General features: G+C 40.0%; 4 protein-coding genes across 12 annotated transcripts in view; 3 read left to right on the plus strand and 1 right to left on the minus strand.

The window, feature by feature from the left end:
* Positions 1–74,646: 74,646 nt before the first annotated feature.
* Positions 74,647–213,053, plus strand: LOC128733589 (probable phospholipid-transporting ATPase IA). Of its 9 annotated transcripts, none has more exons than XM_053827289.1 (17): positions 74,648–75,247; positions 169,808–169,928; positions 171,485–172,027; positions 172,098–172,233; positions 172,310–172,451; positions 172,553–172,662; positions 178,444–178,665; positions 179,817–180,578; positions 180,642–180,998; positions 181,070–181,206; positions 181,334–181,453; positions 181,514–181,706; positions 181,771–181,889; positions 181,954–182,088; positions 182,478–182,537; positions 203,510–203,604; positions 211,792–212,002. In XM_053827289.1, exons 1-17 carry the CDS (start codon positions 75,115–75,117, stop codon positions 211,887–211,889), a joined length of 3,483 nt encoding a protein of 1,160 aa, XP_053683264.1. In that variant the 5' UTR covers positions 74,648–75,114; the 3' UTR covers positions 211,890–212,002. The 9 variants fall into 9 exon arrangements, 8 of the variants coding, with proteins under 8 accessions (XP_053683258.1, XP_053683264.1, XP_053683265.1 ...); XR_008411939.1 differs by lacking the exons at positions 203,510–203,604; positions 211,792–212,002 and adding exons at positions 193,337–193,922; positions 194,198–194,385 and having other exon boundaries at positions 74,650–75,247; XM_053827288.1 differs by lacking the exons at positions 74,648–75,247; positions 203,510–203,604 and adding exons at positions 134,068–134,114; positions 151,350–151,744 and having other exon boundaries at positions 211,792–213,053.
* An 11,171-nt stretch (positions 213,054–224,224) lies between these two features.
* Positions 224,225–224,635, plus strand: LOC128738530 (histone H3.3A-like). Its single transcript, XM_053833738.1, has one exon. It carries the CDS (start codon positions 224,225–224,227, stop codon positions 224,633–224,635), a length of 411 nt encoding a protein of 136 aa, XP_053689713.1.
* A 10,280-nt stretch (positions 224,636–234,915) lies between these two features.
* Positions 234,916–236,393, minus strand: LOC128738230 (median body protein). The gene is made up of 5 exons (XM_053833216.1): positions 236,034–236,393; positions 235,881–235,979; positions 235,525–235,817; positions 235,158–235,466; positions 234,916–235,096 (listed from the first exon to the last, which is right to left on the minus strand). The coding sequence occupies exons 1-5, from the start codon at positions 236,391–236,393 to the stop codon at positions 234,916–234,918; spliced, it is 1,242 nt and encodes a 413-aa protein (XP_053689191.1).
* Positions 236,394–236,718: 325 nt separating this feature from the next.
* The window catches only part of LOC128738948 (dynein regulatory complex subunit 2), an 8,813-nt gene continuing 2,244 nt past the window's right edge, over positions 236,719–243,287 (plus strand). The window contains exons 1-2 of the mRNA XM_053834447.1: positions 236,719–236,859; positions 242,719–243,195. Of these exons, the coding sequence (XP_053690422.1) occupies positions 236,719–236,859; positions 242,719–243,195 (618 nt within the window). The remainder of the gene's footprint in view (positions 236,860–242,718; positions 243,196–243,287) is intronic.

Consider the following 243,287-nt stretch of genomic DNA (forward strand, 5'->3'; position numbering starts at 1 on the left):
TCCGCATAGAACTACCGCTCTGATTACCGTTCGAAGCGTCTTGCGGAGGGGAAAGTAGGCTCGACTTCCAACGTGAATGCGTCCTTGAATCTCGTTGAAAACGTTGTTTTCTTTGGAGCGTCTTCTTACCAATTATTTGATTTTTCGATGCATGGATTTGTAATCCAATGCTTCTAGCCTGTGTTTCAATCTGGCGTAGATTGCCTCCGCCATCCCAAGGTTTCTAGTAATGATGTTGAGGTCATCTGCGAAGGCTCGGAGTTGGCAACTCTTGGTGGAGATCGTTCCGTAATCGCTCGGCGGATTATACCTTCAATATCGATTTTAAATAATATACAGGACAGTCAATCTCTTTGCCGCAACCTTCTGTGCAACTCGGAAGGACTCGAGAGTACCCCTGAAACACTCACGTAGTACATCACTCGCTCCAGGGTATCCTTGACCAACCACGTCAGTCTGGCTGAAAACCCGTTCTCGTGCATTATCTGCAATAGCTGTTTGCGCTCGACTGTATCGTATGCTGCCCTGAAATCCACGAAAATATGATGCGTGAGCAACCAAATCTGGGAGAGCACCCTGATGGGCGGCGTTGATCAGTGTAATGCCGCGATAATTTCTGCAATCCTCCACACATTCTCACCTTTCCGGCAGATCTCCTGCCGAATTTTTGAGGTTCTAGGTGTTCCAGCAGCACCCTTTCGCCAGCCAAAATATTCAGCGATCTGTAGTTCCGGGTATCAAGCATCCCAAACAACAATGTGAGTTTTATTGTACTCTTATTACGGCATTCAAGACCTATTTTGATCTTAAATGCCATCACAAGAGTTTAATATAATCCAAATTGTTACTTGGGATGTTCTTATTTCGTCGGCTTTGTCCGAGTGTTCCGAGTCGAATTTGCCTGATTGTTCATAGGTAGGTTGCCTAACTAGGGCTATGCTATCTAGTCGTTACCTTTCTAGCTGTAATGCCGAGACAACACATTTCTTATTTTGCCGACCGCTCCAGATTAAATTCTATCAAGAGCCACTCTTAACGTGGAGTACAACCACGTACTTGATTGAATCAACTGCCGTTCTCTGACATGGGACCAAACGGTCAAGGCTGACAAGGCTATTATCCCTCGTTGCTACACTCAGCATTCGCACGAGTGCTTCCTTCCATGATAGATATTCAATCTTAGTTTCCATCTGGGTTGGTTACTTGATCTCCGCTAAAGTTGCTCGTATTTCGTCTTGTACCATGATGAGGAGGTAGGGATAGGAGTTGCTGGATAAAAAACTAATTGCCGTTATTGGGTCTATTTTATACCTACAAGTACGTGAGGCACCGATGCCACCAACCAGAACGCTTTGAGCTTCATTTCGTTCCAAGTCGAAGTTGATAAAAAGTGTCGTAATATTGCGCTAGATACGGGTACACTCACCGACGATTTACTCTTCATAGAAATTAAAAGCACCAGTGAAAAAAAAACACTGGGAACCATCCATATCTTGAGTAACACCGACAACTTTGTGTATAGGAGTAACCCCAGCAAGGAATCCCCTGTCTTCCAGAGATTCAGAATCGTCGCAAGCAGGGTCTTAGATCTTCCAGCGCCAAACATAATGCTGGGTCGTAAAGGCGTTAACAGAGCTTCCAGAACCCAGCATGCCATTTATAAATCTTGATGCATACCGCGCTTTATGATAACGACCACTACACAATTAAAAAATAAATTGCCTCCTGTTTCTATTTCTTACAAGGGACTTACTTACTTATCGTGGTGCGATGTCCTTTAGGATTTCAACCGTATAACAATGTTTAGTCCTGGACGGCTGTTCGTCTCCAATTTCTCGATTGTCCCACACTTTCCTGGTCTTGCTCTACTTGGTCTAACCATCAAGCACGCTACGCACCTCTGCGTCTGGTACCAACCAAATTTGAAGTGAACACCATTTTTGGGGAATTGTTGTCCGGCATTCTCACTACATATCTCACCATTGTACCCTTCCAGCTTTAGCAACTTTCCGGATACTGAGTTCACCGAAGAGCAGCGCCAGCTCGTGGTCCACCCATGCACCACCAAAGAAGGGCCTAAGCACTCGACGTTCAAAAACAGCCTGTGTTTTCAAGTCCCCATCGAGCATTGTCCACGTTTTGTGCCCAAAGAGGACTACCGGTTTCATTAGCGTACATTTGTACATGGTACATTTGGTATGGGGGTGAAGTTTGCCACACCTTAGGGTCTTGTGGAGTCCGTGGTAAGCACGACTTCCGGCAAGAATAAAGCATACGTCTGCGCATTTCTCTGCTGCAGTTGCTATCCGAGGCCATCAACGACCCAAGGTATACGAAATTGTCCACCACTTCGAACTCATTGATACTTGGTTTTAAACGTAGTTTCATTTTATACTGCTCAGCAACCGCCTTAAACGTCCTTCCGAAAATGTCCACGTCGTCAGCGAAACAGATGAATTGGCTAGATTTAATGAAAATCGTTACCCGCATGTTAAAACCCGCACGTGTCAAAACACCTTCAAGCGCGATGTTGAACAAGAAACAGGAAATACCATCGTCTTGTCGAAGTACCCTTCTGCTTCTTCTTCTTCAGCATAGAGCCGGGGTGGTTCGTGCTGTTTCAAGCACTCGTCTCCATTCAACTCGGTCTTGGGCCACTCGTCGCCAATTTCCTAGTCGTCTCAGAAGTCGCAAATCGCTTTCGACCTGGTCGAACCATCGTACACGTTGGGCCCCCTGTTTCTGGTGCCGGTGGGGTTGTTGAAGGGGACTATTTTCGTCACACTGTCGTCCGGCATCCTTACGACGTGTCCGGCCCACCGTAGCCTGCTAACTCGCTAGATGTACGATGGAGTCTCCCCAAACAGTGCCTGTAGCTCGTGATTCGTACGCCTCCGCCACTCTCCGCTTTCAGTTTGTACTCCGCCAAATATCGTCCACAGCACTTTCCGCTCGAACACGGCAAGGGCGCGTATGTCCTCCGTGAACAGCGTCACAGCGTCAGACCATAAAGAATTACCGGTCTAATAAGAGTTTTGTACATTGTTAGCTTCGTGCGGCGGCGTATGCTTCCTGATCGTAGCGTTTTACGAAGTGCAAAGTAGGCCCAATTTCCCGCTTGGCTGCGCCACTGGATCTCCTTACTAGTGTTGTTGTCACGAACTCCTCTACCACTTCTAGTTCGTCGCCGTCAACGGTTACCGTCCGTGGCAGATGCGCGTTTGCTTCCATTGAGCCTCTTCCTTTCATGTATTTGGTCTTCGACGCATTTATTTTTAGCCTAGACTGTTGAAGTACCCTGCGTGTTTCAAATAAAACGACTTGATAACGCGCCCGAAATCCTCAAACAGCACTGTACACCATCCACAGTGGCCTTAATCAGTCTTGTTAGCTTCCCGGGAAAGGCATTTTCGTCCACGATTCTCTATAGCTCTTCACGGTCGATAGTATCGTACGCGGCCTTGAAATCTATGAATAGCTGGTCCGTAGGAACTTCGTATTCGCGACACTTTTGGACGAACTGTCGCAGCACAAAGATTTGGGCCGTTGTCGATTACCCGTCCACAAAACCGGCTTGATAACTTCCCACAAATCTACTTGCTAACGGCGATAGACGGCGAAAGATTATCGGAGCACTTTATATTGAGGGGAATGTACATCAAAAAGTGTAATCCGTCCACCATAGTCGAGCGGCGCTGTCCCGTCAATCAGATAATCTGTTTCTGCCATCAGAGCTGTACTTTTCCTGTACTTGGTACCATTGGCAAGGGTACCCAACTTGCTTTCTCAAGAATACTCCTACTTGAGAGCTCATCTTCGCTTTCTAAAGTTCTTTCCGTCCGTAGCAACAGTTTCTGTAGTGACATCTCTCATCGTCGAACCTCCGATCCTAGCGCCATGTACCTTAGCTTCAGAGTTGAACTTTCGGGCTGACAATCATCCCCTGCGTTTGTACTACCAAAATGTGCAAGGATTACGGATAAAGCCAGTCGAAATCTACCATAATGATGTAATCGTTTCTAATTTGCTCCAACTGGCTACTGAACAGTATACGCGACATCCACGTATATTGCCATAAAGTAGGTGGAATGAAAACTAGCGTTCACCACTTGCAGCCAGCATTTGTTGATGGTCCTAACGTTAATTATTATTTTGCCCGAACCCTAGCATGACGAACGAATATCCTCCATACAAATCTTCGAACTACGAAACTTCTCGTTGCGACCAAAGTTTGCATAACTGTCAGACGGCAGCGTTTTAATAGCAAGCAGTTCAACGTCAACTCGAGCCTCTGTTTTAAAATACAACGATAGGCTACCTATCGAGCAAGTTTAGGTGACTTTAAAATTATCCTATAGCTCTTTATACAAGTGCGCTGTCTATTTCCCACCGGATGGGGTAAGCAACGCTATTCTTCTCACGGCTCATAGAGTATCGGTTTCTTAGATTTCTTCGATAGCTGCCACTTCTGACGATACGGTTACCGGCTACTGGTTCATGGACCCCAGTTCTTCAACATCTCGCCCCCATCACCAGTGAGTTGTTCAATTGATATAGTACAGCTACTACTCAGCAAATTAACAAATTACCCAACGAAAATTGGCGCTGTTTGGTTGCTGGCTTCGTTGATGCCCACAGTCATGCTCCAGAATGTGCGTTGGCGCCTGCTTCACTCATGAAAGATGTTCTCCATCATCATCGTCGTCATCGTCATCAACACCATAGAGCAAGTTTTAAGCAGTCGGCTTTATTCAACTCGATCTTAGGCCAAACGCCGCCAGTTTCCCAGGCATTCGTCAGCAAATCACTTTCGACCTGGTCAAACTATCTGACTCGACGAGCCCTTCTGTTCCTGATGCCGATGCGGTTGTTGAAGAGAACCATTTTCGTCACACTTTTGTCCGGCATCCTTACGGTGTGTCCGAACCGTAGCCCACCGACTGTCACCGACTGTTACTCGTGATTCATACGTTACGCCACTCTCCGCTTTCAGTTTGTACTCCGCCAAATATTGTCCACATATGTCCGCTCGAACACGGAAAGGACGCTTACGTCTTTCGTAAGCAGCTTCACAGCTTCAAGTCCATAAAAAGATATCGGTCTGTTCGTGATCGTCGTTAGAGTATGCCGGTTACCAACGGGACTGGATTCTTCACAGTAAAATAAAACGCTAGATTGTCTGACGGCAACCATCCCAACGGCCAGCGACGGTGGCTGCTAGTGCACTGAATACTGATTGCTATTTATTGAACATCTTTTATACACTTGTAGTTTGTCGTTTGTCTCCTTTGACTCTCTTCCTTTCATGTATTTGGTCTTCGAACGCATTTATTTTTAGTCCAATCTCCTAGACTGCGCTTTCAGTTTAGCGTAGTATGCCTCTGTTGTCGCAAAGTTCCTGGCTATAATATCAAAGTCATCTGCAAAGCTTAGGAGTTGGCTTCCCTTGGTGAAAATTGTGTCTCTCGTTTCGAAGCCCGCTCATCGGATCACGCCCTTAAGAGTGATGTTGAACAGCATGCAGGATAAGCCCTTAGTTTGTTTCAACGCTCGTCGTGTCTCGAAAGGATTTGAGAGTGTCCCTGAGAAACGCATCACTCGATCCAATGTTACTCTGATCAGTCGTGTCAGATTTTCCGGAAATCCATGTTCGTTCAACTGTATCGTCTGCAGCTTTGAAGTCAATAAAGATACGATGCATAGGCACGTTGTATTCTCGACGTTTCTGCAAGATCTATCGTATGGTATAAATTTGGTCTGCTGTTGCCTGCGAAATTCTCTATGAAACGTTGTCCTATCGGTAACAGCCGGTATAATACGACCTGTAGGCTGTAGGTGACGTTTATCAGCGTTATCCTGCGATAGTTGCAGCCGTCGAGCTGATCACCCTTGCTAACCCTCCATCCATTCTTCCGGTAGCTTCTTCTCTTCTCCAATCTTGGAAATAACCTACTATAAATCAGTTGTTAGCATTTCTCGGCCTTGTTTATAAAGCTCTGCTATTAAGCGGTCCTCACCGGCTACTTTGATGGTCTTTAGCAGGTGGGGTTTATTTCTAATTCCCATCGTAGTAAGTAAAGCCATTCTAATTTTCATCATTTGTTGAATGGATTTAATGAATACTCCAAAAGTTCTTGTGCTGATTTGACTAAAACACACTTACCTTCCGATCCGTGAACTTTGAACTTTGAAAAGCGGTTATTAAAGCATATTATTAAAATTACGCAATTGACTTTTTTCTTAAATTCGTCGTACCATTTTAAAACCCGTCCATCAAAATTTTTCATCGTCCGAACTAAAAATCACAACAATGTTTACGAAGCTAACGCGCATGTATTTGTGTAAAACGGCATGACAAATGTTATTCTGCAAAATTTCTGCAGGTCAGGCAAGTTTTCCTCGCTGTAGAATAACGACAATGCCTTGCGTGAGTTATTTTCATTTATGAATGACGGAAATTAAAACGATTAGTCGACATTGTCTTCTTCGTCGCACGAAAAAACGTAGGAAATTTGGCTGGTTTAAGTGACTTCTTTAATGATGAAAAGCATTTAAATAGATCTCAGCTCACTTTGATTGATCGCGTATGATAGACAACATACTAAAATATTAGGGAATAACTGATTTTGCATTGTGTGAAGCGTCGAAAACTGAGAAAGACACATACTGTCAGCAGTTCAGTATTGATATCCATGGGCTGACAGATAAAGGAATACTATCAGGGGTAAAACTGTATGCGGATGGTTAAATACTATGCTACGTTACATTAAATTCAAAGAAACCCGCTTTGGGGCTATACTCAAGGTATAAGACACACTCACTGCGAAACCACTATCTGGTGCTCAAAAGCTCAACAAGTGCTACGAATACAGTCACCCCAGTATTATGGGCCACCCAGTATTATGGGCCAGTGTACACTTTACGTTAGTTTTATACGTAACAAATTAATATTTAACAATCGAATATGAGTGCAATAGATAGTAGCAACATTCTACTGCATGCTTGACAGCAATACACTTAGTTCCAATGCGTTAATTTTCTGAATTTTTCGATAGTTGTTACTTGGCTCCAATCGACTGTCGATTTGATGTTATTTTTGTGGTAATAATAAAAAGTCGGTCGTGAATTATAAGCTGAATAGCGGCGTAAATTTGTATGTCTGAGCGTAAAATGGATGGAAAGCGAGGGAATAGGTATGTATTTATTGAACTACGGTGAAACCACCTAGAAAAATGCATTTTCCGCTTTAATAGACGAAATTAAACAATGGCCCATAATACTGGGAGCAAAATTAACTTTTCCCAGTATTATGGATCAAGCATATAGATCAACAGTATTCGCTGTTTTTGACAGTTGGGTGATTAAAGAAACACCCGAGCATGTGGTCTTTTTATGCCCCAGATTTGAAGCGGTGCGCGAGGATATGTCGCTCTAAACGTAGACAACATTGTTGAGAAAATGTGTCTAGATGAGGGCACTTGGAACGTCGTCAATTGATCGATTTCAAGAATTCTGGTTGAGCTACAGCGAAAATGGAGGGCAGATCAGCAAGTCGGTAATGCCTAGCTTCAAAAGAGGGGTGATGAGCGTATAGAGGACAAGGTGGCCCATTGAATGGACGTATCTAGGCCGCATATGACACACAGATCAAAAGCAACGCGATTCTGGGCGCGGTGAAACCCTAGACTGACGCATCGATGTGTAGGGGATAGGATCTTTCCCAAAATAGTCCTTGTACCTAGATGAACAATATTCAATGTGGAAATGGAAGAAATCCTGCGATGGTGACTGTGCGGGGTGCGCGTTATGTTGGAGGGCACTTCCTTATCAGGTCACGTCTCGACAGGTGGAGAAATCCCGCTACGGAGGCCATGTGGGTGCTGTTGGAAGGCAGTCCTGATTTGGCTCACGTCTCGACGGGTAAAGTTCCTGTGAATGCGGTCGCAATGCTAGCTACACTTTCGCAAAGAAATCCTGCGAGGGTGGCCGTGAAGAGATGGACGTTAAGTTGGTCGCCATCTCAGCATCGGTGCACGTCTCGACAGGTAGCGGAGTAGTGCATAGGCACGCCCTCATCCCGAAGTAATACCTAGCGGTGGTCCCAGGGGGATTTGGGGCCAGAAGCAGTGAGGTTTTTAGTGGGTTAGAGTCCCACTCCGTGCCACGTGATGCAGTGCATCATCAGTGTGCCAGGCATTGAGCTTTTCCTCACGGTAAAAAAACACACACGCACACACGCACACACACACACACACACACACACACACACACACACACACATACACACACGCACACACACACACGCGCGGCTTTCTCGAAATAAAACCAATTTTGTTTTACTGACCCATAATACTGGGAACATTGACCCATAATTCTGACCAGGTTTAAAAGCGGCTCATAATACTGGGAATGGAATATGCTTACATTTTGTTGTTCTGCAAAAAAGTGCGTGAATTTGGAACAAGATTGCCTACTGAACATCAAGTTATGATATATTTATAACCAATTAGATTATAAATAAACTGTAAATTATTTAAATCTGCGTTTCTACCAATAATTTTGTAGCATCATCATGCTTAACTGGCCCATAATACTGGGATGACTGTACTTACATTTCTAACCAATCTTATAACTTCTTATCCCTTAATATGCTTGTCTATCTGCAAATCCTCCAGCATAGACCTTGCCTTGCCGACCAGAGTATGGCATGGTTCGCATTCTACTCCGGAGTGTACGGAACTTAAAATTTGCCACCATGTAAAGTCTCGTATTGCTTAAAACTCTTGAAGACTTCATTCTTGATCGCAATCATTCTTGATTGAATACCCTTCTCGAATGCTTCGCCAAACTTTCCTGTCCGTCTCGCGCTACGACGATTTCTACCGGGAACACCATCCGCATGAGTTTTTTTACTAAACTAAATGATTCGGGCGGCCGAAATCAATAAACCAGCGCAATCGACTGCACGGGGTTCATCTGACAAAACTTCCCTTGACATTCGTACAAAACAAATACCAACTTTCTCAACGAAAGGCGCCTTCGATTTTTGTTTTGCATTCTTTGTGTCACTTGGCCTCTTCTTCGGGCAATCTGCCAGCTTGTAACCTTGTATCTTACATCCGAATAGCGTTCTTTTGCTTCTTCTTTTTCACACTAAGGGGAGTAGGGGTAGGCCAATATTGGATGTAAACAACAAATTTGTAAAAAGTTTATCCAGGAACAGCTGCCCATGTTATTCAGAAGAAAGAGAAAACGTCAATGCAATACTAATTAATTTCACTTCTGACGAAAATACTCCGTTGGTCCGGCTATTACTTGACTCCGGAAGCCCTAAGAAGGATTATGTTATTTACCTTCCTCTTTTGAAAGTATTACGCATGGTGAAGATGCTTTGAAGTATTTAAATGCTCCATGCTTTAACGAATCTCAACAAGAACACAAGTTTAATTTATAAAGTTGGTAAGTTACAAATTTTTTCTGAACAGTGCGTTTTTATTCTTCCTTATTATATTGATAGTTGAACGAATATACAGTTTTAGTTAATCTTAATCTCTGCCACAGTCCAAAACTACGGCTACTCAAACTCCTCCTCGTAATTCAAAAGTAGGCTGAGCCTTCGAAGTACTTTAAGTGTAGCAACTCAAACCCACTCATCGTTCACTGTTTTTATATGAAGCATTAGAGCTTGCGAAAGCAAAAAAAAAGTATGCAAATCGGGCAAACAAATTGCCTCAAACAAAGGTAAAAATGCGCCATTTATCACCTACTACAAACAAACAGCAGTTAAATGATCAACACGGACAATGCGGGTTACATTGCAAATTTTAGTTTGCCCTACCGGAATGTCGATACAACTTAGGTTAACAGTACTTAAATCAGAATAGTTTTGTTCAAACCATTTGTCTCCTTTATGTTGAACTTTTGTACCAGAATGAAAGGACTCGTAGTCTGGTTTGAAAAAAAAAACACCGAGTACGATGATTTGCCGTCAAAGACGAAAATCAAATTGTAAGCAAAAAAACAATTCAGATGGAATGTAAAATCAAAATTGTACAATCATTAACGTTTAAATTTGTCTAACTTGTAAACAAAACACACCTAAACTAGGTTAAGTGAGTTAATAGAAGAAGAAAAAACAACAAACAAACAAACACACATACTCGTTAGGCTGATAAAGTGAGTGAGCGAACCAAACAAAAAAAAAGAAACTTCAATTAGAAAACAAAAACTGCAGCGCTACAAATCTAGCGCGCGGAAAATTAAGCACCGATTGAAAGGATAATTCGGAAAAACCAAAGCGAGAAAGTTTCACACAACTACACACATACACACACAACCACGTACACACCAAAACCAATGAAGAGCAATCCAAATGTAAACTAAAAACGCTACTAGGAATAGCCGAGTGTATCAGTTACGATCAAAATGAATGTACGTTCGTGTATTTTATGTAGGATATTTTCCCCCAATCAGTGGAAGCAAAACAGAGAAGAAAAAAAACTAGGAAACACTTTCCGAAATGTTTCAATCCTTTTCGCCACCACCACACCGACCCCGCGTGGGCGTCAATTGAAGCGTGAAAAGTTCCGCCGCGAAAGCGTACACCAATCGAGCAGCGGTTTTGTTTTTTGTTGCTTTGTTGCCGTTTTCGAAAACCCTTTTGTTTCTTACGTGCTCTTCAAATTGGCGCTATGCTATCGAAAACGAAAACGAGCGGATCGAAAAGTCATTAAAGTGTAGCCACCGGTTTATCGCGGTGAAACACTGGCACCGGAAAAACCCTTTCGATTCCGGCTGCTGCTGCTGATGCTGCGGATTGCCTTCTTCCTTTGGGCGCGCGACGCCCGGATGCGGGGGCGATCGCACCCGGTTGCCACATAGTTTTATCGTATTGAGCCCTTCGAAAGCTCCGGAATCACCGACCAAAGTCCGAAGCGGTAGCTGTTGTAAGTGGTAATAGTACCTAGTAGTAGCTGATGCCGGAGAATTTGAAAATGCGAAACGTTGTGGTTACCTGAGCTGGCAGGTAGGTTGGCGACGATGATGAAGCCCCCCGGTGATGTGGGGAATGGCTGGAATTTTCGTGGAAATTTTGCGGTTCATTTAAATTTATTGTATAACATTATTTGAGTAGCCTTATAATTGTGTTTGACCTAACTAATTGATTTGTCTTTCGATATTAATTGAATAGACCTTCAGTTTAATTTCATTGCATTTGATTAATTTCAGCAAACAAGTGAAGGAGTCTTTTCTAAATTAATTTTATGTTCTAACAAGACATTTCCTTGGTCGGTACAAATTATCGCTTTGAACCAATTTGAATTAAAACGAGTCAACAAATTAAATGTTTGGCATAATTTAAACCGAAATTTTTGTACACATCATCATTAAAGTAAATTAAACAAGATTTGATCACCGAAAATCAGCCAGAAAGTTGTTTATTAATTGTTATTAATTTGGATGTAAATCTCTGAATTCGTTAGATGGAAATTTATTAATGGACGCTGTCCAATCATAGAGAGGATCCAATGATAGGCAAAATAACCCCGTTTTCTTTATTTAAACCTACTCCTTGTCAATGGACTCGTATTTCTTAGACCCTCGTCTTGTTTTCCAGCTCCTTGTGTACATCCGTTATCGATCCGGAACTTCGCATAATGCAAAACGAACAAAGGCTCCTTTCGTTTGGTCCATAACTTATTAGAAAACTAACAACTCGATTCCCCTCAGTTGGAACTCACGCGCGATTAAAGAGTGAGCAAGAATAAAAGCATTCGTGTTATCTGTCGCCATCGAAACAAATTAATCCAAATTAGCGCAGATTTTTCCCGCATGTGATTTCACCCACCTTACACTGGCCTCCCGAATTCCGACAAAATGCGGATTGCAATTTACCGCGCTTTCAACACAACACACAGCTGAGCTTCAGTTGATGTTGTTCAACTTCTACAAGCAAAGCTTCAAGAGGGTCATCTCATTGTTGGCGCTTTCAGAACTAGTTGCGTTGATGGAATACTTCTTAAGTTCATGGTGACACGTTCAGAAGTGTGCGCGTCCAAAGAACGGTACCCCGCCGCGTCGAAAACGGAAATCGCGCGATACTTTGTGGACGCCGGATACGATATTTAATACGCCTCCGATGCTCATTAGAGATGGGCGAACGGCTCACGAGCCGTTCAAATGAACCGGTTCACAAAAAAGAGCGTTCAAACGAACGGCTCTTGAAAAAGAACCACGGTTCCTCAAACGCACTCGACGGCGACACGAAGTTTGGTTCGGAAATCGTAATTTACCGAACTATCAACCTGCCGAACAACGAACTGTGAGCCATAAGCCGCTCTTTTGAATCGGTTCGCAGCAGCAAATGAACGGTTCGGAGCCGCTCACACAAAAGAGCCCACCTCTAATGCTCATGGCTGTTAAACAGCAGACCTGGGAGATCATGATGAATCCACGTTGTGATTTGAATGAACTCGACACCCGAAATCCGAACACAGCACTGTGTACCATCCACCGTAGATTTAATCAGTATGATGAGTTTCCTGGGGGAGCTGTTCTCGTCCATAATTTGTCATAGCTCTTTCCGGTCGCTGGTATCATATGCGGCTTTGAAGTCGACGAACAAATGGTGCGCGGGAACTCTGTATTCGCGGCCCTTTTGGAGGAGCTGCCGCAGTGTAAATATTTGATCCGTTGTAGACTGACATTCGACGAAGCCAGCTTGATAAGTTCCCACAAATCTTCGTACACCGGGTGAAATTCGGGAGATTCCTTCCTTCCCTAATTGGTTTTCCGTCCTAAGACATAGCCTGATGAACAAAATTTCTTCAATTTACTCCGTTGTGGGCTACTGCTCTCCTATTCCTTGGACAACGTGTACTCTCCGCCAGATCTCACTACACCTAGTCTAACCAACTTGTTTGCTGCGATCCTGGTCGTCTTTTCCTACCGGATTTAAAACAAAACAACATCGTTGATAAGGTGGTAGTTGTCCGGCACTCTTCAACATGTCCTGTCCACCGTATCCATCAAGCTTTAGCCACCTTTTGAATACTGTGTTGACCATGACCGCTGTGCGAGTTCATGGTTCATTATCCGCCTCCATAATCCGTTCTCCTTTGCACTCTCGAAGATTGTTCTTTCGAAAACTCCGAATAAGGAAGGTCCTCTTCTAGCATTGTCCACGTTTCATGCACGTAGAATCAGTGTCTTATAGAGGACACTCTTGGGGTAATTGCTTGTGAAGCCCGTAGTAAGCCTGACTTCCGCTGATGATACGCCGCCGACTGTTGAACAGCAGGCGTGAGAGACCACTTGATCACACTTTGTGATTCGAATGATTCGAACACTGTGATGTGTACTATCCATCATAGACTGAATCAGTTGGATCAGCTTTCTGGGGCAGCCGCTCTCGTCCGTGATTTTCCATACCTCTTTTCGGTCGATTATATCATGTGCAGCTTTGAAATCAACGTGGAAGCTCAGTATTCACGGCCCATTTGGCAGATCTACCTTATTGTAAATATTTGATCCGTACGGGACCGTCCTTTAACGGAACCGCGATTGGTAATTATCGGTGGAAAATAATTTATGACCATTGGCGGAACTAGAAAGGGGTGTGGCATTCAGGTCTTCATCGAAGTGCTATTTCCACCCTTCGGTTACCTCATTATCGTCCATCAAAATACTGCCTTTTTTAGCCCGACGCATTTCGGCTCCCGGTACGCAACTTTTATGGGATCCATTCAGTTTCTAGTAAAATTTTGCGCTTTCTGCGAACGATGCAGCAGCTTCAACTCCGCATACTCCTGCTCTACCGGGCAGCGCTTTTCTCCCAGAAGATTTGGGTTCGCTGCATCTTCTTCTGTTTGTGTCATTCCACGTTCTGACGAGTGATACTGCGCACCTTTGCCACCCACGCATCATCATCACCCTCCTACATTCGTCGTTACATGAATCATTCCACTAATACAGTGGCGCGTGCACGATGATGCTCTCTTTGACAGTAATGACCATGAAATGTTGTCAGAGTCTCCTTCTTAGATAGCAATCTAGAGCCACTGTTGTTTTGTTCTGTTCGTTTGGTTCAAGTGCACCTAACAGAATTCTATGAGCAGTCTTGACGATGATAGCCGTCCGTCGCTGTTCAAGGGGAGCAATCCCAGCTGGCAGACAAAGTTCTTCATAAGGCGATAGAGCATCAGGATTTCTCCTGGGTATATCGCATATGTCGCAAATTTTACGTAGGAAGTATTTTTGTATCCGTGTAACACGAAGCTTCCAATATAGATAATGAGGATCCCAAACAACACAGCTACACTCAAGGATGGACCGCACTAAAGAGAAATGTGAAGTACGTAGAATATCTGTATCACAGAATTCTCTGTCGAATTCGAAGAATGTAGTTTGTAGTACCCAGCTAGTCAACTGTCACTTTTTTGTCCGCAAGAGGGTGTTACTTTTACGTCTTTTCGGTTATGTATGGGATTTTGCGAAGTGAACTATATTGGTAATACAGGTCGGACTCGATTATCCAGGTGAACCTGTATAAAATATTTGATAAAGGTATAACAACATTTGGCTATCCAGTACAACGCCAAGATCTGTTACATTATTACTCTGCTGTAGTGACGAACCGTTATTACAGTCATCAAACGCTAGAAGCTGTTTTTACGGGTAAAGCAACAGTGCATTTCTGAGTACTGATTAGCATACGATTAAAGTTACACCATTCTGCAAAGAAATCGATCAATTTCTGTAGCCGCAAACAATCTGTTATGGGTTCAGATGTCAGATAAATTTTTACATCAGGGGCGTAGCACAGCCTTATTCCTAGAGGCAGCAGTTGAATGACGTCGTTCACGAATAGCGAGAATAGCAAAGGTCCCAAAATGCTGCCTTGTGAAACTCCAGAAACATTCCGGAACCATCTTGATTGGACTGGGTCCAATTTAACGGCTATTTATGATGGCGTAGATATGAGCTAGGCCAGGAAAGTAGACTAGCTGACACTCGTCGACAACTTGTCCAGTTTGGCTAGTAAAATATCATGATCGAACCGATCGAATGCTGCTTTCAGATCATTCTAAATGGTGTCGCCCAAGTAGCACACTTATGGCGCTTCTAGTTGAGGGAACTTATTTACGACTAAAATTGGTTTTAAATCAGTTGCCACAACAGTTTTATAACAACTTTGTTAGTAGGGCGATCTGGTTACTCTGTTCCATGGTACGCAGATCAAGTGAGACAAACTCCCATAAGTTAGTTGAAGCCGATCGACTAGAATAAAATCCGTTATAAGAGAAAGCACACTATGAAGTGTTTCCTTGGTATTGCTCCACATTGTGCTTGTTACCTTACTTGAACAAAGGGAACATAAATGATGATTTCCCACTTACACGATTTTTTTGTCTTTGTTGAGAGGTTAAAAATACTATCAATTCGAGATTTCAGAAACTGTAATATTGCGTTTTGCAGCACTGCAACAAGAATTCCGTCAAACCCCCGGCTGCTAGTGGAAGAGGCTGCTTCGCCCCAAGCAACCAAAGTTCGAATTTCCCTTAAGAAACGGACTTGGAAGTTCTTATTTGGTTCAAATTTAGTTCCGCAGAACTTTCTTGCTGCACAACCAGACACTACATTTGTAAACTGAACTTCATTCTTAATAAAGTACCGCTAGCATCTGTAGCAACTTGAAAGTTCAACATGCAGCTTGAAAATTCTACATGCAATCTGAAGGTAACTAAGAGTTCGGATGATGGTGCCTGAGGAAGGTTAACAAGCTTTATGTCTATGGATCTATAGCTTGCTGAGCAGCTTTGCCTGTAATTAGCCGAACCTCAAAGCTGCCTTGAGTTCGCTGCATAGAGCGCTAAGCAAGTTTGTCAAAAATTTTAAAATAGCACTTTAAGTTCTATTTTTATACTTTTCTATTTTCTACCTCCATCTCCTCCTTCTAATTTCTGTAAAGTCGGTTCATGCGATTAAGATAGACCACATAAAAAAACTACCGAACACCTACCGCTGTTGGATTTGAACCCGAACGTTCCGCGTTGCAAGCCTATCCTGATGCCGCTCTGACGCAAGTGACATGGATTTTTCCGATGAGTTGTTCTTGAGTGTAAGTTCGTTTCGGGGCTGTGGTAAATGAGAAATTAGGACATCGAGTAAAATCAATGCAAATCGCATATTCTAGCAACGGAGCAGTGGTATGCATCTAAGTCACCGAAAGGGAGAACTCGGTGGTTGGTGGTGTGTGGTAAGTTACAATAAATTAATATTTATAAAAAAAGTCGATTATTCTTCTGATAAATTTTAATTAAATAAACCAATTTATATTGGTTATGACTATTATTAACCGAAATTAAATGCCTTAGTTTAAATGGGAAATGTCATGAATCTACAAAACAGGAGGAAGTGGGAAAATTCCTACAATCTATTTTATTTTTAGGATTATTGGAGTTTCTTTTTGAGCTGAACAGTGTTCTATATAGCGACTTAAGTGAACTTTTTTCAAACTTTCTAGTTCTGTTAGAAGTGGCTTTGTATTCCCTTCGAAATTTAATCATCAAATACGAACTTGAAAGTTCAGTTAATTACTTAAAAATTAAGGTGAATAGAGTTCTATTCATGATTATTTCGTTGGCTGATTAAGCCAAAAAATTCTCTTTTATCGGTACTTGGGGCATTCAAAAACATAATAGATGGAATTGGAATTTACGTTGTTTTTTAACGTGACTTTCGAAATTTATGCGGCTTTGATTTACATGGTACGTATCCTGGACATCGCTTTCGCCAGTTTTTGCCAATTATCATGAAGATATCACACCGCCGGAACAGATGCTAATCATTTGGAGCGATATCTGGTGAATATGGTGGGTGGTATAGAACTCTCCAATTTAAAATTTCGAAAAAACTAAAAAAACTCAGGCAAAATAGCAAAGCCATGGCTATAAGCGTCCTGTTGAGATCTTGACCCTTCATTATCGATAGACTTCGCAGCCATTAGAGTACAGGACAATTACGGGGCTAGTGCAACAAACCTACTGACTCTATAGCAGCACGTCCCAGCCGAGATTCGAACCTACGACGACTGGTTTGTTAGGCCAGCATCGTACTCCGAAGCTAACTGGGCGGGCGCTTGACTCAGGCGTAATTATTGATATCTTTAGCGTTCCGTATTCTGTGGAAGCGCTCCACAATTGGACCGTCCTGGAAATCGAAATCTGATACAATCTGATCTGATGAAATCTGATACAAATAGAGTAGACACAGTTTCTGTTCTAGATATTTTTTCTTTTCTTGTGGTAGAATAACATTCAGAACGAGAGATTTCTGATACGGAAGAACAAAGTGGTGAAAAAGGAAGTTAAAATACATATACAAAATACAATAGACTTCCAGATTTGGCAGACTTTATTGATAAGCTTTTTAAGTCCACGTGGAACATTTCTGCTTGGTAAAACATTCCGTTTAATGTAAAGTGGAATGTGATCAAGATATCACTTATATCACTTATTTGTCTCGAAACCAACGGGGAACTTTTAAACTGCGAAAAATCATATTTTTGCCCATCACGCAATGTTTGCTTCGATCTGTTTAAAATCAAACTTCCGATTTTGTTTGCTTGGTGGCGTACCTGATTAGCAAGAATAACTTCGATTCTTTTTGTTTTAGATTTTACAAGTTCATATCTTTCATTTTTTAAATGTTAGCAACACTACGAATCAAATCCATGTTATCACTTTTTAATATTGTTTTTCGTGATTTAGAAAGAAAATATCAATTCTCAGTGATTTGGAGATCATTTATTGTAATTAACGTCGCATTATAGATCAGTTTAAAATCAGATACGAAAAGTTTAATTCAATTTCTAGGTAAAATTCCAGCTATAAATCTTCGCTTCCCTGCACTGCTTGCACAACCGCTATCGAAAGGGGTTTTCTAGAATATTTGTTTTTCTTTTCCACTATTAAAAAATTGTTTTCAATTTGCGCGCGCACCAGTTCGTTGCAACTTTGCAACTTCATACAAAGCAAAGGATGCGGAGAGAGACAAAGTCAAACTTCCACGAAACCAAAAATTAAAAAGAGAAAACTTGTTGAAATTTATATATACCTAGGTATCTCTAGCTATTTATCAATTGTTCTTTTTTTTCCCAACTGAAACCAGCGAGCTACCTACTTCTGACACTGTTGATGTTGTTATCGAGAGGTTCCCCCTAGGGATGGAAGAAACCAACTCCGAAACCGCAATGAAAGTGCACTGACAATGAGCAAACTTTGCCAACATTCATATATATCTAGAGAGAAAGAAAGAAAGAGAGAGATATCTATGTAAACTATAACCCTATTGGAAAGCAATCAAAAGCAGTTTATATTCTTGTGCATGAATAGTGGTGATATTGTTTTTCCGTTTGTTATATGAATTATGGAAAAGATGAAAACTGGGTTTATAACTCAATGTAGAGTCGAGTCGATAACGATGATAGTCGTGTATGAGAAAAACCAAAAGAAGAAAAAAAACCTAGTGCTATTTAAGCAGACACATCCGTATATTTATAGTTGTACCCATCTCGCAGCATAATTGTACAAACTAACTTTAGCAAGCGCATTTTACGAGAGAATAAACGAAGGACACAACTGGTCAATATTCACACTGATTATTACATGGATGCTTTCGCTTTGGATTAGCAGATTTTATGATCACAGCCTTGCTTCCTTGTTCCACTTTACCTCTAGAGCCAAAAACCCGTACCAGAATTATGGAATGATGGACCATTTCCTGTCTTCCGTTATAGTGTAGCGTACTATAACAATAAAATGGAATGACCCGCCATAAAGTATTCCGATTGGAATAATTTTATTGCCCCGGAATGGCGAGAATTCTACGAGCACTGTGCCAGTGACTCTGAATCGTTCCCAGCCAGCGGAATTGAGAAGCAATAAAATCAGGGCCTCAAAAGTGAATGTTGTTGCAATCTTCTTAATGGCTGTGGAAAATAATTACTGGCTGACTGTGTGTGTATGTGAAGCGGTAAGATGAAGTTGGAATTTGAATACACCAGCCGCAACCAACCGAACTGTCGAATGCCAACCTTACTTAGTTCTAATTGGTCGAAATGAACTTTTCCGTCCCTGGAAAGGGTGCTAAATAGCTTCCGACTTTGTTGCTCGACAACAAGCTCAACAAATTAATGAAGCTCTTTTTAGTTATTTTACCATTCGACTGTTGTTGGTAGGTAAGCAGCTAGTGAACTGAAAGTTTGTGTCCGCTTGTGGGGTTCCTGTGGTTTGTGGTGTCTGCTTTGGTTTGTCGAACTTTGGTTGCTACATTTTGGCCTTTCACTCTTTCAGGATGGAAATCTTTTACAGGTCTAAAGCTGCCGAAGCTGCCATGTGCCGGTAAGTAATAGGTTGTACAGAAAATCTGAATGGTTTCATTTATATAAACACAAAAGAACAGAAAAATAATAATAGTACATATTTGTTGTGGACTTACCTGTTCGGGGTGGGGGGAAAATCGGGGCGTAGCAGTGTTGCTAGATCCACGGATTTATCCGTTGTCTGCCACACGGTACACAACTCCTTAAGTGTTACTTCAATGACTCTGCCTTACCCAATTTTCCACACTTTCCACTTTACGCCTTGTCCCATTCTGTTTAGATACTATCCACACATTTGTTTCATTACTGTCTTTTAGCGCCCCTGACCTTATTAAAGCCTCAAGACAAAAACACGGATTTGGTCTAAAAATTGCTGAATATGGTTGTCTTCAGCAAACACAACAAAAAGGCGATCAAAAGATGACTAAAGTACGAAGAAAAGACAACGAAGAGCCGACCTAATAACATCAAAAGCATGGCAAAAAGACCACGAAGAGATAACAAACATACGACGGTTAGGTGACAAAAAGACGACGAGTACGAAGAAAAGACAATTGAAAAATGACAACGATAAGAGAACAACATTAAGACCAAAGAACAAGAGTCGGCGAAAGACGACACAATAACGACGGAAAAGCGATGACATGTTGATGAAATAGTTATAAAACGATGGAGAATTTACGATACGATACAGCAAACATGAAAAACAAGCCGTTTAGAAAGCGTCAAAAAATGCTGAAAAGACGACGAAATATACAAATATGCGCAAATATACGATGGAAGATTAACAGAAGCAATAAAAAGACAACTAACAACAAACAAGACGACGAGAAAATTACAAAAAAGTAACGAGAGGACAATTAAACGACAGAAGGTGAGGAAAAGATGACAAAAAACGAAGAAAAGACGGCAAAATTATGTCGAAAACATTTCAAAACAGCAGCAAAAAATGGTAAAAACGACAAAAGCCATCAAAAAACCACACACAAAAAAAACTGACACAAGGAAAGATAAACAAATGACGAAAACACAACAAAAATACATCAAAGAACAATAAGACGACGAATACGAAGACAAGACAACAAAGAGATGACAAAAAGCTGACGAAAGAACGACAAAAGAACAGCAAATAGGCGAAAGGCAAAAAGACAACGGAAACATGACGAAAAATTAAGGACAAATAGGCGAAAAGCTCATTGAATAAAGATAAAGACGACAAAAATACGATGTAAAACTGCCGAAAAAACGCCATTCCAGACGATAAAATATAACACCAAATCGTAGAAAAGAGATAAAGAATATATCGACGGCGAAAATACCATGAAAAGATGCCAAAACAACATCAAACAGAACACGAAAAAAACACGGCATGAAATCACACATACGATAGAGGGGCGACAAAAATACAACGAATACGAAGACAACAAAAAGATGGCAAAAAGCCGTCGAACAGACAACAATAAAATGACGAAAAGATGTCAAAACAGCGATAAATAAAACAAGAAACACGACAAAAAGACGTTTAAAAGAGTCAAAAACGACGAACAGACGACGAAAAAGTTATGAAAAGATGGCAAAAATACGATGAAAAGTTGACGAAAAGAGTATGAAAAAATACAGCACCAAGAACAAAAAAAAGGAAAAATAGTCGTTTAAAAAGCGTCAAAATATGCTAAAAAAGACAACGAAGAGGGGACGAATATATAACGTAAGAACAACACAGAGGCAGCAAACAAACAACTGACGACAATCAAAACGACGAAAAAATTGCAAAAAGATGATGGAAAGACAATGAAATGACAGAAGATGACACAAAGATGACGAAAATACGACGAAAACACAACAAAAATACGACAAAAAAGTTTTGTCACGATGAAAAAGACAAGACATGACAAAAAGCCGACGAAGGAACGACAAAAAGACACCAAACAGGCTACAAAAGACGATGAAAGAACGACAAAAATGCAGCAAAAAATAACGGAAACATAAGGAAAAGGTAATAATAAGCGGAAAGCCAATCAGGAAAAAATGGAAAAAAGCTAACAATCAAAAACACCATAAAAGACGATAAAATTTGACATCAAATCACTGAAAAGGGACAAAAAACGATTAAAAAGTGGCGAAAATGCTACGGAAGGATGCCTAAATAGGAACAAAAAACACGACGAAAATGGCAAATACGACAGAGACACGACGAATACGAAGAAAAGAAAACTGAAAAGCAATAAGTAACACTATGATGATCGAAGAACAACGAAAAAAAAAGTGAATAGACGACGAAGAAGCGGCGAAGGACGGCATTATAACGACGGGAAAGCGCTCAAATGATGACGGAAAAGTTATGAAAAGATACGATGAAAAGTTGACGAAAATACGGTGAAAAAATACAGCAACAAAGTGGTTATTCTTGTCAAAAAAGTCATTGAAAAAGAGTCAAAAAGGCAACCAAATATTCCAAAAAGACGACGAAGGCGACAAACGAAGATGATGAAAAGATGACAACAAACGGAGAAAAGACCTAAAATTAAAAAAGAAGAAAACTTATCCAATTCCAATATACATAGTAGAATTAAACTGAATAAGTTTTCTTCTTTTTTAATAATAGGTTTCGTATTCTACTAAGACGCTCCAAAAGCGACAAAATGATAACGAAAAGACGTCAAAACAGCAACATATTTTGTTTGACGGCAAAAGCTGTCGAAAAAAATCACAAAAACAGACGCAAAAAGAGACGAACAGATGACAAAAATACGACAAAGAAGCAAGTATACGATGAATACGAAGAAAAGACAACAAAAGGCCGACCATAAAACAGCAAAATACAGCAAATAGGTGACAAAAAGACGACAAAAAATAGCAAAAAGACAATGGAAACATAACGAAAATGTAATGACAAATAGGCGAAAAGTCCATTGAAAAGGAGGTCATAATACACGTTAAAACAGCAGCAATACAGGTCGGACTCGATTATCCGGGTGAAAAAAATTTTTTTTTCAATGGTAAACACGTTTTCAACGTGAATACATTCCAAAAAACCTATTTAAAATTTTTTTTTCAGTCGGATAATCGAGTCCGACCTATAGATGACAAAAACGGCAAAAATCCGCTGAGAAAGCGACAAAAACAGACGTCAAAAAGTGACGATGAAAGGATGGCAAAAATCATGGATCACGAAAAGACAACAAAAAATATGATAGAGAAAGATGATGAAAAGACAACTATAAGGACAAAGGAAAGATAGCGGTTAAATGATAAAAAAGGATGCGAAAAGATGACGGAAAGTTGACGAAAAAGTAATCACAAATAGACGAAAAGACGATAAAAATCAATTAAGAACCGGCGAGAAAACGTAAAAGAAGCAACCAAAATGCAAAAAAGAGACAACAAAAAACAAGAAAAGGATTATACAGAAAAGGTGGTAAAGAGACGATAAAACAGTAATTTGAAGTGCCGAAAAAGACTACAGATGACGATAAAAAGACGCCAATAAGAGCGGCTGAAAAGGCCCCAAAATGGCAGCTGACTACAAACAAGACGACGAAAAAATTGAAAAAACTTGACGGACAATACAAAAATGGCGATATGGCGACAGAAGATGATGAAAAGATAACAAAATGAAAAACTAAAAGACGCCTAAACAGCAACAAAAAAAACCAAAACGGGAAATTCCGTCGAAAAAAAAATCAGAAAATCAAAAACACAGGGGAAAAAAGACGAACAGATGATGAAAATATGACAAAAACACATCTGAAATACGACAAAGAAGATGCAATAATACAATGAATACGAAGAAAAGACAATAAAGAAATGGCAAAAAGCCGACGCTATCTCTACATCACACTTTCGTCGTTCATCGTTGCGTCATTTCTTGACTTCCGTTTTAGCATTTTTCGTCGCTCATTTCAACGACGTTTTACAACGATTTTAGTCCTCTTTTTTGCTGGTATTTCGACCGACCTTTTTTCTTGTTGTCCTGTTTAGTTGTCAAATCAACCAAAACTGCCACAATAGACGATCTTCAAGGCTGTCGCAGTGGCCTTATAACCCTTTCTGGCGTACAACCAAAATTTTGTTTTATTACTGTCATTTCATGGTTGACGTTCGTTGTCATTCGTTTGACGTCTATCCTATATTCGTCATTTTTACATATCTTGTTGCTTTTTAAATTATTTTTTGTCGTGTTTGTTTTTGCTGGTTTTTCGACGGCTTTTTGTCACCTTTTTTGACGCTGGCGTCTAGCAAAAACAGACGAAAAAATACGATGAAAAACCGCTAAAAAACGCAAAAATAGTGATCATCAAAAAACGCCATAAAAACGATGCAATATGAAGTCGCTGAAAAGAGACAATGAAATGATGTAAAGATGACGAAAATATGACGAAAAGACGCCAAAACAATAACAGAAAATATGACAAAAAATGACAAATACGATAAAATGACGCCAAATACAAAGAAAAGGTAAAAAACAACAAAAAGGCGTCGAAAACGCAACAATATGATGACGAAAAGAAGTCAACACAGCGATACCAAACGAAAAAGAAGACAAAAACCAAGACAAAAAGACGTTTAAAAGTATCAAAAACGACGGATGTTCGACGACAGAAATGATATGAAAATACGATAAAAACGTCGAAAAGAGCCCACAACAGCGTCAAAAAAGGTGACAAAAAGCCGTCGAAAAACCAACAAAAACAAACACAACAAAAAATAATTTAAAAAGGAACAAGATATGTAAAAAAGACACGAATATAAGATAGACGTCAAACAAACCATGAAATGACAGTAATAAAACAAAATTTTTATAACCAGAAAGGGTTATAAGGCCACTGCGACAGCCTTGAAGATCGTCTATTGTGGCAGTTTTGGTTGACTTGACAACTAAACAGGACAACGAGAAAAGGTGCCAAAATGGGGATGGAAAGAGCACAAAAACGGCAATACGACCACAAAACACGATGAAAAGATGATCAAATAAATGGAAAAAGGTCGGTCGAAATACCAACAAAAAAGAGGACAAAAATCGTTGTAAAACGTCGTTGAAATGAGCGACGAAAAATGCTAAAACGGAAGTCAACAAATAACGCAACGATGAACGATGAAAATGTGATGTAGACATAGCGAGCAGACTATGAAAAGACGGCGAAAATACGACAGATAGATGACAAAAAGACGACGAAACGAGTCGAAAAAACAATAAACAGATAGCAGGAAAACGACATAAGAATGACGAAAAAAAAACAACAACGAAAAAGATGACCAAACAAAAGAAAACAACAACGAAACAAAGACGAACAAATACAAAACTAAAAATGACAAAACGACGATGAAAACGATGAAAAGACAATAAAGAGAGAACAAAAAACCGACGAAAGAATGGCAAAAAGACAGTAAATAGACTAAAAAACGGCAAAAAGACAGCAAAAAGACAACGAAAACGTAATGACAAATAGACGAAAAGCACATTGGAAAAAGACAGAAGATGACAAAAACTTGATAAACTAACCGCCGAAAAAATGCGAATGAATCGATCATCCAAAATCGTCATAAAGGACGATAAAATATGACATAAAATCGCCGAAAAAAAGACAAATAAATGGTCGGGGTTAAATCAGACCGGCCCAAGTAGCAAAATTTAAAAAAATGAGTTAATGACAGCCAACGATCAAGAATTTTGTAAGCTACATTTTGTTCTAATCAAATTACAAAAATGTTACAAATAGCCAGATTTATGAGATGATTTCGAACGATTGATAGCTATAAAGCATTCAGAGCAGCAAACTTTGAACGCGTTTTTCTCGAAATCAGAGTTTTGTCACTTGGTTAGATCTGACTTACCACCGATTAAATGATGTAAAGATGCCAAAACAACATCCAAAAGAACAACAAATGACAAGCTACAAACAGATGACAAACAAATGACGAATGGGAAGAAAAGACAACAAAAATTTGACGAACAGGTGTCAAAACAACGACGAAAAATAAAATGAAGAACGCAACAAATAGTCTAATCAACTTGAGTGTCGAAAACGACGAAAAGTAGTTACATAAAAAGCCACTGAAATGGCAAAAAGCCTATTGGCCTTCAAAATAACGTTACTAAATGATGCGCACAGCGAATTGTTTTTATTTTATAGTGCGATATGGCATCATTGAGTTGATTCGGGTTACAGCTCGTCGTTGTGGCAGTTCTTGACAACGAGAAAAGGTGCCAGAAAGGTGATGGAAAGAGACGCAAACAACGGCAAAACAACCATAAAACATGATGATAAGATGACCTTAAAAATCGAGAATAATCGGCCAAAACATAACAAAAGAGATGACAAAACCGTTATAAAAAGTCATTGAAAAAAGCGACGAAAAGTGCAAAAACGGAAGTCAACGAATGACGACAACGACGAACGGCGAAAATGTGATGTAAAGATGGCGAACAGACACTGAAAACAAAAATATGACGAAAACGCGACAAAAAACAACAAAAACAAAGAAAAACGACATAAAAACGGTACGAGTGGTAAATGACCCGTCGGTTAAACAACTCTATAATAAATCAAACAAAACAACAACATAAGAAAGGTGAAAAGATTGCAAATGTACGACAAAAGGACGATGAAGCAATGGTAGAAAAACACCGAAAAAATGATAGCAAGATGATGAAAAGGTGGTCGCAAGTAGGTGAAAATGAAAGACAAAAAACGATGGAAATACGACATCAAGACGCTGACGAAGTGACAAAAAATTTGTGAGTATGGATAGTAAAAAACAACAAAAAAAATAAAAATTGTTGCAGAAAAGGCGACGAAGAGACAATGAAATGACAGTAAAACAGCGACAAGAAATGCCAAATCAAATGAGGACAAAAAGACATGGGGTCAGCAACCAAAACCACAATAAAAGACAATAAAAAGCAACAACATATCGCTATAAAAAGACAAAAAGACGATCTAAAGAAGTCAGAAAGGCAAGTGTTAAAAAGAACGAACCACTGAATCACGTACCGAACCGAAAAACCACACGAAGAAAATGTGAGATGAACGGGGAATGATAAAATATCAATAGCGAATGTCGAGAGTAAGCGTCATTAATTAATTTCAGTCAAATTTCAAATCTAAATGATTAAATCATATTCAAAAAAGTACTAAATTCGTTCAAACAACCGTACCTATAAAATAAATGTGATTAAAAGTGATCACACATTGAAGAAGAATGAAGCGAAGTCCATCCGGGTTAACATATCGAAATTAATTTACAGTTTTCAGCAAAATGGACAAACAATACTAGCAAACCTGCAAATGAGGCACACATTTTTGTTAAATTTTTATTTAAACTAAAATTTGTTTAAACTTCGCAATTAAATTGATTTTGAAACGAAACTATAACCCTTTCTTCGGTGATAAAATTACAGTTTCTTCCTCAGCAAAGTCTGGCAACGCTGGACTTCGTACTTCCCCGCAAATTACCTTCAAACAACCTGCCACTGTAACACCGTAAGTAAGAAAACCCCCTCCGAACGTTTGCAAACAGTTTGCCTTGGGAAGTTCTAATTGAGTGTGAAATAATTAGCCCCAAGGAAGCAGCTGAAGTCTAACAACTGGTCTAGTTTAGGTTTAGTTCTAGGCTGCCGGCACTTGTCGCCACCATCAAATATTAATCTGTTCCTGGCATAAGATGTCGTGTACCTACCTCGAACTGCTACGCTTGGCTTCATTTGCTAGCGAAGACATTTTCTCACACTCACTGACTGGCTAAAATTTGTAAATATTTAACGATGCTCGACACAACCCAATTATAGATGATTTTACTGGAACACCAAATGGATGGAAGAAGGTGTGAATCGGGAGCAGGAGTTTCTTCTTTAGAAACTTTGTCTGCCTGCAAGCGTACAGCTATAATTGCCGTAAACGACGCCACCGAGCAAAGCATTTTGGTGATAAAATTTCGGAATTAAGTTTGATTCTAATTACTGCCAGTAATCGATGCTGTCTTCCTTTTGACAACCCACTTCTTTGAAGCGAAGAAAACGCATTAACTCGCTTCAACATGATAATCCGATTACCCAAATATAGTAGAGAGCAAACTTTCAAGTTGCGCTCTACAATCCCGTCCGCAGTTGATTATTTCAACCAACTTAAAAGTGCCCCGAAGAAGAATCAAAGTTTTTTCAGCACAGTTTGCAATTTGCTACATCAGTGAACTGCTCGCCGAAAGAAGAATATTTTTTCCGGCATTTTTCCACCACTTTTGCTAGGAATGACTTTCACACCTCGAACCGGATTGCGTCATGAGCTAGGCGACGACGTTGAGTATAATTTAGAAAACTTTTGTCTCGATATAAACAATTTAACACAACGTTGCAAGTGAAACCATTCCAGCGGCAGCGGTGACGGTGGCGGCCACGACTGTGCCGCCGGCTAAGGCAACGAAAGAAGGAGCAACTTTCAAGTACCAACTTATGACAGTATGTAACACATGAGAAAAACTACACTTCAGGAAGTTATACCTACAGCAGCTTGATAGTTTTACGAGGCTGTTAATTTTGTTTTTAGCTTGCTCAAAGCTCTACTTGGCAGTTAGTTTCCTTGCGATATGCATTTTCGTACGAAAAGAACTTTATATAGTTGGTATGAAGGTTTGTTCTTAAAATAGAGCTCATTAAATGGTAATAAGTTAGTCAGAAAGAAATCATTACTTAAACAGGATCACAGTAAAAACTCTGAAGCTGTCCCATAGACAGGAACAATACGGCCAATGGATCTTTGAACGAAACAACATAACCTTTCTTTAGTTACAAGCTTGACCCCTTAGAATTAACAATAAACAAAGAGTCGTCCATTTAGATAATTATCAAGGTATCTTTGCTTTCATTGAGGCAAAGGATAATGAAGAATGAGTTGAACATGATTCCGAGAAGGAAAAAGTATTAGAAAGAACACAAAGCTCATGAAACAAAGCTAGAATAACTATTCCGGCTTAATGCCAGGCGTACAATAGATTTATTTTACCACAATGGGTCTCCCAAAATGATCACAAAATAATGCCTGACTTGCGTCTATAAAAAGATAAATCAAACTCGTAACAAGTAAGCACCGAGGCCCACTTATTTTAGATCTACGATTTATCCATAGTTCTGCGGATTTATGAATTTCCTACGAACCTTCGGATGAAGTGCTCGCTTCGACGGATTTTCATAATCTTTACGTAAAGGGTCAAGCAAATCAGGCTGTTTTTTTAACCAAGTAACTGGAGTCCTTGTTATAATTGTATTATTTAGCTTTACTCTTATTACGCGTTTCTCTCAAACAAAACAGAATCAAAATCCGATGAAGGGATGACGAAGAAAAAACAACGTAGGGAAGGCGAAAAGACGGTGTAATGACGATAACGATGCGACGAAAAGTTGACGCAAAGCTTATGATAAGATGATGGAAATACGATGAAAAGTTGGCGATTAAACATCAAAAGATGACAAAAATACGACGGAAATAACGGTAACAAAAAGAATAAAAAACGCATCAAAAAATAAAAAAAGGATGTTTGAAAAACTTCGAAAAGGCGACCAAAAATACTGAAATAATAACGAAAATATGTCGAATATACGACACAAAGACGACGAAATAACGACGAAAAGACAGTAAAAGGACAACATTTTTGTTGACCTGAAAAGCAAACAGGACGTCGAAAAAATGGTAAAAAAGTGACGAAAAGACAACAAAAAATGGCGAAACGACAAAAAAAGACTATAAAAGGACGACATAAAACAAAGGAAAGACGCTAAAATAGCAACAAAATAGATGACAAAACTTGCAGAAATCTACCGAAAAAAGCGACAAAAATGCCAAAAACAAACGAAAAAAAAAACGATGCAAATATGATGAAAAGGTGGCAAAAAGATTAAGAAAAGCCAACAAAAATACGACAAAGAGAGATGACAAAAAGATATCGAAAAAGCGTCGAAAAAACAACTGTCAGACAACGAAACGACCAAGAAAAGACGGCAATTAAACGACAAAAAGACGACAGAAAAATGACGAAAAACGAATAACAAACGGGTTAAAAGACAAAGAAAAAAGATGGAAGACGACAAAAACGCGATGAAAAACCGCCGACAAAATGCCAAATAAACGAAAAAATTCCAAAAAAGACAATAAAAGGCGATAAAAAGACTATGAGACTAAGAGACGGAAAAGACGGGCAAACCAGTAACTAGAAATTCCAAAAAGTACGGAATAAACCTGTCCACAGCTGAAAAGCTCGAAAATAAGGGAAAAAAATTTCAAAAACGTCATTAAGAGTAACCAAAAAGGCCACAAAAAACGATAAAAAAAAAGATAAAAAATCACAGAAGATGTGAACATTCTAAAAATGCCAGGAAGCCAGGCGTTAAAAAGGACGAAACGAACGAAAAACAACAGAAATAAAAACCTGGAAATTAAATAAAGAGAAAACTTATCCAATTTAATTCTACTATGTATATTTTATTCTTGACAGATACGTATTTCGTCTACGACTTGCAGGCTTCCTCAGTGTCTGTTTTCGAACAGACACAGTTCGAAAACAGACACTGAGGAAGCCTGCAAGTCGGGGGCTCCGTAGCCGCAAGGTTATTGAGTCTGCTTTGACAAACGAGTGGTCATGGGTTCGAATCTTAGTAGAATCAAGCCATTCCTTGTCAAGTGACTTTAGCATGGGTTCATTCTCAGGCCCCTCATTTACCCTTCCTTCATGCTGAATTCTATATTTACCCTATGAAGCCTCTTGACAGTGCAAATGTCCCTCCTATAGTTAAGTGTACTGGTCAGAGGTACGAATGAGTCCTCGCCAGGGACGGCTATAATATGGGATAGTACTGGCAGCGAGGAATAAGTGGCTAAAGTAGATCAAGTTTTGAAGGAAGGGTAAAGCCCAATACAAACAAGCGCGCATAAAACCATATCGCTCATTCAATAGCGATTATAGCAAAAAGAAATGCAGGGCGGGTCATACAGCAAACACCCGGGCGATATCACAATAGATCAACTATACTGATCGCAGTGATGAGTCCACACATGGAAAAAAAAGCCTGCAAGTCGTAGGCGAAATACGTATCTGTCAAGAATAAAATATACATAGTGGAATTTTCTAAGACGCTCCAAAAAACTTCAGAAAAAAAACAACTAAAAACTACAATAAGACGAGAGACGACTGTGAAGAAATCGAAAAAAAAAATGCAAAACAAAAAAGACGATAAAAAATTTATAGAGAAATGGCGAAAATACCATGAAAAGTTGACAAAAATACAACGGAAATAACATGAGCGTACACTAAATATACGACGAAAAGACACCAAAACAGCAACAAAAAAAATGCAACAAAGCTGGCAGAATGATGTTTAAAAACATCAAAAAGGCGTCAATTCGTTTGTTTTGACAACAAATAGGACGATGACAAAATGGTAAAAAATTACGCAAAAACGCGTCAAAAACGACAAAAACGCCAAAAATAGACGTCCAGAAACGATAAACGACGAAAATAGGATGAAAAGATGGCAAAAAGACCATCAAAACAACAAAAATACAACAGAGAGAAAATAAAACAACGAAGGTTAGACAACAAGGAGATGACAAAAGGGCGGTGAAAGCGCGTAAGAAAGACTCCAATAAGATAACGGAAAGACAGCAAATCAACGACAAAAAGACGACGAAGAAGCGGCGAAAGGACGACGGATAGAAGACGAAAACGTGAGAACAAGTGGGCAAAAAGAGAATGAAAATGATGGAAGACGATAAAATTACGATGAAAAACCACCGTATAAAGGTTAAAGAAGCAACAACAATGCCAATAAAGATAACGAAAAATAAAAAAAAATACGATAACGAATACGATAATACGAGACGATAAATATGATAAAAAGACGACAAAACCTCGACAAGAAAGATGAAAAAGAATACAAATGACGATAGAAAGACGCCATCCAGATCAAACGCCATAAAAGATTATGAAAAATTGACAACAAATCATTGAAAAGACAATGTAAAGGTGTTAGAAAGCCTGATGTTAAAAATAACGCAAAACGACTGACGAAAAAGACTAAAGACAAAAGACAAGAAACGACTGAAAATGAAAGATGAAAAACGGAAAAACAAAGAAGAAAGACGAATGATAAGAGATCAACATCATAATTACAAAACTAGCAAATACCTAATGATAACAAGCCTTCAAATGACGCGAAAATGTCGATCAAACTTCCAACGGTCGGTTAAACTACAATTTGAATAAACTTGGCTACGTTCTTGAGTTCGAAATGAAATTGTAACCCGTTCTTCGTTGATAAAAAAAAGTTACAGATGGTAGTGGTTGCGAATGATTCTTCGTCGAATTTTTGTATTACCAGAACACATCCAAGTGTTGATTTTACAGCTCAAATCATTCTCTCCCAGCAGCCCCCATATGAGGAGCAGCTGGATGGTTGAACCGTCATTGGGTTTGGGCATTCGTGAGGGCGTACCCAATTCAGAGTGAATCCGTTGACTTCATCCTTCACTTCCCGTCTTGCCCTTACAATATTTATCCCACTGTCGGAGTGAATTTCCTATGGCGATCCCCGTCATGCTAGAAACCACAGGACAGCCGTTTAGCCACGTTTGTCTGACTTTTACCGAATATGGTCCGAAAAGGTCAAAGCCAACGGTTAGTCCTATTTTAAGAACAACTGACACTCTGGTGAATCTCGTTGACTACGGGTTCTCGTTGTTGGCATGACCGTACTTCCGATGATAGAAGTCCAGTAACAGTTCCAGATGTCCAGAACTTAGAGTCGTGGGCTGTCCTAGTTCAGGACGCCCCTATTTGCTTTTGACTCCGTTTCACATGTTGCTTCAATACCGCTACATCATCCGGGAATGCTTCAGACTGCGTGATCACGCGGGATTCTCTGCTTGGGGATCGTCTAATACTTGTTAATTTGTACATAACATATTATTCTTCTTCTGTGTCTCTCTGTTCAATATAAGGGTCTTAACATCCCAAGTAACATTTACGGTTTTATTACACCCTTATTATGGTTTTCGTGGCCAAAATTGGCCATAAATGCCGATATAAGAGTGCAATAAAACTCCAATTGTTACTTGGGATCTGTGCTGATACCAGAAAAAGAAAAAATAGCTCCATGCTATTCATTATAAATGGCACTCAAATACATAGCAGTTTCTCAGAAACCAATGCAGCTATAAAAATCTATTCAAAATGGATCACATTTTATCTGCCAAAAATCCAAATAAATCGATAGCTCAAACTTATAGCTGCTTCTGCACATTATCTGGTGCATGATTCACACTAAACAAAGCTATCCTACAGAACCGTTTTATTTATCAATGATCGAATCAAACTATTTCATTCGTTTATGGTCCTACCGATCCACCTTTTTTTTTCATTTAACTATGGTCGTACCGAACAATACATTTAATTCAATAATGATCACAACGAATCAATTCACCCACTTTTAAGAACTTCTTTTCATACCGTTTTAATGATCTATGGTCGTGCCGAACGATATACTTTATTCAACAATAATCGTACCGAATCATTCAATGCATCTATTTTTGTACCGAAGCGTTTATTTTCATATATGGTCGTACCGAACCATATATTTAATTGCCCAATGAATGTTCCGAAATATTTCGAAGTTCCGGTCGAATCGAATCATTCAAGTTCTTATATTTTCTGATATAATAAATCATGGCGCATTTAGAAAAAGCACCCAAATTATAATCGAAATATTACTTCCAATATTATTTCTTAAAGGTATCTACAATATTTAAAAAAATACCTTGCACAACGTCTCATATTTTTAAGTCTGCAGTCTATCTGCGGTCGGAATCTAGACGATACCGATGACGCATCGAACCGTTGTTCATACCGTTTGTCGCAACGATAACACAACGTAACTCTGCCGATGTGATGTACTCGTATTACGCGAGACACATGTTCTGAAAAGCGGGCTGGGATAAGCGATATTCTGTATCAGGGATATTCAACCCCCATATTAACCACAATGTGCTTTTCTTTGTCTGGATTTCCACCCTAGTCAGCCCAACAGTTTCTGTGAATCCATCGCTCATCGACGCACACAGATTATTCGCGTAATGATGGACATGCGCTAGCGAACAAAACACCCTTTTAAACCGTGAAATCCTTTTGGTTTTCACTGCCGATTGCCCGTACACGAGGACTGCACACGAATGCCTCTCGTAACTCCCTGTCACTGTCATCTGTACCGTCTTTCGGTACCCACATATTTGTTTCACTGCTGCTATAAAGGAATTCGGGTCCCTGGACCAAAAGGCTTTTATCGAAGTCAACCGCCATTCCTCGATGCTTGAAAGACTCAATATTTCGTCCACTCTGAAAGCAATTAAGTGGCAAACCGTAGACGAGACACTCCAAAAGCAAGCCTCCTTTATCTCTAGGGAATGGTTTTCCACAATAGATCTTTGCTAGCGTTGTCCCAGCAACGTGCCATCTACTCCAATAGTGGTATCGAGAGTCCTCGAAGCGCTGCAACCTTCGCTTTCGACGAAACTAGTGCAATTCCGATTTATCCTCGATCTATTATGAGCAAATATGCTACCGCAGTGAATGCCTGAGCTTTCGTGTAAATAACACCGAGAAATACGTAATCCGGTTATATTCCTCAGTACTGCCAACCATTCAATCCAGCGTGAAACGGTCTCCAAAGGAATGTTGCTGTCTCAGTTCGTCGCACTTTGCCAAACAGCCTGGAAAAGAATTTTTCTTGGACTAGATACTCAGATCAGTCGAAGCATTTATTGTTTTATCGGGATCGTGGTTCCGTGTAGCAGGGAACGTATTTTCTCGCAAAACTGCAATAACAATCAGAAGAAATCCTCCTTTGGAATCTACACACCATTCCCAGCACTCGTTCAAATCCAGTCTTTAGAAGCTTATCCACCAGTTCTGGAAATGGATCAGATTCAGATCAGAGAAGGGAGCTGTCATTCGAACTCAACTGCTTACAAGTGTCCCAGCTAGCATTTTCATATGGATTAAAAAGATAAAAATCAGCATTACGTACAGATATACATTCTAATAAATCGTATTTGATGCACAAAATTGGCATACTATCTTGGAGGCGATATACGTGATTGCGAATAATTTTAAGCGTTACGACTAAATAAGTATTTATATACGATAATATCCGATTAAGCGCGAGTCGCACCGTACTACTATACGATTTTGTGCTTAAAATCGTATGTATGTCAGTTATTATCATTATATACGATAGAAAATCAACTTGCTTCCACTTTATCCAGCTTTAGTTACGATTTCGAATTTGATAGGAGATATTTACGATAATTTTTGTACATTGATATACGAGTTGGTGCTAGCTGGGGTCTCCAACCGATCTGGATTTGGAGGAGAGGTTGCTCGTGTCTTGGCAATCATATCAATTTGTTCTGGGCACCTGTACAACTACTGCAGATTACATTCGACGAATTCAATAAAAAGCTGTCAACGAATTCTTTTCAGGCTTTGCAGCAAAGATTTTCTGCGTTACTGTACTCGCATGAGTCCGTTAAATGTTGGTAGCTATTTAAACTGCAGCATCATTATCATCATGCAAGTCCCAATATTCCCAATGGCTTCGTATTTCTGCTGATGGCCCGCTTCAACATGGAGTTGCAACTGCTGTTCCTAGATGGGATATCTAGATGTTCCGCAGAAGCAGACGAAGAGCATTCTGCTCCCTAAGATCATCGGTTTCGACGCTTCAACGCTTGAGAAGCAGGGACCAAACGAGTAATTTTCAGGACCGTTTTGGTTGACGAAGTCGTCCGGTGTTGCTGGGTATCAAAACTGCTGACTGTTTTCCTGTACAGGTGATTGATCGCTGAGTTAGAGTTGGTTGGTTGTCGTTCGGTGCGTGTACTTTGGATCCGTCGTTAACTATATATATATATATATATATATATATATATATATATATATATATATATATATATATATATATATATATCTCAGATGTTCCGCAGAAGCAGTCATAGGGCATTCTGCTCCCTGAGATCATCGGTTTCGACGCTTCAACGCTTGAGGAGCAGGGACCAAAACGAGTAATTTTCAGGACCGTTTCGGTTGACGAAGTAGCGTTAATACCTACTCAAATACCAACGTTCTGAATATGGATGTAGATCAATCTATATATATATATATATATATATATATATATAGATTGATCTACATCCATATTCAGATCGTTGGTATTTGAGTAGGTATTAACGCTACTTCGTCAATACCAACGTTCTGAATATGGATGTAGATCAATCTATATATATATATATATATATATATATATATATATATATATATATATATATATATATATATATATATATATATATATATATATATATATATATATATATATCATATATATCATATATATATATATATATATATATATATATATATATATATATATATATATATATATATATATATATATATATATATATATATATATATATATATATATATATATATATAGATTGATCTACATCCATATTCAGATCGTTGGTATTTGAGTAGGTATTAACGCTACTTCGTCAACCGAAACGGTCCTGAAAATTACTCGTTTTGGTCCCTGCTCCTCAAGCGTTGAAGCGTCGAAACCGATGATCTCAGGGAGCAGAATGCCCTATGACTGCTTCTGCGGAACATTTGAGATATATATATATATATATATATATATATATATATATATATATATATATATATATATATATATATATATATATATATATATATATATATATATATATAAGTTAACGACGGATCCAAAGTACACGCACCGAACGACAACCAACCAACTCTAACTCAGCGATCAATCACCTGTACAGGAAAACAGTCAGCAGTTTTGATACCCAGCAACACCGGACGATCGAAGGCAGCGAACATCAGTGCATGCAACGTGACATCGCCAGGTTTTGCAGGCTTAGCATATTTTAGGCAACAGACTAGGGCAGTGAGTACCATAAACGATTCCAATAAAACCATTCCATTGACGACCACTGTGGCGGGCAATACTTAGTTTCCCTTTTTTAAAAACTCCTCGTATGTAACCCAACTCTTAACTGGCGCAGTCGGTAGGATCTCGAATAGTTTTATCTTCCGCTAAGGTGCGTTCGCGAACGAATATCGCGAATTTGTGAAGAAAAGTATTTGAAATCCGTAGGAACCTAGTAAATTGTAACACGAACGAATATCGTGGATTTGTGAAGAAAATATTTGAAACGAACGAATATCGTGGATTTGTAAAGAAAATTTTAGTGATTTGGTAAGGTAAGTGCTAGAATAAGAGATAAATTTAAGTTGTGTAGTGTGACTGTGAATAACAGTGATAATCAATATGACCAACCAAATATCTTATGCGGATATGCAACTATTATTGCAAGAACGTGAGGATCAATTAGCTAGGATGGCCCTAGAGGCTCAGGGGGCAGCGCATGCCGTAGAGGCTGCACAAGCCGAAGCGGGAGCAGCCGCGCAAATCGCCCAGCAGAATGAAGCGAGAATTTCTGCTCTCGAAAGAGAACTGCAAAGGGCTTCTCGAAGAGGGAATAGTGAAGCTGACAGTGTTTTGAAAAGCTTACAAACGCCCAATATCATCAGGGATTTGCCATGTTTCGACGGCAATCCTATCAAACTTCACCAATTTTTAAGAGCCATAGATAACATTATGCCAATTATCGAAACGGCTCGGGGAACTCCTATGTACAACGTGTGGATTCAATCAATTAGATCCAAAATCATTGGAGACGCAGATACTGTACTGGAGTTATACGGTACAGATCTCGTCTGGCGAGATATAAAAGTAAATCTTATTACGCACTATAACGATAAGAGAGACGAAGTCTCTCTGACTAGGGATCTCTTTAAACTACAACAAATGGGAACGGTAGAAGAATATTACGGTAAAGTTTCCTACATAATCTCACTGATGTTAAATCAGTTAAATTTAAATGAAACCAACGCTGCGGTAAAATCAGCAAAACAAAAATTCTATCAATTAATTGGGCTGAAAGTGTTCGTAGCTGGGTTAAAGGATCCACTAGGACCTATTATTCGTGCGCAAGCTCCAGAAACACTTAGGGAAGCCCTAAGATTGTGTTTGGAAGAGAGCAACTACAGCTACGTAAAAAACCCGTTTAAAGTCCAAGCACCCATTATTCCGCCAAAATTTCCACAACCACCACCCATGCTGAGATTTCCAATACAACCACCAATATTCAAATTCCCACAACAGCAACCCCCATTCAAACCAGTCAACCCTAAACCGCCGCAAAACCAATTTTACCAACAGAATAGACCAAATCCTTTCAAAATGTTACCACATTCCCATCCTTACAACCCACCTAGACAACAAAATTTTCCGCCACCACAAAACGCTTTCATGCCTAGATTCCCTACTCAACCGAAACCAACACCCATGGAAGTGGATCCTTCCATAAGATCCAGACAGATCAATTATATGAACAGACCGCATTTCCATTTAGAACATGATTATCACGATTACAATAATTATTATGAACAATACACACCAGATTACAATTATTACCATTATCCAGATTATTATGAACAAAATTATGGTGAACAAGAAACAATGCAAGCACCGGACCACTTTTCAAATTCGCACTCTATAGAAACGGAGCATGAACAACCAGACAACAATAAAACAGATAACACAGATCAACAACAGGTTGATGATTTAAATTTTCACATGGTAATTCATCATCACGCAACGACGTGAATAATTTTATTCCCTATATCGTAGTGCATACTAGTAAAGGGGACTTAAAATTTTTGATCGATTCTGGAAGTAACCGAAACTATCTATCCCCGAAACACGTGAATTTACAAAACTGCAGGTATACAAACCCAACTACCGTTCGAAATGTTAAAGGATTACATACGGTGAACCAATTCGTAGAACTAAACCCATTTCTAGAAATTCCTGATACACAAAAACAAATTTTTCTTATTTTCGATTTCCACTCGTTTTTTGATGGTCTGATAGGGTACGAAACTTTAAAGAACCTGAATGCAGACATCATCACCTCAACGAATGAACTAAAATTTCCAAAGGGTAGAATCACAATGAAACGAAAATACCCTGATGTAATGTCAATCTACTTGAATTCTCATGAGTCAAAGATTGCGAATATTCCTGCGAACGTAAATGGCGACTTTTTGGTAGAAAACGATTTAGAAATTAATCCTAATATAATTCTGCACTCCGGATTATATAAAGCAGAAAACGGGATTACGAAAATATTAATCACAAATTATTCTCTAGAATCCCGCAAGGTTGAGTTGAACACTAGCTTTTTGAAACTCGAAATAAACAATTTTGAAACAGGAATCCCGGAGGATGAGCCATGCATGAAAGAATCTCTGCGAAAACAAATTAGAACCGACCATCTCAATGATGATGAAAGAAAAAAATTATTAAATCTTATTTCTCGGTACGAAGATATCTTTTTCATCGAGGGCACACAACTTTCGTTCACAAGTGCTATTAAACACAGCATCAGAACAGGATGAGATGCCTATACATGTTAAATCATATAGATATCCATTTTGCCATAGAGATGAAATTAAACAGCAAATCTCTAGGCTTTTGGATCAAAAAATTATTCGGCCTTCAAGCAGTCCATGGACTTCCCCTGTTTGGATAGTTCCAAAAAAATGGATGCTTCCGGCAAAAAGAAATGGCGGTTAGTCATCGACTACCGCAAATTAAATGAAAAAACGATCGATGATCGTTATCCTATACCAAATATCACAGATATTTTGGATAAATTAGGACGATGCATGTATTTCACGACTTTAGATCTCGCATCTGGATTTCACCAGGTCGAGGTAGACGAAAGGGACATTCAAAAAACAGCTTTTAGTGTCGAAAATGGACACTATGAGTTCCTTAGAATGCCTTTCGGGTTGAAGAACGCACCGTCAACGTTTCAACGTGTGATGGACAACGTTCTTCGTGAACACATTGGTGTCATCTGCTTGGTATACATGGATGACATCATTGTTTTTTCAACTAGCCTTACAGAGCATGTTGATAATCTTGCAAAAATTTTCCGGACTTTGCAAGTGCACAATTTGAAAGTACAATTGGACAAGAGCGAATTCTTGCAAAGGGAAGTCGCTTTCTTAGGCCATATTGTCACTCCAGAGGGCGTTAAGCCTAATCCGGACAAAATTGCAATCATCGAAAACTGGCCTATCCCTGTAAATGAAAAAGAATTACGCGGATTCCTTGGAATCCTCGGATACTACAGGAAATTTATAAAAGATTTTGCTAAGATAGCAAAACCTTTGACAAATGCATTAAGAAAAGGAGAGGAAATTTCCCATTGTAAAGAATTTGTAGATGCTTTTGAAAAGTGCCGAAACATTCTAACTGGGAGTAACATTCTACAGTATCCCGACTTCAGCAAACAATTTATTCTAACTACAGACGCCTCAAATTTTGCAATTGGCGCTGTATTATCACAACGTTGTATAGGAAGCGATAAGCCAATAGCCTTCGCTTCTAGAACATTGAACAAAAGTGAAGAGAAATACTCCGCAATCGAAAAGGAGTTATTAGCAGTAGTATGGGCCTGCAAATATTTCCGCCCATATCTCTACGGAAGGAAATTTGTTCTATACACAGACCATAAACCTTTGACGTATGGTCTCAATTTAAAAGACACCAATAACAGATTGGTCCACTGGCGTCTTTCCCTTAGTGAATTCGATTATGAAATTCGCTATCGGCCAGGCAAACAAAATATTGTTGCCGATGGCCTCTCTCGAGTTCGAAACGAACTTAATATTAACGAAAATGAGGACGTGTCGTCTGATGATGCTACCGTGCACTCGGCAGACACTGACGACTCAGAATTCATAAGTTGCACTGAGAAACCGCTGAACAGTTTCAGTAACCAAATAATATTGAAAATAGGTCCAGATGAACCAGATAACTATGAACAAATTTTTCCGAGAGTATATCGAAGAACGATTACAAGACTCGTCTTCGGTGTACCCGCAATTTTCAAAATGTTTAAAGACTTTATGGATTTGAGAAGAGCGAATTGTATTTATTGTCCAGAAAGTCTCATGAATTTAATCCAAACAGTTTATAAAAACCATTTCAGTAGAACGAAACCGTTTAAAATTTACTTAACACAAAAACTAATGATCGATCTAAGAACCTTGGAGGAACAAAACATCATCATTGAACAGACACACGATCGCTCGCATAGAGGTATATGGGAGAATCTCCAACAAATCTCTAAAAGATTTTACTTTCCTAAGATGAAAGCAAAAATTAGAGATCATATTAAGTTCTGTGAAACCTGTCACAAGAACAAATATGAACGTCATCCCTTTAAACTTAAGCTAGGTTCTACCCCTAATCCTAATAGACCTCTAGATATTGTACATATTGATATTTTTACCGCGCAACAAATATACTTCCTTTCAGCAGTCGATAAGTTTTCCCGCTTTGGATCATTGACACATATTAAATCAAGAAGCATAGTAGACGTCAGAAAAGGACTGACAAAATTCATAAAAACGTATGGAACACCGAAGAAAATAATATGTGACAATGAACCGTCTTTGCGATCAGTAGAAGTACGAGGACTCCTACATGATCTAGATATAGAAATCTATTATACACCTCCTAACCATAGTGAAAGTAATGGTACCGTCGAAAGGTTTCACTCTACCGTAACCGAGATCTTTCGATGCACCAAACCAAACTATGAAGATCTAAGTACGAAGGAAATCTTTTATATTGCTTGCACACAATACAATAACACCATCCATTCCGCAATCAAGATTAAACCAAGAGAAGCCTTCTTTGGATTGAAAGACAATCAAGAAAGGTCTCTCGATATGGAATTAATGATCCAAAACAGAAACAAAGTATATGATGAAATTATTTTAGCACATGAAAAGTCAAAAAAACAGAACCTTGACTATCACAACAAACACAGAGAAATCGAACCAGACTTCGAGCCGAACAAAATCGCATATAACAAAGTGCAAGGAATAAAAAAGAAGACCAAGCCACAGTATTCACCGATCAGAGTGGTCGAGGACAAAGGCAGAACCTTTGAAGACGACTCTGGCCGGGAGATACACAAAGAGAATGTGAAACGGACCTAAAAGACCGTGTTGCACATTCTTTTCAAGTACAATAACTAATGCTTTGTATATTTTTAGGCCAACAAGATGGAAAATACGGCAAGGATAATCCTAACAATATTCCTCATAAACACCAACATCCCACCATCCTACCAACAATCCATTCAAATCCACGACATTACCAACAACGCAGGAGCGTTGCTTTTACAAAGGGGGGAAGGGAGAGTAATTGCTGGACATGATAGACTATTGCATATTATCGATTTCCCACAATTCGAAATTTCCGTATCAATTATTGAAAACGTAATCAATCAGCTAAACAATTCATCCAGTGATTTCTCAGGTATCATCAGAATGAAACTAAAAGAAATTAAATCATTCTTCAGTTTGTTACATATCAAATCAAATAGAAACAGACGCTCAATTAACATGTTAGGAAGTGCAATCAAATTTACTACAGGCAACCTAGACGCAGAAGATATGATTCTAATTGACAATAATTTGAATGAGCTTAGAAAAACAGGAAATTCTCTGATAAAGCAAAATAATAGACAGATAAAAATCAACACAAAATTCGAAAACAGACTTCAACTACGTCAACAAGACATTAACAACGAAATTAGAAACTATCAAAGCAGTTTGCACAACATAATCGAAAAAGATGATTACATTATATCAGAATTTCAAAAACTATCAATCATTCTACAGATGGATACTTTCCTAGAAACTCTTAAATCAATCGAGTACGCAATAATGTTAGCCAAATTAAACATTGTAAGCAAATTTTTACTGACACCTAAAGAATTAGAGATAATAGCACAAGAGATCAAGAATCAGGGCTTAGAAATCAATAGACCTGACGATGCCAGCGGCTACCTCACGACCACCATAATTTACAAGGGATCAACATTAATCATCAGCGTAAACATTCCGCAACTAGTTACCACATCCTACAGAAAAATCATCATCGAACCATTACCTCTTCTCAATCATACAGCCAAGATACCCCACAAAACAGTATTTATGAATGAAATGGAGATTTTGGCAATCAACTCACAATGCCAAGAAAATCATAAAGTTACAATCTGTGAACGGACACAATTAACCGATATCAGCGATAGCCTATGCGAAGCACCACTTTTGCGAGGCCATCATGGTAATTGCAACCTTTCAGAAAAACCTCCAACTTCAGATATAAAAATGCTAGCCCCAGACACACTGTTGGTTCAAACCGTTCACCAAGACGTAAAAATCAACAGCACCTGCGGCGTCAGCAACGAAAAATTAACCGGAATCCACCTAGTAACATTCCGCAATTGTTCAATATACGTTGGAAACCAGCTCTATGAAAATTACGAACTTCAGTTCTACCAACCAATAATTCTTCCACTGCAACCAGGGAAAATAAAACCCCTGCAAATCGAAAGGCATGTAAATTTTACAGAGCTGCACGAACTCAATCTACAAAACAGACAACACCTAGAAACAATCGACGAAAAACACTTAGTCGGTTTCACATCGCTCAGCATTACCATAATTTTCATGATCGGACTTATAATTTTTGGCATCATCAAAATTCACCAGCTAACGGAAACAGGCGATTGCTCGGGACGAGCAATACTTGAGGAGGGACGAGTTAACGACGGATCCAAAGTACACGCACCGAACGACAACCAACCAACTCTAACTCAGCGATCAATCACCTGTACAGGAAAACAGTCAGCAGTTTTGATACCCAGCAACACCGGACGATCGAAGGCAGCGAACATCAGTGCATGCAACGTGACATCGCCAGGTTTTGCAGGCTTAGCATATTTTAGGCAACAGACTAGGGCAGTGAGTACCATAAACGATTCCAATAAAACCATTCCATTGACGACCACTGTGGCGGGCAGTACTTAGTTTCCCTTTTTTAAAAACTCCTCGTATGTAACCCAACTCTTAACTTATATATATATATATATATATATATATATATATATATATATATATATATATATATATAAACTTAACCCACATGTTCTTTGATCTAAGAGAATCAGCACTGCGGGGTTGATATGAGGGGGGACGCAACAGGGGGGGGGAGGTCCACAACTCCGAAATGCCTGGACGGTTCTTCATCAAACTTGGCACACATGTTCCTTGGCATAAGGGAATCAGAACTCAGGGGGGGAGACTGAAGAGGGAAGCTAATAACAGGAAGGGGTCATAACAGGGGGGGTGGCTCATAACAGGAAGAAGGCCATAACTCCGAAATGCCTGGATAATTCTTTATCAAACTTGGCTCAAATGTTCCTTGGCATTAGGGAACCAGCACTGGGAAGTTGACAAAAGGGGGAATGCCTAACAACGGGGGGAGAGATCTAAATAAGTAAAAGGGGTTGCGTTTCTCTTGCATTTAAATCGATTGCAGTTGTGCAACTGACTTTGAGAAAAGAGAAGGATTCCACCGAGGAGCAATATATGGTAAATAAACCTTTGATTCGTTTCCATTATAGTGATTTTCATTGAGCATACCGATGCATAATTAGCTACGTGACAGACGGGGGACCTGACTGGGAAGGAACCGACATGTAGGGGTACGAGGAACGTGAGTATGAATGTATTTTCTGCCATAGCTCCGGAGCTTCTGTTCTTCATCAAACGTCGTTTGTCAAACACATGTTTTTTGACATAAAAAAATCAGCACCGGGGGGTTGATAAAAGAGAGAGACGGTCTCTTTCAAGGGGAGAGAAAGGTTCAAACGGGTAAAGGGGTGCGTTTCTCTTGCATTTGGAACGATAGCAGTTGTAAAAGTTGTTTTATTTCTGAAAGGGAGAATAGGGTGGCCATTAAAATGGGGGAGGTTCAATAACGTAAAAAAGGCTTTGTATCGATTTATAGGGATTACCGAGAACAAGATAGATTTACAAGTAGCTGAGGGACAACATGAGAGGAACTGGCAAAGGGAGTAGTGACTGAGTGACAAAGGGGCCCCGAGTGAGATCGGGCAATCAGCTAGTGATAGATAAAACGAAGCTACCTTGGCGGTGCTTTCAAGAGTCTCTGTGGATTAGATTTGACCTCTGCTTCTGTACCGTTATCGTTTATGGGCTTAGAAGCCTCGGAGCCAAATGCTTTTAGTGATGTTGCAAAGTCTGGCCACTCTTTTTGTCGTCGCTGCGGCTTCCGGGGTTTGATGTTCAGATCCAGGCTTCCTGGCAGTCCACTAAACTTTTGATTCCGAAAAATCGTATTACGTTAGTGAGGGTTGATCTGGCCACTTTCAACGATTTCGCTTACTCAACGTGTTAGTTCCGGATTTTCACAAAATTCAAGTAAAATTTTGATGCGTTACTAATCTTGCTTGGAAGCCATTTTGGGAAAAGTCAAAATCAAAATGAAGATATCATTGTGCGTGCGTACACACACCTGCACGTGAGAGCTGTTCAGGTTTCTTAAATGCACAATTAAAAAAAGAAGCAGTTTAAGGGGGTTAGTACCGAATGGCCGAAACACAAATGGACGAATAACAAATAGCCAAAATCCAAATGGCCGAATTTCAGCAACTATCACAGAATGCCGTAAATATATTTGACCGAATCACGAAAGGCCGAAATAACAAATGATCGTATTACAAATGGCCGAAACACGAATGGCCGAAACACGTGTTCGGCCGACAATATTCCCGGCCTTGCGTATTTCGACCATTCGTACTCTAGCTTAAGGCGACTAAATTTCGACCATAACATCATTCGCGTTGCTGTGGCTACACATGGATTAGAATCGTAACAAATTATCTTCAATGTTCAATATTACAAATACAAATTATTTCCCATCAACCACACGGTCGTATCTGGAACACAACCCTGCTGATTTTTTGAAATTTTTGAAACCTAAATAATTCCATACCAGAGCACATATCGTGAACAATTACTGTGATTTTTTTTTTGTTTGCTTAATCAACTTTTCTCAATGTCATTTTCTAGCCAAATTCCCAAAAAGTCACAGATTAACTACAACTGTCAACATCGACTATTCCCTAAGCACTAAAGAAAACATTAACTTTCCGGCACACATTTAGATTGCAGACAATTCTGTCCATCCGCTGTCCAGATTGAAGCTTTTAAATTCACATTCATTCGGTTTGATTGCCTCGTTGGCACATTCTGTTCTAGGATTCCTTTACCTAGTTTAGTTCCTTCGGCAAACATCCCCGGAGCTCAATAGGAGAGAGATAAGAGAAAGGCATTGGAGAATGTGCCGATTTTCTAAACCGTCAACACTGTGCAAAGTCACAATACGGCATCGGTGGAGGACCTCGTTTCTTCGACCTTGTTTTGCAATCTTTTGTTCGTTCGTTGATAAATGTTATCTGCTTTTTGCACGCTCGCTCGCTATCTACTATTCATCATCCTGCAGACCGACGAGCGACGACGTTTTGCTTTGCTTGCGAATGAAAAGACGCATCCCTCGGGTGGTGGTCAGTCAGTGGAAAACTAGGTAGGGTGATGCACGCTACTTTGGGACGGCAAGTCCGGTGAAGGATGAGGTATAGAATGGGTAAAATTTGAAGTTGAAAATGGCTCCAAGTTGTCACGTCAGTCGTGCATCATAAAGTCAAACAGAGCAAAAAATATAGAGAGCACACTATTAGTGTAGAATACCAACGGATTGCCATTAAGTCTTGCCAGAGATAGCACTTTAAATGTATGGTCATTTAATTTAAACAAATCATTAATTTTAGTTGAAGCAAGGAATGTCCGTCACAGTGATGATGGGTGCTACAATGAAATTGAAGGCTATGGGCTAGCTTAGAATTAAAGCCTTTGATGTGATAGGTTTATTGACGGAATGATCAGCAAAATATGCGTAATATATGTCCAATTTGCGTAATTATTTCAATTTCCGGGGAAGGACGGCCAACGCATTAGAAGTTATTAAAATAATATCAAGATTAAGTTTTAAGTTTAAATCACACAGACCTTATTTTAAAGCAGTTTGAAAACGCAAAAATAATAAAATTCATTTCTCCAACAAGAAAGTAACCTTCAAAAGTTTTTCAAATGCAAAATATTTCTTAATCTGTTCCCCTTCAAGACAGCGTGTAATTAGCTAATTATAATGCGCCTCCATTTCGGGCACCACTCAATGGAGGCGGTAAACTCCGACACTGTTAAGCTCTGTATCTAACTTTTTAAAAAAAGCTCTTTTGAAAATCAAGCAAGAAACCAAGAAATTGCTTCATTCTCACCATAATCGCATTACACTAGAAAACCTCCTTTTGACTGCAGCAGCAAAAATGGTTTAAAAACTTTCCTCGTCCAAGCTCGATTCAGCCGATGATGCTTCGCTGAACTTGACTAAAAACAATTGCAAAACAAAAAATAAACGTCCTACTAAATCAGCCGTCAGCCGGCAACTTAATTTGCCTTGCTCTGCCGCCCACGGAAGAAGGAGTTTATAGACTTTTTTTTTCCTGCGTGAAACCACAACAATAAAGCCTGATGCAAAAATGATGCGATGGAAACCGAAATGGTAGAACGGATCTTTATCCCAATTTATGGCCCGGCTGTTTGCTTTTATGAAATACAACGTGAGCTCACGCGCCATACCGACTCATAACGTGAAATAAATCTTGATTTATCTCGATTTTATTGAAAAAAAAACCTCTGCAAATAGAAGGGGTGTAAAAGCAGAACAAATTTCCTGCTAAGGCACAGGAGGAAATGTGAAATCTACAGAACGTTCCTCCGCGCGTTCCCATCGATCGACACATGCACACGTACTAAATTAAACATAAAAACCAAAAAAGCACAATAGATGACGTTGGCGGCGGAGGCAAGCAAACTTTTCGTCGGCTGTGCTTCGTCCTTATAACGGGTATTTGGGATGAAACGATAAAAACCCGTCAACGAAGGGAAAAAACAGATAATAGCTATGAATAAAACGTTTCAGGCAGCTGTCGTCGGAGAAGATGAAGTCCTTCCCCACATATGCGCTACGAACCACAACCAGCTCACGTTGGAACACTATTTTCGTTCTACCTGATAAATGATTCAATACACTTCTGCAACCATCTGCGAGTACATCCCGGCGCGACGCGACGCACGGGATGAGGGACCGCACCACACTGTCAGTCGTCTGGTTCCACTCTCGGGAAATTATGTTCCACCAAAAGCTATTATCGATTCCGGGTCACCACCGTGGCATATAGAAAAGCTTAGCATCCCGAACCGGGCCGGTCCAGCAACTGTCTCGAAAGGAGTTCACCCCACCTCAAATGGAGGACAGAAATCGCTCATCACGTAATCGGCTTATATTTAGATTGCATTGTAAACAGGTTCGGTCTTGTTCGAGGCACGGTTGTTCTTTCGGGCTTTCGGTCTGAGCTTTTACATCCGGAGCGGCTCCATCAAGCTTACACAGGAAAAGGAAACTGAAATGAACGGATCGCAACAATCCAATAACAGGAGGATTTTATATTACCTTTCATTTTTGGAGAAAATGCACCTTGCAGAATCAGTTGGGTTAACAAATTTCGGCTTTTATAGGAAATAAACCAAAAGAAACGATGGTGTGTTGTTTCTTAAAATTTTTAATTTAAAATTGGATTGCCGAACTTGATGGTCAGCAAGACGGATATTGATTAACTAGAAAAAAATTAAATCTGCATGAAATTTAAATAAGAAGAATGTTCGATCGACTTTCTACCATTATGAAATATAAAACTATCACGTCCGCAATATAAAAGTCTCTACATTGCCACTGCTCTGAAGCATCTATGTTTAAGTGGAACAGGCAGCGATAATTAATAAAGCCGGAACCTTGATTAAAAACGAGGGGTAGAGAGGTTTTTTAACGAGGCTACGAAATTGTGATGAAATGTTATCGCCCATAATCCCAAGAAAGAAGATATATGATGACGAGAATGTTTTTTTATTTGCACCAAATTGCATAATTCTCATTCTTGAAAAGTAAATTTGTACCTATGGCAGCACAGTTTACTGAACTATGTACAAGTAAAGTAAAATAAGATAAAATATACTCTGCCTGTTTGTTTTTTTTTTCGTGTGGTAATGCTTTTTTGCTGGCACAATAACGATAATGATGACTCTAACCCACTAAAAGTCTCACGCGCTACAGGGCCTTGCAATTATTGATCTGCAGGACCCCCGTTTTATGGTGGCAAATTTATAGCTTTGCCTCCTACAACCAATTCTCGATCCTTTCATTTGCCTCTGTCACCAGCATTTCCACCTCTTCCAGTGTCCCGCTGGTCACCGATAACATGATATCATCCGCAAAGCCGATGGTCACCGCACCTCTGGGCAGCTACAAAGTCAGTATACCGTTGTATACCCCGTTCCTAGGCGTCGGTTTGAGGATAGAACCTCGCGGAACTCCCGACGAAACGTTCATTGTACTATGCCCCTTGGCGGTTTCATAAACAGCAATCCGATTCAGGACGTAACTCCTCAGAGTTCTGCTTAGATACCCCGAGACTCGGCAACCCAACAAACATTTTTGTTGTATAACAGCTTATCAAGCGTTTGCTACTCGGTAATTAGCTATACAATGGTTGAATAACCTACTATTAAACAAAAATGTTTTTGGGAATGGCCTCCCAGCTCGCACTATTGAAGGCATTTTTTACGACGAAAAAACGATCATTTAGTTTGTGTTTGGATGACTTCTAGGCTCGCTCGACTACTGTCCAACTGGCATCCACCGTGGACTTCCCTCTCCAAAACCTGAATTGCATGTTCGACAGATTGTGTTCAACTTCCGTGTAACTCGTTAATCTGTTCAGGAGTTTTCCGCACCAGCTTCTGCACCTTCCGTTGGTCTGACAAGGGCCTATCTTCTAGGCAATTTTACAGCACTGTACTGAACATGTCCGGAAATGCTTGATTTGTAGCCTTCAGGGCCACTGTAGATAGTTGATAGTCCAATCGCAGGCTCGTACGTCGGGTAAAATCCTATCACGATATTGACGATAGCCCTCAGCTTATCCGGTCACATCTCCCTAGCCGTCTCAGAACCTTTCACTTTCGACATCACGACGCGGTGGCGGTACACGTTTCGCTAGGGGTTAGCGTTAGCTTCTCGACATCAGCGTTGGACCGCCGAAGGTGACTGTACTAACGGTACTTTCGGTGAACAACGCGACTTACAGCTTAGATAAGGCTTTCAACAAACCGTACTCTCTGGCGTTGGTATGTCTGCTATCTGGTGGAACTCCTCTATGATCCTATGGTCCTCTAGGAAGGTGCGTAACAGCTGCATACGGAGATCCCGTTGATTTTGACAATCACGAAATCTTCGTATGAATTCCAAACCATCACTTCGATGAGGAATTTGCCCTTTAACGGGGCATTAACTTCTTGTTTTGACGCCATTTTGAGTAAAACTTGGCAAGCATAAACAAAACAAAAAATACTGGCAGAAAGAGGAGAGAGTGAGAACTAACGCATGCACACTCTCATTTCTCTCTAAGCTTGTTTGTTGTTTTGCCATAGGGGCCTCGAAAAAATTCCAAAATTTTAGTTGCCACTGTAATTTTTTATTGCAAGGGTTATTAAATTTTGGGTAACACTAGTTTAGAGTGTAATGTTTGCATGTGCAAATTTCTTCACAATCTGTCAGGTGGTTATCGAGATGGCTTCCAAGCAAGAAGTGCTTCGACGAAAAATTATGGGCGCACTCGTGGAAAATCCAGGCTCCCATGGATCGCGAAACAGTTGGGAATCGACCATTCGATGGTAAAATCGTTCAAGAAGCCCAGACGACTCAGCGGCGAACTGGCAGCGATGAAGATAGGCGAAGACGACGGACCCCGTGAAGGCAAGAAAAGTGAGGGATTACTTCAAGCACAATTTCGGTTCGGGACGTGGTCAAGAAGGTCAACGCTTCCGTATGGCTCGTCCACTAGACTATGAAGCGGGCCGTGCTTCATATCTTCAAGATAAGGAAGGCGTCTAACAGTAGTGATAAACACAATTAGGTGGCCAAATCCCGTGCCAGGAAGCTGCTCCGGAAAACAGGGAAGGTCTTCCAAAGTGACCAGGATTTGAAAAAAGAGTGGCTGAAAGTTTAAAAGAAATATGGCACAAGGATTCGAGGGATAGCGTTTAGTCCAAGGTGCGGGCATTTAGCCCGCATTTAGAAAAACCAACCAACTTCGCAAAAACCTAATAGCTGTTCTTAATTATTTTTCGAAAGTTGAAAAGTATCCGACTTAAATTAAATTTTTGGTTTCATTTTTGTCTGTTGCATTTTTTCGAGGACAGTCTTTCAGCTCCTGCTCTGACCTGACTTCATCCAGATTTCTGCACTTGATCACAATTTCTTCGGGGAGTGTGTACACGCTCGCATCATTCCCCAGTACCTTGGTAGCAAGCTATTCTCAAGAAATTCTCTGTTTTGGGTCCATCAGTCCTCTCGGACTTTTTGCAGGATTGCTGCGTACGAAGTGTTAACGTTTGCTTCGACAACTAGAGCATCGCCTTTTCTCTTCTCCCGCCGAGGCCTAGGTTTCTTCTACTCTTCTTTCTTCACTGCATTTTCTTTTTGCTTCTGCTAAAGGGTGTCCCTGATCAAATTGCATCACGGAAGAAACGCTGTAAAAAAATACCGAATTGACCGATCCTTTTCAAACTTTTAGACAATAAAATATAACCCATTAGTAAGCTTTTGGCATATTTAATTCATTCAACTTCAATACCATAACCGAATGCTCGCACCTTACGCTTAACTCCACTCAAAATATTTTGTGCAACATCTCGCTGCAGCTTCTTCTGTACGGAAACCCACTTTTTCTTCATGTATTCCTCAGATTATAGACCTTCTTGGGATGCTTCCGTAGTGCCTGCTCCATAATAGGCCAGTATTTTTCATCGGGCCTTAGTTCTGGTGCGTTAGGGGGGGAGGTTCATGTCCTTGGGTCCCGGTTGGCTTCGTACCACTCCAGGACATCCATCGAAATGTGGCACGAAGCTAGATTCGGCCAGAAGATCGTAGGACTCTCGTGTTTCTTCAACAGAGGAAGCAGACTCTTCTGTAGACACTCCTTGAAGTAGATCTGCCCATTTATAGACCCGGTAGTCACGAACGGCGCACTCCATTTGCCACATGAGCAAATCGCTTGTCAAAGATGTATTTCTTGGCAAACTTTGAAAGTTTCTGCATCCTTACTTCCTCCAGAACATCAAACTTGTGCTGGGCGGTGAAGTACAGTAGCCACGGAAGCTACCGGAAGTCCGCCTTGACGTTACTCTCATCACCCATGATGAGGGAGTTGAGAATTTTCTAGGTGCTTGCGCAAAATAAAGTCGCGGCGTTGCTCTTCGGGTGACACCATTTTTTCCAATTTTCGAAAAACTGACCGCGATAAAAATACAGTGTAAACAATACACTCTAAACTACTTCTACCCAAATTTTCAAGAGAAAATACCCAATGAGTAATTTTCTACAGCGTTTCTTTCGTAATGGAATTTGATGTGGGACACCCTTTAGTCTTTCTGGCCTATAAGAGGACGCTATCCACTACATTCACCCTAGTCTGTCTGTCTGTCTGTCAATGGAATGTACTGTGGAAAACCATGGATTAAAAGTGAATACAGACAAGTGCTCAGTAATGACATTTAGCAGAAAAATTAGCCCCGTGATCTTCGACTACGCTTACCGGAATAGAGTAGTACCGCGTACAGAACATGTTCGCGACTTGGGTGTAACATTTGACTGCACACTCTCCTTCAAAAGACACATTGATAACGTGATCAAAGAGAGCTTGAAGCTGTTCTCACTCGTTAGGAGCTTTGGCCGTGACCTCAATGATCCACACGCTATATTGACAATTGAAAAGGCCTGTTAGGAGCAAACTGGATTTCGCAAGTGTAATATGGCGCCCGCAGTACGTTACCCACATTCAGCGAGTAGAAAGAATCCAAACGAGATTTATTAGATTTGCTCTTAGAAATCTCGGATGGAACGTAGAACAGCTTATCATGATCTGTGTTGTTTGGTCGACCTCGACTCGGTCCACTCGAGGCATAAGATAGCCGATATCGTATTCTTCACGAACATCCTTGCAGGGCGAACGCTTCAAGAACAGTTTCAATGCACTTCAGGAAATAATAGCCATCGACATGAGCCCAGATACAATAAGAAGTAGGCTTAGATTATATTTTAAAGGACAATTATATGAATGTTTCTATTGTTTAGTTTTAATGTGTATTTTAAGAAAAGTGAGTCATGTACGTATTTTTCACGTTTTGTAAGTAGGTTAAGATTGGGTAACGGGCACAATAGCCTATATTCAAATATAAATACAACAACTTGGACCTGCTAGGCAGCCATGTTTTTGCAGTCGACATCTAACCATTTGCGGGAATGAAACAGCTTGATACCGCTATACGTTCTGTTCGTTTCACTCTGTAAAGCCGGTATGCTGCAGATGGGTATTATTTTCAAATCTTAGCCAGATTTTTGCAAATAATACCCACGCCGGCAGTAGATGTTGGTTACTGTCAAACACATAGAGTAGGGATAGAGTTGCCAGTCCCTTGGTCAGAAAGTTTGAAAATGATCTGTCAACTAGGTAGTTTTCTACAGCGTTTTTTCCGTGATGCAATTTGATGTGGGACACCCTTCACTATATATGTATAAAAGCATATTTTGCGTGTTTCAGAGTCCTTTTGTAATTTCTCTCCGCTGTAAGTCCCTTACAGCCGGCAGGAAGGCTTAAACTGTCACCGGTAGAATGCCGGTTCTGGTCGACAACAACATAACCCCGAAATGGTAATTAATTTTATATTTCATCCTTCAGGACCGATTATGCTGATCTCCTGATGCGCATGTTGTATCTGTCCGGGGCAATAATAACCGACCTGCACCACAACCAATAATGGTGTGCCGACCGATGCCGATAGCGTCAATGACATATTGCTGTTTTGGTGTGTTTTACACTGTTCATTTCAGGGCGCTGCTACTGCCATGATGGGCTACGCTGATTTCGACTTCGACGGTAATCACTTAATTCATTCGAACACAGTCGGCACGTGTTACGGTGGAAAGCTTTTAAAAATTTCAATTTAATATCCGGCCAAATGCAAATGATAACGATGAAAATAATTTCGGAAATCTGGATGGACTGCAAAATTTGCATAGAAACAATTATGTTACGGAAGCAATCATGAATGTGTATAAAGTATAAAGTATGAACATGTTATATTTCTGTTAAGCATTAACGGATGAGGGGAATCATGCAGTTTGAATTTGATATCATGAATTTTAGTTTGTTCTGTTTGGGCTTCCCATCGACTCATCTTTTTTAATGCACTAGGATACCATTTCCAACAAACAAAGCAATTTGTATTCAATACAATAATTGCATCATAAATTGTATCGTATTTTAACAAAACTGCAAATTGTTTGTCGGTACTAAAAACCAATAACCACTTGAGTTTCACTCCGATAATTACACATATAACGATGTTCCAATCGGTATGACAATTAGGCATTGAATGTCATTACAGTCCATGCGTATCGGATCGGGGCAGCGCAGCGGTCAGAGGGGTGTCGGTCAATGGATGCAGTTCGGAAACAGAATACGGAAACCCGCAGCCTGCACCGAAAGCACGACAGTTCCAGGAAGGGGATCAAATTGGAATTAAATCTGCTGCACACATACACTAGCCGATAGCCGAGTTAATAAAACTTGCTCTGATAATTTAAACCTTTCGATGGTATAATTTTTACCCGGACAAGCGTGTGGACAAACATGGGTCCTGCATCCGGCGATGTTATGAAAAGTTAATTGATTTTATATAGAAAATTAAATTTTAAACATAAGCCCGGTTGACAAGGCCCGTTGATGCTAGGAAAGTTGATAGCGGAATTGATTTGGGTGACCACTTTTGGTATGCAGATAAGTTTTACTCAGTGTACAGATACCTTGTTTACAAAAAGTTGATCTGTAAAAGCCCTAAAAGGTGCGGTATGTCCTAGTCATCAGTAAAACGTGAAACACGGGGAAATATGTAAGATAAATGACGGTCAAGTATTGTCGGTGGTGTCGGTTTAAACTCCTCAAACTGCAAGACACCATATCATATGCTTCTCACTCTCAAACTTAAAGCTATTATGATGTTATGAAAATAAATAAATTATAACTTTAAGAATATACTATAACGAAAGGGTATCACCTGCCGAAACCGCTTTCCAACCTTGCTGGAATAAGTAATATCATATGTCTGACAGAGGCTCGGTATGCTGCTTCTGGTATGGTGGCTCATCAAGATTTTGAGATTCCATCCTGCTATGAATGTGACAACCGCAGCCATAGTTGTGTGATGCCATCATTCTTGTCAGTAGTATAGAGTTCATCGTATCCAATGGAAGTGCTGAGAAAATTCATGAACGATCGGGCAAATGTTTTACCCCAATTCGTCGGGATACTTGGAAACAAGATTGCTGCTAGTAGTTTTCATCACGAACCGGCGTTAATTGACAAAACCATAAGTTGACGTTCGTTCGGATGTGTGTGGTAAAATCCATTAATAATTAATTCTAGAAAATGAAAGGGCTTTGTAGCCTGAAGCATTATTATGAAATTAGCACTGTTACTAGGAGTGATGTACGAAAAACTAAGGTAAAAGCTCGGACGAATCAATTAACCAAATGACCACAGCTACAACACCTGGACTTTGTAATTTCATGTACTTGTCTTTACATTGATTTAAGCTTGAAAGGTAAACTTCGTTACCACAAGCAAGTTACAGGGATAATAGTGTACAGAAAATGACATCGTTATAATTCTGCTCGAAAATCCACGGAATTTGCAAGCATATTTTCTGCTTTTCGTGTACAACACCCAACATCAACGTTAGGTTCCTTCCTTCGTCAGCATCACGCAAGGGCGGATAAAATGATTTGCGCGCTTGCACAGAGCTGTGTCACACAGCCAGCCACAAGGACACACCGATTCTCGTCATTTTTTGTTGCCTTCACAAATGAGATAATTTTGCCCTGGTGAGCGGATGCGGAACGGGCACGGATTAACCTGGATCCAGACGACAATCCTCTTCGGTAAGCTTGGAACGAGGAGGAAAACTGCTTTTCACGGTTATTCTATCTCCTACACAGGGTTTGAATAGTTCTATTTCTGTATCCTTAAAGAAACGTAGGATCATGTTCTGTTTTCTATTCAGAATAATAATTCACCTTTTTTAAACTAAAAAAGTTTTGATATAAAACGAGAGATAATGCAGCAAACCAATCAAAAATAATAACTGCAAGGAAACGAATATTCCTGGCAAAGAATAACAAAAAATATCAGGTTGAGCAGACGTCTAAAGCTCTTAGACCAAAGAAACTTAATCAACTAAAGCCCAACATCTACATTCAAATGAATATATTATGCGGGAGTACATCTAATAAAAGTTCCATGGTTTCAAACTTATTTAGCAACACTTTGAAATAGTAGTGTGTCCAATCGGGGCACACTGGGACACGTGCCCCACCTTCTGTAACAATTTAATGTATAACATAATAATTTCATAATTGTTTAATTTCGAGTCCAACTTATTGAATTCCATTTTCAAGTACGATTTGAAGTTTAAATTCAAATCCCTTTACATTTCCAATCGCAAGTTCAATTTCAATTTAATGTCTCATTTGAAGTCCAACTTCAAATTTATTTTAATTCCAATTTCACCTCCAATTGCAGGCCCAATTTCAAGTGCATTATTGTTTAATTTTAAAGTGACTTGCAACATGAAGTGCAATTTAGATCCAATTTCAATATCCCTTTTTTCCCTATCCCTGTTCTAGGCAATTATCGAAACATGCAAATTTTCACGCTGATCGGTTCAGTAGTTTTCGATTCTAAAAGGATCATAGGGACAGACAGACAGACAGAAATCTCTTTTTATAGGTACAGACAACTGTGGCTTGATTGTGCAAGTTGCAATTGCAAGTTGAATTTCAAGTTCAATTTAAAGGCCAATTAGAATAATAATTCTAAGAACCATTTGAAATTCAATTGAAGTCCAATTTTAATGTCCCGTTTTAAAACCAATTTCTAATCTAATTAAATTTTAATTAGTTAATAAAATAAAGTCAAATTTCAAGTCCAGTTTTATCCCATGTTAAGTCCAACTTGGAGTCTAATTTAATTCCATTTTCACCTCGAATTTCAACCTTGATTTATGTCAAATTTTAAGCCCACTCATTATGCTCCATATAAAGGCCCATTTCATGTCTAATTCAATTACTATTTTGAAGTTCAAGATCCAGATTAATTTGAAATGGAATATTAAACACAGTTTTAAGCACAATTTAAAGTCCAATTGTAGTCCAGCTTTAAGTCCAATGTAATGTCCCATTTTAAAACCAATTCCTAGCCAAATTTCGATTTATTTTGAATTCCGAATTAAAGCCTAATTTCAAATCTAAAACTTGAGTTCAAATCCAATTTTAAAACCTAAATTCTATCCAATTTAAAGTCAAATTTATTTCCAATTTCAAGTCTGATTTCAAATCCAACTTCAAGTCTAACTTGAAATTGGTCTATTTCTAATTTAACATAATCGTTTCCGGTTTTTAAGAATATTTTATAGAATCAAAAACTACTGAACCAATCGGCGTGAAAATTTGCATGTAGAGGTTTTTGGGACCAGGAAAGGTTTTAGTGATGGTTAGAGACCCCTTCCCCTACTAAGAGGAGGGGCTCCCATACAAATGAAATACAAACTTCTGCATAACTCGAGAACTAATCAAGCAAATAGAACAAAATTTGGCATGTGGGTGTTTTTGATGACAAAAATTTATTCTATGATAAATTGGAACCCCTCCCCTCTTCAGAAGGGGAATTATGACTCCTCTCCCCTTTAAGAGGAGGGGCTTCCATACAAATGAAATACAAATTTCCTCATAACTCGAGAACTAATCAAGCAAATGGAACAAAATTTGGCATGCGAAAGTTTTCGAGGGCAAGAATATTTTTTATGATGAATTAGGCCCCTCCCCACGTTAAGAAGAGGGGCTCCTATACAAACGAAATACAAATTTCCTCCTAAATCGAGAACTAATCAAGCAAATGGAACCAAATTCGGCAGGTAGGTGTTTTTGGAGGCAAGAATTTTTTCTATGATGAATTAGGACTCCTCCCCACTTTAGTAGGGGGGCTCCTATACAAATGAAATACAAATTTCTTCATAACTCGAGAACTAATCAAGCAAATAGAACCAAATTTGGCATGTGGAGGTTTTTGGAGGCAAAAATATTTTCTATGGTGAATTAGGACCCGTCCTCACTTTAAGAGGGGGGCTTCTAAACAAATGAAATACAAATTTCCTCATAATTCGAGAACTAATCAAGCAAATGGAACTATATTTGGCATGTGCGTGTTTTTGGAGGCAACCATTTTTTCTATGATGAAGTAGGACTCCTCCCCACTTTAGGAGGCGGGGCTCCTATACAAATGAAATACAAATTTCCTCATAACTCGAGAACTAATCAAGCAAATGGAACAAAATTTGGCATGCGAAAGTTTTCGAGGGCAAGAATATTTTCTATGATGAATTAGGGCCCCTCCCCACGTTAAGAAGAGGGGCTCCTATACAAACGAAATACAAATTTCCTCCTAAATCGAGAACTAATCAAGCAAATGGAACCAAATTCGGCAGGTAGGTGTTTTTGGAGGCAAGAATTTTTTCTATGATGAATTAGGACTCCTCCCCACTTTAGTAGGGGGGCTCCTATACAAATGAAATACAAATTTCTTCATAACTCGAGAACTAATCAAGCAAATAGAACCAAATTTGGCATGTGGAGGTTTTTGTAGGCAAGAATATTTTCTATGGTAAATTAGGACCCTTCCCCACTTTAGGAGGGGGGCTCCTATACAAATGAAAACCAAATTTCCTCATAACTCGAGAACTAATCAAGGAAATGGAACCAAATTTGACATGTAAGTGGTTTTGGAGGCAAGATTTTTTTCTGTAGTGAATTGAGACCCCTCTCCTTTTTTAGAAAGCGAGTTATGACCCATCTCCCCTTTAAGAAGGTGGGCTTCCATACAAATGAAATGAAATTTCCTCTTATCTCGAGAACTAATCAAGCAAATGGAACCAAATTTGGCATGTGGGAGATTTTGGAATCTTCAATTTATTTTATGATAGTTAGAGACCTCTCACCCCTGTGGTAGGGGGATATGGACTCTTATACAAATAAAACAGAAATTTTTGCGAAACTCAAAAACTAATCGAACTTGAGAAATTCGAGACTCTTACATAAAACATTAGTCAATAACAAGACCACAAAAACTATCTATAGTAACACTAGATCATTCAGGACGAGACGGCCGCAAGTGTTGCCGGCGACCCGCCGTCGGAAGCGCCTAAGGGGAGGCAACTCCCCGCAGAAATCACTACTGTCTAGGTTTATTTGTTTTCCTAGGTCTACCTGGGTTTCCTGGAACGAGCGACAGCGAGTAAGGAGAGGATCGCGAAATGGTACTTTCCACAACAAAGTTTTCCGTGAAACGGTACATGGCGAATATGGAAAATGGAAATCATGGCGAATATTACTATCCGCACTTCTGGCTATGCAATGAGGAGACAGGGGAGTTGTTTTTTACTGTACTGTGAGGAAAAATTGCAAATTTGTAAATTAAACTACCCATTCCTGGTAACTAATAAGCATTAACATAAGCAGTAAATCAGCGAATCTGGCATTTTATACTGCACGTTGTTGTATATTAGCTTTTTTGCATAGGTGTTGTAAATTGGTATCCAAAATTGTATTCAAATTCTTCGTGTCGGTAATTAGCTGTAAATTAGCATTGCAAGCACTATAAGAAGGTTATCAGTAAAGTAGCTGTATATTTTGCCAAAATAGCATTTAAGTAGCATTTAAGGCGACTTAAATGCTTATTGGCCTACATTTGAATAGCATTGGTGATGCTTATTGGTTACCTTGGATGCTTTCATAGTTACGTAACTGCCAAAATGAATCATCTAAGGTTGAATTCCACAGAAACTTGCAAAACTCGAGATCATCCGAAATTCATGATTTATGTACAACACAAGTTAATTTGTCGGGTCAGCTAGTTACCTCATAAAATACGACTCTTTTTTACGTGTAGGGAAATCTGCTGAGCACCTTAGAAGATACGGTACTATTAGACACCTGAGAAGACAACTCAGGGAGTGGCGTTTGGTATCCCGATCCCCCTAATGGGGCGTGAGGATCCGGACCCACTAAAACCCTACTCGAGTCTCCAGCCTCCATCCCCCCTAAACCACCTTATCGGTATTACTTCAGGGAGGTGAGACGACTCTTAGTAGAGCCAAAATACGTCGAAAGCTTACAGTTTGGATTGAGAAATCGCTCATCAAATTTAAGCTTTTAAATCTCAACAAAAAGCAAATTTTTTCCATATTACTTTCTATGCCTTTCAAAATACCCGCATTCATAATGTTTGATTAAATAAATAACCTGTCCATAAAGCAGGTAGTGCCCATGATGTCGCGAACTACCGTGGCATTTCGATCCTGAGCTACCTGCCCAAAGTATTGGAAAGCCTTATCCACGACTTACTCTACCCGAAGGTTCATCACATCATTTCTGAATGTCAACATGGCTTCGTGAAAAAACACTCGACGATTACCAATATGATTGCACATGTCTCTTCGCTGAAAAGCACACTTGTGAAGCGTCAACAAGTGGACACCGTGTATGTTGATTTTACTAAAGCCTTCGAAGGGGTACCGCACAATTTGATGATAGCGAAGCTTGATAAAATCGGATTTCCTGAATTTCTGACACGATCATACTGCTGATACTATCATACCTTACCGGTCGTAGTGCATTTGTTCGCGTAAATGGAACTAGCTCTATTCCATTTGAAATACTCTCTGGACTACCCCAAGGAAGTCACCTGGGGCCGCTGTTATTTGTTCTTTTTGTAAACGATTTATGCTCAACTATAAGGTCTCCTAAGTATATGTTTGCCCTGAAAAACCTGAAGTTTTTTCGAGTAGTTACATCGGCAATTGATTGCAGTGCCATACAATCCGACATCGACTTGCTGTTAAATTGGTGCTCACTTAACGGGATGGACGTGAATGTTCAAAAATGCAACGTCATCTTATTTTGCAGAAATAGACGTATAATCTTGTTTGATTATAAAATGGAAACTGCCACGGGAACCAGTTTAAGGTAAAGTGGCGTTCAACGGCGAACAAAGTCACGAAGAACATCACAGAGTCGCGTCCAGCATTTGCATGAAACCATCTTGCAAAGGTACATGGCAGTCATGTGTTTTGATTTAAAATGAAAAACGAACCTCCTAAAAAATCACCCTTTATTAGGTCGTTAAAAGTTTTAAACTCAACAGTCTGCTGTTGAGTTATTTTGCAACATTAATTCATTAAAAAGGTCCACTGCTGTCGTCCGGATGTAGACCGTTTCATTTCAAGGCACAAGCAAAGCAAGGCTACCCGCGGAGAAGGGGATGAAATCTCCGGCTCGGAGAGCTCGGACTTCCAAATGATGGAACTCGCCGGCACCGCGCGCCTGCTGAAACAAAGACCGAAAACTGACTGACGACGACCGCTTTTGCCTTTTGTCATCGCAAGGCCACGCCAGGCCGAATTTCCGCTCGTTTCGCGTATCCACCGGATGCCTCTGAAAAAGTTTGGTCATCTAGCGTGCGCATCCTCAGCGTCCGCGCCCGCGCCCCAGACTAGTTTTATGTGTTTGTCTGTTTTGTGTCTGTCACAAGTTTAAATAATGTCTATTTTCTTGGCCATGAATCAATTTCCATGCAGAATAGTTTAACAAATTTGGTATAAAATGTGACTCACTCGCGTTAGCGAGTGAGAAAATAACAAAGATTGAAAAAGAAACAAAATCGATTAGCTTATCTTAGTTACCATGATCTTTATTAGATTAGAAAAGAGAAGAGAGTGGAGTTTCCAATCCAAAGAAGCATCAAACGAAATCAAATTATTAGAATTTCAATACATTATCTATTGAAACATGATGATATTGATAAGTAGCATCGCCGATGGGAGTTCGTTAAGTATTAACGCTCGTCACGTGAAACGTACCTAGCAAGCCGAACGGGGAAACAATGCTTGCGGGAATGACAATGACGATGAAGATGATGATGATGATGATGATGATGATGGGGAGGACGAAACCCACGCGTTCCACAGTGAAACGCGAATAATGAAAATGCTACCTGAAGCTTAATTTCGATTACCTACGCTCGAAATTCAATAGATTTCGATTGTCTATCGTGATGGGAATCTAGATTTAAGCTTTGATCTAAACACGCTTTGTTGGATCCCCTCAGAAGGGATTATCATACGTGAACAAATTCATGCGTTCACGTATTCCATTGTTGAATTTACACAAAAATGCATTCCACGTTTCCCACTGTTTTGTTGTATTTCTAACGATGGTCACAGCAGGATAGAAATCAAACAGAAACGTAATACACATTGACGAGTTATGAGGGCCCCATAAATAGAATTTAATCAAGCTTATCAGAATTCTGAAGCTAAAATAAATTCAAGTTCCTAATACCTTTACATAAACGTTTAGTTTAAATCTATGAAATGAGTAAGGTACCCCGGGGCAAGTGGGAATACGGGGTAAGTACGAACGATGCTCATAACTCTCTTCAACCTCATTTTCTCCAAACAAACCTTTCTAGAAATGAAAGATACAACTCAAACGCGTGTATTGAAATTATAAATTATTTATAGCAGGCATTCCAAACATCAAAACTGGATTTTAAATTTGAGCGTGATTTTCAATTTGCGTTGTAAGTTTGACGCACCTTTCTAGAAATGATATTTTGGCCACAAGCTTTACGTAAAAGTACATATTTTTTTGGCAGTAGGTAAACATAACGAGTGTATTAACAAATTACACCCGAAAACTAGTTGTTTAATTTGACAAATGGCATTAAAAAAAATGGGTCGAAATGAGGTCGGCACTTCGAACCATCTGGGGCAAGTGGGACCTATTAAAAATAAAATGTTTCAGCACAAAACTTCCTGGCTTAATACATTTTTTAGATGAATTACCGAACATTTTCAGTTCAATTACATAATATTTATATCAGTAAAGCTTTAAAATAAAACCGAAAAGGACTAAACTAAGTGGCCCCAAAAAAGAAGCCCACATGCACAGCTTATGAGGGAACTAACAGTTTGGTCACACCTAAACGATGTTAATTGAATTTGGAAAGGTAAATTTGACATAATTAAGCAAATCTGCAACTGGAATTGAAACAATAAAGTGTTGTGGTTCTTACAGCGTAACTATCTCTTATGAGTAGCTCTACCGAATTGGGCATGGTAGAACAAACAGATCATAATCGTAGTTTTGAGCTATTAAACAATGGTTAATCCTAAATTACGTCTCACAAGAATTGGAACAAGAATACAACGACATATTCAACTACATTTCATAACAATAATGCTTTACAACGTAATTGCCCACGATCTGTGTTTTATATAAATTATAAAGTCGCCCGTTGTGATCTGAATTTGTTACGCTGTTTTCGAATGAACCCTTCGTACAAATATTGTTTTCGATTGCTTCTTGCAAATTGCAATGCTTTTACATTTCTGTATATTAACTGACACAATTTACTATTATTTTATGCTTTTTAATCAAATTTGTATATAGGTCCCACTTGCCCCGGTAAATGGGGCAAGTGGGACCTACCGCCATAATTTTGAAAATTCTCCTCCAGATTCATTTCATGTAATTTGATAGGCCTTTTTCGTAATTAATCCTGCGAAGTGATACCACTGAAGAGTTTCTGTGCTGAAAGAATTTTGAAATAATCATAGGTATAGAAAACACAGTGAAATAAACCCAAACTATGCATTTTTTTTGGTTCCACTTGCCCCGGTGTACCTTATAATGAATGTTCGCATGATGACTTTGAATATGTTGTATGTTGTATTGTACGATTAAAATGAGAGTCTTAGTCAATGGTGGAATATGGGTATCTGTCAGTATTCACTTATATTATTAATTTCATGTTCAGTACTAACAATTTAGGACAATCAATTAAACTCATTTCCAACTTACATTGGAGAGGACTCCATCTTTGCGAAAGACGGATAACAAATTCGCGGGGTTGATCACAGCAAGATTAATCTCTCACATTAACCAAACATGGCATAATCTTATAGCGTCGTTAAAATGGAAAATAAATTTCTGCAACATTCCTAGCGTAAGAATCTTAGGTATAGTGCATTGCAAAAGTTTTCCACCGGAACGCCAGCGGGTGATTTTGTTTACCGTTATATGTCCTCACTACTCGCACTGGAACGCGGCGGCGGGCTGAAAATGGGGAAAATGGAGAAAAATGCTGATCTGCCGCGTTGCGATGGTTGTCGTTGTCGTCACCCTGCTGATGCTGGTTGGTTGCTGGCACCGCCGCGCCGCTGAGCTGCGGTCAGCGCCACGCTGATGGATTAATATCACGATAAAAGTTGAGAAATAATTTAATTCCAGTAAACAAGTTAGGTAAATCTACGTCAATCTCGGTACATTTCCGTTACAAAACCCGGCCCAGTGACAGCAACGCAAATTCAATCTTCGTTTCCTAGTAAATTGACGAATCATGTGACGTTTCTTTCTTATTAGATAAGTTTTGCGAAATGTTTACTTACAAGGAAACATCACTATCGGTCACAGGCTCAGAGCTTAACCATGGTGTATATGGTTCTATATGGTATTCTATATGGTGTATATGGTCCTGTCGATCCAGAACTTCACTACACTGCTCATATAGGTGTAGCCTATGGAACTTTTTTGAGAAAACTTAACTTGAAATGTATATGGGCATTTGACTTAATGGAGGCGCATGGTACATTGTGAATATCGTAAACGTTTAAGTAACAGATCAAAAGAAAAATGATATTGTTTGAAAAGGATAATTAGATTATGCAACATGCTTTTCTAAAATCCCTTTTTCGTTCATCTGAAAGTGTTATTAAACTTTTCTCCTCGTTAATTCCGGCATGCTTGTTTTGGTGTTCTGAATTGAAACTACAAATGTAATTGAAAAAGCAAAAATTCGTGCAAGATTGCTTTTTGCATGTTGCGTATCTTGAAAAATCAATCCAAAATTGCGCTGGTGTATTAAATTCATATGGATGTTCATCAATGAAGACGTTTCGATACCATGAATACCATGATACCATAAAAACTTTCAAACCTTGGTACCAAAGCATGTCTAGAATTGCCAATACATTGTTCCGCTTTGTCAAGATTGTGATGCCATTGAATTTTATTACATACGTTTCGTATGAGATCCTTAAAAGGCCGATTAAAATATATATATATCTGCCGTTTACAGAACCGAGGTTGAGTCAGACGGAAATAAAATGATTTTCAATTTTTTCTGAGCGATTTGCAGATACTCCATCATTTGTTTATAACCGGACCACGAATTAATTTTTAAAACTCTGTCATCTTCAGCTATGTCCAATAACACCTCCTTCATCCTTTACTTACCTGACTTTTTTGGCGACAATTCACTTATCGAATGCATACCGAATTCAGGAGCCGTCTCCACATTTCTCGGTCTTGGACTGCCGCTCCTCAGTAACCCCTAACACCTGCTGCTCTAGCAGCTACGTCAACAGCGCTCATCCAACGGGTACGCGGTCTGTTTTCGCTGGTTTCTCATCCAACATCCTTGCTACGTGACCAACCCATTTAAGCCTGCCGTGGTTTAGTCGCTTCACAATATCCGCATCTTGGTTTACTTAGCAGATTTCATGATTCATGCGATTCATGATTTAAGACGCGTGTTCGCTGTTTCCACAGTTCTACGGTTAACAATGATGATACCGATGTCGCCCGCAAACGCTAGGAGCATATGAGATTTCGTGAAGATGGTACCGATTCTCTACACGCCTGCCCTTCGAATAGCACCTTCCAATACAATGTTGAAAAGCAAATTCGATAGCCCGTCATCTTACTTCAAATCACAAACGCGTCCGATGTTTCACCCGTTATCCTAATGCTTGATTGGAACCATTAACAATAGAACGTTTCAGCCGTTATCAGTTTTCTTGTTCGAGCATAATTTTCCACAGCTCATTGCGTTTAACTGAACCGTACGCCGCCTTACAAACAAATGGTAAGTCTGCTAGTTGAATTCCTGGAATTTATCGAGGATTTGTCGCAAGGTGAACATTCAGTTGATTGGTCCGTCTTGGAGCGTTCCTCTCGAATACCACACAGGTATTCGCCAACAAAGGTTTCCTGCAACGGCATCAGTCTGTTCTGAGAAACAGGATACGGGAGAGAAGTTTGTATGCATAATTGAGGAAATTAATGCCTCGGTGATTGCTGCATTCGTGTCAAAGGCCTTTTTTGTAAATAGGGAACATGAGACCTTCTAACCAGTCCGTAGGAATTTCCTTTTCATTCTATACCTTTTAGGATAACCTGATGGATTGCACCCGTTCTTTCAAACGTTCGCTCCCGACTTTCAAAAGTTTAGCAGGGATGTCATCCTTTCCAACTGCTTTGCCATTTTTCAGCTATCTCGCTGCTTTTATAACCTCGTCTAAAGTTAGTGGATCCATAGCTTGCCCATCATATTCAGTCGTTCTCCTATTTCTGTTGAGCACTCCATCTTGTTAACCATTCAACAATGTATCGGAATGTTGATCCCAACGCCTAGCCACCTCTTTCATCCATTGCTTGGCAATTTCGCTGCCCATCAAACCAGATTTGCTAGAGTATATTTACAAATTTCCAATTGCTGTTCTATTCAACATAATAGGTAACAAAGAAAAGGTAAAGAAGAATGCTTTTTTCGGTTACCCAGCAGCAAAACTATTGTAAACATCTCTGAACGTTTGTCTCAATTAAGTCACCGTATTTAGTTAAATAGAGAGAAAATACCGTCCGGTATCGTTAACGAATAACTTGAACCGCAATTAACGTATTATCTATCAGTATAAAAGAGTAATAACACTTCCAGGTGAACAAAAAAAGGATTTTAGTAATGCTTGTTGCGTAATCAAATCATCCTTTTCCAAACCATATCATTTTCTTTTTGAACTGTTACTTAAACCACAGAGAACAGACATCCGAGCTAGAACAAATTTTTCGTAAATTTTTGTATAAAAATTCAAACGAAAAACCGTTAAAATTACAACAGTTATCAAACGCCGCCTAGCCTACGAATCGCCAAACTAAATTGACTGTCAATCACCGTCAAGTATTTCCGTCAATTAACGATGAGAGATAACACTTGAAATAACTATCGATATTACGGGGCTATTTATCGATGATTTGACGGATACTATTTCGAACAAAACTAGTCAAACATCAACAGTAATAATAATGATAATTAGCATAACAACACGATAACATCAAAAGAAGACCGAATTTTGTAACGTGTGTGTCACAAATCGCAAATCATTTGTAATGGTGAAGTTTGACGAAACTATCGGTACGACACTAGTTTCGATAGTATCAACAGACCTTTCCCATCGTTGGGTTTGTTTACTGATGAGCTTTTGATGTTTTTTTGGTTTTTGCATAAGTAAAAAAGGGAAAGAAATATATTGGATTTCACTTTTGACAGATGCTTGCGGGTGGAGCCGCCATCAAACGAATCGCCGAACTAACAAATGCGAGGAGTAACTTCGGGTAACTTTAACGTGAACGAGGGGTTATTTCGAAATGACCGTTACAAAAATTTACACAGGTTGGGTATGCCAGCCTGGATGTCTGTTCTCTGTGCTTAAACGTTCCTGATATCCACAAAATACTATGCGCCTCCATTAAGTCAAATGCCCATACAAATTTCAAGTTAGGGTATACGCACCAGTAGTGGTGGAAACTTGAATTATTTCATTATTTTTGCAGATTTTGGTACAAGTTTGATAAGTATCGAACTACCAGTAACAGTATTATTTGATACGTATCAAACTTGTACCAAAATCTACAAAAATAATGGAATAATTCGAGTTTCCACCACTACTGGTACTACCACCACTAATGGTGCGTCTACCCTAAGTTTGCTCAAAAAAGTTCCATAGGCTACACCTATACGTGCAGTGCAGTGAATTTCTGGATCGACAGGACTACACTATGGTGTATATGGTTAAGCTCTAAGCCTGTGACCGATAGTGATGTTTCCTTGTTAGTGGACTGTGGGTTCTTGACAGATTTATACTAACTTGCCTATTCAAAATTTCTTCGGAATTAAAACCCTATGTTGGTACGCCTATAACCAATCACTTAATGTTCGCTGGGTAAACCAAGTATAAAACCATCGCAAAATTTATATCATAATAATTCTGCAGTTTATTCTCGCACGTCCAGCTTGCATTATTATGTGTTATTGTTTCCCGCACGAAGCCGAAACCATTCCATACAAAACTCCAACAGACTGACTAGCTGTCGGTTGGTTTGCGGCAACTGGCGACTCTTTGTGGCTAGTGGCGAGTCGACGAACTGCGGTCCGATGAAAATTTCCGGGAAGATAAATCTTCTATTTTACGACTGCCATCATCGCACCGGCCGAACCACCGCTCGGTCGCGGCGAATGTCGATCCCAAGTGCCGTGAGCCGGCCCGTACAAGGACGAATGATGTTTCAAGTCAATCGGTTCGCAATACTTCACCGAAATGGCTGAAAACAAATGCTTGCACTGATGGAAAATGTGTGAGCTCTGGGATTGACACTTGCGGCATTTAGTTGTTGGATATCGAAATGAAATTGGTAAAGAAAAGTTAGAGAAACTGTTTCCTCGTTGGTGGTTGTTGCCTCGAATGCAGACAACTGAGCGTAATCTTTGGTTCTATCCGAAAAGTTTTTGGAGTTTTGTAAATTCAAAACGTAAAAAGGAAGATATATATGTATATTTATAAGATAACGAAGCAACATATCTGGGTCGTAAAAGTGTTTTGTTTGCTGATAATTTGACTGGAGTTTTCAATGCCGACCGGGCCACTTGACCATTAATGTTGTATTCGATCGAAAGTAACCGGGTTTGCAATGCGATCGAATGCCATAATCTGACACTTTGAAATACTAACGTTTAGCCAGTTCTGGCGACAGCAATTGACTAAAATATCCAGCAGCTTTTGCAGATCACGACCATCCTAAATTGACCGTACAACTGGATACGATTATGGGTCACTAACTTACAATCGTCAGCCAAGCAAAGCAATGCCATTGAAGTACAGCGTTAAAAGCTGTGGGCCCATATTACTGCCTTGTGGTACGCCCAATTTGTTCAAAAATGGAGTGGATAAGCAGGAATTAAGCTGTACACATAGTGTTCGACCGCATAGTCGAGAAAGTTTTCGTATTGGATGGTCAATACGGTCAATCGCTGCCTTCAAATCGGTGTACATTACATCGATTTGGGCCTGCTACTTCATGTGCGAGATTAAAGTCGACATAAGACCCATATGGTTAGTGCAAACGGATCGCCCTGGCTTCATACTGATCGACAGAGATATAACTTTTCGTATGCGAGAAAATAACAGAGCTTACTATTATTTCGAACAGCTTGCATGTCGTTGGGCTACTCCCCCATGCCATGATAGGGTAATTTCCCAATTGTTGCTCACCTAATGCAGGAACTTTCAGTTTTAATTATCTCTCGTGGAAACTATTACGTTACTTAAATTGAAATTTGTCCTGTAAACACAATGACCTTTCACAGTAAAACATTTGGTATGTTTTCATAGCCATAGAATTATAAATATCTATACCTATAAAGAAGGATTTCTGTCTGTCTGTCTGTCTGTCTGTATGTTCCTTATAGAATCGAAAACTACTGAACCAATCGGCATGAAAATATGCATGTAGAGGGGCCAGGAAAGGTTTTAGTGATAGTTAGAAACCCCTCCCCCCACTAAGAGGGGGGGCTCCCATACAAATGAAACACAAATTTCTGCATAACTCGACAACTAATGAAGCAAATAGAACAAAATTTGGCATGTGGGTGTTTTCGGTGACAAGAATTTATTCTATGGTAAATTGAGACCCCTCCCCTCTTTATAAGGGGAATTACAACTCCTCTCCTCTTTAAAAGGGGGGGCTTCCATACAAATTTCCTCATAACTCGAGAACTAATCAAGCAAATGGAACCAAATTTGGCAAGTGAAGGTTTTCGAGGGCAAGAATATTTTCTATAATAAATTAGGACCCCTCCCCACTTTAAGAGGGGGGCTCCTGTACCAAAGAAACACAATTTTCCTCATAACTCGAGAAGTAATTAAGCAAATGGAACCAAATTTGGCATGTGGTTGTTTTTGGAGACAAAAACTTTTTCTATGATGAATTGGGACCCCTCCCCGTTTTAGGAGGGGGGGATCCTATACACATGAAATACAAATTTCCTCATAACTGAAGAACTAATCAAGCAAATGGAACAAAATTTGGCATGTGAAAGTATTCGAGGGCAAGAATATTTTCTATGGTGAATAAGGACCCCTTCCCACTTTAAAAGGGGAGGCTCCTATACAAACGAAATACAAATTTCCTCATAACTCATAATAGAACCAAACTTGGCATGTGGAGGTTTCTGGAGGCAAAAATATTATCTATGGTGAATTAGGACCACTCCCAACTTTAAGAAGGGGTGCTTCTACACAAATGAAATACAAATTTCCTCATAAGTCGAGAACTAATCAAGCAAATGGAACCATATTTGGCATGTGGGTGTTTTTGGAGGCAACCATTTTTTCTATGATGAGTTAGGACCCCTTACCTTTTTAAGAGGGAGGCTCTCATACAAACGAAATACAAATTTCCTCATAACTCTAGAACTAATCAAGCAAATGGAACCAACCTTGGCAAGTGAAGGTTTTCGAGGGCAAGAATATTTTCTATAGTAAATTAGGACCCCTCCCCACTTTAAGAGGGGGGGCTCCTGTACCAAAGAAACACAATTTTCCTCATAACTCGAGAAGTAATTAAGCAAATGGAACCAAATTTGGCATGTGGTTGTTTTTGGAGACAAAAACTTTTTCTATGATGAATTGGGACCCCTCCCCGTTTTAGGAGGGGGGGATCCTATACACATGAAATACAAATTTCCTCATAACTGAAGAACTAATCAAGCAAATGGAACAAAATTTGACACGTGGGTGTTTTTGGAGACAAAAATTTTTTCTATGATGAACTGGGACCCCTCCTCACTTTAGGAGGGGGGGCTCCTATACAAATGAAATACAAATTTCCTCATAACTCGAGAGCTAATCAAGCCAATAGAACCAAACTTGGCATGTGGAGGTTTCTGGAGGCAAAAATATTATCTATGGTGAATTAGGACCACTCCCAACTTTAAGAGGGGTTGCTTCTACACAAATGAAATACAAATTTCCTCATAATTCGAGAACTAATCAAGCAAATGGAACCATATTTGGCATGTGGGTGTTTTTGGAGGCAACCATTTTTTCTATGATGAATTAGGACCCCTTACCTTTTTAAGAGGGGGGCTCTCATACAAACGAAATACAAATTTCCTCATAACTCTAGAACTAATCAAGCAAATGAAACCAACCTTGGCAAGTGAAGGTTTTCGAGGGCAAGAATATTTTCTATAGTAAATTAGGACCCCTCCCCACTTTAAGAGGGGGGGCTCCTGTACCAAAGAAACACAATTTTCCTCATAACTCGAGAAGTAATTAAGCAAATGGAACCAAATTTGGCATGTGGGTGTTTTTGGAGACAAAAACTTTTTCTATGATGAATTGGGACCCCTCCCCGTTTTAGGAGGGGGGGATCCTATACACATGAAATACAAATTTCCTCATAACTGAAGAACTAATCAAGCAAATGGAACAAAATTTGGCATGTGAAAGTATTCAAGGGCAAGAATATTTTCTATGGTGAATAAGGACCCCTTCCCACTTTAAGAGGGGGGCTCCTATACAAACGAAATACAAATTTCCTCATAACTCGAGAACTAATCAATCAAATGGAACAAAATTTGGCACGTGGGTGTTTTTGGAGACAAAATTATTTTCTATGATGAATTGGGACCCCTCCCCACTTTAGGAAGGGGGGCTCCTATACAAATGAAATGCAAATTTCCTCATAACTCGAGAATTAATCAAGCAAATGGAACCAAATTTGGCATGTGAAAGTTTTCTAGGGCATGAATATTTTCTATGGTGAATTAGAACCCCTCCCCACTTTAAGAGGGGGGGGCTCCTATACAAACGAAATACAAATTTCCTCATAACTCGAGAACTAATCAAGCAAATGGAACCAAATTTGACACGTGGGTGTTTTTGGAGACAAAAATTTTTTCTATGATGAACTGGGATCCCTCCTCACTTTAGGAGGGGGGGCTCCTATACAAATGAAATACAAATTTCCTCATAACTCGAGAGCTAATCAAGCCAATAGAACCAAACTTGGCATGTGGAGGTTTCTGGAGGCAAAAATATTTTCTATGGTGAATTAGGACCACTCCCAACTTTAAGAGGGGGTGCTTCTACACAAATGAAATACAAATTTCCTCATAATTCGAGAACTAATCAAGCAAATGGAACCATATTTGGCATGTGGGTGTTTTTGGAGGCAACCATTTTTTCTATGATGAATTAGGACCCCTTACCTTTGTAAGAGGGGGGCTCTCATACAAACGAAATACAAATTTCCTCATAACTCTAGAACTAATCAAGCAAATGGAACCAAATTTGGCATGTGGGAGATTTTGGAGTCTTGAATTTATTTTACGATAGTTAGAGACCTCTCACCCCTGTGGTAGGGGGATATGGATTCTCATACAAATAAAACAGAAATTTTTGCGAAACTCAAAAACTAATCGAACTCGAGAAATTCGAGACTCTTCCATAAAACATTAGTCAATACAAGATCACAAAAACTATCTATAGTAACACTAGATCATTCAGGACGAGACGGTTGCGAGTGTTGCCGGTGACCCGCCGTCGGAAGCGCCGCCCACTGGGGGGCTTGTAAAACTCGAGATTGTGACAAAGATCATCCGAGATTCATGATTTATGTACAACACAGGTTAATTTGTGGCAATACGAAGTTTGTCGGGTCAGCTAGTTGCATATATTTAGCAATTTGAGTTTTTGTCCAACAGCATACAGACCCAATTAAGCGTGTAGGGCGCTATAGAGAGTACGAGTATGCTAGAGAGCGAGAGAGAGAGAGAGAGAGAGAGAGAGAGAGAGAGAGAGAGAGAGAGAGAGAGAGAGAGAGAGAGAGAGAGAGAGAGAGAGGGGGGGGGGGGTACGAGTCGGGTATGCCTAGGTGGTACGTTGAACCGAACTTGGCCTAGCATATCCGAGCTATCAATATTATTTTCCAGAAGACCGTAGATAAACAAGCATTTCAACATAGTTCTCCTGTTGGTCAGAGTAGATAGGCGTATAAAAGCACATCGGTGTTCATACGGAGGCAGACGAATTGGATCATTCCAGGGTAGCATTCGCAAAGCATATCGAATGAAGTGACGCTGGATTCGTATTCGAGAATGCTGCGCACGATCGCACAGTAGAGTGACTTCAGGGAATAGATATCGTCGAACTGTTGCGTATTCCTTTCAATGAAGCCCAGCATAGCGTAAGCTTTAGCGGTAGTAACTACAACATGCTGAGCAAAACATAATTTGCTGTCCAAGAGAACGCCCAAATCTTTAACAGCATTGACTCGGATTATATTGGCAGTCATGCATGCTCTAAACAAGTCCGTTTTTGGACCAACGTAGACTGGAACGGACGTTGTTTGTTTGATCCGTGTTGCAGGGATCCCGGCGTTACATTACTAGCGGACACGACACTAATAATAGACGAAATCCCAAAATCAACACAACTGACTGATACAGAAATGATTAAAACGTAATTCAATTTCAAAGTGCGCTTATTATGGTCAAATTCAATCATGTTTTCGTGACGCTCCGCTGAATTGGCACACTTCCCTCGGGAAATAATCCAACCAAAGCTTCGGCATCAAAGTATGTATGTCATTTCCTAGATTAGTTTGGAAGTAATATCAACATGGTAAATAAGCAATTTATTTTAACATACAACACGCTTCTACTACTGTATGATATACAATATCCGTTACTGTTTAAACAAGTATGAGTTTCTCCAAGCCAAATAATGAAATTTGCAACATTGATGTTCCCTGAATAATTTGCGCCAGAATAAGCACTGTTCAATAAAAATTTGATTAACTACCATGCGTTTACATTTCTAGTGATTAAAGCTTGGAGCTTTCGAACAGACGAAGCTTTTTACCGTGCTGTCTCCTGTATCCTGAAACAGTAAACGAAGCGTCGGTAATTCAAACGCAGAGCTTTTATAGCAAACTGGGTAGCAAACGTGTAACTGTTTCGAATTTTGGCACTGTCAATTTTCGAGTCCGTTGTAAAATTTTCTCTATGGTACAAATTTGTTGATCTATTTGATTCAAAATTATATTCCATAGTTTAATCTACATTCCGATGAGCATCGGAAAACCGATTCATCTGCAAATTTTGTTACATTAGAAGAAAATTTTATAGCTCAATAATATGGCACCAAACGTCACTGCTACCAGAAACTCAAGGGTCCATCCACATGTAACGACATTTTTCTAATCTGATTCAATGATTCGAAAGATCTGAAAAACTAAATTGTTAAAACTAGTTTATAAATCTATTTTTGAAATATATGATAAGACCACATTGTATCATCATTTCCGATAGCAACCATAAACTGGCTGCGTCCTCCCCATTTGATGATTCAGAAAAAGCCCACGCGAGCGCGCATGTCGCCTACCTCTTCAACCGAAACTGCGAGGCAAACAGCCATCACACACACAAACACATCCAATTGATTCTCTCGTGTGTTGCACTAATCACTCTCTCTCGCTTTGCGATCGCACACTTATCGCACTTGTTGTTTTGACGGTTTTTCATCTTCGCCGCCTCCCGTCTGACGGTCTGATGGTCTGACATGACGTTAGGCCTGGTTATGGCCAGCAAAGGAATTGCATTTTTGCAGTTAACTGTTCGTACTGTTTGTTGGTACGAGCACAGTACAGTGCCTCTTGTGTCAGTCACGGCAGGCACGATAGAGAAACCTTTTCAGTGCGTTTTGACAGGAGGAGATTAGTAGATTCCATCGCGCGCGGATCGGAAAAGTGTAGGTCGATTTTCTTACCTTCCTGGCCGCGGTCACTTGTTAGATTCTTGTTTCGTACATGTGAAGTCGTACTAGCAGCCCGTTCCGGTCAATTATTCGTTCAATTCAATCTAGCTAGTGTAGAATTCCGCATTCGGTCGATGCGTGATTGGCAGTAATTTGCTCTACTACTCATCTTCGTTGTGTTTTCCTAACCTTTTCGTGCCAATTGCATGCAGTGCTTTCACTTTCAAGTCATTTTTCGCGGCGCAGTAGTTTGTGTAAGATATAACAGTGATGATAAAAAGAAAAAGTGACTGTGCTGTTTGATGCGATAAGAAATTGTCTTTTTGTACTTCGAGTCTGAGCGTAATCAGTCGGCAATGAGTTTAACTGTGAAAATTAGGAGAATTCTACTTCCGATGGGAAGTATCTTCGACGGAGGCTCTGGCCGACGACGGCGTCGACGCGGAACCTACAACGAGGATGGCTTGCTACTGGACGAAAGCGAAGAACGTAAGTGTAATCTTATCTGTTGGCAGTTCTCTAATCATTAATCATGACCTATACTTAGAGAGCTGCAAAAAGCTGAATTTGCTCTACATGCCGTAGGTATAGCAAAATCCTAAGCGATAAAGCAGCATTTCTTTTGATCAACGAATTACATTCGATTGTATTTGCTTACTCCTACAACACAGATACGTAAAAGGGCATTAGGTTGGTGCATGATAAGGCCCACGCAAAACATAAATAAGCCATTTAATTTGTACATGAATATGAAAAATGTTTTAGATTTGTTTTTTTTTTTCTTTTATTTTGCACAATTCAGGGTGCATGTCTACCACCGGCAGTATATGGAAACTAATAATGCATATAACGATAGTATATGCTTATCACCATCGTGTTGAAATTCGACACTATTTATTAACACTGTGTGTGTGTGTGTGCGTAAATCAGCTGTTTCATGTCAAAAGTGCACTCTGCTTGCCTATCTGCCGGGGTAAACTGTGCTATAATATTAGTGGAGCTTTTATACCGCTTTCACACGCCACTTCACACTGTCACTTAACTAGTTAACCGGAACTTAATCCGTTCGTGTTGATTAAATTCGAAAGAACAACTTAATTTTTGGTTTTAAATCACGTCATTTCTGCTCGCCGAAGGTGTACATGTACATGCAACAGGTTTTTAACAATTCTTTTCCTCATCCACGTACAATGAGTGGAAACTCTGGAATCACTGGTGAGTCGTGACATGCTCTTAAACACTGTGTCTGTGAATCAAAAAGTGCTAGGAAGCCACTCATTTGTTGCCTTGTAATAGACGTAATGGCTATAAGACAGCAAGTGCACTGCAACGAATATGATTAAAGGCTAGAATGGGTTCAAAGGGACACCAACTTAAAAATCAAATGGCCGCCAAATCGGGTCTTTGCCAAAGCTACCACAATGTCACGCTACGACGCTCTACAACTAGATTTAGAAATGATCCAAAACCTGATAAAAATGTGGTCCAAAACATGGTCCACAATCTAGTCCAAGTCTGTTCCGAAATTTGATAAAAAAAATTTCCATGAGCTAGTCCAGTCCAAAATCTAGTTCAAAGTCTGGTTGCTGGTTTAGAATCTGATCAAAACTGTGGTCCAATATATAAAAAACCTGGTCCAAATTTGATGCAAATGTAGTCCAAAATCTGGCCCAGAATCTGATGGAGGTCCAAAATTTGGTTCAGGTCTGGAATCTGGTCCAAAATATAGCCAAAATCTAATGAAAAATGTAGTCCATAATCTATTTCAAACCTGGTCCAAATTTTTTTACAAAATCTGCAACAAAATTTGATAAAAGAATGTGGTCCAAAATCTAGTTCAGGTCCAAAATACCGTCCGGTTCAAGAAACTGGTCCAAAATCTTATCCAAGGTCTGATTCAAAACCTGGCCAAAAATCTGATTAAAAATATGGTTCAAAATTTGATCCAAAATCTAGTTCAAATCTGAAACGAAAGTTGATAAAAAAATGCGATTCGCAATTTAGTCCATATCTAAAATATGGTCCAGGTCCGGAATCTGGTTCGAAACCTGATCTAAAGTTTGATCGGCGGTTTCAAAGCCGATCAAAAATCAGACAGGTTGTGGACCGCATAGGTGGCGTAGGAGTAGGACTACGTAAGTCTCTTTGTAGTGAAAGTAGCATGTGTCCATGCATGTAATCAGGGATGGTTCGATCACTTTGACTCAATTTTGATGCATTTGACGGCACCGTCTCAGCAGAGTAAAATTTGAAAAAGTTATATGTGGGTATACCCTTCATTAACCCACGTTCATATTCGGCATTAGCGATGGACTGTCAAAGGTGATGTTGATGATGGATTCGCAACCGTCCTTACGAAATGTACTAACGGTGCCTTAGCTTAGCTAAGGCTTTCAACAAACTGTACCCTCTGCCGTTTGAATGTTTGCTGTCGCACTCCACAGCCCAAGCGTTGAAGTCTCCTCCAATGATGGCTGGCCTTCGCCCGATGAGTTTCCCGATCAGCGCGTCCCGCATCTGGTGGAACTGCTCGATGGTCCATCTTGGGGGCGCGTAATGACTGCACACGAAGATCCCGTTAATTTTGACAATCACGAAACCACTTCTTCGATAGGAATTTGCCCATTATCTGTATTGCAGTCATTGTTGCTCGATCTGTTGACCAGCTATCGTTACCGGATCGAACTTTGTACGGTTGTGCAATTATTGGGACATCAGACAATGAATCCGATGTCGACTGCCACATTGTGCTGTGGCGGAATGATTTATCGGGGTTACTCTCTTCACAGCTAGCCCGCCTTCGCCTTTTTATACGCTGAGCATTGGAACCACCCATCGTGTGGTCATCCTCTCTCTTTTTTCCAGATTCGTGCTTGATGTCCAAAGCCCCAGCACTTGAAGTATCGCTCTATGTCCTTGGACACGCGAGAGATAACTTTTATTATGCACACTGACCATCCAACGTCGATTTTGCCCTTTTTAGTAGCTTGAACACAGCTAACGCCGAAATACGAATCGCCGTCACCTGCGTTCCACCGTAGGCCTTCCTTAGCAGGATTGACATCGGCACGTAGCGCAATTCACACTGTGCTATCAATGCACTTCAACGCATAACGCACAGCTTCTGCTCTGTGGTTATCTGATCAAGATCCCTGCACTCCATCACGGTTTCTTGAAAGACCGCTTTCACGCTCGCAACAAGCTCTTTACATGCTATACTCCTGGCCAACGGGTTCCTTTGCAGCTTGTGCAAAGCCTAAATTACTGCCACAATGAATCACCCAAGTCTTGATTGTTTAACCAACTGAATGCGACTGACTTTGCTCAGCAGTAAGGTCTTTGAACGCGGTTGGAATCTAGACGATACCAATGATTGCCGACACGATGATGCACTGAACTGTTCATACCGTTCGCAGCAACGGCAGCACAGTATATCGCTGCTAAGATGGTATATTGCGCGAGGCATGTTCTGATGGTGGGATAAGCGATATTCTATATCAGGGGCATTCAACTCCCACACAGTTCAAAGCGCGTTTCTCCTTTTTGAGTCTGTCTTGTTCTCACCACTTTTCACCAAGCTCCTTCAGCTTTGGGGCTTCTCGGACTTTTCGGAAGATCGCTGAGCACGAAACGTTGGCGTTCACTTCGACAACTAGAGCATCGCCTTTACTATTCTTCCGCCTGGGATTAGGCTTCTTCTGCTCTACGTTCTGGTAGATTCCGGGGGGAGCATAGCAGCTGCACACGAAGATTCCGTTAATTTTGGCGACCACGAAACCCTCGTATCGGCTTGTAACCACCTCCTGGATGAGACATCTGCCCGTCACCAATATCGCAGACATTCCTGCTCTGTCTGCTATCCAGTTACCGTTATCGGAGGAAATTCGATACGGCTCCGCTATGATTGCAACGTCGCACTTCGTTTCTGTTGTCACAACAGTTGCTGTGCAGTTTCGCAGTGATTGAGGTTGATTTGAATCACTTCCATTATTGTAGGGCTGCTTTGTCTTCTGGTACACCGGGCATTTAAAGCCTCCCGTCGCGTGGTCGTTGTCTTCCTTGCACAACATACACCTCGGTTGCTCGCAATATGCCCCTCATTGCCGTATTTCCAAAACAGCTTCGATCTGTCGGGTCCCGGACAATTCCTCGCCTGGTGACCAAAGTCCATGCATTTAAAGCATCTCGCCATTTCTGTGGATTCACGGGGGATGGCTCTAAAGCTAACCACCGCCCATCCGATCTTGACTCTGTCCATCTTCAGAAGCCGCTTTGCCGCCGCGATAGATAGACGAATCGATGCAGTCTGCGTACTGCCGTATGCCTTCCGCAGCCGAATAGACATTGGAACGTCGTCCAGGTATTCCGCTCTTGTCAGCACCGCTTTCACCTCACTCTCTGTTGTGACCTCGTCCAGGTTTTTCGTTTCAACGATCGTCTTCTGAGACAAATCTTTTACTTGTGCTTCGCTACCGAGCGCTGTCTCGACTAGCACCTAGAAGGTCACCTCCGGGTCTCTCATGAGCTCGAAGACCAACTCGCCGCTCTGGGTTCTCCGGGTTTTCACGACCTTTTCCCCTAGCTCTTTCAGCTTCGGATTATCCCTTATTCTCAGAGGAGATTGGCATACGTCGTCTTCTTGCCCTTCACTCCAACAATCAGAGCGTCGCCTCTGCTCCGGATCCGGCGAGGTTGGGGTCTCTCCCTTTCCGCTTCTTCGCGTTGAGCCGGCATTTCCCTCTGCATCTGCTTCTGCCGATCTTCTTTCATCCTTTTCTTTTTCTCACTCTCCTCCTTCTGCTTAGGAATGGTTCGCCAGCCGCTAGCCTCACCCTGCTCCGTGTCGCACTGCTCCTCCGCTCTGTTTTCATTTTGCTCTTCGTGGTCGCCGTTCAGCTCATCCTTCCGCTTTTTTGAGCTTACCTTATCTCCTGGCGATTCCCGATCCCGCTTTTCTGTGCGCGGGGCTCTCGACACCGCCTGATCCAGGGTCGTCGCTGCCAGGGCTTCTTCCGCAATTACAGCCCTCCTTATTAAAGCCGCATGCACCACTTCTTTCTCTGCCAGGGCCTCCTCGGCGACTACAACCCTCTTAATCAAGGCCTCCTGCTCCATTTCTGCCTCTATCACCGCCGTTAAGGTCCGTGCTGCTTGCTTCTTGATTTCACCATGGATGTTACTTCTCTCCTTCATGAACTCAATCAGCTTCAGGAGCTTATCTTTGGCAGCTCGCAGCTTGTTCGTCTGTTGGCTGTCCTCCTTTGACTTCGGGATGGGCGTAGTGAAGTTTAGCATCGAGCCTTGCCCTTTTGGGGTTATCTGCTGCTGTGTGTTGCCGCTAAACATTTGTGCGACTACTTCCTTCAATATTGGCGATCTACACAGCTTCTCCTTCCTATCGAACACGTTGGCATCGCTGATCTGCGTGTCCATCGCGCAATCGCTATCTTCTCCTGTATTTGATTTTGTATTTAATTCTTGAAAACTCATTTTGGATCCCACGAGTAGCTAGGGAAATATGTAGTCCGCTGCGCCAGTGCCCTGCCTTAACGCAGTAAGGGCTTCGAACTGGTAGGATGCGCCCCAGTGTCCGCCAGGCTGCGTTCGCGGTGAGGTAATTTTGATTTTGACCCCCCCCTCACCTTGCATCCCTCGACACGGGTCGCGTCACATCTTGGATTCGGGGTCCGTGGTGATGTTTGTGTATCGTCCTCATCAAGCACGTGGGTGGCTATACCGGTTAACGCCGAAGCGGGGGGATGAAGGGTCACATCCTCTGTGTGTGTGTGTGTGTGTGTGTGTGTGTGTGTGTGTGTGTGTGTGTGTGTGTGTGTGTGTGTGTGTGTGTGTGTGTGTGTGTGTGTGTGTGTGTGTGTGTGTGTGTGTGTGTGTGTGTGTGTGTGTGTGTGTGTGTGTGTGTGTGTGTGTGTGTGTGTGTGTGTGTGTGTGTGTGTGTGTGTGTGTGTGTGTGTGTGTGTGTGTGTGTGTGTGTGTGTGTGTGTGTGTGTGTGTGTGTGTGTGTGTGTGTGTGTGTGTGTGTGTGTGTGTGTGTGTGTGTGTGTGTGTGTGTGTGTGTGTGTGTGTGTGTGTGTGTGTGTGTGTGTGTGTGTGTGTGTGTGTGTGTGTGTGTGTGTGTGTGTGTGTGTGTGTGTGTGTGTGTGTGTGTGTGTGTGTGTGTGTGTGTGTGTGTGTGTGTGTGGTGTGTGTGTGTGTGTGTGTGTGTGTGTGTGTGTGTGTGTGTGTGTGTGTGTGTGTGTGTGTGTGTGTTTGTGTGTCTATGTGTGAGAGAAAGAGTTTCTCTTATCACGTTATTTCTAGAATTTTCATTTCACATTTTAAACCTTTTCAAACTTTAAGATCGTACTTAGTAGGTGCTTTTGATAAATGATGATTGTTTACCTTAGCTGAACTCTTTTCAGACTTACCAAACCAACTAACAAATAACGAATCCCAGGTGATTAATGATTCTCAGGCCAATCATGTTGCATGCCGTCAAATTCATAGTTCATGCCATATATACAAACAAGCCCTTTTCTTGTATAGTATAGTATTGTATAGTATAACACACTTTTCAGGAATAGTTTCACAAATGAAACATAGCTAGTTTACTCGTTTCACTGAGAATAATATCAATTTCTGACGATTGTGCACAAAGTGGTTGCCGTTCACTACTTGTGAAACAAAGCAAAAAGTTCCTGATTGAATTTTCTTTTGGCACAACCACGAAACGAAATCTGCCATTATTATATACCAAAATCACTGCTACGAGTATGGCCAGCCACTCGTAAAGTCAGTAATAAAATTTATGTGTTTGGCTAGCCTTACCGAGCGGAACAGCTCGAGTAAGCGAAATGAATTGAATCATTTGCGTGTGCTTGTGTGTGCCGGCTGCCACCCAATTTTCGGCAAAGCAGTGCAGTTTCGAAAGGGGTTTCCACGCATACCCGAAACTTTCTGTCTGCAACAAGGTTCGGTTAGTTAGATCATAAAATTCAACGCCGTAGTGTATTGTCTTATATTCACGCCCCGATCCGCAGGATGGCGCTGCACTTCAACTACCACACCGCGCTTGTTGTCCATCTTCGAAAACGTTTGCCAACTGAAATCGTTTTCGACATCTGCAGAATGAAACAAAAGCGAATCCAGTGCGCGTAAACAGATTCGGTGGAAAACCGAAACTTCCCGTTCGTAGGAGTGCCAGCCAAGCGACAAACGATGGCTTAGGGCTGGGTCGGTCGGCGGCAACGGATGGGTGGATGGGTGGTCGCTTGGCCTAGAATCAAACTACCCCACGTTAGTTTATGGCTGCCAGTGCGGCAGGAGGCATGGCACAATAATCGTATTTAAAAGTATCAGCACATAAACCGTACTATACTCACTCGGTCTCGTACCGACCTCGCCGGGTCGGTCGCTTCTTTCGGTTTCAAGTTTAGTGCAATGATGCTTTGGTAGTTCCGGAAGTCGCCTTTTTAATAAAGTGGTTTCATTTTCTTAACAACTAAATGTACTGTTTGTATATTATAGTTATGATAAATAAGTGTTTCATTTTAAATTTTATATACCTACACCTTGTTCAAAAATGAGGTGTAATCCGAAATGGTACACTTATGTGTAGTTTGAAACAACGAATGAATCACAAAAGACCTCTACCGTGAATGTACAACGACCAAGCCTTTGCATAGACTGGTACAGGCTATCGTGCATAGTTAGACCAGTGAAGATTGCTATTGCAGTCTTACTAGGGACTGTGTGCCTAGAAGTTGGGTGGCCAGATGGGTGGTTCAGAGGATAGCACAACGTAGCACAAAATCTCAGCATAATGCTAGCTGACTCGAATGAGAACGTATTATGTGACATTTTGTTTGTTCTTCTGAGTAGTACTAATGAGAAGATAAATATTATACTTGGAGATAAGTGTATAACTTGCTAGGACAGGGAGTGACACGAAACGGTTGAGAGCTTTGAAACTGTACTACTGTTGTGTCAATTAACAATAAACATTATTCCCGGATAAATTCTAAAACAAAGCAGAGCTCTTCTTTTGTCTTAGATTTAACCATCTACTACTAACTTGGAAAATTCGTCGTTTATGTTCGTTTATGCTTTAATTTTTAGGCACAAAATCACAAAATGGTCTTGGTTCAATGAAAAGTTAACATAAAATTAAGAGTACATGATCATAAAGGTGCAAATGCAAAGTAACGGAACCATAAAATTGCTACAACTATAAACGTACTTTGTATAATCCTCGTTAGAGCGCAGCGTAACGAGGCAGAACTCAACAGAACCGCAGCACGGTCCTACGATGGTGGTCAAATTATAATAATTCCGCGCATTTAAAATCGTTTTATGACGTAGTTTAAACAGTCAGTTACGTATCCGCCCGGAAAAGCTCATAAAACCTCGCTTAACAAAGTTTCCATCGCTCTAGCTGTAGTATCATCGACGGGAAAATGATGCAACCTTGGACCTCCGCTAGCTGTCTTGTCGGAAAACCCGGAACGTGGGTTTTATACCTTGTACTGACATTCGCAGGAAGCGAAATCGTTTCCGTTTTCGCAGAGGAAATACATTAACCGTAGTGAATAGATAGCTTCGATGGAAACGATTCATTGGGTAAACATTCTCACCAACGCCAACGTTGAAAGGAGCAGATACTAATCCTCGCCGTACAGAAGACAGGCGAAAAGGTGCGCCTTTTTGTGCCTGTTCGTTCGCTCGGAAAAGCGAGGGTGCGCCAACTGGATACCTAATCTGCCACCAGGCAAATCCAACGCCTACAATCTATTCAAGTTTGAAAATACATATCACCCCGGTCACGATGTGACACCATTATTGATTACAGTTTCGGTGGAACTTAGCTAGCCGGATATTGGCCGAGACAGCAGACACAAGGGTAAACATTTATTCGCCTGTAACAAACTGACTTAGGCTGAACAAACGACAGCTACGACTACGACCAGAGGGTTGCCTTCCACGTGGAATCTGCTTTCTTTTGATAAGGTCATTAAATCGGGTAGAATGAGTCCCTTCGGGTACTCGTCGTTATCACGTTTCCAATGTCCAGTGTCAGTTTCCAAAGGCTCTGCGTGCGTTGATAATAAAATACAAGAATGCGTGCATGGGTGGGTTTGATGTCCGAAAGGTAAAATTAGCAATCTTTTCAGAAAGCAATATCACCTCGTTCGGTAGCTTCAGAGCTTTTAGGTAGATTGTGTTAATAGTCTATGGGAAAGCATCAAAATATAGCTACTTTGGGATTATGTCTCCTATGTTTGTGCGAATGTTGGTTGGGTGGGACACACATTCTTGCAGGATAAATATCCTTCGTTCGATTCCTGTATCGTGCAATATAGCACATGAGCTCAAAGCCCCTTTTCTTCAATGCTAAGGAAGTGCTGATATATTTTGTATGGGCCGATTCTTTTATTTAGCTGCAGGAATATGCCGCCAAATAATCAAATTTTATAAAGCAAAAGTCTTTAAAAAAGTACCTACCAAAGCCAAGATATCGGTGCATTATGATCTAAAATAACATTACTTTACTCTCTTCTCTGCCCTCTACTCTCTGCTCTTCATTCCTTACCAATATCGCAAATCGAGCGATCACACGAGCGAGTATGAGAAGCATAGCCATCAACGCTTACACCACTCACGCAAACGTAAGACAAACAGCCGCCATTGCTGCGTGAATGCTGCAGACATTCTACTACCTACACAGGGGCCATCCAGATACCACGTGAACAGAAAAATATCAATTTTCTACCCGCCGTCCAACTCCGTGGACAACCGTAAATATTCCGTGAAATCTTACGTAAAAGGACGTTGTGATAGGCATATTATCCTATCTAGTTCTTCAATATTATCAACTACAAGAAAACCCAGACAAGACTTATGCCAGATATGCGCTCTCGTAATGCTCGGTGCATGTGTTTACGTCGATATATTCCTCGAAAGATAGGATATATTGCTGCTTCGTCGTAATTGCCTATTCCCGTCGTATCCAAATTATTGAAAATATCAGCATTTTTATGACACACAATGCAAAACTAGTTATTCCCTAATATTTTAGTTTGTTGTCTATCATACGCGATCAATCAAAGTGAGCTGAGATCTATTTAAATGCTTTTTATTATTAAAAAGCCAAATTTCCTCCGTTTTTTCGTGCGACGAAGAAGAAAATGTCGACTAATCGGTTTATTTTCCGTCATTCATAAATGAAAATAACTCACGCAAGGCATTGTCGTTATTCTACAGCCAGGAAAACTTGCCTGACCTGCAGAAATTTTACAGAATAACATTTGTCATGCCGTCCTACACAAATACATGCGCGTTAGCTTCGTAAACATTGCTGTGATTTTTAGTTCGGACGATGAAAAATTTTGATGGACGGATTTTAAAACGATACGACGAATTTAAGAAATAAAGTCAGTTGCGTAATATCAATAATTTGCTTTAATAATCGCTTTTCAGTGATTTCAAAGTTCACGGATCGAAATGTAAGTATGTTTTAGTCAAATCAGCACAAGAACTTTTGGAGTATTCAACAAATCCATCCAACAAATGATGAAAATTAGATTGGCTTTACTTACTACGACGGGAATCAGAAATAAACCCTAATACTTTGTTTGAGCTTTGAGCTTTGTTTGTCTATGAAATATCCCTTTAGAATCATTCATTTATTTTGAACTGTCGACTACGGCAAACGAAATTAAAATAAACGTAAACATTGCTCCGAAGTTTTAATTAATTTCATTCAGCTAGGTTTGGGTTGATTTTTGCAAGTAAGCAAGCAATTTAGAAAACTCAACTTTGAAATCTAAAATATCAGTCAAGAGCAAGAAAATTGACTGACCGGTTAGACAAACTATTATTCAGCACTGCAATTCATGAACCAATCGTTTTGAATGGTAAAAAACTGAGAAAGAGTAATACTGTCAGCACTTCAGTAGTCATGTCTAGGGGTTGACAGATAAAAGAATTCTACGCTAAAACTGTATGCGCTTCATATTCGTTTCTGCAAGGCTATCAATTTTTTCGAGCACTAATCTTTAATTTCTCTTTCTAACTTCTAATTTGTTTGTATAAAAAAACTTGTCCACGTGGACATTTTCCATGCCCTTTTCTCCTCCTGGCTGGCCAAGCTGGAAGTGTCACTATTTAATGAAGGTACCGTCTGTGAAAGATGTACCCACAGCGATTGAAAAACGATTAAATATACCTGCGGCCGGTGGAATCCGGTTGTAATGGATAGAGCTAAAACCTGCGAGCGAAAGTGGAAGGCGACGGCCTTTGACAAGGACTTATTTGTTGAAACACTTCGGGCTGACAGCGGAAGAGTGATCTTGAATGTCCGCGAGTTGACGCTGATGAAGGCATGTGGTGCAACCATGCCGAGAAAACTGCAACCGAGAAATGCCCGGCCCGAGGCTTACTGGTCACTTAGCAACCTTCGTGCTAGTTGTTTCAGAGCCAGAAGACGCGTTCAGAGAATCAGAACTGCAACGGATCGAGAAGCGTGTAATGTGGTGTTCAGACTGCACTGAAATGGAAAATAAAGCAAAATCAGCTGCTACTTATTACTTACTTCCTTACTTACTTACTTACTTACTTACTTACTTACTCACTTACTTACTTACTTACTTACTTACTTACCTACTTACTTACTTACATCCTTATTACGTACTTACTTACTTACTTACTTACTTACTTACTTACTTACTTACTTACTTACTTACTTACTTACTTACTTACTTACTTACTTACTTACTTACTTACTTACTTACTTACTTACTTACTTACTTACTTACTTACTTACTTACTTACTTACTTACTTACTTACTTACTTACTTACTTACTTACTTACTTACTTACTTACTTACTTACTTACTTACTTACTTACTTACTTACTTACTTAAGTGACTTGCCGTCCTGAGACAAAGCCTGTTGAACAAGGTTTCTCCATATAACTCGGTTGTGGGCTGCCGCTCTCCAATTCCTCGGACACCAAGTACTCTCCACCAGATCTCGCTCCACCTGGTCTAACCATCTCGCTCGCTGCGCTCCTAGTCGTCTTGTTCCTACCAGATGTGAGGCGAACACCATCTTTGCAGGGTAGTTGTCCGGCATTCTTGCAACATGCCCTGCCCATCGTATCCGTCCAGCTGTAGCCACCTTCTGGATACTGGGTTCGCCATAGAACTGTGCGAGTTCATGGTTCATCCTCCTCCTCCATACTCCATTCTCCTGTACACCACCGAAGATCGTTCTTAGCACTCGTCGTTCGAAAACTCCGAACACTCGCAGGTTCTCCTCCTTGTCCATATTTCATGCCCATAGAGGACACCCGGCCTAATAAGGGTCTTGTACAGGGTGCCCTTTGTACGGGGACTTAGTCTGTTCGACCTCAATTGCTTGTGAAGCCCATAGTAAGCACGACTTCCACTGATAAAACGGCTCCAAATCTCACGGCTGGTATCATTGTCCGCCATTACCAATAGCCAACATAGACAAATTTGTCGACTAGCTCAAACTCACCGCCGTCGACCATTATAATACTGCCCAAGCGGTGTCGGCCGGCCGCGGTTCCGTTGGCCAGCATATTACCTTTAACCCAATCTTTTCTGCTTCGCGCTTTAGTCTGGTGTACTGTGTAGCCACCGCCACAGATGTTCTGCCGATAATATCCATGCCATCGGCAAAGCAGATGAATTGACTAGATTTGTTAAAGATCATGCCCCGCATGTTGATATCCGCTCGGTTGATAACCCCTTATAGCGCTATGTTAAACAGCAGGCATGAGAGACCATCACGTTGACGAAGCCCTCTGGGTGATCCGAACGAACTCGACAATCCACCTAAAATCCGAATACAGCACTGTGTACCATCGATTGTAGATTTATTCAGTTTGAGGGAAGCTGTTCTCGTCCATGATTTCCCATGGCTATTTCCGGTCGATGGAATCATATGCGGCTTTGATGTCAACAAACAAATGGTGCGGGCGAACTCTGTATTCACGGCTTTTAGCAGGATCTGCCGCAGTGTAAATATTTGATTCGTTGTAGACTGACATTCGACGAATTCGGCTTGGTAAGTACCCACGAATCTGTCCGCAATTGGTGATAGTTGCAGCTGCTTCGAGAAACTGTTCCAAAAAGCTAATGCCAACACGTGTGGTGATACGTACCGTATCGTGATGGCGAACGTCAAAGGTCCTGTGACTACTAGGGAGCTGTGTTCGGATAAGCTGAAGGTTATCGTGGTCACGACCCTATGATGTGGCGACTAACGCCGTACGATTTAGAAGAAGTGAAAAATGCTGACGGTCTGCAAGTCTCCCACGTAGAGCTAGCGGCAGTAGCTAGACGACTGAAGAGCAAGAAGGCGCCTGGTTCAGATGGAATCCCTAATGTGGCCCAGAAGGCAGCAACACAAACGTACCCGAATATGTTCACGACAGTGCTACAGAAGTTAGTGAAGTTAGTTCTGTTACCTAAGCCAGGAAAACCTGCGGGGGATCCAGCATCGCATTCGCCGATATGTCTGCTGGATACTTGCGGAAAACTCATGTAGAGAAAGCTGAACACGGTCTGTCAAACGTGCAATTCGGCTTCCGGTCGTCTGAACACCACCAAGTATAAACATCGCCGTAGCCAGTGAATAAGAAGAGGCACAAAGAGAGTCTCTCAATGTTACTTACACACTTAAAAAAAAGCGCCGAAGTCGGCTAAATTTTGCCGAGATTTGGACAGCCGAGCGTTCGGTAAAATTTTTTATGATGCCAAACGTTAGTAAAGATCCGTAGACGTCGATTTGCAAAATCGAAATTTTTACCGAACGCTCGGCTGTCCAAATCTCGGCAAAATTTAGCCGACTTCGGCGCTTTTTTTTAAGTGTGTAGGTCCTTTTGAATGGTTACACGAGAATTAGAATAGAATTTTGGATACCATTTTACATCAGCTATGCAATCAAAAGGCTCAATTACAGCAACGAGCAATAAAAAAATGCCAAATATGCCAATAAGTGATTGATTTACTGCTTATGGTAATACTGATTGGTTATCTGGGTAACGAATGCTACAGACGAAGACACATCAGAGAAATTCGGAAGCTGGTTCGAGAGGAATTGTAGCTAAATGTTAGCAAGACTGGACCAGGGCCAAGAATGGTACATGGACGTATAGGCTTATACCGGTTCTATCGATCTGTTTAAACAGGAACCATGGACAAGTCAACTCCTATAGGACGCAGTTTCTGTCAGGGAACGGTTGTTTCAAGCAATACCTGTATCACCTGTATCTATACAGCGTAGCACGTCGAATGGCCAAGATTTGCTGCAGTGCGACGCGAGATGAAACCTTTGAACGTGGATAATCGTGAACGTGAACGAAATATGTCAGGAGGAGAATATTTAGAATGCCTAAAATAGCGTAAAAGCACAGATTATGGTGCGGCTGCAACAAAAATGGAGAGACCACCAACGGACAAACAATTAGGATACCTAGATAGACGTAGTGGAAGCGGAGAGTCAAGCTCGAAGTAGCAACACTGTGGTTGGTCAGAAAACCTACGAGAGGGACTTGAAAGAATCGAAGTAATGTAGACTCCTGGATCGATATACGTCTTGACAAGTGCAGAGAAGGCGGATGGTCTAGAAACATAGAGCAGCATTGACGTAGGACTATGAATGTAGAGCAATTCGTCTCCCAATGCTAAAGCCGGTGATTTTTGTACGAATTTCATATATAGATGCCCAAGTTGCGGATTAAAGTATTGTGTTCTTACATGTGAGAAATTCATAATTTCAACTCTTCAGCTAATTTAAATGGTGGACCTGAAAAGGCCCGTTTGTTAATCTCGAATTCTCAAATTTCTGACTCGTCGTATCCATTGTCTACTTTCGTCCATCAGAGAGGTTATTGGTGTGTGGATTAATGGTGGGAAAACAGTATTCCCACAGTATTCCCACCGAATAAACGCTACTGGTAGGAAGATCTGTAATCAAGATAGACTTTTATGTTTATGATGCTATGTTATGATGATGTTATGTGTCGCAAGCTAGCTGCTTGCCGATCTGTCACCAACCAAAGCCGCTGACCGAATGACGATGCGAACCGTAAGGCAAGCAATGTTTCAAATAAAGCCTTTAAAATGATGCCATGGATGCGGCTCGAAAGCTGCCTGCCCGATGTGTCGCCAACCAAAGCCGCTGAGCAAATGACGATGAGCAGCAAAAGGCAGGCAACCAGAAGCAATGTTTCAAATACAACCTTTCCTGCCGATGTGTCGCGACCGAATGGCGATGCGCAGCAAAAGACATAGCAGCCAAAACCTTATCGTTCGCTGGCGGATGAGTCGATGGATTCTTCGGTTTGTTGGCGTCTCGCTTGGTGAATTTGGATGTCTTCGTTGCCTTTTCCGGGGAAGCTGCAACAGCTAAATTAAATAGAATCATAAGGGACCTTAACACATAGCTCATCTCCTACATATTTCTGTCATCCGTGATAGGGAAGCATTGACGTGGGAAGACGAAAAAATGAAAATAATGAAATGATGAATAGTCGTCTAATATCACTAGATACAATCGCGGACAAGACACTTCTAACTCTTACAAAATGTCAAAATAAAACAAATTACTTTTAACTTACACGTCGACCGGTTTCAGGCATCATATGCCTATCTTCAGGACGAGAGCCGATGTCCAACTGATCACTGTGTCGTTATTGTATCATCATCGATGCAACGTCGTAGAGAGAGTGAGAAAGATGTCACAGCTCAATTTTTTCTTATAAGATAGAAGAGAGGCGAGATTATTGGTGCGTCATCATCATTCATCATTTGGACACCGGCTCTCGTCCTGAAGATAGCTAGCATATGATGCCTGAAACCGGTCGACGTGTAAGTTAAAAGTAATTTGTTTTATTTTAACATTTTGTAAGAGTTAGAAGTGTCTTGTCCGCGATTGTACCTAGTGATTGTGGTGCTCTTACGTTGCACAAAAAATTTATTTGTTAAATTATAGTCGTCTAATATTTTATTAATTATTAAACGTCTGTTAGGGAAACATGTAATCTACTATACTGTAATGGATTTTTTGAAAAATTTCCAATCGATTGATACCAATATCTCTAGAATGTATTGACGGATGACTGAGTTATAAGCGTGCAAACTATAACCACTTTTCGTTACATGTTCCTTTTTCGTTTTTCTTTTCTAAAGTGCTCCCCCATATAGCTAGAATAGAAATCAAAGACGTAGTCCTACGTAAAAACCCTACTAGGGTGGCAATAAAAGAATGGATGTTATGGCGGTCGCCATCTCCGGATCGGAGACATCTCGAACAGGTGTACGGAGCAGTGTGAACATACAGCTTTTCTCCAAAGTAATGCTTAACGATAGTTCGGAGGGGGTTTAGGTCAGGTGCCCCTGAGGTTTTTAGTGGACTAGAGTTTCACACCGTTCTAGTGGAGTGGTGAGTGAAAAGATTATCAAGTACAAATACGGTTGCGAATTCGATGAATTGCTCGAAGCATCATCCATGCACTTTCTGTTATCTTGTAGTAAGCAAGGAGTTCAAGCATTCTTAGGTTTCAAAGATCGATCATTTTAGAATTGAAATCATGTTTTAAAAATTGTCCTATATCGAATTATCTTATGTTGAAGTTGTTTTAGATCGAGGTTGTCTTATATCGTGTTCTGTCTTGTACTCTTACTTATTCCAAAATTGTAACTTCCAAAGTACGAGAGACGAATGACGCTTTTATACAGTGTTGCGAAACCCACACTCATGTGGTCTAATTTTGTCACACAAGCGCAATCATTTTAACGAACACGCTGGCATAAGCGTCCCTTTCGGACTCTCGTACTTACTTATCCATGCACTGCGACGAGTTTTTGCGAGTGTGTATTTAACTAACAGCTACGGTCGTCGCTCTCATTCGTCATTGCAGCCCGAGATACTGATATCGGTTACTCGCGAGAGCTTGCACTCTTACCCGTGAGTAGAGTGGAGGGCGAAGATGAAAAATAAAAGAAAAAGTAATGCAAAATCTACATCCCAGTGTGCCATTAGCCCTAAATTATTTGACTCGTGATTTTTATAGTGAGGTTATGCAAGAAGACGATATGAGATGGTGCGTTCGCGAGTGTGTAGGTAGCAGAATGTCTGTACGCAGCAACAGCACTATGATTTTCATGCTTTCTCGCGTGAGAGTAGGCATCGTTGGCTTCTCGCTCGATTTGCATCATTGCTTTTATATATTACTAGTTGACCCGACAAACTTCGTATTGCCACAAATTAAACTGTGGTGTACATAAATCGTGAATCTTGGATGACCTTTGTCACAATCTCGAGATTTGCAAGTCTCTGAGGAGTTCATGGGTGTTTTAATATACAAATTTTCCTCACAGTAAAGTAGAAAACAACTCCCCCCATTGCTTAGCCTGATAAAATAAAGCGGATAGCATTTAAATATTCGCCATCATTACAACCCATTTCGCGGAATACTATTTGGCGGAACATCAATTCTCGGTTGACCATAACGCGGAATATAGAGTTTCGTAGAATACCATTTCGCGAAAAACCTTACGCGGGATGTACCATTTCACGGAAAATCTTTTCGTAGAAAGTACCATTTCGCAGGGGTGACCCAACTGAAGGAAAGTAATAGAGGTCAGTAGATCTAGGAAAATCAATAAACCTAGATAGAGGTGACCTCTACGGGGGCTGCCCCCCGCAGTGGCCGTCGCTTCCGACGGCAGGTCGCCGGCAACACTCACGGCCTGTGGCCATCTCGCGCTGAATTATCTAATGTTACTATTGCTAGTTTTTGGTGGTCTTGTTATTGATGAATGTTTTATGAAAGAGTCTAAGTTTTATGAAAGTTCGATTAGTTTTTGAGTTACGAAAATATTTCTGTTTTATTTGTATGAGAGTTCTTATCCCCCTACCATAAGGGTGAGGGGTTTCAACCCATCATTAAAAAATTTCCTGCCTCCAAAACCCCCCACATGCCAAATTTGGTTCCATTTGCTTGATTACTTTTCGAGTTATGAGGAAATTTGTATTTCATATGTATGGGAGCCCCCCTCCTAAAAAGGAAAAGGATTCATAATTCATTATAGAAAAAGTTCATGCCTCCAAAAACACCCACACGTCATATTTTGTTCTATTTGCTTGATTAGTTCTCGAGTTATGAGGAAATTTGTATTTCATATGTATGGGAGCCCCCCTCCTAAAAAGGTAAGGGGTCCTAATTCATCATAGAAAAAATTCATGCCTCCAAAAACACCCACATGCCAAATATGGTGTCATTTGATTAATTAGTTTTCGAGTTATGGAGAAATTTGTATTTCATTTGTATAGGAACCCCCCTCCTAAAGTGGGGAGGGGTCTCAACTCGCCATTGAAAAAAATCTTGTCTCCAAAAACACCCACATGTGAAATTTTGTTCCATTTGCTTGAGTAGTTCTCGAGTTATGCAGAAATTTGTGTTTCATTTGTATGGGAGCCCCCCTTTTAGTGGGGAGAGGGGTCTCTAACCATCATAAAAACCCTCCCTGGCCCTAAAAACCCCTACATGCAAATTTTCACGCCGGTCGGTTCAGTAGTTTTCGATTCTATTAGGAACATTCGGGCAGACAGAAATCCATTTTTATAGGTATCGATTCCATGTAGATGGAATGGAGATTGTTCATCAGTAGCTAGTTCGTATATTGCATGTGTCGTCTGTGTTTTCTTCCATGCGAATCAGTTCGTAGAAAAAGTTCTGATCGATAGATACGAAAATCTTGGCAATCCACTAAAATGAATGATTTACGAGCGTTGAAAATCCAACTGCTTTGCATCTTGTAGGTCCTATGACAAAAACTATCAAGAAAGGGCAATTTCAGTGTTGTTAGTATTTTGCTCTAATTTTTAGAGAATAAAGGAAATCTTCATCTTAAAACTCAAATTGGCTCAACAACGCTCAACTGTAGATTCTATCATATCACATCCTTGTTAGCAATTGAAATGGCCTTTACACTTCTATCTGGATAAAACTTCTAACCTATAACAATCCCTGTCAGAACACGAAAAGATAGGCGACTAGCTCGCAATTTTCCGAAACACAACCCCAGGGAACCCCAGTTTAATGGCTTAAGGGCTTGGCGGTTGGCACACATAAAGCTCAATCAACTCGCAACCTTTTCCAGTCTCCAGTCTACCGAGACGGTTGAACCAAGCACCTTCACGGGATGGCATAAGCATAATTCCAAAACATGCCAGCATCGCAAATGCCAGCACCTCCTTCACCGTCATCGTCATCATCATTATCATCATCATCATCATCATCATTCCCGCTATTATCTTTCGAATAAGGTCGACCGGCATTTGCGGATTTCAGTTGCAGCAGAACCGAATTCGGATGTTTTCCAGTTGGTCGTTGTCACTTGTGCCGTAAGCATCAAAGCTACCAACACCCACCGGGACGTTCCAAGGATATTCCGACCGAACGTGTCGGCACGCGTAGTTCGGGGGACGGTCGCGGGTGTAGCGGTGGAAAAACGGACAAGGAGAAGAAGCGGGAGCCGTTGAATGTCGGCTGCCTGGTGGTCGTAAAAATCCATCCTCGCTGCCAACCAAGCTGACAGAGATATCTGCCACCCACCGACCTTCACAACCACAGCAGCAGCAGCAACAGCAGTCCGTTCGCGTGTGCCGGATCCCGGTTAGGAAGCAAGCTCGGTTCGGCCGATCCGAACAAGCCCGCCAGTGCCTTTTTCGTCGTCCTGCTGAGCAGTTGTCCCGTGGAAGTGCTCTCCGGGCTCGAGTAAACGTAAACAAAACGCGTTCGCCGCGACCGTGTTCTTGTGTGTTCATCTTTGTTGATCCGTTTTAGTTTTCCTTTGGGTGGTCGGCAGTTTACTGGCTGGCAGTGGAAAATTGTCAAGTGTTTCAGCTGTTGAATGCATCTCTTGGAGTGGCTGTAGAGTGATATCATGCAGCGATTATTTCGCGTGTTCGTCAGTACACGAAGTAATTTGTGACACTGGTTGATGCTGGCTCTGTCTCTCTGTGCGGTGTAACAAGAAAATAGGGGTTCCGTTCCTACGTAATGGTCATCTGCCAGCTCCCGCAGTTGCCGTTGCCGCCGTCACCGCCGTAGCACCAGACATCGTGTGTTCGACGAGAACTATAGTTTATGATGCCCTGGTGAACAATTTTCGCTGAACGAAAACAGTAATATTTACGAGGGCAGACGGCAAAATACTAACGTAGCGGTTGGCGTGCCAAACAATTCGTTGTCGACATTGGAAGTGTTTAGAAACACTTTTAATTACGTTTGAAAGGGTATCAATTTTGGTACTGCCAAGGCTCCTGCCACGTTAAATTCATAAAATGTTATTTCGTTTTTACGGACTTTCCAGACGTCATGAATAGTGCTGATTTATTTTATTTTATCTTCATTTGTTATAATTAACTTTTACTATTTGAGACCACCAGTGCAAACCACGGTTTATGTTCAAATTTCTTAAGGTACCTAATTCAAAAAAATACATTTTGAAATATATTTTGAATCAAGGGTTACTTGGAGCGAACCTTTAAAAAATCACCAAATTATTGATTGTATTGCCTCGCAAAAAAAAAACAAAACAATCCTCTGATTTGCCTTAAACCAATGACAAAAAGTTCGCATTACAGCAAAATCATTACATTAATTTTTACCCCAATGAACTTCCCCAATGTACCACAACGATTCTTGACATGTAGGGTCACCCGCAATGTACGTATAAACATTTATGGTTTGCTCGGACGTAGCAGCAGCGGTGTGACAAGGCAACAGAGCGGTAGCGGCAGGCATAGCTTCGAGTAGCGTTCCTGAACGTGCTTCGGCATATAAATACAACAGCTTTCTCCGTACCCGTTATTTCAGCTATTTGAACACGAAGCATAGCGTGTCCGATTTTGGAAGTCCGTTTCCCCCAGAAACCTTGAAATTGCTCCCCAAAATAAATTCTAAGCCACCCTACCGGTTCTCTGCGGGCGGATACTGGCCTCTAGGTGCAGTGCTGCTACAGAATATAGAAAAAAATAATCCTCAAAAGCAAAAATATGCCACTGTAAAAGTTTGCCTTTGCCTTCCCGCAAAGCAAAGTTCTCCGTCCTCGAGGACATTCGTGTGGTTCAATCATTTCTACGACCGTCGGCATCGCCCAAATCGACCACCCGCCCCCACCCGGTTTAAGTACTAGGCTTGGACTAGCTTGCCGGTTGCGTTGTGAATATTATTGTTCGCGTTCTTCGCATAAATTGCTCGATTAAAGTCGCGAAAGCTTTACAGCCTGCAGTGAAAATTTTCCCCCCAACGAAAGCAATATGAAAAGTGGAAAGCCGTTCGTGTTCCAGTTTGTACCGAGGATCGCCGCAAGCAACACAAACAGATTATGCTAATGTTGCCAACCTTACCTGACGTCGTGTAGTGCTCGTATCCACTGCATAAGCAATACGGAATGTAAATAATAATATCTGTGTCAAAAAGCCTGTTTCGCCGGGGAAAAAGTGCCATTATATTTTCTACAACGTGAAGCCAAATAGTCGTGGTGAAAATGAGGAAGAGTGTCAATAGTTTATCGCCGATATCGCCGCTGCCTAACACTCCCCCACCGGTTAGGACATCGCCCGGGTGTCCCACCCCACCCAGTCTGTCGCCGCCGAGCTCGCTACATCTGCCCACTTCGGGCTCTCGGCCAACTCTCAGCATCAACAATACCTCCAGCAATCGGTGCAGTAGTCTTTTATTCGCCGATGACACCACTCCCATCACCTCGCCGCTGCCAAACATTCTCTGCCCGCAGGAAATCTACACCATCTTCAGCCGGACGGACGACCCGGCTGGAATCTCGGTCAGCATTCCGGGACCGCCGGAAACGTCCCGGCTGGTGGCCAACAATCATCGGAATTCACTGTTTCTGGCCAACAATAATGCCGGCACCACCAGCAGCCGGGCTCGGTCGCGCCGATCCTCGGAACTGTCGCAGAACAACTATCGCGGCGGTGATCGCTCGACGTCGGCCTCGATGAAGTCGCACAGTTCGTCCCGGAAGCGCAGCTCGACGCACATCGAAATGAATGCAAACGTCGAGCGACCGCGCTGCCTTAAATCGTCCTTCCTGCGGCGCAAGTGCAAGGAGTATGCCGGTGAGCTAACTTGTGTTAACTTTTCCTCCTAAAGTTTACCTTTATTTCTGTTTTTACCTTTGTTATACTATAACAAAGGTTTAAAAATTGGTCGAAAAACACGAAATTGATCCGAGGCCCGGAGGGCCAAGTCACATATACCAATCGATAGGGTTCGACGATTTGAGCAATGTCTCTGTGTGTGTGTGTGTGTGTGTATGTATGTAATGATTTTTTCTATCGCCTGTTTCTCAGAGATGGCTGAACCGAATGGTTCGCTATTACTTTTGTTTGAAAGGTGTTTTTGTCTAGTAGATCACTATTGAGTTGGTTCGTGACACGACGTTTCGTTTAAGAGTTATAAGCAAAAATGTGAAAAATACGTGACACGGGTTTCTTCAAAACTACATGACCGATTTCAACGATCTTAGTATCAAATGAAAGCCCTTATTAAAGCTAAATTGTTCAGGAATTTTTAATTGAAAACAAACAAGTAGTTTAAAAGTTATGCTTAAAAAACCTGTTTTGACAAGGTAATAATTATCGCCTGTTTCTTAGAGATGGCCCAACCGATTTATGCGCTATTAGTCTCATTTGAAAGATAGTATATCCTAATAGATCACTATTGAATGGTTTTTTGATTGGCCTTTTAATTTGAAAGTTATGAGCAACAGTATACACCACCCCAAAATTTACAATAATTTATAATGATTTTAACCAAGATAATTTACCTAATTTCAATTATTTTAATATCAACCGAGAGGTTTTGACACTACGAATATATATGCAAAATTGTATAAAAATTGGTTTCACCGGTTAAAAGATATTAACCCTCGAACACTCGCGCCAATTTTTGTAACACAGTTACTCGCGCGCACAATAGCCCCAAACCAAAGAAAACGTGTGCACTAGAATTTTGACTGGAAAAACTTGGTTTTAGGTTGATCGAACCTTTGGAAGAGTTTCTTGAAATTGGGAGCTCTATCGTCTGGTGGAATTTAAATTTTTATTAAACCCCCTAAAAGTGAAATAAAAAAAATATTTTTCTTCAGTGTCAATATAACACATTGATGTGTTCTGCAAAGCTATAGAGCATATTATTACAGGAAATTTTGCTAAAGACAGTAACCTTCTATCTCTGCAGCGAAGATAGAAAAATCTTATTTATTGTATATGAATTTGTAAAATCAGTTTTTCTATCATTGCTCTTTTTGTAATTGTTGCATGACTTTTTCATGTACTACAAAATTGTACAAATAGTAAAAATACACAACTTTTCTGAAAATAGTATACCTGTATGTTTGCTTGTTTAGGAACTGTAGAACTTTGATTATAAAGAATACCCTAATTTTGACTCCGAATTACTCGACTATCAGCAGACGGATACATTTTAAACATTTTACATTTGCTGATAGTTTTGCTGCATAAATTTTCCCAACAATTTAAATTATTAATGCACTGAATAATTATGATATTTTGCTCACAATAAGTTTGTTGAAGAATATACGTTAGTTAAACAACGATTTGTAACTTTATTTGTAACGATTTGTAACAATATGGCGTTGAAAAACCTACACGTGTTGTATAAAATACAACAGCGTGAGTTAATAAAAATTGATGAAAATTATTCAAGAAAACTCTATTGATGTGATTCAAATAGAATGGCATTACAGGAAACTATGCATAGTTCAAAAACCTATAAACTAGACCTTTACTAGACAATGTATATGCTAAAGGATAAGATTTCCTCTTACAACTTACTTTTATTTGCACTTACTCAGATTAATAACAACTTACTTATCCTTACTCAGCAATTTCATGATCCTTTTTTCATCAAAATTTAAAAGTGTTCCTATTTTGTTCAAATTTTGTAAACTTATTCAATTTTCAAAAATATTATGTAAACCAACGCACTACGCAACTACAACCAATAAATGAATTATTTTCCAAAGACGTGTCGATTTCTATCTCAAATAGCAAGTAAGACCGTATAACAAAGGTTCCTTTCACCACTAGGTGGATTAAATCGGGTTTTTTTTTTCAAATTACTTATAGCGTTACCCTCTGCTTTTATTATGTGTTTATGGTTTGTTTACACAAACCAAACAAATCATTGTTGGAAATAATTTTAGTCAAAAATTGAAGAACCTAATTCAAAGAAAACTTTTTCATATACAAATGCTACTTTCAATGCATTCACGTATTTTCACTACAAATCCTGTTATGTGCTAATGTATCGCCACTCTTTGGTTTAATCAAATTAAGGATGTAGCTGCTCTATCTCCTCCAAATAATTAGTTAGGTATCAGCCCGTCGATGGGAAATATATTACCTAAAACCGGTTGGTTTAATAGGTAAACTTTCCGTCTTGTAAGAACTATAACTGTTGTGTCCCGTTCTAATTTTTCTAACCGTTATTTCATAACTTATTTCCATGCTCCATTTCCTCTCCAATTGATAACATCTTCTATCACTTGCTTTAACTTTTCTTTTGACTATTTTGTTCTCAAGTGTTCTCGAATGCCTTTTCTAGTTTGTCCATCTATTTTTCTAATTTTACGTTCCGCTGCATTTCGCTACTCCATCCCTTTTTTTCAGACATCTCTTCACATTTGTTTTGTAGTTTTGTATATTTTTTCAGTTCGACTTCCATTTTTCATTTTCTCTTCCCATTTGCTAACATTTTTTTAGTTGCTGTTAAAATTATATTTTTTTTCTACTTCAACTGCATCCATCAAAAACCTTTCGGTTTTATTTTCCATTTTTCATTCCAATCTCTTTTGTTCTTCTCCTTTGTTAACATCCTTTGTTTTTTCCACTGGTCTATTTCATCTCTTCTTTTCATTTCCTATACATTCCGAAACTGTTTCTCATCTCTTTGTTTTCTAATTTGTTTCATTCATTCGTCTCAATCGATTCAGTCTGCTTTTTAGATAGCTTGCTTTGCCTTTCCGTGTTGCTTACTCGATTTTTAACGACTTATTGTTTCCTCTTTTTCATCATCTCTCTTTTACTTCTCGTTTTTTTACTCCTTTCCAGTATGACTGTTCTGGTTTCTTTTTATTGGGGCGTACCAACCACCGCACAATGGGCAAAAACGAGCTCGTAATCCCAAGAATTAGAAGCCGCTGGTTTGGAATCTTACAAGATACCTATTTCTATGTAAATAAACAGGAAATCGATTGGTAATGGTTTCATCCTGCATAGACTTCGGGAAGTGGTCCATTTTGCCCTATTTTCCCCAAAAATCATGATAAAAGCTAATTAAACAGTATAAAAACTTATTTGCCGCCCGTCAAACGAACAAAAATAGCTTCCAAATTTTGTTAAAACATGAGAAGAATCAAATTCCATCCATTCCATACCGTGTGAAATGCAAGAATAATCCATTTTGCCCAATTCACCCCCAAATACATAGATAACCTAATTGAAGCGATTAAAACTAACTCAAAGGTAAAAACAGTCTTCAAACTCGCAACTAGCAAAAGATAGATAGTTACTACATTCGGTAAAGTTGGTCAATTCAGTGTGTTTTATAGTTTTCCTGAAGAAAAATTTATTTTTTGACGTATTCAAAAAAACAAAAGTTTGTATCGCCCTGATAGATGATCACCTTGATAGTTTGAAAAGATGCGCTGTATTTATTGATAAACTTCTCCAAAGACACCATCTTTGAAAAATTACGATTTTTTTACGCAATAGCAAATGAACGTGTTTTTGTAGATCTAGGAGAGAATCAGGCAAAACGAACCGATTGTGAATTCATCACGGTACTAAATCGATGACAATCAACTCTCCTGATGTCTTTCGAGCAAATTGGTACCATTCGAGTTTATTCCCCTGTCTTTGAATTAGTTTTAATCGCTTTAATTAGACTTTACAATGTATTTAGGGGTGAATTGGGCAAAAAGGACTATACTTGCATTTCGCACAGTATGTAATGGATGGGATTTGATTCTTCTGTTATTTTGACAACATTTGGAAGCTATTTGAGTTCGTTTCACGGGCGGCAAATAAGTTTTTATACTGTTTAATTAGCTTTCAACGTGATTTTTGGGGAAAATAGGGCAAAATGGACCACTTCCCGAAGTCTGCGCAGGATTAAACCATCACCAATCGATTTCCTGCATTTTGTACATAAGAATAGGTATCTTGTAAGATTCTAAACCAGCGGCTTCTAATTCTTGTGCACCGGTTGAAAGCCCCATTAAACAGTTAATAAATAAATTTATTTCTAGCATTTTTTCTTAATTTTTTCCTTCCGTATATTCTTTTTCTTTGCACCCCCCTTCTTTTGCACTTTGTTTCTGCGTAGTTATTTTCTTACACATAGTAGTTTTTCTTTTTCCGCAATCTATTTCTACTTTTTACATGTTTCCAATTCTTTTTTCATTTTTCACTTTTTTTCTTATTTTTATGTTCGCTCGCACGTTCAATACAGTTCCCCGTGCATCTACTTCAACTCGTTTAGTCATATTAGGCCATTACATTTTTTGAAGCTTATGTTTTTGAAATTGGCTTGAAAAATCTAGGGGCAAAAAATAATTTGTGGGATTAAAGAAGTTAATTTTTGTTATGAAATCAATTGTTTGTAGGCTTTACAGACTAAAGAACTCGAAAAATGAGTTTACCAGCGGAATTGACGCTTCTAGCACGAAACAGAAATGGAAATTCAATCAATGGAATTTCCGAAAATCGGCAAAAAATTTGCTGAGACAAAAATGGGACTGGGACTGCGCGTTTTCCCATTTATTTATTTTTTTTCACATTTGTCATCTTTCCACTCTTTAAATATTTATTTCTCTTTTTACTTCGTTCTTCTACACTCTTAACTCAATCTCTTCTCTTTCATTTCGACTTCCACTTTCTTATATTCTCATTCCCGTTTTACCCTTTCGTTTTCTCCTTCTAATTGGTCTCAATTACACCCTATTTCACTGTTCTCGTTTCCCAGCGTTAACCCTTATTTCAATTTCTCACCATTCTATCAGATTATTTGACACTATACTGTTACAGTTGTTCTTATTTTATTTTTCCCGCCTCCCTTTTCCTGGGCTCATTTCCTCGTCCAATTTCGCTTCCAATTCCGTTCCGTTTTTCCAATACTTATACCGTTTCATATTATATTTTTATTATTATTACCAATGTTGCTAATCGAGCGAGAATCCAACGACGCCTACTCTCACGTGAGCGAGTATTCTGCTACCTTTACACACGCGCACGCACAGCCTTATATCGTCTTTCTGCGTAGTCCACTCGCGAGTCAAATAACTCGTGAGCAACCCTCGGGCTAGGGCTAGTGACGCACTGTGGTGTAGATTTTGCATTCTTTTTTCTTTTCTCCTTCATCCAAAGAGAACGGCATTCGAATGGTCAGATTTGCGATAAACGTGCTTTGGCTTTAACCCATTTTGACCCAGAGTGTATTGAAATTACGTATTAAATTTCATACGCTAGGGCATAATGGGTTAATGTTATGGTTACAAATAACATAGCCCTTTTAAAGGTCACAAGCGAGTTAAAGTAAGATTATTGAAACATGTCAAGCTACGCATAATCATATTTAATACAATAATCTGTGGGCTGTTCATTCATTAGTATTTCGACCTTTATGATGCACACAAGTGATTTTTAAAAGAAATCTCTATGTCTCAATGGTTGCAGGTGTTGTACTTAGTTAATCTAATGATCTAATCGCATAACTGTCCCATTTATATAGGAAGCTCCATAAAAAATGGGACTGATATGCGATTCACGGCAATATAGTCCTACGTTACCCTTTCGTACAACCCTTAGGGCTGTATACCTTGTAGTTTTTTCCTTTCTCTTTTGAATTTCTGTCACGTTTCACTGTCCGATCTGTCCAGGGTTGCCACATGCACAGATTAGGGTGATTTATCTATTTTGGACAAGCGTTACGTCCACTCTATTTTGACTGCCATTTTGGACATTTTCTATTTGATTTTGCCGTACAAGTCCAAAGAGTACGCGTAACGCCTGTGCAAAATATATTAATCACCCTATTCTGTGTTTAACAGGTATTTGAAAGAAATAACCTGTATAGAATCTGTATGCATAGAATACAAATTTTCGCCAATTACACAGATTAAACAGATTTTTGAGTTTTACATGAGAGTGAAAGAGATGGAAATAGTCAGCAAAATGACTCTCCGTCTCTTTCACTCTCATTGTTTTGCATTGGACAGATTTTTGCAGTTATTTTTCCTCGCTGTAGAGATGGCCAGATTTTTCCAACAAAAAACACAGAATTATATGTGGCATCCCTGGATCTATCTGTTTTACCGATTAACCTAGTTCGTCTTGCTTCCTCGTTTATTACGTATTGATTTTTTGTGATGGCGACTTGCAGAGCCTGAATCCGTTATGGAGCCATTTTTCGTTATGGAATTTCGTTTGACTAAGACAACATTTGTTAACGTTGTAAGTAATTGTATGTGTAATGACGAAGATTGTTTAAATAATTGTAATGTTTCATAACAATAGTTGCTCCGAGGATGAAGGCATAGACCTTCGAAACGTCAGCCGAAAACGTAAAAAAAAGTTTTCGTGAGAAACCCGAGACCGAAAAGCCACATCTTTTAATACAAATACAACGGTCTATTATAATTATCATTGTTATAATTTGCTTTCACACTCATAGTTCCCATTTTGCTTCCAATTGATTTTTCATTTCACGTTCTGCTTGCATTCTGATTTGATTTCCCGTCTCCTTCCTTTCTCTTTTTCATTGCTCTTTTATATTGTTTTTTCCGGTTTTCCTCTTCTGTTTTCATCTTTCATTTCCCGTTTCTCTTTTTCATTGTTTTTAATTTTTTATTTCAAATACTGAATACATAATTTTTGCCTTAACATTTCTTGCTATTCAACTTTTTCTATAATATTCTGACACGTAGTTGATTCATCTGTTATCGTTTTTACTCTTCTCCATTGGAATTATTTATTACATACCCTGCCATCAAAATTGGAAGGCTTCTGAAAGCTTAATATTTTCAATCCAGTTAGTGTGCTTTCCAGTGGAAATAGTAAAGCAGTCCATAGTAGCGATTTACTCAGAAAAAAACCTTTATCTCAATATCTGGAAGTGCCGCTGAGCTAGGTTCAGGTTCAGGTTTGATGTCAAAAGTAAAATATTTCTATAAGGATTTCATTGATTTGGTGCTTGTTCGTGGTACGCATCTATTTCTAGCAGTTTTGACCAAAAGAAGGTCATTTCACCCTAATTTTCTCGATTGAAGAGATGTAAACTTCTATGTCTCCGGATTCTGGTAAGATAAAATTGATCTTATTTTCTTGGAAAATCCGATGACAAGATATTTATTTACGGCACATGGTTGTTTCTAGCTGTTCTGGTCAAATATACGGCATTCTACCCTAGTTTTATCGATGTACCAGCGAATATCTCTGGATAAAATAAAAAATTTTTCACCAAAAGTTCTTGTAGTTTTAGCCTAACAAAGATCATGCTAATTTCGCGACGTCAGCTGAAAGAATAAGGGTAAAATGACTTTTTGTCGCTATCAAATACAATGCCATCGGAATACACGTGAAGATAGCTTTTTTGGCGTAAAGGGAGATCGGTTTTATCCCAGCGGATTCTAGAGTTATTAATATTAACATCTCAGTACTCCTAGAAAAGTTGGGTAAAACCCCCTTCATTTGGCCAAAACTACTAAAAACAGTCTCGAGCCATGAACAACGACCACACCATTGGAATATATGGAAATATCTTTCTTTTGACATCAAAATATCGAGATATTGAGATAAAGGACCTTTTTGCAAAAAAATCCCCACTGTGCAGTTATAAAATGTATGAAGCAGTCATACGCAAGAGAAGTCTGTGGTGCAAACCCGTAGCATCCCGAATAAAAATGTATAGCGAAAAAACATTAAATTTCACTGTTACAAACATTGAAAAACTTCGAAAAACCACATTGAAACAGTGAAAATCTTTGTAAAAGTTACACTAAAGTTACCATGAATATCGCTGTTTTAACAGTAAATTTTAATGGAAACCGCTAATTTTACAGCGAATAAGGGGGTGATTAAGTGATGTAACACTAAATTTTTCGGCTTTTTCCCATACAAATAAAACCCAAAAACAGTAAAATTTGTGGTACATTCACTATAAGTTTTACACTGTTTTACAACGAAGTTACAATGAAATTTAAGGTGAGTTCTGCAAAAAAAATGTAGGCTTTCGGATTATTAGGACAAAATAAAACCGGCTGATTAATTGCGGTATTTCATGTTTTTGAAAAGATATAATGACAATGACTTTGAAAGACTTCAAACTATTATGATTTGCGAGCCGCATTCATCGCTCATATTAGGAAAGTATTAGAGGTCAGTACACCTACATAAAGAAATTCCGCTCTTTTCCATTCACGCCTTATCTCAATCTGTTAGATCCTATCGACTCTTTGTTTCATTACTGTCTTCTATCGTTCCCTCTGTCAATTGGAAAATCTACCGTTATAAAAACTTAATTATATGCCTGACACCTCATTCGATGTCAAGACGTAGAAACAACGAGGTTGGTGTATTCCATTGGAACGGAGCCTTTCCCCGAACACCCGCGTTAAGAATCGCGGCTAATATGTTGATAGACGAACAAGTAAGTCGCAAGCGCCTGCATAGTGGTGTCGTCCCGTCAGTAAAACGAATTAGATTAAACTTCTCGATCGATGGTTTCTACAGTAGACGGAGGAAGAAACACAATTTGTGTCTACAAATTACTCAACCTGCCAAGGATTGGACCTTAGATAGAGATTATTTCCTACTTCGAAACAATTTGCATTGTTGCCGAATTATATGAAAAATTTTCCAAGAATAGTACAGTAAAGTTACAGCATAAAGTGTGTAAACAGTAAAATTCACTGTAATCGAAAAGTTTTTACATTAATATGAATACATTATATGAAAATTTTTCCAAGAACGGTACAGTAAAGTTACAGCATAAAGTGTTGTAAACAGTAAAATTCATAGTAACCGTAATGTTTTTACAGTAATATTCGTTATGCATTTCTATGCGGGATCGTACCTCGAAGTTAACCGCCCAGTTAGCTTCGAGGTACGATGCTGGTCTAACAAGTCAGTTGTCGTATGTTCGAATCTCGGCTAGGCGGTGTTTGCTAGATAGTGTCAGTAGGATCGTTACACTGGCCCCGTTATTTTCTTGTACTCTAACAGCAAGCTGCAAAGTCTGTCGATAGAAGGGTAATGTCTAATGACGTTTAACCCCACGGCTTTGCTTTTTTGTGTGGTGCAAATGATAGAATTGTAAAACAAAATAAAACTAGATATCACACTACCTAATATAACGGACGGCAGCAGTTTAATTAGTAAAACATTCGGGAACCAACCGAAAGAGCGTGGGTGCGAGCCCCAGCTGCCATTGCACAACCCAATTCCAAAGGTAATTTCTCCGATTTATTTTCTGGTGACACAATTTGTGATTTTTTGTGCCCCACAAATATGTTTTTTTTTTGTCAAAATCTTTTAACCTATATGGTGTTACGAATCAGTTTAGAGTTAAAAAGAAAGTGTTACACGAAGAACGAGGGAGAGTGCTTTCGGATGTTTCAAATTGCCCCTAGATAATGTAAAAATATATCGTTAGTATGTGATGTAATATCCTCAGTATCCTTGAACACATTTTTTAAAACTGCCACCGCCCGCCTACACACTCTGAATGATTAAGCGGCAGGTGGTTTTGTCAACAGTCCACCCATGAAAAAAGATGTTAAACTCTTGACTTCGTTGGTTCCGTCTAGCACAAGCTTGTGCTTATGCTATCAACAAATACGGCAACATGAACAACAACAACAACAACGACAGAAGCGAGAACTAGAGTGGAAAAATCCTTTCGCAAGAGAGTCATATGAATAATACATAAAACGCACAGATTCCAGAATAATGTAAGCCAGGGAACGCGAATAGGAGGACGTGAGGTGAAAAAAGCAAAAGTGCCATTATGTAAGAGGATAGCACCGCTGCTAATGGCCTATGCTAGGGCCTCGCTAAGCCTGCTGCAGGACTACTCACTGGTCTGGTCATGGTATGCTAGCAACGCAGTTCTAAGGCCCGGGCATGACTGCCCGGTTAGACTCGGTTTCGTCCCGTGAAAAATTACCCTTTGAAATAAGTCACGGAACGCAATTAATGTTGATTAATTTTATGAAGCTGGGTTGGATTTTCCCCTAGATTACCCTAGAAAGCGTGCTGGACATCAAAAAAGAGTTCAATAAAATTTTATGTTTTTAATGGACACCAAATTATTACTTACGAGTAGCTTAGGCGAACCATAAAAGAAAATATTATTTAATTCCATTTTGGAAAATATGTTCCAACCACTAGCAAATGTTTCACTAGCAAATGTTTGACTTCAAAAAATATAAATTACCCTTCCATTATCCAACCGGAATATTCCTGAATGCGAGCAGTGAAAATTAGTTGCAATAACATTCAAAGTCATTATCGTCTATTTTTGGGAATCTATCGACCACGCCAAGGCACAAGCACAAGCACAATCAGGCACTACTAGAAGAACCAAACCAATCTGATCTGAACCGTTCAATCGAACGTTTCGATCTTTTCCTATGATGGTGTGCTTTTTTTTGTCTTTCTCCGATGCGGATGTACGGCGAGCCAATTGAACTTTGGAAAGTAGTTCAGGGTAAATGCCGTACGTTCTTCTTCTTTTTCTTCTGGTTCGGGTTGGCTTCCGGAAGTGGCCGCTTGCCGGGAATCGTTCCGCTCGTTTACACCTTTCGTCGCGCTGCACCGCGCCACCGTGTTTGTGTAGGAGGAGGCAAAACGACTGCCATTGCCATACCACTGGTGCACCAGTCGCCGACGGTTCTGAGAAGCCTAATCGATTTGTTTTTTCCTCTCTGTCGGTACTGCTATCCTGCTGTATTAAACAGGAATATCAATTATTGAATCAGCATGAAATGGCCGTGGGGAAATTTAAATGGGAAAAATAAACTGAATAATTCACACAATAAATGCAAATTTTCCTTTCAAAATAATTAGTTTTTCACATTTTTTATTCGAAAAATTTAGCAAAAGTTTGTTCTTTTTAATTTATTAACTTATACATATTTTCTTTTCCGTTCCAGGTGAGTGCATCAAGCTATGCATTATTAATAATAGTTTCAACTGATGATATGATCTACAATATGAAGCGGTTGTAAGTTAATGATTATATTGACAGCACTTTAGCTTTGTTGATTATATTCGTCCCATTCCTTCTGCTATTCTGCAATCCATTTGTCCAGATATAATTTTACACTGTTAACTCTAACGTATTTTTCAAACAAACCTTTTCCGATTTAGACAACAAATTTAATACTTGCACATTTTAAATAACCGATTCGTTCGTTTTCGGAACGCCAATTTGTCATTTTGAAACAAATTTTTATTCTATAAATAGCGTATGAACACTTGGAGTTCTACAGATAGCGTATGGAATATGATGATGGGTTTATCTTCAATAATTCATGTTAACTTAAATGAGCTGTTTTTGACAAATATCGTTAAATATATTGCAATGTTGGCCGCACAGGGCCTTTCCGCACCTCCCTTTAATTATCAAAATTACTATCCCCATAATTTAGTTGAACAAATTGCTTATCTTTGTGTAAAACGTGTCGGGATAGGAGGGAACTGTGATTTTGGTCACGAAAATGGTACCATAAGAACGTGTGGGAATGAAAATAATTGTCACGCTGACGTGGGCAGGACGTTCATTACGGTATCACACGCAAAAAGTTGGATACCGTGACTCAACTACCCGATAAAAAATCTTACCGATTTTTCCTTATAATAGATCGGTGTGCGCCAATTGAACCGTCCAATTTTGTTTCCGATGAATTGGTTAATTGTTCTGCATTTAACTGGAAGTTTGACGATTTAACGGTCGATCTGATCAATCGAATGATGATGATGATGAGTTAAACGGTTTACCGGTAGGGGAAGGGCGGTAAAGACGGACACCTTAAGGTAAAGACTCAATATCTACTCAAATATAACTGTATTGATCGCAATTTTCACACAAACTGAACGTTTAAGTCTCTGTCTAATAAAGTTACAACGTGCGCTGGAAAATTTCTTCCAAAATTTATGCTTTTTTTTATATTATAAACATCATGTATAAATCAGAGTTTCTGCGCATGGGCGGGAAAGACGGACACTTGATGTGGGAAAGACGGACACTCGCAAAAAGGTGTCACGTGTCATCGAATTATGAGTATTAAGCAAGATTAACATATTTCATCATGTACTTAGGAAAGAATTGGTTTGCGAAAACCCCCTTCCCGATCCCCCCTTTGAGCGAGAAAATAAAATGGTTCCCTTCAATATTTTAATTGGTGACGAATTATTCGTTTTTAAAAGTTGGCCTATTCTAACTGCTATATGACTTCTCGTTACTTTTACATATATAATGTATATGTAAGTATTTACAATGTTAAATAGTTGTTGGGCAAAATGGGTTCAAAATCTGTGTGTCCGTCTTTCCCTACCATTGGGTGTCCGTCTTTCCCGACTTGGATACCATTTTTTCAAACTTCAATAGCTTTTTACTGAATATTCGAAAATTCACCAGGGTTCCAATGGATATTCAGTGAAGGATCAAACTAACGGAATGTCGTCGGTTTAGCATGAATATGTTGTTTTTCAACGATTTACCAGCTATTTTCTTCACACACAAAATTACATCGGTTAGCGTATATACGTATTATTTCTCTATTTTGCTTATAAATTTGACAGCTGCGCTGCTAAAAATCGGTAGTTTAATTCAAAAGTGTTAATTCAGTCTATAAAAACATTTCCCATTACTGATTTGCTTCAAAAAATTATTGTTTATGAAATATGACAAGTGTCCGTCTTTCCTGCAGTGTCCGTCTTTACCGCCCTTCCCCTATGATAATTAAAACTAAAGTACGTAGCCAGAATAATTGTTTAGGTTAATAGTATTTAGTTGATGTCATCAACAAAGACGCAATAAATGAATCAATTGATGCATGAAATTCGGCACTTTACGAAACCGCACTCAACCGGCGAACAAAGCGGAAAATTAAATTACTGAATTGACATGAAATTGTTGGCGGAATAATTGACACATAAAATTTAACACCCTGCAAAACCAGACTAATCTGGAATGGTTAACGAAGCATACGATTTAGAACCAGCGTGACATTGAAACACCCATTATCAATTAAAGTTGGTTTTTGTTACAAGATCATTGAGATAGGCATTACAATTTGTTGTCTCTTAAATGGAGCACAGCATCACTATAGTGACAAGTGGAGTCACCAAGTTGCGGGGATCCTAGAATGGTAAAGTCTTTGATGTTGATATCCAATATTGTCAAGCACTTAAAAGGTGTCCCACATCAAATTGCACCACGGAAGAAACGCTGTAGAAAATTACCCATTGGGTATTCTCTCTTGAAAATTTGAGTAGAAGTAGTTTAGAGTGTATTGTTTACACTCTATTTTTACCGCGGTCAGTTTTTCGAAAATTGGAAAAAGTTGCGTCACCCGAAAAACAACGTCGCGAATTTATTTTGCGCAAGCACCTGGAAAATCCTCAACTCCCTCATCATGAATGATGAGACTTACGTCAAGGCGGACTTCCGGCAGCTTCCGGGGCTACTGTACTTCACCGTCCAGTGCGAGCTTGATGTTCCCGAGGAAGTAAGGGTGCAGAAACTTTCTTAGTTTGCCAAGAAATACATCATGTGACAAACGGAGTGCGCCGTTCGTGACTGCCCGATCAGATAATTCTAACAAAAATATTACAGAATTGTAGCTCAAGTTTATATTTCTATCAAACTTTGTTATAAATGTGATAGAAAAACTTGTGACACACAAAATGTTCTACCAAAATTCTATCACGTTCTGTTACTTATAACACGATTTCTTACAATTTGGATATACAGCGGCACAGAATGCTGATTTTTGTAACTCATCTTGATATAAACTAGATCAAATTATATCATAATTTGATATATTTGGTATATTAGAACAAATTTTTTTACAATTTTTGTTATTTTAACTACTAACTAGAACAAGAACTCAAAGGAGATTTTGTTATAAAATACTTGTTATTTCGAACTCATCCTGTTATAAATTTGATATTTTCATTTGGTCGGGTTCCAAGACTGTAAACGGGCAGATCTACCTCAAAGAGTGTCTACAGTAGCATTTGCTTCCTCTGTCGAAACAACACGAGGGCCCTATGATATTCTGGCCGGATTTACCTTCGTGCCAATATTCAAAGGATGTATTGGAGTGGTACGAAGCGAACGGAGTCACTTTCGTACCCAAGCACATGAACGCCTCCTACGCACCAGAATTAAGGCCCTAGGCCTATTACGAAGCAGGCACTACGGAAGCATCCCAAGGAGGTCAAGTCTGAGGAAGACATGAAGAAAAAGTGGATTTCCGTACATATGTTGCTGCAGCTAGGTTGTACAAAACCTTTTGAGTAGAGTTAAGCTTAAGGTGCGTGCATACGGTTATGGTATTGAAGTTGAATGAAGTTGTCTAAAAGTTTGAAAAGAATCGGTCAATTAGGTAATTTTCTACAGTGTTTCTTCCTTGGTACTACTGTACCGATCTGCTCCCTCGCGAGTCTATCCGTAAACTGCCGATTCTCTGCTTGGCTGTCATGTGCGCTCTTTCTCTTTTAATAACCATCACATAAGAGATACACTAAATACATTGCTTCTAATCCAATGGATTCTATCAGACGGTGCCAGGTGTGTTACATCTCTAGCAAGTGACTCTAGTATATCCCTCTCTAAATTAAGGACTGTACTCGATCTTCGATAACATATTATTCGATACTATATACTTAAAGACCATTCCCTATAGTATTGTTGATAGAGTTCAAAGTCTTTACATTTTTTCGGAGCGTTCTGGCGTCTTCGGGGCGATTCACGCTTCCTGCAGAAACTCCTTGAACATGAGCATACTTTTGCTCCACATCAGTCCCGTTTAGATCCTCGGTTATATTAAATTTGACGTTTTTGCCTACAAGGTAAATAATTTATAATTGAATTGTTCATTTTATTCAGGGGGAGGATGTAGTATCCTGGTATTTATACCATATCAGAGGATATCCCTTGAATGTGTAATGTGTGTGACAGTTTCCCGCGAAAACGGGAGTGTGAGTAAGTCGCGCAGGATAGCTTAGGTAAAGAGGAACGGTATACATACTTAATAACTTGAATTTTTAAGTCAGCGGTAAATTATGTGCGCAATTTAAAATTGATATTTGTCGGTGAATATAAAGAAAAAAGCTTTCTCTTTTCTTTACGTTTCGGCTTACTGATTTTACGACCTAGAGATATTACGACTGCAGACATCTGGTCTACAAGAACAACAAGTCTTCCTCGGAAAGCTCCTGACTCCGACGACATCCCGAGAGAATTCTACCACCGCATGTTCGATGTCATCCACCGCGAAATGAATCTGCAATTAATGAAGCGCTCAGTGGGAACCTTCCATCGGCTTTCATGGACGAAATTTCATTGGCCATCCAATAAAATGGTCGAAAAAAATGCCGGGGCTATAGCCCCCCCTAGAAATGAGCGCCAGTTCCGCCAATGATATTTACATAATCCTTAAAAACAGACTAGAGCGAGTAATGAGAGAACATCACATCACAAACGATGGTCAGAAATGCTAGAACTCAGAGCGAAACATCGTTCAAGCCACTCTTGCTCTAAAAGACCGAATCGCCGATCATGGTCATCGTGTCTAGTAAAAACGCAAATACCATTGGCGATGCCGTTCGCTTGCGGTTGACGCACGGAAAGCCGCTAATCGTAAAAATGAAATACAGTAATGTTCCGATTTTGTCAGCTCCCGATTTTGTCTATCCCAGATTTTGTCTACCCCCGATTTTATCAGCTTTTTATCCCGATTTTGTCAGCCTGTAAATTTTGCTTAACTTTTGTGCTTTTAAACATGATTTATAATACTCTGCAGCCTTCTTACAACTATTCTGATTCTCTGGGGAGCGGTTTTGAATAAAATGATCCCTACACGCCACGGGCGTAGCCAGAAATGTATATCGGGGGGGGGGGGGGGGTGTTTTAGAAAAAAAAATCTAACATAGCCTAACCACAGAGAACAGACATCCATTCAGGAACAAATTTTTCGGGAATTCTTGGATAAAATTTCAAATTAAAATCACCTAATATGCTAGCGACACCACCACTATCTAAGTTTCCCATCTAAATGATTCTTTTGATTTGCACACTGACAACCTTGGCTCCTCTGGCGCTAGTATATATGGACTATATGCGTTACGCTAGCGCCAGAAGCTAGCTGCTGTGAATTTAGAGTAGAATTTCATGCGCCTTTAGCGACACCATCGCTGTAGTTTCCCAACTAATTGACATAAGTTTTATCCAAGTGGGAACCTTTCGCTTTGTTGTCTGTTCTCTGTGGCCTAACCTTAAGGAGTTTATTCAGGAAACGGGGAATTATTTTCAGTTAAACGCCATGGGTAGAAACGTCCATAAGAATTTGATCGTTTTGTATCGACAGACTTCGCAGCCGGTTATTAAATTACAGAACAATTACAAGGCTAGTGCAATGATCCTACTGGCTGTATAGCAGCATCGCCCAGCCGAGATTCTAATATACGACGACCGGCTTGTCAAACCAACATCGAACCCCGAAGCTAACTGGCCGGGTCAATTAGAAGCTAAATTAAGTGTTCTTCGTTTGACAAAAAAAATCGAAATGAACCAACAGAAGAAGGCCAATGTTAAAATTTTGCCTTCCAGTTGGTATCAAGGTACGTCGTTTGTTTGAATCTCAGCTGGGAGAGGCTGTTAACACTGTTTGAGTCCATAGGATCGAGTCTCTTCGAGGTACGGCGGGAATCGAGCTTCTTAACATCGCTTTTAAGGGGGTGATGCGACGAATAGATATCGAAACGGGAGGTTTGATTTCCAATAAAGGTAGCAAACTTCTTGGCTACGCAGATGACTTTGATATTGAAGCCATAAACTTTGCCACGGTGGAGGTCATTTGCGCTATACTGAAATCGAACGCTAGGAGGATTGGGTTTAAAATAAACGCGTTGGAGACCGAATACATGAATGGTAGAGGCGCAAACTAGATGAACGTGCGCCTTTCGCGACCGGTAATCGTTGACGACGACGAACCAGAAGCGTAGACGAGCTCGTGCATGTAGGATCGCTGGTGACTCCGGATAACTACACAAATAAGGAGATCCAGTAGCGTAATCAAGCAAAACATCGAGCCTACTTTGTGCTTTGCAAACCCTTATTAGATCGATAGTTTTTATGGACATCACAATGCTCACGGAGGACATATCCGCAAGGGCAGACGATATTTGGCGGAGTACAAGCTAAAAGCGAAGAGTGACAGAGGTGTATGATTCAAACGGTAACAGACACTGTTTAGGGAGATTACCAATATACGTTTGGCGAAAGTCGGCAAGCTACGGTGAATTGGACACGTCGTGAGGCAAATGGTTCTGTTCAGTAACCACGCAGGCACACAGAACAGAGAGGCTCAACTAGGTCTAAAGCGACTTTTTTATTTTTTGAATAAATAAAACTGCGACCGTAGAAAAGTCTGGGAAATGAGCGACGCAGGATGACAAGATGAAGTTGGAAGGAGTTTAAAACAGTACGAACCATTTCGGTTCTAAGCTGCTGACGATGACGAGGATCGTATAGTCAACCCCGATAATTTTTCTGTGCTCTAAACACCTGGCTGTGAAATTTCAAGCTTGAACATGTAGAACAAATTTTCTTCTTGGGGGGAGTTTGAACCCCCAGACCCCCCCCCCCCCCGTTGCTACGCCCATGCTTCTTGCGAGTTATTCGGGGTCCAAATTAGTGTGTTTTTATAGTAAAAGTTCTATAGTTCCTAAACAAGCAAAGATAGAGGTATACTATGTTCAGCAATGTTGTGTATTTTTACTATTTGTACAACTTTGTAAAACATGAAAAAGTCATACAACAACTACAAAAACTGCTAAAATACACAAACTGATTTTAACGATTTTTCATTTATGAGAAATAGGATTTTTCTATGTTTGCTGAAGAGATAGAAGGTTACTGTCTTCAGCATAATTTCTTGCAATAATATGCTGTAAAACTTTGCAGAACACATCAATGTGTTGTATTGAAACTGAAGAAAAATAAATTTTTACTGCACTTTTAGAGGGATTTATCAAAATTTGAATTCCGCTAGACGATAGAAGTTTTAATTTTAAGAAACTCTTCCAAAGGTTTCATAAACCTAAGACCAAGTTTTCCCGCTCAAAGCTAATGCGCACCAAAAAAGGTTCTGGACCAGTGTGCTGTACCCGGTTCATTGAGCTTTCGGTTGACCAATTGAGGGTAAAATTTAAATTTTAGTAGAAGTCTTCGATATTGCAAGGTCTTAAGTCTTGAATTTTGAAAAAAAATAACGAAAAAAAATTTTCCCCGATTTTGTCAGTTTCTCCATTTTGTCAGCCCAAAATTCAACATGGGGCTGACAAATCGGAACATTACAGTAATTAGTTCGATATTCTGATGATGGCTAAATAAGAAGACTGTTAACCGAAACGTAAAGAAAAGGGAAAGCTTTTTTCATTACATTCCCCGAAAAATATCAATTTTACATTGCATACACATCTATGTATTTATACAAGAGGCTTATGTCTGTACGGAAAACCACGACAGGACGTCATAAGAGGTTTATCAGTAACTAAAAACAGGCTCCTGACAGGACGTCATGCTGTCGTAGCAATGGGTTGTATTCTCAGTTACCTCAGTCACTGGTTGGCTGCTGGACTGCTCGATTGCTCAACTGGTTGACTAGACTGCTCGACTGGATTGGTCGATTAGACTGCCCGATTTGATTGGTCGACTGGACTGCTCGACTTAACTACTCGATGTAACTACTTCACACATTTGTTCGACTTACTACTCGACCCGACTGCTCGACTTACTGCTCGACCCAACTGCTCGACTTAAATGCACAATTGAACTCCTCGACTTAATTGCACAATTGAACTCCGTGACTGGACTTTTCGATTCGACTGCTCGACTTCTTGACGGCAGTTTGATTCAACTACTCAACTAGACTACTCGACTCAACTGCTCGAGTATACTACTGGACTCAACTGCTTGACTCAACTACTCGATTGGACTATTCGAATCGGTTGCTCGACTCAACTGCTCAACCCGATTGCTCGATTCAACTGCTCGACTAGACTACCCGATTTAACTGCTCGACCTGCCAGCTCGACTAAACTGATGACTGACTTGGCAGCTCGATTCAACAGCTTGACTAGGCTGCTCGACTTAGCCACTTGGCCCGACTGCTCGACTCAACAGCTTGACTTAACTGTTTGATTCGACTGCTAGACTGGACTACTCGACTCAACTGCTCCACTCAACTGCTCGACTGGACTACTCGGCTGGGCCGCTCGATTCAACTGCTCGATTAAACTGGTCGACTCAACTGTTTGATTTAACCGCTCGACTGAACCGCTTAGCCCGACCGCTCGACTAGACTGCTTGCTACATTGTTCGATTCGAGTGCTCGACTGGACTACTCGACTGTACTGCTTGACTTAACTGCTCGACTGGACTGCTCGACTCAACTACTCGACGGGACCGCTTGATTGAACAGCTTGATTTAACTGCTCGACTTGACTGCTCGACTCAACTGTTCGACTCGAACTCGACTGCTCGACCCAATTGCTTGACTTGATTGTTTGACTCGACTGCTGGACTCGCCTGCTCAACTCGATTGTTTGTCGCGATATTATATGGTCGGTATTAAATCAGACCGGACCAAGTCGCAAAATTTTAAAAAATGAGTTAATGACAGGAAACGATAAAGATTTTTCTAAGCAACATTTTACTCTAATCAGACTACATAAATGTTGCAAACAGCCAGAGTTATAAGATGATTTCGAATGCAGCAAACTTTGAGTGCGTTTTTCTCAGAATTTTGTCACTCGGTTCTAACTGACTTAACACCGACCATATCAATCGGTTCGCGGCAGACAGTGGACGGTTCAGAGCCACTCACACAAAAGTGCCATTTTGCCCACCTATACAAACAGCACAGTGGGGATAATGGTTTTATTATTAATATGAATAAAATCCAATGCGGACGTAAAAACTATTTGTTTCAGTTTCCGGCTGACTCTTTTATATACAACATGTTAGAACTATTTTATGCAATATAAGAATTCAAAGAACTAATACAAAGATTAAACATCTTCGCAAACACTGGCCAATGGAATGTGTCCGCAGTTTTCTGAATTCTGAACAGACATTTATATTTTCCGCATCGTAAGATTCGGGCTCAACTAGTACTTAATAAGCGATGCTTCAATGACTCTCCCTTGCCTAATTTTCTGCTCTTTCCTCTTCACATCTTGTCCCACTCTGTTTGGATACTATAAACACCTTTATTTCATTACTTTCTTCTACCGTCTCCTCCGTCGGTTGGATTTTGGATTTTTTGCCAGCTTTTCCCCATAGTGCGTCGGTGTTTCTTGTCCATCAGTCTGACTTGTCCATTGATATGTTTTATCTATCAATCAGTCTAGTAGATCGGTTGGTTTTATCTGTCGATTTGTCTTGCCTATCAGTTTGTTTTGGCCAAAGGTTTGCCTGGTCCATAGGTCTGCCTTGTTCAATGTGGATTAATTTAACAACTGCTGCTACGTAAAAGCCATGCTGAATGTGCAGCTATACTATCAGGATGTATGAAAAAATCAAGTTTGATACTAAATTAGTCGTAAGAATAAAGAATAAGATTCAGTTTTCATTATAACACAGCTTCCTAAATGTTTCCATACAGACATTTTGCTGCTGTGACTCTTGCAGTACTCTTTAACATTTTTACTGTGTTTTGTGTAGAATGATTCAACAATCTTATTTCACCGATGCTCGAAATAGTTTGATATTGAGAGCACTATACAGACGGAAACAGCAAATCTACTCTTAAATTTAGTTATAATAATTATATAGCTATGGAATAAGACACCATACGAACCGTTGCATTTCAAGAGATGGCGCTTTTTTAGTGGTAGTAAAATCAACATTTCTCACTTATCTATGTTTACCTACCTGAAAAACAATCACCAATCATATTTTAAACAATCTTTTCCTATACCTATCTATAGCATCTTAGTACCATTCATCCGAGAACACGGAAAAGTGATTTGGTACCGTACGAGAGCCAGGAGCTGAAAATGTTTGCGACATTTTATTTCGAAAAAAAAAATCAAATTTCGCAACAAGAACGCAATAAATAAAAACAATGTTTACTAACTATTTATTGGTTCAGGTGTCAAACGTTATATTGCGATTAACGGTCAACCCAAAAGAAACTGAGATGCGTGAGAGAATAATGTTTCTGCTTTGAGTAAATTTATTGTCGCGCAAAATTGAGCTGTTTCCGAAACGTACAATATGCGTTACAATGTAACGACATCTGTTGTATTTTTTTACCTTTTTTCAATTTACCCAGGCCCCCCACAGCACGGGGACGACTTGATGAATTGGTTATTGTAAGATATTCTTTAACAACTAAATTTAATATGAAGTAATATTAAATTTTTAACAAAGTTTGAAATAGGATATTTTGTTTGGAACGGATTAAACACAAATTTTTCATGACAAAGGAAAACAAACCATAATGATAACATGGCTTCAAAAACGAAATACTCTAACCGGGTCATAATCAGATCCCCTGCGAATGCAAATTTCAAAGCTCAACATATTTTAGTGCATTATAATGCAATCAAATAGACTACATCAGCTGTATGAACAGTTCCGCAAACACAATCGAAACAAAGCCTCTTTATGTGCCAGCACTGCATAGCACAGCCGCGCTTATCATAAACTCATTCATCGGTTACCCTATCGAGGACCACAACTCACACTCAATTGACAATAGGACATGTAATCGATATTTATTGAATTCAGTGTACACACGTTGCAAAACAAATATCTCACCAGGGAGGAGCACGTTCGCCTTTGTCCCAGTCACGGTGTTATGTTATTCCATTCTGATAAAGTTTGACGTTTTTCATAATCATGCATAGACGGATAAATAAATTGACGTCAATTGATGCCCCTGAAAATCACGACTATGAATATCAAATAAACTAGATTTGATTGACTTTAATTTTTACTGACTTTAATTTCTGCTTTTTGGCCCATTCGAAATTGTTCAAAATAAAATTATCACCGATTTTAATTGCCAGTAAACACTGCATCCTTCAATATAGTTAGCACACATCCTAGTCATATTGCGGCTTAGCCGCAATGCGTGGGACCGCACGGAATCTCTACGGATGGATGGAAGCTGTTGATGAAGATTTATGTGGGAATAAATTTGACTGGACTGAACGCAACCCGTCCCGGTTGCAGAGCAGCCAGTCTGACCGTAAACTCAATTAAGCCGTGATTTGCGACACGTTACTGTGTAGGTATCCGTCCGCGTCAGGCCATGCCTGCGCCGGCTGGGATTAAAAACCCTGTAAATCCAGGTTCTTTTTCGTGGTTCAGACTTTTGCAATCGACTCAGCAGTTTTCGGAGAATATCGATTTATCGCGGAATTCTGCTGTCTGGTCGTTCTCGTTTTTGCAATCATTCAAATGTGCGATGGTGAATTTGCATATATTTTCTGCTCTTTGACCTCACGATTTGTGATGGATTTGAAAGACCACTTACGCATATGGCTGGGAATGAAGTGGAAACCACGGTATTTTTGTGGAATTGCTGTATAGCTTTATTGAGTCATCGAAATTATATACTTTAGCAAGGTTGTCGAGTACAAAAATACACCAACAGAATGAAAAATAAAACTAATTATATCGTCGAATACTTGGTCTGATATTTGAATTACCTATAGAACAAACAATAACCAACACAGTTTTATGAAATCATTAATTTCCGATATTTATTCTTCTGATCGGTAAAATGATAGCATAACAAAGACGAATGAAACAAGTCCATGTTTAAAAATAAAACAAACGTTGCAGACATGAAATCACTGACATTTGACGCATATTGTGCGACCGACTGGATTTTATGCACCATTTCGAAAGGTCGTGAAAAGACAGGTGTCAAATGGTAATAATTTCGGGCAGAATAAAGCGTCTACTACATTGTTTCAGTAGAATTTATATTAACAATTATTGAATGGTTAGTTCAACTAACTTTTGATTTAACGGCATTTTGGCTTGTTTATTATTGCTTCAAAATTTGACACCTAACCTCAATAAAATCCCATAGAATCGACCCGTCATCGGGCTCCGGTACCTACCGCAGTCGTGTGTAACACGGTAAAAGCTTCCGCTTCGTTCATGAACTGGAACTAGAATCAGAATGCCACGACACGGCAATGCTATAGCAGGGAACCCACTCGATCGGAACATGGCGAACGTGAGTCACTTGAGCCTGCAGTCGGAAATGGCAAATGATGACATTATTAAATATTCGCACTGCCATTCATTGCTAATTTCCGCCAGGTACCAGGCACGTGTTAGCCACTGGAACGTGTTGGATAGAATAACGGTTCCAAAAGGCTGCAAGGATACGCCTTTGCTGCGCGAAACTACGACGACGTTGATGATGTTTGCTGGCACGCCATCCAAAGATATGGTGAGACATAAAGTTACGTTGCAGATTAGGACTTTTCATGGAAAAATTAGTAATGGTGGTTCTCAATCTACGGTATATTTGAGGAAAGGTGGAGCAAAAGTATAGCTGAGCTAAAAGTACGTTTTAGCGTTTCATCGGCGTACAATTTAATGCCCAATTCTAGTGAAAATATTCTGCGGGATTGAATCATTTATAGTTTGAGTTTCGTTCTAAATATTTACTGTTTCTGACCTCACTACCGTGTTTGCAGAAAAGTTTCTCACAATGTAGCTTGAATTTTAATTTAGCTAATACTTAATTTGAAAAGGATACGTACTTTACTTTTCTTTTTTCTTTTAACGACGTAAAGCAGTCGGCTTACTTTTTTTGTTTGGAAAGAATAAGTGTTTAATGCGAAAAATGTAGATTCAGGCAAACTGAAAAGTTTTTGATATCATGCCAATAATATAAACCTTCGCTAAGTTTATATTTTTGGCCTAATATCAAGAACTTTTCAATTTGTCTGAATCTACATTTTTCGCATTAAGCATTTATTCTCCCCCAACAAAAAAAGTATGTACTTTACTTTGTTTAAGCACAATTGACGTTTGTAACGGGTGACAACTAAAATTTTGGAATTTTTCTCTCAAGCTGTCAAAAAAAGTCAAAAATACTTGAAGAAAAACTTATTTACGAAGTTAACGAAATTACGAAATTAAAGATACATTATCCATTGTTGAAAAAAAATTAGTGTACAATTGAAAACGGTCCGTAATCGACTGTTCGGCGACGCTTCCGTTTGATGTCGTAACAGGAGCGTTGTACGGCCGTCATGTCAACTTTGCGAATGCATCTCTTGATTCTACTAATTAAGTGTTGGCAATTCGTGGCTCTCCAGTTATTTTTGTACACCAAGAAACTCAAAATCCCGAAGAAAGCTTCGATTGGGCGCACCGAGACAGATTTGTCTGGTCGTGGTTTTTGGGTAAAAATGGGATCGAATGGATATTCGGGAACGATTGTGTCTTTTGGCGTAATGCCATGATGCTCTATCCAGCCAAAACACGTATTGTCCATCTGCATGATGTTTTTGTAGAAACGGGATCAAAATTTTCTTCAAACATTCGTCTGATACACATCTTAATTGATGCCAAACCAGAGGGCTTGTTGTTGAAGGTACGAGAAAGAGAACGATGTCCTTCTGCACTCATAATTTTCGCTGGTCTTCCACTACCTTGCTTGTGAATAGTTGTTGGGGATCTTAGCTTTTTAAATGTTGTACCGCATACTTTTTACCGAGATTTCTGTGGCAGTTCGTAGAAGTGTACAACGCACTCCCGAAATGCTTCTTATTTCGACGCCATTTTAAGCCAAACTGGACAAGTATAAACAAAACAAAAAATATTGACAAAAAGAGGAGAGAGAGCTAACACATATATACTTTCATTTCTCTCTGAGCTCGTTTGCTGTTGAGTATGAGGGCTGCGAAAAAATTCCAAAATTTTAGTTGTCACCCGTTATATTTTGCAATTTATTCGAAAGTTTTGTTTGACGACAAAACACCTTAAGCGACAAACATTGCATAGGTTTTTGGCCATTTTTCTGCACACCCTTTCCAGTCAGACATACCAACGGTATGATTTATTAATCTGCTTTATGGTCTCTAGATGTAATAACCTTACACGCAACGAACCGCGCCAATCTGCAACGAAACCGTCCAGCCACACAAACCAGCCATATTAATTCCCTTTCATTCACATAGTACTGTATTGACTCACCTTTTCGTGGAATATATCCATCCTACAATTATACTTTCAATTGTTTTTTATTTCGAAAAAAAAAGAATTAAAACCTGCGAGCTTTTAGCTATTTCCGTACTATAATTAGTGTAATGAATTTTTTTTATGATATAATCCTTGCTAGTGAAACAAAAACTGAACGAACAAATAATTGACAAAGCATAAACATTTAACTATTAACCTCAACTGTTTTCGGGATTTTTTTACGTCCATTGAAAATGCTTTTTGGTTGGTGTAGTATTCTGCGTGATCTACGGCAGTTTGTTGGAAATAGTTCGGTGCTTGAAGCGAAATAGTCCTAGTTGTCGTAGTTGTTTGTCGGCCTTTTCATTCTGCTACATTAGTTAATGTTAATGATTTAACTGGATTATTTCCTACATTTTCCATTGATTCGGGAATTATACTAAGATGTTCGAAAATATTTTATAATTATTATTATGATCGACTAGTTAATTCACCAACTGGTTGTGACAACTTTTCGCTCTGACTGACTGCAGAAGTCCTTTTAAGTGCTCATTGTTTCTTGTAGGTTCTGATGTTATGGCGCTTCTTGATATTTTGCACAGTTTCGATGCTTATAGGACTAAATTTTTTGGCATTATCACGTAGAATGCGTAACATTTTATGCTAAGAAATGAACTGCTTTAAGTTCCTTATTCCGGTCCACTGGTCCCTTCTCGCGTCGAGTTTTCGTGGGTTCACCGAAAACGTACAGTATAAGTTACTCTAAATTCTGAATAATTAAAATTATTTTCAAACATCTTTGTAGAATTCACTTCTTAACGGTTATGAACACCGCAGGCTTTGAACACTTTGCGATTTTCGTTAAATTGCGCAACGATAGCTTCTCGGAGCACCATTTGTGTGGCGACTAGCGACTGGCGACATGTTTTTTTGACATTTATCAGTTATATTGAGCATTTTATATGCACACACAAATTGCATTCATAGCTTTTCGTTAGGAATTAATCTTGAACTTTGAAAAACCAATGTCCACTTTATAAAATGAACATTCCTTTTACTACATCTCACTTCCTTTCCTTCCATTTTACCAAACTATGATAACGATGGGCGTGGCAATAATGAATCGCAGGCAATGTTCCAACTTTGAGTGGATTATTCTCAAAAACCGATAACTTGTTTGTGTACGACTTTTTTGCCAACTTTTCCCAAATCATACATTTCTCTATGAACTCGATTTTCACAACATTTGTTTTGGCATGTGGATGATGTCCAAACTATGATGATAATAACGAAAAAAGAAGATAGAAATGACGGAACTGATGACGCTGATGACGAAAATGATGATAGAATTGACGAAATTGATGATGGTTGTGACGAAAATTATAATGGTAATGACGAAAATAAAGATGGTAATGACGAAAATGACGCTAGTTCAGGGATGGTACAATCACTTTGACTCAATTCACACTCATTTGACAGTATCGTCTCAGTCATGCAAAATTTGAAAATGTTATATATGAGATGATTGAAGAACTTGTTGTTATCTACAACTTTTCTGATTAAAGTATTGCTGTATCTTTTGTATTTACGGTGCTACAATGCTAGTACCTCTTTAGTGACTAAGTGAACGTTCATTTAGTCATTAAAAGAGTTACTTGCATTGTAGCGCCATAACTACAAAAGATACAGCAAAACTTTTTTCAGCAAAATTGTAGATAATAACTAATTCTACAAATGTCCCAAATAAAACTTGGTCAAATTTTGCTTAACTGAGACGGTACTGTCAAATGAATGTGAATATAGTAAAAGTAATCGTCCCATCCCTGCGCCGGTTATTTAAAAAAATGTTAATTGTAATAACGAAAATCATGATGATGGTAGTAACAAAAACTGAGATGACAAAAATGATGGTAGTAATGAAGACTACCATGCTATAAATAACGAAAATTATCATGATGAAAATGAAGATGGTAATCACGAAAATGATGATGGTAGTGAAGAAAATTCTGATGGTAGTGCCTAAAATGAAGAATGACGAAAACAATGATGAAAATGACGAAATTTATGATGGAAATGACGAAAATTCTGCTTAATTATACAGATATACCACGATAGTACGTACACCTTTGCTTCGTTTAGCGTACGTATTACCGAAGTGTACGTACTATCGAATCACAATTTTAGGCTTTGAAGCATTGTTGTATTATGCTTAATATTGCATGAAATTTGCAAATTTGCATACACTATTCAATAAATATTCATTTTAATGGTATTGATTTAATATAGCAGTTAATTTTTTTTATAAATCAATGATTTTGCCCTTTGAGAAGCTTAGAATGAAACAAATAACGTGTTGCTGGAAAATGTACGTACTATCGAGGCAAAATGTACGTATTGTGGATGATACGTACTATCGAGGTATACCTGTATCAGCATTGTTAATTCATAAAAGCATTGACGCAAATAAACATTAAAGAAAGTATTAGGATTTGCGCATATTATGTTACGACACAGGGTGTTAGGTAGCTTAGTGAAGATAGTTTAGGGAGTGATAGAGGACCACATTTGACGAAAAAAATCTTTCTACGCATATGGTCAAATCTCAAGCGTTACAAAATTATTAAACATTTTTAGTTTTCGGTTCTGTTTGTCATAAATTAGCTCTAATACAAAAACTATGCTAGCTAGCCTGATTCTGTTTCTTCCATTCGAAAGCTAAGGAAATGTATTGAAAATTGCTCTCAAATCTTCTATTTCGTGAAATTTAGTAAAGTTTTAGAAGCAATAAGCATTGAAATAAGTGTTCCTCAAGGCTAAAAAAGCAAAGCCTTGGGCTTAAACGTCTTTCTTACACTTGACCCTTCTTTATCGACAGACTTCACAGCTGGCTATTAGAGTACATGACGGTTACGGGGCTAGTGTAACAATCCTACTGACTCTATCTAGCAGCAGCACCTAGCCGAGATTCAAACATACGACGACTGGCTTGTTAGACCAGCATCGTACCTCGAAACCAACTAAGTGGTTGGGGTTGTGTTCCTCAAGGCGTTTTTTACAAATTTCTCCTAAAAACGTGTGATAAAACTGATTGCTCTTACTTACCAATTACGGGGCTTCAACCGGTACCATTCTACAATTCGTTCTTTGATGTGAAACGCCTATATCTTTTAGTTTCATTGCAATTTCATTTTTAACGTATCGTGTTGGGTGTTGAATTAGTATCGGAAAACTTCACGGACTCGTTCGTACTAGAGATGGTCGGGTAGCGGAAAATTTGCCCGAAACCCACACCCGTACCCGTACCCGCCGGGTTCGGGTCGGGTTCGGGAATTGAAAAAAAATAATTTGCGGGTTCGGGTCGGGTACGGGTTCTTAATTTTTGTTTTTGAAACCGGGTATGGGTCGGGTCGGGTATCTCTATTGACCACATTTAACACTAGAGATGGTCCGGTACCCGGGCCCGTCCCGTACCCGTCGGGTTGCGGTCAGGTTCGGGTATCAAAAATAATAAACTTGCGGGTTCGGGTCGGGTACGGGTTTTTAATTTTTTTCTTGATCGGGTACGGGTCGGGTTCGGGTATTCAAATATTCATACCCGACCATCTCTACTGTACATGTATGCCCATTTAGCCCGAAAAAATATTTCGGAACTTACATTTCTCAGTCGATCAATTTTTCGTGCTACAGCGGGAGTTCGTCTTACGAAAATTCACTTCGTCATAAGCAAAATTTCTTTCGTTTATCCTGGGCAGACAGCAATTATTTACCAATTTCTTTGCACGTATTCTTTGCGCCGAGTGCAAGAGCTTCCCAACTACTATAAAAATGTGGAAATAGTTTGAATCACAGCTCAAATTTCCAAGTAGTTACTCTTCGTCATACTCAAATTTCACTCCGTCATACTCAAAACTGGTAGAAAAACCAAGCGGACTTCTATTTTTTGAACAAATAGTGAGAAATAGTAATTTTCTAACATAATCTTTTCCTCGATAGCGAAGAGACAATCCATAAATATCAATACCAGGTTGGTTTGACTGTAACTCGCATCAAAATTGCTTATAATGCTGGTTTATTGTTCATATGTCTGGAAAGTAGACGAAGACCCACCGTAGACGAATCCATCCAGCAACCTATGTTCATTGCTTCGCCGATAGACTACGTCGATTGAGTGGATTACGGACACTGTCGGGTTGACGAGTAAAGAAATACGGAAGGCCGAACGAACACTGTGGATGACTGCGTAAACTGGGGCGTTCCCGGACGAAGTGTTCATCTCGAAGAAGAATTGTGGAGAAGGTCGAACTGGTTAGAAGCAATTACGATCGTCAAGTGAATTGGTGATGCCATCACCATTCGTGAACGAACGACTCAATCCGCAGAGGCGGAGATCCAGTCGTATGATCAGAAGTTTCCCATCATTTTACCCAGAAAAGACCGAATTACGGAACTGCTGCTGCACTGTTCTCAAGTAATAATTCTAAAGCTACTTGGTTTTACTTGAATTTTATAAAGGTTTTATTGCGGTATTAATCATTACCCCTGGTTTTATTGTGGTATTGCGTAATACCAAGAGGATACGAGTCCAAATACACTTATAGCTATCCGGTATCCGGTTATAATCTCAGATTACAGCTTGGTTCGACTCATGCACCTTCCAGCATTGGACAAAAAGGTAGGAGTCAAAATGACTACTTGTCAAGCATAGCTACCAATACCCCCCCCCCCTTCCTTTTCCGCTCTTCCCCCTCCTTCACCAAAAAATTTTCATTTCTTTCCCCTACCGTCCCTTCATCAATTGTAGAACCATCGTTTCAAAAAATATTAAATATATGTATGACCTCATTCCAAGGTCAAGACTAAAATCTTGAGATTAGTCACTTATAGCTAGCTTGAAAACCGTATTAAAGCTAATTCATTGTAGTTGCTTATATTACAACGTTAAAACTGGTTGGCTGCACCACGTCTCTTACAAACTTGTGGCGCATCAATACAAAATGGTTCACCAATCAAAATTGATCTTATCGCGGTTGCTTGCCAAACCGTAATAAATTTGTTAGTTTTATAGAGCTATTAAATCGGTAGCACCTTAACCAAACAGTTTTTTTGCTGCTATTAAGAAGAATATGTACCGAAGTTCAACACAAAAATCATTTTTTAATGCGAGGCCATATTGCCATATTCTAATATAGTAATGTTCCGATTTTGTGAGCTCCCTATTTTGTCAGCCCCCGATTTTGTCTACACCCGATTTTATCAGCTTTTTATCCCGATTTTGTCAGCCAATAAATTTTGTTTGTGCTTTTAAACATACTTTATAAAACTTTCCAGCCTGCTTGAAACTATTTTGATTCTCTAGGGAGAGTTTTTGAATAAAATGATGCCTTCTTGCGAGTAATTCGGGGTCAAAATTAGGGTTTATTTTATAGTAAAAATTCTATAGTTTCTAACAAACAAAGATAAAGATATACTATATTCAGCATTGCTGTGTATTTTTACTATTTGTACAACTTTGTAAAACATGAAAAAGTCATACAACAACTACAAAAACAGCTAAAATAGAAAAACTGATTTTACCGATTTTTCATTTATGGATTTATAGGATTTTTCTATCTTTGGTGAAGAGATAGAAAGTTACTGTCTCCAGCAAAATTTCTTGTAATAATATGCTGTAAAACTTTGCAGAACTCATTAATGTGTTATATTGAAACTGAAGAGAAATAATTTTTTTATTTCACTTTTAGGGGGATTAATCAAAATTTGGATTCCGCTGGACGGATGAAGTTTTAATTTTAAGAAAGTCTTCCAAAGGTTCCATCAACCTAAGACCACAGACAAACAGACATAACTCTTGGAATAAAAATCAACAAAAATTATCGTACCTCACATTTAGCCTGAACGCTAGCACCATCTATGATCGACATTCCCTGATATCAAATAGCAACAGGAGTATCCCTCGAACTAGCAAGTATTTTTATGGGGCATTCCCCTTCTTTCGTCCAAAAGCGCCACTTTGACCAAAACGGAGACATTCCCAACTAAGCCCAAATTTGAAATGACGGTTTAATCGGTGCGAAGAATGGAAAACGAGTGTTATGTCTGTTTGTCTGGGCAACCAGTTTTCGAAAATAGCAAAATTCCACTGGCGCGTTGATTTTATCAATCTATCATATCAATATGCACGAAAATTGAAGTCCGGGTTCCGGTCCGCTCCGGTTAAAAATCGGCACTAACTTTTTTAGTCCGATCTCATTCCGGTCCGATTTAGCTCTGTTCCCTTTCTGTACGGTTTCGGAACTGGAATAGAGCCAAATCGGGCTGGAATGAGATCGGACTAAATAAAATTTTATCGGACCGGAACCCGGACTTCATTTTTCGTTCCGATGTCGAACACTCATGGGAGGTTGTTGGGAAAAAATGGTTCGCGCAGAGAAACCAGCGTTAGCGTTTGTTTCAGTAGTGCGAAACCTCGAAGATGAGTCGTTTGCTACAATATTTGCAAAGGCCGAAAGTATGGTGTACTCTCGTCTTCTCACCTTCATCCCTCTAGATACAACCGACAGTGCATCTTTGACTCTAAATAATTTCCTTATCCTGAGTTCCAACGGAGTACGACAACCGGAAAAATTCTTTACGGATTTTGGAATGGTTCTGCGGAGTAGTTGGAATCAGGTGAAACACACTCTGGATAACTTCTGGCGTCGTTGGGTGCGAGAGTATCTAACAACGATATCTCGGCGGACGAAATGGTTCCAGGACGTAGCACCAATAAAGAAGGAGATCTAGTGCTCGTGGTTGACCAAAATGTGCGGAATAGGTGGATACGAACAACTATTCCGGGCTAATGATACCCGCAAGTTTTACGAGAAGGTGAACCAAACTCGCAAGGCCCACACACCAAATCCTGACGTGTGTAGGGACGAGGGAGGGGATCTTATCACAAACGAGCGCGAGGTGGTCGACAGGTGGAAACAGTTCTTTGATGAACACCTCAACGGCGATATAGCAGCAGGAGACGCAATGGAAGTTAACCTCGGAGTACCTACAAACGACAACAGCGTACCGGCTCCCGATCTCGAAGAGATCTGACGAGAAATCGGTCTGCTGAAGAATAATATAGCCGCCGGGAAGGACCGATTCCCGGCAGAACTCTTCAAAAATGGCCAAGAATCGCTAGTAACAGCACTTCACTGGCTGATTTCAAGGATTTGGGAAGAAGAGAAACTACCGGAGGAGTGGATGGAAGGCGTAGTCTGTCCCATCTACAAAAAGGGCGACCGGCTAGACTGCTGTTCTGTAACTACCGCGGCATTACGCTGGTCAACGCCACCTACAAGGTGCTCTCCCAGATTCTGTTGCGTCGTCTATCCCCAATAGCAAGGGAATACGTAGGGCAGTATCAGGCAGGCTTTATGGGGGCCCGTGCTACTACGGATCAAATTTTTACTCTCCGACAAATCCTTCAGAAATGTCGAGAGTACAACGTGCCCATGCATCATATTTTCGTGGATTTCAGAGCAGCATACGATACCGTTGAACGCGAACAGCTATGGCAGATAATGCACGAGTACGGTTTTCCGGACCAACTGACGCGGCTGATCAAAGCTACTTTGGAACGAGTGATGTGCTACGTGCGCGTTTCGGGGACACTCTCAGCCCTTTCGAATCGCGCAGAGGGTTACGGCAAGGGGATGGACTGTCTTGTATGTTGTTCAATATCGCTATTGAAGGTGTGATCCGGCGAGCGGGCATTGAAACGAGGGGAACGATCTTCAGTAAGAGTAGCCAACTCCTAGCCTTTGCAGACGACCTCGACATCATTACTAGAAACCGTGGGACGGCGGAGGTAATCTACGCCAGACTGAAAACGGAGGCTAGGAGGATAGGGTTACAAATTAATGCGTTGAAAACCAAATATATGGTAGGAAGAGGCTCCCGAGATAGTAACGTTTGCCTCCCACGGACAGTGACTATTGACGGCGATGAGCTGGAAGTGGTTGATGAGTTCGTTGATGAGTTGATGAGGAAGTGGTTGATGATATTTGGGATCTCTGGTCACCGCCGATAATAATACGAGTAAGGAGATCCAACGACGCATTCAAGCTGGAAATCGAGCCTACTTTTACCTCTGCAAGACGTTTCGATCAAGGAGCATACGCCGCCGCACAAAGCTGACGATGTACAAAACGCTAATCAGACCGGTAGTCCTCTACGGACTTGAAACAGTAACTTTACTTACGGAAGACATACGTGCACTTGCCGTTTTTGAACGAAAGGTGTTGCGGACTATTTTTGGCGGAGTACAGACGAAAAGCGGTGAGTGGCGGAGACGTATGAATCACGAGCTGCAGGCACTGCTTGGAGAGATTCTCATCATACACCTGGCGAAAGTTGGGAGATTATAGTGGGCCGGCCACGTCGCAAGGATGCCGGACGACTGTGTAGTGAAATCCGTTCTCTTCAAGAACCGCACCGGCACCAGGAATAGAGAGGCTCAACGTGCTAGATGGCTCGACCAGGTTGAAGCCGACTTGCGTGTGTTGAGACGCGCAACGAATTGGCGACGAGTAGCCCAGGACCGAGTACAATGGAGAGGAATTCTTGATACGGCAAGAGCCACCCCGGCTCTCGGCTGAATAAGGAAGGAAGGAAGGTGGATACGAGGATCGGTAGTGCGAGCGTTTCCGGGAAAGGATGGACTGATTAGCCATGCGGAAGTGTAGACTTCTGGTGGGTTATTAAAGAGACCTACTACAAAGTTGGCATTGCTGGACGTCGAAAGTTCTGGTAGCACCAACCAGAAAATTGTGGCGTCACGGGGAGGCAGATGTTCGCCGCAACAGCCCCTTGTAGCGTTAGCAATAAACGTTAAACGAAGTGACGCTCTGATCCCGACGGTTGATCCAAAACAAAATTAAGTTGGCAATTTTAATGTTAATACAACACACAATGCTAATGCTTTGAGAACATGTTATAGTAGTACATGTGTTTTCTGAATTTGACTAAAACCCGTTCTGTTTTCTGTAAATCCTGCAAATGTAGACTGCACTTGGCATTGCGAAGTCTTTCGTATAAAATCAGAAGGTCAGTTTCCGAGAAAGGAATGTAGCACCATGGCTTTGCTTTTATATTTGGAGTTACTCATACAGTCAACCAAAAAAGTATTCGGACAGCAGCGCATAAAATTTTCTTTTAGAAATTTTGCACAGTATTTTTGCAAAGAATGGTAACACATATTTTTTAAAACAATGTTTAACTAAAGCATATTTATATGCACAACAAAAATTCGGGGAAAAGCTTTCCGTTTTGAAGATAGGGTACATACAGTTTGAATTCCTCAAAAATACAGCCAAAAAAGTATTCGGACAGTTAACTATTAGTTGAAACAAATGTCCTTTCTCGCTCAACTACTACCTCGTAGGACCATTTACAATCTTGATGACCTATGTTAATCTGTTTGGGATAAAATTGACAATTTTTCAAATATCCCTCTGTGAATTGCTGACCATTTTTTTTACAAGAGCTCGGTTTAAGTCATTGTGATAAGAAATCGAATGATTTCTCATTTAGAAATGAGATTATCTAAAAAGATGTTCAAAAGGGTTCAAATCTAGACTGAATGCTGATGTTTCGAAAGCTCTAGGACAATTATATGGTGCCTACCGCTTACAATTATCGACAGTATGTTTAGATTCAACATCCCGGTACAATATGTATGTACCACACAATTACAATTTTGCTTTAATTTCACCTAAAATTATTCAGATAGTTGAGTTTACATTTAGTTCTATCCTAAAATATATATCTTTGCTGCCTCGGAGCTTTCCAAGCACCCCAACAAGGTATGACATCAACAACCCTTATGCAAGAATAACTAAAAGAGAAGGGTTACAGCGAAAAATCACTCGTCAGCAAGTAAACAAGCAATGCGGTTAGTGTCATACCTTGTTGGGATGCATGGAAAGCTCCGAAGTAGCAAAGATATATATTTTTGGATAGAACTAAGTGTAAACTCAATTATCTGAACAATTTTAGATGAAATTAAAGCAAAATTGTAATTGTGCGGTACATACATATTGTACCGGGATGTTGAAACTAAACATACTGTCGATAATTGTAAGCGTTAGGCACCATACAATTGTCCTAGAGCTTTCGAAACATCAGCATTCAGTCTAGATTTGAGCCCTTTTGAACATCTTTTTAGATAATTTTATTTCTAAATGAGAAATCATTCGATTTCTTATCACAATGACTTAAACCGAGCTCTTGTAAAAAAATGGTCAGCAATTCACAGAGGGATATTTGAAAAATTGTTAATTTTATCCCAAACAGATTAACACAGGTCATCAAGATTGTAAATGGTCCTACGAGGTAGTAGTTGAACGAGAAAGGACATTTGTTTCAACTAATAGTTAACTGTCCGAATACTTTTTTGGCTGCATTTTTGAGGAATTCAAACTGTATGTACCCTATCTTCAAAACGGAAAGCTTTTCCCCGAATTTTTGTTGTGCATCTAAATATGCTTTAGTTAAACATTGTTTTAAAAAATATGTGTTACCATTCTTTGCAAAAATACTGTGCAAAATTACTAAAAGAAAATTTTATGCGCTGCTGTCCGAATACTTTTTTGGTTGACTGTATGAGCTTTGTGATACTGCAATAGTTTCGAACTACGCATAGTGTCAGTAGGCGAGTCAATCACACAATAAATACACAAGTACATTTGATGTCTTATTTGCTGTCATAAACATCAAGTTTCGTCCAGCCATAGACAGTTTATTCCGGGGTTTTCGCTTCGTTTAGACAACTGAGGGTCAACCAGATACGCTAGGCTAGTGTGTTTCTCCGCGATGCTCGAGAAAACTGAATACATTTTTCTGGTAAGGTCAGTGCAGACTCAATTCCGATTCGTTTCCTGGTAAACAAAAAAAAACTAATCAATCGTCTTTTGACTAGGGTCATAGTACGGTGCTTCGTAAACAATTTTCCGGATTCTCCAAGCATGACAAGCACTGGAGTACTTTGTAAGTAATTGCATGTTACTACATCATTCGTACGAAACACTAGTAATTTTTTTCTATGTTGAGACCCGCGGGTGTGTGGCAATAACAATCGAAGCTCATCTTATGTATTCGTGGACTCCCACATCTGTGACTCTTTGTTTAGCGGAGTTGATAAACTCGTTCGATTCCCAATTGAATCTTTTCTGCTTTATTAAATTGTATAACAATCAATCGATCCAATCGAAAAATCATCCACCCTAGCCAAAATTTATTTGTCAGAAAATATCTTGAAAATCTAATAATTTGCCCTACTGATACAAAGTGTTGATGATCAACAAACTATCGTTTCGCATATCATTATCACCTCACGTACCCAATTCATCAAAAACTCAAACCAATGCAACATCTCCGATCAGTCATCTAAACATCTAAAGTGGCGATACGAAAACACAGTAGTTGTACACAAATCGATTCAAAACAAACGCGTTCGCTCGGTGCGGTCGGATCTTCCATACACATTGCCATACCAGCGAGTCACGCTCGCGGCCGCAGCGATTACTGCACACTCGTGCATTTGACGTTCCACACACCGAAACCGTGGTGGCCCGCTAGCACCAATACAGCAGGGCAGTGAAGCACCCGTCTCGCTCGGAACATTGTACAGCAGCAAGCTCAGCTCAAACTGCAAATCCAACGGGACAGTACGGTTGCCTCTGGCGATGTAGTCGAGTCAAGTCGTGCATGCGGTTCGGTGTAAGTTTCACTTACTTGCTAGCCGGTATTGTCGTGTCGCTCAATAGTCTCCCAAATTATTCAATTTTCACTCAAAAGAAGTCTAAATTCAGTGTTCGGTTGAAGGAAAAAAACCCTCAATGTTGACAAACAACGAGTTACGAAAGCATTTCAATCAAATGAAATAACAACTCGAACTCGTCTACTTTTTCTGGGTCATCTGTCCGACGCGTGTTTGTGGCCTTCATCGAAGAAGAAGTGCTTGGTGTAGTAGATGCTGTGTCAGTGAGAACTTTTCGTCGCTGTGACAGTCGCAGATGAAAGTCATACTGGAAAACATCAATATCGGATAAGCGCAGTGTCGTTCAAATCGAGGGAGGGAGCTACATCTCACAAGGCTCCTCCTCTAGCTAGTAGGGCTGGGACTGCATAATGCGATGTGATTTGTGCTAAAGTGTCTCTTTCGGGAGTTGTGTGCTTCTTCTGCTACGTGATGTCATTGACTCGTATCGAGTCTGCGGAATGAATCGCAAATGAAAAGAAAGTTTTGTGCTGAGTTGAAATAAATGAACGACTCGAAGCGCAGTGAATTCCACTGCAGTCTAGGTGCGAATGGATTACCTTATTTCGATCTGAAGAATAACTGTCTGAAGAAACCATACACGTGATTTTACTTGTTTACGGCGTTAGTTATGACTCACTGTGATTCATTCGAAAGGTTCGAAAGTGAATAAATCGTAAACCGGTCAGGTGTGCTGCAGCGCCCAGTCAGTTCAGTCGAATTCGGTGACCGGACCCCGGCTTTACAAACGGCGATCAGTGTTCGCTGAAAATCATTCAGTCAACGGAGAAGCTTGAATTTTTCATCACTATTGATTATTCTTTAAAGCGTCGCTTCGGTGCGCCAGTGTTTCCCAGCTGTTGGTGAAGCGAACGATCTCCAAAAGGGGGGGAACTTAGCTACTATACATTTCCATGTACGTCATATGTACAAACACTCGCATTTACCAGCCTTGGGGAGCGTGGATTATTTCCCACATCAATAAGCGTGCCGGCGCACGGTGGGTTCCAACCGCTCGAGTTGGTGCAATATTTTGTTACAACAGTTTGATTTATTTCGCTTCATGGTCTATGTTTTGGCACTTTTTACATTTTTTAATTTGAATTGATTTGATTATTAATACAAATTTATATGAAATATTAGTAAAACCAGAACCACTGTGTGTCAAACTGCGCTGCGAAGCATCTCCCAGGTCACAAAGCCTGTGTTATGCCATCAGTACTGGTAGGTGCTTCCGTCGGTATTACCTTTACATGCAACAAGTTTGTACTTGGGGCGGTATGAAAATTACTTCCAGCTTTATTCGGCTTCTACGGACGGAGCACTGAACTAGTAACAGTAACAGCACGACGTAGCTATATTACGTTTTTTTGCACGTCGTTTGCTACCACTACACACGACGTTCGCTCACAATAAGAGACCCGGAGACCGCAGCGAAGCTAAGCTGACAGGCAGAATTTGGTACTCGATTCGATTCCGGTTTTGGTGCTGGCTGACATTGAAAAATATTTGTCATTAGGGCTAACATCTTTGCGCTCTGTACTGTCGTTTGATTTATTATTAACACCTGTTGGATTGCATTCTAGTACCGAACATTTGATATTGTCCTTTAGTAGGATTTAAAGAAGTGTATAGCAAGACTTCATAAAAATATAACTTTCCTCAAAAAACGTCTGACTTCTACGGCTTAACCATTGAGTGTTTGTGTTAGTTAAAACTTAGTTGAATTCTTCTATTAATGAACGAATCGAAAAGAAGTGTGAAAAGTTTTTACTGTAAGCTTAGTTCCAAAACTTTAGAGTGTTATCATTTCCATTTAAACCTGCGATAAATTAGCCCTTTAGTTTCCAAGAATTTTTAACACTGGCAGTTCAGAACTGTTTTCAATGGTTTGTATACCAATCGATTCATAGAATATGTAGCAATTGTATGCTATTTAATACTATATTAGTTTTCAATCAAATTTTCCCAAACATTTTCAACATGATCTTACTCAGTCTTGCTTCCCAGGCACAGTCGTTTCAGTTTATTCTCGCCACCAAAGGCAACCAAATTCCTTCGTTCCAACAGGCCGGCGATTAGTTATGTCGGTTGAACCTAGACTAAAATGATGTCCTGAAAGTAAACCGATTTGGGAAAGTGCTCAATGATTCCCTCTCTTTAAACGATTTTATGGATATGCTGTTGTAATGTTTTCAGAACTGATATCTTGTAAGAAACGGTGACGAAAGTGTGTTTGTCTTTTCACGTTTTCTGATTTATACTTAGATTTGGAATTGAACCTCCATTGTTTTGAAAAATTCTAAGAATGGCAACTCGGATTTATTTCGCTTTGAATCCTAAAATTCATTATTTTCTACTTCTACAACGGTAGAATAATGTAGTTCTACACCAAACCTGCGTTTTTGCGTCCACAAACCCTTCTACTATTTATGAAAATGAAAGTAAATTTCAGCCATTCTAATTTTCATCATTTGTTGGATGGATTTAATGAATACTCCAAAAGTTCTTGTGCTGATTCGACTAAAACACACTTACCTTCCGATCAGGGAACATTGAAATCACTGAAAAGCGATTACTAAAGCGTATTATTGAAATTACGCAACTGACTTTATTTCTTAAATTCGTCGTACCGTTTTAAAATCAGTCCATCAAAATTTTTCATCGCCCGAACTAAAAATCACAACAATGTTGACGAAGCTAACGCGCATGTATTTGTGTATTGTAATGTTGTAATGTAATGTGTAATGTTATTCTGCAAAATTTCTGCTGATAAGGCAAGTTTTCCTGGCTGTAGAATAACGACAATGTCTTGCGTGAGTTATTTTCATTTATGAATGACGGAAATTAAAACGATTAGTTGACATTTTCTTCTTCGTCGCCCGAAAAAACGTAGGAAATTTGGCTGGTAGGACTTCTTTAATGATAAAAGGGATTTTAATAGATCTCAGCTCACTTTGATTGATCGCGTATGATAGACAACAAACTAAAATATTAGGGAATAACTAGTTTTGCATTGTGAGTCACAAAAATGCTGATATTTTTAATAATTTGTGTTGGTTAGGACGGGAATAGGCAATTACGACGAAGCAGTAACATACCCTATCAGTTGGAAAAAGTTTTTCATAAAATTTTCCACGACCACATTAAAGTAGATAAAAACATTAAACACATCTTCAAACGGTGTTTTCTTAACACAAAGATTTTCTTCCATAGGACAAATGAGTGTTAGTGAATGAGTTGTTTTTTAAAGAGAAAAACTTACTCAAATGCATTTATCGGTTCAAAACTTCCTGCTGATAACAATTTAACTCGTTAATGGAAATAATTGATTTGAAGTGGTCATGGCTGACATACCCCATAGCAAACAGCCACGCAAATATTGAATCTGGCGTACTCCAACTACGCCCGATTCGCGCTTTATTTGGTATTTATGATTCACGATGAGAACTTTGGCGTGTGCCGACAAGCTTTCCAGTGTAGTACCCTCTGGCGGGCGTTGTAATTTATGTTGGAACCGACGACGAGGTCAATTGGCCTTCCTGGAAGAATCGGCCCTCAATAACACGGTGCCGTTAATTGCCATTGGCTGCTCGGATTCACATCAGATTTCAGTGTGTAGCTCGGTCTGACATTAACAACCTATTGCTAATTGAGCGTTACCGAGCCGGTGCGCACCAACTATTCGTTCTAATTGAACGGTTTTCCAGTATGAAATTTATTTTACGCTCTTTGCTTAAAAATTATCGCAAAGCGTAAATCAATATTGATTGATCTAGGTTCCGATTTACACAAAAAACAATTTTTTTCTATTGAAGAATCAGTGCATTTGACTGGTGTTGGTGTGTCTTAGAGACCAATCTGCTGGACACACTCGGACAAACTCTTGGAGAGGATAATTCTCAACTGGCTTGCAAAATACACGGAGAGTGAACATGGACGGTCAGAGAGGCAATTTGGGTTCAGGAAAGGAAAATGTATACGGTAGATATCATATGGACGGTGCTCGAAAGAGCTGAGAAGGCAACTAAGCAGAAGAGAACTGCTCGGCACTGTGCCGTAATCATGATTGACGTTAAGAATGCTTTTAATAACGCCAGTTGGAAAGTCATCGCTGCAGTGCTGCACACAATGAGGGTCCCTAATCTGTCACAGCCCCATGGACATAACTACTGAACTGCTGACAGTGTTTGTCATTTTCAGTTCTATACCCTTCAAAACAATTCATTCATGAATTGCGGTGCTGAATGATAGCTCGACTAACCTATCAGTCAAATTCGTTAAACTTAAACTGCTTAACCTGCTTAAACTGCTTGCTTTTTAAAATCAACCAAGCCTGGCTGAAGGAAATCGATTTAAACTTCGGAGCAATGATCACGTTTATTGTAATTTCGTTTGCCGTTGTTGGTAGTTCAAAACGGATGAATGATTCACATTTAATTTCATTCACTATTGCTGAGAATGACACGAACATGAACGCAAGTGATTTGTTCGATTCGTTGGTTTTAGGTTCGCAATGCTGAGTTCTGTACAGAACAGCAAAGAATGAGCAGTATATTGCATAAATTGAACATAAGTTGTCTAAGCACTGAAATTGCATATCGAATATAGTTATTTTGTTTAAAAAACTGGTTTTCAAAAATTGCCTAATTATGTATGTATGCACGTAAATTTTACCCACATATCATTCCAATATGCACGATAAAAACCCATGCGCATATGCTGCACAACTACGGAAACTGCTGAAGATGTATTATATATTCTTTCGGATATTTTATTATGGTCGCTGTAAATCAGATCAATCAAGATGATCTGACAGTAAAACTTTACCTTGTCTGCTCACGGCTATATAGGGTTAATTAAACGTTAGTGGATACTTTAGTGCTTGAGTTGTCTTCTTCTATGCATTATTTTGAACTGGTAATACTGCAGACCCAATCGCTAATCCGACTGATTCATGGCCGGATTAACGAATTTTGACTCGATAATCCGGCAGTCAAACTAACGTCAGTGCGGTCCGGAAATTTCCGAAAAAATTGTCGCAAATACGCAATAAATTTGTGTTGTACTAAGAAATACTCAATTTATTCTATAAAATACTTTTAAATTCTTGTTTAGCTTAGAAATAAGCGCAAGAACGTTAATCTTTTGAGAAGAGTGATGAAAAATGGAGCTCTTGGCAAAATTGAACGCAATTACAAGGAGCTCCATTGACCCTTTCCATTTAGTTGGAATGATTAACGTCTTGACTCAAATGAAGACCCCCATTAAAGGCAGTGTTTGGTTGAATGAAGCTTAATACAATGCTTTTTAATTCGAAATTTTCCGGATTAGCGAGATCCTGACTATCGAGTCGTCGGATTAACGGGGGTACTGTATTTTATGAAGTTGGTCAAACTATTGAAGGTTCTGTCAGTACTTTTCGCAAAGATGAACGAGAATCCATCATTGACGTAACCTTTTGCAGTCCATCATTACATTAATTGGCCTAACGTCTTATGACAAGGCCTGCGCAGTATAATTTCTCCATCTGTTTCGGTCCATGGCAACTGATCTCCAGTTCCGCGGGCACCCAGTGCTCGCCAGATCTCGCTCCACCTGGTCTTGCCACCTCGCTCGCTGTGCCCCTCTTCGTCTTGTTCCTACCGGATTTGATGCGAAAACCATTTTTGCAGGATAGTTGTCCGGCATTCTAGCAACATGTCCTGCCCAACGTATCCGTCCAGCTTTAACCACTTTCTGAATACTTGGTTCGCCGTAGAGACGCGCGAGCTCGTGGTTCATTCTTCGCCTCCATACACCGTTCTCTTGCACTCCGCCAAAGATGGTTCTTAGCACCCGCCGTTCGAAAACTCCGAGTGCTCGTAGGTCCTCTTCTAGCAATGTCCACGTTTCGTGCCCGTAGAGGACAACCGGTCTAATTAGCGTTTTGTACAGTGTGCACTTTGTACGGGGGCTCAGATTGTTCGACCGCAAGTGTTTGTGGAGTCCGTAGTAGGCCCGACTTCCGCTGATAATACGTCTTTTAATCTCACGGCTGGTATTGTTGTCCTCTGTTGCCAGCGAGCCAAGGTATACGAACTCGTCGACTACCTCGAACTCATCCCCGTCGATTACCACGGTGCTGCCCAAGCGAGCCCTGTCGCGCTCGGTCCCGCCCGCCAGCATATACTTCGTTTTAGACGTATTTATCTGCAATCCAATCTTCTCTACTTCGCGTTTCAGTCTGGTGTACTGATCTTCCACCGCCTCAAATGTTCTGCCGACAGCATCCACGTCGTCAGCAAAGCAGATAAATTGACTGGATTTATTGAAAATCGTGCCCCGCATTTCGATCGCCGCTCGCCTTATAACACCTTCAAGCGCAATGTTGAATAGCAGGCAGGAAAGACCATCTCCTTGTCGAAGTCCCCTGCGAGATTCGAATGGGTCCGACAATCCACCCGAGATTCTCACACAGCACTGGATCCCATCCATCGTAGCCATGATAAGTCTAGTAAGCTTACCCGGAAAGCCGTTTTCGTCCAAAATTTTCCATAGCTCTTGTCGGTTTACGCTATCATATGCGGCTTTGAAATCAATGAACAGGTGGTGCGTGGGGACTCGGAATTCGCGGCACTTCTGGAGGATCTGCCGCAGGGTGAAGATTTGGTCTGTTGTAGACCGACCCTCCATGAAGCCGGCCTGGTAACTTCCCACAAATCTATTGGCTATTGGCGATAGTCGATGAAAGAGGACTTGGGACAGCACTTTGTAGGCGGCATTCAGGATGGTGATGGCTCGGTAGTTCTCACAATCCAGCTTATCACCTTTCTTGTAGATAGGGCAGATAACCCCGTCTTTCCACTCCTCCAGTAGTCGTTCCGTATCCCAAATCTTGACAATCAATTGATGCAGACAGCCGGCCAACTTGTCCGGGCCCATTTTAATAAGTTCCGCTCCAATGCCATCCTTTCCCGCTGCTTTGTTGTTTCTCAGCCGCTGGATGGCTTCTTTAACTTCCCTTATCGATGGGGGTGGCACATCTTCGTCGCTTGCTGCACCAATGTGGTCACTTCCTCCGCTATCATGGTCTTCCGCCTGCACACCATTCAGGTGTTCATCGTAGTGCTGCTTCCACCTTTCGATCACCGCACGGTCATCAGTCAAGATACCTCCATCTTTATCTCTGCACATTTCGGCCCGCGGCACGAAGCCTTTGCGAGATCCGTTGAGTTTCTGATAGAACTTCCGTGTGTCGTGAAAGCGGTACAGCTGTTCGAGTTCTTCGCACTCCTTCTCCTCTTGGTGGCGCTTCTTTTCCTTGAAGAGTCGGGTTTGCTGCCTCCGCTTCTGTTTGTATCGCTCCACATTCTGACGGGTGGCTCTACGCAGCATTTGTACCCGCGCTGCGTTCTTCTCATCCAATATCTGCTGGCATTCCTCGTCAAACCATTCGTTACGTCGATTCGGTGCCACACTGCCTAGAACGTTCTCCGCTACGCTGTTAATGGCTGTTTTCACGGCATTCCAACAGTCTTCAAGAGGGGCTTCATCCAGCTCTCCCTCTTCCGGCAGCGCGGTTTCGAGAGATAACGCGTAGTTTTCGGCGACCTCTGGTTGCTTCAGTCGCGCTAGATTATACCGTGGCGGGCGGCGGTATCGTATGTTGTTCACAACAGATAGTTTTTGACGTATCCTTACCATCACTAGGTAGTGGTCCGAATCAATGTTAGCGCCCGGATAGGTTCTGACGTCGATAATGTCTGAAAACTGCCGACCATCTATCAGAACGTGGTCGATTTGTGATTCTGTCTGGTTGGGTGATCTCCAGGTGTACCGATGGTAGAGGTTATGCTGGAAGGAGGTACTACGTATGGCCATGTTCTTGGAGGCGGCGAAGTCGACAAGTCTTAGGCCGTTTTCGTTCGTTTGCGGGTGAGCGCTGAACCGTCCAATCACCGGTTTGAATTCCTCCTCCTGACCAACCTGAGCATTACAGTCCCCGATGATAATTTTGACATCATGTCTTGGGCAGCGGTCGTATTCACGCTCCAACTGCGCGTAGAATTCGTCTTTGTCATCATCGGTACTTCCGAGGTGAGGGCTGTGCACGTTAATTATGCTTATATTGAAGAATCGGCCCTTGATTCTTAATCTGCACATTCGGGGGTTGATCGGCCACCACCCGATCACCCGCTTCTGCATCTCGCCCATCACTATAAAAGCTGTGCCCAGCTCGTGTGTATTGCCGCAGCTCTGGTAGATGGTATGACCATCTCTATACGTACGTACCATCGTTCCTTTCCAGCATACCTCCTGCAGCGCTACGATGTCGAACTTGCGGCTCTTCACTTCTTTAGAAAGCACGTGGGTACTTCCGAGGAAATTTAGAGACCGACAGTTCCATGTTCCTAATTTCCAATCGTTAGTCCGTTTTCGTCGCCTGGGTCTTTGCCGATTGTTCCGATTAGAGTTATTATTATTACTTACGGAGTCCATTGCTTTGGTTTTTTTAGTGGTTCAGGCTTGCAAAGCCCGCAACCAACCCCACAGTATCGCCGGAGGGCCAACGTAGCTCGAAGGAGCCCTCCCCCCCTGTCAGCATACGACCTTGGTTTCCACCGGGGTTGGTTACCCGATCTCCACCCGAGGTTGCTCGTATCCCGGCTGGTACCACGAGGAGGTTGGGGTAGGAGTTGCTAGGTAAGAGGCTATGACCCACTGTGGGGTCTATTTTATGCCCAGTGCACAAGGCACCGATGGTACGCATTACCAAGCCATTTACCAGCCACCTTTTTGCAGTCCATCATTGGTGGCTAATCGGAACTGGAGAGTGCGTGAGCTATACCCATAGCGAGCATCAGGCGATTCGGTATAGCATTGGCCAACCGAAGCACCGGCCAACGGTAACATGACGGAGACGAACTTGGGTCGAAAGTGGAAAATAAAGGTCTTCAATAAGAATTTCTTCGTGGAAGCAATTACGTTACAGTTAGTTGCTCTGCTGTGCTAAACGCGGACGAATTGGCAGAATTGTTAGTGAGAGCAACAAATCGGCTTGTTTTAAAAAGCTTTATAGGAGTACTAGCTAACCCGACAAACTTCGTATTGCCAAAAATTAAACTGTGTTATACATAAATCGTGAATCTCGGAGGACCTTTGTCACAATCTCGAGTTTTGCAAGTTTCTGAGGAGTTCATGGGTGTTTTAATACACAAATTTTCCTCACAGTAAAGTAGAAAACAACTCCCCCCATCGCTCAGCCTGATAAAGCGGATAGCATTTAAATATTCGCCATCATTACGAACTATTTTGCCGAATACCATTTTGCGGAACACCAATTCTCGGTTGACCATAACGCGGAATATAGAGTTTCGCAGAATACCATTTCGCGAAAAACCTTACGCGGGATGTACCATTTCACGGAAAATCTTTTCGTAAAAAATACCATTTCGCAGGGATTACCGAACTGAAGGAAAGTAATAGAGGTCAGCAGATCTAGGAAAATAAATAAACCTAGATATAGGTGATCTCTACGGGGGGCTGCCCCCCGCAGTGGCCGGCGCTTCCGACGCACAGTGGGGCGACTCCATACAAACGCTGGCCAAGTAAAAAAATCTCTTTAAATCAAGGAAAATATGTGGTTCTTAAGTAATTTTGGGGTGCTGAGCTCGAATTTCAGGTTTATTTTGCATTAGAACGTATATTTTTGGTGTTAGGGAGAGCTTTCAACTATTTTTCAAGTATTTTTTAAGTATAATGACGTATAAGAAGTGAGGGTCATCTGGAAAACTATTGCAGATGGATTTTTATAGGATAAAACATTATATAACACAGTTCAAAGCAAGTATGAGCTTTAATAATCAACACAAATTTCATATAAGTTAATATTAATCAAAAATCAAAACTTTTCCCCTTATTAGTTTCCTTAATCTTCTTTATCTCCATCTTCTTCTTCTTCTTCTTCTTCTTCTTCTTCTTCTTCTTCTTCTTCTTCTTCTTCTTCTTCTTCTTCAGAATCACTAGTTTCACGTTTCGTCTTCAATAGTAATATAGCGTGCTCAGAAAGATTTTTCTAGTTACATTTTTCCGTTTCGAAGAAGCTATAAGCTTTATCCGGAGAAATAAGGACGAATAATTCTATCACGATTTGTATTTTCACACTTATTTTTGCATGTAAAATATTGTCTTATAACGCAATAACCTTATTTTCGTGAGTGTCAATACCGGTGCAATGGCTAGTATTCACGCCTCTCACACCGACGACCGTGGTTCAATTCCCAACCCCGCAGAAGTCACGAATGACCCGAGTTGTTAAAGTGACTATAATTAAGCAAAAAAACTTATTTTTGTGCTTCTTCTGTCATTCGTCCTATCAGCAATATAGTTGTCTAGATTCATTTATGACCGCGAATTCAAAATCTTTGCATTGCAGTGGACGTATTATATGAGGACTACACCCTGACATAAAGGTTTTTGGTATACAAACAATAAGTTTCGAATTTTTCTGAAATAATGTTCAATAACTTGCTAAAGAAAATTTCTCAACCTTTTAACTAAATTCATATCTATACCCGTGATTTCAGAACTTATACCAAGATTGGCATACGATCTTCAAGCTGTATTTCCATCATTACTATCGCTGTATCCTCGAGATTTCCTCCAGCCTCTAAAATCTGGTCAATATGCAATATGGACCATACATTCGAAGCAGCTTATCCAACCATGTAAAGGAGATATCCCATAATTAAGATATCCACCGTTTACTTTGAGTGTTTGCATTTTGTCTATATTGTTGAATTCTGATATAGTAGCCTTACAAGTGTAATATTTGTGCTCTGTGCTACTCTGCGCTAAATGAGACTATATCCATTTGAAAGCTCATATTTTACGCTAACTTTTACCGGTAGTGTCAATAGTGGCGAACCTTGGCTTCAAAACTTTTAAGCGTGTCTTACGCGAAAATATGGCATTTTTTTAATGAAAATTAAAATTGTGGCATACTATGATAAAATTACTGCATACTCAATTAATGGGCTTTATTCAGCACTATTTTTTGAAGAACTTTTCCTTGACGCCGTTGAAATCCGAGCTACCATTAGACCTCTAGCATGTATTGAAATATTGGGTTATTTTTCAAAAAAACGCTAAAACATGCTGAGATAGCATACTTTCAAGATTCATAGAAAATTCAAATTTTATCATATTGATTTAAAATTTTGGATTTGAATACTTCAATAGTATAGAATCACAGGAAAAATACAACGGAGAGTCGAAATGAACTTTCATTTTTTGGCTGCTGGCCAGCGATTCCCCACTGTGCGACAGCAGGTCGCCGGCAACACTCGCGGCCTATGGCCGTCTCCCGCTGAATTATCTAATGTTACTATTGATAGTTTTTGGTGGTCTTGTTATTGATTAATGTTTTATGAGTCTAAAATTTCTCGAATTTGATTAGTTTTTGAGTTATGCAAAAATTTGTTTTTTTTTGTATGAGAGTCCTTATCTGTGGTAGGGGACAGGGGTGAGGGGTCTCAAACCACCATTAAAAAAATTCCTGCCTCCAAAACCCCCCACATGCCAAATATGGTTCCATTTGATTAATTAGTTCTCGAGTTATAAGGAAATTTGTATTTCATTTGTATGAGAACCTTCCCTCCTAAAGTGGGGAGGGGTCTTAATCCACCATAGATAAAATTCTTGTCTCCAAAACGATCCACATGTAAAATTTTGTTCCATTTACTTGATTAGTTCTCGCGTTATGTAGAAATTTGTGTTTCATTTGTATGGGAGCCCCCCCTCTTAGTGGGGGTAGGGGTCTCTAACAATCATAAGAACCTTCCCTGGCCCCAAAAACCCCTATATGCGAATTTTCACGCCGATCGGTTCAGTAGTTTTCGATTCTATAAGGAACATTCGGGCAGACAGACAGAAATCCATTTTTATAGGTATAGATTTGTATGGGAGCCCCCCCTCTTGGTGGGGGAAAGGATCTCTAACCTTCATAAGAACCTTCTCTGGCACCAAAAACCCCTACATGCAAATTTTAACTCCGATCGGTTCAGTAGTTTTCGATTCTCCAAGGAACATAGAGCAGACAGAAATCCATTTTTATAGGCATAGATTTGTATGGGAGCCCCCCCTCTTAGTGGGGGGAGGGGTCTTTTGCCATCGAGAGAACCTTCCCTCTACATGCAAATTTCCACGCCGATCGGTTCAGTAGTTTTCGATTCTAAATGGAACATAGGGACAGACAGACAGACAGACAGAAATCCTTTTTTATAGGTATAGATTTATGCCAACCCGTGGGGCGACGCTTATCGAGTGTCGATGGCGAAAATAGAAGGCTCGACCAGGCTTACTGAGATGTGCCCGGATAAGCTAAAAGAGGGACTTTTCCTGAACATCTAGCAACGAGCCACCCACACCGTAGAATGAAGAGGAGGTCGATGATACTCTTGTCTCCAACGAAGAGCTTTTAGCAGTGATAACAGAGCTAAAGGTCAAAATGGTACCCGAACCAGATGGAATCTCCAATATAGCTTCGAAAGCGGCAGTTCAGGCATTCCCGGATATATTCAGAATGGTGATGCAGAAATATCTGAACGAAAGTATTTTTCCGGATAGATGGAAGGTACAAACGTTTGTGTTGATGCCAAAACTACGTAAACCCCCGGGAGATCTAACAGCGTACGGGCCTATCTGCTTGTTGGATACACTCAACAAACAAATTTCTGGGAAGCATAGTTCTTAGTAGATTGATTAGAGTTACAGAGGGCAACCAAGATCGTGTTCGAGAAATTTGACAAAGCTTCTAAACAGTAACGAAGGGGAAATCGCCATTATGCCATAATAACAATAGACGTTAGAATGCCTTTAACAACGCTAGCTGGAAAGCCATCGCAGAGTCTCTACACAGAATGAAAGTTCCAGACTACCTGTGCAGAATTTTAGGCAGCTATTTCCAAAACCGAGTATTGGTTTTTGAGGCGATCCAGATGGGACCCAGATCTATTAAGGTTACGGCAGGAGTTCCGCAAGAATCAATTCTTGATCCAACACTATGCAATGCAATGTACGACGGGGTACTAAAGCTAAAGCTTCCCAAAAGTGTGTAGATTGTGGGTTTTCCAGTCAACGTCGTTGTAACGGTAATAGGTGAATCACTGGAGAAGGTGGAAACGGTGGCAGCTGAGGGAATCGATATCTAATCTAATCTCACACTAACGCAGCCCATTCTTGAAAGCATCCTGGAAAATGACGATTACTTGAATCAATCATTTTTCTTGTCAACGGCCAGGCCAACTGCGCTGCAAGTAACGCAGACAGAATTCTAAGGAATCAAGTGGAATCAGAAATAATGTATATTTCCATTAAAATCCTGGAAATCAAGAGGAAAAAAGAAAGCCTGGACCTCCCGTACCAAACGCTTCCCATAAAGATAATGATTTATTTACAGTCGTTGGGAGTATCTTGCTAATAAAGGTTAAGTGATACTCCGGAACCTTTGGGGACGAACTATTGGCATTTATACCAGAAGCCAGGCTGCAATTGGTCAAGAAAATAGCGCCTTATTTCACTATGTTGGGCGCTTTTTCCTAGTTGCCTCCCCCGTTTCATACCCGCTGGCCGTTGAGGGAATCAATATGATCGATAACTGGATGCAGGGAGCAAAGTTGCAAATTGCGCACTACAAAACGGAGATACTGCCGGTCAGCAACTGTAAGGTGGTGCAAAGAGCAGGCATCCTAGTAGGAGAACATTCTGTTGCCACGCGGCGTGGTTTTAATAGCCATGTTGACTATACTTGTGAAAAGACACCAAAGCCGGTCATTACGCTATCCAGGCTTATACCGTGGAATTCGAATTACCGCTAGAATGAAGTTGATGACGAAGTGGCAACAAGAATGGAATACAACAGATAAAGAATGATGGACCCATAGGCACATTCCAAATCCGTCGATTTGGATGAATAGAAAGCATGGAGAGGTGGATTACTACCTAACGCAATTTCTGTCTGGACATGGATGCTTCAGACCTAGGACAGATGGAATTGTGCGAGTGTATCAACGTAGTATCAACACTTTGCTTCCGGTACCGGTGCTTTGCAACGGTAGGAAGTTGATCTGGTAGACTCAACCCTAATTTACCCAAAAATCATTCTTTCGATATTTTTAGTAAAACAGCAATATTTTTCGTTCTTGAATTATGGTCAAAAAACTAACGACTAATAACGGGGGACAAGCGGTGAATCAAATGAAAATAAAAACCGCATAATCAAGTGCTGAGTGGAATTACCACAATAAACACGTACCTGTCCATAAAAAATAGGGAACTTACTCATGAAATGTAGTGGATTTTTTCTTACCTCATCACATTTGCCTCAAATCAATTACAGGTCCATACATCTCGTTCCATAAAATCTGCTTAACGTAATGGCTACCATACCAGGTAACTGAGCCGTGGATGCAGAAAATTTTAAGCAGGTGCTACGAAGGTCGAGTGCGCTGTTTTATTATTTTACTCACTCATTTTGCCGGTGAAAATCCTACCACCAGCAGCAGCGCAGCGGGAGGATGTGGTTTCCATCAACGCGAACACGAGTGCGAATGTGTTGTGGGAGTATTTATGGCGATCCAAAGGAAACTTTCAGGCGGAATTTTTCGCTGAGTGAAACGGTATCGTAAATACCGACGAAACGAAACGGCGGCAAAGTTTCAACCGAAATCTAATGGAAACAATCCGTTTGTGATTGTTATTTTTAGATGCCGTATTTTGATTATCGTAATTCAATCAAAACATGGTTCGAGTTCGAGTCAGTTTCAAGCTAGAAGAACATAGAAAATGTATCTTACTGATATCAGCAGCATCCCAATGAGAAGATGCTGTCGTAGTAACGAGCGATCCATTTGACAGTCCGGAGCGATAGTCATGCTGTCGCCAGCGACCGACTTTATTGACAGTCCACCTCCGCTCACACCAGACACCACACAATAAACATGTCGTGTTCCATGATGAAATTTGCTGCTGCCAGTACAGTCGGTACAGATGCTGCTGCAGCAGTCGAGCTGGCTGTCACCAGTTTCTAAGCACACGATGAGTGCGATATATAGCGCACTTTTATATGCCGGAGGTAGTACCCTGCATACATATATGATGGAAAGAGAATGCTTTTTAATTAAGCCTTAATTGCATACCGTCACCTGTCAGACTCTATAATTCCACGATTTTCCTCCAGCAGCTAGCAGCCCGCCGGGCAATCGGCACCACACACTATCGGGGGTCTTCTGCTGCTGAAGTTTATCTCACTTGATGAGCTGCAGAATGACGCAACCGTCGGCAAATATTTGTTCTATGACTTATATGGTGGGGATGTTATTATTATTATTATTATTATTGTATGGCAACAGAGGATTACTCATAAACTAAACAGATGGCGAATACAATTGGTCGTTAGAACTTTAGATGCATTGTGATTTTCGATAAAGGAAAAAGACTGTAATTTAATACGAACCAACGACGACGGCTCATAAAATTATTTAGGGAAATCCACCACACCTCATATATTTGAGGTGCCGTTTTATGAGAAACCATGTTTTACAGCATGGAAAATTTTCAAAATACTTTTTTCTTGTTCAGCAATGCATAATATACATTTATTTAAAGTGAAATTAGTCGTCATCGATTCTGCAAATTTCAAAAGTTTGTTTAAAACAAAAATTTGATCATGAAAACATATTCACTGTGTTCAGATTGGCAAGAAGAATACGATGGATACATTTCTTTAAACATTACAATAAATTTTGTAGTATAAACAATGCATCTACAACAGTTTTTATTGTAGACATTGAAACTTATGGTAAATTTATCGTAAAAGTATCTCAAATTCAATTTTTTCATGTTATTGTTATTGTTATTTAATTTTATGCAATAGAATTGGCCATATTTCATCACAAAATTACTGCTTTTTTTAATAATATTTTATTTTCTCGCTTAAAAAAATTACCATAAAAGGACGATAACTTTCACTGTAAATGTAAATTTTTGTTCGGGAAAAACAGATTTTTTTATTGTTAAGATACTTAACAACCCGTTATTTTTATGGTAAAATATCTCAAAACCATGAAAGTTATTGTGGACTACAATAAGTTTGATGGTTTAGCTATCGTTTCTGACGATAAGTTTTATTGTTTTTACTGTATTTGGTATCCTACTATTACCATAATTTTTATCTTCGTGCTATGGTTACTTTTTCCGGGTTCTTTTCCAGTCTTCCTATATAGGGTGTTAGGTGACGGTGCAAACCTACCGTTTCGTTTATGTCTGGACGCGGTAGAGACAGTAATCATTTCGTTTTGTGAATATTTGATTCCAAAAACTTCTGTTCCCTTTCGGTTATAGAAGACTTACAAAGTACCATAAAGGAAGAAGTTCAATGCAGAAAACAACAAACAGCAATATGCATCCCAAAGGATTTACACATGCTAAGTTCAATGCCAACCTTTACAGGTGTCGGCTGATATGATAATCAAGTAATGTGGGGTAAAACAAATATACTGACATACATATTTGCAAGCGCTTAATTCGCTGTTGGTTTTCTAGCTTTCTCAACCCTTTTCGTCTTCGACAGCTAATATCTTACAAAACCATTTTATTTTTCGTTTCTGACAACGTGTTTTACTCGAAGCACTTATGTCTAGAACAACAAAAACATGTGTAAAACAACAACCATTATCGGTGGTATGGTAACTTTAAAGCGCACATGCTATCTGCCAATGTATACGGCACATCTCCGACCTTGACTCTACGGCAGAGCTTAACTCGAAGCCCGGACTGCACACCATGTCCGATAGGCATGCCGAAGTGGTAAACATTTCCATATCGAATGCAGTTGCCAATTTCGAATGTATGTCACCTGTTCAGTTTATGTAACCGAAGCGAAAATTACCCCACTGTGCTCAGGAATTAGTTTCCATACCTTTCTGGTCAGCCACATCCATTGCAATCGTTTTGGTTAAGAAGGTGTACACCTCCTCTGCCTGTCTACCTGGGCTGTCTGCAATTACTCGCTAGCAAGAAACACCGTAATGACACTGCCTGCTGACTGGGTAATGCACCGAACCATGACTGTCTCAATTATTCAACAGAAAGAAGGAGAAATTGTGTGACTCCGTAGGACAGTAAATCAATACCTTTGCTTGCTCGCCCCACAGATCCAGTTGCATGGCATAAGTGATGAAAAGACCTGCGACACAGTCACGATGTGTCACCCCAGGAAAAACCGCGTTCTAATAGTGTTTTGGAAAATCATCGTGAACAGTTTCGTTACAGTGCATATGAAGAAATTAACACCCTGAGTGAGGGAGGCATCGTAAGTGTGTTTTATGTGTGGATTGATGAAAAAAATTTTGTTTGTCCGAAAGGCATTTTCCGTTGGGTGCCAACAACACCACTGTGACCAAGTACTGCTCTAGCCTCAAATCAGCACGAAACGGCCATCAAAATATGCCACAAGTGCGAGAGTTCCTGCGTGGAATAATAATTAGAATCCGAAGGAGTCGCCACATTCCGAACTTTTGCTGGAACAAAAAGGTGAAAGCAAACCAGAGTAAGTACCTTTTGTTGATTAGTTTTTTTTTGCGACGATAAAATGTTTCTCAAGTGGGTCCTGTTGGGACGGTCAAGGGCCAAGTGTTATTGATTATTCCATTAGCTATGTTCCATTAGAACGTGTAGAAGGTTACAAGTTCGCGTATCTGTGAAGTTCAGTTAAAGTAGTAGAATTAAACGCACTAACTTTCTCGTTGAATGAATTATCCATTGGTCTATCGACTATGATGTCCTTGTTCGGAAATGATAATCTTTCGCACGAGTTTCTGTAGTTAAGACTAGTTGGCGGTTAGGAAAATTTTTTTTAAATTAGTTTCAAATTCCTATCAATTCAACAAAAATTGGATTGTAAATAACAAATAAAATTTTAACAGATTACAGTTCTAACGTACTTTATTTGCTTTTAAACATTTATAAACTCGCATTTTTCTACCCTAATTCATCTTTTGTTCAGCATCCAAACATTGCTTATTTATTTTCCTATCACCGATAAGCGATTACGGTGACCCCAATTCTCCCCTTTATCCGATGTGACATAAAATTTCATGCACTTCAGTGGTTTGGCAGTCTTTAAAATGTCTTTTGTTGAATCACTTTCCCGTTTTATCTCTCCGTTTTCTTCCTCTTAATTTTCTAAAGAAGGTATTAAAATGAAACATTTTTATTTCCATTTCCCTGCTGAGAGGGATCCGAATTTAGCCGTGTGAACTGCCTTATGTACCAACAAGCGAACAATGACGATGATGATGCTTTATGTTTCCCCCGGTGTGGTACGGTGGTGCACAAAACGCATTATTCCAATTGACCTACTAAGCTACTGTCGCATACATAAAACGGGGCAAATAAAAACAACAACGCAATAGCACGTGTTATCACGTTCAGGGGAGGCTTTCTTCCGTGGGGTTCAAAATATCGCATACATGTATAGGTAGAAAGTTCTATACGTTCAACTACACGGACTCATCGTGATCGCATAAATATTTATGCTGCTGTTCTGTATTTTTTTTTTTTGCAGTTCTACTTATGCAAGGTACATACCTACCACATAAATACCACAACAATCCCTAGCCTACAGGCCGGAAGGTCACACACTAACGCAGACCTATGCCACGTGTGTTGTGTACCGTAATATACGATATTTTGTGGGAAGCCTGATTATGACAATGATAATTTTTGCATTTTATTTGCCTTGCGTTGCTCAAATAAATTGGAATTCATTAAAAAAAAAGAGCTTTGTGGACCGAAAGTAGAATTCAGCAGGAAAATATACTAGGATTATCCTTTAGATTATTACCGTGTTTAAGCAGATGTTATTATACTCAGTTGCTTTTGCGGTAAATCGAAAATGTGCTCGGTGCCTCGAACCAATCTTTTAATTAAATAAAAAAAATCATCCAATGAATAACTTCGCTTTTGAATCTGTCTGAAATAATTTTGTTTATTACCCCATCTTTGCATTTTTTTGTAATTTTTTACCTTTGTTTTTTACCACCCATTCATATGAAACAACTCAAGAAAAAGGGTAGAAGAGCAAAATTTATTTATTTTATTTTCGATTTTCTTTTTTTTGTTGGCATTTTGTGATTGGCAGTTTTCGACGAAAAAAGCTAACATTTTGAATTGAAGCGATCATTTTACTGCCACAACCTCCAAAGAGAAACATTTTTGACAAATTTGAAAAAAAGTTGAAATGAGTCAACAAATATGGTGGTAGAACTCCTAAACCCCTTTAATGGTAACCGCTACAGGACCATGATCACCGTCTTTTTAGTACCAAATTTGAGTGCCTTTAATGTCGAGGCGCTAGAGTTTGAAAAAGATGGAGCAACATGCCACACCATGGGTACTGCAATATATTTATTGACAGAAACGTTTGGCAAACGAATAATTTCGAGGAAATGGACATACATCACGTAAATGGCCTCTAAAATCACGTTATCAGGACGATAAGCCGTTGTCACTGATGTACACCGATGACATCTCACTCCCTTGGAGTGAGATCCCACTCTCCCTCTCTCTCCCACTCCCTCCCAACATCTCCCTTGGAGATCAAATGATAGAAAATTGTGAACGAATTAGAGATTTGGGAGTTATTCTAGACTCAAAATTAACGTTTATAGATCACTATAATACAATTACTTGTAAAGCAAGCAACATGCTCTCTTTCATAAAACGCTTTAGCTTTAATTTTCGAGACCCATACACATTAAAAACACTTTACATTTACTACGTTCGTTCAATTCTTGAGTACTGTAGCGTGGTATGGTCTCCGTTTGCCAATGCACACATAAATAGAATAGAATCAATACAAAAACAATTCTTGTTGTACGCACTCCGTAATTTAAATTGGACGAGCCTTCCTCTTCCGTCATATGACGACCGCTGCAAGCTTATAAATATCGAAACATTAAAGGCGCGTCGTGAATTTGCAATGGTCTCATTTGTTAATGACATAGTCTCACAACGTATTGACTCTGCCGAACTCTTATCTAAATTAAATTTTTACGCACCTACTAGAAACTTACGTGTTCGTACACTATTTGCCACGGATCATTATCGAACTAATTATGCTAAATTCGGGCCCATAAATCAAATGATGGTGCTATACAACCAACATTGTAATTTTATTGACTTCACAATTAAAAAAAACAAATTGAAGCAATATTTTAGGACAATAAGTAATTCAAGTCAATAACAACAGAAAACTAGCAGAAACGAGCAAACATAAATAGAATATGTAATCGATTGATAACATTAGGTTAAGCTTGTATCACGGTCTACACACGATTGACTGCAAATAAATAAATAAAATAAATAAGACAAAAAATCATCTTTTAATTAAAGACAAATTCCGGGCAATCAACACCATTTAACCAGTGTTGCGATTTGCGAAGCCCACAATCGTGCGGTCTAATTTTCTCACACACGCGTACTCATTCTAACAAACACGCCGGCATAAGCATCCCTTTCGGACTCTTATTCTTACTTATTACCGCAGTGCGACGAGTTTTTGCGAGTGTGTATTTAGCTGACAGCCACAGTCACCGCTCTCGCTCGTCATTACAGTCCGAGCATCTGATACCGATTACTTGCGAGGGCTCGCACTCCCACCCGTGAGTAGAATCGGGGGCATAAGATGAAGAAGAAAAGAAAGAATAATGCAAAATCTGTGTAGTGCTAGCCCTCGCAAGCAGCTGATTGCTTACGAGTTGTTTGCCTCGCGAGTGGGATATGCAGAAAGACGCTATGAAGCTGTGCGGCTGTGTGCGGTTGTTGTACACTTGCGTTAGTGGCGTAAGCGTTGAATGCTTTAATTCTCATGCTCGCTCGCGGCATCGTTTGCTTCTCGCTCGATTTGCAACATTGCATTTAACTGTATTTTACTCCAATCTAAAATTTTATGTTTGTATCAAATACATCCTTGAGATCGCCTTTCATTTTTATCTGAATGAATATAATCACTACGAGCTGTATTTTGACCTATTGTGCTAAATATTTTTCTGTATTCCACACTTCTTTTTTGTGGCACAGCCCGGACTCGATTATCCAGGTGTTCATTTGTATTTTCAGCCCGGATAATCGAATCATACATTATCTATACCTATAAAAATGGATTTCTGTCTGTCTGTCTGTCTGTCCGTATGTTCCTTATAGAATCGAAAACTACTGAACCGATCGGCGTGAAAATTTGCACGTAGGGGTTTTTGGGGCTAGGGAAGGTTCTCTCGATGGTAAAAGACCCCTCCCCCCACTAAGAGGGGGGCTCCCATACAAATCTATACCTATAAAAATGGATTGCTGTCTGTCTGCCCGAATGTTCCTTCTTCTTCTTCTTCTTCAGCAGCATAGAGCCGGGGTGGCTCGTGCTGTTTCAAGCACTCGTCTCCATTCAACTCGGTCTTGGGCCACTCGTCGCCAATTTCCTAGTCGTCTCAGAAGTCGCAAATCGCTCTCGACCTGGTCGAGCCATCGTGCACGTTGGGCCCCCCTGTTCCTGGTGCCGGTGGGGTTGTTGAAGAGGACTATTTTCGCCGCACAGTCGTCCGGCATCCTTACGACGTGTCCGGCCCACCGTAGCCTGCTAACTTTCGCTAGCTGTACGATGGGAGTCTCCCCAAGCAGTGCCTGTAGCTCGTGATTCATACGCCTCCGCCACTCTCCGCTTTCAGTTTGTACTCCGCCAAATATCGTCCGCAGCACTTTCCGCTCAAACACGGCAAGGGCGCGTATGTCCTCCGTAAGCAGCGTCACGGCTTCAAGTCCATAAAGAACTACCGGTCTAATAATGGTTTTGTACATTGTTAGCTTCGTGCGGCGGCGTATGCTTCCTGATCGTAGCGTTTTACGAAGGGCAAAGTAGGCCCGATTTCCCGCTTGGATGCGCCGCTGGATCTCCTTACTAGTGTTGTTGTCCGCGGTCACCAGCGATCCCAAATACACGAACTCTTCTACCACTTCTAGTTCGTCGCCGTCAACGGTTACCGTCCGTGGGAGGCGCACATTTGTTTCCTTTGAGCCTCTTCCTTTCATGTATTTGGTCTTCGACGCATTTATTTTTAGCCCAATTCTCCTAGACTCCGCTTTCAGTCTGGCGTAGATTGCCTCCGCCGTCGCAAAGTTCCTGGCAATGATATCGAAGTCATCTGCAAAGCCTAGAAGTTGGCTGCTCTTGGTAAAAATCGTGCCTCTCGTTTCGATGCTCGCTCGTCGGATCACCCCCTCAAGAGCGATGTTGAACAGCATGCAGGATAGACCGTCACCTTGTCTCAACCCTCGTCGCGTCTCGAAGGGACTCGAGAGTGTCCCAGAGATGCGTACAAAACACATCACTCGATCCAATGTAGCTCTGATCAGTCGCGTCAGTTTGTCCGGATAACCGTATGTCCGGAGTACCCGAATGTTCCTTATAGAATCGAAAACTACTGAACCGATCGGCGTGAACATTTGCATACAGGGGTTTTTGGGGCCAGGGAAGGTTCTCATGATGGCTAGAGACCCCTCCCCCCACTAAGAGAGGGGGCTCCCATACAAATGAAATACAAATTTCTGCATAACTCGAGAACTAATCAAGCAAGTGGAACAAAATTTTACATGTGGGTGCTTTTGGATACAAGATTTTTTTCTATGGTGAATTGAGACCCCTCCCCACTTGCGAGGGGGGGGGGGGCTCCCATACAAATGAAATACAAATTTCCTCATAACTCGAGAACTAGTCAAGCAAATGGAACAAAATATGACATGTAGGTGTTTTTGAAGACAAGGATGTTTTCTATGGTTAATTGAAACCACTCCCCGCTTCAGGAGGGGGGGGCTCCTATACAAATGAAATACAAATTTCCTCATAACTCGAGAACTAATTATTCAAATGGAACCATATTTGGCATGCGGGTGTTTTTGGAGGCATGAATTTTTTCTATGATGAATTAAGACCCCTCTCCCTTTTTAGGAGGGGGGCTCCCATACAAATGAAATTCAAATTTCCTCATAACTCGAGAAGTAATCAAGCAAATGGAACCAAATTTGGCCTGTGGGGGGTTTTGGAGGCAGGAATTTTTTAATGATGGCTTGAGACCCCTCACCCCTGTGGTAGGGGGATAAGGACTCATACAAATGAAACATGATTCGTTCGTAATTCGTTCTATAGATGATTGGGTCCTGCACAGGCTCTTGGATTTTTTTGTCGACTGGTGCAAGAAAAACTGGCTTGTGATCAGCATCCCAAAATGTCAAACAATGACTTTCCACCGCATTGCCAGTCCAATCGTCTACAACTATCAAATAAATGAGCATGTACTCATTAGAGTTGATTAAGTTAGTGACCTTGTGGTATTGCTTGACGTCAAACTCACATTCAACCTGCATCGCTCCACTGCAATAGCAAAAACTTCTCGACAACTAGGTTTCATCGCTAAAGTTGACCTTGTTTTCAATGATCCTCACTGTCTGAAGGCGTTATATTGCTCCGTAGAACGTCCACTCATTGAAAATGCTTGCTTGGTATGGTGCTCTTAGCAGCTGGCATGGAATCTGCGCATCGAACGAGTTCAAAAACCTTTTGTGATGCTCGCATTGAGAGATTTACCTTGGCATGATCTAGAAAATCTACCGCCGTACCCCGATAGATGTCGTTTCCTGGATCTCGAAACACTCGAGCCTCGTAGAAAGGTTCAGCAAGCAGTGTGTGTGGTGTGTCATGTGTTTATTTCGTACTTCGAACCGCAAGGCGCTCATTTGAGCGCACCCTTAGAGAAATTGGGCTGCGCATTGTCAAGGTGTTTTATATATTACTACCTGACCCGACAAACTTCGTATTGGTACAAATTATACTGTCTTGTACATAAATCGTGAATCTCGGATGGCCTTTATCACAATCTTGAGTTTTGCGGCGAGTTTCTGAGTTTCTGAGGAGTTCAAACTTAGACGATTCATTTTGACAGTTACGTAACTATGAAGCCATGGGTAGTTTAACATACAAATTTGCAATTTTTCCTCATAGTAAAGTAGTAAAGTAGTTAGTTTTTGCAACAAAACCTTACTGAATCATGATTACGTATGACGTGGTGGCTCCGTCACCCTAATACCAAAATTCTTAAAATCGATTCAGTGATTCAAAAAAAATGGATTCTCTAGGATTTTCAAATTATAATCCTGATAAATAACGGGTCAGCGGTACACCAAATAAAACTTTTGGCTTCGAAATCACTAGCAGTTAGGCCATTTCCACTAATGATAAAAATTTATCATCTGCAGCTGGCAGCCCCACATCGAACGATAAGCACAGAGACGTCGCGACGGCTTCGGTACCGATTTAATGTTTGTTTTCATATTTCATATCCAGCCTCGTACATGCGCAGTTCTATGCAACTGATGTGCTGCTGCCGAAGGAGTCTTTCGCACCGCACTACATCATACAGCATACACATGCATGCTGGCCTGGAACTCCCAGCTACACGAGACAAGAATGCGAAATAGTAGCACAAAAGGGAAAAAACAAAAACAAATGGTTTTCTACATAAAATAACAGCAGTGTAGTGTAGTGAGAGGAAAGCGCAAAGACCGCACGCACACTTTCCCGTAAAGGACGATAGCTCTTCTCTTCGAGCATAATTCTCCCAGCGTGCTGGGAAATTTCCAGTATGGGTGTCTGTCAACATGATTTGATCCCTTTTGGCACAAGGTGAGTAGGAATGAAGGTATTGTCACTTCACCTACTTATTTACAGCATAGGTTCATAGGCAAGCATTTTTAAAATATTCCCGATCTGAAGAAATCGACAGCTTTGATTTCCTGATTACCTTCGGGAGAAAGGAAAGTCACCTTCAAAACAGTACTTTCCATTGAATAAATATATATTATAAAATATTGATACTTTCAATAACATATTTTGTAACTTACAGCTTCGTTGGCTCTTCATGCGAGTTTTTTAATACATTCACTTCATCGCTGTACGAAGCCGTTTTCTACATGCAAATATTACTCATCTACCTTATTAAGTGATGAAACAATGATTGTCAGAGTCATTCTAATCGAGTAACTTATTCAATTTTCTACATTAGGATTGGAAACAGTCACTCGCAAAAAAATAAGTTAAACTGTTTACGCTGACAATTCTGATGACGTCAGCGTGGTTGATGTTTTCACCCTACGTGTTAGCTTTGTGCTGGAAGTCATGCCGAACAGATTTACTCAACTTGTTTAAAGTAAACCCAGGAATTTCGAATTTGATTATTCTTAGCATTTGACCTATGAACAAGCAGCTCCAGAACATCCACAGGATAATGTCAAAACGATATGTTGATGTGGCAAACGTAACTTTACTGTCTAGGCTGAACCACAACAAATCATGCTTCGGCTTGAAGGGACGAAAGCCCGTGTTAGTGTGAGTGTACAGGACAGGAGACGACCTGCGTGCGGTCGGTGGGTATATGTGCTTTCTGCTGGATTTTCCTCGGTGGTAAGCAAGGCTTTATTATTGCCAGCTACTGCCATGCCACCGTCGAGAGAGCATGAGAGCTTATACGTACGCGACGAAAAGTCCCTTTTCTGTCCAAAACAAGGAAAAGGAACATACCCAGCAGAGCCTGACTGTGCTGAGACTGACATTTCGCGTTCGAGCTCCTTGGCCGAAAAAAGTGTTTTTAATTTCTGCGCTGCAATAATGTCGTGTGTTTGTTGTTTTTAGCTCCGAATCGTGCTAGAAAAATGGCAAAATAATCGCTGAATGTTAAGTGTAGTGAAAATGGCATGAAAAAAAGTTGGTTTCAGTGAAAATTATCAGCCTGTGCGTATTCAGCCAAACAAACATATGCTCGGACTGTTGGGAGCTGAAAAAGGGCTGGTTTTAATTTTTCACTTGAGTTGGCTCACTCTTCGCATCAGTGAACTAAAACGTGTTGAAAATGTTGGAAAAATTACGTTCCTACGAAATCGACAGAGTAGTGTAAAAATCAATGAATAATCCAAAATAGAACGGTGGTTTCTAGATGGTTACAATATGTATCAAAATTATACCGTACGTGCATGCAGAATAATTGATGAGATTTTTTCTCAGAGGCGTTTGATGAACAATCATAATAATTCAACGTGTATTTTTTACCACCAAAACAAATGGCATAATAATCACCAATAAATGAGCGAAACTCGTTTCTGATTGCGGAAAAACACGCAGAGCTGTTTTGGAGTGAAAACTTCGTCCTGCTGGAAATGGCCTTCAACCATATGTACCGAGCTCTGAGGCTGCGACTCGTGAACCGTAAGATTTTTTTTTCTTTTTACACTTTCTAAGAAAATTATAGGATCAGCGAAATCAAATGATAGCTACTACTACGCTCGTTGGCCGTGAAAACAGCACACATTCCTAGACGGATCGATAGTTCTACATACATATTAGTTAGTCCGCCCAGACCTTTTCATTGCGGAAGTCATATACGACGGCGTTATCCTTGATTCGAAACATTTAAATTACCTTCACCGTGGCCGTAAAATGCAGGCGGAAGGAAAAGGGCACACCTCTTCATCCGGAGCCTAGCGCAGCACAACCACAGTTTGTTGTATGTACGTGGAAAACCGCGGTGCCAGTTTATTTTTCAACTGAACTCACGATTGTTGACGATATTTTCCAGTAAAACTGCCCCCTCTGCTTGTGATGGTATCTGCATTAACAATGTGCTGTGTTATGGTATGCATTCTTGATGAGTATCCTACTTAACGGGATATAATTGTCGCGAAAGGAAGAGAAAATAATACCTTTCCCCCAGAGTGGAAGGCGCGAGAAACCTTCAACCTTACTGTGCTGTAGGTACTGGTACTGGATGGATATGCTTTCCTTACCTCAGAGGAGCGAAAGGGATTAATTCCAACGGCCAGCCAGCCAGCAGCGGTTCATGTGACAAACTATTTTTAGTCCACGGGACTATGCAATTACCGGTACTTCCGTACGTCATCGCTGCTCGACTGCCACAATGCCAACTTAACTTGGCAAGGTGCAATTGTTCTTGGGTTGAACCAGTTAATGACACCTTTGGGGATCATCTTTTTGTCTACGTTTTGCATGGGCCATGGGCCATTATGCCAGCTGAGCAAGGGAAAATAAAAATGAAAACGATGATGAATATCTTTCGCTTCGGCTGCTCTCGTAACGATTATTTTCAGCATTGAAGTATGCCGTTTTGAGCTGATTTCTTTAATTTTAGGATATAATTAGACAGTTTATTGGATACTTAACCGTTACTTTCATGACTGGTCCTTTAATGAAACCAAACAAATGCATATTTGAATGCATACTAACATAAACTGTACTGCATTCGACGGACGGACAAGTTACGATAGATGAAAATCAGCCACGAAATGATTATTCTATTGTTTGAGTAATTTAATTCCCATTCTGCACTAGTTCCGTCAAGGTACCGCGTCAAAAAAATCAGACGGATTGTGTACAAGACATGACCGGATATGTAGGTGACGCCAAACTACGTAAAAGTCTCTTTGTAGTGATAGTAGCATGTATCCATGCATGTAATCATTTGATTCTTCATGTATACATACTATATTAAGCATAAATACATGCTAAATGCGTTATATGTAACATTCATCAAAGTAGTAACATTGTATACGTTCAATCCTCGATATATATTTCAGAGTTATTTCTATGTGCATTTGGAAACAATTTAACAAAATCAAGAACACACACTGATGCTTTCCTGTTACCTTACAGAAATAAAAGATTTTATTATCAATCGTTTCACCACGTCGAAGGGATTTTACCAATTCAATCCCATTTTATCAACAGCACATCTTTTCACTACACTTCCAATGAAACGTCAAACATTCGCATCCATACAGAATTAAATTATAACCGAACACTACAGCTGTAGCCCATTTTTCCAACACAGATATCAAATTCGCCTAGGTTTAATCGACTCGCCGTAAAGAATTTGCAATCTGTTGAAACAATGAGCTTTTCTCATTTTTTCTGGCACACTTTCCTAACACAGACATCAAATTGAACAAGATTTAATCGCGTTCGAAAGAAATTTTTTGGCAGTTGGCACGAGAGGGCTTTGTCACTCTTTCTGGCCTACTTCCCAAGCAAAGACATCCAAATGGTCTAGGTTTAATCGCTGTGTTAGTGTGTTAAGAAATCCTTTTGAGATGAGGAAGCTTTGTCACTTGTTTTGACTTACTTCCCAAGCACAGATATCAAATTGGTATAGATTTAGATCATCGCAAAGAATCTTCCAACCAATCATGATGAGAGGATTTCCAGTTGGACAATGCTTCATTATTTTCAATATACGTTCAATAGTACGTACTTTGGAATCAATAGGTTTCATTACTGATTTGGATACGTAGAGGATTTTTCGATCGATTGGCGTAAAAATATTTAAAATCTTTCATTTTTCGTGGCGCTCGCATTTTTCGATTTTTTGGAATTACCCCCTATACCAGCTACCTTCCTGAAAGGCGTAGTCCTACGTCAAAAAATACCCTTGCGTGTTTGCTGTCTTATATATGAGGATTGTACAGTACAGCATTTCTCAAAATCAATCATAGAAAGTGGGACAAAGGGTCCAAGAATGTTACGAAATTTGGCATACGTGCATAGTTTATTGAGTTTATTAATGAAAATAATAGTTGAAAAATTTGAGCTCTTCCGTTTTCCTAGCAACCTCAAAGGGAAATTTTCCGATTTTTTTGAACATCATTTAATGCACAGTGGCGTAACTTTTCAACCAAGTGTCGTTTTTTGTAAAGCTTTTTTTAAAGTACAATTTAGATTTTTTTCTGTACTGGTCCTATTCTAGGGATCCAAATTTGTTGGATCACAGATCACAGGTCCGTATTCCACAAGAGACCTTACAAGTGGTACTATGCATCGAAGGAACAGATCTAAAACAATACGGGTCACGGAACTCCTTGGCGATTTTAAAACTAAATCCGAGTTGCTAAATAATGTCGCTATCCAGGATGACACCAAGATGATGACTGTGATAGACGCGTTACCTTGTAGATTTTACATCGCCAGCCTAAAAAGACCGACACCAGTTGGCACGAGAGCTGCCAGTTCATTCATTAAAACCAAGTAAAAAAGCCGTGGTCCACGGTTGCTCCCCTGTGGTTACGCCAGGGATGTTGCAGATCGAATTAAAAAATTCGAACCCGATTTTCACTCTCAGTCTAGGGTGTGCTAGGTACGACTATTATAGCCACTTGCAGAACGATGCGGAAACTCGCAGTTTCTCCAGTCTAGCAAGCAGGATGCCGCGACCCACCCGATCAAACGCTGCTTTCAGGTCCATGTACACTGCATCAATTTGAATTCCTACATTCAGGTTGCGCAGACAGAACGAGACGAGAAATCGATGAGAATTTGCGATTTTTGTTCAAATTTTTCCACCGTCGTGGAAAGTTTTGTGAAAGAATTTTTCCAACTAATATTTTTCCTAGATTGCTGAGCAAATGTTTTGCATCTTACAACATTTCGGTGTAGTTTTTATGAAAATAGGACTGTTCCACGTCGAAACAATTGTTTATAATGCAGGCCATATGCAATCGCTGCTCGATTGGTTCCCAACATGGCTGCTTCCGCGTATCTCTCATACTTTGAAGTAGCACTCTGAGATTTTAAGTAGCACTATACCGGTTTATTCGGGGGACTGATGATGAATGACGGGGGAATGATGTGTCAATTGATTTTTATTTATTGGCCTGAAGCATAAAATGGGTCAAGTGATACCGTCCGTATGGCATTATTGGGTTCATTCGGGTCAACCGTTAGCTACACACTTCGAAAAAATCTTATAAATTTACGTCTTTTAACATGCACATAAATGAAGCATCGCAAAACATTTAAAATTACGTGTTATTTCACCTATAGGTTTACGTATTACATTTTGGTTTGATGTAAAAATATACCTTTAAAAACGGGTTAGGCTATTTACGTTTTATTTGATGTAAAAATATATCTGATTTTTGTTTACGTCGAATGTGAGATTCATTTTTTCGTTCTATGTGGTATTCAAGTGTAATTTTTAAATCTATAATCTAATTGACTCGCTCAAGCATGGATCAAGCATATGTTAATAACCAATTGAATTTGAAATCTTCACCATAAAACAGAGGGCAACTAGCTGTTGATAAATAATAAGAACGAAAGAGGCTATAAGCTACTCCCTTGGGGAACACCGAAAATATTCGTACATACTTCAGAACGAGAAGATCCAATAGGGTAACGACACCAGAAATCGCCACTTTTTCAGACAGCAAACAAGAAAAGCGAGGTTTTTTGGCACATTTTGCCATATGGTTTTTGCCATATTTTGCCATATAGTTCCATATCGATGAGAATTGTTTAGCCTACATTAAACAGAAACTTTTCTGTTGCGTTTTCAGCATAAAACTTAAGCACAAATATTTGAAAAAGTCGTTATTAATGTAAAATTTGTGATGCATGTTGAGGCACCAGTTTTCGACCCCCGAGACCCAGATTTCGCCATTTCTATGCTTCAGCTTTCGCCACCCCCAAAAGCATCGTTTGTATCTTTTTCTAGTTTGAAAATTCATCAATATTTATATTTTTTTCTGAAAAATAGAATTAATTTTCAGTTGAATAGTGAAAACAGAAAGGATTTCCGTTGAGAAACGCTTCACAGTTTCGCGTGGTGTGTTTAGGAACGGTCCGTTGAAATTCGCCAATGCAAAGTGGATCATATTTAAATCATTTCGATATGACGACGCCAACTAAAAATCTTGCCAATTTGAGTTATATAACCATTAAGGGTTTGGAGTCATATTTTATTGGTTCAGTACATAACTATGTTTGAATTGTTGTGCTAGTCATGGCATTCCAAATATAAATAAAACACTTTTGAACCCCTGGCGAAAACTGGGGCCGTTACCCTATTAACCAAAAGTGATCAATTTTACTTACTTTACCTTTGTCGCCGCTTCGGTAGAACAAATGGATAGAGTCAGTCAGGTTTCTCCAATGTCAACGATCCTACAGTGTTAAATGAGTTTCCGGTAAATTGGTTGAATTTAGCTAAAACTTGGTTAAAACTACTCAAAATGTCCTTAAAGTGCACAAACTGAATAGTTTTTCAACCATAAAATTGGCAGTAGAAACTTAACAGTACGTTTGTCACAGAGAATAATTCAATTACCGGTAGCAAATAGCCGAAATTGGTAGAATTTTCTACCCGAAATTTGAGTTTGTACACTTTAAAAGTGTTTTGTGTACCATGTTTTAGCCATGGCCTTTACCTACCGTCAATAGAAGGTCAAATCAACAGTTTGTATATCGTTGGCTAAGCTACGCTGCTGTGAACATTCAATTCGTAGATTCCAGTAGAGCGCCTCCCTGCAGATTTCGTGCGTTCCTCGACTTCAGGAGGGTACGAGAGTGTATAGGAGTCAATCCTAAGCTCGACACATATGCTCTCCGGCAGTGATCTGCTGAATAATCCTGACAAAAGATAAAGTTACGCTTTCGAACACAACTTAAGAACAGAAACTGGATTTTCTGGGGGGGGAAACATTTGTAGTAATCGTAGCATGGATAAGTAAGACAGAGTACTTATTGGCAATGTTGTAAGTCGAGCGAGAAGCAAACAATGCCTACTCACGCGAGCCAGTATGAGAAGCGTAGCATTCAACGCTTACGCTACTGACGCAAGCGTATGACAAACAACCGCCGTTGCTGTGTGCAGACATTCTGCTACCTACACACTCGCGTACGCATAGCCTCGTAGCTTCTTTCTGCATAACTCACTCACGAGGCAAACGACACGGGAGCAGCAAGCTGCCCGTGTTGTTTAACGGCACACATTACTTTTTCTTTTCGTCTCCATCTTACGCCCTTGAATTTACATACAAGCTCGAGTGCGAGCCTTGCGAGTGCTCGGTATCAGCTACTCGGGGTAAAATGACGAGCGAGAGCGACGACCGTGGCTATTAACCTAATACACACTTGCAAAAACTCATCGCAGTACATGAATAAATAAGAGTCCGAAAGGGGTTGCTTATGCCAGCGTGTTCGTTAGGACGAGTATGCGTGTGTGAGAAAATTAGACCACACAAGTGTGGGCTTCGCAATATTACTTATTGGTTGAGCTCATGAAGCGCGTGAAGTTCTTCAAGCTCATGAAGGTCTCGTGTTCAGTGCTTTGTTAGACTCCACAGGGTAAAACAAAATGACTTCCTAGCTTTGTAGCGGCATGAACAGACATGTCTTGAACTCGAACGAAAGAAGAACGGTGCCGATCAAACCAGAAGCCGCTAGGAATGCGAGTGTTCAGTTCAGGCACTTGCGGATAACAATTAACTCTTCATTCTTATCCTTGTAGGAACGGTTTTTATCCCCAAGTTCATTGACAGCAAACACTCAGCCAGTGTGATCCGGGTTGCATCCGTGTTCTGCTTGAGGACTGGCGGGTAAGGGTAGAGGGGGTAGAGAAAAATAAAAATTTGAAAGGAAAGAACGATTTGGTCCGCAAACCTGCTACAGCAACCAGTGCTTAGAAATCTCATATTCAATGTATGCGATTCGCCCGAATTGATGCAATATACTGCTCATTCATTGCTGTTTCTAGTACAGATGAAATGAACTCAGCAATGCCATCCTGAAACCAGTTCGGGTTGTACTCAACGTTCATCATTCTTGACAATAGTGAATGAAATCAAATGTGAACCATTCATTCATTTTGAACTGGCGACATTGACAAACAAAATTACAATAAACGTTAACATTACTCCGAAGTTTTAATAATTTTTCTTCGGCCAAGTTTAGGTGTATTTTAAAAAGTAAATAGTTTTAAAAACGAAATTTTAACCTCTATAATATCAATCAAGAACAAGAAAACTGAATGATAGTCGAGCAATCGTTCAGCACTGCAATTCATGATGGAATTGTTTTGAAGAGTAGAAAACTGAGTATGCCAAACACTGTCAGCAGTTCAGTAGTCCTGCCCAAAGACTGACAGTTAAAAGAATACTACCAGAGGTAAAACTATATGTACTGAATGCGTTTTACATTCGTCTTCTTGCAATGCTGTCATTTTTTTCGAGCACTGGCCTGGCAGCAACACCAAGACTAAGCCAAGGGTGAGCTGTGTATTCTTATCAGATACTTCTCAGAACGTCTTCAGAGCATGTGAAGGAAGCACTAATCTAAACTAAAATAACATCCATTTATTTGCTTCTCTCTAGATGATTCTAAAATAACACGTGGAAAAATACTGAATTAATGCGCCACTGGACACACTGCTTATGTGCTATAGAGTCTTTTTACTGCTGCTCGTCTCGGCAGAAAAGGAGAAAAGGTGTGGCTTATTTCTACGACTATCTGTTAGCGTGTGTCGACCGTCCATGCAAAATAATTATCTTGATCGAGAAATGGTTCCATCCAAATCTGCGGTCCTTCGGTCTGCGGTCTGCGATGGCGGTTCACCCCATCTCATGACTTTTAGTTGGAGTACCTGTCGAGCAAGTGTGGATCACTGTAAGAATACCTGATCTCTTTTCATTTCTATGAAACTCTCTTCTACGGCTTCAGTTACAGACGATGTACTAATATTAGATGAGTCTTCCCGGGCATTCGGTGGTGGTTGTGGTGAAAAACGAAAAAGAAAAATCGACACAATCTATGATCAATGAGTGATGTGACCGATTTTTCGATCCTTTATGAGATTTCTTTTGATTGTCCTATTTATTTAACGGTTCAACAAAATTGTTACACCGATGAATCTCTATCACTCTAGCTTCTATTATTTCGGAATTACTTGACTTCGGTTTGCAGAAGCGTATCCAAAACTAACATAGATACGATACGAGCCTCCGGAAAACTCTATCGAGCGTCCTCCCTGGCATCATCGTCGATACCTTTCCTTGAAGCACCCCATTCAATTTCGACTCGTTGATGATCACATCCAAGTCTTCTTGCTGCATCAACTTCGTTTCCCAGAATCGCGTTGTTTTTTTTTTTTGTGGACATTGTAGGAAGAAACTCTCTGATTCAGCGTTTCTAGAATATAACAAACATGTGTTGGACCGAATCGGTCACAATTGGGCTGCTTGACTCAATTAGGAGGGCTTACGACTGTCTGTTTACAATAGCTTCAGCTTCTACGGACACGATTTATAAAAGGTTTGATCGTTCAACTTGCGTTATTTTAAAAGACCTCTCATTGCAGTTTTTATGGACTGCACCAAGTGCTACCAGAAACCGACCAAGTTGGGAATGAAGAGCGGTATGAATGTTCACTATTTCCTCGTCGGCCAGTGAATCGTCAAGTACAGCAGATACAACTTTTTGTAGACAAGTCAAAGGTTACCACCACGTCTATCTCTGGCTCACGAAAGCTGAACGCATTTTGAATGAATGAAAACTACATGGAAATTCGGCAGTCATCTTCTTAAACGATGGCACGAGGTGAAATGTTTTTCGAAAGGCCATCTTCATCGCTTTTGACAAACTGAATCATCAAATCATCATCGTTGCTCCATTGGGTCAAATAATACCTACCGAACCGTCATCTCAATGTATATTTATCGAGGGATTCCTTTTGCCATATTTCCTCCGGGTTCCTTAGGGTATCCATGTCGGACTTATAAGGTTATTACTGTAGCTAACGAAATTGATCCCTTCCGTATCTATCGAAAGTTTAAATGAATGTCGGTTGAAATCTTCATGGAAGGTGACTATTTTGGTGATGAAAGTCGTGTTTCGTAGTTCCTAAATTGACAATTCCTTCTACCAGTGCTAATATAAAACTCCTTTCAATTAAAAACAATTGACTTTTAGCATATACAAACTAAGAAGGACAAACTCTATAATTGCTTATTTGTATTGGATGTGCCACACTCAATAGTCATTTCGAATGCACTCAAAACTCATTAAGCAGTCATCAAATCAAATCGCTTTCAACGTATTGATGTACGGAATCAAGCGGCAAACGGAATGCATCGCCGCCGCTCTATAATTCATGATAGATAGCCATCATCACTGTTTGTCATAGACCTTTAATGTAGATCATTAAACAATCCACAGTATCTATTTGATATGCACCGGTGGAGTGGTGCATCGGATCGAAGCGAATAACCTTGCCGGTAGCAGCCCACATTGGGTCCCGCGGTTTTACCCCGCTGTGCTCTATTTCTGTTTTCAAACATCATCATGTTTCATCGATTACCTTTAAGGCGAAATAAAAAATGCAGAACCTGCGGCTTGGTTGGCCTCTATGCTAATGTGGGCCCTAGTTTATGGGGTTTCCCTTGACAGTTTGCCCATTCCGCTGCAGGATTTTATTCCGGGCGAACGTTAGAAAATCAACGTTCTGCGCTGCACTTGTGGTCCAATCCCATCTTCACCGATTCGTTCCAGCAAATGGGAGTGAAAAACTACTGCGTTATACAGATCTTAGTGAAACAAATACATTACCGTAAATATTTGCATTCCCCGGAGTTTAGCTTCTCGTTGCAGTTCTAGTCTAGTCGTGCACGAGCCTGTCTCAAAACTAATACCCGGCACTAATGTTTGTCACATCTTTTCTCCTTCTATTTGCAGATGACGATGATGCCACAACCTCCGGGGTAACGTTGGACGATAGTGATAAGCGAGTGATACTGTTGAATCAAACTCAACGACAAAAGTACTGCAACAATCATATCTCGACAGCAAAGTATAGGTAAGTAGGTACTATTAACTAGGACGGCACTAGCTTGTTGTTGAACTTTTCATTGAAGTTCCGGGTTGAAACCCTCGGGAAAGTTAAGAGGTTGGTTGTCGGTTTCAGTCTTATAGGTTAATTAATCAAAATATTGTAAGAGTTATAAGACATCATCAAACGAAATTTATAAATACAATATTCGTTTAGTTATTTCAAAATTTAATTTGTTCAGTCATGAACCGACATGACTCAAGCGATTCGGGTTTGACCGTGCAGACCTTGATTGCTTGCTTCAGTAAACGAAAATTTCAGATAAAATCAACTGAAATTATATTTGTTTTTATTTTCGTTGGACTCTTCCGCAAACAAATAACAAAGTGTGTAAGCAATAACTAGTTTACGTTCATAAATATGCGTTTATCGCACCTTCCTCTCCATCACCTTGACATAAAAATAACTTCGCGTTGATCGAGTGAGTGATTTATTTATTGTTGAAATTTAACACATTCGTTGTATTTTGAATTCGATTCTATTTTAAATCCCACAGAACAAACTTTCACATTATAATAAATTTCTTGTTTCGTTTACTTTGTGCAAAAGCAGTTTTAAATAAGCTTGAATAGGAATATCATAATTCGTCATAACCTTTAAGTTAGGCAACCGTCGAATGAATAATGGATTATATGTTTGAATTTAGGTTTAAATTTTTCGGGAAAATTTTATGCGAACATTTCGCAAAATGTATAATAATACATGACTGTCACATTCAAACTAGGCAGATATAAATTTGTTTCCATTCCATTGTAACAATTCGTTTTCGGAGAAATTTCCACCCGACCGGTTTCGAGTGGCAGCTGTTTCACGGCTCCGCGCATCGGTGCGGTGCGGTGACGCGACCGACCACACAGTTTCCGAGGCCACTTTCCGCGAGTGAGAAAATCGGTCAACCGGCTTCGGATCGAAATGCGGGGGTGACATACCGTACGTGTGCACACACGTTCGCAACAGCACGTGTACTATTTATAGGAAGAAGGGCCACAACGGCGGCGGCGGCGGCCCGACAGTATCGACGGTGTTTAGTTAAAAACTATAATTTCAGATTTCTTTGCCTTCGACCCGAGCACATTTCCATCATCTCGGTGAATGCCAATTTTCCTTGCCAGATTTAGTATTCGTTTGTTAGAAAATGGTCGTTCGGATTCACGGTAGGGTGACCAACATAAACTTATTGTTTCGTTGGCCCACAATTTTTAAACACCCCTAAACGTAATTTAGCATAATTCTATCAAAAATTCTAAAACAATTTAAAAGTCACACTAAGATGCACAATCGAATTAGAGCAGCACACATCGGTTATGATTGTTTTCCTCCCTAGCAGGAAATAGGTATTTACAGCAATTTGTTTTGTTGCAATTGCAACGATGAACGATTGCAATCTCTCTCTCTCTCTTCCTCTGTCTCCCGAGCTATTTGGCATCCGATCAATTCAGGCTTGTCGGCCTGCCACGTTCATGTTGGACATGTTCCGAGTTCTAAAATGCTGTTCTTTTTTTTCTGTTCGATTTACATTGCAGCGCAATAAGTTTTATACCATCGTTTTTGTTCGAGCAGTTCCGGCGGTATTCGAACTGCTTCTTTTTGTTCATCGCGCTGCTGCAGCAGATTCCGGATGTCTCGCCAACCGGTCGCTACACCACCCTAGTACCTTTAATATTTATTTTATCTGTAAGTGCTATCAAAGAAATCGTCGAGGATATTAAGCGGCACCGGGCCGACGATGAGATCAACCATCGCGAAATCGAGACGCTGCAGGGCGGCCAGTGGCGATGGATCAAGTGGAAAGAGCTGTCCGTCGGCGACACCGTCAAGGTGCAGAACAACACCTTCTTTCCGGCCGATCTGGTGCTGCTGTCCTCGAGCGAACCGCAGGGCATATCATTCATCGAGACGTCCAACCTGGACGGGGAGACGAACCTCAAGATTCGTCAGGGCGTTCCTGCCACGGCCAAAATTCTTGAAACCAAAGATTTTATCCAGTTTTCCGGCACGCTGGAAAGCGAACCACCCAATCGGCATTTGTACGAGTTCAACGGGGTGCTGAAGGAGAGCGGGAAGCCGTGAGTGTCATTAATCTTAATGATCGCAAATTTGGTATTTTGAGTTCTGCTTTTTTTTGACGTCTTCCAGCGCGGTAGCCCTCGGCCCGGACCAGCTTTTGTTGCGGGGCGCCATGCTACGGAACACATCCTGGATATTCGGCATCGTCATCTACACCGGTCACGATACGAAACTTATGCGAAACTCTACCTCAGCGCCACTCAAGGTTAGTAGAACAAACACCTAAGAATTTTTTACAAACTAAAGAAAACTAACGGTTTTCTCGTTTCTTCTCGTTTCAGCGCTCAACTGTTGACAGACTGACAAATACGCAAATTTTAATGTTATTTTTCATTCTAATCTTTCTTTGTATCGTGAGTTGCATTTTTAATCAAGTTTGGACTAAACAGCATTACAAAACCGATTGGTATCTAGGCATAAGTGGTAAGTTCATTGCTGCATCAGTGATGCAGTTTCATCAGCCTTTACCATTGAAAAATACATCTAACGGTATTTTGCATTCGTTTTTCTATTTTGCATTGCAGATTTATTAAGCAAAAACTTCGCCTACAATCTTCTTACATTTATAATTCTGTACAACAATTTAATTCCAATATCACTTCAAGTTACGTTGGAGTTAGTTCGGTTTCTTCAGGTGAGTACCGTTCTTGTAACAGTTAAAATGATTAAATTGAAGTTGTTATTGTGAATGCCGCAATTGCGGTCAACTCCTAAATCCTATCGCTCAACTAAAGTAAACGAGTTTTATAAGATTGAATCAAAAACTATAGTTAGTGAGAATGCTCATAATCAAACCGTGCTGAATGGTTTTGGTTTTGGTTTAATCTTTTTAAAATCTTATTGTTTTTCAAGTCAAAGCTCAATAGCTTTTGTTAATGTTTGTTATGAACATTGTTGACATTTTTTAGCAGCATTTTCCTGTCAAAGCAGCTATCGGTCTAGCAGTGAATGTGGTTGATGTACCTGAATTTACCCACATTTTTGTGCATTTGAGGTTCTTCAAATAAATCTTCCAACGATACGATGTTCAACCGCTATGCTTTGCATTTTGTGAGCAAAATTTTACATGCGTTTTTACATCTCTCCTTGTACCTCTTCTGTGGTACGCATTTGCCGATCGTCTGTATCTACCACATTTTTCATACGAAAAATAATTCAATTTTCCTAATGTGCAAAATGGCTCATGGTTTCCGGACAAAAAATTAGTAACGCATCGGACATCTGCGGTAAACAGGAAGATTATTCTCGAAAACCGGTTCGAGCAACACATTGCCATTTCGCTGTGCTCGGAAGTAATCCGTCGATATCCGTGGAAGTTTCATCCTGGAAGATTACATCGAATATAGACCTGACTGATCCATCATTTAATATTACCAGTCCCATTGATCTCGTCTTGGAAGGAGTAATGCCGTCTACGTATCCGTAGTTCTGCGGATTTAGGATAATTCTACGGACCTACAGAACTGAGCTACCATAAATACAGATATTTGTGCATGCATAAATTTGGACCATAGGGTAGATGTACCAGCGGTTGTGGGTGTACCAGTAATAGTGGAAACTCGAAACATTTCATAATTTTGACGGATTTTAGTATGATTTCGATAGAATATCAATTTTCGATTATTAAATGTATATTTGTGAACAGTTTTATCTAACGTATATAGTTAAAATTTAAGATGTTGGTGCAGAAATTACAAATTCCTTTTGAGTAGACCAAAACGGTGCAATTACTTAATGAATTCATAACAAACCAAAGCATTTAAACAAGCCTACGTTGTTATCCACCAGCTGCCATGCACACTGCAAGCGTTACTAAGGGCGGTAAATAAAATTCCACTATTATAGGCAAATTTTCCACTATTATAGGAACATTGCCACTACTTTAGGAGCACAGACTAATGTCAGTAAAAGCAATATTTTAGACATATTAACCAACAGAATGGTATAATTTTGGTAGGGGAATGTCGTCGTGGTTGGGCCATCTTTTGGTCCACAAATCTCAATTCAAAAGAAACTTTGGAAATTTATGCACACACGTCAAAACAGCGACAAAAAGAACAAAAGCATGACAAAAATAACATGGTTAAAAAAGCGTCAAACAGGCGACGAAACATGCTTAAAACGACAACGAAAACAGAATCACAGATCGACCACGTTTTGATCGACAGCGGCACTTCTCAGACATTATCGACGTCAGATCCTATCGAAGCGCTAACGTTGACTCGGACCACTACCTAGTGATGATTAAGATGCGCCCAAGACTCTCCGTTGTGAACAAAATTCGGTACCGACGCCAGCCTCGGTACCTGAAGCAACCAGACGTCGTCGCAAACTACACGCAATCACTCGAAGCTCCTGCGCTGCCGAAAGAGGATGAGCTCTCGAGGACTGTTGGAACACTATCAAAACAACTATCAGCAGTGTAGCGGAGTGCTCCATCGGGCATGTGGCCCGGAATCAGCGGAACGATTGGTTTGACGATGAATGTAGGAGGGTGATGGATGAGGGGAAGACTGCGCGGGCGGCCATGACGCGCAGTGCCACACGTCAGAACGTGGAAAGACACAAACAGAAGAAGATGTAGCGAAACCAAATCTTTCGGAAGAAAAAGCGCTACCTGGGAGGAATGGCAGGAATATGCAGAGTTGAAGCGGCTGCATCGTTCTCAGGAAACGTGAAAGTTCTACCAGAAACTGAACGGATCCCGCAAAGACTTTGTGCCGCGTGCCGAAATATGTCGGGATAAGACTGGGAGTATTCTGACGGACGATCCTGAGGTGACCGATAGGTGGAAGCAGCACGATTTCGACGGTGCAACAAATGGGGAAGATGAGGAGGTGTCAGCCCCAACGATAGGCGAAGTTAAGGAGGCCATCATGCAGCTAAAGAACAACAAGTCAGCTGGGAAAGATGGCATCGGAGCGGAGCTTATTAAAATGGGACCAGAAAAGCTGACCGTTTGTATACACCGCACAAACAGCTACCGGAGGAGTGGAAAGATGGGGTTATCTGCCCGATCTGTAAAAAGGGCAACAAGTTGGACTGTGAGAACCATCGAGCGATCACCGTTCTCAATGCCGCCTATAAAGTGCTGTCCCAAATCATTTTCCGCCGTCTATCACCAATTGCGAATAGATTTGTGGGAACTTATCAAGCTTGCTTCGTCGAAGGTCGGTCTACAACGGATCAAATATTTACACTGCGGCAAATCCTCCAAAAGGGCCATGAATACAGAGTTCCTACGCATCATTTGTTCATTGACTTCAAAGCCGCATATGATACCATCGACCGGAAAGAGCTATGGAAAATCATGGACGAGAACAACTTCCCTAGGAAGCTCATCAAACTGATTAAATCTACGATGGATGGTACACAGTGCTGTGTTCGGATTTCGGGTAGATTGCAAAGTTCTTTCGAATGGCACAGAGGATTTCGTTAAGTTGATGTTCTTCAGCGGAAGTCGTGCTTACTATGGGTTTCACGAGCAATTGCGGTCGAGCAGACTATGTCCCCGTACAAAGTGCACCCTATACAAGACGCTTATTAGACCGGTTGTTCCCTACGGGCATGAAACATGGACAATGCTCGAGGAGGACCTGCGAGTGCTCGGAGTTTTCGAACGACGGGTGCTAAGAACGATCTTCGGCGGCGTGCAGGAGACCGAAGTTTGGAGGCGAAGGATGAACCATGAACTCGCATAGCTCCATGGCGAACCCAGTATCCAGAAGGTGGCTAAAGCTGGACGGATACGATGGGCAGGGCATGTTGCAAGAATGCCGGACAACTACCCTACCAAGATGGTGTTTGCCTCAAATGCGGTAGGAACAAGACGACCAGCAGCGCAGCGAGCAAGATGGTTAGACCAGGTGGAGCAAAATCTGGCAGAGAGTACTCAGTGTCTGAGGAATTGGAGAGCGGTAGCCCTCAACCGAGTTACATTGAGAAACTTTGTTCAACTGGCTTTGCTTTAGGGCGGCAAGCCACCTAAGTAAGTAAGTATATAAGCATTGTGAACTAACGACTCATATACTTGAATGCTGAAGATTCGATGCAGGAACTTCATTGTCAAACTGCATGCAAAGCTTTAAAATTGATGCCAGATATTTCAACATAATAATCACCATAAAGACGGCATATTTGCAAATAAATCTTCACATCTGACATGTCTGGTGAAAGTTGAGCTGCTATGGCTTATGACGACAACAAGAAGCAAATTTGACTGTGTAGTCCCCGTATCCAAAACATGAACCAGCAACATCTTTACTGCACATATCTTCTTGGAACACTATTGCAAAATGGGCATTCTACCATCTACGGTGGGGTCCAAAAAGATGATGAAACAAACCATGATTTAAACCGATTGCTAGAAGAATTGCCCATCGTCCATAATGCGAGATTTTGCCGGTTATGGTAGGTTGAACACGTCACAAGAATATCACAGTGAAAATGGATTTCGGCAACAGGAATGGACAAAATTGATGGACCAACTAGAAGCCGACTACTAGCCTTACCTCAAGGCTGGCGACCAACAGCCGTGTTGAATGATATGACCTCTGCGCTCTGCATACATCACTTTCCTTATTATTTTTCATTAAAGGTTATCTTAAGCAATTTTATAATTGGTGTACATTATTTACTTTTTTTGCTACTATTCTGCAAAATCTTGGGTAGAAACATTTTCGAACTTGGCCCTTTTTTATTGATACAGGCTTCGTAGCCGACGACATACGATGACAGGCTTGTAAGACCATCATCGTACCTCGAAGTCAGCTGGACAGGGCCTAGTTTACTATTATGCTGCCGTCCGAATCTCAATTTTACGTCGAATTCAAAAGTCACCTCCCCATCATCAAGTCTTAGGTCGCAGGTCCTCCAATCGCTACGAAAACCTACAGCATCGACAGTGTACATTCAAAGGGTGCATAATCTGCTTCGAAGTTGTCAGCTTTTTTCAGGTTTCCTTTAGGCCAATGTAGCCTGCCGCTTGACTACTACTCGCATGACAACGTCCATATCTTTATACATCTGATACAACTTGGGATTCACGCGCTTCCGCTTCATTACATCCTCCAAATTATGCTTACAGGATCTTACGGTCATAAACTCGGCTATCCCCTTTTTCTGTCTACGCTTCGTGGCCGTTCAGTACCATTGGGAAATTCGGCGTCTTGTAAATTGTGAGTTTTCTGCGAACTTGCAAATTGCAGGATTTTTGCTAACTGTACAGTCTGTAAAAGGCGCTGCTGCTATGGAATCAATGTTCAAGCAATTACCGCACTCCCTGTCGATGACCTTCTACTTCGTTTTAGCAGAGCATATGACAAGCCCGTCAAATCCATTACAACTTTCTTCTTAATTTGCTTGAAAACCTCTTCCACTGCTCTACGAGTAACGCCTATGATTTCAATGTCGTCTAAGAGCTTGTCAGAATTCGTAATGATGGTACTGCATCCCTCTACGGTTGCCCTTCGAATAATACCTTTCAATGCTATGTTGAATAGTACTATGGGCAGAGTCCATCATCTTGCTCCAAACCGTTTAACGTTCCAAACGAGTTCGATAACTCACTCGCTTTCCTGACGCTTAACAAGGAAACCAGTTTCGTTGGATACCATGGTCAATCATAATAATCTGCCATAACCTATTTCGTTTTATTCAATCACACGCTGCCTTAAAATCTATGGTAATGAATCAAATTCCGTTCTCAAAGTTTCCCTAGCAGCACATTACCGCCGCTTTCGGTTGTTGCAGCTATTTCTGGTCGTTATTACGTTACTGCCGATTCGGGTAGTGTCCTGACATTCCAAGGTCCAAGCGGCTATGCTTTTTTGTTTTGATTATATTTTCTGGATTTTTCGAGGTAGGATTATGCCCTAGTGGCCGCGTTTTCTAGCTTCGCGATGGGTCATTAACTTTCAATTTTTAACACTTTCAACACTTTTGTGACATTTCACCGAGTTGCAAAACAATATTTTGAAAAGTATATCAAGAAACTTTTCAAATTTCTTAGAAGATGAGTTGCAATTTCTGATAACAGCGATTTCTTAAAGCATTTTTTAACTGATTTTAAAAACTTTTAAAGCAGTAGACTCGTCAGTCCAAAAAAAGAACTGCCATAAACCTTAAATAATACCAATTCGCATTCAAATGGCTACTCAAATGTTTATTGATTTTTACAGTGTCAGGTTACCCGCTACTTTTTGTGATTACTTTGAACAATCTTCTTCAGCGGATAGACATGGCATCCACGAAAAACTTTTTCTTATTTAAAATTCAATTCTATCAAAAATCAAAAATAAGAAAGAAGGGCGACCCTTTTCTTGCCCATTGCATATAATCGCACTAAGAAGTCAAATGTTTGACATGTAATTGAATTATACAATATGGAATTAAAAGCATAATTCGCTTCCCGCAGGCAATCTTCATCAACATGGACATCGACATGTATCACGAGGAATCGGACACTCCCGCGATGGCCCGAACGTCCAACCTGAACGAGGAACTCGGCATGGTCAAGTACATCTTTTCGGACAAAACGGGCACCCTAACGCGCAACGTGATGGAGTTCAAGAAGTGTTCGGTGGCACGCACCATCTACAATCCGGAAGATAACCCGGCCCAGTCGCAGCTAGTGCAGGTAAGGTTTCAAAATCGCTTTGTAAATATTAATAGAAGACTAATCTGATAGTCCAGTTAAATGGCACCGAACCTCGAATTTGGTTGGCAATTTAATAGCGGCAGAGCCGCTAAGACCAGACGCTGGTTTAGCAGATGAATAATTTATTTTTCAATTTCAACCCATCACGCATAGCTTGTTTTTTACGCTATAAATAACAATGAACATTTCAACGTTCTCCACCCTAACCGGGGTTGATTTAGCTTTGAACAAATTCTATAATACCGATGGGTAGGACGAGAGGAATCACAGTACTACCCTCCCCAGTTTTACTGTAGAGCAAAGTGCATAACTCTCATCATCACCACCCGGTGGTGGTGGGAGAGCAGGGAGTTGCAGCGTAAATCAATAAACTTGACATGCGTTTCCTGCTTTCAATGGCAATATGGCAATGCTGCCGCCGTACCTGTCAGGCAGGCTGCTGATATGACGTAAATACTGCTGCTCGCGCGGTACGTTCGCGATGCAGCGTTCCTTCCACCAAGCCAGGCGGCGGCAGGTACGATCCGCGTGCACCCCGTGTGGACATGAGTTATGAATGGTGCAGGATGCGTTCTCGAAAACCCGCATTGCCCCGACGACGACAACGTCGACACGTGTGTATGCTAATTGGAGTCCATTTTGATTCAAACAATGGCGATAGGTTTTTTGTTTTGTTTTGTTTTTGGGTGGACACATTCGAGAATGTCACCGTCACCGTTGGTTGATAGACCGGAATCTCCTTGAATATTTATACGCTCTTAGCAGTTTCAAATAGCGCTAATTATGGTGACTATTTATGAATAGTTGTATCACGCATTATCAATTATCTACATATTTGAAATGCTTGCTATGACGTCAGTTTTCTGACAAGTGGCATTTCCCACGGGTGCGATGTACTCGTGCTGACAGCCAATGTCTATTTCGTGGTAAAAGTTCAGATCTTAATTTCAGCTCAATCAATCACGACGAGTAGATTTTAGCATTTAAAACAATGTTTCAGATGAAGGATTGCAACAATTTACTCCGTCTATATTTTCCATCGATTATCATTAGGAATGTTGGCTGCTTTCTTTCTCTTATAAACTGACTATAACAATTTTAACATCTATGTTTTCTTACTTTTTTTGCAGCACATTCTGAACAACCACCACACCGCTGCCATCCTGCGGGAGTTTCTAACCCTGATGGCCATCTGTCACACGGTGATACCGGAGAAATCCGACAACGAGAACATTAACTACCACGCGGCAAGTCCGGACGAGCGGGCACTGGTCTACGGCGCTAAAAAATTCGGCTACGTCTTTCACACCCGCACACCAAACTACGTCGAAATCGAAGCACTTGGCGTTCAGGAACGGTTCGAAATACTGAACGTACTCGAGTTTACCTCCACGCGCAAACGGATGTCGGTTATTGCGAAGAATTCCAAGGGTGAAATTAAGCTGTACTGCAAGGGTGCGGATACGGTGATCTATGAAAGGCTAGCCCCGAACGGACAAGCCTATCGGGAAGCTACGCTCCAGCATTTGGAAGAATTCGCAACCGAAGGCCTGCGGACGCTCTGCTGCGCGGTGTCTGTCATTCCCGATGACGTCTACGAAGACTGGAAGCACACGTACCATAAAGCGTCGACTTCGCTGCAGTACCGCGAACAAAAGGTGGAAGATGCGGCCAATCTAATCGAAACTAACCTAATGCTGCTGGGTGCGACAGCAATCGAAGACAAACTGCAGGACGGTGTACCTGAAACCATAGCCTCCCTTATTGAAGCCAAAATCAACGTTTGGGTGCTGACCGGAGATAAGCAGGAGACGGCCATTAACATTGGCTACTCGTGCAAGTTGCTGTCACACGGCATGGACTTAATTATTTTAAACGAAGATAGTTTAGACGTGAGTATTTGCTAGTTTATGGTTCCGCGTTCAAGCGAATGATGATTTTTTTCCACGCGACAGAACACCCGCAACTGCATTCAGATGCACATAGCGAATCTGGGCGACCAGCTGCGGAAGGAAAGCAACATGGCGCTCATCGTGGACGGCAAAACGCTGAAGTACGCGCTGAGCTGTGATTTGCGGACCGATTTTCTGGATTTATGCATTTCGTGCAAAGTGGTCATCTGCTGCCGGGTTTCGCCCATCCAGAAGGCGGATGTGGTCGATCTGGTGACGACCAACACCAAATCGGTAACGCTGGCCATCGGCGACGGGGCGAACGATGTGGCCATGATACAGAAGGCGCACGTCGGTGTCGGCATTTCCGGCGTCGAAGGGCTGCAGGCCGCGTGTGCATCCGACTATTCGATAGCACAGGTACTGGAATCGGTAGCAATTGGGAAACGTTGCGTTAATTGTCTTTTATTTTTTCATCCATGAAATTGCAGTTCAGTTATCTGCGAAAGTTGCTGCTGGTGCATGGAGCGTGGAACTACAGTCGAGTCTGCAAGCTGATACTGTACAGCTTTTACAAAAACATTTGTCTGTACGTTATTGAGCTGTGGTTTGCTATTTACTCTGGATGGTAAGTAATGTGGAACAATTTTTTAATCAAAATTGAAAATAACCATGCGTCTCCACTATAAAGCTGAACGAAGTGAACGCATGGTGATTAACGAACAAGCATTCTACAAACAATTTTTCCTTCGCAGGTCCGGCCAAATCTTATTCGAACGATGGACAATCGGTTTGTACAATGTGTTTTTCACCGCATTGCCACCATTTGCGATGGGTCTTTTCGATAAGGTGACCTCGGCGGAGCAAATGTTAAAGTAAGTCTGCGAAGTTTGACTTTAGAATGAAACTTTAATAATGTTAATCTCACTTTGTAGAGAACCAAGGCTTTATGAACCATCCCAAAGTGCCCAACTATTCAACGTAAAAGTATTCTGGTACTGGATCTTCAACGCTCTGGTCCACTCGGTGCTCTTATACTGGCTGCCAATGTTTTCCTACCAGGGCGACGTGATCTGGGGGAACGGACGGGACGGTGGTTATTTAGTGTTAGGAAATATAGTTTATACTGTGAGTTAACAACAAAATGACAAGATTGGTTCCCGCTAATCGAAATTTTGTTGGCTTCTTTCAGTACGTGGTTGTTACGGTTTGTCTGAAAGCCGGCTTGCTGACAAACTCCTGGACGTGGCTGACGCATTGTTCCATCTGGGGCTCGATTGTGCTGTGGTTTATGTTTATTTATATTTACAGGTGAATTCCAACTTTCAAACCCATTTAATTTATGCTTCTAACTACGCTTAACTATCCACTGCAGTAATATTTGGCCAACGATACCGGTTGGTGCGGTGTTTACCGGCATGGACGATATGATTTTCTCATCGCCCGGTTTTTGGCTGGGTTTATTCCTGATACCCATAACGGCTCTACTGCCCGATGTCGTAGCAAAAGTGTAAGTACAAACAACATATTTAATTTAATCGCTTACATCAAGCCAAGCAGAAGCATATTAATCGATTCGACTCATAGATTGTCAAGCGTTTCCTGCTTCAAGTTTACCAAAAAGCTAGGTGAAGTGGAAGTGTTCTTTCAAATCAAGCCTTCGAAGAAATGCAGTGGCTGTGCGATCGGTAGCAATTGCGTACTGACAAGTATTCCTCCGAAGCGATCTTCAAGTTATTGCATTCGAACATAAAAAGCAATTCTCTTTATATTTGAAAGCTGATGGAAAAAATGCATGCATTAAAAATGAAACCAGCTTCTTCGTATCAAACTTCATTTTTAACTGTAACAGAAAGCGTCAAGATTTTCGTTTCTAATTTAAAACTAATTTTTTCACAGGATAAAGAACAGAAACCAGGACCTAGCAGCTCCCCATCCCATCAAGGAATCGCGTTCATCGTAAGTATCATATGAACAACTTACTTTTTCATGGTTTAAAACTATGTTCACTGTGAAAATAAATCGGAAGCACTTGAAGCAAATAACTGAATCAAATGTCCCATCCAATATTTCCAAAAACCAACCTTTGAATCCATCCAAAACTGCCAAGAAGAACTCGATAGAGAATTTCATAGTTTATAAATTGTAAGCTAACTCTTTCAAGAAACCACACTCACTAGAGATGCAACCTAAACTTACGTATGTTTTTGCAAGCTTCTACTAGTAGATCTGGTATTAAGTTTATGTCATTTCACCTATTATTGGCTCTATAGTGATTGCTTCAAAGTAAAGTAACTGTTTCTATCTCTCTTCATTAGATTCCTAAACACATTCTATCTAGTTCTTAAAAAAAAAACAATCCTTCGTTTCAAATTTCCCAAACAAAAACTGAACATCCTTCGTCCCAAAAATCCATGTTTTATAGATGTTGCTGATGTTGTTTGTTTGTTGTTACCAAAAAAAAAACGTTTCTTGTTTTACCTTCGTGTTAATTGCTAGTTCTGATTTCGTTCGACCTTTTTCTAAACATTTTTTTCCGATTCTTGTGATTCTTGTTTCCAATTTGATCGAAATGTTTTATTAATTTTTTCGATTGCAGTGTTTGTAACCAATATGCAAGAAAAAAAACCCAATCAGTTGAATTGAAATTTAGTTTCTGTGTGTGTGTAATGCTGTGTGCTATCTTTTAGTTCAACCTCTTAGCAGCGCCTTGCTTCTAACTGCTCCTTGCCATTTTCGAATTTGTTTTTTCTGTATGTCGGGATTTGTTTAACTTTCGTTTAAGTTCATTCTTCTGTAGTTCGAACACGCTCTCTATTCGTTTTGATTTCGTTTGGTTTATTCGCTAACATTGCACTTCGACAGGATATGTCTCATTGAACCAACAGAACACGATATCCGTCAGGATTCAATCTCAATTTGCAATAACTCAATCAATCAATCAATCGTATATTATTAATCGTATCGAAAGCGGTTCGCTCTGAACTCAGACACGACGCTCAATAATTTTGCATAATCAAATAACATAATTTCCGTTAACTTTTCATCTTTCATCTCTCCTCGTCCAAAAAAAAAAACAAACGAAAACACGTGCCCCGCGACAGATCGAACCCGGATGTGTCGGCTGCGTACGTAACGATAGCCGTATCGTCGCATATGAAAGTTGAAAAATACAGGTTTTTATTCTAAACAAAATATAACTCTACCGTAGCAAAAAAACACACTCTAGAGTAGCATTTCGGAACGACGTATTTCTGCAATTTTGTTTCCAAATTTTACTAACTAACCGTACCGTGCAATGCATAGAGTAATTAGTGGCTCATCACTTTCGTGCAAGAATTAACATTAACACCCAGTAACCAGTAAAATCCTTCTGTCCTGTAGTAGTTTGATTTAAACTTTTCTCCAGTAGTAGTCAGTTCACGACAGTCTGTTAGTATGCATGCAATCTGCTTGAGTAAAAGTTTCACATTGAGGTAATGATAATAATGCCAAATTTGATACCAAACCAATTCCCCGAGAGATTACGAAGAGTTTCCACTTTTGTCATTCGCTGCTGTCAGCAGCAAGTAAAAAGATTAGGCAATTTCTAACAAAACTCATTCTTTTAGTTTTCAAACTGAATAAAGTAATTTTAACCACCCAATCATTATCAGGACTTGATTCCTATTGTCACTTCAATCAAAATTGATATTGATCGAAAAATTTCTTTTGAAAAACTTTTCAATAATTATATTTGTCGTAATATAATACTGACTCCTGACAATAGTACAGCCATAAGGTCAGTATGATGTACACAATTGATCGACAAAATGCGCTGTTCACAAATTCAATAACATTAATACAATATGTATGAATTATAACATGACATGAATGATTGTCGCACCTTTCTACATCACATAATTTTACTGTGCTTCAGTGCCAGTACCATGACTTACTAAATCAATAAAAGCCTAACGATTACGTCCCATCGGTGATAAAATATGACGATAATTTGTACAAATAAGTTGATGAGTCTTTTTAGCATCGCGAGATGTCAACAGTAAAACCGTCGCACAATGGGCAAAAACGAGCTCGTAATCCCAAGAATTAGAAGTCGCTGGTTTGGAATCTTACAAGTCTGCGCAGGATGAAACCATCACCAATCGATTCCCTGCATTTTTTACATAGGAATAGGTACCTTGTAAGATTCCAAACAAGCGGCTTCTAATTGTTGGGATTACGAACTCGTTTTTGCCCATTATGCGTCAGTGTAATAATTTGTTACACGATAATGTTCGTATCACATTTTACGTTGCCAGTCGGATCACCTGCTTAGACACATATAAGATTTCGCATACCCGCTGTACTCATCAGATACTGCTCCTTCTGGTTGAATTCCTACTTTAGTCAGTTATATTCGTAAAAAGCCTATTAAAAAGTGAAACATTCTTCTTCAGTGCTATATAGCCCTTTCTAGCGTTAAAAACACAAGAAGATCTCAATCCTGCTTGACAAATATGTTAACGGTTTTGTTTTTAAACCACAAATCTTCCAATTGCTGTGAAGACCATGCCACGTTCATACTATTTTGGCAAGCGGTTGTAGTAATTTGTGTTGGTTGTTCTGCATTTTATACAATTTTTAATAAGCTGGAAAAACTGATTCGAACTAAGATTTATTCTCCCCTCAGATTCACTCATCATGTTACGTTATTTCAAATAATTTTAGTTTTTAAATTACTTTAGATGATCTGAGCCATTATTTATATATTTGTTGAAAGCTCTCGATCAGAGGGGTTATGCGGAAGACACGTCCGTGTGACTGTTGTAGGACTACGATAGTCTGATTGTTACATAAACATTTGAAATATACGAGAATTGTGAGGAATGATCCTAACTTCGACTGGACATAACGGGTGGCAACTAAAATTTTGGAATTTTTTTCTCAAGCTGTCAAAAAAGACAAAGATACACGAAGAAGTTCTGATTTACCGAAATTAAAGATACATTATCTATTGTTGAAAAAAAAGTGTACATTTGAAAACGGTCCGTAATCGGCTGTTCGGCGAAGCTTTCGTTTGACATCGAAACAGGAGCATTGTACGGCCGTCATGTCAACTTTGTGAATGCATCTCTTGATTCTACCAATCAACTGTTTGTAATTCGTGGCTCTCCAGTTATTTTTGTACACCAAGAAACTCAAAATACCGAAGAAATATTCGATTGGGCGCACTAAGACAGGTTTTTCGGGTTGTGGGTTTTGGGTAAAAATGGAATTGAATGGGTATTCAGGAACGATTGTGTTTTTTTTGCGTAATGCGATGATGCTCTATTCGGCCAAAACACGTATTATCTATCTGCATGATGTGTTTGAAGAAACGGGATCAAAATTTTCTTCAAACGTTCGTCTTAATTGGTAGCCAAACCAGAGGGCCAAACGAGAAAGAGAACGATGTCCTTCTGCGTCCATAATTTTGGCTGGTCTTCCCCTACCTTGCTTGCGAATAGTTATTGGGCATCTTAGGATACGGAAAACAGTCGAAGCCGCAACATATTTGCTTTTTAAATGTTGTACCGTATACTTTTTGCCGAGATTTCTGTTGTAGTTCGTAGAAGTGTACAACGCGCTCGCGGAATGCTTCTTGTTTCGACGCCATTTGAAGCAAAACTGTGCAAGCATAAACAAAACAAAAAATATTTACAAAAAGAGGAGAGAGAGCTAACATATACATACTCCTATTTCTCTCTGAGCTCGTTTGTTGTTGAGCATAAGGGCCGCAAAAAAATTCCAAAGTTTTAGTTGCCACCCGTTATACTGATATTGATATTGGAACGATACAGGAAAAATAGCAAGCCCCTACGCAAAGGCAACACGCAAAATCGTTAAGCGATCCGATTTGCAATTGGGTGAGATATCTGACCGGAATGATAAATATAGCTCAGGCTCTCTCAAGCCCCTACCTGGTAACGCCTATGTGTCTACTGGAGCAGATAAGCTAGGGGGTGCGAACTTGAGCGCCTATACCCTAGAAGAGGAGCGGCTCAAACATCGTCTGTTTCGGAGCAAGCGGCTGAATATGAAATGCTGTATTCCGCAAGTTATATCTTAGATGGCAAACCCGGGTTGCGGGTTGTAAGTATGTAGGTTTGTGTAATAATAATTATGAGCAAGTTCTTATTTCTACAGCACAACATACCTGGCAGGTCCGTAACCAACAAACATTTTGGTTGTATAATAGCTTATCAAGCGCATGTTTACTGGAAATTAGCTGTATGATGGTTCAATAAACTGCTCTCCAAATAAAATTTTTGTTGGGTAACTACCAACAATCGGAATTCACTTCATTTTGCCTACGCGGTATAGACCGGAGTATCCAGATAGATGCTATCTATACTGACCTAAAAGCATGACCTAGCATGGCTGGAATTTTATCTACGCAATCAAAAAATTGCTGTAAAGTCTCTGTCTCAATCTGACTGATTCTGTAACAATTCTGGGGTCCCTCAAGGCAGTTTCCTGAGTCCATTATTGTTTTCGTTGTTCATTACATGACGCTAAGCCTATCTAAATGCACCGTAATCAACCTTTAACGCAAAAAACAGCAATTGTAGTGTTGGATGCTCAACTGACGTTTAGTTTATTAGCAAGGCCAATCGCCAGCTTGGACTGATCATGAAAATTGTAAAGCAGTTTGATGTTCCTGGTACTTTGCGCGCCCTTTTTTGCTCACTGGTGCGCTAAGTCCTGGAGGCAGCCTGCGCTGTATGGGACCCGATCTACGACAACTGGATAAAACCGATTGAACGCGTACAAAAACACTTTATTCTAAGAATCTGCCGTACTCTACCATGAAGAACTAATGGCAGCTTACCTTGTTATACTGACCTTTTGCCTCCTGGTAGGAATTACATTTCTCAAACAACGACGTATAGCTATGCACCGACAAACGACAAATCTGAAGGTGTTAAGAATGTTCTACGATAGTCTCGAGTGGACCCATGGAGAGTGCCCAAAAGTACTTGTTCCGAGATGAAAATGCTCAAATCGAGAGGGCGAAATTCGGCCATCCTGGGCATTGGCAGACGTAGCCTACATCTGTCGACCAATAATAACGGTCTGAGGCTCTCCTACTTTGCCGCAGCCAGCGGAATGGCCACTTGTAGTACCTTAACGTCTGCCTTTAAGATGCTTTCCCGCATCCTGTACTGTAGACTGAGACAACTGAAGTTCGTGCGGTTTGCTCCATGACGAATGACATTAAAGAATATCGGCAAGGTATCATCCAACACCTGCCGCTTTTGTAACTCTGAACCTGAAAGTTCAGCGCATCTGCTCTGCTATTGCGGACCTCTTGCATTATCAAGGCACAACTTCTTAGGAAGTTTCCTTTTTACTCCATATCAGGTATGGAGCCTAAATCCCAAAACGGTCATTGGCTTTATAAACCATGTAGTACCGAATTGGGGGACCAAATGTTCACCTTGCGACAGATCCTCGATAAATTCCGGGAATTCAACTTGCAGACACATCATCTGTTTATAGACTTCAAGGCGGAGTACGATTCAGTTAAACGAAACGAGCTGTGGCAAATTATGCTTGAACATGGTTTTCCAACAAAGCTGATTAGGCTGATACGTGCTACCCTTGATGGTTCAAAATCAAGCGTCAGGATAGCGGGTGAGACTTCGGACTCGTTTGTGACGTTAGATGGTTTGAAGCAAGGTGACGGGCTATCGAACTTGCTGTTCAACATTGTATTGGAAGGTGCTATTCGAAGGGCCGGCGTGCAGAGAAGCGGTACCATCATCACGAAATCTCATATGCTCCTAGGGTTCGCGGACGACATCGATATCATCGGTGTTAACCGTAGAGCTGTGGAAGAAGCGTACACGCATCTTAAAGAGGAAGCTGCGAGGATAGGGCTTATCATAAATTCTTCCAAAGCAAAGTATATGGTGGCTGGTAGAGAGCGTGGTAGCCCGTCTGGTGTTGGAACTGCGGTGGTGATAGATGGAGATACTTTTGAAGTGGTCGACGAATTTGTTTACCTTGGTACGTTAGTGACATGTGACAACGATGTGAGCCGTGAAGTAAAAAGGCGGATAGCGGCTGCCAACAGGGCCTTCTACGGATTACGTAGCCAGCTGAGGTCCCGTAGCCTACAACTCCGTACAAAACTCGTGCTCTATAAGACGCTAATTCTCCCGGTGGTACTCTACGGCCACGAAGCGTGGACGTTGAAAGAGAGCGACCGACGAGCTCTTGGCGTTTTCGAGCGTAAGATCCTGTGATCAATTCTTGGCGGCATATTAGACGAAGGAGTGTGGCGCAGGCGCATGAATCATGAAATATACCAAGTGTACAAAGATGCGGATATTGTGAAGCGCCTAAAATACGGCAGGCTGCAGTGGGCTGGCCACGTAGCAAGGATGCCGGATGAGAGACCAGCGAAAACAATATTCAGCAGAGAACCCGACAGAGGCCGACGACTTCGAGGCAGACCCCGTACCCGTTGGATGAGCGCTGTTGACGAGGATGCTAGAACAGCGGGTGTTACGGGCGACTGGAGAGTGGCAGCCCAAGACCGAGTAATGTGGAGACGGCTCCTGAATTCGGCATTGATTCGATAAGCGGATTGTCGCCGAAAAAGTAAGTAAGTACCGAATTGGGGCACAGGATTACAACTATTCCGCTCAACTCCATCAATGGGTATGAGCGATCCGTAAACTGTGTACAGCAATCGGGGCCAGCCACAAAAGACGATCATTAAGACTGTCGCAGTGGCCTTTTAACCCAATGCCCTTCTGGCATACAAACAAAAATGACGAATGACATGTTTGCTCTGAGTCCGAGAATTGCAACTTGCAGACATCCGGCTTCCTTGACACATCCTGCCAACTGCTTGGTCCAGTTTAAGACTCGATTTATACAACCTTTTTATCGCTTAATAGTACTGTTAATGTACAACCCTGGGGTCCCAGCCAACTTTAAAATCGTTATCGAGATCTGGTGATGCAATAATTTCAAGCTTAAGAAGATGCACTAGAGCTCGTATACGTTGGACGAGTTCCAGAAACTGTAACAGTTTTAAGTACGGACACATTCCCAGCGTCTCTTAAATGGTTCATCGGTCCAAGAGGAGTGGTTCAACAGATATTCAGGCAACGCAACTAACTTTCGCGGTACCAACCGCAGCTACATGACTCGTTTTTGCAATTTCAAAACGAAAACCATGTTAATGGACTCCAAGAGTTTTGTCACATACGAGAAATTAAATGCTATTATAAGCCACTAAGCGCTCTCAAGTTTAGCGGTTCATGGGAAACAGCAGTAAAATTTGCCAAAACTCGCCTCAAATAGGTGCTAAGTTTTGTAGAACTGACTACAATCTTGGTGGAGACAGAAGCTGTACCAAATTCTAGATCTTTTTTTCAGCATTTCAGTGGGAGTTGATCTACACGTAATCAAGCTCATAACCTCGCTAGACGGCCTTCACCGAACCATCGTTATAAGACGCTTAACTAGCAGCTCATGCGCCAGAATTTTTCGCGCTCCCGAAGCAGAGACTATCTGAATATCTGAATATGTCGTCCGTAGAACCTACACAAAACGCAGAACGCTCGAACACGGCAAGGGTACATATGTCCTTCGTGAGCAGCATCATGGCTTTAAGTCCATAAATAGCTGGCGGACTAATAAGGGTTTTGTACATTGTCAGCTTCGGACGGTGGCGTATGCTTCTTGATCGTAGCGTTTTGCGAAGGGTAAAGTAGGCCCGATTTCCCGCTTGAATGCAACGCTGGATCTTATTACTAGCGTTGTTGTCCGTTATCGCCAGCGATCTCAAATACACGAAATCATCTACCACTTCTAGTTCATCGCTGTAAACAATTATCGTTCGTGGGAGGTACGCAAAACCTCGATATCTCTCTCTCTCTCTCTCTCTCTCTCTCTCTTTCTGTCTCTGTCTCTCTCTGGCCAGTCGCGTCAGAGTGCATTATGTGCAGTGTTCGTGCATTATCTGCTCTGCCATAGCTGATCTCGATCGACTGTATCGTATGCTGCTTTGAAATCAATAAAGTTACGATGCGTGGGTACATAGTATACCGAACATTTCTGCAAGATCTGTCGGATAGTAAAAATTTGGTCATCAGTTACGCAAACCCCTAAGAGGATCTGGGAAAGTACCTTGTAGGCGACGTATAGCGTTATGGCGCGACAATTACAGCAGTTGGATCGATCACCCTTTTTTAGCTGGGACGAACAACTCCATTCATTTCTCCGGTAGTTACTTAGATCTTGAAAATAACCTAGTATAGAGCTGAAGCCAGGGTTTCTCGGACATGTTTATAAAGTTGCTAGAGTCCCGTATCCGTTTAACCAGAAATGATCTTCGCAGATAAATGATTCTTTGGCACAAAACAGCAAATCATCAAATCTGTCTAAAGCATCTCACCCAACTTCTTGAACGAATTATTTTGTGCACTGTTTTAACACAAAATGCTGCATAAATCTTCCATATGGTCGAGTGAAACAATACCAATTATCAAAAACGACGACGGATCAGCTGAATAATTTGAAAAACTAAACTCAAAGTAACGAATATCATACGAACTGCTTCCTTACAAACTGGCAGATTACATATGTAACGGGCGGCAACTAAAATTTTGAAATTTTTTCGCGGCCCTTATGCTCAACAACAAACGAGCTCAGAGAGAAATGAGAGTATGTATGTGTTAGCTCTATCTCTCCTCTTTTTGTGAATATTTTTTGTTTTGTTTATGCTTGCCAAGTTTTGCTTAAAATGGCGTCGAAACAAGAAGCATTTCGGCAGCGCGTTATACACTTCTACGAACTGCCACAGAAATCTCGGCAAAAAGTTTACGGTACAACATTAAAAAAGTAAATATGTTGCGGCTTCGACTGTTTACCATATCCTAAGATGCCCAACAACTATTCGCAAGCAAGGTAGTGGAAGACCAGCCAAAATTATGGACGCAAAAGGACATCGTGCTGTTTCTCGTTTCTTCAACATCAAGCCCTCTGGTTTGGCTATCAATTAAGATGCCCCAGATGAATGTTTGAAGAAAATTTTGATCCAGTTTCTACAAAAACATCATGCAGATGGACAATACGTGTTTTGGCCGGATAGAGCATCATCGCATTACGCCAAAAAAAACACAATCGTTCCTGAATACCCATTCGATCTCATTTTTTCCCATTCAAAACCACGACCCGAAAAATCTGTCTCATCTGTCTGTGCGCCTAATCGAAGATTTTTTCGGGATTTTGAATTCCTTGGTGTATAAAAATAACAGTTGATTGATAGAATCAAGAGGTGCATTCGCAAAGTTGACTTGACGGCCATACAACGCTCCTGTTTCGACGTCAAACGAAAACCTCGCCGAACAGCCGATTATGAGCCGTTTTCAAATATACACTTTTTTTAAAAAACATTGGATAATGTATCTTTAATTTCGGTAAATCAGATCTTCTTCATGTATCTTTGTCTTTTTTTGACAGCTTGAGAAAAAAATTCCAAAATTTTAGTTGCCACCCGTTAGCCTTGTGCCGTATCTGTCGGTCATTTCGAACTACCAAATTAACTGACAACCTCGATTTTTGACTCTCGTTTAATCGTAGCAGTTTCATGGATCCTTCAAATAGTTTTTACTGAACCTTCATTCGATTTCTCAAACCTGTACACCTTTGTTTTCTTAGGCTTTAGTTATTCCCTTTTTTCTCACTCAAAACACACTCCAAGCAAACAATATGCGTTTTATCACACTCTTATGATGATTTTTACGAACAAAATTGATCATGAAAACCACTATAAGAGTGCAATAAAACTCACATTGTTACTTTGGATTTTCTCGGCATTTATAAGCTGTCAGATCAAATGAATTTTCAAACTCCAACTTAACCAAAACAAACCGTGGCAAAACACTCGATACGGCTGTAGTAAATAGACTTCTGATTTATTTAAAAAAAACACGTGTTTTTGACAGATGCAACAAACACAGTAGTCCCTGGAAAACGTACGTTGCGCTAATACTAACAGTGGCACATTACTTTTGTACATTGATTTAACCGTAAACTTCGATTTGTGGTTGAAAATGAAACAGTTTAAACGCATAGTTAGTCTGGTTTAGCACAAATTGGGTAAGAAAAATCTCAAATCAGACCTGCGCAGTTTTAAGCGGAGTGGATTTCATTTCCACATGAGTATTCGATTTACTGACTTAGTGCTAATATTTCTCGATTTCCCATAATTAACAACCGAAGAGCTGATAAATTATCGTCACACAATTACACACACACACTAGTATGTTTTGATTCAACTATTCTACTTTCAACATTTTTGCAGCTAATTTTGTTTATACAAATCTGCTTACCAAAACTTTTACCAAATAGTTTTTTTTCATTAAGTTCGTTTCTCAATTCAAGTGCTTGTTCTTTCAACAAAATGCCACACTTTTTTCAGGGGTGTTTTGCACCTCTTCCGCATACGGAAGTATTTTTGCTTTCAATTTGCCTAGCGATGTTCTGCCGATTTCAAAAGCTTAAACCGTCTGGTTGGAATTTCTTTCAGTTCAAAAACAAACAAAAAATAATCCTACCGTTGACAAGTCGTTTTATTTTCCTGTACCGATTTATTTTTCTTTTTTACGTTTTTCCTCAATACCATCACACCTCAACCATCTCTACGTACGTGTTACCTGTGTGTTACCAAATTAAAACCTACTCCGTAAACGTGCTTCACCCAATGAGCGTAGAAGCCTGGTGAAGGTATTATCCTGGCGACCGCGGAACTCGGTGGCCCCGCTACCGGCCTGGAACCATAACAGTATCAATGTGACCGAGCTGCACATCTAGCCCAATTTCCCGTATATGTACAGACACCCGATCAGAATCAGAATCAGCACATCCCTTTGATAAGAGAAGTGAAGAAAAGCAAAACCGAATCTCTCTAAAACTGTAAAAATATGATAAATCCGTCCAAACTCAAAGTATGCTCAAAGTAAATCAGAACGCAACGCAGAAAACCAAACGAACTCAATGTTTGTGATATTTTAGCTTAATAAAGTAAAGCAGGAGTGCATTTTAATGTGTTTTGTGTGCAATAGTTCAACGATTCGGCAGTAATCAACAGTTATGTACTTAAAGGTTGTCGCTTGTATTTAACACAGTGTAGATATTATTTGTTACTTGTTACTCGCATCATCGGACAGTCAGTCGCAATTCGAAACACTATTCAATACAAACCACCGAAGAAAAAAAACATATTAAATCCGACTCCGTTTACTGTGAAACCGAAAAACTATCCCGAAACCACTTCCGTCCGCCCCGACAAGTAATCCCGTAAGTGTTTGTTTTACTTTTAAGTTCCTCTATATGTTTGTGTAACTAATGAGTAAAATTCTATGAACCAAAAATAATGGAGCTTTGTGTCCGTATATCAGGTCTACGTCATCATGTTCAGTAAATTAATCCGGAACGGGAATTGTGTCAACGTTCTCTCCCCCCTGTAAGGAACATTGTTTTGTGACAGCACCAGGTGAAGGGTTTTGTTCGGTGTTGCGTCAGAAATCAAACATTGATGTTTTGCCCGTTCGTGGTGTGTCATCTTTTTGCAGACTTTATTCCACCTTTACACTACTGGAACCAGACGCTAGTGACGATCGGTTAGCGGTTATGGCCTAGCCATTCGTTGGTCGTTTATAGGAACGCCAAAAAAATCGGAGCAGTTTAATTCCGGAGCGCTAAAATTGAGTGCCGTATCGTTAATAAAGCTCACAAACCCAAGTATAATACAATACTGAAATGTACCATTATCTCAATGGTTTTAATTTTTTTAAAAAGAAACAAAACACTCCTTTGAGCATTTAACACTAACAACCGCTTTCTTAACTGCCAAATGACACAATCCAATAAGCTTTTACCATTATCATTATTAATAATGTCTCTTGTGAAATAGATCAATTTAATTACTTTTTTAACATTCTAACTACTGCCTAATAATAACAGATCTCTTTCGTTAAGACATGGCATAGGGACAAGATGGCATTTGCTATATTATTCCAATCAATTTTTTAGGCTGAAGAAAATCAAAATAGAATCTTTAGTTTTATACAGTATAGTTCAAAATGCTTATAGACCCGCTTTGTAAGTTTAGTAAATGATCACAAAAATTACCCACATGGTGAAATATGGTGCAGTATCTGCTAAGCAAAACGGGTTGTTCAGATTTTAGTTCACGATAGTGAACACTAGCATTGCCATTATCGTCGTATAAAAGGTGTCCCACATCACGGAAAAAACGCTGTGGAAAATTGCCTAGTTGACTGTGATCCTCTTCAAACTTTCAGACAATAAAATATAACCCATTAGTAAGCTTTGGGCATCAACATCAATACCATAACGATATGCTCGCACCTTACGCTTAACTCACCTCATAAGGTTCTGTACAACATCTGACTGAAGCTTCTTCTGTACGGAAACCCCACTTTTTCTTCATGTTCTCCTCAGATTTGACTTGCTTGGGATGTTTCCGAAGTGCCTGCTATATAATAGTTCCGGTGCGTTAAAACCGTCCATGTCCTTGGGTACAAAAGTAACCCCGTTCGCTTCGTACCACTCTAGGACATCCTTTGGAGAGTGACACAAAACTAGATCTGGCCAGAAGATTATAGGGCCCTCGTGTTGTTTCATCAGAGGAAGGAGACGCTTCTGTAGACACTCCTTGAGGTAGATCTGCTAGTTTACAGTCCCGGTAGTCACTCCGTTCGACAGATCACGACAAAGTATTTGTCGCTTACAAGTAGAGATGTCAATGATTCTGAATCTGATCGCTCCAATGATCTTGATCGCTAGAAGCGATTTTTTCCATCCCTGGTCAGGACACGCGTAATAGATACATCTCGGCTGAAACTTCGTAGATGTTGGGCATGGCCCTCTCGCCGGCTCAACTGTAATATAAATTGGCAATGGTCCTCTCGCTGGCTCAATCTTAATAAAAAAAAAGAAAATTATGAATAAAATTTGAATTTATGACACTTTTACAGTACGCATACCATACGTTTTACTGTCCGCAATAAAAACTATTGAAGAGGAGTAATTCTCGCTGAAACAAGGCCACTATTGTAACGAGGTCTTCAAATATTGGAACTTTTGCGCCTAATTGGTTGAAAATGGTTAAAAAATAAGAATTACACTTTTGATACCTCGAAATAGTGAATCCCTCGTACGCCAAGCGATCTAACAGGTTCGAAAAAACTTGAATTTTGAGCAAACCTTGAAATCTAAATCATGTGATATTTCATAAATTTGCCATGAAACAACTAACAAATGGCCCAGTTCTGTAAAGAAGAACAGGGCTTTCAAATGGAGTAAAAAAATTTGGACGGCCATCTTGGATTTGGTCGCTATATTGGATTTTATCAAAAAATCGACGTTTCCACCATGGGCCCCCAACCGATTTTCATTTTAAGACCACCATTGCACAGTGGTCCAGCAGCGAAAATTAAGTGGAAAGTTTTTTGTGGCTCAAAATAGCTCCCCACAATGTTCAGCAAAGTTGTACAACTCTAAAAGACAATTAATGCGAAATCAACGACTAAGTTCCAGTTTGGCTTGTAAACACATAATCGATAATAACTTTTTATAAGAAAGAGATAGAAGGATAATTTTTTCGTCAAAGTTGTAGCTAAAGATTATATAAGTAACTTTGCCAAAGACATAGTAGGCGTATTTTTAAGCGTTTCTAACTTACAGAGTGTTTTACAACAAGACCTCTCAAAAATCACTTTTTCGCTGATTTCTTCAAATGCAGTGGTTTTATTGCATCATAATGTTTTACAAAGTTGGTTATCTTATCAAAAGACATATTTTTGTAGAACATTGTATGTTGAAAACTCGTACGTATAACGAGTTCTAACGTTTTTCCTGTGTTTTTTTAGTCTTTTTTGGATAGAATATCTCAAAAAGGGGCAAACGAAAAAAATCAAACTTAGCCGTTTCTGAAAGCTTGGAGTTTTATCTCAAACATATGTGAAAATAAAAAACTGGTTTTTTCTCTAACTCGAATAATTTCAGTTTAATTATTTCATGTTTGACCATTTTCTACTATGCAGTATTTTCTAATATCTTCTTGAAGACGATTAAAGTCAACATGTCAATAGTAAAAACGAAATTTGTCGTACCATGACACAATTTCTACTGATTGTCACGTAAAATAGTCTTCGAACTCAGGATAAGTTAAGAGATCTAGTTTTTCGACCTTGTGCTAGTTTTCGAACCACTGCTGAAATATTCATTAAATAAGTTTGTATAACGGTAGTTTTTATAATTGTTTATTGTCAAGATATATGGACTTCGCCCGTCATCCAGTCCATACATATAAATATAAATTATAATACCAAATACAAAATAATATAAAACGCAGTGGTATTAGTGTACATGTAATTGACCTCTCAGAAATAGTCAGAAAGTTTTTTCTTAATAGCATCAGTCGACATGTTTAAGTTTAGTATGTTTCTAAAATTGTTCATTAGCTGCATACAGCGACAGGCTGGATCATTGCGCGCGTAGTTAGTTCGACGGTGGTTTGGAGTGAAGGGCCTTAGTCTCCACAGAACTAATGTACTCTGGTTAGCAGTTATCCTGGATTTCAAATAATCACTGTCGTATCGTCCTCTCTGCAAATGGAGCTCAGCACCAGCTGTTTTTGATCTTACAATTTTCATTATTTTACAAATAGACAAATGGAAATCTTCACTTGGATATATGCACATGAAATTAAATTTTATATTGATATTTTTGATTCTTAAATTACTTTGATTGATCATTTTTTAAATTACTTTAGTGTCAGAAAGCTGAGAAGTCTTCAAAATTGATGTCTACGTATTCAGGAACAGGAACATGACTATGATCGTAGTAAAAAAGGAGGAACGCTTTCAAGCAAATCCTATTAGAGTCCTGGAGTTTTTTGTCAAAAAATTTGAGGGTACCGTTACTGTTTTTTAAATTAGTATCTAAAATGTTCGTGAAAGTAATTCGGTAGTTTAGGAGATTATTTCCCATTCAATTCCATATTAGCTATATCGCCAACCGTTAATAAAATTTTAGTACACGGCGCAGATATTATTAAGGCCACGGCACAACCCATAGGGTTATTAAGCGAAGAGGTACAGGAAACGCGAAATAAATGTATTTGTTAGTTAAGAGAATTTCACGCCAGAAAATTTAACCGGAATGCCAATTTGGAGGATGCGTTCAGACGCCTCCTACTGTCGTCCGATCCAGTCATTGCAATACAAAATCGTTCGTATTGTACACGTACTCTGGAGCTTCCACCAATTATTAATATAATAAATTATTATATTGCTGACAATAATAAAATATTTCGAAAACAAAACATTTATTGAATCTCTCAAATAAATGACTACCATTTTTGTTTTCCAAATCAACGATATACTGATATAAGGTGGTTGAAGTTCGAAAGGGATCTATAGGTCTTTTTTCTCTTTTACCTCTTTGACTGTTTTGATATACTTACCTGCGATTAAAAAATGACATAAAACTAAAATAACAGTTAACAATATTACGCATGAAATAACCAATATTTTTTTGCTTTTCCATTGAAAATTATTTTTGAAACATTATTGATGGTAGATTGAGCATATTTGCAAAATAATGAAAATTTAAAGATAGATATTTATCAAAAACAGCTGGTGCTGATAGAAAACTGATGTCATATCTGGAGTTGGAAGACTATTTTACGTGACAATCAGAAGAAATTGTGTCAAGGTACGACAAATTTCTTTTTTACTATTGACATGTTGACTTTAATCGTCTTCCAGAAGATATTGGAAAATACTGCATAGTAGAAAATGGTCAAACAAGAAATAATTAAACTGAAATTACTCGAGTTAGAGAAAAAACCAGTTTTTTATTTTCACATATGCTTGAGATAAAACTTCAAGCTTTCAGAAACGGCCGAGTTTGATTTTTTTCGTTTGCCCCTTTTTGAGATATTCTATTCCAAAAAAGACTAAAAAAACACAGGAAAAACGTTAGAACTCGTTATACGTACGAGTTTTCAACATACAATGTTCTACAAAAATATGTCTTTTGATAAGATAACCAACTTTGTAAAACATTATGATGCAATAAAACCACTGCATTTGAAGAAATCAGTGAAAAAGTGATTTTTGAGAGGTCTTGTTGTAAAACACTGTAAGTTAGAAACGCCTAAAAATACGCCTACTATGTCTTTGACAAAGTTACTTACATAATCTTTAGCTACAATTTTGTCGAAAAACTTATCCTTCTATCTCTTTCTTATAAAAAGTTATTATTGATTATGTGTTTCCAAGCCAAACTGGAACTTAGTCGTTGATTTCGCATTATTTGTCTTTTAGAGTTGAACAACTTTGCTGAACATTGTGGGGAGCTATTATAAATCGCTCAGCTGCAAAAGTAAGTTTCCACTTAACTTTCGTTTCTGGACCACTGTGCATTGGTAAGCTGAGGAAAAATGCTACAAGAAACATTCATAAAATTAGGTGTGCAATGGCCTTAGCTGAATAAAACAGCAGTTATTTGTAGCAAGGTTCACAAATTTCATATAATTATTGTGATATTTCCAAAATTTGCTATGAAACAGACTACAAACAACACGGTTATGTAAATAGAAGACATTGGGATTATAAACAAAGTGAAAAAAAATTGGCGGCCATCTTGGATTTGGCCGCCATGTTGGATTCTATCAAAAAATCGCCGTTTTCGCCATGATCCCCTCGACCGATTTTAATTTCAAGACCATCATCGGAAAGCTGAGAAAAAATGCTATAAGAAACATTCATCAAGTTAAGTGTGCAATAGCATTAACTAAATAAAACAATTAATTTTCTCTAGCAAGATATTCCATTATATGAGAGTTGTAAACCTTGATACAGAGAATAAATTGTTTCGTTTATTTAATGCCACTACACATGTAATTTGATGAATGTTTCTTATAGCATTTCTCCTCAGCTTTCCAATGGTGGTCTTAAAATGAAAATCGGCTGGGGAGCTCATGGTGAAAACGGCGATTTTTTGATAAAATCCAAGATGGCCGCCAAACTTTTTTACTCCATTTGAAAGCCCTGTTCATTTTCTTTACATAACCGGGCTATTTGTTAGTTGTTTCATGACAAATTTATGAAATATCACATGATATAGATCTCAATATTTGCTCAAATTCAACATTTTTTGAACCTGTAAAGCCTCTTGGCGAACGAGGTGTCGACTATTTCGAGGTATCAAACGCGTAATTATTAGTTTTTAACCATTTTCAACAAATTAAGCGTAAAAGTTCTAATATTTGAATACCTCGTGTCAGTAGTGCCCAGTTTCAGCGAGAATTACTCAGAAGCATTGTTTCTACTACAAAATTTTGATGTAAAATTTTATTCGGGTTGGTCACGGTCTTTTGCCGGCTCAACTTTAATACGAATTTGCCAAACTGTTTTACCATTTATTTTTATGGTGTAAGAAAAATAAAAGTTCCTTCTATTGTAATAGTAAATCAATTTTTAGAAAATGAATTTGAAAGTGAAATTTGTTGCCATCTTTTGTGCCAACTCTGGAGTATTGTACCTTGTATTTCGCTTACTTTGGGACCAATCTCAATAAAAGCCGGCGTGATATTTTCTTTTTCTCGTTTGCAATTTTGCCTTTCCGGCTCCATTAATATATTCCATTTTTCTTACCTCATATTTTACCACGAAATTTATCCCGAAAGTTCGATTTGGCAATAGATCGCCAATGTAATATTCTGCTTGTTCACAATCTCCCGACTGACTGACTAAGTGACGCTCCCATTTAACGCGGGAAGCTGTAAACTCACTCTGACCTTTTCCCTCTTACACGCTACCAGCAACTACCCAAGTAATGTGCAAATATTACACACATTACAGGCAAATCCTCTAATATGGTATAAATAACAGGATGCCACAAAGACAGTGTCCGGTGAGGAGTCAGTAGTGCCTAGTTAATTGTGAGAAGTGAGTGAAAGGGTTTTCATCTACCGCGGGGTTCGTATAAATAAACAGACATTCCAGCAATATAAGTTAAAGTAAATGTTAATGTTATTAATCAATTACTATAAACAAGGAGGAGTAGGAATTAAGACCATTAATGGATTGTCACACCGCTGTCACCACAAACATTGCTTTTGGAGCGCATCACTAGTGTTGTGTCTGATGGTATTTATCCGTCTGTCTATGGCGTATGGCGTTTCTAATCTGATCATGAAATGCCTTAGGATTGGTTAATTTCCTTATTTTAGTTCGAAAAACAATGCAATGGAGATGCATGGTGTTTTTTTACCTGCAATGAAATGGATTTTTCGGGCAAAGACGTACCAGAAATATGTGTTTTTTTGTCAGACGCATCCAAAACTTACATTTTTATTCCATCTCAGGCAGAGCAATTCCATAGACTCTTAGAGCAATCATGAGTGAAAACTTGTTTTTTAATATTTGAATACCATAGTCGTCGGTTTCAATAAAAAAAACTGAACTCTTCTTAATCTCTCCACCCATCCACATCTCAAAAATTCTCTGTTGTTTCTCTGTTGTATTTTCTATTAGTTACTACAATTTCCTGTTTTAAGCTTATAATATAATAACAAACTTCTAAAAATATTAGTTATAAGGTATTACATTCGGTCCAATATGTTTATTTTTAATAAACTGATCGGTATGAATTTGGAGTTTTGACGTAATCTACTAGTGTCGTAATTAGTGATATGTAGATTTTGTTCATTTAAGGCCGAAGCGGCGCAAGCATCAAAAAGCATTGAGGAGATCGAGAAAGGTAGCATTTTGAAAATCTTGAATATTTCTTAAATAACGCTACAACATAGTTTTTCGAATACATCGTAATGTGTACGGTATGGGTTAACCTGATATGATATGTCACTACAGTAGAGAATTCAAAACTATCCAATAGAAGCGCACTCTTATTGAAAATTTTGCTTCGTCTTTTTTCTCTCTCTAGTGCGCTGGCTTGGCCTTAATATTTAGCATCAGACACACATTGCATGCCACTTGTTGCTTGCATGCAAGTATTGTCTGATACGAATGTGATTCCTAGCAATGATATTGTTTGCATCGAATGAACCTTGCCAATGTTCATTATTTTAAAATGTATTTCAAGCAGTGCGATAATACGAACTGTAAATAAACTGTAACTGTAAGCAAAAAAATAAAATTCTTCCACATATAAAAATATGAAAAAGTGAACATATTTTTATAATTTTATTCTAAATCCAACCATAAAAAATACTTTCTCCTGTCAGCGAACCTGTCTTCTGAAGCAAGCATAAGCTTATAGATCGCCTATCACTTACAAACTGCAAATTATTATTAAAGCCTCAACCAATTTCGCTATAATTTTCTTCTTCTGTTTTCAGTAGATATTTACCCTATTTCGAACGCATATAGCACTGCGAATGCTCTGTCTTACACGAACCGAATAGAGATAGATACTTTTCCTTACTTAGTAGTCGTAGTGATCCGTATCCCAGGAAGAAAATGAAAACAAATTGACACATGACATTCGCTCACCACCACCACCACCCACTAAGAAGTACATTTTGGTTCAACAAAACACCCTTAACTTTGAATTTTCCAATTTTCTTCAGAACTATGCATGCCCTCGGATCAATAATCAGGTGTAAGTAAACACTACCAATGGTGACTTGTACGGAGAGCACAAGTAGGCCGACCGAAATCCAAAACAAACCAGAAAACACCAATAAAAATTATAACAAAAGAAGCAAAAACAAACAAAACATAGCTACAAGTGTTCAAATCGGTGCTCAATTAGATAGCCAATTAGAAACAAACGAACAAAAAAGTAAAGGTTTTGGCGGTCACCATTAGTAAAATTGATTTTATATTGAACTGTGCTCTCACGAAAAGTGAGACAAACAATACAAATGTGTGTAGATAAAAACGTGTACATAAAACATCACGAGCCACAAACTAACTGTAGAAATTCGCACCCTGCCATACCACAAAAACACCAACGCACCAATTGCTAGTTAAATATTCTAGAGTAATGTACAGAAAAAAAAACATGTTAAGCAAACAATATCAACCAACCAACCACTGTACTGTTTCGATGTATGGTATTTCGTCCTCGTAAATTGTATTTTCATTTCGTTTCCCAGTTCAGTTCTCGCTTGTTGTCGCTTTTCTGTACCAAAACGTGTAAATCGATGTTAGCTGCCTTGTTTAAATACACACCACCACCTACTACTACTATATGTCTGTTTTCCTATTATTTTTTCTATGTTCTACCAAACCCTATGAAGCGCTGTTGTACATACACAGAAAAAAATACAATCAATATTGTTCCTAAATTAATACCTGCTATAGTTTGTGTTAAGAAAACATTCTGTAAAAGTCTCGACAATACCTACCATTATTGTTACGAAAAACAATACCTGTCTTACACCGGTTGATTTAAAGATTTTCTATGTTTAATTTGCATCTTTTGCCGTTTTGTGTTTTATTGTTATGGTTTAGTTAACATAATTGGTGTTAATTTTTGAATAAAAAGTAACAGCACAGATTTGCCCTCTAAGTCGGTAGGTTTTTAGTAAGATTTTATGATTTTTTCGATTAACAAAACTGTGTAGTTTTCACCTATTCCAAAGTATAGTAACCCCTAAAGTCTGAGAACTCAACAGTAGCCTCTCTACAATTGTCTTAATTGATTGGAACACCACATTTTAAAAAAGACATATCTATTGAATCCATAAGGGTTTCTTTTTAATTAACTAACTAACTAACACTATGATGTAACAGCAACAAAACAACTATCAGTATCAGTATCCACCCGAGAAAAAAAAATTGAACTTCGCTCTTCGGCCTCTTCAAACGCCCTTTTTGCAGATTAACCGAAACCGCCCGCCTCCTCAAACGAAACGTACGACGAGTCTTTACCGGCCGGTCGCACCCACCCGAAAACAAAGAACTAGAACTGAAGCGTGAGTACCACCTCTACTATTTGTCTTCTTCCTTCCTTAACATCATCAAATATCGCAGTATTTTTACCGATCCCGTGGCACTACGGAGTCTCTTATTTTACATATTAGTTTGTTTGAAGAGTTTTCCTACCTACTTCTCCTACTGGGTGTACTGTACTACGTCACTAGTGCCCTACCTGACAGCGTAGATTTTTCTTTTGGTTCAAATTATGACAAATTAGTTCTTATGTTTGTTAGTGCTTGAAATCAAAATTTCTCATTTCCGCCACCAAACCTGAAGCCACCCCGAAAAGAATCATACATAATGGATTTTTCATGAAAAAAGAAAATTGATACAAATTATGTTTTGATTCTGACTAGTTTGGCCTTTTAAAGTAGTCCCCAAAATTCTAGTTTTCATATTGTGTTTTGCTTTTTAAACCACTTGTCTAACAGTTATTACCCTCTACAGTTAAATTCAATTGATGAGCAATTCATTAATCATATATTTTCATAGCTCTATAATGTAATATACTTTGTACTTTTTACATCTATCTACAGCACTGACACTAAAGTTTTCGATTTGTAAATTTTGAAAACTAAGAGAATGTTGGAAAATCATTTCTTAGAATATGTCAATTTGTTCAGCTATTATTCAGCAACTATTCAATCCTTTTTGTAGTAAAGCATTAAGATTATTGGGAAAATAACGGAAAGATTTTGATAACCTTTCATTCATGATTTTCAGTGTACAAGAAGCTTTAAAGGGTTAAAAAATGGCGCTTTAGAATTTTCACACTTTTCGACCCGATTGATAAATGTGAATTAGTGTGTTTATTTGATCCCAAATTTATTTTCTCTAGAATCTTTTTATTTTGATAATTGTCTGTTTAACAAATAAAAACTGCAAAACGGAGATAAAGATATTGATTAAAATTTATAAAATCTACAAAACAAAAAAACTGAATAACATGTGTCAGAGCTGAACTGCTTTTCACTAAATCTAAATCCACTATTTAAATCACAATAAGTGTACACTTTGCAACATCACAATTTTCTGTAAATATCAAATTCCTGTCCGATAATGGTGTAAACCTAACAATTATCCTAAAACACCACCAGCCTAAACCGACGATTAGGTTGGACTGTGAACGATGGCACTGGTTGTGGATTTTATTTTCCACCACTACGACGCGCGTCACGTCGGCGGGCTGCCAATTTCTTCACTTCAATCTCACCCCCACCGCCTTATCACTAGATGCCACGCCAATGGCACCCCTGCACAACCTATCCACACGCTTAGCTGCGTTCTAATCCATTTCCGTATACACTAGTCACTCGTCACTAGTCACACATTTTCTACGTATGCTTTAGTGTCAGCACCTCCACCCACCCCGCCCCTAGTTCAATCAAGCTTCCACCAATTACATGAATTATGCACACAAAGCCGACACAACAATGTCATTTGCTGGTTATAGTACTGACTGACGCGATGTAATCGAACGACGGAGTGGTTCGATCCACCTAGCGTAAATCCATATTTTCAGTAACTTTGTTGGATCTGCCCCTGAATTTTCTCAACTATTTTTTATCACATCGTCACAATTTGAGCCTGTGCGCTTCTTGTGAATTCTGATAGTATTACCCTATATTTAGGTATAAATATTTTAGTGTATAGAACAACTCATATCGTGTCATTACATGAATGTAATATAATGTTCACTTACCAAATTATTGTTTAGTTTACCATAGATAGATGCGCTTTTCTTTCGGGTCCCAACTCACCTCTTTGGAAGCTTGAGTGAGACTGAAAAGCTTAATAGCCTCTGAGCAAGTGATATCGTAGTACCAACTTTGTAATTTTTATTTTCGCCTCGGTGTCAAAAACTTATAGCGAATTATTGGTAAACTAATCTGGGTTCGTTCTATTTCTGACCAGAAACTAATACATGATATTTGAAGTTTGACCATAGAGAATAGACATCTAGAGTATATTTTAAAGGAGAAGGTCCGTTTTCGATCCTGCGCCGAACGAATTATAGTACTTCTGTACTGTCGGTCCTGGGCTACCGTTCTTCAATAATCTCACACACCAGCTGAACCTTCCATCATCCTCGACAGCCAGGGCCGGCGCTAACCAATTTGTCGCTCTACGCAAATTCTCAAAATGGCGCCCCCAGAACAAACGAAAAGCAGCCGGCGTTGCTGTGTGCAGACATTTTACTACCTACGCACTCGCAAACGCAAACGCAACAGTCTCGTAGCGTCTTTCTGCATAACCACTCACGAGGCAAATAACTCGTGTGCAGCCAGCTGCCCGTGTGGGCTACAGATTTTGCATTACTTTTTGTTTTCTTTTTCATCTTACGCTCTCAATTCTACACGCGGGTGGGAGTGCGAGTCCTCACGAGTGATCGGTATCAGTGGTTCAGGCTGCAATGACGTGCGAGAGCGACGACCGTGGCTGTTAGTGAAATACTCACTCGCAAAAGTCGTTGCAGTGCATGAATAAACAAGAGCGGGAGTCCGAAAGGAATGCTTATGCCGGCGTGTTCATTAGAATGAGTACGCGTGTGTGAGAAAATTAGAGCTCACTAGTGCGGGTTTCGCAACACTGGTCACAGTCAACCGCCATTTCTTTTGAGCATATCAAGGTATATGAATTCCTCCAATAGTTCATATCGTTCCACATTCTTATCCATTGATCTGTGATTGAATCGGATAATATCGGCGTCATCCGCAAAACCAAGAAGCATGCGAGATTCCGTTATGTCCCGTTCGTTTCCACGTTTGCTCTTCGTATTTTCCCTTGCAAGACCATGTCTCACCCGTTATTCTGACCATGATTTTGGCCCATCCAGCATCGTTCGCATTCAACCGTCCAGTTAACTTCGAAGTACGATGCTGGTCTAACAAACCATCCGTCGTATGTTCGAATCGCACCCGGGCTAGACATAATTAGTAGGATCGTTGCACTAGTCCCGTAATTGCCGGCAAAAGGTTGCTGAAGAATATTAAAGCCACCTATAAGGACCGCCCAAGAAACATTTATGCGCTGATTAAACATTTTATCAGTCATTATTATTCAGCCATAGCCGAATATGCATCGAATAAAATTTGTGTAAACCATTCTACAATACTTATTTAGTCGAAATTGAAGAACTTATACAACCTATTTCGTTTGAGGCAGAAAAACACTTGTTAAGCAATTATATCACCCTTTATATAACCTCTGTCCTACTCTGCGCAAATTGGTTATTTGAAAACGCGCAAAAGCCTCTATCAAGCTCTATTGCAGCTTCGAAAGCAGCTATTAGCAAGCCTGCTAAGCTCGATAAAATCACCAAATTTAGATGTTTAAGAGCTGAAAAAAGGTTTTTATTTCTAAAATTAAACCATTCAGCCACAGGTTGAAAAAATCAGTTATAAAAGCGTTTAATCATCCTGAAATTGTTACTTGGATAGCTGCTTCCAAAGCTTAATAGAAGCTTTTGCGTGTTTTTAAATAACGAACGAGAACAAGAAATAGTTTTGCAATGTTTTTTCAGTCGCTTAATCAACGTCTCTTCAACCAAAAAGCAATGCAGCCAAAAAATAATCTATTTTTAAATTTAAGAAAATAGAAAGCGTCATATTTATTTTGCTATGGCGTCGTATGCTATATTTTAAATTTCGAATAACTTGAATTCGTATATGCAAGCTAATTAAAAATGCAGGTCGTCATCTTTCGGAAATTGAACCGCCACCTTCTGAAATTAAAAACTTTCCAAGCATTCAAAATATAAATTCTTTTCAACTATTTATGTTTATTCGTGACTGATACGTATGTCGCCTACGACATGCAGGCTTCATCAGTGTCTGTTTTCGAAAAATCTTGCACACTGCAAGAGCAATTGCTGTTTACGGTTTAAGGTGATCCAAGCTGCATAAAGTAAGCACTCAAATGGTGTTTGACCAAGCGATGTTTAAGCTATTTTAAGTTTTTTCAAACCAGCTTTCATCCAAAGCTGATAAACAAGCTTAACAGCGGGGTTTTCTGTTAAACAATCCGCCTTTAAACAGTCATAAACATCAAACCGTTTTACGGTTGCTTAAAGGTGTTAAAGTGGCTTTATAAATCAGTAGAGGCTTTCACTAGGCTCACAACTTTCAAACTACTTTAAAGCTGCTTAAGGATGTTAAAGTGGCTTTACAAACTAATATCAAGCTTTCATGCGGTTCACAGCACACATACTGTCAGATCATAGAATTTCGCAATTCGGCTGGTAGCAAAAATATTTGTCAGTTATCGACATTATGGACTGCTTCAAGTGTAAAGATTTTTCACTGTCTGTTCTGCAGATGCAGATGGGGCGCTCTTAAACATTTAAGTCAAGCTTCGGGCTTTCTATAGCTGCTTTGAAGCTGTAATGTAGCTTAATAGAGGCTTTTGTACATTTTTAAATGCCAATTTGTGCAAAGCTGGAAACAAAGCGTACAGAGGCGATATAACTGCTTAACAAGTATGTTTTCTGCTTCAAACGAAATAGGTTGTATAGGTTCTCCAATTTCGGCTGAATAAGTATTGTAGAATTATTTACATAAATTTTATTCGATGCATATTCAGCTATAGGTGAATAATTATGGCTACTAAAATGTTTAATCATCGCATAATTGTTTCTTGGGACAGCTGTATCGTTCTCAGGCAACTCGTAAATTCTAAAAGAAAATAAACACATCCCACAAACGCAGCTGTGTTATGACTACATCACGGATGACGGTGATGTTCCGACCCCCACAGTAGGTGAAGCGATCGAAGCCATCAAGCAACTAGCAAAGATGGCATCGCAGCGGAGCTTATCAAGATGGGCCCGGATAGGCTGGCAATCTGTCTGCACCGGCTGATAGTCAGGATCTGGGAAACAAAACAGCTACCGGAGGAGTGAAATCCCGAATATACAAGCAGGGCGACAAGATGGAATGCGAGAACCATCGAGCGATCACCATTCTCATCACTACCTATAAAGTGCTTTCTCAGACCATCTTTCGCCGTCTATCGCCGCTAACAATTATCCAGTTTCGCGAAAAGTTATCAAGCCTGTTTTGTGAACGGGCGATCGACAACGGACCAAATCTTTGTGCTGCGATAGATTCTCCAAACGTGTTGCAAATACCAAGTTCCTACCCATCACCTATTCATAAATTTCAAAGCTGCCTACGATACTATCGACCGGGAAGAGCTATGGAAGAGTATGAACGAAAACGACTTTCCCGGGAAGCTGACAAGACTGTTTATGGTCACGATGATGATGTACAGTGCTGTGTGAGGATTTCGGGCGCCTTATCAAGCCAGTTTGAAACACGCGGGGGACTTCGACAAGGCGAAGGTATTTCCTGTCTCCGGTTTAACATCGCGCTAGAAGGTGTTATGAAACGTGCGAGTTTTAACAAGGGAGGCACCACCTTTAATAAATCTAGCCAATTTATCTGTTTCGCTGACGACGTGGAGGACGTTTCAGGTGGTTGCCGAGCAGTATACCAAACTGAAGCGTGAAGCAGTAAAGGCTGGGTTAGTGGTGAATACGTCTAAAATGAAGTTCCCATTAGCAAAAGGAACTGAGCGCGATCGGGTTCGCATTGGTAACGGCGACGAGTTCGAGGTGGTCAACGAATTTGTATATCTCAGGTCATTGATGACGTCGGATGATAACTACAGCACAGGAATGCGCAGACGTATTCTTGCCGAAAGTCGTGAAAGGTATTACGGACTATTTTCGGCGTAATACAAACGATAAGCGGAGAGTGGCGGAGGCGAATGAACCACGAGCCGCAGACACTGTTTAGAAAGATACTCATCGGGCCCATTGCCAAAATCGATGAGCCGGCCACATCACAAGAATGCCGAATGACTGTACAGTGAAAGCTGTTTTCTTCAAGAACCCCACCGGCACCAGTAATAGAGTGCTAATAACGTGCTTGATTGCTCGACCAGGTTGAAGCCGACTTGCGTGTGTCGAGACGCTCAACGAATTGGCGACGATTGGCCGAGGACCGAGTACGGTAGAGTGAGATTTTTGGTCAAGCAAGAGCCACCCCGGCTCTATGCTGCTAGAAGTAAGTAAGTTAGTTGCAGTTAATGCCTAGATTATACTGGGGCACTTTCACTTATAATTACACTTATTACTATTTACGCGGTTGCTTAATCGGACATAACTCTATCACAATTTACTTTCGTAACATTTCGCGTAACTGTAAGGGGGATTGATCAATCTGTACAAAACTTTGCGAAATTTGTGGGGTCGGAATAAGCAATTTGGCGATAGTCGTCTATATTTCCTATCGAGGCAAATAGCTTCAGGTCTAGTACCCAACAGGTACGCTATATCGTTAAAGTACAGCAATAAAAGCAATGGTCCCAAAATTGCTGCCTTGAGGAACTCCAGACTTATTAATAAACACCGAGTTTCGGGGTACGATATTGGCCTAACCAGTCAGTCGTCATATATACAAATCTCGGCTGGGCGGTGCTGCTATAGAACCATTGCACTATTGTCATGTAGCACAATAACCGGCTGCGAAGTCTGTCGATAAAGAAGGGTCAAGTTCTAAGGACATTTGGCTTTGGTTTACGATGAAACACTGGATCCGTGTTTTATACGAAACAGTCTACCACTGAGGTATGAGCTTAACCATTCAACCATTTGTTGAGAAGCACTGAATCGAGATAGTTTCGCCTTTATAAGCACAAAAAGTATCAGAGATGGAGCTTTGCTCTGTCTTCAATAAAGTTGCTTAAAATCAGTTTTTCTATAATTTGACTGAAAATATTAAAAGTATTTTTATTTAAAAAAAGTTGGAATGTTTTTTTAACCTGAGCTTGCAAGATTCTCATCACTTTTTGCCTAGTTCCTTCAACTCCGAGCCTTCTCGTATATTTTAGAGCAGTATCACCCCAAGGGGGGTTCGCAACCACTCTTTTAGAGGATCGTTGCGTACGAAACGTTGCCGTTCCATTCGACAACTTGGGCTATCACTCTCATTTTTACTCCTCTCCCGCCCTGACCTATGCGTCTTATGTTCTCCTTTCTTTTTCACTCCATTTAGCCTCTTCCTGTCTTTCTGGCTTTCCAAATTGCACCGGAACATTCTTTGTCCGGATCTTTTTCCTCCTCCTTCTTTAACGTGATTTGAAGTCTGGATATCCACTCGGTACTTCGATTGCTATCTTCTTCTTGACTTCGCTTAGTACGTTTTCAGCAGTCCAAGCTTCTGCTTCGAGTTCAGTTGCGGACATAGCGGATTTAATGCGTGCCTCCTTCTGCTTGATCTGCGTGTGGGGCGTTCAAGCCTCTAGACTCTTGTGTCTCAGTTGTGTGTGTGTGTGTGTGTGTGTGTGTGTGTGTGTGTGTGTGTGTGTGTGTGTGTGTGTGTGTGTGTGTGACTCTGTGTATCCTCTTTTAGTTCCACCAATGAAAATAGAGTATCAGAAATCTACAATTTAACGTTACCACTCCTACAGTAGGAATTCTTTTGCGTGCGTGTCGCTTACACATAAATTGTATTACACAACACTTGAATATCAAATAAAATTTTGTTCAGGACAACGACCTGGTAAAAAAGCAGGAAGTAAAATTCTGACTAACCTACGTAAGTACAATATGTCCTTACTACAAAGCAATCAATAAATCAGTGTTTCGTGCTTCTCGGTTATAATAGGAATACGCTGGTGCCGATAATTATACGTGTAATTTATCTTTATTTTCGTATCTTTGAGCATTGGAAAAGCTGTATCATTCCATGCTACAAATGGAACCATATGACGCCATACGTTAGTGCAGGACACAAGATTCAGATTGATAATGTTAAAATTCAGTTCTCACATGATTATTGTGTTTCGTCGGTGAAGAATGCAAAACTGAATACATTATCTATAAGAGGGACAGAAGCTAGTCTTTTGCACAGTTTTGAAACGTTAAAAAACTTTTTTTTTGAAAAGAAAGTTACCTGCGTCAGTGGTCTATAACCAGCAAAACATTAACATTCACCATTTTTTCTGCACATAAAATCATTCGTGGCTCTTCAGTACTAAAATTCGAACCAAGGTAACATTCCTGGTTGGAATGTCACTCAAATTGCTCTGTAAATTCTGTAAATAGTTTTTAAACCAATGGATCACTAATCAAAATTGTTTTTCCCCACACATTCGCAACTGTCATTACGCCCCATCAGATGGCTTCGCTTTCTCCCAGGAGGAAGGTGGAAGCGTGACGCAAACCGACGTTATCAGAGCCTACGACACCAATCTGCCCAAACCGGATGGGAATTGAGAGTTCCGACCCGATTTTTGCTGCGGAAACTATTTTTCCGTGTGCTAAAGCGAAAGCGTCGACGGCAGCAGCAGCATCAATCCAGCCGGAAACATCAGCAGCCACCGCACCTGGGCCTGCTGCTGTGATGATTCCGGTGAGTCGTCGACCACCCATTCGATGGAACAGCTGTCAGCTACTTTTACTCCAGGAATTAAGTAACATTAACAATATGCGTAAGTATTTTTGTGTAAATGTGTGTATAAAGTTGCAGAAAAAAATGGAGAAAGCACTCTTATTTATACATACGTATTTGTCAGAACAGATTAAAATACAAAATGTTTGATGTGCAAGCGCCAGGGTATATTTATAGTGGAAGATAATTCATAATATTTATTTTGCGTCGTGTAACGTGAAAAAGTATTTATTATTATAATAACGTGTTAGCTAAGCGATAACGGTAAACTGCAGTGTTGAAAGGAGTAAGGGCAACAACTATAAAAAATATCAAGATAAAAAGTATTATTTTTGTATCAAAAATCTAAATCAAATCAATTATACAAATTGTAAGCTTTTGTCTTGTTCAGAACTGTTTCATTTCTACCTTTCAACTTCGACTGGATGCTTTTCTACTCAGAAATAGTTTAGTTTTTCTACGGAAACAAGTTAACATTTGAACGCAGAGATATGAAATAATAGGAAAATTTAACAGTAACAACACACTACACACCGTCAGAAAAAAAATAAAACTAAAAAAACTGATACAAACTAGAAAGAATTTGGTAACGCCTTGATAAAAACAAAACTAACAAACATTCGTAACACTTAGTCTAATGGCATGCAACAATTTACACAAACCACAAACAACTTGAAGCAAACAACAGCTACTCAGTCTGTGAGAAAAACATGTGAATATCTATGGATAATGTAAAATCAGTCACACAACTATCATCTCTCTAATCAGTAGAAATAATCGGAAATCGGTTCATTGCTGTACCCGAACCCTTACGCCGATGAACCTGGCACACAGTAATTCACAGTAACTCGGGAATACTCGCGCTCTAGGAAGAATGTGAACAACAAGTACATACCTACATACATACAATTAGGCAGAAAATACAAAAACCGACAGTTTAATATCTTGGTTAAATGTTTATTGTTGGGGAAGTTAAATCCAGTCAAATATAGTGCATATTATATCTGGGAGCTCGGTTTTGATGCTTTTGATTAGTCATCCGAAATTGTCAAGAAGTCATTGGATACTTGGGAACGTCGAACATTACTCTGTTATGAATGTCGCGGACAAAAACTGGTCGGTGTTAGTTCAGACCGGGCCAAGTTGCAAATTTAGAAACAATTGTATCCTGAGTTTTTTAGTTACGTTTTACTTTAATCAGATTTCAAACTTCATTTTGCCCGTTCATACTACCTCTAATTATGGAAATTCTTTTTTCGCTCGTGGTATTGTCATTTGGAATCAGCTACCTACCTGATGATATTAAACGCATGCAAAATTCGAATACATTTCAGAGAGAATGCAGGGATTGGTTCAACAGAATGAATTAGATGATTTTGTAGTATTTGAAAGTATATAATTGGAATTTGGGCTTCATCTTATCCGAATGCAGTAAATTATAAGGTTGTATCGTGCTCTACAAGTATTGAATAAACAAATAAATAATTAAATAACTAGAAGTTACAGTTACAATAAAATAAAAATACTTTCAGAATATAGCAGTGACTCTAACTCGGAAGTCAAAGATCCCCTTGAAGAAATCAGTTCTACCAAAGAAGAAGTAGAACATGATGCTGGAGAATCTGGATCTTGGAAAATATGATACCGGAAGCAACGTGAGTCCTGATATATTTAGTCAACATAAGTAAACTAGGTATAACGATTGTGAGGAACATGCTGCTCGAGCCACAGATGCTGATACCTGAAGTAAACTATAACAGTTTAATATAATATTGAATTCAACAATTGGAGCAGCATTATAGAATCGGAGAGTAATTAGGTGGCCAAGGAATTTTCTTTGGAGCGTCCCAGGAAACGTAAATATCCAGAGCCTGACTTGTGGAAAAAGAACCAAAGAGGAATTCTGCCAGGGCGTACATGAACACTTTATGCCGTATTGTTACGGCAAAAACAGGTTGTAAGTTCGATTGCGAATGTCGGCTCAAATGTTCTAATAACATTAATTTGGAGCAGCGTCGCCAGAACTTCGAGACTTTTTACAGTAATTCATCGTAGGAGACTCGAACAGTAATACTTTATCAAAGTTACTACATTATCTATCAGAGTTACTAAAGTCGGTTCCAGTTCTAATCAGTGATGTAGCCAGGATTTTCGTTCGGGGGGGGGGGGGGGTCAAGCCATTTTTTTATTAGAGAAGTTTTCGCCTCTCGAGGGAGGCCAAGTTATTATGCAGAAAACCATTTGTTTAAACAGTATATTTAATGCTTGTTACAGAATTTTCTTTCTAATTAATTAATTAATTTATTTACTTTTTTTTTATTAAAGCAGAGGAGCGTTTGGTGCGAAAAATGTTAGACTGAATACTGGGCAAGTTTCGATCTGCGGCTAAAAATATTGGGCTTAGCGTGGCACTGGGACTCCAACCCAGAGTTTCTCGATTAGTACTCGAGTGCTTTACGCATTTAAACTATACCACACCCATATATTAGATGGGGGAATTGCCTATTCCCGTCCAAACCAACACAAATTATTAAAAATGTCAGCATTTTTATGACACAGGATGCAAAACTAGTTATTCCCTAATATTTTAATTTGTTGTCAATCACATGAGATCAAACAAAGTGAGCTGAGATCTATTTAAATGCTTTTTATCATTAAAGAAGTCCTACCAACCAAATTCCCTACGTTTTTCGTGCGACGAAGAAGACAATGTCGACTAATCGTTTTAATTTCCGTCATTCATAAATGAAAATAACTCACGCAAGGCATTGTTGTTATTCTACAGCTAGGAAAGCTTGCGACCTGCAGAAATTTTGTAGAATAACATTTGTCATGCCGTCATACACAAATACATGCGCGTTAGCTTCGTAAACATTGTTGTGATTTTTAGTTCGGACGATGAAAAATTTTAATGGGCGGATTTTAAAACGGTACGACTAGAGATGCCAATACCGAGGGGGTATTTCGAAAACCGGTTTTTCGGTATTGATAAATTCAATACCGGTAAAACCGGTAAAAAACCGGTAAAAGCCAATACTAGAAAAATAAATTAAAAAATTGTAAAATTTGTAGAAAATGTTTCCATTAATCAATGGTACTCAATTTCTTGGAACAGCTAATTGACTAGCTCTCTTAAAAAGGAATAAGTATGGAAAAAGTGTTTATCGTGAACTATAAAACGAGACAGGCTTTACTGGGAAACTGCATACAATTTGAGTAATACCAAACTATATGGTCTTGTGGTCCAAATTGACAGCTTATTTTCCTACTAATTTTATTAAAGCCCTGTTCTTGCGGAAACATCTGTGATACGTGGTGCCGGGTAATTGAAATATTTACAGGCTTTTCGAATTATTTTGAGTGACATAGAGCATTAGTGAATTTTGAGACACGCATTTTAAGGCGGAGAATAAATAATTGATCAGGAACTGAACATGGTCGGAAAAAACTGCATTACAAAGCTCGTTTCACGCGGCTCGCAGTATGAATGGTTCTTACAAGTCAGTCTACGCTCACAGCGATGCAATCTTTGATAGTGGTTTCAGAAAACAGTCATACTGTCTATCCGTTGAGGATTGCCAACAACGAGTCAATAACCGAACTCCTCTTTTGTGATATGCTATAGCATTTTTTAAAGCAATCCGTAATTTTTCACTGAAGATTTTAAGAAGAGCTACAATGTGTATTGCACATTCTTACTGTTGCGCAATATTCTTAATTGTATTCTTAATTCTTAAAGTCACTATCTTTAGATTTAGATAAATATTTTCCGTTTGTTAAAATTATATAATTAAGCTGTTATTTTCAGAACCTCGAATCTTTGAATTGAATTCGCGCCATACGTTAACAATCTGAACGGCAATGGAAGCTTCTTGAGTTATTTTTTCATTAAATTTACCATGTAAAAAAATACCGGAAATACCGGTTTTTGATCACGTAAAAACCGGTATTTCGGTATTGAAAAATAACACGGTAATACCGGTAAAACCGGTTTCGGTAAAACCGGTAAAGCATCCCTAGGTACGACGTATTTTAGAAATAAAGTCAGTTGCGTAATTTCAATAATACGCTTTAAAAGTCGCTTTTCAGTGATTTCAAAGCTCACGGATCGGAAGGTAAGTGTGTTTTAGTCAAATCAGCACAAGAACTTTTTGAGTATTCATTAAATCCATCCAACAAATGATGAAAATTAGAATGGCTTTCGTTATTACGACGGGAATTAGAAAAAAACCCTACATTTTGTTTCATATCATTTGCAACGTTTCCGCTGGTTACCAAAGGTTAGCACTAGTGAGGCTTATTACCGACTTCAGTTAACGATTTTCACCTTAAAATACATGATATAGTGACGAAATTTAAGATATGAGAGAATAGGTTCACGAGCAGCCCAAGAAGTGACGATGATGCTTCTAAGATGAAGATCCTGCTGAAGTCATAAGGTTGCCAAGTCTGAAAATTACAAAAACTGGCCGGTCGGTCCTGCCTTAAAAAAATGTGGGGAAGTGGGGAGGGGTGTGTCTGTCTGTCTGTCTGTCTGTCTGTCTGTCTGTCTGTCTGTCTGTCTGTCTGTCTGTCTGTCTGTCTGTCTGTCTGTCTGTCTGTCTGTCTGTCTGTCTGTCTGTCTGTCTGTCTGTCTGTCTGTCTGTCTGTCTGTCTGTCTGTCTGTCTGTCTGTCTGTCTGTCTGTCTGTCTGTCTGTCTGTCTGTCTGTCTGTCTGTCTGTCTGTCTGTCTGTCTGTCTGTCTGTCTGTCTGTCTGTCTGTCTGTCTGTCTGTCTGTCTGTCTGTCTGTCTGTCTGTCTGTCTGTCTGTCTGTCTGTCTGTCTGTCTGTCTGTCTGTCTGTCTGTCTGTCTGTCTGTCTGTCTGTCTGTCTGTCTGTCTGTCTGTCTGTCTGTCTGTCTGTCTGTCTGTCTGTCTGTCTGTCTGTCTGTCTGTCTGTCTGTCTGTCTGTCTGTCTGTCTGTCTGTCTGTCTGTCTGTCTGTCTGTCTGTCTGTCTGTCTGTCTGTCTGTCTGTCTGTCTGTCTGTCTGTCTGTCTGTCTGTCTGTCTGTCTGTCTGTCTGTCTGTCTGTCTGTCTGTCTGTCTGTCTGTCTGTCTGTCTGTCTGTCTGTCTGTCTGTCTGTCTGTCTGTCTGTCTGTCTGTCTGTCTGTCTGTCTGTCTGTCTGTCTGTCTGTCTGTCTGTCTGTCTGTCTGTCTGTCTGTCTGTCTGTCTGTCTGTCTGTCTGTCTGTCTGTCTGTCTGTCTGTCTGTCTGTCTGTCTGTCTGTCTGTCTGTCTGTCTGTCTGTCTGTCTGTCTGTCTGTCTGTCTGTCTGTCTGTCTGTCTGTCTGTCTGTCTGTCTGTCTGTCTGTCTGTCTGTCTGTCTGTCTGTCTGTCTGTCTGTCTGTCTGTCTGTCTGTCTGTCTGTCTGTCTGTCTGTCTGTCTGTCTGTCTGTCTGTCTGTCTGTCTGTCTGTCTGTCTGTCTGTCTGTCTGTCTGTCTGTCTGTCTGTCTGTCTGTCTGTCTGTCTGTCTGTCTGTCTGTCTGTCTGTCTGTCTGTCTGTCTGTCTGTCTGTCTGTCTGTCTGTCTGTCTGTCTGTCTGTCTGTCTGTCTGTCTGTCTGTCTGTCTGTCTGTCTGTCTGTCTGTCTGTCTGTCTGTCTGTCTGTCTGTCTGTCTGTCTGTCTGTCTGTCTGTCTGTCTGTCTGTCTGTCTGTCTGTCTGTCTGTCTGTCTGTCTGTCTGTCTGTCTGTCTGTCTGTCTGTCTGTCTGTCTGTCTGTCTGTCTGTCTGTCTGTCTGTCTGTCTGTCTGTCTGTCTGTCTGTCTGTCTGTCTGTCTGTCTGTCTGTCTGTCTGTCTGTCTGTCTGTCTGTCTGTCTGTCTGTCTGTCTGTCTGTCTGTCTGTCTGTCTGTCTGTCTGTCTGTCTGTCTGTCTGTCTGTCTGTCTGTCTGTCTGTCTGTCTGTCTGTCTGTCTGTCTGTCTGTCTGTCTGTCTGTCTGTCTGTCTGTCTGTCTGTCTGTCTGTCTGTCTGTCTGTCTGTCTGTCTGTCTGTCTGTCTGTCTGTCTGTCTGTCTGTCTGTCTGTCTGTCTGTCTGTCTGTCTGTCTGTCTGTCTGTCTGTCTGTCTGTCTGTCTGTCTGTCTGTCTGTCTGTCTGTCTGTCTGTCTGTCTGTCTGTCTGTCTGTCTGTCTGTCTGTCTGTCTGTCTGTCTGTCTGTCTGTCTGTCTGTCTGTCTGTCTGTCTGTCTGTCTGTCTGTCTGTCTGTCTGTCTGTCTGTCTGTCTGTCTGTCTGTCTGTCTGTCTGTCTGTCTGTCTGTCTGTCTGTCTGTCTGTCTGTCTGTCTGTCTGTCTGTCTGTCTGTCTGTCTGTCTGTCTGTCTGTCTGTCTGTCTGTCTGTCTGTCTGTCTGTCTGTCTGTCTGTCTGTCTGTCTGTCTGTCTGTCTGTCTGTCTGTCTGTCTGTCTGTCTGTCTGTCTGTCTGTCTGTCTGTCTGTCTGTCTGTCTGTCTGTCTGTCTGTCTGTCTGTCTGTCTGTCTGTCTGTCTGTCTGTCTGTCTGTCTGTCTGTCTGTCTGTCTGTCTGTCTGTCTGTCTGTCTGTCTGTCTGTCTGTCTGTCTGTCTGTCTGTCTGTCTGTCTGTCTGTCTGTCTGTCTGTCTGTCTGTCTGTCTGTCTGTCTGTCTGTCTGTCTGTCTGTCTGTCTGTCTGTCTGTCTGTCTGTCTGTCTGTCTGTCTGTCTGTCTGTCTGTCTGTCTGTCTGTCTGTCTGTCTGTCTGTCTGTCTGTCTGTCTGTCTGTCTGTCTGTCTGTCTGTCTGTCTGTCTGTCTGTCTGTCTGTCTGTCTGTCTGTCTGTCTGTCTGTCTGTCTGTCTGTCTGTCTGTCTGTCTGTCTGTCTGTCTGTCTGTCTGTCTGTCTGTCTGTCTGTCTGTCTGTCTGTCTGTCTGTCTGTCTGTCTGTCTGTCTGTCTGTCTGTCTGTCTGTCTGTCTGTCTGTCTGTCTGTCTGTCTGTCTGTCTGTCTGTCTGTCTGTCTGTCTGTCTGTCTGTCTGTCTGTCTGTCTGTCTGTCTGTCTGTCTGTCTGTCTGTCTGTCTGTCTGTCTGTCTGTCTGTCTGTCTGTCTGTCTGTCTGTCTGTCTGTCTGTCTGTCTGTCTGTCTGTCTGTCTGTCTGTCTGTCTGTCTGTCTGTCTGTCTGTCTGTCTGTCTGTCTGTCTGTCTGTCTGTCTGTCTGTCTGTCTGTCTGTCTGTCTGTCTGTCTGTCTGTCTGTCTGTCTGTCTGTCTGTCTGTCTGTCTGTCTGTCTGTCTGTCTGTCTGTCTGTCTGTCTGTCTGTCTGTCTGTCTGTCTGTCTGTCTGTCTGTCTGTCTGTCTGTCTGTCTGTCTGTCTGTCTGTCTGTCTGTCTGTCTGTCTGTCTGTCTGTCTGTCTGTCTGTCTGTCTGTCTGTCTGTCTGTCTGTCTGTCTGTCTGTCTGTCTGTCTGTCTGTCTGTCTGTCTGTCTGTCTGTCTGTCTGTCTGTCTGTCTGTCTGTCTGTCTGTCTGTCTGTCTGTCTGTCTGTCTGTCTGTCTGTCTGTCTGTCTGTCTGTCTGTCTGTCTGTCTGTCTGTCTGTCTGTCTGTCTGTCTGTCTGTCTGTCTGTCTGTCTGTCTGTCTGTCTGTCTGTCTGTCTGTCTGTCTGTCTGTCTGTCTGTCTGTCTGTCTGTCTGTCTGTCTGTCTGTCTGTCTGTCTGTCTGTCTGTCTGTCTGTCTGTCTGTCTGTCTGTCTGTCTGTCTGTCTGTCTGTCTGTCTGTCTGTCTGTCTGTCTGTCTGTCTGTCTGTCTGTCTGTCTGTCTGTCTGTCTGTCTGTCTGTCTGTCTGTCTGTCTGTCTGTCTGTCTGTCTGTCTGTCTGTCTGTCTGTCTGTCTGTCTGTCTGTCTGTCTGTCTGTCTGTCTGTCTGTCTGTCTGTCTGTCTGTCTGTCTGTCTGTCTGTCTGTCTGTCTGTAGGAAGCGCCGGCCGCTGCTGGGGGGGGCAACCCCCCGTAGAGATCGCCAACACAAAAAAACATTCAAAACATTAAAGACAGATTAATTTAACATAAAAATTTAAAAAAAAAATATTTAAAAAAATAACACCTTCACCATTTTTTGCTAAAAACTTTATGCATATATGTATATTAAATCGCCAAAGTTTCATCAACATTCGTTTGCAACTTTTCGAGTTATGCTTTAGTAAATTTGGCCTGTTAAAAAATTAAAAATCTGAAATCGGCTATATCTTATTAACTCATGGGTTCGAATCTTAGTAGAATTAAGCCATTCTCGATGTCAAGTGACTTTAGCATGGGTTTATTCTCAGGCCCCTCCATTTACCCTTCCTTCGTGCTGAATTCTATATTTACCCTCTGAAGCCTCTTAACAGTGCAAATGTCCCTCCTATAGTTAAGTGTACTGGTCAGAGATACGAATGAGTCCTCGCCAGGGACGGCTATAATATGGGATAGTGCTGGCAGCGAGGAATAAGTGGGTAAAGTAGATTAAGCTTTGAAGGAAGGGTAAACCCCAATACACGCAAGCACGCATAAAATTTAATAAGCATATCGCTCACTCAATAGCGATTATAGCAAAAAGAAATGCAGTGCAGGTCATACAGCAAACACCCGGGCGATATTACAATAGATCAACTATACTGGTCGCAGTAATGAGTCCACACATGGAAAAAAAAAACTCATAAAGATAAAGCAAAATGGTCCTCCGCAAAAATATTTTTCTCTTATGTGTAAAATGTTTTGTAGAACATCATATTGAGATACCCCTTGAGATAAATGAGTTATAAGAGGAAATATGATTTTACGGGTCGTCCATAAACAAACGTCCACTGCTGAAAATACGTAAGAGTTAGAAATTTGAAATGTTTAGAAAAGTTATGTGAAATTGATCTATCTTTAATGTTTTGAAACTAAAAAATGGAAAACAAACTTATTTAAAAATTTATTACTTGAATTGTTGTTATGGTATCATCTGAACATTGGACGACCCCTTCAAAAGATGCATCATATTTTTATTCAAAAAGTTGCCGAACAATTCATTGAGCTAGAATATTCCGTTTAGGCGAAATCATTTTTGTCCGTCTAAAAACGCTTTCTGGACCATAGTGCAGCGGGGGTACATGGTATTGTTTGTCATCAGTGAGGTATGAGTAAAATAAAAATTACAGGACTAAATGTTGTATTAAAATTGCTTTCTTAAAAAACGTATGCCACGGGGGAAGTCCGGCACCCTTTGAACGGGATGAGACTATAGATTCAATGGCGACACGGTACTCAAAAACCGCTACATTTTGAAACAAAGCGGAGAGTACCATTATAAATAAATATTGAAAAAAGTGCCTGGTCGCCTCTGTTATCTATAGTATATGTAGGTAAGACAGGTATACTTGCAGGTCGACGGCAACACCCACAGTCTCGCCCTGAATCGTCTTGAATTCGTTTACAGCCATTTATAAAGACGTTAGATGTCATTATGGTTACCGTACACGTAGGTACCGTATTTATGGTTATCATCCAAACAACAAATCAGAAAACTGGCAACTTTCTCGGAAGTTTACGGAACTTTTCCGGTCCTAGTTTTCAAAGGCCTAGGTCCATAATTATGCTTGTCATTGAGTTCTTATATTCTGTATTTACGGTTTCGTATTCCGAGGTCTGCCCATAACTTCGAGATTTGTTAACTGATTCCAGCCATAAATAATATAACGACGTATTGAACGTTATCACTTTTCATTTGCTAGTGGCTGCTCACAAATCGGTTCAGTAAATAGTTTTCGAGTAAATTAATTGACCAAATTAGGTGTCGTTTCATCCACACTGCTTGATGAACACCATTTCTTTGTCAGTTTCAAAAATTTTGCTGTATTTTATAAAATCAAAAGCACCGACAGTCTGATATCTTATTAAAAACAGAATAAACACTAGTTCTGAGGAAAAAATAATTAGCAATATTTGATGTCGGATCTGACAAAATTCAATTTATTTCCTATTCAATTAATATTCCAAAAATGTTCGAAGACTTGAGTTCACAGTAGGTAGTCGAGTGCAAAAAGACACATTCTTTAACTGCCAATCGTGGCAAGGCCATAGGCAAACTGCACCGTCACGCTGAAGAAGTGTGCACTGGAAATTTGGCCAAATCTTAAAAATAAAGTTCTGTAACTCTATCAACTAAGAAACTTCGTAATATGATGTTTCATAGATTTATAGATCAGATTGATTCGCTATTTCGAAGCATAAATGGTGTCGTTCCGACGATTTTTGAGCAATAAATTTTCTAAACGGGTTAGAAACCTTTATGCTGTATAAATTTGTGTACGTAATGACACAACCTGCTAATAAATAGTAGTTATAATAGAATTAAATGGCAATAAACATTTCTCTTAAGGAGAAATGAGAATGAGCAGTCATTATCACTTTTGTCGGAAAGCCCAATTTCGGAAGCAGTTTATGGGCCCAAACAGGGGCTTTGTTTTTAGAAATGTAATCACTGCTTTATTCTTGCCAATCTGAACACAGGGAATATATTTTCATGAAAGAATTTTTGTTTCAAACAAAAGAACTGCTTTTAAAATTTACAAAATCAGTGACGACTCATTTCTCCTTAATTACGTTATTTTCGTTCGACGCCACAGCTTTGACATGCTTTTTAGGTCTGATGATGAATGTAGAAAAGAAAATAGACAATAACGCCACACATGTTTTAGTTGTTTTACTAATGTTTTCACCGGAAAAAGATCAGTAAGTCAAATACCTAGCATTAGTTCGAAAATAAAATGAAAACCGAAACTGAAATCGATCTCTTGAAATCATTGATGACGCAGTATTTTAGTAGATAAATTCCAGATTCTAACATTATTCATCGTCATTAGCGTCGAATACTCAAGGTCAAATAACGAGTCGCACACAATCACCTAGCACACATACAGAAATGGTACAGTTGCCGAAAAAATGTAAGAAATTAACTGCATGTTTGCATGTTTGGTTTTCGATTCCCCCATTTACTTTTAAAATCAACCCTCATGCCACTGTTCCTTAAGAAGGATATAGAATAACGAAAAACGGTGCATTGCAAACATTTGCACTTAAAAACGAAGGGGGAAGATGGGCTTTACTGGACCGACCGACCGGCTTCACATGTGGTCAGAGTTGCCAAAATGCCAACTGCCGGAACGGAAGGGTAGGCTTTTTCAGTTTGGGATTTAATTTTTTCTACCTGACTGAGATGATGTCTTCCGGATTAGGGTTAAAACATTACATTTATGTATAAACCGTCTGCAGCTGATTCTGATGATAGTAAAATGCTTTCTTGATACAAGTTTTCGGCTGATAAATGTTTTTCGTTCCAAGAAGAAAAGGGCGATTTGAAAATGTATTAGGAGCAATATGGCTGTATGTAGTATCTGTTCAATGAATATTTCAAGGTTATTTTGTATATTTGCTCGATATCGAAGATTCAAAATTGCATTGAAATTTAAGACACAAACATGTGTCATTGATTTTTGGAATTTGAAAAGCAGTTTAGCTAATATTTAATAATTTTAGCTAAAGATTAATAATAATATTTAGAAAACTGTTGTCACTTCATTTTTACCTATCAGAACAGTCTATCAGAACACAATGTATTTATTTTCACGAATAAAACATTGATTTTGAGTAAAAACTAATTTTAAAATCTCAAAAATCAGTGATGCAGGTTTGAAACTTAAATTCCAGTCAAATTTTAGATTTCAGTTTACATCCTGACTGATCTATGTATATAATGTGTTTTACATTAAAAAAAAACATTTAAAGTTATTCAAAATGATAAACAGTGATTTGAAATACATTAGGTAATATTTGCTTGGTAAAGTAGCTACCTATAAATTACACATATACATTCGATACCAAGTTAAACGCTACGTAATGGCAACTCTGCAGCAGACAGGAAGGAAAACCATACACAATGCAGGCAGGGATGCACCGGCTGTGCATGTATGTGTAATATCCGCACGCGGTACGCGTACGGTACGCACAACGGACTTGAAATTAAGAGGATCAACAATTTCCCGCCATTCCAGGCGGGTATAAAACAAACTGGTTTGTCTGTGTTCAGCATCAGTAAGCGTCAGTCAGTCAGGACATTCAGAAGGCTAGTTGAAAACCAAAAGTAATTATCGTGATAGAATGGCTCGTACCAAGCAGACCGCTCGTAAGTCGACCGGAGGAAAGGCTCCTCGTAAGCAGTTGGCCACAAAGGCCGCTCGTAAGAGTGCACCCTCGACCGGAGGCGTCAAGAAGCCGCATCGTTACCGCCCGGGTACGGTCGCACTGCGTGAGATTCGTCGTTACCAGAAATCAACGGAACTGTTGATCCGCAAGCTGCCCTTCCAGCGTCTGGTGCGTGAGATCGCTCAGGATTTCAAAACCGATCTGCGCTTCCAGAGTGCCGCCATTGCTGCGCTGCAGGAAGCAAGCGAAGCTTACCTGGTCGGACTGTTTGAGGATACCAATCTGTGCGCTATCCACGCGAAACGCGTCACGATTATGCCCAAGGATATTCAATTGGCTCGTCGTATCCGTGGAGAACGCGCTTAAATTGATCATCGAACGTATTTTGTGTTACCAACCCACCCAAACAAAGGTCCTTTTCAGGACCAGCAAGCATTCGGAAGAAGAGTTAGATTTGAGATTTTTCTCGATCGTTTTACGGTTCTTATTTTTAATTATGTGATGTGCGGACTGGTTAGAATTAAATACAATCTAAGGAAGTGTATGTACATATCGTCAAGTTCCTCGAAAACCTGCCTCTTAGATTTATCCTGCTTACGAAATTTCATAATATTGGAAGCTACTCATATCGATACTGTCTGGTAGTGTTAATGAATAGTTTTAGAATCCTATCTATCATATTTGGTGAAAGAAGATCTTAAAAATAGCTTCAATCTATGATTTTCAATTCACTCTATATGTAAACATAAAAGCAACATAATATTGAATAAATTTATATAAATTTAAGCAAAAACATGTATCATTTATCTGCATTAGTTGTAATAATCAATTTCCTTAGTTGTTGCTCGTGTAATTCGAAATTGACGCTCATGTCGTTTAGAAAAAGTTTCGTACATGCAGTATCTATTGATTCGATTCGATAGTCTAAATTTTTATTTCAAGTTTCAAATGTACAATGCGATTTACAGCACTATGTGAATCTCGGTCACTTGAACGGGACGCAGCACGAAGAGCTTTGCTGATGCATGGTCATGTTAAGACATGATATTAACATAATTTGACTATTTTAATGTACACGAAACTAACGTCACAATTTCTAATTTCTAATCCGCTAAGCAATTCGTATTTTAAATTCAAAATATTCCGTACAAAGAGAAAATTAAGTTCTAAACGGATTCAGTACTAGTATTTCAATTTGTTGCAGTTTAATTGCTTGATGCTTGTGCTTTACGTCAATTACAAATGGCGGACCCGGTAACTTTCCATTGATGATCACAGGAATTAACCGTTTGATTGTAAGTCATTGTTAGGGAATGACGATTAAAGGCTGTGTTAGTGTGTGTAGAATATATATGGGTCATTCCATGCCAAGTGTCCGAGAAAAAGTTCAAACGTGTAATCGAGCTTCACGGATTTGAACCAAATTTTGCCAGATTATTCGTTTTCGGCCAGAAAGTAAAAATCCAAAATTTGGTACGGATCGAACATTCCTTCGATTAATGGGAGCGCCTCCATTTTTAAGGAAAAATACCCGATTTTGTCAAAACCTCTTTTTTTCTTTTGCTTATATCTCCGGAAATATTAGGTTTAGAAAGAAACTTTTCGTCGGAGAGCCCAATCTCGAAAGCAGTTTTTGAGCCCAAAAGCGGGATTCTGTTCATAGAAATGTATTCACTGTATTCTTTTTGCCAATTTGAACACAACGGGTATATTTTCATGAACAGAATTTTCAGCACTTTTGGATTTTAGCGTAACGAACATCTATTCTCATTCCATTTGCTTCATACTAATGCACGCATACTATTGCGTTTACGTGAAAATCAGATAGATTTTATTATTTTTTCCAGTAACAATCAATTGAAAATCGCGTAACTTCCTATAGAGAAGTTCTCGTGATTTTTCACGTGAAAAGGAAATGACGAATGTTTTGAGTGTGGCTTTCGGGTAGGGCGGCATACCGATCTTTTGTACACCATCATTCTGTGGCTGCAAGGTAGTAGCATTTTCTCTATATATTTTGCACTCATGCAGACAAATGATTTTATCGACGAGTTTATTATCGAAGCCATTGATTTTAGCAGCCTCGCAAATTTCATGCCTTTCCGTTATAAAATCTACTTGCTTTAAAAATACTGGGCAGAAAATCACTTCATAGAATTCCGCGTAAACGGAGTTACGGTGTTGCCAGCTTTAAAATCATGCCACAATTAAAGCAAGAATAGGTACTTGTAAAGGAGTGCAAAAGACAGAAATAAAAGTGTAGAGTAGGGCGGGACATAAGTGCGATGTTTGAAGTTGAAGCACAGCGATAAAATATGTTGATTTATGTAGATGCAATAACTCAATATCTGCACAATCAGTTATAAACCATCAGAAGTAATTAAATGTGTTATGCAAAATAAATTCTTCATTTTCTGATCAAGTACCGAATCGCACTTTTACCCCACTGCACAGTGGTCCAAACAGTGAAATACGTGATCGTGTGAGCACACCATACTTGTATCTCTTCATGGAAATTATCTATGAAGCGTTATTCGTGGAAAAACCCTTTAAAACAGTTTTTCAACCCTGACTTATTCTGGTCAATTTTTACCTGTTCATAGTGTTCTAGAAAGTTTTTTATCTTATTAAAATCAACGTTTCTGTAGAACATTATTATATGTTATTTTCTAAAGTTTCGCAAATTTTGAGCTTTTTTGGTGAAAAATAGTACTTTTTTGAGCATAAATATTTCCCAAGGTGGCAGATCAAACAACTCCTATTTAAAAATACAACAAAAAACCTGTAAAATCAAGTGCCAATTGACTGTATCTGTTTGTATTCTCAAAAGTTATAGTTCTTTTAAATCCATCTCAGTCATGTTTACAGAACAATTAAACTGTACTTCGTCTGCAATAAACGCCATGTTGGTTACAACAAACGCCTTCTAACAAGTTAAGTTAACAAAAAAAATTCACCTATTTCCGATTCGAAAATGAATGTAGACTTAAAATTATGTGACGCAATTAATAAGAGAAAAGCTTCCGAATAACTAACTTAAGTTTATTTTGTTCAATTTTGCATTACTCTCTCCTTCCGCATTTTTCCAAAACATTTGATCACCTACACCTTTATTTAACACTAGCTGAGTACCCGATCTTACTCGGGGCACCTTTGTCTCACAACCACTTGTACATCAGTTATTGTAACCGAAATGCTTATAATGCAAAAATATAACGGCTGTTTCTCTTTTGGACGTTCCTCCCCATTTGTCAGCTCCCCCTCTTTTGTCTACCCAGCCACCTGCACACCAGTTTTCTTTACGGAAATCCCTATAAAAACAAAGATATTTATCCTATTTGCAAGGGGTCGGTCACTCGGCAGAGCCGTTTTTATGTTAGGCGACTTGAGACGAGCCGAACTGTGCCGATGCTGTACCAAAAGTGCCGAACTGCAAGATTTGCTAAATTGGTTATAATCTGGTAGATCTGGCAACCGTGCGAGATGATTTTGACAACTGGCAGTGCTCCCATTTCATACGTAAAATTGAACCGGAGGTGTGCAACTTGATATCTCTGGAGTGCCGCGGCACAATGTGCTGAGTGTCCGACCCCTTGCCTATTTGCACCTTCCGCTAACAATGGCCCCACCCATAGGTAATGAATAGTTTTGTTATTGTACTTTTCAAAAAAAGTAGAAAGTGCAACAGTGTTTCTACCATGGATACAAAAAACCTGTCATTCCTTTCAGCTCACTTCAAGACAAACAACATTGTTTGTAAACAATGCTTTTAGTTTTATCACCAGAAGTAAGTACGCACAAATTATTGGCCGAGCTCACTCTTGAGCATGCCACATAAAGTTGACCATGGGAAAAACATGGTGTTCTCAGATCAACTCCACATTGTTTGAATGATTGCCCCTGTGACTCAAATAGAGTCGGCCAGCAACACTTAGCACTAATGGTCGAACACTTTTTATACGGGTCACTTTGATTCGGCGCATAATTACACTTGACAAATCTACAGCTGCGAGCATTGCCGTTTAGTGTTTCGTATTCTGATTTTTTCTGTTGTACGGATAAATTGTTACAGTCATGTAAGCGTTACTCCCCCCTTCCTGTCAGCAACCTCCTGTCATCAACTCCCACTTTTGTCCTACCGTCACTTAAGGTGATACGGTACTGAATCCCAACATGGCCGGAAAAATGGCGTCTATGTGAGCAAATGGGTGCTATCGATTCAGCTATGTTGGCTTCCGTACCATTTCACCTTAAGGAAGAACCGTCCAAACATTTTGGAGTCTTCCCCCTGTTACTCCCCCCTCTTTTGTTAATCCCTTCAGTTCTGATTCCCTGATGTCAAGGAATATGTGTGCCAAGTTTGATAAAGAACGGTCAAGGCATTTCGGAGTTATGGTCTCCCCCCTATTAGGGACCCTTCCCCCACCCTATCAGGAAACCTCCCTCCCTCGTTTTTGTTAACCCCCAGTGCTGATTCTCTTATGCCAAGGAACAATTGTGCCAAGTTTGATGAATAACCGTCCAGGCATTTCGGAGTTGTGGCCTCCCCCCTTTTGTCAACCCCCAGTGCTGATTCTCTTATATCAAGGCACATATGTGCCAAGTTTGGTGGAGATCGGTCAAGGCGTTCTGGAGTTATGGTAGAACAAGAACATACAAACATACAAACATACTCACGCTATATATAGATAGATAGGTCCCACTTGCAGCGAGTGCTCTGAAGTGCCGTTTGTCACATTATTAAATTAGTTTTCGGGTGTAACTTGTTAATACACTCATTATGTTTACCTATACTGTCCGAAAAACATGTACTTTCACGAAAGCCTGCGACCATAATATCATTTATACAAAGGTGCGTCAGACTTACAACGCAAATTGAAAATAACGCTCAAATTCAAAGTCCAATTATGGACCAAGTCCAGGTCCAAGTATTTCTCGATTAGTACTCGAGTGCTTTACGCATTTAAACTATACCACACCCATGTATTAATTAGTCTCAGATCTAGTTTTTGTCCTACCAGTCCAAGCATTCCATCTTTCGCACACATACGCTCCCCCGGTGACGGTTATTATTTGCTGCATTGTAAAGAAGCTAATGTCGAATTTGTTTATTCAATCCGGATTGGAACTGGATGAATTTTTTGTGTTCATTTGCTCCTATCTGACAGATAAAATTCATCCAGTTTCAACCCGGATTGAATAAACAAATTCGACATAACAGTCTGGTGCCCACCGTCGTCGAGGCACAACGGTGTTAACCCTTTATAAGGCCGTAGCAATAAAATTGCCACCAACGAAAAATATTTGTTTTGTGTCTATAATGACATCATTATAATTATAGAAGCAAAATAAAAAAATTTTGTTGGTGGCAATATAGTTGCCACTGCCTTATAAAGGGTTAAACCACACCGGGTGTGTTTTTTTTTTGTTTTTACTGGTACTGACTTTTTCGTGGTCAAACGTACTCTTTTTTTTATTTTTATTTTTTACTAGCTGACCCGACAAACTTCGTATTGCCACAAATTAACCTGTGTTGTACATAAATCATGAATCTCGGATGATCTTTGTCACTTCTCGAGTTTTGCAAGCCCCCCAGTGGGCGGCACCTCCGACGGCGGGTCACCGGCAACACTCGCGACCGGCTCGTCCTGAATGATCTAGTGTTACTATAGATAGTTTTTGTGGTCTTGTTATTGATTAATGTTTTATGGAAGAGTCTCAAATTTCTCAAGTTGGATTAGTTTTTGAGTTTCGCAAAAATTTCTGTTTTATTTGTATGAGAGTCCATATCCCCCTACCACAGGGGTGAGAGGTCTCTAACTATCATAAAATAAATTCAAGACTCAAAAATCTCCTACATGCTAAATTTGGTTCCATTTGCTTGATTAGTACTCAAATTATAAGGAAATTTGTATTTCATTTGTATGGGAGCCCACCCTCTTAAAAGGGAAAGGGGTTGTAATACACCACAGAAAAAAAATTCTGCCATCTAAAACTCTCACATGCCAAATTTGGTTCCATTTGCTTGATTAGTTCTAAAGTTATGAGCAAATTTGTATTTTGTTTGAATGGAAGCCCCCCCCCCTCCTAAAAAGGTAAGAAGTCCTAATTCATCATGGGAAAAATGGTTGCCTCCAAAAACACCCACATGCCAAATATGGTTCCATTTGCTTGATTAGTTCTCGAATTATGAGGAAATTTGTATTTCATTTGTGTAGAAGCCCCCCCTCTTGAAGTGTGGAAGGATCCTAATTCACCGTAGAAAATATTTTTGCCTCCAAAAACCTCCACATGCCGAATTTGGTTCTATTTGCTTGATTAGTTCTCGAGTTATGAGGAAATTTGTATTTCATTTGTATAGGAGCCCCCCCCTCCTAAAGTGGGGAGAGGTTCTTATTCATCATAGAAAACATTCTTGCCTCCAAAAACACCTACATGCCAAATTTGGTTCCATTTGCTGGATTAGTTCTCGAGTTATGAGGAAATTTGTATTTCGTTTGTATAGGACCCCCCCTCCTAAAGTGGGGAGGGGTCCCAATTCATCATTGAAAAAAAAATTGTCTCCAAAAACACACACATGCCAAATTTGGTTCAATTCGCTTGATTAGTTCTCGAGTTATGAGGAAATTTGTATTTCATTTGTACAGGAGCCCCTCCTCTTAAAGTGGGGGGGGGTTCCTAATTCACCGTAGAAAATTTTCTTGCCCTCGAAAACCTTCACATGCCAAATTTGGTTCCATTTGCTGGATTAGCTCTCGAGTTATAAGGAAATTTGTATTTCGTTTGTATAGGAGCCCCCCCCCCCTCTTAAAGTGGGGAGGGGTCCCAATTCATCATAGAAAAAAATTTTGTCTTCAAAAACACACGCATGCCAAATTTGGTTCCATTTGCTTGATTAGTTCTCGAGTTATGAGGAAATTGGTATTTCATTTGTACAGGAGCCCCCCCTCTTAAAGTGAGGAGGGGTCCTAATTCAACATAGAAAATTTTCTTGCCCTCGAAAACCTTCACATGCCAAATTTGGTTCTATTTGCTTGATTAGTTCTCGAGTTATGCAGAAATTTGTGTTTCATTTGTATGGAAGCCCCCCCTCTTAGTGGGGGGAGGGGTCTCTAACCATCACTAAAACCTTTCCTGGCCCCAAAAACCTCTACATGCAAATTTTCACGCCGATTGGTTCAGTAGTTTTTGATTCTATAAGGAACACAGGACAGACAGACAGACAGACAGACAGACAGACAGAAATCCTTCTTTATAGGTATAGATGAAAGCAGAGACCTACCAGAAAGTGTGCGAAAAATGGAATGCATGGACTGGTAGGACAAAAACTAGATCTGAGACTAATTAATACATGGGTGTGGTATAGCTTAAATGCGTAAAGCACTCGAGTACTAATCGAGAAATTCTGGGTTGGAGTCCCAGTGCCACGAACTAAACCCAATATATTTTTAGCTGCAGATCGAAAACTTGCCCAGTATTCAGTCTAACATTTTTCGCACCAAACGCTCCTCTGCTTTAATAAAAAAAAGAGTTTACGTTTGACCGCGAAAAAGTCAGTACCAGTAAAAACTATAATTTTAATGCATGCGTTTGAGTTCTATCTTTCATTTCTAGAAAGATTCGGTTGGAGAAAATGAGGTTGAAGAGGTTTATGAGCTGCGTTCCTACTTACCCCGTATTCCCACTTGCCCCGGGGTACCTTATCTGAGATGAAATCTTCGAAAATTATTGTAAATTTTCATGTGTTGTATACGATTGGTCATAACTTTTGAATTAAACGTCCAATAAAAAAACAAACCAATAGTGATCTATTAGGCTATATTACCTTTCAAATGAGAATAATAGCGCATAAATCGGTTCAGCTATCTCTGAGAAATAGGCGATCATTTGTACCTGGTCAAAACAAGTTTTTTAAGGCTAACTTTTAAACTACTTGTCCGTTTTCAAAAAAACTTGGTAAAAAGTTTAGTAACAGCAAGAGCTTTCGTTTGGTGCTAAGATCGTTAAAAGTGGTTGCGTAGTTCCGAAGAAACGCGTATCACGTAGTTTTCACATTTTTGCTCATAACTTTTAAGCGAAACGTCGGACCACAAAAGCAATTCAATAGTGATATACTAGGCAATAATACCTTTTATACAAAAGTAAAAGCGGTCAAATCGGTTCAACCACCTTCGAGAAACAGGCGATAGAAAATGAGCTGCACACACACAGATATTGTTCAGTTCGTCGAGCTCTATCGATTGGTATATGTGATTCGGCCCTCCGGGCCTCGCATTAATTTTGACTCGAATTTTCGAATTTTTCGACCAATTTCTAAACCTTTGTTATATAGTATAACAAAGGTAAAAACTTATCCAATTTAATTCTACTAGGGTAGACGCACCATTAGTGGTGGTAGTACCAGTAGTGGTGTAAACTTGAATTATTCCATTATTTTTGCATATTTTGGTACAAGTTTGGTAAGTATCGAACTACCAGTAACAGTATTATTTGATAAGCATCTAACTTGTACCAAAATCTGCAAAAATAATGGAATAATTCGAGTTTCCACCACTACTGGTACTACCACCACTAATGGTGCGTTTACCCTATGTATATTTTATTCGCGACTATTTTCGAAGACAGACATTGATGAAGCCTGCAAGTCGTGGGCGAAATACGTATCTGTCGCGAATAAAATATACATAGTAGAATTAAATTGGATAAGTTTTCTTTTTATTCAATTTCAGGTTCCGTATTCTACTACGACGCTCCAAAAACTTCAGGCATTGAATCGCACTTTTACCCCTATCGCACTTTTTCCCTTCCGTACTCTATAGATTTACACACATACGCCACTCCGTCAGGCGAATTCGAAAGTCTGTTTGTCCGAACACAGCCTGACCAGACCGGGACCGGGTAGTCTAACGCTGGGTCGATGATTCGTTTGTAGACAGCCATGGGAATCGTGAGGGTCAGCTCGGATATTCTGCATATCAACGGGTACAACGACCGGATGTATGCCACATTTGTTGATCATTTTCTTAATATAAGACCTGAAGATCAGCTGTCTGTCTAGCGTGAGTCCGAGCTGATCGACCTAATCGGACCACTGGATGATAGAGTCACCGAACCGGACTCTAACGTTCACAATCAGAACCAGCTTTGGAGACTTCGAATGTGGGAAAAGGATAGCCTTGGTTTTGTCGCATTGATCACAAGTTTCCAGTTCGTAAAATGCTCTCTCAGAGCATCCAGACATCTCTGAAGCTGGCATGTAAGGGCACGAATGATGCGACCCGCGTATCATGATTGCTATAATGCTATGTCGTCCGTAAACTGAGGTACTACCTCACTCTCTAGGAGGGGAGGGATGTCAGATGTATATCAGATATTATACAGAATGGACCCCAGAATAGTTCCTCGAAGCACACCTGCAAGGATTTGCAGGTTTATAAACAGACGCTATTCAAAGATACCCGGAATACTTTATCAGACAGATAGCTTCTGATGACCTTGATAAGATACATCGGAAAATTATACCGATTCAGCTTGAACACCTGTCCGTTGCGCCCACACATTATCGAATGCTTTTTTAAGATCCAAGAGCGCCATTGCAGTTGTCTTGGATACCGACTCGACTTGATTCGCTGGATTATGTTGATAACTCGATGGAGTTGATGGATGGTGGACCTACCCTTGCGGAACCAAAACTGTTCCTCAAACAGCTTAGAGAGTGCAGAGAGCAAACTGATAGGCCAATAGCTCTAGGAAACAGCAAGATCTTTCGTCGATTTCAGCACTGAGATATCTTTGGCCAATTTGCACATTAAAGGGAAGTAGCCAAGTTCCCAGCACCTGTTAAACAAGTTTGCTATAAAAGTAAATGATCCGTAGCGCAAGTGCTTGAGCTCGATGTTGAATGGGCTATCGAAACCGGGAGCCTTCATGTCATTTAGCATGGCTCAACATCTCGTCAGCGGTGCTTTTTTCTTCCCCAGGTACCAAACTCTCGAACCGCCCAACATCGGCTTTGACAACAGAGTACTCGTGTGAGTTGTGTCCCAGATTGTGAGACATTACAAACTGCTTACCCTGCACGTCAGTTTTTTCACTTGGAATGATCAGTAAAATGCAGTCGCCTGAGCCCCAGACGAGACAAGAGGCGTTGATCTCTTTTTGAGTACATCAGCAATGGTGCAGAATGGTTTTGAATGTGGTGGAATTTGTTGGATACTTGCAAGTTTGGCTCAGTAATATATATGTGGAACACAAAACTTTAGAAGGTACCTTATTCACGTAAAGTAGACGCGTGAAGAAACGCGCGGGTAGGGCTAGTTCTAAATATGTATATGCGTTTTGATGTAATTGAATATGATATAACAAATAATACTTTTAAACTAAAACCGTTTATTTCATTGAGATTAATCAGTACAGTGGATATTAAGTTACAAAATATTATCAAACCGCCAAAATATGCATTCTGATAAAAACTATCACAACAATATCCAATTTATTTCCTGTAAATAAATGATTGCTCACTCAATGTTATTCATTCGTATCGCTACAGGGACGGGGTTTATTTTTGATTGTGTGATTGATATTAACGTTCGATTGTAATGTGCAACATTTTTTCCAATAGAGGAGTTTAAGGAATGTGAAAAAATTTACTTTTTGCCCTTTCCACGGCGGCCTCCCCGACGACCACGCATCTTGCGCTTGCGTTCCGCAACGGCACGCCAGGCCCTCTGCAATACTCTGGCTGCTCGAGTTTGCATAAATGCTCGCACCAGCTCCTGCTGGGCACGAAGCTCATCCAATCGTTTCTCCTCAATTGCATCGAAATATCTATAAAATTAATCCTATATTAACCCGAAAAGCATTCAATTTAAGAAAAAGACGCAAGTACTTTTTCTCCTGTGGATCAAAAACGGTTCGTTTCCATTCGTCGAAATCAGCCTGCCGTTCGAGCAGCATTTCGTCCAGCTGATTAAGCTCCTTAGTCCGTTCACCTGCATCTTTGTCGTACTTATTGAGCAACAACTTCAACTGTTGGGTCAACTTAGCTTTCTTCAGACGATTCTCCTTCTCCACTCGTAAATCTTCCTCGAGATTGTTCTGATACTGTTTCATTCTTCGGATGGCTTCCTGCTTGAGGTCGGCATGCCGTTGATCACTTCTCTCGAAGTAGTGAAACATTTTTCGATCCGAATTGGCACTTGAATGATTACATTTATGAACTCCTTAAATTAAAGTTTTACATGTCATTGACTTACATATATTCACTTATTTGCTGCCGACTTTGCTCCTCCAGATGTTTAATTTCCGCACTATACTTTTCGATAATGGTTTGCTTTTCCTCGATTTCCTTTCGAAAGGAACTTTCCTTTTCCTCCAGCAGCCCTTCGATGCGGGCGATTTCCTTGATGTTGCGTTGGTTCGTTTGCCACATTCGGTGCAATATTTTCTCCTTCGCCAGCTCTTTCTGGGCGGTCATCTTCATTTTGGTAATAGTAAACTTTCGAAACTCGCGAATGTTGGAAAGAAACTTGCGGTACATTCCTGGTAACTGGTAGGCAGCTCCCAGAGAATAATTATACTTTAAAAATGAAGCTTTGTTAGGCATACTCACATTTTTTAAATTTCCGGCAATCGAATTGTGTAGATCCTTGTTGGAAACCATTTCAACTAGCTCGATGAACTTAGTGGTGGGAAATTTGAAGTCTTCCATCTAAAAAAACTTAAAAGTTCATTCACCGTAGCTTCATATTTTTTAAGATCGTACGTTAACCACGCTCGGTACCACACTGTCGTCATCGTTCTTCGAACGTATGTATTTGCATAAAACCCGTAAAATATCCTGCTCATCAGCATTGAAGTGTGTATCCATCAGTTGCTGATCACGACAAATCAATGGCAGGCAGAAAAGCGTTTCCAGTGTTTCTAACATTTCCTGCAAAATCAACGTCACCCGGTTGATCTGAATGTTGAATTCCACCTTCTGCAAGCTTTCCGGATCGAACGAATCGTGTTCTTCCTCGCCATAGGCCATGATTTCCAGTTTAATTTTTTCAATTTTGTTTTTAATTGCCTCGATGTCATCTTCGGAATCACCGGAGAACAGTTCTTCGATGGCTTCAGCCATGACAAAAATGCACTTTTTGAAATAAAATATCAAATTTTAAACTGGATTCGTTCGACTTGTATCGATCTAACATCTAGCTTTAGTGTAGTTTACAATCAGCCATTGCACATCCCCTAGCAAAACTTTGTCGTATCATATTGTTTCCGGAGCGACTTGCCCAGCGTGGCAACTGTTGTTTGCGTTATCAAACACTCGAAAGAACTCAGGAACAAATGCGAAAGGGCTCGTTGCTTTAATCAGTCTGCTTTGGTCATACAATTAAACCGTACGTACGGTGTTATTAATATTCTGTGCTGATCGTTGGAAACTTTACAAATAGAGCAAAATGGGCAAGAAAAAAGGAGGTAATAAAAACAAACTGGCTAAGATGTCCGAAGAGGAGCGGGCTCGTTACCTCCAGCATCGGGCCGACATGGAGGAAGAAGCTCGCCGCCGGAAGCAGCAACTGATCGCAACGTTTATGAAGGTAGGGTTCCACGGTTTTGATGGGCTTGATTTGCAGATACACATTTCATCTGGATGTAATCCTATCAAATTGACTAGGTAGTGCTTAGTTAATTAAAAGTATTAGAAAAAAATCGGAGAATCGATTGTACCTACCAAAAAGTTCAATGAAAACTATCGAATGTGTCGTCCTTGATGAAAGGGGCAGACTAGTAGTAGTCGAAATTTGTGTTTGCTTCTTTTGATTGTGCATTTGATAGATTTTCTAGTGTCTGTTCTCGGGTTTTAGACTTCTTTTTCTTCTTCTTTTCCTTCTTCTAGAATTTTCTACCATTTCGTTTTGTTTTACCCATAATTTTCCTCTGTTAGGCATTTTCAAAATTATCATACAAAATAGGCCTGAAAGGTATTTCAAAAAAAATACCTGCTTTGAAAATGAATATTTCATGAACTAAGCATTGTTAAACCAATTATATTTTTGTAAGCACATTTTCTCAGCAATTCAAAAAAAATCATTTGGGAAAAGTACTTCACAAAATTTTTAAAGATGCCGACCTTTTTCCGTTTTATGTGTTTATAATCTCTTCGCTCTTCTTTGTCTCTATTTCCTTCCTGTTTCCAGTTATTTGTATACCTATTAGGCCATATGAATAAAAAATATAGAGCAAATGCTCCCATATGATTTAAACGGGAAAAGCAAAGTAAACTGTTTTATTCATACAGCCTATTGGTGTTTTTTTGCTTTTTGTTACTGTTTCCTTGTTTCTTGTCTGATCTCCGTGTTTTCTACTTCTGGTTATTTCCCTCTATCTCTGCTTACTTACTTATTCAGCCGAGAGCCGAGGTGGCTCTTGCCGTATCAAGAGTTCCTCTCCATTGTACTCGGTCCTGGGCTGCACGTCGACAATTCGTTAAGCGTCTCGACACACGCAAGCCGGCTTCGACCTGCTCGAACCATCTAGCACGTTGGCCCCCTCTATTCCTAGTGCCGGTGGGGTTCTTGAAGAGAACGGATTTCACTGCATAGTCGTCCAGCATCCTTGCGACGTGGCCAGCCCACCGTAGTCTCCCAACTTTCGCCAGGTGTACGATAGGAATCTGCCCAAGCAGTGCCTGTAGCTCGTGATTCATACACCTCCGCCACTCTCCGCTTTCCGTTTGTGCTCCGCTAAAAATAGTCCGCAACACCTTTCGTTCATCACCGTCAATAGTCACTGTCCGTGGGAGGCAAACGTTGCTTTCTCTGGAGCCTCTTGCTACCATATATTTGGTTCTCGACGTATTGATTTGTAGCCCTACCCTTCTAGCCTCCGTTTTTAGTCTGGCATAGATTGCCTCCACCATCCCAGGGTTTCTAGTAATGATGCGACGACCTTGTCTGCGAAGGCTATGAGTTGGCTACTCTTGCTGAAGATCGTTCCTCTCGTTTCGATGCCCGCTCGTCAGATCACACCTTCAATAGCGAAATTCAATAACATATAGGACAGCCCATCCCCTTGCCGCAACTCTCTGCGAACTCGAGAACTCGAGAGTGTCTCAGAAAAGGCGCAAGTAGCACATCAGTTGCTCCAGGCTAGCTTTGATTAGTCGCGTCAGTTTGTCCGGAAAACCGTACTCATGCATTATCTGCCATAGCTGTTCGCCTTCAACTGTATCGTATGCTGCTCTGAAATCCACGAAAATATGATGCGTGGGCACGTTGTACTCTCGACATTCCTGAAGGATTTGTCGGAGAGTAAAAATTTGATCCGTAGTAGCACGGGCCCCCATAAAGCCCGCTTGATACTGCCCTACGAGCTACGAATTCCCTTGCTATTGCTGTTGCTATCCATCTATCTCTATATTTATCTATTACTATCTCTATCGTTTTTTCTTTTTCCTCTCCCCTTTCTTTATTTGCACTCTGATTTCTATCTGACTTCTCTTTGTTTTCTTCCTGTTTTCTCTTCATTTTCACTATAATTTTTCTCTCTTTTCTGTCTGTTATCTCTGTATTTTTTCACTGTTTCTCTCTATTTTCAAATTGATTTCTGTTCGTTTCCCTCCTATTTTTACTCCGTTTTCTCTCTGTTTTCAATCTATTTCCTTTTTGTTTTCTCCCTATTTACCAACTGTTTTCTATTTATTTTCTTTCTATTTTTACTCTTTATTTTCACTTTGTTTCTCCATATTTTCTCCTTGTTTGCCCCCTCTATTTCCACTTTATTTCTCTTTGCTTTTCCATATTTTCTCCCTGTTTTCTCTCTTTTAGTTTAGTTTTCTCTCTTTACAATCTGATTTCTCTCTATTTTCACTCTGTTTTCTCTTCATTTTCTCGCTTTTTTATCTGTGTTCAAACTGATTTCTCATGATTCTCTTTGCTTTCTCTCTGTTTTATTCCTATTTTGTTCCTGTTTTCTCCCTATTTTCTCCTTGTTTTCTCTCTATTTGCACTCTGATTTCTCTCTGTTTTCGCCATTTTGCCTCCTGTTTACTCTCTACGTTCACAATGTTTTCTCTTTATTTTTTTCTACATTTTCTCCCTGTTTTCTCCCTATTTTCACTGATTTCTCTTTATTTTCACGGGGTTTTCTATATGTTTTCTCCCTGATTGCTCTCTATTTTCACTTTATTTTCTGTTTGTTTTTTCTATATTTTCTTCCTGTTTCTCCCTATTTTTACTCTGCTTACTCTTCATTTTCTCGCTTTTTTATCTATTTTCAAATTGATTTCTCATGGGTTTTTCTTTATTTTCTCTTTGCTTTCTCACTGGTTTATTCCTATTTTTGTCCTGTTTTCTCCCTGTTTTCTCTCTATTTACACTCTAATTTCTTTCTCTTTTTGCCATATTTGCTTCCTGTTTACTCTCTATTTTCACGTTTTCTTTTTGTTTTTTATACATTTTCTCCCTGTTTTCTCTCAATTTTCACTCTAATTTCTCTCTATTTTCACTGTGTTTTCTGTCTGTTTTCTCCCTGTTTGCTCTCTGGATTAACTTTATTTTCTGCTTGTTTTTTCCATATTTTCTCCCTGTTTTCTCACTATTTTTACTCTGCTGCGAGAAAATAGCCTTTTTATCTATTTTCAAACTGATTTCTCATGCTTTTCTACTTATTTTCTCTTTGCTTTCTCTCTGTTTTATTCCTATTTTCTTCCTGTTTTCTCCATCATCTTCCTTCAGTGTCCATGATTCATGTCCGTTAAGGGTTACCGGGAGCATTAACGTTCTGTAGAATTTGCGTTTATGCGAGTTGGCAACCTTCGGGACTGGTTCAGCTGCTTACGTACTACGCAGAAAGCTTACATGTTTCTCTGTTCTGACGTGATTCGCAGTGAGCATGCGACTCTTGGCCTGGTTCTTCTCATCTGACATTTTCTGGCATTCGACATCAAACAAGCCGTTATGTCTTCCCCACGTCGTGCCTATCACTTCCCTCGTAGTTGTTGGCGCCATGGCGGATCCTCCACAGCCTACTTATGTCTTATTCCCTTTCGTCATGCTGTTTTGCGATTCGTTGATCAAGCTTTCTGGTGTACTCCACTGCAACGTGGAGTGGATCTGCGTGGATCTTACGACGAGATAGTGGTCTAAGTCGCTAAGAAAAGACTGTATATTGTGACTTCCAAAAAGTATTGACCGTTAAACAGGATCGATCTGGGAGCTAGAGTCTTGAATTTTCAAGTCGTGCGCACCCCATAAATCCTTTCGAACCTGTCATAGAATTCGTCTCTAGCAAAGCAAAGCAAAGTCTTGAGCATTAACCGTCACTAGACATTATCCTTCTTTATCGACAGACTTCGCAGCCGGCTGTTAGAGTACAGGAAAATTACGGGGTCAGTGCAACCATCCTACTGATCCTACATCCTATCTAACAAAAACCGGCTAGCCGAGATTCGAACTGGCGAACAACTGGCTTGTTAGATCAGCATCGTACCTCGAAGCTAACTGGGCGGTTCAATTCGTTCCTAGTATCATCGAATTTATGATTTGTTGGTGACTATACGTTGATTAAGCTGTAGTTGAAGAATTTGGCTTAATTCTCAACACCCATATACGGTCATCGGAACGAACGGCCGGCCACCGAACTACCTTCGAGTCATTGTTGCTCTCAAGCCTCGATAGTTGCAATCCGAAATCATGACACACAGCTTTAGTCTTACAGTCTTAACTTCGCATACTGTCCACCTCAATGGTTAAAATATTTGCCATTTGGACATTTTCTAACAAAATATCTAGCTAAAGTTTTGCCGTACCTCGAAGCCAGCAAAACGCACATTTTTGTACCAAAAATCTTTGAGGAATCATCTTCTTAACCCCATACTTTTTGCAGCAAAGATAACAAGCTGGAACTTCCAGGAAAGTTTTGTTTTAGTTTAACTGAAAACCCGCAGACATGTGTCCACCTTCCAGCGGCAAAGTTACTAGTTTGAGCTGACTGAAAATTAGCAAGATTTGTTATGTTTACACGGCTGTAATTTTGTTGTATGTAACATCTAAGCTTTGTGCAAAAACAGGTCGATTAGATTATTTCTCAATCTTTGTTTCTTTGGATTCAAGTTGATACCTCAAACAAAACTGTCCCTAGACTCGATAGAAGAGGGCGTTTTCGAAGCGCTGGTAAGAAATAGGTTAAGAATCTTTGATATGTGTTCTTAAATCATGAATAAATCTAGCTTTAGTTTTCAGCAGCTCGCATAAGTCATGCTAAAGGGTTAAAAACTTAAGCCAGAAATCGCCAAAATAAGCTTGATATTCGAGTTTTGAGGGTCAGGGAAAAATACTTGAAGCATCAGGGAAAATCAGGGAAAGTCAGGGAATTTTATTTTTGGATTTGAGTCGACACCCTGTGTGGGTTCGAATCCGGTTATAATCTCAGGTTATAGCTTGGTTCGACTCATGCACCTTCCAGCATTGGACAAAAGGTAGGAGTCAAAATGACTACTTGTCAAGCGTAGCTACCAATATCCCCCCCCTTTCCTTTCCACTCTTCCCCTCCTTCACCAAAAATTTTCATTTTCTTTCCCCTACTGTCCCTTCATCAATTGTAGAACCATCGTTCTGTTTCTTTTTCGAAGCATCGCCTGTATGTTTTGCTCTTTGTGTTCTGCACATTGTTTGTTTGTTTTCTGCACTTTTCTTTTTGTTTTCTACAAATTTGTCTCGTCGTTTTTCGAATATTTATCTTCTCTTTTTATGCATATTATTTCTTAGGTCTCGCAAGTTTTGCTCCCTGCATATTCTGCATGTTATACTCTTTATTTTCTGCATATTTTTACAGTTTGATTTCTACCTATTTTGCCTCCTATTCTCTACATATTTTGCTCTCCGTTTTTATCTTTCTCTGTGTGCAGTCTGAATTATGGTTAATACCATAAGTTCATCCCCGAGAGTCTGGAAAATCACTTAATTTTAGGCAAGAGACCAAATATCTATATATAAGAGCCTTGTCTGTAGCCAAAACGAGGGGCGCGATATGTATTTTCGTGGTAATAATCGCCCACATTTGAAGCAGAGACTCATACCAATACCAGTACAACAAAGGAAGCGTTTGGTACGGAAGGTCCACGCTTTCTTCTCTTTGCTTGATTTCAAGAAGTTGTATGAAATTAAGCATTTTTTTGGTTCCATTTGATTCTTTTACATTCTCTCTGCGACCCAGGCCATTGACAACAAAAGAATGATAGATTCATTCATGTTTATTTTTCATGTTTATTTAATCTGTTTATTGCACTTTATTTGTTTTCCGTCTTAATTTCCACTTGCTTTTCTTACTCGTCATTTAAAATTCAAATTTTTTTCCACACTTCCGACACTCATATCTGACTACCATGTTTTAATTATTCGTAACTTTTTGTTGAAACGACCTCTGTAATTATTATTCATCTCGTTTCTGCTTTCCAGAATAAACTAAAGCGCGAGGACGCCTTCTCCCGGCTGAACCTGGCCAAGATCAACCAGGAATGGCGCTCGATACTGCGCAACATCAAGTGCAAAGAGTTGCGCAACGAGATTGAACTGGTGGAGAAGATGTGCAAGGAGTGCATCGAGAACAAGAACGGCGTTATCCGGCGGTTGCTGTGCGATCTGGACGAGTCGGAGGAAATCTACGCCACGATGCTGCACGCGCACATGGAGAAGATACAGAAAATCATGAACATTCACAACGATCGATTGCACTTCCAGACTAAGTTGTACGAAATTGAGAAGAAGGAAATTATTGCAAACTATGATCAGGAGATTGCTAACTATAAGGGCAAGAAGTTTGGACTGCAGAAAGAGTTGGAGTGTGTTTTCTATGGGTTGGCGGAGCGTTCGCGACTTGAACGGAAACAAGCGGAAGAAGAGCATATGGCGAAAAAGGATGAACTGAAAAATTCGGTAAGTGGTTTTGCTTTCAAAATGTTGCGTTTTATTATATTAGGATGCAGTTTTGGGAGACGTTGCAGTGCTTTGCAGTGCAAATTATGTGC

Source organism: Sabethes cyaneus, chromosome 2 (genome assembly GCF_943734655.1).
Source record: "Sabethes cyaneus chromosome 2, idSabCyanKW18_F2, whole genome shotgun sequence".
Taxonomy (NCBI): domain Eukaryota; kingdom Metazoa; phylum Arthropoda; class Insecta; order Diptera; family Culicidae; genus Sabethes; species Sabethes cyaneus.

Coding starts and splice junctions, on each gene's coding strand:
- LOC128738530 (XM_053833738.1), top strand. CDS start 224,225: ATGGCTCGTACCAAGCAGACCGCTCGTAAGTCGACCGGAGGAAAGGCT.
- LOC128733589 (XM_053827283.1), top strand. CDS start 75,115: ATGAGTTTAACTGTGAAAATTAGGAGAATTCTACTTCCGATGGGAAGT. Junction 75,248..169,807: donor ACTGGACGAAAGCGAAGAAC/GTAAGTGTAATC, acceptor TTCTATTTGCAG/ATGACGATGATGCCACAACC. Junction 178,666..179,816: donor CCCAGTCGCAGCTAGTGCAG/GTAAGGTTTCAA, acceptor CTTTTTTTGCAG/CACATTCTGAACAACCACCA.
- LOC128738230 (XM_053833216.1), bottom strand. CDS start 236,393: ATGGCTGAAGCCATCGAAGAACTGTTCTCCGGTGATTCCGAAGATGAC. Junction 235,818..235,880: donor TTGCCGGAAATTTAAAAAAT/GTGAGTATGCCT, acceptor GCTGCCTACCAG/TTACCAGGAATGTACCGCAA. Junction 235,097..235,157: donor TTTGATCCACAGGAGAAAAA/GTACTTGCGTCT, acceptor TTAATTTTATAG/ATATTTCGATGCAATTGAGG.